This window comes from Pongo pygmaeus, chromosome 1, assembly GCF_028885625.2.
Source record: "Pongo pygmaeus isolate AG05252 chromosome 1, NHGRI_mPonPyg2-v2.0_pri, whole genome shotgun sequence".
NCBI lineage: Eukaryota > Metazoa > Chordata > Mammalia > Primates > Hominidae > Pongo > Pongo pygmaeus.
The window spans coordinates 94,494,958-94,779,363 of NC_072373.2; the positions used below are offsets into that span (position 1 = coordinate 94,494,958).

At 45.2% G+C, this 284,406-nt stretch overlaps 6 protein-coding genes and 3 pseudogenes across 56 annotated transcripts in view; 3 read left to right on the forward strand and 6 right to left on the reverse strand.

Annotated features, from left to right (window-relative positions):
• Nucleotides 1-2,920: 2,920 nt before the first annotated feature.
• Nucleotides 2,921-3,026, reverse strand: LOC129022889 (U4 spliceosomal RNA; annotated as a pseudogene).
• Nucleotides 3,027-12,124: 9,098 nt separating this feature from the next.
• SYT11 (synaptotagmin 11) lies at nt 12,125-36,026 on the reverse strand. 2 transcript variants are annotated; one of them, XM_054458316.2, is made up of 4 exons: nt 35,746-36,026; nt 26,815-27,641; nt 16,680-16,803; nt 12,125-16,106 (listed from the first exon to the last, which is right to left on the reverse strand). In XM_054458316.2, the coding sequence occupies exons 1-4, from the start codon at nt 35,777-35,779 to the stop codon at nt 15,796-15,798; spliced, it is 1,296 nt and encodes a 431-aa protein (XP_054314291.1). In that variant the 5' UTR covers nt 35,780-36,026; the 3' UTR covers nt 12,125-15,795. The 2 variants fall into 2 exon arrangements, with proteins under 2 accessions (XP_054314291.1, XP_054314302.1); XM_054458327.2 differs by having other exon boundaries at nt 16,683-16,803; nt 35,746-36,020.
• Nucleotides 36,027-38,282: 2,256 nt separating this feature from the next.
• GON4L (gon-4 like) lies at nt 38,283-147,144 on the forward strand. 10 transcript variants are annotated; one of them, XM_054458452.2, is made up of 34 exons: nt 42,093-42,224; nt 61,271-61,393; nt 62,717-62,835; nt 67,929-68,031; nt 68,580-68,771; nt 73,257-73,447; nt 74,185-74,259; nt 75,110-75,160; nt 79,510-79,560; nt 79,870-79,965; nt 81,338-81,457; nt 81,982-82,152; nt 90,337-90,529; nt 101,765-101,866; nt 111,397-111,437; nt 112,922-113,025; nt 119,191-119,389; nt 120,533-120,619; nt 121,833-122,004; nt 123,811-123,955; nt 125,804-125,954; nt 129,435-129,551; nt 130,262-131,971; nt 133,359-133,614; nt 134,552-134,736; nt 136,277-136,474; nt 138,853-138,996; nt 139,563-139,706; nt 139,809-139,928; nt 142,376-142,489; nt 143,451-143,661; nt 144,278-144,905; nt 144,996-145,098; nt 146,135-147,144. In XM_054458452.2, exons 5-34 carry the CDS (start codon nt 68,591-68,593, stop codon nt 146,282-146,284), a joined length of 6,210 nt encoding a protein of 2,069 aa, XP_054314427.1. In that variant the 5' UTR covers nt 42,093-42,224; nt 61,271-61,393; nt 62,717-62,835; nt 67,929-68,031; nt 68,580-68,590; the 3' UTR covers nt 146,285-147,144. The 10 variants fall into 10 exon arrangements, with proteins under 10 accessions (XP_054314385.1, XP_054314379.1, XP_063511889.1 ...); XM_063655908.1 differs by lacking the exon at nt 61,271-61,393 and having other exon boundaries at nt 42,092-42,224; XM_054458410.2 differs by lacking the exons at nt 61,271-61,393; nt 62,717-62,835; nt 67,929-68,031 and adding an exon at nt 38,283-38,386 and having other exon boundaries at nt 41,694-42,224.
• LOC129011837 (26S proteasome non-ATPase regulatory subunit 7-like) lies at nt 49,727-50,993 on the reverse strand (annotated as a pseudogene).
• LOC129017880 (protein misato homolog 1-like) lies at nt 146,725-150,861 on the reverse strand. Of its 7 annotated transcripts, none has more exons than XM_063657177.1 (12): nt 150,727-150,861; nt 150,179-150,248; nt 149,996-150,071; nt 149,684-149,738; nt 149,460-149,598; nt 148,971-149,304; nt 148,738-148,890; nt 148,332-148,463; nt 148,074-148,258; nt 147,432-147,539; nt 147,232-147,341; nt 146,725-146,939 (listed from the first exon to the last, which is right to left on the reverse strand). In XM_063657177.1, exons 1-12 carry the CDS (start codon nt 150,737-150,739, stop codon nt 146,725-146,727), a joined length of 1,590 nt encoding a protein of 529 aa, XP_063513247.1. In that variant the 5' UTR covers nt 150,740-150,861. The 7 variants fall into 7 exon arrangements, with proteins under 7 accessions (XP_063513247.1, XP_054314798.1, XP_054314757.1 ...); XM_054458823.2 differs by having other exon boundaries at nt 147,265-147,341; nt 147,432-147,536; nt 149,064-149,304; nt 150,430-150,737; XM_054458782.2 differs by having other exon boundaries at nt 149,064-149,304; nt 150,430-150,737.
• Nucleotides 150,862-158,332: 7,471 nt separating this feature from the next.
• DAP3 (death associated protein 3) lies at nt 158,333-199,639 on the reverse strand. 3 transcript variants are annotated; one of them, XM_054458891.2, is made up of 13 exons: nt 199,220-199,639; nt 186,896-186,947; nt 179,908-180,030; nt 175,451-175,552; nt 171,545-171,653; nt 171,015-171,107; nt 169,306-169,436; nt 167,914-167,994; nt 167,670-167,828; nt 165,442-165,501; nt 164,825-164,914; nt 159,801-159,918; nt 158,333-158,705 (listed from the first exon to the last, which is right to left on the reverse strand). In XM_054458891.2, exons 1-13 carry the CDS (start codon nt 199,273-199,275, stop codon nt 158,620-158,622), a joined length of 1,260 nt encoding a protein of 419 aa, XP_054314866.1. In that variant the 5' UTR covers nt 199,276-199,639; the 3' UTR covers nt 158,333-158,619. The 3 variants fall into 3 exon arrangements, with proteins under 3 accessions (XP_054314866.1, XP_054314892.1, XP_054314855.1); XM_054458917.2 differs by having other exon boundaries at nt 199,467-199,606; XM_054458880.2 differs by lacking the exons at nt 175,451-175,552; nt 199,220-199,639 and adding an exon at nt 188,065-188,182.
• On the forward strand, nt 199,565-226,900 carry YY1AP1 (YY1 associated protein 1). Of its 6 annotated transcripts, none has more exons than XM_054458490.2 (11): nt 199,565-199,780; nt 200,497-200,639; nt 208,226-208,266; nt 209,160-209,257; nt 211,905-212,103; nt 213,554-213,640; nt 215,611-215,782; nt 217,872-218,016; nt 219,553-219,703; nt 224,921-225,037; nt 225,450-226,900. In XM_054458490.2, the coding sequence occupies exons 1-11, from the start codon at nt 199,734-199,736 to the stop codon at nt 226,704-226,706; spliced, it is 2,457 nt and encodes an 818-aa protein (XP_054314465.1). In that variant the 5' UTR covers nt 199,565-199,733; the 3' UTR covers nt 226,707-226,900. The 6 variants fall into 6 exon arrangements, with proteins under 6 accessions (XP_054314465.1, XP_054314472.1, XP_054314537.1 ...); XM_054458497.2 differs by having other exon boundaries at nt 199,627-199,780; nt 219,613-219,703; XM_054458562.2 differs by having other exon boundaries at nt 199,676-199,780; nt 225,430-225,510.
• Nucleotides 226,901-252,326: 25,426 nt separating this feature from the next.
• LOC134739525 (GON-4-like protein) lies at nt 252,327-263,722 on the forward strand (annotated as a pseudogene).
• Nucleotides 263,723-264,263: 541 nt separating this feature from the next.
• The window catches only part of LOC129017807 (protein misato homolog 1), a 54,614-nt gene continuing 34,471 nt past the window's right edge, over nt 264,264-284,406 (reverse strand). For 2 of the 28 annotated variants that reach the window (XM_054458663.2, XM_063656760.1), the window contains exons 3-15: nt 268,676-268,811; nt 268,115-268,184; nt 267,932-268,007; nt 267,620-267,674; nt 267,396-267,534; nt 267,123-267,240; nt 266,907-267,041; nt 266,653-266,805; nt 266,247-266,378; nt 265,989-266,173; nt 265,652-265,756; nt 265,452-265,561; nt 264,264-265,159 (exon numbers count right to left, since the gene is read on the reverse strand). In XM_054458663.2, coding sequence (XP_054314638.1) covers nt 264,945-265,159; nt 265,452-265,561; nt 265,652-265,756; nt 265,989-266,173; nt 266,247-266,378; nt 266,653-266,805; nt 266,907-267,041; nt 267,123-267,240; nt 267,396-267,534; nt 267,620-267,674; nt 267,932-268,007; nt 268,115-268,184; nt 268,676-268,811 — 1,629 coding nt within the window. In that variant the 3' untranslated portion in view covers nt 264,264-264,944. Of the gene's footprint in view, nt 265,185-265,451; nt 265,562-265,651; nt 265,795-265,988; nt 266,174-266,246; nt 266,379-266,652; nt 266,806-266,906; nt 267,241-267,370; nt 267,535-267,619; nt 267,675-267,931; nt 268,008-268,114; nt 268,185-268,675; nt 268,843-268,903; nt 269,123-284,406 lie in introns of those variants that run through there. The other 26 variants (XM_054458603.2, XM_063656445.1, XM_054458680.2 and 23 more) reach the window with 25 other exon arrangements.

Sequence of the window (284,406 nt, forward strand, 5' to 3'; positions counted from 1 at the left end):
CTCTATCACCCAGGCTGGAGTGCAGTGGTGTGATCTGGGCTCACTGCAGCCCCTGCCCCCTGGGTTCAAGTGATTCTCCCATCTCAGCCTCCTGAGTAGCTGGGATTACAGGTGCGCACTACTACGACCAGGTAATTTTTGTATTTTTATTAGAGACGGTTTCGCCATGTTGGCCAGGCTGGTCTCAAACTCCTGACCTCAAGTGATCCACCCACCTCAGCCTCCCAAAGTGCTGGGATTATAGGTGTGAGTCACTGTACCTGGCCTGTCTTTGGTTTAAAAAAGTCTCCCTCTGTCTGCTAGGCTGGAGTACGGTGATGTGATCATGGCTCACTGTAACCTTGAACTCCTGGGTTTAAGGTGATCCTCCTGCCTCAGCCTCTTCAGTAGCTGGGACTATGGGCACCTGCCACCATGCTGTGCCAAATTTTTACATATTTTGTAGAGGCGGGTCTCGAACTCCTGGCCTCAAGCGATCCTCCTGCCTCAGCCTTCCAAAGTGCTGGGATTACAGGCTTGAGCCTGGCCCAGAAGTGGATTTTTATGTCTTCATTATTATTTAAGTTTTTTTTTTTTTTTTGAAACAGAGTCTCACTCTGTCGCCCAGGCTGGAGTGCAGGGACACCATCTCAGCTCAGTGCAGCCTCCGCCTCCTGGGTTCAAGTGATCTTTGTGCCTCAGCCTCCCAAGTAGCTGGGATTACAAGCATGCACTACCACGCCTGGCTAATTTTTTGTATATTTAGTACAGACAGGGTTTCACCATGTTGGCCGAGCTGGTCTCAAACTCCTGGCCTCAAGTGATCCGCCCACCTCGGCCTCCCAAAGTGCTGGGATTGCAGGTGTGAGCACTGCACCCTGCCTGTTTAACATTTTTGAATGGTCAGTAACTGTCAGTGTCCACTAGAAACAGGTACTGGAGGAGTGGCATTCCATTTTTCTTTCCGTCTCTTTTTTTTTTTTTTTCCACTTGATTTAAAAAATCATTCCCCTGGTCGGGCACAGTGGCTCACGCCTGTAATCCCAGCACTTTGAGAGGCCAAGACAGGTGGATCACGAGGTCAGGAGTTCAAGACCAGCCTGGCCAAGATGGTGAAACCGTCGCTCTACTAAAAATACAAAAATTAGCCGGACATGGTGGTGGGCGCCTGTAATCCCAGCTACTCGGGAGGCTGAGGCAGAGAATTGGAATTGCTTGAACCCGGGAGGCAGAGGTTGTGGTGAACCGAGATTGTGCCATTGCACTCCAGCCTGGGCAACAGAGCAAGACTCCATCTCAAAAAAAAAAATTGTTCCCCTCTTTGATTAAATTACTCATACTTAATGGCATTCCATTTTCTAATGTAACCTCTGTTAGAATAAGTAATGGAATTTCAGGTGAAGTATTTATAAGCCTCTTCCATGTATTAAGCACTGTTTTAAAGAGCTGTGAGTGATTCAGAGGAATATAGAATATGGGCTGGCATAGTGGCTCATGCCTGTAATCCTAGCACTTTGGGAGGTGGAGGCGGGCAGTTTGCCTGAGCTTAGGAATTCGAGACCAGGCTGAGAAACATAGTGAGACCCCATCTCTACTGAAATACAAAACAAAAAAAAAATTAGCTGGGCGTGGTGGCCCACACCTGTAATCCCAGCTACTCTGGAGGCTGAGGCACAAGAATCACTTGAACCCAGGAGGCAGAGGTTACAGTGAGCCAGGATCGGGTCACTGCACTCCAGCCTGGGCAACAGTGAGACGATGTATTAAAAAAAAGTGTGTGTATATATATATTTATTTATTTATTTATTTATATATAAATATATAAATTATATATATAAATATATAATATAAATTATATATATAAATATATAATATAAATTATATATAAATATATAATATAAATTATATATAATATATATAATATATAAATATATATATTATATAAAATATAATATATATTATATTTTATATGATATATAATATATAAATATATAAATATATAATATATATATTGATATATAAATATGTATTAATAAATATATTTATTTATATGTATATGTATATTGTATATATATACACACCAAAAAATATATATATATTATCCCTGCTCTGGAGCTTAGATAAAATTTGTATATATAGCCAGGTGCGGTGGCTCACGCCTGTAATCCCGGCACTTTGGGAGGCCGAGGTAGGTGGATCACGAGGTCAGGAGATCGAGACCATCCTGGTTAACACGGTGAAACCCATCTCTATTAAAAATACAAAAAAATTAGCCAGGTGCGGTGGCGGGCGCCTGTAGTCCCAGCTACTCGGGAGCCTGAGGCAGGCCAGTGGCGTGAACCTGGGAGGCAGAGCTTGCTGTGAGCCGAGATCATGCCACTGCACTCCAGCCTGGGCAACAGACTGAGACTCCGTCTCAAAAAAATAAAATAAAATAAAATTTGTATATATAAAACAGCTAGAGGTCAGTCTTAAAGTAATAAGTCATATGCTTCAAACTGGAAATGTTATAGGAATTCAAAAAGGAAGGAATTAGTAAATTTAGTAGACTCCTAATAAGTCATTGGTAGTGTTATGCCTTTTCCAAACTCGTACAGAAATGTGAAATCTTGCCAGGCGAGGTGGCTCACGCCTGTAATCCCATCACTTTGGGAGGCTGAGGCAGATGGATCACTTATGGTCAGGAGTTCAAGACCAGCCTGGCCAACATGGCAAAACCCTGTCTCTACTAAAAATACAAAATTAGCCGGGTGGGGTGGCATGCGCCTGTAATCCCAGTTACTCGGGAGGCTGAGGCAGGAGAATCAGTTGAACCCAGGAGGCAGAGGTTGCAGTGAGCCAAGATCGTGCCACGGCACTCCAGCCTGGGCAACAGCAAGACTCCGTCTCAAAAAAAAAAAAAAAAAAAAATTTTTTCAATCAACTTGTTTTTTAAGTTCAGTCTCCATAGAGATTTTCAAAAATTGCCAATGCCAGGGTATTGGGAAAAGTTTTCAATTAGCAATAATCATGCCTCATTGGCTATAATCCTGTCACTGTACAAAGCTGTCCAATCAACTTTTAAACATATGCTGGGCACAGGGCTCACGCCTGTAATCCCAGCACTTTGGGAGGCCAAGGTGGACAGATCACAAGGTCAGGAATTCAAGACCAGCCTGACCAACATGGTGAAACCCCGTCTCTACTAAAAATACAAAAAAAATTAGCCAGGCATGGTGGTACGCGCCTGTAATCCCAGCTACTCGGGAGGCTGAGGCAGGAGAATCACTTAAACCCAGGAGGTGGAGGTTGCAGTGAGCCAAGATTGCGCCACAGCACTCCAGCTTGTACGACAGAGCGTACAAACAAACAAACAAAAACCATGAGTTGGCCTTGAGACAAAATTACTGAAATGTTTATCTTTATCTAATAATGTTTGCTTAAAAAAAACTCATGATGAGCAGCTTTTGGTTCAGTGCATACATTCCACAGCGCACATGATCATATCATGAAGTCACTCAGTTTTTTGAACATAAGCTGCTGCAGTGGGGACATGTGTCATTTCCTGCCCTTCCTGGAGCTGGTTATTGCCAGAGTTTATTGCAGTTTGCTCTGAGCCAGAAGAAAAACTTTAGCTCCAAAACATCTCCCACAAAATGCTTTCCCTAGTTTACTGGCAGTGGAGTGTGCAGGTGAGGGGGCAGAGGCAGAGAAATGTGTGGCTTTTATGAGGATGGGTCCAAGTGCTCAATACACTGCAATCCAACATAAAATCTCTGCTGCCCAGGAAGGCATGCACATCAATCTAGTCAGCCAGAGAAGTAAATTGTGCATTCCCACCCAAAACATTCTGGACACTCTTACTTTCATGTCCTTAGACTCCTGAAGAGAAATACATGGGTCTAGTTGCAACTAACACACACCTACCACCATCATCAAAAAAGACAAATCCAAAACCGATCATTATACCAAACTTCTTTTGAAACTCCAACTCAGAATAAGTAGGAAGAAGAGACAGCCTTTTCATGTTTGCTTTAAGTCTGCTTCCCAGACAATATTTTGTTCCCTGCCTGCCTGCCTTTCTTGGGTACCCGCTGCACGCCGAGCAATGTGTTGGTATTGGGAATTCAACAGTGAATTTAAAAAAAGCTCACAGTTCTTAGAATCTCAGTTCTTTTCAGTGGGCACCTCTAATTCTAACGTGCAAAATCTGACACAGATTTGGATTGAATGGTGGGAGAATGAGAAGGAGTAAGGGACACCTAGCAATTTCAACTGCTTGGTAAACAATAACTAAATGTTAACTTGGAAAAAAGCGTGAGAAGAAGCTGATTTGATGTGAGTGAATGTAAATCATGAAAATGTCCTGTTTCATCCGGGTGTGGTGGCTCATGCCTGTAAACTCAGCACTTTGGAATGCTGAAGTGGTACAGTCACTTGAAGCCAGAAGTTCAAGACTAGCATGGGCAACATAGCAAGACCCCCATCTCTACAAAAATTTAAAAACTAGCTGGGTGTGCTGGCGTGTGCCTGTAGTCCCAGCTACTTGAGAGGCTGAGGTGGAAGGATTGCTTGAGCCCAGAAGGTGGATGCTGCAATGAGCTATGATTGTGCCGCTGCACACCTGCCTGGGTGACAGTGTGAGACCCTGTCTCAATAGATGATTGATAGATAGATAGATAGATAGATAGATAGATAGATAGACAGACAGACAGATAGCTAGATAGGCTGGGCATGGTGGCTTACGCTTATAATCCCAGCACTTTGGGAGGCCGAGGCAAGAGGATTGCTTGAGCACAGGAGTTCCATCCAGCCTGTCTCCACAGAAAAAATTTTTAAGTTAGCCAGGTGTGGTAGCACGTGTGTCGTGGTGGTGCATGCCTGTGGTGCTAGCTACTCAGCTACTTGGGAGGCTGAGATGTGAGGATTAACCAAGCCCAGGAGGCTAAGGCTGCAGTGAGCCATATCACCGCACTCCGGACTGGGCAACAGAGCAAGACCCTGTCTCAAAATGTAAATAAGAATGAAGAAAATGAGTTTTTCTCCTTATGGCCCTGTCAGAGCCTTTCAATTAGATTGAGATTTAATGTACTGTCTGGGCATGGTGGCTCATGCCTGTAATCCCAACACTTTGGGAGGCTGAGGTGGGCGGATCACCTGAGGTCAGGAGTTCGAGACTAGCCTGGCCAACATGGTGAAACCCCGCCTCTACTAAAAATACAAAAATTAGCTGGGTGTGATGATGCGTGCCTGTAATCCCAGCTACTCAGGAGGCTGAGACAGGAGAATTGCTTGAACCTGGGAGGCGGCGGTTGCAGTGAGCTGAGATCAGGCCATTGCATTCTGGCCTGTGACAGAGCAGGACTCTGTCTCAAAAAAAAAGAAGTAGTATTTGAGGTGAATTACCAGCTCCTCAGGCTTAGACACAAGACTTGCTCATGAATTCCCATACTTTTATTCAAAATTTTGTTAGCGCATCTAATACTGGGCCTGTTGAGCCTTAGGACTTCCTTTAGGACCTTGTTTCCTGAAGGCCAAACAGAGTTTTGAGCATTTCTTAGAAGTGTCCGGAAGGTGGTATTGACCCTAGTATAGACAGTATTAGGCAATTGGGATGTTCACCAGTTTACCATCTCATAAAAGTTATACTAGTTAAGAATCGATATTTTCTCAGCTTTCTGAAAAATGATGCCCTATGTCTAAACTTACATTGCTCTTGAAGTATTCAAAAAAAAGCCCAAGCACTAGGCTGTTTGCCTTTTCAGACCACAAGGGGGATGGATGAGAGCAGTACTGGAGGCCCTTACTAGGTGGGCAACTCTATTTTTTTTTTTTATAAGCGGAGTCTCACTCTGTCACCCAGGCTGGAATGCAATGGTGTGATCTTGGCTCACTGCAACCTCCGCCTCCCGGGTTCAAGCGATTCTCCTGCCTCAGCCTCCTGAGTAGCTGGGATTACAGGGTATTTCACCACGCCCGGCTAATTTTTGTATTTTTAGTAGAGACGGGGTTTCACCATGTTGGTCAGGCTGGTCTCGAACTCCTGACCTCGTGATCCACCTACCTCGGCCTTCCAGAGTGCTGGGATTACAGGCATGAACCACCATGCCCAGCTGATGGTGGGCAACTCTTTTCTGGGAGTTTGTTATAAGGAGATCACATGAAAAAGCACCTTGGAGTGAGAGGTCTATAGAAAACAAGGTACAGTGGCTGGGCGCGGTGGCTCACGCTTGTAATCCCAGCACTTTGGGAGGCCGAGGTGGGTGGATCACGAGGTCAGGAGTTCGAGACCAGCCTGACCCTGGTGAAACCCCTTCTCTACCAAAAATACAAAATTAGCTGGATGTGGTGGTGCATGCCTGTATTCCCAGCTACTTGGGAGGCTGAGGCAGTAGAATTGCTTAAACCTGGGAGTGAGCTAAGATCACGCCATTGCACTCCCGCCTGGGCAGCAAGAGCAAAACTCCATCTCAAAAAAACAAAAAAACAAAAACAAACAAACAAAAATACAAGGTACAGTAGCTCCCGGTTATCCACAAGGGATACGTTCATAGATCCCCAGAGGATGCCTGAAATCATGGATAGTATCGAACCCTACATATGCTTTTTCCTATACACATATATCTATAATAAAGTTAAATTTATAAATTAGATTCAATAAGAGATTATCAACAATCTAATAAAATAGAACAATTATAAAAATACACTGTAATAAAAGTTATATGACTGTGGTCTCTCTCAGAATAGGGTATTTTATTGTGTTGTACTGTGGGTAAGTGAAACTGCAGAAAGCAAAACCCAGGATTAGGGTAGGGTGGACTACTGCAGTGCTCTTGGTTGGCTGCCCGCCCAGCATCTATTCCTCCTTCCAGAAAAACTGACATTTCATTCAAGAATTCACCTTTTTCCCATGCCCAGCTCCAGGACAGTCCTAAGTGATCTAAAGAAAATTCCATCCTCCTTGTCAATGTTTGGTTCAGAAATGACCGTGTTACATTTTGGATCAGGAAAAACAGATGAGAGGATTGCTAGAGGCTTTTCAGAATTTATTCTGGAAATAAGGCTCTCTTATTTTTGTGGGAGAGGTCCTGAGCCATCTCCTCTTTCCACCTGGAGGTGAATGAGGAAGCAAGAAACCTTGGGAATGGTTCATCAGATGAAAGCCACAGGATGAAGCTGACATTGAATGTCAGGGGGGACCCACAGAAAGAATCTGAGTCCTTGACAGTATTAGTGACCTTTTGCAGAAGTCAACTCGGAAGGCTGCCCCACCTTTGGACTTCCAGTTAGGTGAGCTGATGCATTTTCTTAATGTTTAAGCCAACTTGAATTGGGTTTCCTGTTAATTGTAGCCAAAAGTATGCTGAGTGCCAAGATAATCTTATCATCATTGTGATATGATGATGTTGTTATTTTTAAGACAGTCATCTAGCAAAAAGTAATATACAAAATTATATACATACCATGATTGCAATCATAAGATAGTTAAAACAAATTGGAAGATGTGCCAAAATTAGCAATGCTTGCCTCTGAGTGGATTTCCCCCTATTTCTATGACTTGAACTTTATTTTACATATTTTCTACACTGATTCTGAGTGATGTATCAAGAAAAATATGCGCAGGAGATAAGCTCAGAAGACAAAATGGTCCCAGGCGTGGTGGCTCATGCCTGTAATCCCAGTATTTTGGGAGGCTGAGGCAGGAGGATAGCTTGAGGCCAGGAGTTCAAGACCATGGTCAATAGAGCAACACCCTGTCTCTATTTATAAAAATAAGTAAATAAATATAAAATATAAAAAAATAAAGAGACAAAGTAATTAAGATTTTGGAATCTTGACTGTTTTTTTCCTTTTCTCTATTTTCCAATTTTCTTTTTCTTTTTTCTTGAGACAAGGTCTTACTCTGTCACCCAGGCTGGAGTGCAGTGGCACTATGATGGCTTACAGAAGCCTTGAAGTTTTGGGCTCAAGGGATGTCCCACCTCAGCCTCCCAAGTAGCCAGGACTTCAGGTACACGCCGCCATGCCTAGCTAAGTTTTTTACTTTTTGTAGAGACAAGGTCTCCCTGTTGCCCAGGCTGGTCTTGAACTCCTGGGCTCAAGCAATCCTCCTGCCCCAGCCTCCCAAGGTGCTGGGATGACAGGTGTGAGCTACCGCATCTGGTTCCAGTTTTCTTTTTTTTTTTTTTAAAACGGAGTCTCGCTCTGTTGCCCAGGCTGGAGTGCAGTGGCACAATCTCAGCTCGCTGCAACCTCCATCTCCCGGGTTCAAATGATTCTCCTGCCTCAGCCTCCCAAGTAGCTGGAACTACAGGTGCGTGCCACCATGCCTGGCTAATTTTTTTGTATTTTTAGTAGAGACAGTGTTTCACCATGTTAGCCACGATAGTCTCAATTTCCTGACCTTGTGATCCGCCTGCTTCGGCCTCCCGAAGTGCTGGGATTACAGGTGTGAGCCACTGTGCCCTGCTCCAGTTTTCTTATAATGTGCTTATATTAGTTTATAATTTGAAAATATTTTGTAGTTCCTTCACTGAAACTTTTAAAAGAGCAGGAATTGATTCTCCTTCCATTGTCTCTTCCTCTCACAGGGAGGATAAATTACACAGAACAGAAAATATGAAAAGTGAATCACTCCAGACTTTAAGGCATGTAGAGAGATCCACAAAGAGCAGTTGCAAGGGTCATATTACCCCCAGTATATTACCCTAGAGTGTTGCATTTTCCAGTGTTCAGTGTTTCTTTTCTTTCTTTCTTTCTTTCTTTTTTTTTTTTTTTTTGAGACGGAGTTTTGATCTTGTTGCCCAGGCTGGAGTGCAATGGCGCAATCTCAGCTCACCGCAACCTTTGCCTCCCAGGTCCAAGCGATTCTCCTGCCTCAGCCTCCCAAGTAGCTGGGATTACAGGCATGTGCCACCACGCCCGGCTAATTTTGTATTTCTAGTAGAGACGGTTTCTCCATGTTGGTCAGGCTGGTCTCGAACTCCCAACCTCAGGTGATCTGCCCACCTTGGCCTCCCAAAGTCCTGGGATTACAGGAGTGAGCCACCACACCTGGCCTGTGTTTCTTTTCTTTTAGAGCATTTCCTAATTTGTAATCATATATTTATTAGTGTAATTATTTGATTAATATTGTCCTCTGCTACACTCTACAAGAACAGCACTCTTGTTCATCAGTGTATTGTATCTGTAGTGCCTGGCACATAGTAGACACTCAATAAATAAATATTTGTTGACTAATAAATGAATGAGAGGCCATTATCCTAAGCACAGGAACAGAAAACCAAATACTGCATGTTCTTACTAGTAAGAGGGAGCTAAACATTGAGCACTTATGGACACAGAAACGGCAACAATAGAGACGGGACTACCAGAAGGGGGAGGGTTTAAAAACTATCGGCCTACACTTTGGGAGGCCAAGGTGGGTGGATCACCTGAGGTCAGAAGTTCAAGACCAGCCTGGCCAACATGGAGAAACCCCGTCTCTACTAAAAATACAAAAATTAGCCAGGCATGGTGGTGCGGGCCTGTAATCCCAGCTACTCGGGAGGCTGAGGCAGGGAGAATTGCTTGAACCTGGAGGCGGAGGTTGCGGTGAGCTGAGATCATGCCATTGCACTCCAGCCTGGCCAACAAGTGCAAAACTCCAACTCAAAAAAAAAAAAAAAAAAAATTAGCAGGGTGTGGTGATGCATGCCTGCAATCCCAACTACTCAGGAGGCTGAGGCACAAGAATTACTTGAACCCAGGAGGCGGAGGTTGCTGTGAGCCAAGATCATGCCACTGCACTCCAGCCTGGGCAACAGAGCAAAACTCTGTCTCCCGGAAAAAAAAAAAAAAAAGACCAGCCTTCCCAAGATAGTGAGGGCCACATCTCTACAAAATAAAATTTAAAAATTAGCCAGGTGGCCGGGCACAGTGGCTCACGCCTGTAATGCCGGCACTTTGGGAGGCCGAGGCAGGCGTGTCACCTGAGGTCAGGAGTTCAAGACCAGCCTGGCCAACATGGTGAGACCCTCATCTCTACTAAAAATACAAAAATTAGCTGGGCGAGGTGGTGCGTGCATGTAATCCCAGCTACTCAGGAGGTTGAGGCACAAGAATTGCTTGAACCTGGGAGGCAGAGTTTGCAGTGAGCCGAGATCGTGCCACTGCACTCCAGCCTGGGTGACAGAGCGAGACTCTGTCTCAAGAAAAAAAAAAAATTAGCCAGGTATGGTGGCATGCACCATAGTCTCAGTTATGTGGGAGGCTGAGGTAGGAGGATCAATTTAACTCAGGAGGTCGAGACTGTAGTGAGCCATGGTTGCGCCACTCTATTCCAGCCTGGGCAATAGAGTGAGACTGTTTTAAAATGAACAAACGAACAACTGGGTACTATGCTAAGTATCTAGGTGACAGGATCATTCGGATCTCAAATCCCAGCATCACTCAATAAAGCCAGATAACAAAAACCTGTACGTGTCGCCCCGCCGAATCTAAAATGAAAGTTGAAAAAAAAATTATGGCTGGGTGTGGTGGCTCACGCCTATAATCCCAACACTTTGGGAGGCTGAGGTGGGTGGATCACGAAGTCAGGAGTTCCAGACCAGCCTGACCAACATGTTGAAACCCTGTCTCTACTAAAAATACAAAAATTAGCCGGGCATGGTGGCGCCCTCCTGTAGTCCCAGCTACTCAGGAGGCTGAGGCAGGAGAATCGCTTGAACCTGGAAGGTGGAGTTTGTGGTGAGCTGAGATCGCGCCACTGCACTCCAGCCTGGGCAACAGAGCAAGACTCTGTCTCAAAAAAAAAAAAAAAGAAAGAAAGAAAGAAAAAAAATTATTCAAGCCAAACATCAAACATTAACTTTTGCCATTTAATGTTTCACTCAGAAATTAAACTTTCATAACCCAGTACAAGCTGCAAAAAGAAAAAGATAATTTGGCTGGGCGCGGTGGCTCACGCCTATAATCCCAGCACTTTGGGAGGCCGAGGTGGGTGGATCACAGGGTCAGGAAATCAAGACCATCCTGGCTAACACAGTGAAACCCCGTCTCTACTAAAAATACAAAAAATTAGCCGGGCGCGGTGGCGGGAGTCTATAGTCCCAGCTACTCAGGAGGCTGAGGCAGGAGAATGGGGTGAACCCAGGAGGCAGAGCTTGCAGTGAGCCAAGATTGCACCACTGCACTCCAGCCTCGGCGACAAAGCCAGACACTGTCTCAAAAAAAAAAAAAAAAGAAAGAAAAAAAGAAAAAGAAAAAGATAATTTATTAAACCTTGGAACTGAGAAGGCTCAGATCTGTCTGAAGACACAGCTTCATCTGAGGTCAAAGATGTCATGGAGTCTGATTTCTCTCTCCCCCTGTTTTAGCTGTACTTCTGTGCAGGCTCCATTCTCAGGCTCTCTCCTCTCTGGGGCACAGTGACTACAGAAGCCTCAGCCCCACATCCTCCCATGTTCAGGTCTAGGGAGAGCCTTCATGGCTCCTGAAAGGCCTTGAGGCCAGGTGCAGTGGCTCACGCCTGTAATCCCAGCATTTTGGGAGGCGAAGGCAGAAGGATAACTTGAGGCCAGGAGTTTCAGGCCAGCCTGGCCAATATGGTGAGACCCCCATCTCTACCAAAAATACAAAAATTAGCCGAACTTGGTGGCACGCACCTGTAGTCCCAGCTGCTTGAGATTGCCAGAACCCAGGAGGCGGAGGTTGCAGTGAGCTGAGATTGAGCCACTGCACTCCAGCCTGGACAACAGAGCGAGACTGTCTTAAAAAAAAAAAAAAAAAAAAGTAAATGAATGAATGAGGGAACAGAATTGGCCTGTCTCAGGATTGCTTTTTGGGATAAATATTTCCAGTTAAAGGGGCAGATTGATTCTCAGCACTAAGAACCATCATCTCTCCCTCTGGTAGTGATGGTCTCAGAAATTACATTTCAAGAGGAAAACAGAAAGACCAGAACTAGGACTACAGCAAGCAGCAAACCAACTCACTTGTCAAATGAGAGTATCTAGGATGGGAGCCTGGAATCTGCATTTTTAAACAAGTGCCCTCAGATGATTCTGAATCAAGTGGTCTGGGGACCACAGTTTGGAAAACATACCCTAGAACATCCTTTTGGAGTCTGGGTGTTAACCTCACTGAGAGTCCTCCAGCTTTCCAGAGAATCAGGCTGACATCACTATGCCTATTTAATGTGAATCAGTCTTTATTTTGCACTTTTGTGGTGCATTAACAAATTCAACATACAAGATAGCATTACATATTGTAGGTTAGCATTACAGCATTATGCAATTTCACACAATTCATGTTAGCTTTTTCAGTTTTTCTTTTTTTTCAAAATTTGACACATTTATTTTATTTTTGAGTTTCATTTTTACAAGAGAAGACACAAGGTAAAGAAAGACAACCACTTTGGAGAGGGATCATGGTGAGGGCAATGTCACCGTCATGGCCATAGTACAAGCCTTCCAAGAAAAGGGACCTGCGTTATTCCCTCTCCTGAGCAAGCTGCCCCTGTCCCACAAACCAGTTCTATCTGTTTTCACATCTAGAGCACTGTCCATAAACATGTCCATCTTGGCTGTGCTCCAGTGAGATGAACTGAAAGAAGGAATAACTCATAAAGGGACCTTTATTATTAAGAAAAATTCTTGTCTTCCCAAAGGAATCAAGATGTCTTCAGAGAAGGAGCAACTGTTGGAAAATCAGAAGTGACCATTCCCTAACCTATTCCTGACCACAAATGCCTTGTGCAAAAGCTAAGATGTGACTCTCTTGTCTTTCTTTCAACTGACTCTTAGGAGAAGGCATTCCTCCTCCACTCTTATCAGTTAGCTCTGGAAAGAACAAATGTGAAAGCCAAAGTCAGCTAAGAAACTTTGAGACGGCAAAGTCAAGGGCACGATGGATCAGGCCTGAGGTAGGAGGGAGGAGCCCTGTACTGTCCGCCTCTTTGCCTTTTTCTGGCAAAGACACTGAGGCAGTTCCTAGGCTACAGAACAACTGGTTCCTCCCCTGCCACCTCAGCACCCACTGCTCAGTAGACCCAAAGAATGCGAGGAATAAAGCTACAAGGAAATGGGGAAGAGAGAGGAGAGTGGGGTGAGGCTGTTTTCCCAGACGTTTGTCAGGAGGAGCTACAGAGGCACACACAGCAGGGCAAAGACCAGACTATCTCCACCTGTTGTTTTGCATTGTTTCTGGGAAGGAAACAAAAGCGGGTTTGCTCAGCGATTTCTGATCTTTAGACATTAAGGCGATGAAGAGGAACCATTTAAATTTTTTCCTAATGGGGCTTCAGAATGCTCCTGTCAGATTTACATTAAACTATCTCAAAATGCATTTTTAGAAAACAAAAATTATTTTCTTCTACTTATGATACAGTATTTACATTTCTTGGGGTATAGGACAGAGACTAGTGGCATGACCCCAACTGATGGTGAAGTTGTGAGTCAGATTATGGGGGGTGGGGGTTGGCAGGGACAAGAACAGAGAGTAGGCTTTGTGACTGCTCAGAATTGCTCTGCATTGTCAAGAACATGGGCTGAAATCAAACAAAAGGTTTAGGGGGAGCAGAATGGTTTTAAATCCACAAAAGCTGAGGGAACACTGAAAGCAAGATCACCCCGCCGTCCATGGAGACTCAGCTTTCCGACTCCCTTCGCCAAAGCAAGGTTAAAAGTGATGTTCTTGTGTGGAAGTGAACACTTCAGTCTCAACTAACCTTTCACGCCCTGGATCAAGCTGTTAAGCAACAGCTTGACTGAGTTCCTTCTCAGGTGGGCAAAAATATCTACTGCCTATCCAAGTTTACCTAGTTTATTTTAATTAATTAATTAATTTTTGAGACAGGATCTCACTCTGTTACCCAGCTCAGAGTGCAGTGGCATGATCATGGCTCACTGCAGCCTCTATCTCTGGGCTCAAATGATCCTCCCACCTCAGCCTCCTGAATAGCTGGGACCACAGGCATTCAGCACCACACCTAGCTAATTTTTTGTATTTTTGATAGAGATGGGGTTTTGTCATGCAGCCCAGGCTGGTCTTGAACTCCTGGGCTCAAGCGATCCTTCTACCTCGGCCTCCCAAAATACTGGGATTACAGGCGTGAGCCACTGCGCCCGGCCCCAAGTTTACCTATCATCCATGGAGTCTGTGCCATCTGCAAAGTCTCAACATTGGAGACACAGCTGCTGTAGGAGTAAAGAGACTTGAATTCTAATCCCAGAAAGATGCTGAATCTCTCTCAACCTCTATTGCCCAGTGGTAGAAGAAGAATTGCATCCTGTAGTTCCTCCATTCCTCCACCATGTGGTAAGACATAAATTCCAAGAACTATGCAGCTTGTTTTGAGGAAAAGAATGCTCTGAAAGAATCCAACTTATCTTCATTCATTCAGTCACACTGTTATTTTTTTTAAGAGCTAAATTTTTATTGAAAAATTTAAGAACTTCTGAGGGCCCCTTTTTTATGAAGCAAAGCTAACCTCATTACAACATCTAAGTTATTTGAGAAGACTCTAAAGCATCTCCACGGTCGGCATTTCTGGAAAAACAAAGGCCAGTATAATTCTTCAAACCTCTGATGACTTCCAACCCATCAACCAAGAAATGGCTGTCACTAAGGTAGATAGCTGCAAAGGGGAATGGCTATCATCACTTGTCTCCTCTCCTTGTCCTTATACCTGAAAACAGCTTTTGGGATCAGCTGGATGTGTTCATTGGTACTATCCTATAGCTGAATTTGAAGTTTCCAAAGCTCCTTTTAGAGAAGTCATCAAGTTTGATAAAGTCCAGGTTCTGATGTATTGGATGCATAAGTCTGATGTATTCTCTGTGCTTCAGTTAGGTCTGTCAGTTAATTATAGACTGCCCTTTACTACTTCATAGCAGAAGATCTGATAGCAAAAATACCCCATTTCTCAATTCCTCTTTCTCCTGCAAACCTTGCCTCATCCACCCCACCTTTGTTTCTTGGCTTACTGCAGACCTCTAGACCTTGAGGTCAAAGAGCAGAGATATAAGAGGCAGTAAAAAGAAACGATGGGAATGATGAAAACATGAGGTTTTATAAGAGCAAAATTTTCTTCTGCAGAGGTGGGGAGTGGGAGAAATTCTCCAGAGAAGCCCAATAAAAAGAAGCCAATTTCAGGTAATCAGCAAATACAATTCAGCACAAAACACAATTTCCATGGATTAAAATCTGCAACTTGATATTGGCAGTTAGGCTAATTTCTTCAGTTTGTATTAGACATGCAAGTATATGGTTACATTGTTATATATAGATTTGTAGGGGTCTTTCCCTCTCTTTTGTCCCCCATTAAAAAAAAACGGAGGCTGGGCATGGTGGCTCGCACCTGTAATCCCAGCACTTTGGGAGGCTGAGGCAGGTGGATCACCTGAGGTCTGGAACTTGAAACCAGCCTGGCCAACATGGTGAAACCCATCTCTACTGAAAATACAAAAAATTAGCCAGGCATGGTGGTGGGCGCCTGTAATCCCAGCTACTTGGGAGGCTGAGGGAGGAGAATCGCTTGAACCTGGAGGGCAGAAGTTGCGGTGAGTTGAGATCTCACCATTGCACTCCAGCCTGGGCAACAAGAGCGAAACTCCGTCTCAAAAAAAAAAAAAATAAATAAAAGATTCTAGCGCCTTGCAAAGAAGAAAAAAACCATCATTGCTAAGAACTGATCTGCAGCTGTGGTCATATAGGGTGTTCTTTGTGGAGTTTGTTTTGTAAGAAATTTTCTTCTACAACTAAAATGAGGTTTTGAGTCCACTTCTCTGTCATCTCTTTCCCCTCCACATCCCTCCCCAGCTTGGACCCCGGGGATTAGAGGAGAGAAGAACAGGATTAGTACTCGCTCAGACTGTGCCACTTGGCCACAGGCTTGCGGGGGCTCTCGCAGACCTCTCTCCAGTGTTCAGCACCACTGGCTGTGACACTGTGTGCCCCCAGGATCAGCCTCCCCACCACCTCGTTCTTGGTCATGCGATCGAAGTCGATAACGAGGAACTCGATGCTGATATCAGGCAGGAGGTCAGTGGGGATGTCGTAGATGAAAGATTCGTTGAAGATGGGGTTCAAAGTGCACTTCTTCACATGGGTTTTCTTCTTGGCAATGCGCTTTCTGCCGTAGTAGACGTTCACCTTGACATAAGGATCTGGGGCCCCCAAAGAGATAAGAAAAAGGGAGACAGGCCTATGACACAGTCCTCTCCTATGTAATGGTAATTTCATGTTGGGAAAGGCGGGCTCTGTTGTTTGTATCTTTGATGGCCACCCCATGTGTTCTTTAGTGATTGCACAATAAACACACACTGACTATATGTGAGTCTGCCTGCCTGGATGAGGGGCCAAGGAAACCAAGCAGGAATAGAACAGAACAACTTTCTCAAGTTAGGTCTGAAGAAATCCCGTGATACCAAGAAGTATATTAAAGGGCAGAGAGACAAATGCCTGCAGCCTTTTTGAGAAGTCTCTCTTAGCACCTGGCATGCATATTATTTAGGATACCTTGCCAAATGTAAAGACCCCATTTGTTCAACCGAAGAATCTTCCTAGCCAGGGAAATCTATTGGACGTAGATACTCATCGGGAAGAGAATGTCTACAGAAAGAGGAGCAGATTAAAAGTGAAAGAGGCAAGGATCTTGAAGTGTGGAGGTCTATCTGGGCCATTGGCAAGGAGTCGGGGGTGGTTCAGACAGTAAGAAATAGGTTGAAGTAAATAGCTGCTACCTGAGAGACCGGTGATATCCATCTTCGGCAAGTGTCTGGCTTTGAGGACCACCACTGTCATTCTCTGTGCCACAGGCTGATATGACAGAGACACCTGGAGCTCCCCTCTGCTGATGCACTTCTGTGAGGAAAAAATGGCAGGTGAGAATCCTGGCAGAGGGTGCAGGGCAGAGCACAAAAAGTGTGCAGAGCAGTGGGAAGAGTCTGGGGGAGGACAAGTGCAGGGATGATAAGTTTTTTGGAAAGATGCTCATCCCCTGGAAAGGTGTTATGATTTTATTTAACAAGGAGGGAGAAAGGAAACATTATAACCATAATTCTGATATTAAATAATTTGCATGGAGAGCCCGCATAGCCTTGGATTTATGAGCATGACCTCTGGAGCCAGATTAGCCTGGATTCAAATCCTGACTATTCTTCTTTTTTTTGAGACCGGGTCTCACACTGTTGCCCAGATTGGAATTCAGGGACGTGATCTTGGCTCACTGCAGCCTCCATCTCCTGGACTCTAGCAATCCTCCCACCTCAGCCTCCTGAGTAGCTAGGACTACAGGTGTGTGTCACCACACCTGGCTATTTTTTTTTTTTCTATATACAGAGTCTCACTATGTAGCCCAGGCTGGTCTTGAATTCCTGGTCTCAAGTGATCCTCCCGCCTCAGCCTCCCAAAATGCTGGGATTACAGGCATGAGCCACCATGCCCAGTTGCTATTTCTTATTTGTGACCTTGGACAAGTTACTCAACATCTCTGTCCTTCAGTTTCCTCACCTATAAAATGTGGGTGAAAGGTTGTACCTACCACATAGCATTATCAGAAGGATTAAATAAGTTAAAATTTGTAAACTGCAATGGTGCCCAGCACATAGTGTGCACTATAGAAGTGCATCCTCTCATTTGGTTCTTATCCTTTAAAAAGTTCTGAAGACTGTACGGTGGGAGGTAGGAGAACTGGGTTTGAATCTTAACCTTGCCACTTACATGGCCTTGGGCAAGTCCCTGAACCTGTCCCTGCATTTCACAAGGTGAATATCCACACCTGCTCTGCCCACCCCAATGTGCACTCCAGTGTATCTTCTCCAGCCAAGTCAGCTTCCTCCCCAGCACCCTGATCTTTGTTTCTCCATCTTTAAATGTGATGCTAGGCTCCATTTTGAGCTTGAAAAAAACCTCTAGTCCCCCAATAACTTTTTTTTTTTTTTTTGAGACAGAGGCTCGCTCTTGTCTCCCAGGCTGGAGTGCAGTGGCGTGATCTTGGCACACTGCAACCTCTGCCTCCCGGGTTCAAGTGATTCTCCTGTCTCAGCCTCCAGAGTAGCTGGGATTACAGGTGCTCGCCACCATGCCGGGCTAATTTTTGTATTCTTAGTAAAGACAGGATTTCACCATGTTGGCCAGGATGGTCTCGATCTCCTGACCTTGTGATCCACCCACCTCGGCCTCCCAAAGTGCTGGGATTACAGGCGTGAGCCACCGTGCCTGGCGCCTCCAAGAACATTTTAAAGAACATTTGCATAGGCACTGCATGCCAAGTTTTGAGGATCCAGAGCTGATGGGACTCAGTTGTTGCTCCCAAGGAGCTTACCACTCAGTAGAAGAGTCAGAGAAGTAAATAAACCTGTACGGGACTTGTCAGAGAAATGAGAAGCCTGTCTAAGTGCTCTGGGCACCTAGACCTGGGAGATTCAGGGGAGGCTTTTTAAATTAATTAATTTATTTTTTATTTATTTTATTATTTTATTTTATTTTTTGAGACGGAGTCTCGCTCTGTCACCCAGGCTGGAGTGTAGTGGCGAGACCTCATCTCACTGCAGCCTCCGCCTCCAGGTTCACGCCATTCTCCTGCCTCATCCCCCCAAGTAGCTGGGACTACAGGCACCTACCACCACGCCCGGCTAGTTTTTTTTGTATTTTTAGTAGAGAGGGGGTTTCACCATGTTAGCCAGGATGGTCTTGATCTCCTGACCTAGTGATCCGCCCATCTCGGCCTCCCAAAGTGCTGAGATTACAGACGTGAGCCACCGCACCTGGCCATGGAGATTCAGGGAAGGCTTTACCAGCTGATGCCTGGACTGAGTTGATGGGGGTACAAAACCATGAAGCAACGGGCAGAGAGATGATCATGTCAGGCAGATTGACAGGAATGGCTGGTACAAGGGAGTTGGGCCTGAAAAGGTAAGCTGTGTTCAGAGAATGGTTGAGAGGTGAATATGCCTGAAGTGGGGGTGGCTGATAGGAGGGGTAGGTCAGGAACCTGGAAAGGTGGGCAAGGCTAGAGTAAAGGGCTGTTGGGACACTACCAAAGAGCAGAGTCAGCAGCACCCATACAAGAGGAGGTTGGTGAGTATAGGAGTGGCAAAGCTGTCATCATTTTGAGTCGGGGTCTCACTCTGTTGCCCAGGCTGAAGGACAGTGGTGAGATCTCGGCTTTCTGCAACCTCCACTTCCTGGGCTCAGGAGATCCTCCCACCTCAGCATCCCAGGTAGCTGGGACTACAGGTGTGCACCAACATGCCAGGCTACATTTTGTATTTTTTGTAAAGACAGGGTCTCACTATGTTGCCCAAGCTGGTCTCGAATTCCTGAGGTCAAGCAATCCGCCCACCTTGGCCTCCCAAACTGCTGGGATTGCAGGTGTAAGCCACCATGCCTGGCCAGTTGTCATCATTTTATTAAAATGATTATTATTTCAGAGAAAGGTGGAAAATGAACTAAAGTTGAGGAAGACCAACATCAGAAAGCTCAGTTAAGAGGCTGCTATAGCCGGCAGCAGTGGCTCATGCCTGTAATCCCAGCACTTTGGGAGGCCGAGGCGGGCGGATCACGAGGTCAGGAGACAGAGACCATCCTGGCTAACACGGTGAAACCTGGTCTCTACTAAAAAAATACAAAAAAATTAGCCGGGCATGGTGGCTGGCGCCTGTAGTCCCAGCTACTGGGGAGGCTGAGGCAGGAGAATGGCGTGAACCTGGGAGGCGGACCTTGCAGTGAGCCGAGATTGCACCACTGCACTCCGGCCTGGGCGACAGAGCGAGACTCTGTCTCAAAAAAAAAAAAAAAAAAAAAAAATTAGCTGGGCGCAGTGGCGTGTGCCTATAGAGCCAGCTACTTGGGAGGACTGATTGAGCCCAGGAGATCGAAGCTGTAGTGAGCTGTGGTTGAGCCACTGCACTCCAGCCTTGGTGACAGAGTGAGACCCTGTCAAAAAGAGGCTGCTGTGGCTGGGCGCAGTGGCTCACGACTATATTCCCAGCACTTTGGGAGGTCAAGGCAGGTGGATCATCTGAGGTCAGGAGTTCGAGACCAGCCTGGCCAACATGGTGAAACCTCATCTCTACTAGAAATAGAAAAATTAGGCTGGGCGCAGTGGCTCACACCTGAAATCCCAGCACTTTGGGAGGCCGAGATGGGGGATCACGAGGTCAGGAGATTGAGACCATCCTGGCTAACAAGGTGAAACCCCGTCTCTACTAAAAATACAAAAAAATTAGCCAGGCATGGTGGTGGGTGCCTGTAGTCCCAGCTACTTGGGAGGCTGAGGCAGGAGAATGGTGTGAACCCAGGAGGCAGAGCTTGCAGTGAGCCGAGATCGCAGCCACTGCACTCCAGCTTGGGCAACAGAGCAAGACTCTGTCTCAAAAAAAAAAAAAAAAGAAATAGAAAAATTAGCTGGGTGTGGTGGCGGGTGCCTGTAATCCCAGCTACTCAGGAGGCTGAGGCAGGAGAATCGCTTGAACCAAGGAGGTGGAGATTGAAGTGAGCCTTGATCACGCCACTGCACTCCAGCCTGGGCGACAGAGTGAGATTCCACCTCAAAAAAGCAGACTCCGTTGTTCTGTAGCAACGTGCTACAGAAGAAATGATTGGGACTGGAACTAGGGCTATGGCAGAGGAGATGGACATGGAGGTAAAATATGTCTCAGGAAGAATTGTCAGGGGTTTTTAGGCTTGGGCAGTTAATTGGCTGTGAAGCGTAGGGAAGAGGGAGGAAAGGGTGGACTATTTCTTGTGCTTTTAGCTTTAGAAAGTGGGGATGAGGCTGGGATAAAGAAAACAAAAGCAGGTGAGTTTTGGCCGGGCGCGGTGGCTCACGCCTGTAATCACAGCACTTCGGGAGGCCGAGGCGGACGGATCACGAGGTCAGAAGATCGGGACCATCCTGGCTAACACGGTGAAACCCCGTCTCTACTAAAAATACAAAAAAATTAGCTGGGCGTGGTGGCGGGCGCCTGTGGTCCCAGCTACTCGGGTGGCTGAGGCAGGAGAATGGCGTGAACCTGGAAGGCGGAGCTTGCACTGAGCCGAGATCGCGCCACTGCACTCCAGCCTGGGAGATGGAGCGAGCCACCGTGCCCGGCCTTATTTTTATTTTTGAGATAGGGTCTCACTCTCTTGCCCAGGCTGGAGTGCAGTGGTGTGCACTCACTGCAGCCTTGACCTCCAGGGCTCAAGTGATCCTCCCAACTCAGCATCCTGAGTAGCTGGGACTACAGGCATGTGCTACCAGGCTCAGCTAATTTTTGTATTTTTGGTAAAGATGGAGTTTTGCTATGTTGCCTAGGCTGGTCTCAAACTCCTGGGCTCAAGTGATCTGCCCATCTCAGCCTCCCAAAGTGCTGGGAATACAGGTGTGAGCCACCATGCTTGGTCCCTCAGCCAGTGTGTTTTTGTTTGTTTTGTTTGTTTTGTTTGTTTTTCCCCTTGAGACAGGGTCTTGCTCTGTCACCCAGGCTGGAGTGCAGTGGCACGATCTCAGCTCACGGTAACCCCCACCTCCTGGGTTCAAGCGATTCTGGTGTCTCAGCTTCCTGAGTAGCTGGGATTACCGGTGTGAATCACCACGTCTGGGGTTTCCGCCATGTTGGCCAGGCTGGTCTTGACCTCCTGAGTGGAAGCAATCCGCCCACCTCAGCCTCCTTAAGTGCTGGAATTATAGGCGTGAGCCACCATGCCCGGCCCTCAGCCAGTTTTGAATTACAGTCTGGTTGCCCTTGCCAACCAGTATACTTCTGGGCTTTTTCCTTTTGCCAGAAGTCAGAATGTAATCAGTGAATATAAACTCATTTTTACTATTAGCCACATCAAATGAAAAGTAATCCCATATGAGCTATCCGACACAGTAGCCACTAGCTACAGGTGCCTATTTACATTTTAATTTAAATTAAATAAAATTAAAATTATAGTTCCTCAGTTACACTAGCCACATTTCAAGTGCTCAATAGCGACATGTAGCTAGTAGCTACCACACTGCATGGTGTAAATATAGAACATTTCTATCATCATTAGACAGCACTGATCTAGAAAGGACTTTTGCATTGTTTTGGCTACTGCTCCCCTCTGTTTCCATGAATAATAATAAAATGTTAGCTAGGTTTGATATATCCATTTCTGGGGCCATCCTTCAATACTGAGTATCTAAATACTAAATATGCAGTCTTTAAATATGATTCTAACTTTATACACAGAGGAAGGATAGGTGAGGGGAAAAGCAACATTTGATTTTTTTTTTTGAGACAGAGTCTTGCTCTGTCGCCAGGCTGGAGTGCAGTGGTGTGATCTTGGCTCAACCTCTGTCTCCCGGGTTCAAGCAATTTTCCTGCCTCAGCCTCCCGAGTAGCTGGGACTACAGGCACGTGCCACCACACCCAGCTAATTTTTGTATTTTTAGTAGAAACGGGGTTTCACCATGTTGGCCAGGATGGTCTCAATCTTTTGACCTTGTGATCCGCCTGCCTCGGCCTCCCAAAGTGCTGAGATTACAGGCCTGAGACACCACACCTGGCCAACATTTGATTTTAAAAGCACAGTTTTATTTGCAAGAATAACACGAATGACAAGATTATAGCTTAGGTTTCCCGATTACTTATTTAAAATTCTGTATCCTAAATCATCCATTCTAGGAAAATCTTCCTAATCAAAATCCCCATGCCTCTTTCCTAGTTTTTTGGGAAAGTTGACAACTTCTGGTTACCCTTTTCATTTTTTTCTCCCTTAAAATCACTCCTCAGGCAACTGTCCTCCATCAGATCCCTCCTTCACCTTGGGCCATCTCACATGGGCAGCATGCCCATCCCCACTCAGCGCCGCTTTGTGATGCCCAAGTCTGTAGCCACAACACCATCTGAATGCCACTCTATTCTGCATTGAAGGCAGTTTAATGTCATTCCCTCAAGCCCCCTCCCTTTCTCTTTCTACCCAATTCCCATTCCAAGTAGCTATGTCAATGGCTCTTTCAAAAGAAAGAGCCATTGAAGGCTGTGAGCAAGCTCTGTTTCCCAGCCCCTTGGCCTAGTGAGGCAAAGGCCCTGTTGGGGGGCAGGCAAGCAGAAGGACAAGGGGGAGAAAGGATTTTCTCATGCCTGACAGAGCTGCGGGGCTCGGCTCTCCGAGGGCAATCTCCTTGCTCCTTCAGTGGAACAGAGGAACAGGAACAGTGGTCCTAAAGAATACACTCAGAAGAAATAATAGGCAAGGGATAGTCTGTTTTCCTATAATTAGCAGAACCTCTTTCAGAGTGATTTTCTAGCCAAGGAGCCCTTGTATTGGGTGGACCATCATAACCTCAATAAACCCTTCTTGGGGCCAGATGTCCTGAGGGCCACCTCTACCCTAAATCACCACCATGGGAAAACAGAACCTTAACATTCAATCCCATCACCCTTTTCCTCCCTGCAATACACATACATGATCTGTTGCCCAGTCTGGAGTGCGGTTTGTGGTAAGAACTCACTGCAACCTCAAACTCCTGGGCTCAAGCAATCTTCCCGCCTTGGCCTTCCAAAGTGCTAGTATTACAGGGGTGAGCCACTGTGCCTGGCCATATTTTCTTTTCTTTTTTTTTTTATTTAATTTTGAGACAGGGTCTCATTCTGTCATCCAGGCTAGAGTGCAGTAGCTTTTTCCTGGTCTATGTAATCCAGACCAGGAAAAAGCCCTTTAAAGCCAGTGTGGCATGCTCCAGGGCAGCTGTAGCTCACATTCACCAAGGGGAGATCCTACTTTGCTATGGTAGGGAGGATTTGGGATAGACATTTGCAGCCTGCACTTCTAGGGAACCTAGTGGATGAGTGACTAGGGAGATGACAGCCATGGCTCAGATGGAACATAGTCCTGCCTACGGGCGCTGGTTGGGAAAATGGGTTTAGGAAGACTGGGAGGCTGGAGGGCTCTGGGGTGGGGCTGCACAGGCTCTGGGTATCCTATCTCGGGCCTCCTCCAGGGCATGTGTTGCTCAGGATCCTAGCCCTGGCTTATCCCTCCTCAAGGGAGTTAATAAAGTGGAAAGAAATGTGGCTCTCGCCAAGAGCCCCTGGCAGTTTAGCAAGTGCCATTGTCTGTGCTGTGTCCAGTGCCCTTGATTTGAGGCTGTTTTGTTCCCAGCCCAAATCAGTCCCTTTCATTGCCAGTCTCTTCCCAGCTGCAGCTTGGCACAGAGCCATGTTCTACTCCCAGCCTTGGGCTGCAAGTGTATAGCTGTCTGGAGGAGTCCAGCTGGTTGGTGACTTTACCAAGGTTGAAGTCACAGGGAAGGGTGTATTGGAAAGGCTCCTGCTTCAAGGAGAGGTAGACAAGGGAAGGAGTGGAGGATGGGAGCTGCTGTGAAGGGAATACGGAAACAGCAGAATGGGTCGGCAGAGCCCTGAGGAAAAAAGATGGGAGGACAGGGGAGGGGAAAGAAGGGGATGAAACAGGCCACTGCTTCCGTTTCTGTCCACGCCTTCTGATTCCAGCCTCAGAGGATGCAAAAACCCCTTCAGGGCTGGACTCTGGGATGTCTCATTGTATCCTGGCATTGAGAACCACAAGATGCTGTGGCAGTGTCTTGTTTATGCTCTGACGTTCACCAAGTTTTCCTATAATTAGCAGAACCACTTTCAGAGTGATTTTCTAGCCAAGGAGCCCTTGTATTAGGTGGACCAACATAACCTCAATAAACCCTTCTTGGGGCCAGATGTCCTGAGGGCCACCTCTACCCTAAATCACAATCACAAATGTGTCTAATATTCTTCAAGATTCTTGGACTTCCCTGGCCCCTGTGACGTGGATCTGAGTGTGCCAGGTGGCAGTAGCGGTTCCTTCAGGCAATGAAAGGCAGAACCGGGCTGGCTGCAGGGGGACAGGTGCCTACTACAGAGCAGAGAAGGCAAGAATACACACACACAGAGTGTGCTCCCTGCTGTCCCCCACCCAGACTTGGCACAGTACCCTTCTTCAGCAGGCAAACCTTGTTCCTGGGTACTCACTGCACACTCTGCACCTGCTAACTTAGGAGCCTCTTTTATCCAATCCTGAGCCTGCTGTCTCCCCACTGAGTCCAGTGAGGGCTTGCAGGTAAAAAAGGTATCGAGAAAGAAGTATGATCTGCCCACAGGCAGAGCTCTTTCTGGGAGATGTGCAGTTGTTTCTAGTGGCCTCGAAATTCTTTCCTAATCTCCTTCACCGATTCCTCCCTTGTCTTCCTTCACTGTGTCAAAACAAAATATAAATATTTACAAACCACATGCATCACCCAGGTATCAAACTTGACTAATAATAGAAATAACAATAATAGTAACGGTCACAATTTATTGAAGGCTCACTATGTCCTAGTAGCTATATAAAATCATCATCCTACTCTATTCCCATAAGAAACTGAGACTTAGCGAAAGTGAAGCAGCTTGCCCAAGGTCATTTAGCTGGTGGAATTTGGATTTAAACTCAGGTCTGACTTCAAAGTCCTTGCTATTTTAACCACTTATGTTATACCCTGAAAAAGACATGAAACTCTAAGTTTAAAATTTCAACAACTTCTTTCATAGCACCTACCATACTTACTATACAGTAATTGCAAAAAATATTTGTCTTTCTCCTTCAATAAAGTGAAACCTCTTCAAGGGCAATCATATGCCAGGCATATTATCTCATTTGATTCTCTGTAAGGAAGACAATATTATCAGCTCCATTTTACAAATGAGAAAATACAGGCTTAGAGGGGTCGAGTAACTCACCTGTGTCACACGGCTGGCAAGTGGTAAGCTGGAGAGTAAAGTCATGCAGTCCAATTCTGGAGCCCAAGTGTGTAACTGCAGCATTTCACTGCCTCCCCAGTTGTGGAAGAAATAAATGAACTAATGGGGTTGGGTGGGGCTACACTTACTGTGCTTCTGAAATTACAACTCAAGAGCCAATGTCGGTCCAGTGGGAAGCGGGAGAGAGAAGGCAGGATGGAGGGCCCTCGTCCCTCTTCTAATACAAAGAGGGAGGACAGGAGAAATGGAGAGAGGGGAAGTGTCTATGGCAAAGGTTTGGGCCTAGAAGAGTGAAGCAATTCATTGAATTGCATTGTAAAATAGTCATAAGAAGACATGTGCATGACGGCTGTGTGCAGTGGCTCATGCCTGTAATCCCAGTACTTTGGGAGTCCGAGGCAGGTGGATCACCTGAGGATAGAAGTTCAAGACCAGCCAGGCTAACATGGTGAAACCCCGTTTCTACTAAAAATACAAAAAATTAGCCAGGCGTGGTGATGAATGCTTGTAATCCCAGCTACTCGTGAGGCTGAGGCAGGAGAATCGCTTGCACCCGGGTGGTGGGGGTTGCAATGAGCCGAGATTGCGCCATTGCACTCCAGCCTGGGCAACAAGAGTGAAACTCCGTCTCAAAAAAAAAAAAAAAAACAAAAAAACATGTACATGGTATCATTTACACCCCTAGGTTAGGGTTGGGAAAGGGAAGCTGAGGGAAAAATTACTGAATTATTGTCATAGCTTCTCAGCTGTGAAAAATAAATTCACTGGAGGAAGATCACATAATTTTGCAGAGGAAATTAGCCCCTATATCCCTGATATAATGAAGGATCTACAAATGGTAGGCCAGCCTGTTCCAAGTAAGCTGGACAGCATCAGGGTGCCAACCACTAAGTGAAATGGTGAAAGCTATCGGACCTTCTCTCCTCAGGAAGTTGCTTCTTAGAGGAGACCTAATCTGCCAGGCCCTCTGTCTTACTCTGACCACTGCTTATCCTTGACAGCCAAGAGCTTCCTCTCTATAGCCCTTCTTTGCCACCCATCCCACTCCCCTCCCCCTTCCATTTATCCCCTGAGATATTTTCTCCCCCAACCTACCATTGCTCCCCAACACACACTTCCTACTCACCTGGATATTCCTTTTGATGATGTCCCTGGTCAGTTGTACCTTGCCTGTGCTGGGGTCCACCCCTGCCAGTGGCACCATGACCTCGCCAATAACATCATCCCGAGAGAAGCGGTCAAAGCTGAGGACAAGGAAGTGCAGCACCAGGTCCTGCAGCTGGCTGTAGGGGATGCCATAGAAGGTGAAGGTCTCGTCAAACACAGGGTCCAGGGTCTTCCGCAGCACTCTGGTCTTCACCCGATGCCGTTTGTCAGGAAGGATGGTCATTTTGATGTAGGGGTCAGATCCCTGGGTCTGGTCATCCATCACTGGCAGCCCATGGGCCTCCTGGATTGTCACCACCAGGGCTTTTTTCGGGAAGTTATAGTCCACTGAGAAGGTGAGGGATCCTAGCATGACATCCTCCTCTGGAGATGATGGAGAGGTGGTTTTGCTCTCCCCAGGGGTCAGGCTTGTAATAGGGCTCCTTAGTTCTTCCCCGTAGTCCATTTTGATGGGTAATTGGTCTATACAAGATCCAGAGCTAGGCCCCCTGGGATCTTTGTCTCGGCTTAGCAGGCCAGCCTCTGCTGCATCCACCAACAGGTTCCTACGTCCACCTTCCCTCCCAGGACCATCTTTGTCTCTCCGCACTTTGATGATTTTCTTCTTGTTGCTGAGGGTCTCTGGGTATATGCTGATGCCTTTGAGCATGTGAATAAACTTGTATGGTGGGTTCTTGTGCTTCTTCTCTGCCTGCTGATGGCAGCATGACCAGACAAAGACGGTCACCGAGACACACACCACCAGCACAGAGGCCCCGATGAGGCCGGCCACCACCGGTGACACATCTGAAGGCAGAGACCAGAGATGTGTCAGGGCGGGTGGACTTTACCTCCTGTCTAGATCTCCCCTGCTCATTGCCACTGCTGGAGCCAAGCTAATCTGCAGTCTAGCCTCTAGAGCAAAATGTGCTTATCTGGGCTTCAGAGTTTTTCCCTTCTATTAGAGGCACCCTCTCCCAACCTCTCCAACCACTCCACAGCTTTTCCTCCCAGCCTTCTCTAGAAAGCCTTCTCTGAAGCACCCCACTTGACTCTCTGTTCTTTTCTAGACCTTCTCTCAGCACTTATAGACTTGGTTTGCTCATATTGATTTGTGCTTCACATAAAGCTGCTCTGTACGTGTTCTAAGATCACCTTTTTACATGAGCACCTGTTCACTTCAACTGTTACACAAGATGTTTGGTGTCAGGAGGATATTCCATAGCATCCAGAACAGGGCCTGCACTGACTGACTCACTGTCAGGGTAGGGTGGAAGGGTGTGGAGCTGAGTTTAGATGGTCCTGGTAGGGTGTTCAGGGTAGTAAAAATGGATGGGTGCCAAAAGGAAGAATTCTGGGTTTATGTACTGTTAAAATATGTTCCAAAACTTTAGCTCCCAGGTATATAAAATACAAGGCTGGGTTGCAGTGGCTCACACCTGTAATCCCGGCACTTTGGGAGGCTGAGGCGGGTGGATCATTTGAGGTCAGGAGTTCAAGACCAGCCTGACCAACATGGTGAAACCCCGTCTCTACTAAAAATATAAAAAATTAGCTGGGCATGGTGGCATGTGCCTGTAATCCCAGCTACTTGGGAGGCTGATGCAGGAGACTCACTTGAACCTGGGAGGCGGAGGTTGCAGTGAGCTGAGATTGTGCCACTGCATTCCAGCCTGGGTGACGGAGCGAGACTTCTCTCAAAAAAAAAAAAAAGTATTCCTCCAGGAGGAATACATCCATTGTAGGCAAAAAAATAGGTGTATGTATACATATATATATATATATATGTATGTGTGTGTGTGTATATATATGTATTTATGTATACATATATTGTTCTAAATAGGAAGAAATAGGGACTTTCTCTTTCATTATTATTACCTTAATAAATCCTTCGCTGGAAGAAATAGGGGTTTTCTTCCCTGTTAGTGGAAAATGTCAGATCTCTGCTCAAATGTCACCTTCTTAGGCCTTTCCTGACTCCCCTATTTAAAAGTGCAATCTTCTCCATCCTCACCACCCACTCTTCCTAGCCTTGCTTAATTTTTTTCAACATGCCTTGTCATTCTCTCTCTGATACACACACCCCTACACATGTAAGAAAAAAAATATAAAATACATACACAAATATGTAAGAATAAACACCCACATGCACATTATTTTACAATTTATTATTTATCTTCACTAGAATATAAATCTCATGAGGACAAAAATTTATGTCTGTTTTGTTCACTGCTGTACCCTCAGCACTTAAAACACATAGCAGGCACTATGTGTTGGATGAACAAATAACTAAAGAGAAATAGGCCGGGTGTGGCGGCTCACGCTTGTTATCCCAGCACTTTGGGAGGCCGAGGCAGGCAGATTACCTGAGGTCAGGAGTTCAAAACCAGCCTGGCCAACATGGTGAAAACCTGTCTCTGCTAAAAAAAAAATACAAAAATTAGCCAGGTGTGATGACACACACCTGTAATCACAGCTACTCAGGAGGCTGAGGCAGGAGAATCACTTGAAGCCAGGAGGCGGAGGTTGTAGTGAGCAGAGATCGCACCACTGCACTCCAGCCTGGGCAAAAGACCGAGACCCCATCTCAAAAAAAAAAAAAAAAAAGAAAGAGAGAGAGAGATAGATTTTTTTTTGTTTGTTTCCCTTACCCTAGTCTTATCTTTTCCCACAAAAATTGGACCCTCAAGTTTTTCGCTCCCTCAAGTTCACTGAGGCTAAGTTGGGTTTAGGCTTTAAAGGTCCAGATTAGGCCTATAGTTTTCCACTTTTTAGGGGACCACTTGGAAGAGAGGGAGAACTAAGGAAATAAATGTAGCCTGGGCAACATGACAAAACCCCATTTCTACAAAAAAAAATTACAAAAATTAGCAGGGCATGGTGGCACATGCCTGTAGTCCCAGCTATTTGGGAGGCCAAGGTAAGAGGATCACTTGAGCCCAGGAGGTGGAGGTTGCAGTGAGTTAAAATTGCGCCACTGCACTCCAGCCTGGGCAACAGAGCGAGGAAGAAAAAGAAAAGGAAATAGACATAATTCCAGCATTTCCCCGATTCTTTCTGGAACGTTCTTTTTTTTTTTTTTTTTTTTTGAGACGGAGTTTTGCTCTTGTTGCCCAGGCTGAAGTACAATGGCGCAATCACGGCTCACCGCAACCTCCGCCTCCCGTGTTCAAGTGATTCTCCTGCCTCAGCCTCCCGATTAGCTGGGATTACAGGCATGCGCCACCATGTCCAGCTAATTTTTGTATTTTTAGTAGACGCAGGGTTTCTCCATGTTGGTCAGGCTGGTCTCGAATTCCCAACCACAAGTGATCCAATCGCCTCGGCCTCCCAAAGTGCTGGGATTACAGGCGTGAGCCACTGCACCCGGCCTGAAGCATTCTTGTTTCAGGCATCTGTGCAGCTCACTGTTTTAATTATTGTGAGCCTCAAACCTCACTGGATGAGAGAAATATTTCCTGTCTGCCCCAAGTAAGATAATGTCCCCATCACCCTTCCTTATTTTTCTTCATGGAGCTTATTATCCTGACATATATTTATTATCTGTCTTTGATCACTAGACAAGCTTAATAAAACAGCAACTTTGTCTGTTTTGTTCACTGCTATAGTCCCACGTCCCAGAACTATGCGGCACGTAGTAAGCATTCCGTGAACAAAAGAGTCAGTGAATTCAAAACAGCCTCCGCAGATTAGAAAGAGAGGATTGAGGCTGGGTTCGGTGGCTCATGCCTGTAATCCCAGCACTTTGGGAGGCCGAGGTAGGCAGATCACCTGAGGTCAGGAGTTCAAGGCCAGCCTGGCCAACATGGTGAAACCCTGTCTCTACTAAAAATTCAAAAATTATCTTGGCATGGTGGCAGGTGCCTGTAATCCCAGTTACCTGGGAGGCTGAGGCAGGAGAATAGCTTGAACCTCGGAGGCGGAGGCTGCAGTGAGCTGAGATTGTGCTACTGCACTCCATTCTGGGTGACAGAGTGAGACTCCATCTCAAAAAAAAAAAGAAAAAAGGATTGAGTCAAGATGATTACATATATCAGGGATAAATGTAAATTTCTATTTGGACTCAAAAACCTATTTATAGTCAATAACCTCACTTGATGAGTCAAAAATGACTTAGGAATTTAGGCAACCACAATCTTGGACTATAATTAGTATAATGCCTACTGTTTTCCCTTCTATTAGAGGTATCCTCTCCTATCCTCTCCAACCAATCCATGGCTTTTTCTTCCCTCCAAACCTGGATGAAAGGTTTATCTTCTCTAGAAAGCCTATGAGCATCATGAGCACGATACTATGAGCATAATGTCCAGATTACACAAGAGGCAGGTATAATTTCATCTGCACTGGTCGTAATATACATGTAATATTGTGTATAGCAGTGACAATGATAAAATTATTTTTTGTGTAAATTTATATGTCCCTGCCAGGCATTGTGGTAGAGCTTACTTTTTTTATTTCTTTTGAGACAGGGTCTCATTTTATTGCCTAGGCTGGAGTGCAGTGACACAAGTTTGGCCCACTGCAACCTCCACCACCTGGGCTCAAGTGATCCTCCTGCCTCAGCCTCCTGAGTAGCTGGGACTACAGGCACATGCCACCACACCTGACTAATTTTCGTATTTTTTGCAGAGATGGAATTTCACCATGTCACTCAGGCTGGAGTGCAGTGGCATGCATGATCACAGCTTACTGCAGCTTTGACCTCCCCAGTTCAAATGATCTTCTTGCCTCAGCCTCCTGAGTAACTGGGACTACAGGCATGTGCCATCATGCTTGGCTAATTTTTTTTTTTGAGACGGAGTCTTGCTTTGCCCAGACTTGAGTGCAATGGCGCAATCTCGGCTCACTGCACCCTCTGCCTCCCAGGTTCAAGTGATTCTCCTGACTCAGCCTCCTGAGTAGCTGGGATTACCAGCACGTGCCACCATACCTGGCCAGTTTTTGTATTTTTAGTAGAGACGGGGTTTCACCATATTGGCCAGGCTGGTCTCGAACTCCTGACCTCAAGTGATCTGCCAGCCTTGGCCCCCCAAAGTGCTAGGATTACAGGCATGAGCCACCATGCCCAGCTAATTTTTAAATTTTTTTTAGAGATGAGTCTTCACTATATTGCCCAGGTGGTCTTGAACTCCTGGGCTCAAGCAATTCTCCTGCTTTAGTCTCCACCAAATTGCTGAGATTACAGGTATAAGCCACCATGCCTAACCAAGGAAGAGTTACATTTTATTTAAAATATATATTTATTGTTATTATTTTTTTAGAGACATGGTCTCACTCTGTGGCCCAGGCTGGAGTGCAGTGGTGCAATCACAGCTCACTGCAGCCTTGAACTCCTGGGCTCAAGCAATCTTACTACCCTAGACTCCTGAATAGCTGGGACTACAGGACCATGCCACTATGCCTGGCTAATTAAAAAAAATTTTTTTTAGAGACAAGGTGCTATGTTGCCCAGTCTGGTTTTGAATTCCTGGCCTCAAGATCCTCTTGCCTCAGTCTCTTGAGTTGCTGGAATTATAAGCATGACCCACTGTACCCGGGTACATTTTAAAATAATATAGATAAGGAGCAAAACATTATTAACAAAATAAATCAAGGTGACCATGTCTATATCCATACCGAATAATAGTAGTGTTTAGTCTCAAAGTATTAAATGAAATAGCTTTTAGGGAAAGTTTTCACAAAATGGAGACAGCCTTGGTAGTAAGCTACTTGAAGGCAGGTGGGAAAAATAGCCTATGGATCTTTGAATCCCTCAAGAGTCTCTTGCTTCTAATAGGAGTTCAGCAAATATTTGGTTGAACAACTAATTGGATTCAGTTGCCATTAAGAATGGGCACAGCCTAAGGAAGTGGCTCTCCATTCATCAATCAGGTGCTTTCCTGTAAATTGTTTGCTACTCATTAGTGAAACTGAACATTGTCTCTATGAGAAGAGGAACACAGGAAACTACCAAGACAGGCATATTTTTTGGAATGATCTAAAGAGAGATCTGAAGGCTTAGATTAGGAGACACCTGGGCAATTCTTTTGGCTCTATCATAGATTTATTCTCTTCAGCAGTGGGGCTGGGGGGAACCCACTGCTGCTTACATGTTTACAATGCATCAACTTTTATTGTTAGAAAATGGAGATAGGGTAGAAAAGAGAGAAGATGAAGAATTCTCATATTCCAGGAGGACAGAGAAGGAAAAGAAGAGAAACAGATGAATGCATCTTTGAATTATCTAGTTGTTCCCCTGGCTTTGTTTCCTATTTTTGCTATTCTTTCTTCATTTTAGTATTTGTTAACTCTTGCCTCTCTCCCTGAAACCAAGACAATGAGCTAGAAACATCAAAGATATTAAAACCTAGAGCTCTCTGTCTTGCTTTAGTCCAAAGCTTGGTGGGAAATGGAAGTTGAAACTAATGGCTGAAGTGAGTGTTTTAAAGTAGCTATAAATTGCAGTGACCTGTGCTTCTCGCTCCTTTTGTCCTCCATGGTCATGGATAATTGAGTGTTGGCTTGGTGTATCACCCAAGTGCTGTGGCATTTGAAATGAAGTACTCTATGAGATGTGAAAAAGTTGGAAGTGGTAGTTCTCTATGTAGGAGATCCTCTGTAATGGTTTAAAGACCTGCAAGACACATCTGGGCTATTGGCCAGCTCCTTCAGCTTCTGACCAGAACTGCTCTTATTGATTCCCCCTTTCCTAAACATAGCCTTTCGCAGTCAAGTAGACAAATATAATACAATGGAATGAGAATAAATTTTGGCTTCAGCCAGACATTGGTTTAAATCCTAGCATTGGCCAGGTGCAGTGGCTCACACCTGTAATCCCAGCATTTTGGGAGGCCAAGGTGGGCAGATCACCTGAGGTCGGGAGTTCAAGACCAGCCTGACCAACATGGAGAAACCCCATCTCTACCAAAAATACAAAATTAGCCGGGTGTGGTGGCACATGTCTGTAATCCCAGCTACTTGGGAGGCTGAGGCAGGATAATCGCTTGAACCCAGGAGGCAGAGGTTGTGGTGGGCCAAGATCACGCCATTGCACTCCAATCTGGGCAACAAGATTGAAACTCCGTCTCAAAAACAAAAACAAAAACAAACTAGTGCTACCTTTAGTCATTCGTTTGGCTTTAGCCAAGTTATTTTATTTCTGAGCCTTGGTTTCCTTGTCTGGCAAGTATAAATAATAATATATACACTCAAGGGTATTTGTTAGGATTAAATAAAATGTAGTATGTAACAGGCTGATATAATTTATTTTCCCTTTTCCAATAATAGTCCCTCTGAGAGAAATCACTATATTATGTTCCACACCATCTCCTTTTTTCAAGGATTCTGGAACTGCAATTAGAGAAAGAAATCTGTTGGAAGGGAATATGTAGAAAAAGAACAGGAAGAAATCATGGATTGCTCATGTGATCATGAAAGGGACTTTTGTTTTGGAAACTTAGAACTCAAAGAATAAAGATGCGGAAGGTGAAGTGGAAGAAAAAATACAATCAAGATTTAGCCTTGGGGAATAAGTGAGAACAAGTAGTTAATGAGTGTGAAGATCTGTTATCTGAACACATCTGATTTGATTTCTTCTTCCTTATTCTGAGGGGATAGAGCACACTGGATTCTGCTCATTTCACTGTACCTCTTATTCAGGAATGAGAAAAGCCATTTCCTAGCTGGATTGTGTCTCCACCCTAAAAACTGGAGTTCCGATGCTCAAACCTTCTGGATTGTCTGAGGGATAGAATCCCTGAAGGAATAAGAAGGTTCTTTGGCAGCAACTCTCACTGGCTTCCCCCATCTAAACTGAATCAAGGAGAAGCAGGGCAATTATATTTTATTTATTTGATCAAGAAAGCATAACACAGGAAGTTTGCTCCTTTAGCATATTATACTGCAGGAGTCCCCAAAGAGGAAAAAACTTCCTTCTCAAGCTTGTCTTTGCCACCTTCTTCCCTATTTTCCACTCCACTTTCTGCTCCAGGGAGTGTAAAACTAATCTTGGAGCCCACAGGGCTGGGTCGGGGACCAGCCGCTCTGAAATGACGTAATGCTTTCTGCGGTACACAAAGCGGCCTCCCCCGGGCTGGGCCTCTTTCGCCCCTCCCCCTCCGGCCTGGATCGCGCCCCCGCCAGCATCAACGCGGGTCAGTCCCCCTTTTTGAAAAGGCGGCCCAGGGAAACAGGGAACAAAGGCCCCGGAAGGAGAGCCTCGGCGCTGCCAGGAGGCCCAGAAATAGACATCACGTCATCCCCCAGCCCAGCAGCGCCAAGCGCCATTTGGTGGCATCGGATGGACCCCACCATTACGATGCGGAATGGAGCTTGCAGGGCTCACGTTTCCTCCTAGCCCCAGCATCCAGCTGACCGGCTTAAGGAGTGGCTTCCTTTTTGCTCCCCACCCCCGCACCCCTCTTTCCCCAGAGGCCGCCGCCTCCCCTGGCTGCCAGCCACACGGCCCACAATCTCCAAGCTGCCATCTTGATGCCCCATCCCCCTTGTCACTTCCCTCCCCCGCAGCCCTTAGGAATGGGAGGGGGAGGAAGGGGCACCGCCCTGCGTGCCCCAAGGGGGAGGGCTTGGCCTACCCCACCTCTCCTCCCCCAGAAGGAGGGGTTCACATCCTCCGCACGCTTGCTGTTTCTCACCTCCAGCAGTGCTGACAGTGCACCATACAAGGTTTTAGCATCCTGGACTTCCCCACCCCCGGTGTGGCTCGGGCCCTGCCAGTCCCTGCAGCCCATAGCTCAAGTTCATGCACTGTCAACTGCCCACTACCCACTACCCACCACCACAGGCCCGATTTTAGCGGGGCTGGCATTTTGAAGGCTCTGGTCTGGGCTGCATTCTCTGCCCTGCCGCTGGGCCCCCTTGGCCTTGCAATCATTCTGACCACCTCAAGCTTAGTTTTCCTGAGTCTACTTACCAAAGCTAGGTCGGATATTGGTGATCTCAGCCATGTCGTAATCAGAGGCTGTTGCTATAACGTTTTTGCAATGGTGAGACAACTCTGGGAACCCTCGGTCAGTACCGAGGCAGCAGCTGTAGAGCTCTAGGTCAGGGAGGGGGGAAGGTATCCAGCGGACGCCTCCTGCGACGTCCGGCCCCTAGTTGTCAGCTGCGCTCAGCTCTTAAGATGCTCCGGGGATGCTCTGAGCTAAGGATGCAGGTGCAGTCAGACTGGTCCTGATGCGAGGTAGGCTCCGCCTTCTTCCGAATGGTCCTCGGAAGAAGACTCCGCCTCTGTCCGAAAGATTACGGAAGTCAGGCCACGCCCCCTTCAGGAAGCTCTCCCGGAGGGGACTCCTCCCACCGCCGAGTTTTCCCGAGAATGAGGCCCTGCCCACTGACGCGCTGTGGTTCCAAAACTAGAAAGTACTGAAGGGTAAGAAGCGTAGGTAGATTATTATATGAAATCCTCTGATTTCAGTTTTCTGGGCTTTAATACAGCAGCAAAATGTTCTCGGTCCTGAGTTCCAGAATTTTGGGAAAATAAAATTCTGTACTGCCTGGATTTCAGTATCGATTGCTATCATTATACATTTCCGAGACCGCTAAAGGTTTTTACGGAACTTTTTTTTTAGGCTTATATTTCACAGTGGATGGAAACTGTCTTAAACCTCAGAAACTCTGATGAAAGACCAAACCTGGGGATGGTTGCACAACTCTGAACATTTACTAATTTTAAAAAAACAGCTGGGCACGGTGGCTCATGCCTGTAATCCCAAACCTTTGGGAGGCCGAGGCGGGCAGATTACTTGAGGTCAGGAATTCGAGACCAGCCTGGCCAGCATGGTGAAACCCCCGTCTCTACTAAAAATACAAAGATTAGCCAGGCGTGGTGGCACACGCTACTTGGGAGGCTGAGACACGAGGATCGCTTGAGCCCAGGAGGTGGAGGTTGCAGTGAACCGAGATCGCGCCACTGCACTCCAGCTTGGGCAACAGAACAAGACTCCGTCTCAAAAAAAAAAAAAAAAATCATTTAATTGTACACGTAAAACAGATGGATATTGTGGTATGTGAAGCTGATTTAAAAAAAACAAAAACAAAAACAAAAAAACTAATGAAAAGTGCCAAAGTTAATCAGTGTTGAATTTTTTTCATGAACCTCAAGTGCCTAGGGTTTCGTATGAGAGAGAGAGGCCAAACCGAAAGATCTGTGTATTCTGTAGGTCAAAGAACAACACACATGAAACTCCGAGCTTCTGGAGTCTTCCTTGGTATTTGGGAGAGTTGGTGTGATTCAGGTTAGAGTCGGACTGCTGCCATGTTTTCATAAATTTCAACCTTCATTTTGGCTGTGGATAATTTCATCCGTTGGATTCTGTTTACAGATAGGATTAGTTCAAATGTATAAATTTGTGTTGGTGGTTTACCTGTAAAATGAGGGGGTTGAAAGTATTTTTCCACCTTTTGACATTCTGTTTTTATTTTATTATTTGTTTAATCTCCGTGGATTCCAGACATTCTGTTTTTCTAGGAAAGTGGAAATAACATCACTTTAGGAGTCATTCATTCATTCGCTCATTCAAAAAGCATGTATTGAATTATTGAACATCTGTTACACCCCAGGCAGCCTCCTGGGCGCTGGGTCAATGCATTATTAGCTAGAGTTAGGAGACTTAATACCTGATTCTCCTTGATAGCTGTCTGTGTACCGTTGTGAAATCACCTACTCAGCTGAGTCAGAACTTTGTCTGGTGCAAACTGGAATATGATACAATAATCTTACAGTCTATTGTGGAGACCAAGTCACCTAAGAAAATGTGAGAGCATTTTGCAAAATGCAGAATATTGTACATATGTGAATAATTACTATAGCCTGAGTCCAAGACTGCCTTAGTTTTAATCAGGAGCCTGCACTATTTGTAATTTAGAGACTTCTTTTTCTGGCATTTTATGACTTCTTCAGTCCCTTGGTCCTGTTTTCCAGGTGACTTGTAGTGAGAAAAATTAGTTGTTAATCTTTTTTTTTTTTTTTTTTGATACAGAGTTTCACTGTCGCTCAGGTTGGAGTGCAGTGACACGATCCCGGCTCACTGCAACCTCCGTCTCCCGGGTTCAAGCGATTCTCCTGCCTCAGCCTCCGGAGTAGCTGGGATTACAGGCATGAGCCACCACGCCCAGCTAATTTTGTATATTTAGTAGAGACGGGGTTTCACCATGTTAGCCAGGCTGATCTGGAACTCCCGACCTCAGGTAATCCGCCCGCCTCCGTCTCCCAAAGTGCTGTGATTACAGGCGTGAGCCACCGCGCCTGGCCCCCAAATTAGCTGTTAATCTAAACCACTGAATCTTAACCTCAGTTTTGAGTAGGATAACTCCATGGGCAGAGAAAGCCAAGTAGTGCCTTTAAATTTTTTTGCCAATAACTGACGAACTAGCATTGTGGCTTCACTGTGCCCTAAAATGGGATGGCGCATAGTGTTAGGCGCATGCTCCTTGATGCCCTGCGGCGCGGCGCTCCGAGGCTCGGGGACGCGCACGCAATTCGCTGTTGTTGGCTGACTTCCGGTGGTGCCAAAGCCGTTTCCGCGGAATCAGGCCGGCTGGTGAGGGTACAGGTTTGTGTGTGGTGGGGTGGGAAGAGGCAGGTGGGAACTGGGACACCTGGGCGAACGATGTCCAGGATGAGAGGGTCGGGTCTGAGGGTGGGCGCTGGGTGCGTGGCGGAAGTTAAGGGCGTGAAGTCCAGTGTCTAGTTGGGAGTGGGGACTGGAGCCAGCCCTGGGCACCGAGGTGGAAGCGCGGTTAGGACCCCTTTTGAAAATGTTTTCCTAGGACAGGGCCGTGCCGGGGCTGCCTCCACATTGGCGTTCATTCACCCTGCTGGTCCGACTTGGGTTCCCAAAAAAGTGGATTCTGTCGAGCTACTGCTGTGTTTGAGGTGCCTGGAGCTGAAGTAGCTGTCTTTCTTTCCTTCTTTTTCTTTCTTTTTCTTTTTTTCCCCTTTTTTTGATCTCAGTAATTATCTGTGAAATAAAAGAGCTGCCCTGGCTACTCCCATTCTATTTCTTATCAGATCATCACCATCTCTCACAGGAATCAACGAAATCTTAATGTTTTATTGAGCTTTAATTACTGAGTTTTAATTACATCAGTTGATTGAGGGGATGGAGAATCTCCCCTAATGTCTTGGAGAAACAGAAGGGAGGTTTAAAACTAACTGAGGTCGGGCGTGGTGGCTCACGCCTATAATCCTAGCACTTTGGGAGGCTGGGGCAGGAGGATTGCTTGAGGCCAGGAGTTTGAGACCAGCTTGGGTAACAAATCGAGACCCCGTCTTTACAAAAAAAAAAAGAAAAGAAGTCGTTGAGGGTGGTGGCAAGTGCCTGTAGTCCCAGCTACTCGGGAGGCCGAGGCCAGAGGGTCATTGGAGCCCAGGAGTCTGAGGCTGCAGTGAACTAGGATCTTGCCACTGCACTCCGGTCTGGGCAACAGAGCGAGACCTTGTCTCTGGAAAGAAAGAGAGAGAAAGAGAGAGAGAGAAAGAAAGAAAAGAAAGAGAAATCTAACCTTAGACGCTTAGAGTTACAAAGAACTTTTATTTTTCAGTTTTCTAGTTCAAGCTTTCATCTAGTACTCGGATAAATGGACATTCAGGCTTCGCTTGAACATTGCCAGTGATCTAACACAAGGTGGCTTATTCTATTATTGGATCTATTTATGACAGTAAAGTTTTCCTGGGTAATAAGATGCCCTTTTTTTTTTTTTTCGGACAGAGTCTCCCTCTGTTGCCCAGGGTGGAGTGCGGTGGCATGATCTTGGCTCACTGCAACCTCCACCTCCCAGGTTCAAGCGATTCTCCTGCCTCAGCCTCCCAAGAAGCTGGGACTACAGGTGTCCACCACCACGCCCGGCTAATTTTTGTATTTTTTAGTAGAGACAGCGTTTCACCATATTGACCAGGCTGGTCTCGAACTCCTGACCTTGTTATCCACCCGCCTTGGCCTCCCAAAGTGTTGGGATTACAGGCGTGAGCCACTGCACCAAGCCACCATCAGTTTTTATATAATGCTTAACATTTGGCCCAGATGCTGCACAGAATAAGTTGTTTAACCTCTGTTTCATTTATTATTCAGGGAGCATTCATTGAGTATCTACAATATTCAGTGACACATCGAGTATCAATACTCAGCGATACATTGAGTATCTACAATACCCAAATACTGAACTGGTGCAGTGGCTTGGATGGGACCGTAATCCCAATGACTTGGGAGGCTGAGGTGGGAGCATTGCTTGAGCAGGAGGTCGAGGCTGCAGCGAACTATGTTCGTGCCACTGCAGTGCAGCCTGGGTGACAGAGCAAGACCTTGTTTAAAAAAAAAAACCCAGATACTGCTGGATATTAGGGATATGAGTTGAAATAATCCTGTTTCTCAAAAAGCTGATAGTTTTGGAGGAAGGAGATGAGAAAGAGAAAGATGAGAGACCATTACAAAACTGATAAGTACTGTAAAAGAGGTTTGCAAACAGATACTAAAAGAACATAGTGGATACCCTCTGGTTTAGGTCAGTAATGCCCTTAAAATGTGATAACTAGAATTGAAGCAAAAAGCCAAGAAGTAACATAGCACAGAGGATAGTAGGACTCTCATCTTCCTTGTTTCAACACAAAATTTGTTGATACAGCCTAACCTTTTTTTTTTTTTTGAGATGGAGTTTCGCTCTTGTTGCCCAGGCTGGAGTGCAATGGCGAGCGATCTCAGCTCACTGCAACCTCTGCCTCCAGGTTCAAGTGATTGTCCTGCCTCAGCCTCTGGAGTAGCTGAGATCACAGGCGTGTGCCACCACGCCTGGCTAATTTTGTATTTTTAGTAGAGATAGGGTTTCTCCATGTTTATCAGGCTGGTCTCGAACTCCTGACCTCAGGTGATCTGCCCACCTCGGCCTCCCAAAGTGTTGGGATTACAGACGTGAGCCATCGTGCCCAGCCAACATAGCCTAACCTTTTAAACAATCACACTTTGCTTTTGATTTGTTTCTATTAATGGAAATACCTGTTTATGAAAACAGCAATAGCAAACATGTATTCATCATTTGCCATCTAATGAAGTAGATGCTACTATATTCCATTTTATAGCTGAAGAAACAGATTCAGGTTGAGTAACTTCCACAAGGTCATAAAGCTGGAGAGAAGGTGACTTGGGAAACATCCAGAGAGTCTGACTCCACAGTTTACTCTCAGCATCATGCTAGTCTACCACCCTGATGGTAATAATAACAATGTTTGCCGGGGGCGGTGGCTCACGCCTGTAATCCCAGCACTTTGGGAGGCCGAGGCAGGTGGATCTCAAGGTCAGGAGTTCGAGACCATCCTGGCTAACATGGTGAAACCCCATCTCTACTAAAAATACAAACAAAATTAGCCAGGCGTAGGTGGCGCACGCCTGTAGTCCCAGCTATTCAGGAGGCTGAGGCAGGAGAATGGTGTAAAACCCGAGAGGCAGAGGTTGCAGTGAGCGGAGATCGTGCCACTGCACTCCAGCCTGGGAGACAGAGCGAGAATCCGTCTCAAAAAAAAAAACAAAAAACAAAAAAAACTACAATGTTTATTAATCACTTACTCTTTAATTGTAACAATTCTATGAAGTAAGAGCAATTATTTTTTACTGTTGAGGGTACTGAAGACTTGCGAGGTTAAATCACTTGGCCTAGGTAACAGTAGTCCATCAGTAGTGATCAGTAGAGTTGAGATTTGAACTCAGTCACTTAACCACTGTCTCTCAACTTCCACCTAAAGGGAAATTGTGCATTTGGTATGAAGTATTGTGTTCATGATCGAACATGAATAAACGAAAAGATAATTGAGTAAATGTTATTACTTTTAATTAATATGAAGGCAGTAAGAACTTGTTTTTATTCTTTCAGAATGGAACAAAAGTGGGACTTTTAAAATGTTGCCCTGTAAGAAGAGAAGAACGACAGTGACAGAGTCCCTACAGCATAAAGGCAATCAGGAGGAAAACAACGTAGACCTAGAATCAGCTGTTAAACCAGAATCTGACCAGGTTAAGGACTTGAGTTCTGTGTCACTGTCCTGGGATCCAAGTCATGGCAGAGTAGCTGGCTTCGAAGTACAATCTGTGCAGGATGCAGGAAATCAGCTTGGTTTGGAGGATACATCTCTGAGCTCTGGGATGCTCACCCAGAACACAAATGTACCAATTCTAGAAGGTGTTGATGTGGCCATCTCTCAGGGAATCACCCTAACTTCCTTGGAGTCTTTTCACCCCCTTAATATACATATTGGTAAAGGAAAACTCCAGGCTACTGGCTCAAAGAGAGGGAAAAAAATTACACTCAGGCCTGGGCCAGTTACCCAAGAAGACAGACGTGATCATCTTATCCTAAAGGAGCCTTTTTCAGGAGAGCCTAGTGAAGAAGTCAAGGAAGAAGGAGGTAAGGTATAAAAGGTCTCTAGGTTACATTCTTGTCAATACCACTTTGCCATTGCTATTTCTGGGTACCTTTACAGAGTAGTATTTCTGAAAGGGGATATTGATTTGGTATGGAATTGGAACTGCTGTGTTTCTAAGGATCAGCAGTGAACTTTTTTTTTTTCTTGAGACGGAGTCTTGCCGTGTCACCAGGCTAGAGTGCAATGGTGGGATCTCGACTCACTGCAGCCTCCACCTCCTGGGTTCAAGCGATTCTCCTGCCTCAGCCTCCCAAGTATCTAGGATTACAGGCATGCACCACCACGCCTGGCTAATTTTGTATTTTTACCAGAGACGGGGTTTCACCATGTTGGTCAAGCTGGTCTCGAACTCCTGACCTCAGGTGATCTGTTCGCCTTGGCCTCCCAAAGTGCTGGGATTACAGGTGTGAGCCACTGTGCCTGGCCAGCAGTGAACTTTATGAATGGATATAGACTTTCTTTTCCCCTCCCATTCCCTATATCCACTTCTGTATCCCTTTCTTCTTTCTTTTTTGAGACGGAGTCTCGCTCTGTCGCCCAGGCTGGAGTGTAGTGGCGCGGTCTCAGCTCACTGCAAGCTCCGCCTCCCAGGTTCACGCCATTCTCCTGCCTCAGCCTCCCAAGTAGCTGGGACTACAGGCGCCCACCACCATGCCCGGCCAATTTTTTTTGTATTTTTAGTAGAGATGGGGTTTTACCGTGTTAGCCAGGATGGTCTCAATGTCCTGACCTCGTGATCTGCCCGCCTTGGCCTCCTAAAGTGCTGGATTACAGGCGTGAGCCACTATGCCCAGCCACTGTATCCCTTTCATTCCATTCTCTCATCCTTTATTTGGTGTGTCTGGAGATGTGTATGGTCTTTTGTGATTGGGCAGCAGCTTAAAGGGGGAGACTACTGCCTGGGACACTGGGAAAGGCTCTACTGAGATGAATGTCCCTTCCAATTTGAAAGATGAATTACCCTTCCAATTTGAAAGATGAATTGCGGTTTAACAGAAAGTGGTATGGGCACATAGGCAGAGAACAGTGCACAGAGATACACTGGCAGAAAAGGATGGTGACATGGTTGCTTGGAAGAGGGTGGTGGGAGATGACTTCTTTTTTTTTTGAGACAGAGTCTCGCTCTGTTGCCCAGGCTGGAGTGCAGTGGTGTGATCTTGGCTCACTGCAACCTCCGCCTCCCGTGTTCAAGAGATTCCCCTGCTTCAGCCTCGCGAGTAGCTAGGATTACAGGTGCCTGCCACCACGTCCAGCTAATTTTTTTATTTTTATTAGAGACGAGGTTTCCCCATGTTGGCCAGGCTGGTCTCAAACTCCTGACCTCAGGTGATCCACCTACCTTGGCCTCCCAAAGTGCTGGGATTACAGGCGTGAGCCACCACGCCCTGCCAAGATGACTTTAGAGTAGTAGATTGTACTAAGGTTGTGAAGGGTTTTGTTTTTCATACCAAGGCATTTGAGCTTTTCCTGTAGGTAGGTGATAGTCATTTAAACGTCTAAGCAGAACACATTTATGCTTTAGCAAAGATACCAACTTCTCTTATTCATTTTTTTTTTTGATACGGAGTCTCGCTTTGTCACCCAGGCTGGAGTACAGTGGCATGATCTCGGCTCACTGCAACCTCCACCTCCCCTGTTCAAGTGATTCTCCTGCCTCAGCCTCCTGAGTAGCTGGTATTACAGGCGCCCGCCACCACGCTCAGCTAATTTTTGTATTTTTAGTGGAGATGGGGTTTCACCAGGTTAGCCAGCCTGGTCCTGAACTCCTGACCTCAGGTGATCCACCCGCCTCAGCCTCCCAAAGTGCTGGGATTACAGGCGTGAGCCACTCCACCCAGCCTAGATTGTGAAGGTTTTCGTTTTTCATACTAAGGCATTTGAGCTTTTCCTGTAGGTAGGTAATAGTCATTTTATTTTTTGAGACGGAGTCTCACTCTGTCGCCCAGGCTGGAGTGCAGTGGCGCGGTCTTGGCTCACTGCAAGCTCCACCTCCTGGGTTCACGCCATTCTCCTGCCTCAGCCTCCCGAGTAGCTGGGACTACAGGCGCCTGCCACCATGTCCAGCTAATTTTTTGTATTTTTAGTAGAGATGGGGTTTCATTCACCGTGGTAGCCAGGATAGTCTCAATTTCATGACCTCGTGATCCGCCTGCTCGGCCTCCCAAAGTGCTGGGATTACAGGCATGTGCCACCGCACCCGGCCCTTTTTTTTTTTTTTGAGGTGGAGTCTCGCTCTGTTGCCAGGCTGGAGTGCAGTGGCACGATCTCGTCTCACTGCAACCTCCGCCTCCCAGGTTCAAGCAATTCTTCTGCCTCAGCCTCCCAAGTAGCTGGGACTACAGGCGCACGCTGCCATGCTCAGCTAATTTTTTTTTTTTGTAATTTAGTTGAGACAGGGTTTCACCATGCTGGCCACGCTGGTCTCGAACTCCTGACCTCGTGATTCATCGACCTCGGCCTCCCAAAGTGCTAGGATTACAGGTGTGAGCCACCGCACCCGGCCTATTCATTCATTTTGACTGTTAAGATGTTTTCTTTTTTGCCGCATTTTAAGTCCACTTGTTCTTATTTTGTCCTACTGGTACATTCTCAGTGTGTGGTTTTTTATTGTGTCTTGTGTGTGTTTATATTGAAGAATTTCATGTTTCTGACTCTGCTGTGTTTGAAAACTGATGGAGTGCCCAAGATGAGGGAGTTTAGCAATAATCTTGATGTTATACTGTGTTGGTCACGCCCTCTCTGGCATGAGCTGCCTGAAGCACGTTGTCAAAGATGAAAGCTCTTTTGGGAAAAAGTGCTCTCCTGTGGAATCATCCGTTGTCATAGCATGTGGCTATATATTTACAACCTCATTCACAGTAGCTTGCATTGTTGTATTTCTTTTGGGACACCTGTGTTTTATCTGGAAATGTAGACAGGAATAGCAGTTTTTTAATATGTGTATTATATATCGTTTCACTGCTAATCTTCTACACAATTTTTTAGAATAAAAAAGGGTAAATAGCTTGTGCCATTTTGCTAATTACATGGATTTGACTTTTGATCACATAAATAAAAAATAGAACAAGGCAGGACATCGTCCTGCACATAGTTGATGTGGACAAATACTTTTTATTACTTTGAAATTCTTATTTTGATAGTTTTCCACTTAATGAGGCAAGTGCTTAAGCCTCAGTCTTTTTGAGTTCTCATTATTTAGACATAAGGAAAGGAGAAATGAAGGTTTTTCTTTATTCTCCCCGTGCCTTTCCTTTTTTTCTCTTTTATTCTTTTTTTTTAAAGTAAGAGCAAAATATACTAGATCAGGACAAATTAAGGTGATACTGGAATTTAGGTGTTTTTACTGGAAAAAAGGCATTTCCTTTGAGATGGTTTAAAGAAAATAGTAAGGAGATAAGAATCAGTTCAACAACTGATTCAGGAAGCCAGGAGAGATGTACGTACAAAACATAGGACAGAATCAAGTTTTCTTTCTTTTTTTTTTTTTTTTTTGAGACGGAATCTCGTTCTGTTGCCCAGGCTGGAGTGCAGTGGTGCGATCTTGATTCACTGCAACCTCCGCCTCGTGGGTTCAAGCAATTCTCCTGCCTCAGCCTCCCGAGTAGCTGGGATTACAGGCACCCATCACCATACCCGGCTAATTTTTGTATTTTTAGTAGAGACGGGGTTTCACCATGTTGGTCAGGCTGGTTTTGAACTACTTTTTTTTTTTTTTTTTGAGACGGAGTCTTTCTCTGTCACCCAGGCTGGAGTGCAGTGGCGCAATCTCGGCTCATTGCAAGCTTCACCTCCTGGGTTCATGCCATTCTCCTGCCTCAGCCTCCTGAGTAGCTGGGACTACAGGCGCCCGCCACTACGCTTGGCTAATTTTTTGTATTTTTAGTAGAGACGGGGTTTCACCGTGTTAGCCAGGATGATCTCGATCTCCTGACGTCGTGATCCACCTGCCTCAGCCTCCCAAGTGCTGGGATTACAGGTGTGAGCCACCGTGCCCAGCCCTGCTGGTTTCGAATTTCTGACCTTAAATGACCACCCGTCTCGGCCTCCCAAAGTGCTGGGATTACAGGCGTGAGCCACCGCACCCGGCCTCAAAACTTTTCAAGAGCCATGAAGGATCTCCCCAGACCTGAACATGGGAGGATGTGGGGCTGAGGCTTCTATAGTCACTGTGCCTTCCAGTAAGCTGGTGGTAGACTTTTAGTAGGTGCTTAATAAATCCTTTTGAGTGACTGAGACCAACTTTGGGGTGAGGATTTTGTTTTTTTTCTTTTGAGACAGAGTGTTACTCTGTTGCCCAGGCTGGAGGACGGTGGTGTGATCTTGGCTCATTCTAACCTCTGCCTCCCAGGTTCAAGTGATTCTCTTGCTTCAGCCTCCCGAGAGCTAGGATTACAGGTGGCCACCACCACATCCAGCTAATTTTTGTATTTTTAGGAGAGATGGGGTTTTACCGTGTTGGCCAGGCTGGTCTCGAACTCCTGACCTCAGGTGATCTGCCCGCCTCGGCTTCCCAAAGTGCTGGGATTACAGGCATGAGCCACCGCACCCAGCCCAGAAATACTATTAGTAGTAGTATTATACAACTTCCTTGTATGATAAAAGACTCCACAAAAAGTATTCAATGTGAATTATGATAATTCTGTAGTTTTTTTTTTTTTTTTTTTTTTTGAGATGGAGTCTCACTTTGTCGCCCAGGCTGGAGTGCAGTGGCACGATCTCGGCTCACTGCAACCTCTGCCTCCTGGGTTCAAGCGATTCTTCTGTCTCAGCCTCCCAAGTAGCTGGGACTACAGGCAAGCGCCACCACGCCTGGCTAATTTTTGTGTTTTTAGTAGAGATGGGGTTTTACCATATTGGCCAGGCTGGTATCGAACTCCTAACCTCATGATCCGCCCACCTCAGCCTCCCAAAGTGCTGGGATTACAGGCGTGAGCCACAGCACCCAGCTCTTTTTTTTTTTTTTTGAGATGGAGTCTCTGTTGTTCAGGCTGGAAGGCAGTGGCATGATTTTGGCTCACTGCAACCTCTGCTTCCCGGGTTCAAGCGATTCTCCTGCCTCAGCCTCCCGAGTAGCTGGGATTACAGGTGTGCATCACCAGGCCCAGCTAATTTTTTGTATCTTAGTAGAGATGGGATCTCATCAGGTTGGCCAGCCTGGTCTCGAACTCCTGACTTCAGGTGATCCGCCTGCCTCGGCCTCCCAAAGTGCTGGGATTACAGGCGTGAGCCACCGTGCCCAACCTACAATTTCGTAGTTTTAGTAAACCATTGCAGTAACCTACAAAACACATTTTGATGTTTATCTCTCAGATTTTTTTTTTGTCTGAAAATGACAAAGAAATCCTTTGTTCTGAGTTTTGGTTTAAAACATAATCTCTATCTGTGTGACATTTAAAAGAAACAGAAGACATAGTTCTAACCTCAGGAAGTTTAGAATCTTAATTGGGAAGACAAGCATAAACATATACTTTTTGGAATTGGAGCTTGAAGGATTCCCAGGATTTGATAGATTGTGAGGGAAGAAGTGGAAGTAGAATAGCATATTCTGCAAACATGTAGAAATGCTGTGTTTGTGTGGGCAAGTACTAAGGCTTCAGGTAGAAAGAGTAGATCCAGATTATGGAGAGCCTTGAAGCTTTCCCCTTAAGACCTTAAGATTTAGAATAGGATGCTGGCAGTAAGGGTAGAGAAGAATGGGTACACCACAGACACATTACAAAGAAATGATTAACACTGCTCAGAGACTGACATGTGAGATATCTGGGGTAGGGGATGGTGATGCATGCCTTCATGGGGAAGGTATTTGAGAGTTTGAATATGAGTTCACATTTGGGTATGAGTTATGCAGGTGAACCCCAAAATTGGGGCTCAGCCCAGGGGGGGTTCTTGGCTTTGTGCAAAGTTCATTTGCAAGCCAATAGAGAAAAAGGAAAGCAAGTTTATTAGAGCAGCAGAGTACAGGAAATGGCTGCCCCATAGACACAGCAATAGCAGCAGCCCTTGTGAATAGATAGCTATTCCTTGATTATATACTAAATAAGGGCAGGTTATTCATCAATTTTCTAGAAAAGGGGCAGGGAGTTCCCAGAACCAAGAGGTCCTCCCATTTTAAACCATATAAGGTAACTTCTAGGGGTTGCCATGTCATTTGTAAACTGTCATGGCACTGGTGGGATTTTTCTTCTTTGTATGTATGTATGTATATATTTATTTATTGTTTATTTATTTTGAGACAGAGTCTCACTCTGTTGCCCAGGCTGGAGTGTAGTGGCACGATCTTGGCTCACCGCAACCCCCGCCTCCTGGGTTCAAGGGATTCTCCTACCCCAGCCTTTCGACTACCTGGGACTACAGGCATGCACCACCACACCCAGCTAATTTTTTTTGTTTTTTGTTTTTTTTTTTTTGAGACGGAGTCTCGCTCTGTTGCCCAGGCTGGAGTGCAGTGGTGCGATCTCGGTTCACTGCAACCTCCACCTCCTGGGTTCATGCGATTCTCCTGCCTCAACCTCCTGAATAGCTGGGGTTATAGTTACCCGCCACCATGCCCGGCTAATTTTTGTATTTTTAGTAGAGACGAGGTTTCACCATGTTGGTCAGGCTGGTCTCAAACTCCTGACCTCATGATCTGCCCTCCTCAGCTTCTTAAAGTGCTGGGATTACAGGCTTGAGTCACTGCACCTGGATTTTTTTGTATTTTTAATTGAGATGCGTTTTCGCCATGTTGGCCAGGCTGGTCTTGAACTCCTGACCTCAGGTGATCATCTGCTTGCCTCAGCCTCCCAAAGTGCTGGGATTACAGGCATGAGCCACCATGCCCGGCCTGTTTTTATTTTTTAAAACCAATCCATTTAATTGTGTCTTTCAAGGTAAACAATATATGGAGCCTGGATCCCAAGCCTGAGAATGCTGGAGCTATGGGTCCAAAACTTGTGGTATTCTCAGAGTTCAGAAGGGTTCGAACTCACGGTGTTGTGAGTCAGAGAACATACGGAGTTTGTGTATTCCATTTAGCAATTTTGTAAATTACCAGAAACAGACTGAAAGAGTCTTTCAAGATGGGGAAAATTCAACTCCTGTGTTTTGTTTTGTTTTTTTTTTTTTTGCGACGGAGTTTCACTCGTTTCCCAGGCTGTAGTGCAATGGCGCAATCTCATGGCCCCTCCTCGGTTGAAGCAATTCTTCTGCCTCCTGAGTAGGTGGGACTACAGCCATGTGCCACCACGCCCAGCTAATTTTTGTATTTTTAGTAGAGACGTGGTTTTATCATGTTGGCCAGGCTGTCTCCAACCCCTGATCTCAAGTCATCCACCCACCTCGGCCTCCCAAAGTACTGGGATTACAGGCGTGAGCTACCGTGCCTGGCCCAGGACAGCTTTTTAACAAGCAGTTAAAGTGGAAAAGAACCCACTAGTAGCACATTGGTTTAGTTTATAAGATTTTAGTTTACAAATTAAAAAATCTATATATTTTACATTTTCTCCTTTTTCTCTTTATATGACTTTTTTCCTTTATCTTTCTCTTTGTCGTCTTTTCTATCCTTTTTTGCTCTCTTCTTTTTCCTATCTTTTTTTTTTTTTTTTTTTTGGAGACGGAGTCTTGCTCTGTCATCCAGGCTGGAGTGCAGTGGTGCAATCTCGGCTCACTGCAAGCTCCGCCTCCTGGGTTCACGCCATTCTCCTGCCTCAGCCTCCTGAGTAGCTAGGACTACAGGCGCCCACCACCACGCCCGGCTAATTTTTTTGTATTTTTAGTAGAGACAGGGTTTCACTCTGTTAGCCAGGCTGGTCTCGATCTCCCGACCTTGTGATCCTCCTGCCTCGGCCTCCCAAAGTGCTGGGATTACAGGCGTGAGCCACCACACCTGGCTGGCTTCTTTTTCCTGTCTGTCTTCTCTGCATCCCAGTTGGCACTCTTGTTGATGAGGTTGTGTAGGGTGATCACAGAATGGATCGGCGAGGCCAGGTATACTGCTACCATTTGGTTATTGGTCTTCAGGTAAAAGGCCTTGACAAACTCCTATAGGCCGATGACTGGCAGCAGCTTGAAGACCTGCAGCTGATAGATGAATTGGTGGTTGGTGGACAGTTTGCCTGTGGCAGCTTTTTCCAGGTAGCTTCTGGTACCCAGAAGCTTGGAGTTCAGTCCCTTCAAATCCAGGACCTGGTTTGTGATACATTGGGAAAGAGTGCCCACTGTAGTGTCTTTGATGTCATGTAACAAGTGTTTAACTCCAATTTCCTTAGCTTCCTCTGCTCCAGTTTCACTGGTCACATGCTCAAATGTTTTCAAGGCTGAAGTTCCATCATCGTAGACTTCTACTGAAATATATGCTTCTGTAGGCAGCCCTAAAGTCCTTTGGCTTCATGTCACTAGTGACCAATACTGAGTTATGGCAGTATCTTTTCATGATTTCATTGAAGGCAGTGTCATTCTTGTGTAGTTTAGGGCCTATGTGGTACCATTCAACTATTCTTTCCCTGGCATTCACCCTCTTAAACATTCTGTACATGTTTTCCAAATAATCGTGGCCTAAAAAACAATTATCTTTGTCATCTTCATTAAAAGGGACTGTAAAACTGCTGGATACATCAAGTACTTTCATTTGCCATGACCACAAAAGCACATGAAGAATGCATTTCTGGTTTCCAACCTTGCTGATTCTATTGAAATGATCCACCACATGGAGCAGTGCCTGGGGGTGGACCACCACCTTCTGCACCACCAGGTCCAGCCTCATGATACACTCTGGCCACCAGGCCTGGCTCCCCGTGACCCATTGGAGTTTCTTTTAGCATGCAAATGCATTATAATTAGTGTATAGTAAGCAGTGAGAGCAACCGAAGGTCACTTTTGTTGCCATCTTGGTTGTAACTGGTTTGGGCTGCTTTCTTTGCTGCATCCTGTTTTGATCAGGGTTTTGTTCTTGTTTTGTTCAGCAGGGTCTCTGGCCAGTGCTTGGAAAACAAATCCTGCTTCTCTCCTACCTCACTCCCCCCACAGAGATTATATACTCCCCTGCAATCTTACAGGGTTGTAGAAGGGTGGAAGTCCATCTTAAGTGACTGCTTCCTGTTGGTTTTATGGGCATTGGCCCTGCCTAGCACTGGAGGAGTAAAAATCTCTTGATGCCTCATCTAAGGGGTCAGAACAAGGATGTGTTGGAAGCCATGTGCTAGCATTATCTTCACATGGAAATTGTTGCAATCTAGAAGACACAAACTACAAGGAGGCTAAAAGAGGCAGGGCCAAAGATTCATAGTTACAAGATAGCCACTAGAGGTCCTAAAAAGAGTAGAAACCAGGTGAGACTTGGGAGGGTGTTTTTTTGTTGTTATTTTTTGGTTTTTTTGAGACAGGATCTCGCTCTGTCACAGGCTGGAGTGCAGTGGTGTGATCATGGCCCACTGCAGCTTCAACCTCCCAGGCTCAAGTGATCCTCCTGCCTTAGCCTCCTGAGTAGCTGGGACCACATATGTGTGCCAGCAACACCCAGCTGATTTTTAAATTTTTTTATGGAGACACAGTCTCACTATGTTGCCCGGTCTGGTCTTGACTCCTGAGCTCAAGTGATCCTCCCACTTTAGCTTCCCAAAGTACTGGTATTACAGGCGTGAGCCACTGTGCCTGGCCAGGAGGGTGATTTTATGGTCAACCAGATATAGTTGGGGTCAGTTCCCTGGTTGTATATATGTAACCAGGTGGCTTGCTCTTAGAACTTTTGAATGTTAACCTCAACCTGTCCAGAGTTGTTAATATATGTGCAGCCGGTCTTATTGATAACAGTGCAGACTCTACCTTTTTCTGTCAGTAAACAATCCAAGACTAGTCTCTTGTCAGGGCTACAATTGCCAAAGAGTCCGGAGATTCCTGAATTTTTCTTAATGTCTGACTTGTGTTGGTGGCCAGAGATTCTAGGGCCTGAGTTATGTTTCTTAGCATTGACTTGTGGTATGCAAAGCCCCCACCAAGGGGCCACCACCCCTATTGCTGCCCCAATTCCTGTAAAAATTAATCCTGTTGCTCTTTTACTTCTTGTTTTTCTAGGTTTTGTGGGGTTACAAATGGATATCCCCTGAAGGGATAATGGTGGCCAAAATACATTCACTGGTGTTTCAAGTTTTTGATAAGCAAAATAGAAAGCTATTCCTAGAAGAATAAATGGTTCCCTACAGGGTTGGAAGTGGGTATGGGGTAGGATTTCTTCCCCTAAAGGTGAGCCCAGATGGGTCACAAATTGAATCCTTGCAAGTTATGCTGTCCATTTTTTATTGCCAAACTGGGTCTATAGAGATACCTTTTCCAGGTTCCAATGGGGGTGATTGAGTAGCCCTCGTTTTCCACCAGAGGGTGGTACCTCCATCTTCCCAAATTAAGCAGTTGTTTCTCCCTTGCATGTATTGGTCCTGGAGGAGGCACCATGTATAGTCTCCTTGTTTACCAGTGGGATCCCATTTGCCCTCCCATGGCCTTGGGAATTTGGCTACTAGGGTTGGGTCAGAGCATCGTGGGGAATTTCTGTCTCTGTGTCATTGTCACAACAATTTGTGCAAAAGATAGTATCATTAGTACACTGGAGCCGTAGATACCCAACATCCTAGGTCCAGGTAATAGTAGGGGGTAGGAGGGTGGTTGGAGAGGAGTCAGGTGAATCTGTTAAGTATGGGAGAGAGCTATGTTACAAGTAGGGGCCTAGATACCAAAGGAACACTGTGGCCAATTAGGAGGTTTGGGGAGATGGCTGTGAGGTTTGCAGGGTGCACCAGAAGGTGATGCTCTCTATCCTGAGGGTGCTAATGACAGATTCTGCAATCATGCAGGCTATTTCCTGATGCTGTAATTCTAGAAATGTTTACTATGGAGTTTTGTTCCCATTCCACAGCGAGTTAGATTGATTAGGAGCAGGGAGCAAGAAGAACAGGGACAACTGAGTATCACACTGGGCTTTAGGGTCGTCCCTGTACTCAATAAGGACAAGTAAGGTGTTTCTCAGGAGGAGGTGGTTGCTACTTATCTGTCTTGTGAAATAGCAACTTTAAGTCTTCCAGAGGTTTGCAGGTGTAGGTCATGGTGTCCTCCTCTTGTGCCTGTAGGGATTCACAAAAAACAGGTTTGTTTAATCCAGGACAGGTGTACCTAGCTAGTGATTCCCCGAAGTTTAACAGCAGTGGGAGTGTTTAACAATACCTAATGGGGAGTGGGTGCCCTTCCATATTGGTTATATTATAATTGATCTTCAAGGGATCCTTCTTTCCAAGTTTTTTTTTTTTTTTGAGATGGAGTCTTGCTCTGTTGCCTAGGCTGGAGTGCAGTGGTGCTATCTTGGCTCACTGCAACCTCCGCCTCCCGGGTTCAAGTGATTCCCCAGCCTCAGCCTCCCGAGTAGCTGGGACTACAGGCGCGTGCCACTATGTCCGGCTAAATTTTTTGTATTTTACTAGAAATAGGGTTTCACCATGTTGGCCAGGATGGTCTTGATCCCCTGACCTCGTGATCCACCCACCTCAGCCTCCCAAAGTGCTGGGATTACGGGTATGAGCCACTGGCCCGGCCCTTTCCAAGTTTTTAATTTTTTTTTGAAATGGAGTCTCGCTCTGTCGCCCAGGCTGGAGTGCAGTGGCACGATCTCGGCTCACTGCAACCTCTGCCTCCCGAGTTCACACCATTCCCCTGCCTCAGCCTCCTGAGTAGCTGGGACTACAGGCGCCCGCCACCACGCCCGGCTAATTTTTTTATTTTTAGTAGAGACGGGGTTTCACCATGTTAGCCAGTAAGGTCTCCATCTCCTGACCTCGTAACCCACTCGCCTGGGCCTCCCAAAGTGCTGGGATTACAGACGTGAGCCACCGCCCCGGCCCCAAGTTTTTAATAGGACTAAGTCTCCTGGTTAAACAGGGAGCAATCTTTTCTTTTGTGGGAAAGGGCAATACTTTATTTTCATATTCTTAGAGTGCCTTTTGAACCTGGCCTCTTAAGTTCCAAAGGGGAGGGGGGAAGGTATAGTGAGGCTTGTCCAACCCCTTGTTTCTTGTCATGGCCTGAATTAGTTTTTCAAGTTTCTTCTTTTTTTGAGACAGAGTCTTGCTCTGTCACTCAGGCTGTAGTGCAGTGGCACGATCTCAGCTCACTGCAATAGCGCCTCCCAGGTTCAAGTGATTCTCCTGCCTCAGGCTCCCAGGTAGTTGAGATTACAGGTGTTTGCCACCATGCCCAGCTAATTCTTGTATTTTTAGTAGAGATGGGGTTTCACCATGTTGGACAGGTTAGTCTCCAACTCCTGACCTCAGGTGATCTGTCTGCCTTGGCTTCCCAAAGTGCTGGGATTACAGGTGTGAGCCACTGCATCCAGCTGCCAGAGGCAATATTGCTGGCCAAGCTTTTATTTTGTTCCATACCAATGCTGAGGTGGTGTGCTACCTGCCCCAGGTCCATCGTGTCCCTTGGTGGGACCCTGATGGCCAAGGGACTTAGATTCAAATGACTTATAGCCAATTAAACATTGTAGGCCAGATGGAAGTGGAGGTAGGCAGGCACTCATTATTATCTCTTAAAATCCCTTTTAAGCAATATAAGAGCCAAAACCAGAAGCCAAAAAATAAGGTTATAAAACTGACTTATCTATAAATTCTGTGCATTGAGCTATTGTAATCTTGGCTTGCAGCAATTAGGTTTATAAAACACAAACATTTTGTTCAGCTATTTAGGTATGTGTGTGCCTGTCCTTGATTTGGAAGGTCTGAATTAATTATATCCCTGAAAACCCAGCCCCTGTAATCTCTCATGCCCACCTCTTCAGTAGTCCTTGGGCCTGGAGGAATTGAATAGTTTTAAATTCTGTAGATAAAACAACACATAAAGAAGTAGCAATGTTTCAAACAAAAAAGTCATAAGCCCTGCCCTAGTTTTGAGGATGACAGGAAAGGAATCTTACAGGTACCTAAACATTTAAATTATTTAGTATCAAGGCATAGAATAAGTTATATTAATTCATATAGAGGCAAAATTATTAAATGAATACAAGCTTGTCCCTGTGTCTCATTAAAAAAAGTAAAAAAAGTTTACTTTTTTTTTTTTTGAGACTGAGTTTCACTCTCGTTGCCCAGGCCGGAGTGCCATGGCGTGATCTTGGCTCATCGCAACCTCCGCCTCCCGGGTTCAAGCGATTCCCCTGCCTCAGCCTCCCGAGTAGCTGGGATTACAGGCATGTACTACCACGCCCAGCTAATTTTTGTGTATTTTTGATAGGGACGGGGTTTCTCCATGTTGGTCAGGCTGGTCTTGAACTCCCGACCTCAGGTAATCCGCCCACCTCAGCCTCCGAGAGTGCTGGGATTACAGGCGTGATCCACCGCGCCCATCCTAAAGCAGTTTACTTTGCCCCTTTTGCCCAGGTCTAAAGACAAGGCTTTGGTTAACTTGAGTTTGGTGTTAGATACTGGCAAGAGTTGGTGCCTTCTCTAGATGAGCTGTCTGTACCCAGGAGTCAAAGCCCTGTAACTCAAAAGCACATGGATTAGTTAATAGCACTCGATAAGGAACTTTTTAAAGGGCTGTCAGTGGTGATGCTGGAGTCCACAACCTGTCAGGAGGCTATAAAAATATATCACAACCTTGCAGTGATTAGTTTTTATAGCTTTGATAAAGCCCAGCAACAAGCCAGACAATCAAGCTAGGATTCGATTCTGGGGGCATTTGTAAAAGATGTTAAAAAGCCCAAAATATTATATTGACACAGAACCACAGGTTACTGTAAGCAATAGTTACTTATTTACCCAAAGTGGTAATCCCTCTGCAGTGTAATTGTCTCTCCTTATGGGAAGCCCACTTAACTAATCTCGAAGTTAAATTTGAAGAGGAAAATAATACTTGAATTTAATCAGACAAAGTATGTTCAAGGTTTTGAATATAGCAGGTGAACATGAAAAGTTTTCTGGTTACACTGAAAATTTAGATACATCAAGAAAAACCAAGAGTATAGAATCAAGTTATACTGGAGGAAAACATTGCTTTTATAGACCTCTAAGCTAAAATATTTCAGCAACTGACTGTAAAAACAGAACTGGAAGAGAAAAAGTTACAGCAACTGATGAAAAGGTTGAAGGAGAGACTAATGTCTCAGGCTTTCTCAAGGGGAGAAAAAGCTGAAAGCAGTGAGATAGAACAATTGAACTTATGAGATATGAATCTGAGAAATTTTCAAAAGAAACAAGTTATAGAATTGAAAAGCAAATTTTCTTGTAATTTCATTAAGAGCAAATCAATACCTTGAAACCCTTACTTTAACATAGGAGACCATTCTTTAGAAAGATCCCACTTTTAATCATAGCTAATTTAATCACACAAACAATTTTTTTAATAAATTCTCTTTTATAAATCTTATGACCTGCACAGACCATGTATGATATGGTTGAATAAACTTTCTGACTTGTCCAATACTACCTTTTTTTTTTTTTTTTTTGAGACAGAGTCTCATTCTGTTGCCCAGACTGGTGTGCAGTGGTGCAATCTTGGCTCACTGCAACCTCCGCCTCCCGGGTTCAAGGAGTTCTCCTGCCTCAGCCTCAAAAGTAGCTGGAATTACAGTCGTGTGCCACCACACCCAGCTAATTTTTGTATTTTTAGTAGAGACAAGGTTTTACCATCTTGGCCAGGCTGGTCTCGAACTCCTAACCTCAAGTGATCCACCCACCTTGGCCTCCCAAAGTGCTGGGATTACAGGCATAAGCCACTGCGCCTGGCCTATACTACTTTTCCTAAATAATTAGTCATTCTACTATTCTAGAACAATAATTTACCATATAAGATCCTTTTTTTTTTCCCCACTGAGATCTGCAGGATTCTTTCTTATGTAGAATTATTCTCTTTTATTTATAACCTTCCTTACCAAAAATACCTCTGAACATCCATAACTTTCTTTACCTATCTCTCCCCTACTTACTGGTTCCTTTCTCCCTGGTTATGTAAATAACCTTTTCAAGTCCATAATTTGAATCAACCTTTAGATAACTTTTGAATTAGACACAATTATTGTTTTTCTCAATAAAAACACATCTTCTTTGGTAAGTTTTATATAAACCTAGGAAACAAGAAATCCTGAACTATCAGATACTAGCATTTTATAGATGAAAACCATTCCACAGTTTTAAAAATTTTTTATTTTATTGTAAAATGTTTCCCTATATAATATTCCTTTCTTAATTGGAAATGACCCAGGCATCCAATAAGCATCCAAAACGATTTTAAGATTTTAAATTATACAAAAAGTTCACTTACAAGCATTTATCTCATTATATTTTCCTAATTTATTATTATTATTTATAATTTTTTTTTCTTTTTTTTTTTTGAGACAGAGTCTCACTCTGTCACTCAGGTTGGAGTGCAGTGGCATAATCTTAGCTTACTGTAACCTCTGCCTCCCGGATTCAAGAGCTTCTTGGGCCTCAGCCTCCCAAGTAGCTGGGATGCATGCACCACCACGCCGGGCTAATTTTTGTATTTTTAGTAGCCATGGGGTTTTGCCATGTTGGCCAGGCTGGTCTCAAACTCCTGACCTCAAGTGATCCACCTGCCTTGGCCACCCAAAGTGCTGGGATTACAGGTGAGAGCCACTGTGCCTAGTTGGAACTATATTAGACAAAATTGGTCATTATTCAAAGTTATTTCCTGGTTAACCATTTTTAAACTCTGAACATTAGGTGAACCCCTAAGTAAGAATCTGAAACACATGGGCATTTTGCCAGTAACTGAGAAGATTCAGCTATTTTCATTGAGCCAACAATCTTAAATTAGTCTTATTTATACAATTCTGAAGACATTTCTATTTCCACCAATTATTTAATTAATTAATTTTTTGAGACAAGGTTTTTGTTGCCCAGGCTGGAGTGCAGTGGCATGATCACAGCTCACTGCAGCTTCTACCTCTTGGGGTCAAGTGATCTTCCACCTCAGCCTCCTGAGTAGCTGGGACTATAAGTGTGTGCTATCACACCTGGCTAATTTTTTTTTTTTTTTAGAGATGGAGTCTCACTATGTTGCCCAGGCTGGTCCTGAACTCCTGGGCTCGAGCAGTCCTCCCACCTTAGCCTCCCAAAATGTTGGGAGGTGTGAGTGACAGCACCCAGTCTTTATTAATAATTTGAAAACGAGTTTTATTTACCAAAGGATTCATGTGAACTTGAAAAGCCTTTGGACTTTATTAAAGATAGCTGGATTTAAATATTTCTGACAATTTTGAAACCTGTTCACATGGCTAAACTTTGTTTTTTCTAATAGGTAATCCAAGGAAACTGTAGACTAGAATTTGGGTAAGGTAGTTTTCATAACAGTTTTGATTTTAAAACCCTCTTCTATCCTTTTTTTTCCCCCTTCAGCTTCAGAGGAGGAGGAGATTATTTAAAAGGGCAGGAAAGAAAAAGGAAAGGAGGGAGAGTAGGGGGATGAGGGGTACCTTTCCCTTTGTTTCTCTGGTGGGGGAGAGAGAGAGAGAGAGAGAGAGACAGCAAGCCAGAATACTCATTGACGGATGAAGGGGCACCTTACCATGACAATTTCAAGATCAGAGATCTTGGACCCAAGACCTTGGGACTGTCCCAGGGACCCACAATCCTAGAGAGACATGAACCAGTAGAAGTATAATAAAAGAAGACTGAAGAGGCGGAAAGGGAAAGGAAGCTAGGAAAAACGGGCTCCCGTAGCAGCAAATGTGAATTGGGGAAGAGAGGGGTTGTTGTTCAGGGCGTGTCCTTGGAGTCCCTGAGACAGTGGAGAACTCACCCATTAGTGGAGACACCAAAAAAAGTGTTCAGGCGGCTGCTTTTCTGCCATTGCAGGGAGTCATTATTAGGTCAGGGGTTCAGGGCCTCCAGAAAAATGGGCTTGAACAAGGCAGCTCATTTGGGACCCTCATTTTGAGCAGAAAGAAAGACAGGAAGAGACCTGTTGCAGAAAAGAAAATTTATGATTTTAGGAGGGACTAGAAGAAGTTGCTGAAGTGGGTGGAATGACAGAGTAAGGAAAAAAATGAAACGGCACCAAATGCTGAAAAACCTGGAGTATCTAGACATTGTCCAGTGAGGGTCCCCATACCAAATCCTGAAAACCTGGGGGTGGCCAACAGTGAGGCCCAAAGGCATGAGACCTAACACAGTTGGGGCCACAGAACAGTGTGACTCTGACATCCGAGAGTCAGCACAAAGGAATACCTCTCAAAATAACAAAAGCCTGCCTTACATGGAATAGAAACAACTGCCCAAATTGCGAAAACAGAGACTACAAACATGACAACTGGATAAACATAAGTGTGCATTTAGGCACTAAGAGCAGAAAAGTAAAGTGGTCATTAGAAGCTAAAAAGAAAAGGTCTGAGAGAGAAGGTGACAAAATAAATTACAAAGGACATGGATGTCCAGCTGTGCTTCTGTCTGGGGCACCCAGATGATGGGGGACAACGAACTGACTAACATCCCAGAGACACTATTCCCATTTCCTGATTGATTTGAAAAGGTAAAGGGAGACAGGAGAGTGAAAAAGAAAGTAAATCAGTTAAAGAATACCATATCGGCCAGGCGTGGTGGCTCACACCTATAATCCCAGCACTCTGGGAGGCCGAGGCAGGGGGATCACGAGGTCAGGAGTTCAAGACCAACCTGGCCAATGTGAAACCCTGTCTCTACTAAAAATACAAAAATTAGCTGGGCGTGGTGGCAGGCACCTGTCATCCCAGCTACTCGGGAGGCTGAAGCAGGAGAATCGCTTGAACCCGGGAGGCGAGGTTGCAGTGAGCCGAGATCGTGCCACTGCACTCCACCCTGGGTGACAGAGCAAGATGTCGTCTCAAAAAAAAAACAAAAAACACACATTGAGGGGGAACAAAGGGGACACTCATCTTTTCATGGAAGCCAAATGGTGCCAGTCAGTCTTTGGGTTCAAGCAATTCTCATGCCTCAGCCTCCCAAGTACCTAGGACTACAGGCGTGCACCACCATGGCTGGCTAATTTATTTGTATTTTTAGTAGAGCCGGGGGTTTTGCTCTGTTGCCCAGGCTAGTATTGAACTCCTGAGCTCAGGCAATCCACCTGCCTTGGCCTCCCAAAGTTCTAGGATTACAGGCGTGAGCCACGGTGCTCAACCCTATCAGTCTTAATTTAGGGTCTGGCTAAAGGTCTCCGTCAGTTCCTTTTGGCTTATTATTGGTCCCTTCGTGGTCACCAAGGAATGACGCAAGTGAACCCCAAATTGGGGCTCAGCCCAGGAGCGTTCTTGGCTTTGCACTGGAAGGAATCATGAATGAGCCAACAGAGTGAATTGAAAGTAAGTTTATTAGAGCAACAGAGGAAGGGAAATGGCTGCTCTGTAAGAGAAGCAGCAGCAGCAGCAGACCTGCGGATTGCTGGCTAGCTGTACGTATACAAAGACAACACAGAAAAAAAATGAAACGGTGCCAAATGCCAAAATACCCAGAGTATCCGGGCATCAGCCCGTGAGGGTCCCCATACCAAATGACGAAAATCCCAGAGCACCTAGGGGGTGGCCAACAGTGACCCTCAAAAGCTTGAGACCTATATAGCCATATATATATGGCTATACTTTGATTATATGCTAAAATAAGGGGCAGATTTTTAATGGATTTTCTGGAAAAGGGGTGAGGATTTCCCGGAACTGAGAGTCCCTCCCCTTTTAAACCATATAAGGTAACATCTGGGGGTTGCCATGGCATTTGTAAACTGTCATGGTGCTGGTGGGAGGTTCTTTTAGCATGCAGATACAAGGAGGGCAACAGGAGGTGGCTTTCATCACCATCTTGCTTTTAGCTGGTTTTGGCCAGTTTCTTTGATCAGCTCCTGTTTTGTTCAGCGGGGTCTTTTGAACAGTGCTTGGAAAACAAGTCCTGCTGATCTCCTACCTCAAATGGAATGTGAGGTGACAATAGGGCCAGCAAGCAAAAATAGAAATCTGAGATTGAAGTTTAACAAGAGGCGAGGACTAGAAATGTTCAGTGTTAGTCATGGTTCTTCTCCATGGAAACAGACATGGCAGGGGAAGAGCAGTGGATTGAAGACAACCTTGCCTTGAGGAAGAAGATAACAGAGAAGGAACAACTGGAGAAGTAATAGTAAAAGTGAAAAGAGGAAGGAGAGCTTTAAGAACAAGGTACTTTAAAATGTAAATTTAAAATTTAGTAGCAAAGGAGGGATAAGGATAATACCTGAGAAAAAGGTTACATTTGAAGATTGATGATCTTAGAGAGTAGACTCAGGAGTTTGTTGGGGAAAGGACATTATATGAAGCAGTTAAAGAGGAAGGAATGGGGCTGGGAACAGTGGCTCACACCTGTAATCCCAACACTTTGGAAGGCCAAGGTGTGAGGGTCTTGTGGCCAGGAGTTCAAGAACAGCCTGGGCAACATAGCTAGGTTCCATCTCTACAGAAAACTTTTAAAAATTAGCCAAGTGTGGTAGTGCATACCTGTAGTCCTAGCTACTCAGGAGTAGCTAGGAGGATAGCTTGAGCCCAGGAGTTCAAGGTTGCAGTGAGCTCTGATCGTACCACTGCATTGCAGCCTGGGTGACAGAGCAAGACCTTGTCTGTAAAAAAAAGAAAAAGGAGGAGGAATGAAACCCCAGAGATTTCTTTCTTTCTTTCCCCTCTCTCCCCCATCCCCCTCCTCCCCTCCTCCCTTCCTCCCCTCCTCCTCTCCTCCCCTCTACTCCCCACTCTCCTCTTCCCTCTTATCCCCTTCCTTCCCCTCCCCTCCCCTTCCTTCTCTTTTTTTTTTTTTAGACGGAGTCTTGCTTTGTTGGCCAGGCTGGAGTGCAGTGGCGTGATCTCGGCTCACTGCAAGCTCCACCTCCCGGGTTCATGCCATTCTTCTGCCTCAGCCTCCCGAGTAGCTGGGACTACAGGCGCCTGCCACCATGCCCGGCTAATTTTTTGTATTTTTAGTAGAGATGGGGTTTCCCTGTAGCCAGGATGGTCTCGATCTCCTGACCTTGTGATCTGCCCGCCTCGGCCTCCCAAAGTGCTGGGATTATAGGCGTGAGCCACCATGCCCAGCTTTCCTTCCTTTTTTTGCAGTGGGAGAATGGGTGAGAAATAGCTAGAGAAGGCAGCAAGATTATTGCATATTTTTTCAAGATAAGTTGCAGAAGGAACTAGAGGAAATTATAAGATTAAAATGCTAGAGAAGGAATGGATAAATAACTATGGGTTCATAGTCATTCAGTTATTGATAAGTGTAATTAAGAGATTTTAAAAATCAGTTTACAGATATCCGGATTTAAATAAACATTTATTGTTTAGTGTTATTTGTGATATCACTCTCCTTCATTAATCTGGAGAATTGAAAATTGATTATACTACTTTGCACTTTAATTAGTTGTATATACAAGTAATAGCAATGAAAGTACACTATGAGTGTCTCTCCAGAATTTTTCTTCAAGTAACTTTTTTTTTTTTTTTTTTTTTGCCAATCAGATAATGTAACACAAAACAGAGAGGAAGAAAGAAAGGTTGACAATTCACATATATCTACTTTGGAAAATATTGAAAACTTTAAAGGAGAAAATAAAAATCATCCGTAGCCCTGCTATTTAGTACGTGTTTTTGTTGTTTTACTTTAAGTAACATTTTAGTTTTCTGATTATGAAAGCAGCAGCATCATATACACTGTAGAAAAAATGAAAATACTACATAGAAAGATAGTTGGATTATTTTGAAGTATTGACATTTCGTTACAATTGATACCTTTTTGTTGTTGTTATTGTTTGTTTGTTTGTTTTTGAGACAGAGTCTCGCTCTGTCACCCAGGCTGGAGTGCAGTGGCATGATCTCGGCTCACCGCAACCTCCACTTCCTGGGTTCAAGCAATTCTCCTGCCTCAGCCTCCCGAGTAGCTGGGATTACAGGCGCCTGCCACCACGCCTGGCTAATTTTTGTATTTTCAGTAGAGGTGGGGTTTCCCCATGTTGGTCAGGCTGATCTCGAACTCCTGACCTTGTGATCCACCTGCCTCGGCCTCCCAAAGTGCTGGAATTACGGTGTGAGCCACTGCGCCGGGTGCACCTTGCCGGGCAATACATTGTTAAATCATGTTTCTTTTTTCTTTTTTTTTCTTTCTTTCTTTTTCTTTTTTTTTTTTTTTTTTTGAGACGGAGTCTCGCTTTGTTGCCCAGGTTGGAGTGTAGTGGCGTGATCTTAGCTCACTGCAACCTCCACCTCCCGGGCTCAGGTGATTCTCTTGCCTCAGCCTCCCGAGTAGCTGGGATTACAGGCATGTGCCACTGCGCCTGGCTAATTTTTGTATTTTTAGTAGAGATAGGGTTTTGCCATGTTGGCCAGGCTGGTCTTGAACTCCTGATCTCAAGTGATCCACCCACCTCGGCCTTCCATAGTGTTGGGATTACAGGCTGGAGTGCAGTGGTGTGATTTCGGCTCACTGCAAGCTCCGCCTCCTGGGTTTGCATTGCCCAGCCTAAATCATGTTTCTTGACTGCAAGTGTTAGTGTTTAAACCTTTTTTTTTTTTTTTTTTTTTTAAAGAGATGAGGTCTCACTCTGTCATCCAGGCTATAGTCCAGTGGTACGATCATAGCTCACTGCAGCTTCTGACTCCTGGGCTGAACTGATCCTACCAAGTAACTGGGACTATAGGCAGGAGCCACATTATCCAGCTAAAAAAAGCTGGGACTACAGACCTGCACCACCACACCCAGCTTTTTTTTTTTTTTTTTTTTGACTTTTTGCAGACACAAGGTCTCTATAAGTTGCCCAGCATGGAAATGTTTTTTGTTTGTTTGTTTGTTTTTTTATCAGGTGAGGTCTCATAATTCACTGCAACCTATAATTCCTGGCCTTAAATGATCCTGCTGCCTCAGCCTCCTAAAGTGCTGGGCTTACAGGTATGAGCCACTGGGCTCAACTAGAAATAACTTTTTATTTATTTATTTACTTATTTTTAGAGAGACAGAGTCTTACTCTGTAGCCCAGGCTAGAGTGCAGCAGCACAATAATGGCTCACTACAACCTCTAACTCTTGGCTTCAAGTAATCCTTCTGCCTTGGCCTCCCAAAACGCTGGAATTACAGGCATGAAGCCACAAATGACTTTTTTTTTTTTAGACAGGGTCCCACTGTGTTACCTAGGCTGGAATACAGCAGTGCAGTTACAGCTCACTGCTGCCTCGACCTCCTAGGCTTAAGTGATTCTCCCACCTTAGCCTCCCAAGTAGCTGGAACTACAGGTGTGCACCACCATGCCTGGCTAATTTTTGTATTTTTTGTGGAGACAGCGTTTCACCACATTAGCCAGGCTGGTATCAAACTCCTGAGCTCAAGTGACCTGTCCACCTCAGCCTCCCATGGTGCTGGGATTACAGCCATGAGCCACCATGCCCAGCCCACAAATCACTTTTTAAACAAGCATACCAGAACTTTTAAATCTAAGCAAGTATTGCCCTTCAAAACACAGAAGTTCACTTTGGTAGGCAGAGCCTCTTCCACTGACATTTTTACTACTTAAAAAATATTTGGGATCAGACATGGTGGCTCACAGCTATCCCTGTACATTGGGAGGCTGAGGTGGGAGGATTGCTTAAGGCCAGGAGTTCAAGACCAGACTTGGCAACATAGTGAGACCCCATCTCTACAAAAATAAAATAAAATTAGCTGGGCATGGTGGCAGGAACCTGTAGTCTTAGCTACTTGGGATGCTGAGGTGGAAGGATCACTTGAGCCCAGGAGGTTGAGGCCGCAGTGAGCTGAGATCGCACCACTGCACTCCAGCCTAGGGGACAGAGCAAGACCCTGTCTCAGCAACAACAAAAAATTGGAACTACTTGGCCAGGTGCAGTGGCTTGTGCCTGTAATCCCAGCACTTTGGGAGGCGGAGGTGGGCGGGTCACGTGAGGTCAGGAGTTCGAGACCAGCCTGACCAACATGGAGAAACCCCATCTCTACTAAAAATACAAAATTAGCTGGGCGTGGTGGTGCATGCCTATAATCCCAGCCACTCAGGAGGCTAAGCCAGGAGAATTTCTTGAACTCGGGAGGTGGAGGTTGTGGTGAGCTGAGATCGTGCCATTGCACTCCAGCTTAGGCAACAAGAGTGGAACTCCGTCTCAAGAAAAAAAAAAAAAAATGGAACTACTTTTTAAAACTGTCCCTGCAGGGCTGAGTGCGGTGGCTCATGCCTGTAATCCCAGCACTTTGGGAGGCCTAGAGGGACAGATTACCTGAGGTCAGGAGTTCAAGACCAGCCTGGCCAACATGGTAAAACCATCTCTACTAAAAATAAAAAATCAGCTGGGCGTGGTGACACACGCCTGTAATCCCAGCTACTTGGGAGGCTGAGGCAGGAGAATTGCTTGAGCCTGGGAGACGGAGGTTGCAGTGAGCCAAGATCTTGCCACCGTACTCCAGCCTGGCCCACAGAGCGAGACTCTGTCTGGAAAAAAAAACAAAAAAACTGTGCCTGCAAACACATTATCAGCTGCACCACAAAATCATTTTTCATACTCTATCTGGAGGAAATGTTCCTTTTTTTCTCTCTGATTCTACAATGCTTTTCAATTTAATTCCCCTTCCCAGAGCCCTTTAGGACCCCACCTTCCTTTATAGATATGCTGGATGCTAAAAGACCTCAGAAAGAGAAGCTGAGCAGAATAAGAGAAATAGAGAAAGCAAAACCTTATTCAGAGCATATCTGTAAGTTATTTACTGCCAGCCTAAGAACTGTATGTTGATAACATCAAAATTATTATTTTCTAATTTATATTTATTTGTTTATTTTTTGGAGACAGTGCCTCGCTCTGTCGCCCAGGCTGGAATGCAGTGGTGCAACCTTGGCTCACTGCAACCTCTGCCTCACCGGTTCAGGTGATTCTCATGTCTGTTGAATAGCTGGGATTACAGGCACCTGCCACCATGCCTGGCTAATTTTTTGTATTTTAGTAGAGACGAGGTTTTACCATGTTACCCAGCATGGTCTCGAACTCCTGAGCTCAGGCAATCCGCCCACCTTGGCCTCCCAAAGTGCTAGGACTACAGGTGTGAACCACCATGCCTGGCTGATCATAACATCAAAATTAGCTGAGAACAGTACAAATCAACTAATTATAAGCTAAAATCATGCTACTCACTTTTAGGAGGCAAAGAAAGAAGCATAAGTGGAAATTAGGGTATGTAAGTCAAATTCAGAAGAACAAGTAAAATTCTATTAGAATAAACACCATTAAAGCAGAAGATTGAGCTGGATGGTGTGATGGAAGTAAACTATAACAATGCCAGTGCACTCCAGGCTAGGCGACAGAGTGAGACCCAAGTATAAAGACTGGCTATGTGTTTTGAAAGAAAATGTTCAACTAAGTAATAAACTAGGGAAAAAAATTCAGAAATATAAAAAGTACACAGTGAAAATTTAGGCATCCTTTCACTCTGTACTCTTGCTCCCCAAGTCCTCTTCCCAGGTAACTGTTAAACAATTTTTTGTGTATAGTCCAGGGATTTTCTGTATATATGCAAGCTCTTTCCTTGATAGCCTGATTTCTGATGTTTACTTTTTTTTTTGAGACAGAGTCTCTCTCTGTTGCCCAGGCTGGAGTTCAGTGGTGCGATCTCTGCACACTGCAACCTCTGCCTCCTGGGTTCAAGCAATTCTCCTACCTCAGCATCCCAAGTAGCTGAGATTACAGGTGCCCGCCGCCATGCCTGGCTAATTTTTTGTATTTTTAGTAGAGACGGGGTTTTGCCATGTTGGGCAAGCTGGTCTCGAACTCCTGACCTCAAGTGATCCACCCATCTCAGCCTCCCAAAGTGCTGAGATTACAGGAGTGAGCCACTGCGCCCAGCATTCTTTTTTTGTTTGTTTGTTTTGTTTGAGATGGAGTTTCGCTCTGTTGCCCAGGCTGGAGTGGAGTGGCACTACTATCTTGGCTCACTGCAACGTCTGCCTCCCAGGTTCAAGTGATTCTCCTGCCTCAGCCTCCCAAGTAACTGGGATTACAGGTGCCTGCCACCATGCCTGGCTTATTTTTGTATTTTTTTTACAGCCGAGGTTTTATCATGTTGGCCAGGCTGGTCTCCCAACTCCTGACCTTAAGTGATCTGCCTGCCTCAGCCTTCCAAAGTGCTGAGATTACAGATGTGAGCCACTGCGCCCAGCCTACTTTTAATACTACATGAATATTTCTTTGCGTGTGTGTGTGTGTGTGTGTGACAGTGTGTGACAGTGTCTTGCTCTGACACCCAGGCTGGAGTGCAATGGCATGATCACAGCTCACAGCAGCCTTGAACTCCAGGGCCCAAATGATTCTCCCACCACACCCTCCTAAGTAGCTGGGACCACAGGTGTGTATCACCACACCCAGCTAATTTTAGAGCTCTACATTTTTGTAGAGACAAGGTATCTCCAAATGTTGCCCAGGCTGGTCCCGAACTTCTGGATCCTGGCTCAAGCGATCTTCTTGCCCTGGCCTCCCAAAGTAATGGGATTACAAGTGTGAGCCACCTGGCCTAGCCTAATTTTTTATTTTTATTTTTAGTAGAGACAAAGCCTCGATATGTTGCTCAGACTGGTCTCAAACTCCTGGGTTCCAGTGATCCTACTGCCTCAGCCTCCCAAAGTGCTGGGATTATAGTCATGAGCCACCTCATGACTATAAGCACCTGGCTTTTTTTTTTTTTGCGCAACAGGGTCTTGCTGCATTGTCCAGTCTGGAGTGCAGTGGTGCAATCGTATCTCCCTGTAACCTCAAAATCCTGGCCTCAAGCCATCTTCCCAGCTCAGCTCCCCCAGGTAACTAGGACTACAAGCATGCACCATCACCCCTTTTTTCTCTGTCTTTTTAATGCTGTCCTCACCTACTCCCCCGACAAAGGGAGTGTTTATGAAGTGTTAAGGTGAGAAAGTTGCCTAATGAACTGTAGAACCATATATTTATAATTTTATGGTGACAATTACTCTTCTGCTCTGCCAAACTGATTTACAAAGTCAGGGCACTTTTATGATTATAGTTGATGAAATATGGTGTTAATGGTAATCTATATAAAATGTCATCAGGAATTTCCTCTACAATTACGAGTCTGATTTTTCATAGGAAAAAATGCAAAACTGAAAACATATTAGAAATAAAAAGACCTTAGCAATTACCTAGTTTAACTCCCTGAGTTTACAGATGAGTAAATTGGATCTGAGCTTTGATTTAAGAGAGGAAAATTCCTGTATAGTATATGCTTAATTCATGAAGTTGTCTACCTAAAAAGACTATAATAAGATGCTGAATTCTACAACAGAGTATGATTGAGAATGGTCAAAGTGTGGAGCAATATTTGTGATTCTTCCAGGGAAACCTCAAATGAATTCTGAAGGGGAGATACCTTCACTGCCATCAGGCAGCCAATCTGCAAAACCAGTAAGCCAGCCCAGGAAATCAACCCAGCCAGATGTTTGTGCCCCTCCTCAAGAAAAGCCACTCAGGACTCTGTTTCACCAACCTGAGGAAGAGATAGAAGATGGTGGACTCTTCATTCCAATGGGTAGGCTTTCTTTTTCTTTTTAATTAAATGAAACCTCTTTATTGAAGTATAATATGTAGAAAGCTGCACATGTCCTGAGATATCCTGAATTCACTATATTTTCACAAATTTAATACACCGTTGTAAGCAGGACCCAGATCAAGATAGAGAATGTTATCAATACCCAGAAGTCCATCTTGTCTTCCCTTTCAATTACCCTCTACCCATAGGTTAACCACTATCCTGATGTCTAGCATCATATATTGGTTCAGTTGTATTTTTTTTTTTTTTTTTTTTTTTTTTGAGACGGAGTTTTGTTCTTGTCACCCAGGCTGGAGTACAGGGGCGTGATCTCGGCTCATGGCAACTGCTGCCTCCTGGGTTCAAGCGATTCTTCTGCCTCAGCCTCCGGAGTAGCTGGGATTACAGGTGCCCGCCACCACACCTGGCTTAATTTTTGTATGTTTAGTAGAGACAGGGTTTTGCTATGTTGGCCAGGCTGGTCTGGAACTCCTGACTTCAGGTGATCCACCCACCTTGGCTTCACAAAGTGCTGGGATTACGGGTGTGAGCCACTGCTCCTAGCCAGTTGTTTTGTCTTTTTGTCTTTTATTTGAATGGAATCGTGTGTACATTTTATAACTGCCTTTTTTTTTTTGAAGACAGGGTCTCACTCTGTCACTCAGACTGGAGTGTAGTGGTGCCATCACGGCTCACTGTGGCCTTGACCTCCTGGGTTAAAGTGATCTTTTTGTCTCAGCCCTAAGTAGCTGGGAGTATAAGCGCGTGCCGTCACAGCCAGCTAATTTTTTTTTTCTTTTTTTTTGAGACAGAGTCTCGCTTTGTTGCCCAGGCTGCTGGAATGCAATGGCTTGATCTCAGGTCACTGCAACCTCCGCCTCCCAGGTTCAAGCGATTCTCCCGCCTCGGCATCCCTAGTAGCTGGGATTACAGGCACCCATCATCATGCCCAGCTAATTTTTGTATTTTTTGTAGAGACGGGGTTTCACCATGTTGGCCAGGCTGGTCTTGAACTCCTGACCTCAGGTGATCTGCCTGCCTTGGCTTTCCAAAGTGCTGGGATTACAGGTGTGAGCCACCGCACCCGGCCCAGCCAGCTAATTTTTAAAATTTTTTTGTAGAGACGGAGCCCCACTGTATTGCCCAGGCTGGTCTCAAACTGCTGTGCTCAATTGATCCTCTTGCCTCAGTCTCCCAAAGTGTTGGGATGACAGGCGTGAACCACCGTGCCTGGCATTGTGACTGCGTTTATTCTCTCAATTTTTTTTTTTTTTTTTTTTTTGAGACAGAGTCTTGCTCTGTCACCCAGACTGGAGTGCAGTAGCGCTATCTCGGCTCACTGCAGTGTCTGCCTCCCGGGTTCCAGCAATTCTCCTGCCTCAGCCTCCTGGGTAGCTGAGATTACTGGCATGGCCACCATGCAGGGCTAGTTTTTTTATTTTTAGTAGAGACGGGCTTTCATCATGTTGGCCAGGCTGGTCTCTAACTCCTGACCTCAGGTGATCTGCCCGCCTCGGCCTCCCAACGTGCTAGGATTACAGGCATGAGCCACCGTGCCCGGCCTCAACATTGTTTTATGAAATTCATCCATATTCTTGGATGTACTTGTAGATTGTTCATTTTTATTGCTGTATATCATTCTGTTGTTTGAATATTTTATGTATGTTTTCTTTTCTTTAATTTTTTTTTTAGAGATAGGTACTGCTCTGTCACCCAGGCTGGAAGTTCAGTGCCACGGTCATAGCTCACTGCAACTTGAACTCCTAGGTTCAAGTGATCTTCCCACTTCAGCCTCCCCAGCAACTGGGACTCTAGGTGCACGCCACAATGCCTGGCTAATTTTCATTTTTATTTTATTATTATTATTTTTTTAGAGATGGTTTTCACTATGTTGCCCAGGCTGGTTTTGTATTTCTGGGCTCGAGCAGTCCCTCCTTGATCTTTCAAAGTGCTGGGATTACAAGCATGAGCCTCCTCACCTGGTCTGCTTTACGTTTTCTTTATCCATTCAACTCTTTGTTTTGTTTTTTCTTTTTGCTTCCTTCTGCCCATTGTTACCCATTCAATTCTTCTTTTTTTTGTTTGTTTGTTTGTTTGTTTGTTTGAGACAAACCTTTTTTTTTGAGCCAGAGTCTCACTCTGTCGCCCAGGCTGGAGTGCAATGGTGTGATCTCGGCTCACTGCAACCTCCACCTCCTGGGTTCAGGTGATTCTCCTGCCTCAGTCTCCTGAGTAGCTGGGATTACAGGTGTGCTCCACCACTCCCCCGCTAATTTTTGTATTTTTCGTAGAGATGGGGTTTCATCATGTTGGTCTGGCTGATCTCGAAGTCCTGACCTCATGATCCACCTGCCTCAGCCTCCCGAAGTGCTGGGATTACAGGCATGAGCCACCGTGCCTAGCCTTTTTTTTTTTTTTTTTTTGATGTGAAGTTTTGCTCTTGTCGCCCAGGCTGGAGTGCAATGGTGCAATCTCGGCTCACTGCAACCGCTCCCTCCTGGGTTCAAGCGATTCTCCTGCCTCAGCTTCCCAAGTAGCTGGGACTACAGGCTTGTGCCACCACGGCCGGCTAATTTTTTTTTTTTTTTTAGTAGAGACAGCGTTTCACCATGTTGGTCAGGCTGGTCTTAAACTCCTGACCTCAAATGATCTGCCCGCCTTGGCCTCCCAAAGTGCTGGGTCACAGGTGCAAACCACTGCACCTGGCCCCATTCAATTCTTGATGAGCATTTGGATACTTTTCAGTTGTGGGCTACTGTGAGTGGTGCTGCTGTGAACATTCTATAGATTTTTTGCTGAACATGTGTACTTCTTTTTGGTTGGGTGGAAATGCTAGCTTATAAGGTTAGGCATCCTTAAAATTCTTTTGAAATACTGAATTTTTTATTGTGAAACATAACACAGACACATGACTAAAGACTTCTTTATTTGATTTAGCAAATGGTTTTTGTGTGTGTGTGTGAATCTTGCTCCGTCGCCCAGGCTTGAGTGCAGTGGTGTGATCTCGGCTCACTGCACCCTCCGTCTCCTGGGTTCAAGTGATTCTCCTGTCTCAGCCTCCTGAGTAATTGGGATTACAGGGACAAACCACCATGCCCGGCTAATTTTGTATTTTCAGTAGAGACGAGGTTTCACCATGTTGGCCAGGCTGGTCTTGAACTCCTGACCTCAGGTGACCCACCTGCCTTGGGCTCCCAAGGGGCTGGGATTATAGGTGTGAGCCACTGCATCCAGCCTCACTTTGGCAAATGGTTTTAAAATGGACACCTAATTTTTCTTATTGCATATTCTAGAACTTCATTACTATGTAGATTATAAGTAGTAGTGATAGTCGACATCTGTGTCTTATTTCTGAACAAAATAGGAAAATGTTCAGTATTCCTTCATTATATATGAGGATAGTTATAGGCTTTTCATAGAAATATTTTTTAGGTTAAGGAAATAATTTTCCTAAGTTTTCTGAGTTTTTTCATATATTGAATTTCATCAAATGCTTTTTCCTATCTCTATTAAGATCAGGTTTTTTTCTCTTTCATTTTGTTAATGTAGTAAGTTTCATTAGGTTTAATGAGATATAAAATAAAATGTATCTGATGAGTTTTGAAAAATATGTACAGTTGGGCCAGGCATGGTGGCTCACGCCTGTAATCCCAGCGCTTTGGGAGGCTGATGTGAGTGGATCACCTGAGGTCGGGAGTTTGAGACCAGCATGAGCAACATGGAGAAACCCCGTCTCTACTAAAAATACAAAATTAGCCGGGCGTGGTGGCACGTGCCTGTAATCCCAGCACTTTGGGAGGCTGAGGCAGGCGGATCACCTGAGGTCGGGAGTTCAATACCAGCCTAACCAACATGGAGAAACCCTATCTCTACTAAAAATACAAAATTAGCCAGGCGTGGTGGCACATGCCTGTAATCCCAGCTACTCAGGAGGCTGAGGCAGGAGAATCACTTGAACCCAGGAGGCGGAGGTTGCGGTGAGCCGAGATTGCACCATTGCACTCCAGCCTGGGCAACAAAGAGCGAAAACTCTGTCTCAAAAAAACAAAAGAAAGAAAAATATATACAGTTGTGTTAACTGCTACCACAACCAATGTGGAACATTTCTGTCACCCCAAAAGTTGCCTAATTCCCCTTTGCTATCCCCCTTTCTCAAACATTGGCGACCACTGATTTCTATTTCCATAGTTTTGCATCTTCTATGCAAATGTTCTGTACTGGTTGTACCGTCATATAATATGTGTCCTTTTACATCTGGTTTCTTTCACTTGGCATAATGCTTTTGAGATTTATCCACTTTACTGTTGGCTTTCTGGGCTAACAATGTTCTATACTGGGTATACCGTCATATGTGTCCTCTTACATCTGGTTTCTTTCACTTGGCATAATGCTTTTGAGATTTATCCACTTTACTGTTGGCTTTCTGGGCTAAGTTCCTGGAGCAGCTATTTTGGAATTCTGGTGATGCTCTTGGTTTATTTGCAGAAGAACAAGACAATGAAGAAAGTGAGAAAAGGAGAAAAAAGAAAAAGGGTACCAAGAGGAAACGAGATGGAAGGGGTCAAGAAGGGACCTTGACATATGACGTGAAACTGGACGACATGCTTGACCGTACCTTAGAGGATGGTGCCAAGCAGCACAATCTAACAGCGGTCAATGTCCGAAACATCCTTCATGTGAGTAAGACTGGGGCAGCTATGTAAATGGAAGGGAACTTTTTCATGGAAAGCATATAAAAATGTTCAGCAAATTCTTGACTCTTGATATGTGAATTACCAATTTTGTGGGTTACCTGTGACAGAACATTTTATGTTTTTACATGGTTAAGATAGCTTTCTCCATGCACTCAGTACAAGTTTGAAATGTGAACACATGTTAAAGAAGAATTTAATTGGAAAGTTAAACTGTTCCTGTTTCCTTCCACTGATTTTCATATTTACTGTATTGTTTAGCAGATTCAATGTTGATAATGTTCATAGTGGGTTTACTCTTTGTGGGTCGATATGTCTAAAAAGATGCCTGGTTAATAGTTTATTGCACTTTGTACATATGTAAATACTTTTCTTGATATGTAGCAACACAGCTATTTGCAGAGCCTTTGCTCTTTGTTACTTTCTCTTAAGCATATAGTTACTTACCTCACGATCTCCATTTATGTGAGCCATTCCTGTTCCTAGTAGCAGCTAATGAGATTGGTTCATTTGCTGCTACATTGTTTGAAACTGTGTGGTTCTGGCCAAAATTTACTTCTGCCTTCTTTGCTTTCAGTTGCCTTGCTTTACCCCAGTCTGATGCTATTCGAGTATATGGTTCTCATTTGTCCTGTACATAGGTCTAACAGTTACATGGAGAGGTGAGTATTGTCTAGGTGACAAACCCTTGTTGCATAAAGTGAAATTTCATCTTTCTCCAGGAAGTAATCACAAATGAACACGTGGTAGCTATGATGAAAGCAGCCATCAGTGAGACGGAAGATATGCCAATGTTTGTGAGTAGTTGATTATCACTCTTTTAATGTCTTGGAACAGAGTTATCTGTAAACTGGCTAAGGGTAGGAGGTCACTTAGGAGTTTGTAAACAGTTTGGCAGCTGGGGTTAAAGTTAGCATCTCAAAACATAAGAATTACGTGGTAATTTTTACTTATTTTATTTGTTATTTTTTAATTATTATTATTATTTTATTATTTTTTTTTTTTTTGAGACGGAGTCTCACTCTGTCGCCCAGGCTGGAGTGCAGTGGCGTGATCTCGGCTCGCTGCAAGCTCCGCCTCCCGGGTTCAGGCCATTGTCCTGCCTCAGCCTCCTGAGTAGCTGGGACTACAGGCGCCTGCAACCACGCCCGGCTAATTTTTTGTATTTTTAGTAGAGACGGGGTTTCACCACGTTAGCCAGGACAGTCTCGATCTCCTGACCTTGTGATCCGCCCACCTCGGCCTCCCAAAGTGCTGGGATTACAGGCGTGAGCCACCGCGCCCGGCCTCGTTATTTTATTATTATTATTTTTTTAGAGACAGGGTCTTGTTCTGTCACCAAGGCTGGACTCAAACTCCTAAGCTGGGCTCGGCGATCCTCCCAGTTCAGCCTCTTGAGTAGCTGGGACTACAGGAGCATGCGACTATGCCCAGCTAATTTAAAACAATTTTTTTTGTAGGGGGGTGTCTCACTATGTTGCTCAGGCTGGTCTCAAACTCCTGGCCTTAAGCCATCCTCCCACCTTGGCCCTGGCCTTAAGCCATCCTCCCACCTTGGCCCCTAAAATGCTAGGATTATAGGCACGAGCCACCTCACTGAGCTGTGATTTTTATTGAGTATTTCCTTTCTGTTTTTTTTCTCCTTAGGAGCCTAAAATGACACGCTCTAAACTGAAGGAAGTAGTGGAAAAAGGAGTGGTAAGTATTCTGTTTTTTTGTTTGTTGGTTTTTTTTAGCTTGGTAAATAGGATCTAATTCACCCATAGGGAAAAATATAGGAAAGATTGTGGTCTGAATTTGCCTCTTTAAAGAAATGTTTATAAAAGACAGTAGAATTGTTTGTACATGATCATAAGCTATAATGATCATAGTTTATTTTAGTAGATATGAAGCGTTGCTTTTTGGAATTCCTAGATAGATAACCATTTGGAATGGTTGAAATCAATGGGTGAGACCAGTTTTTCTATTTATTTTACAACACATGTTGCAAAGTGTTTGGTATTTTTCATAGTGTGTTCCAGGGGCCAGTTGCATAAAAATCACTTTGGTGTGGGATCCCTCAGGCATGCTTATTAAAAATGCATACTTTTGGCTGGGTGTAGTGGCTCATGCCTGTAATCTCAGCACTTTGGTAGGCTGAGGCAGGTGGATCACTTGAAGTCAGGAGTTCGAGACCAGCCTGGCCAACATAGTGAAACTCTGTCTCTACTAAAAATAGAAAAATTAACTGGGCGTGGTGGTGTGTGCCTATAATCCCAGCTGCTTGGGAGGCTGAGGCACAAGAATCACTTGAACCTGGGAGGCGGAGGTTGCAATGAGTGGAGATTGCACCACTGCACTACAGCCTGGGCAACGGAGTGAGACTGTCTCAAAAAAACAAAAACAAACAAACAAACAAAATCTCCATACTTTTGGGCCCACCCCAGACCTGAGAATCAGGATCCATGTGCAGGGCCTTGGAATATGCATTGGCAAAAACACAACAGTTAATTTTTTTGAATACTAAAGTGTTGAGAACCACTTGAAGACATCTGAAGTATTCTGGTGCAGCAAGCTCTTTGGTGCTTGGAGCTATGCTATATCCTTCTTAATAAGCACTTGACTAGTTTATGCTTACAAGGCAGGTAATAGTCATGAGGGAGTTCATTTTATTTCTGATAGTAAGGAAGATTTGCCTTACAGACCGAAAATATGTATCATAGGTTTTATCTGTCCTGGTTTTATTCCTTGGAGACTGATAGAAGAAACAGGTCTAGGCTGGGCGTGGTGGCTCATGCCTATAATCCCAGCACTTTGGGAGGTGGAGGTAGGAAGATTGCTTGAAGCCAGGAGTTCAAGACCAGCCTGGGCAACATAATGAGACCTTGTCTAGAAAAAAAAGCAAGAAAAGAAATTGGTGTATTCTTCCACATTACTTTTCCTACAGTTGAGGAAAACTAGTATGTCATTTCATAACATTCTTTTCTTGGCTATACATCCCCCAATTTCTCCCCCGCTGTTTTTTTTGAGAGGGAATCTTGCTTCATCGTCCAGGCTGGAGTGCAGTGGCACAATTCTGGCTCACTGCAACCTCTGCCTCCCAAGTTCAAGTGATTCTCCTGCCTCAGCCTCCTGAGTAGCTGGGATTACAGGTGCGTGCCACCATGCCCGGCTAATTTTTTTGTATTTTTTTTAATTTTTATTAGAGATGGGGTTGCACCATGTTTGGCCAGTCAGGAGATAACTCCTGACCTCAAGTTATCTGCCCGCCTTGGCCTCCCAAAGTACTGGGATTATAGGCATGAGCCACTATGCCTGGCCTTTTTGTTTTGAGATGGAGTCTCACTCTGTCACCTAGGCTGGAGTGCAGTGGTGCGATCTCAGCTCACTGCAACCTCTGGCTCCCAGGTTCAAGCGATTCTCATGCCTCAGCCTGCTGAGTAGCTGGGATTATAGGCATGCACCACCACACCCATCTAATTTTTGTAGTTTTAGTAGAGATGGGGTTTCACCATGTTGGCCAGGCTGGTTTCGAATTGACCCATGTGATCACCTGCCTTGGCCTCCCAGTGTGCTAGGATTACAGGTGTGAGCCACTGTGCCCGTCCCATATCCTTTTAAAAGTATGCCAGAAGAAGACTCTATTGAACCAGGTGTGGTTTGACTAGTAGTTAGAATCTCCACAGTGTTCCAGATTACATATTTCTCCTAATGTAGCCTAAGGTCAAATTGACCTTTTTTTTGGGCAGTCACATCACTTTTTTTGGTCTGGTTGACTAACTCTTGTTGCATAAATTGAAATTTCATCTTTCTCTAGGATGTGTTCACAAATGAATAGGTGGTAGCTATGATGAAAGCAGCCATCAGTGAGGAAGTTCTATGAAGTCTACTTGACATATAGAATATAATTAACATGGCTGGGCATGGTGGCTCACGCCTGTAATCCCAGCACTTTGGGAGGCTGAGGCAGCTGGATCACCTGAGGTCAGGAGTTTGAGACCAGCCTGGCCAACATGGCGAAACCCCGTCTCTACTAAAAATACAACAATTAGCCGGGCATGTGGTAGGCTCCTGTAATCCCAGCTACAGAGACGAGAGGATCACTTGAACTCAGGAGGGAGAGGTTGCAGTGAGTGGAGATCATGCCACTGTACTCCAGCCTGGGTGATAGAGCAAGACTCTGTCTTTAAAAAAAAAAAAATATATATATATATATATATATATATAATTAACATTAATTCTTTATTTGATTTGGGGGAAAAAAATCCAAGGAGATCCAAATTAGGCTCTGGATTATGTTTACTGGCCATGAATATAGATGTGGAGAAGTTGGGCCATCCAAGACTGTATAGTTTATGTAGGAGAGCAAGTGTTAAAATGTAGGTCTCTTGCTTCTTAATTCTTTCTTTCTTTTTTTTTTTTTTAGTGACTTGCTCTGTTGCTCAGGCTAGAGTACAGTGGCCTAATCATAGCTCACTGCAGCCTTGAACTCCCGTGCTCAAGGGATCCTCCTGCCTCAGCCTCGCAGACAGCTAGGCCTACAGGCATGTGCCACCATGCCCAGCTAACTGGTTTTTTTGAAACATTCTTTTGTAGAAATAGGGTCTTGCTGTGTTGCCCAGGCTGAACTCAAACTCCTGGGCTCAAGTGATCCTTCTGCCTTGATCTCCCTACATGCGGGGATTACAGGCATGAGCCACTATACTTGGCCTTCTTAATTCTTACTAGTTGACTCCAACACACTTCTGAATGCTGGCTTGCCTTTCTAATAGATTTGGCAGTAGGTAGGAAAGGGAAATGGGCCTGAATCACTCATTCCCTCTACCCTATATTGGTCCCACCTACACAGCACTAGATAAATGGTCAGAACATAGCAGGGCTGATTTGATTTGAGAAGCTAAGACTCCTTTTAGAGACAGAACCTAATGGCCAGTTGGCTTTTGTTCATAAGGTGATTTTGGTTGGGTTACAATTAAATGGTCAAGAAATTATACATCCTCAATGGCATTTTATCAGCAGTATATAAGAACTTTAAAAAAGTTCTTTAGGCTAGATGTGGTGGCTCACACCTATAATCCCTGTGCTTTGAGAGGCTGAGGTGGGAGGATTGTTTGAGCCCAGGATTTTGAGACCAGCCTAGGAAGCCTAATGAGACTCCATCTCTACAAAAAATTTAAAAAATTAGTGAGGCCTGGTGAGAAGGCATGCCTGTAGTCCTAGCTAATCAGTAGGCTGAGGCAGGAGGATCGCTTGAGCTTAGGAATTTGAGGCTGCAGTGAGCTCTGATTGTGCTACTGCTCCAGCCTGGGCAACAGGGCAAGATCCTGTTTCAAAACAAAAACAAAAACGAGAAAAACTTTCCCCCTAGCTCTTATAAAAATTTTCAAACATTCAAAAAGTCGAAAGATTGTTACAATGAATCTAAATTCCAAGAGTAATATTTTGCCATATTTGCTTTATATCTCTCTGTGTTGTTTTTTCCTGTACTATTGGAAAAATAAGTGTGGACAACATGAAACTTTGCCCTAAATCCCCTGGTAAAAGCTTTTTTTTAAAAAATAAAAAAAAAGCCCATAGGCAGAGCAGGGCTACCCCATAGGCAGAATAGTACATAAAAGCTTTTCATGGCTGGCTTTTTGGAGTTGTACTTACGGTGGATTCATGTAACTGATTACAAAAATATATTGCTGTTAAAAGGCTACTGTAACCAAAATATCTTAGGTTTGTGTAGTTTAATAGTTTATAAATAGTTTTCACATCTGTTGTTCCATGTAAACCGCAGCTGTGATATGAACAAGGTAGACATTGTTTTCTTCATTTATAGAAAGAAGTGAGGCTTACCAGGTATAAGGCAGAAATGCTAATGACAGTAATAGATTCTTTCCTGGTTTCCTTCTTTCTAACTCTGACAAATAATTGAGAGTACACCCTCAGGGATAATCAACACCTCTAGATCACTGCAGTTACTTGTTAAGTATATGGCTGATAGTGATGGTACAGAGGAAGTAAACATGAAAAACAATTATTTCAGTTAAGATAACTTAATTATTTATATTCTTTGTTGGTAGGTAATTCCAACATGGAATATTTCACCAATTAAGAAGGCCAATGAAATTAAGGTAAACTTGGAAGAAATAATTGTTATTCTTTTCCAGAAAGACTTCATCGGTTTTGAAACTTAAGTACTTCCTCTTTAACTTTTCTTGATCAATCTTTGTTTTAATTCCAGCTTTGTTTTTTTCCATTCTATTACTCTTAGGTTTGCATCTCATGGAATTCACTTTAACCTCTGCCTCGTGTTATTTGCTTTAGCTGTACATTATGCTCTTAGGATTTTTTTTTTCTGCCCTGCTTCTTCCCCTTATTTTCCAAATACATATGATTTGTGTTTCCCATTACTTCATTTCTTTCTAATTGTACTAATGTAGCCTCCTCAGTTTGTGGATATCCACCTTGAAGAAGATGATTCCTCAGATGAAGAATACCAGCCGGATGATGAAGAAGAAGATGAAACTGCTGAAGAGGTCAGTGAATGTTAGTTGGTAATATTTGTCTTAATAGAGCAGGGTATACTTTGCTTCCTTAGTAATGTCGCTTGTAGAGAGGATTGAGACATGGTTCTTTTTTCAGCTCATTTCTGTGCTTTAAGCTGTTTTTCTGCCCTTTATACTCCCTTAATTTTAAAATTTGTTGTATTATGAAATACAGCATAGAAACGTGCATAGAATAAAAATGTATAGCTTTGGTTATTATAATGCAAATCCTCATGAAACTCATAGCAAAGTCAAGAAATATAACATTACTAGGACACCCCCTGTATACCCTCACCAGTCACAATCACCTCCCTCCCCCTAAAAATAACCACCACCCTGCCTTTTAGTAATTATTTCTTTGCTTTTCTTTATAGTTGTATCACCTCAATATGTATCTCTACACACTGTAGTTCAATTGTTACTGTTTTGAACTTTATATAAATGGACCCATGTTTATATGTTTTGTTCCTAGCTTTTTAAAATTCAACATTATGCTTTTGAGATTCATTTATACTATTGGTTTTAGCTATACTTTGTTTACTTTCATTGCTGTGTTAATATGTTCTTTGACTTGTTTCTTAATGTGTTCTTTGAATTGTTTTGTAAAAGGATTTTAGACCAAGGCCTTACACTATGTAATGCAGATTAGGATAGTGATCTGATCCGTGTCCCCACCTTTAGGATTTTTTTTTTGAGTCTCCTCTGTTGCCCATGGAGTGCAGTGTGTGATGTTGGCTCACTGCCATCTCCACCTCCCAGGTTCAAGCGATTTTCCTGCCTCAGCCTCCTGAGTAGCTGGGATTACAGGCATGCGCTACCATGCCTGGCTAATTTTTGTATTTTTAGTAGAGACAGGGTTTCGCCATGTTGGCCAGGCTGGTCTCGAACTTCTGACCTCAAGTGATCCACCCGCCTCAGCCTTCCAAAGTGCTGGGATTACAGGCATAACACACTGCACCCGGCCTTTAAGTTTCTATTTAAATGTTATTTTCTGTTACTGTAACTAGTTGAGTGATGGATTTTATTTTATTTATTTATTTATTTATTTATTTATTTATTTATTTTTTGAGACAGAGTTTCGCTCTGCCACCCAGGCTGGAGTGCAGTGGCGTGATGTCGGCTCACTGCAACCTCCATCTCCTGGATTCAAGTGATACTCCTGCCTCAGCCTCCCGAGTAGCTGGGATTACAGGTGCACGCCACCACGCCTGGCTTATTTTTGTATTTTTAGTAGAGACAGGTGTTCACCATGTTGGCCAGGCTGAGTGATTGATATTTTATGATACCTTCTCTTGAGATACTTAAGACTTTGTGGAATGAGGTAGGGGCATAAATATTAAGGTGAACTGGATTTATTTTGTAGAGCTTATTGGAAAGTGATGTTGAAAGCACTGCTTCATCTCCACGTGGGGCAAAGAAATCCAGATTGAGGCAGTCTTCTGAGATGACTGAAACAGATGAGGAGAGTGGCATATTATCAGAGGTAAATCGGCATCATACAAAAGAGATGTTAGACATAACTGTCTAAGTAGATTTTTTAACTGTATAAGTAGATTATTTATCCATGGTGATTCTGGGCTGTCACCCTTTTTCAAAGTTTCTTAAGTTAGTAAACAGTTCAGAGAAGGCTAGAACTCAGTGATAGCCAAAAAACTTTTCTGAGTTCTCATTAAGGGGCCAAAAACGTGCAACTAGCAGTTTCTTTTCTCCTACCCTTCTCTTCTTTCACATCTGTGCTTTTTAATATTGTCCTAAAGCCATTGTTATTAATTTCCTACATTTTGGTAAACTAAGTAGCAGTCTGTTAACTTCTCTAGAAATAGGATTTAAACTAATTAGATCAATACACTTGGTGTCTTTGTTTTTATGTACCTCTAACTAGAGAAGAGAAAGGACAATGGTGTATGGAAAGTCTGCCTTTTTTTCCCCTCTCTTTTTTTCCTTTTCTTGCTTTCTCTTTCTTTCTTACCTCCTTCCTTTTTTGATGCAGTCACCTCTTTTAATCAGGCTGAGAAAGTCACCACACCAGCCATCAGGCACATCAGTGCTGAGGTAGTGCCCATGGGGCCCCCGCCCCCTCCAAAGCCAAAACAGACCAGAGATAGTACTTTCATGGAGAAGTTACATGCGGTAGATGAGGAGCTGGCTTCCAGTCCAGTCTGCATGGATTCTTTCCAGGTAAATATTAAAACTGTACTTCACTGAGAAAGTCAAGTGGAGTAATGTAGTTGTTGCTCAGGCTGGGAAGGGAGAGGAAAAGATAACTACAATTTTATATAAGTAAGAGTTAGTCTTTGATACTTTATATTTGGCTAGTGCTATTTTCTGCTCAAAGTGACAATGGCAGTTTGGGTTTTTTTTTTTTGAGACAGGGTGTTACCCTGTCACCCAGGCTTGAGTGCAGTGGTGTGATCTTGGCCCACTGCAACCTCCACCTCCCAGACTCTAGTGATCTTCCCACCTCAGCCTCCTGAGTAGGTGGGACAGGTATATGCCACCACACCCGGCTAATTTTTTAGTTTTTTGTAGAGATGAGGTCTCCCTATATTTTTGCTCAGGCTGGTATCGAACTCCTGGGCTCAAGTGATCCTCCCACCTTAGCCTTTCAAAGTGCTGGGGCTACTGGTGTGAACCACCGTGCCTGACTGAGAATGGCAGTTTCTAAGGAAGAAATGAACTATGTAGCAGAGAGCATTTTAAAATGTAGAACATAGGAAAAAGCTTCACCCAAATTCCCCCAAATTAACCTTTTACCACAATTGCTTGATGGTTCTCTTCCTCTTTCTCTGTGTATACACATATTGTTTTCTGAATCATTTTAGAGTGTGGTGCAGGCATGATGCCATTTTACCTCTACATGCTTTTGTGTATATTTTCTAAAAATGAGTTTATTATCTTGTATTAACACAGTATAATAGTGTGTTAATCAAAATCAGGATACAGGCTGTGCGCAGTGGCTCATGCCTGTAATCCTAGCACTTTGAGAGGCCAAAGTTGGTGGATCACTTGAGGTCAGGAGTTCGAGACCAGCCTGGCCAACATGGTGAAACCCCCATCTCGACTAAAAATACAAAAATTTGCCAGGTGTCGTGGCGCATGCCTGTAATCCCAGCTACTCGGGAATCTGAGGCAGGAGAATCGCTTGAACCCGAGAGGTAGAGGTTGCAGTGAGCTGAGATTGTGCCTCTGCACTCCAGCCTGGGCAATGGAGAGAGACTCTGTCTCAAAAAAAAAAAAATCAGGATACAGTAATATTACATAATATATTAAAGTGCTTATTCTGGTTTTATCTGTTGTCCTAATAATGCCCTTTATGTTGGAGGAAAAAATTTTTTTTTCACTGTTCAGCATTCAATCCTGGATTAAATATCTATTTAATTGTCTTGTTCTTTAGTCTCCTTTAATCTGGAACAGTTTCTCAGTCTTTGTCTTTTATAACCTTGACAGTTTTGAGGAGTATGCACCACTTATTTTGTAGAATGTTCTTCAATTTTTATTTTTCTAATATTTCCTCTTAATTAGATTCAGGTTTTGCACTTTTGTTACAAATACTGGAAGAGTGATGTGTGTTTCTTATTGCATCATATCAGAAGGCACATGATGCCTGTCATGTTAACTTTCATCACTTGGTTAAGGTGGTGTGTGCTTGGTTTTCCCATTGTAAAGTTATTATTTTCCATTTTTAATTAGTATATATCATGTGGGGATATACTTCAAAGCCAAATTCCTTTCTTTCTTTCTTTCTTTTTTTTTTCCTAGATGGAGTCTCACTCTCTTGCCCAGGCTGGAGTGCAGTGGCGCGACCTCAGCTCACTGCACCTCTGCTTCCCGGGTTCAAATGATTCTCCTACGTTAGCATCCTGAGTAGCTGGGATTACAGGTGCCTGCCACCACGCCTGGCTAATTTTTGTATTTTTTAGTAGAAATGAGGTTTCACTGTGTTAGCCAGGATGATCTCGATCTTCTGACCTCGTGATCCACCCGCCTTGGCCTCCCAAAATGCTGAGATTACATGTGTCAGCCACCACGCCTCGCCTTCTTTTTTTTTTTTTGAAACAGAGTCTTGCCTGTCGCCCAGGCTGGAGTGCAGTGGTGCCATCTTGGATCACTGCAACCTCCACTTCCGGGGTTCAAGCGATTCTCCTGCCTCAGCCTCCTGAGTAGCTGGGATTACAGGTGCCTGACACCACACCCAGCTAATTTTTTGTATTTTTAGTAGAGATGGGGTTTCACCACATTGGCCAGGCTGGTCTCAAACTCCTGACCTCAAGTGATCTGCCCACCTTAGCCTCCCAGAGTGCTGGGATTACAGACGTGAGCCAATGCACCCAGCCCAATTAATCAAATTATTTTTCTCACACTAATATTAGCATCCATTGATTATTCTTTCTTTTTTTTTTTTGAGATGGAGTCTTGCTCTGTCCTCCAGGCTGGAGTGCAGTGGTGCGATCTCGGCTCACTGCAAGCTCCGCCTCCCGAGTTCATGTCATTCTACTGCCTCAGCCTCCCGAGTAGCTGGGACTACAGGCGACCACACCATGCCCGGCTAATTTTTTGTATTTTAGTAGAGATGGGGGTTTCACCGTGTTAGCCAGGGTGGTCTCGATCTCCTGACCTCGTGATCCGCCTGCCTTGGCCTCCCAAAGTGCTGGGATTACAAGCATGAGTCACCACGCTTGGCCTGCTTATTCTTTCTTGAAACAGTCATTACTATGGTCATTGTCAAATGATGACTTTGTAATTGTAACATTTAGCGAGTAATTTTTTTTTTTTTTTTTTGGATATGGAGTCACAGTCTGTCACACAGGCTGGAGTTCGGTGGTGTGATCTCAGCTGACCGCAATGTCTGCCTCTCAGGTTCAAGCGATTCTTGTGCCTCAGCCTCCTGAGTAGCTGGGACCAGAGGCACGCACCACTACGCCAGCTAATTTTTTGTATTTTTTAGTAGAGACAGGGTTTTATTGTTGGCCAGGCTGGTTTTGAACTGGCCCTAGGTGATCCACCCTTGTCAACCTCCTAAAGTGCTGGGATTACAGGCATGAGCCACTGCGCCTGGCCTTAGCCAGCAAATTTTTTTTTTTTTTTGAGACAGAGTCTCACTCTGTCGCCCAGGCTGGAGTGTGGTGGCGTGATCTCGGCTCACTGCAACCTCCACCTCCCGGGTTCACGTCATTCTACTGCCTCAGCCTCCCGAGTAGCTGGGACTACAGGCGCCCCCACCATTCCCGGCTAATTTTTTGTATTTTTTAGTAGAGACGGGGTTTCACTGTGTTAGCCAGGATGGTCTCGATCTCCTGACCTCGTGATCCGCCTGCCTCGGCCTCCCAAAGTGCTGGCCTTAGCCAGTAAATTTTAATGTTCCAAGTTTCCCCTATCATTCTTGCAGGTCAATGAAAAATGTCTGTCCTAAAATTTTAAAGTATGATATAATAATTTAAAAAGAAATCCTAAAATTAAAAAATATAATTAAGGCTGGGTGGGGCGGCTCACACCTGTAATCCCAGCACTTTGGGAGGCCCAGGTGGGTGGATCACCCGAGGTCAGGTTTGAGACCAGCCTGGTCAACATGGTGAAACCCCGTCTCCACTAAAAATACAAACATTAGCTGGGCATGGTGGCAAGCGCCTGTAATCCCAGCTACTCGGGAGGCTGAGGCACGAAAATCGCTTTAACCTGGGAAGCGGAGGTTGCAGTGAGCCGAGATGGCACCAATGCACTCCAGCCTGGGTGACAGAGGAAGACTCCATTTCAAATATATATATATATATAATTATAATTATATATAATTTATAATATCTATATAATAATTATAAATAATTTATTATATATAATTATAATTATATATAATTTATATAATTATAAATAATTTATTATATATAATTATAATTATATAATTTATTATATAATTATAATTATATATAATTTATTATATAATTATAATTATATATATAATTAAAAATAGAATATTGAATGGAATAGCTCTGAGTCATTTAATCACCATGCTTTTGAGTATGTAGTAGTAGGAGCAGTAATAGTTTTTTATCTAACTATTTATTTACCAAACATACTGAATGGTTGAAGTTGAGAAACAACAGTGTAGAAGACAGAAAAAATTGTTCTTCATGGAACTTACAGTCTATTGAGGAGAGATAGACTATAAACATATAAACAAGTAAATTCGGTTTTGGTTAAGTGCTATGAACTAAATTAAAATGAGGAAATATGAAACTTCCTGTCAGAGAACTTTAGATAGGCTGATCAAAAAAGACCTCCTTGGCTGTAATTCCATCACTTTGGGAGTCCTAGGCTAGAAGATTGCTTGAGGCTAGGAGTTTGAGACCAGCCTAGGCAATATAGTGAGACTCCGTCTCTCCAAAAACTCAGAAAAATTATATAGGTGTGGTGGCACATGCCTGTATTCTTAGCTGCTTGGTGGCTGAGGCAGGAGGATTGATTAAGCCTGGGAGTTTGAGACTACAGTGAGCCATGACTGCACCCCTATACTCCAGCATGGGCAATAGTATGAGAACTTTTTTTAAAAAATAAAAAAAACAGGGTCCGGTTTGGTGGCTTATGTCCATAATCCCAACACTTTAGGAGGCCAAGAAGAGCGGACCACTTGAGCCCAGGAGGTCAAGACAAGCCTGGGTAACATAGTGAGACCTTGTCCCTACCAAAAAAACACAAAACTTAGCTGGGCATCATGCTGGCCTGCACCTGTAGCCTCAGCTACTTGGGAGGCTGAGCCTAGGAGGTCGAGGCTGCAGTGAGCTGTGATCACGCTACAGCACTCTAGCCTGGGCAACAGAGCAAGACTGTCAAAAAACAAAACAAAAAACAAAAAGAAAAAAGGCCTCTTTGAGGAGATGGCATTTAAACTGAGATCTGAATGAGAGGAAGCCAGGCATGTAAAAGATCTGGGGAGGAAAAAGTGCTCCATATGGAAGAAACAGCACATTCTAAGTTGCTAAGATAGAAACAACCTTGGCATGGTTAAGGAACAGAAACTACATGAAGGGTGTGATCGTGAAAAAGAGAGGTAGAAATGAGGTCAGAGAGCAAGGCAAGAGCTAGATCATGAAGGTCTTAGGAAGCCCTGATAAGCAGTGTAGATTTTATTTTAAACATTAGAACAGATGCCTGGTGTGGTAGCTCATGCCTGTAATCCCAGCACTTTGGGAGGCTGAGGCGGGTGGATCACCTGAGGTCAGGAGTTCTAGATCAGCCTGGCCAACATGGTAAAACACCGTCTCTAACAAAAAATACAAAAAATGTACTGGGTGTGGTGGCGCACACCTGTAATCCCAGTTACTTAGGAGGCTGAGGCAGGAGAATCGCTTGAACCTGGGGAGTGGAGGTTGCAGTGAGCTGAGATCATGCCACTGCACTCCAGCCTAGGAAAGAGTGAGACTCCATCTCAAAAAAATAAATAAATAAATAAAAGATTTTTGTGATATTTTTGGATTAATGTTAAAAATTCCTTGTGGTTAACGTGTGGGAAATGGACTAGAGTAAAGCAAGAGGGTGAACAGAAACCCATTAGGAGATTGATGCAGTGTAGTCTAGGGAGAGCTTCCCAAATTGATCTACAGATTCAATGCAGTCCCTATCCAAATCCCAGCTACCATTTTTGCGGAAATTAACAACCTAATCCTAAAATTCATGTGGAATTGCACAGGCCCAGAATAGCCAAAGCAGTCTTTAAAAAGTACAAAGATGGAGGTCTCACACTTTCTGATTTTCTTTTTTTTTTTTTTTTTTTTTTGAGATGGAGTCTGGCTCTGTCACCCAGACTAGAGTGCAGTGGTGCGATCTTGGCTCACTGCAAGCTCTGCCTCCCGGGTTCACGCCATTCTCCTGCCTCAGCCTCCCGAGTAGCTGGGATTACAGGCACCCGCCACCATGCCCAGCTAATTTTTTGTATTTTTTGTAGAGATGGGGTTTCACTGTTAGCCAGGATGGTCTTGATCTTCTGACCTCGTGATCCGCCCACCTTGTCCTCCCAAAGTGCTGGGATTACAGGTGTGAGCCACTGCGCCCGGCCTCATTTTTTTAAAATAAATATTTTAAATGAGAGTCTTGCTCTGTTGCCCAGTCTGGAGTGCAGTGGTATGATCGCAGCTTACTGCAGCCTCAACCTCTTGTGTTCAAGTGATCCTCCCACGTTGGCCCTTGCATAGCTGGAACTACAGGCATATGCCACCACTCCCAGCTAACTTTTTATTTTTTGTAGAGATGGGGGCCTTGCTGTGTTGCCAGCTAGTCTTGAACTCCTAGACTCAACTGATCTTATCACCACAGCCTGTCAAGGTGCTGGGTTTACAGATGTACAGATGTGAGCCACTGTGCCTGGCCCTGTTTTTTTTTTTTCTTTTTTTGAGATGTCTCTGTTGCTTAGGTTGGAGTACAGTGGTGCAATCATGGCTCACTACAGCCTTGATTTCCTGGTCTCAAGAGAGCCTTCTCTTTCAGCCTCCTAAGTAGCTGGGACTATAATTGGTGCCACCACACCCAACTAATTTGTTTGTTTGTTTGTGGCAGAGATGAGGTCTCACTATGTTACCCAGGCTGGTCTCAAACTCCTAGCTTCAAGCGGTTCTTCCTCGGCCTCCCACAGTGTTGAGATTACAGGTGTGGGCCAGTGCATTCAGCCAGCGGTATTATTCTTAATTGCCCCACAGTGGAAACAACCTGAATTCCATCAGGAGATAATTGGATAAACAAAAGTGGTATATTTATACGATGGGATATTATTGGGTGATAAAAAGGAATTCGGGGCCAGGCATGGTGACTGGAGTGCAGTGGTACATGGCTCACCATCACCTCGAACTCCTAAACCCAAGCAATTCTGACTCAGCCTCTTGAGTAGCTGGTACCACAGGCACATACCACCATGCCTTTAATCCCAACAGTTAGGAAGGCCAAGGCAGGAGGATTACTTGAGCCCAGTCCAGGAGTTCGAAACTTGCCTGGGCAACATAGGGAGTCCCCGCCCATCTCTACAAAAAATGAAAAAAATTAGCTGAGTATGGATCCAGTGGCTCACACCTGTAATCCCAACACTTTGGGAGGCTGAGCAGGTAGATCACCTGAGGTCAGGAATCAAGACAAGCCTGGCCAACATGGTGAAACCCCATTTCTACTAAAAATACAAAAATTTGCCAGGTGTGGTGGCACACGCCTGTAGTCCCAGCTATTTGGGAGGCTGAGGCAGGAGAATCGCCCGAACCCGGGAGACGGAGGTTGCAGTGATCTGAGATCGTTGCAGTGATCCGAGATCGTACCACTGCACTCCAGAATGGGTGACAGAGCAAGACTCCATCTAAAAAAAAAAAAAAAAATTAGCCGAGCATGGTAAAGCGTGCCTATAGTCCCAGCTACTTGGGAGGCTGAGGCAGGAGAATTGCTTGAGCCCAGGAGTTCGAAGCTGCAATCAGCTGTGATTGTGCCAGTGCTGTAGCCTGGGTGACAGATTGAGACTCTTATCTCTTAAAAAAAAAAAAAAAAAAAGAGGCCAGGCATGGTGGTTCACAACTGTAATCCGAACACTTTGGGAGGCTGAGGCGTGCAGATCACTAAAGTCAGGAGTTCGAGACCAGCTTGCCCAACATGGTGAAACTCCGTTTCTAGTAAAAATAAAAATTAGTCGGATGTTGTGGCTGGCGCCTGTAATCCCAGCTCCTTGGGAGGCTGAGGCAGGAGAATCACTTGAACCCAAGAGGCAGAGGTTGCAGTGAGACGAGATGGCACTACTGCATTCCAGCCTGGGCAACAAAGCAAGACTCCGTCTCAAAAAAAAAAAAAAAGTATTGATAGATATTACAACAGGGTGGGATTTGAATGCATTGTGCTAACTGAAAGTGGCCAGAGACAGGCCACACATTTTATGATTCCATCTAAGTGAAATGTCCAGCAGAAACAAATCCATAGAGACAGAAAATAGATTAATGCTTAACAGGGGCTGGGAAGAGGGGGAAAGGGAAGCGACTACTAATTGGGTATGGGATTTCTTTTTGGGGTAATGAAATATTCTGAAATTAGATAATGGTGATGGTTGTATAACTCTGTGAATATATGAAAAGCCTTTCAATTATACACTTTGAAAGAGTAAATTTTATGGGATGTGAATTATATATCAATAAAGCTGTTATAAATTTTCCTAAAATGTTGGTTTCAAACTGATGTCATTTATTTTATTTCTTTTTTATGTTGTGTTTCTTAAAGTTTCTCAAACAATAATAAATCCAAATTGTTTAGAGGAAAGATCCTGTTACTTAAGCTAAGATGAGAAGAAAAGGAGTGATGATGAGGTTTGGAAACATCACTCACTCAGTGACTTGTTTTTCTTTCTCCATTGTCCAGCCCATGGATGACAGTCTCATTGCATTTCGAACGCGTTCTAAGATGCCCCTGAAGGATGTTCCCCTGGGCCAACTAGAGGCAGAGCTCCAAGCTCCAGACATCACTCCAGATATGTATGACCCCAATACAGCAGATGATGAGGACTGGAAGATGTGGCTAGGGGGACTTATGAATGATGATGTGGGGAATGAAGGTAAGTTTTGGTTTGTGATTTATTATGTATACTGTCCATTATCTGCTGTAAAATTTTTAGTATTTGGAAGGGTATAGAATGGAATGGTTTGGGTTAATTGATTTAATTTGTATTTAACTGATAATTTATCTTAAATCAGTAGTTAATTTTTCTTTTCTTTTTTTTTTTCTGAGACAGGGTCTCACTCTGTCACCCAGGCTGAGTGCAGTGTTGCAGTCACGGTTCATTGCAGCCTTGACCTTCTGGGCTCAAGCAATCCCACCCCTTATCCCACTGAGTAGCTGGGACTACAGGCACATGCCACTGTGCCCGACTAATTTTTTATTTTTTGTAGAAACGAGATCTCACTATGTTGCCCAGGCTGTTCCCAAACTCCTGGCCTCAAACAATCCTCCTATCTTGGCCTCCTGAAAGCCAGAATTGTAGGCATAAGCCACCATGCCTGGGCCAATTCTTAACATTTCTTTTTCTGGGTAAGGAATCTTTTGAATCCTAAGATTGTTGAATGCTAAGATTTGAATCCCTTGAAACATGCATGCACACGTAGTTTTGTTGTTGTCTTTTGTTTCTGAGGCACTGTCCCAAAACAGGGTGTTGCCCAGGGTGGATCACAGTGGGGTGATCATAGCTCACTGTAGCCTTAAACTCCTGGGCTCAAGAGATCCTCTTCAGGTCTCAGCCTCCCAAGTAGCTGAGATTACAGGCACGCACCACCTTGCCTGTCTAATTTTTAAAAAATTTCTGTAGAGAAATGTTGTTCAGGCTGGTCTTAAACTCCTGCCTCAGGTGTTCCTCCCACCTCGGCCTCCCAAAGAGCTAGGATTACAGGCATGAGCCACTGTGCCTGGCCCACTCAAAATTTTATATATGATTTCATTAGGGTTCAATGATTTACCAAAAGAACACTGTGTTAGTTAAGGGTCTTCATGATGCAAGTGAAAGAATCCTAACTCTATCTTGCTGGGGTGAAATGAAACCAGACTTTGGGAAGTGTAGTAAATCAGCAGTGGAACTGAGGCACTGTTAGAATCCCCCTTTCCTCTCTATTTTACTTCCTTTTGTCACTCAGCTACATTTTCACATTTATTTTTCTACAAGGTTAGAACTCTGTTCATAAGCACTCCATGATTACTTTTTGCTTTGTCTACACTTCAGGACTCTCTCCTGCAAGCTCCAGTTATAAAATCCAGGGGAATAAGTCAGATCAACTTGGTTTGATCTCATGCCCAATCTCTTGGTACTGCATGGGATTGATAGGGAGACTGTTCAGCATGGAGTCCGGTGATTGATAGCACCTCATAGAACAGTGTGGTTGAAGTATGTGGTGACCCTAAAGAAGTAATGGTATTATCAGAAATGGGGAAGAAATATTGATCAAAGTTTGGATGGAAACAGACTAAGTAGGCTGGGCGTGGTGGCTCACACCTATTATCCCAGCTCTTTGGGAGGCCGAGGCGGGCGGATCACAAGGTCAAGAGATTGAGACCATCCTGGCCAACAGGGTTGTCTCTACTAAAAATACAAAAATTGGCTGGGCGTGGTGGTGCATGCCTGTAGTCCCAGCTACTCAGGAAGCTGAGGCAGGAGAATCACTTGAACCTGGCAGGCGGAGGTTGTAGCGAGCCGAGATCGCACCACCGCGCTCCAGCCTGACAACAGAGCAAGACTCCATCTCAAAAAAAGAAAAGAAATAGACTGAGTAAATGGTTGGGTAGGTAATGCTAGGAGTAAGTCAGGATAAGTGAATGAAAGAAAATAACAGGTCCTTGAAGGTACCTTATGATACTATTAATAGTTATATTGTATATCATTTGGCAAATGTTTGAGTACTTTGTTTATACAAGGCATTGTGCTAGAATCTGTGAGGGATAAAGGAGCATAATCATTTGGTCATGGAATAAAAGCTTTATGAATGACAGGGTGCCTGGCCCATTGTTAGGTTCACAATACATTGTATTTTTTTGTGTGTGTGTGAGACAGGGTCTCACTCTGTCACCCAGGTTGGAGTGCAGTGGTGAGATCTTAGCTCACTGCAGCCTTGACCTCCTTGGTGCAAGCAATTCTCCCACCTCAGCCTCCTGAATAGCTGGGAATACAGGCTTGTGCCATCATGCCTGGCCAATTTTTGTATTTTTTGTAGAGTTGGGGTTTTGCCATGTTGCCTAGGCTGGTCTCGAACTCCTGCGCTCAAGCGATCCTCCTGCCTCTGCTTCCCAAAGTGCTGAGATTACAGGAGTGAGCCATCGCGCTCAGTCAGTATATTGTAAATGAATGAAGTTGTTGAGTAAACTCAGATATGCCATCAAAGTGGCATAAATGCTGTTGTAAGATTTTAGAAGAGGGCAGGGTAACTTTTGTTTAGGATGATCAGAGACAGCTACATGAAAGAGCTGGTAATTGAAATGGACCTTGGAAAGATTTTTGAAAACAGTGACAGGGAGGAGAGGAGGCGTCTGAGTAGAAGTGACATGATATACTCTATATGCTGGGTTCTGTAGGATATATTCTTTCCAGAGTTTTCTCTTTTTTCCCTGTAAAACTGTAAGAGTAATATATGCTTGGTATAAAGAAATCAAATATTACAGAAATAAAACAATTAAAGCCTCCCCCCCCAAGGAAAATGTACATATCTACATACATGAAATTTTTAATATGATTTTTTTGGGGTTTATGTATCTCTTAGAGTTTATTTATTGGCACTTCATTTTCCTACCAGTCATTTCCAAAGCCTTTGACACCAAGGTTCAAGTTTCGTTCCCCAGAGGGACTACTGATAATAGTTTGATATGCATCTGTGAGAGTTTTCAGTGTGTAGTTACTTTTTAGTTTTCCACATGAATGTGGGGATAAGAATAATTAAATTTTAGTCCTAAATTTATTTATTTGTTTATTTTATTTTATTTTTTTTACCCAAATGTGTTTTTAATTATAGCATTAACAAAGATAAAGCAAAATCAGGGAAGTACAAAATAATTACATGCGAGTCTAACAAAATAAACATCATTTGTTCTTAGATTCTATGTACTTCCTCTAAACCTGCTGTTTTTCCAAATATTGGACCTTTTCCTCTTTACTAGTTTTCTTTTTTTTTTTTTTTTAAGTATTTATTGATCATTCTTGGGTGTTTCTAGGAGAGGGGGATATGGCAGGGTCATAGGATAATAGTGGAGAGAAGGTCAGGAGATAAACACATGAACAAAGGTCTCTGGTTTTCCTAGGCAGAGGTCCCTGCGGCCTTCTGCAGTGTTTGTGCCCCTGGGTACTTGAGGTTAGGGAGTGGTGATGACTCTTAAAGAGCATGCTGCCTTCAAGCATCTGTTTAACAAAGCACATCTTGCACCGCCCTTAATCCATTTAACCCTGAGTTGACACAGCACGTTTCAGAGAGCACGGGGCTGGGGGAAAGGCCATAGATCAACAGCATCCCAAGGCAGAAGAATTTCTCCTAGTCAGAACAAACTGGAGTCTCCTATGCCCACCTCTTTCTACACAGACACAGCAACAATCTGATCTCTCCTTTCTTTTTCCCACACATCCCCCCCCCGCTTCTTTTCAACAAAACCGCCATCGTCCTCATGGCCCACTCCCGATGGTCGCTGTCTCTTCGGAGCTGTTGGGTACACCTCCCAGACAGGGCGGCTGGGCAGAGGCGCTCCTCACCTCCCAGACAGGGCGGCCGGGCAGAGGCGCTCCTCACTTCCCAGACGGGGTGGCCGGGCAGAGGCGCTCCTCACATCCCAGACGATGGGCGGCCGGGCAGAGACGCTCCTCACTTCCTATACAGGATGGCGGCTGGGCAGAGGCGCTCCTCACTTCCCAGACAGGGCGGCCCGGCAGAGGGGCTCCTCACATCCCAGACGATGGGCGGCCAGGCAGAGACGCTCGTCACTTCCTAGACGGGGTGGCGGCGGGGCAGAGGCTGTAATCTTAGCACTTTAGGAGGCCAAGGCAGGCGGTTGGGAGGTGGAGGTTGTAGCGAGCCGAGATCACGCCACTGCACTCCAGCCTGAGCAACACTGAGCACTGAGTGAGCGAGACTCCGTCTGCAATCCCAGCACCTCGGGAGGCCGAGGCGGGCAGATCACTCGAAGCCAGGAGCTGGAGACCAGCCCAGTCAACAGGGCGAAACCCCGTCTCCATCAAAAACACAAAAACCAGTCAGGCGTGGCGGCGCGCTTGCCTGCAATTCCAGGCACTCAGCAGGCCGAGGCAGGGAGGTTGCAGCGAGCCAAGATCACCGCAGTACAGTCCACCTTCGGCAACAGAGGGAGACTGAAAAAAGAAGGAGAGGGAGACCGAAGAAGGGAGAGGGAGGGGGAGGGGAGAGAGGAGAGGGGAGAGGGAGTCCTAAATTTAAATTTAAGACTTTTCTCAAACATTTAGAAAAGATAGTCCAGGCGTGGTGGCTCATGCCTGTAATCTCAGTACTATGGGAAACCAAGGCATGAGGATTGCTTGAGGCCAGGAAGTCAAGACCAGCCTGGGAAACACAGTGAGACCTCATTTCTATTTTTTTTTTTTTTTTCTTCAGACAGAGTCTTGCTCAGTCGCCCAGACTGGAGTGCAGTGGTGTGATCTCGGCTCACTGCAACATCTGCCTACTGGGTTCAAGCGATTCTCCTGTCTCAGCCTCCCCAGTAGTTGGGATTACATGCACTTGCCAGCTCGCCTGGCTAATTTTTGTATTTTTAGTAGAGACAGAGTTTCACCATATTGGTCAGACTGGTCTCGAACTCCTGACCTCAGGTGATCCACTCGCCTTGGCCTCCCAAAGTGCTGGGATTACAGGCATGAGCCACCATGCCCGGCATTTCTATTTTTAAAATAAAATAAAATTTTAAAAAAGAGAGAGAAAATAACAAGAAGCAAATTGTTTTAAATCTTAGCATATTTCTTTTTTTTACCTACCCTCTGAGTAGAGGGGCTAACAAGCCACAAAATGAAAAAAATTGTGTAAGGAGAAAAAGATGGAGTTTGAAGCTGAGTCATTAACATGCAAAGTATAGAATCAGTTCCTTAATAATTAGCAACTGATATATTATCCTGTTAGTCATTCTGATAGGAGTCTAAGCTTCTGAGTTTTCCATTACTCACCCATTTGACAATCTGATGAAAACTATGCAGCCTTCCCCCAGAAAAAAATGTACATATCCAAATACATGAAATTTTTATATGATTTTTGGGAGATAATATCTTTTAAAGTTTATTGACACTTCCTGTTTCTACCAGGTTCAGAAATCTCCACAAAAAGGAATGGACAGGACAGATAGTTCTTTTTTTTTTTTTTTTAAGCAGCAAGATTTATTGTGTAGAATCCGCAGCGTGGAAGGGGACCCGAGTGGGTTGCCCAAGGACAGATAGTTCTAACCACTTTGTAGACAGTGAAATCTCAGAGAAATTCATTGTCTTGCTCAAAGTTACAGAATCAATTTGTTATACTCCTAGGAGTAGAACCCAGTTTAATATTCTAGGAACATGTCTCAATCAGAGAGGTTTCATGGTAAGTTAAACTTTTTTTTTTTTTTTTTTTGAGACAGAGTCTGGCTCTGTTGCCCAAGCGGGAGTGCAGTGGCACAATCCCTGCTCACTGCAACCTCCGCCTGGGTTCAAGCAACTCTTCTGCCTCAGCCTCAAGAGTAGCTGGGACTACAGGTACGCGCTACCATGCCCGGCTAATTTTTGTGTTTTTAGTAGAGATGGGGTTTCACCATATTGGCCAGGCTTGTCTCGAACTCCTGACCTTGTGTTCCACTCGCCTCAGCCTCCCAAAGTGCTGGGATTACAGGCTTGAGCCACCACACCCGGCCTAAACCATTTTTTTTTTTTCTGAGACAGAGTTTCACTCTTGTCCGCCAGGCTGGAGTGCAATGGCGCGATCTCGGCTCACCACAACCTCCGCCTCTCAGGTTCAAGCTATTCTCTTGTCTCAGCCTCCCAAGTAGCTGGGATTACAGGCATGTGCCACCATGCCTGGCTAATTTTGTATTTTTAGTAGAGTCAGGGTTTCACCATGTTGGTCAGGCTGGTCTCGAGCTCCCGATCTCAAGTGCTCCACCCACCTTGGCCTCCCAAAGTGCTGGGATTACAGGTGTGAGCCACCACGCCCGGCCTAAACCATTTTTTAAAAGGATATGACTTTTCATAATGAGCTGTGTTTTTTGTTTTGTTTTGTTTTGTTTGAGACGGAGTTTTGCTCTTGTTGCCCAGGCTGGAGTGCAATGGTGCGATCTCAGCTCACTGCAACCTCTGCCTCCCGGGTTCGAGCAATTTTCCTGCCTCAGTCTCCCAAGTAGCTGGATTACAGGCATGTGCCACCACGCCTGGCTAATTTTGTATTTTTAGTAGAGATGGGGGTTTCAGGTTTCTCCATGTTGGTCAGGCTGGTCTCGAACTCCCGACCTCAGGTGATCCACCCGCCTTGGCCTCCCAAAGTTCTGGGACTACAGGCATGAGCCACTGCTCCTGGCCTTCATAATAAGCTGTGCTTTTTATCTTTGGCCCAGGCTAAACAAAATAATTACAGTAAGAAAGTCAGGTTCTCCTAGCTTTATCGGTAGCAGCAGCTTTGGTGCTTATTTTCATCACTTTGGTTCAGAGGCCTGAGATGGTAGCTATTGGGAAGGAAAGGCCAGGCAGAACTGACTTTCAGGATTTTGTTTCTCATAATTTGGTTCTGAGAACTTGAATCAGAATTGAGGAGTGTATGGATATGTAGGGTGATGTTTATTAAAGATACAGATTTCAGGGCTTCACCCCTTACCTACTGAATCAGAATCTAATGAGTACGGTCTAGGGATCTAATTCTGATATATCTAAAGGATTGGAAACTACTGGTCTGGGAAAGGTAAGAGTGCATGATAAAGGTTGATTGGGGAATTAGACTAATGGTTAGGGGGAGGGTGAAAATCCTCTTTTCTTAAAATAAAACTTCAGTTTTTTTTGTTTTGTTTTGTTTTTTTTTTTGAGTCAGAGTCTCACTCTTGTCACCCAGGCTGGAGTATAATGGTGCAATCTTGGCTCACTGCCACCTCCACCTCTCAGGTTCAAGCAATTCTCCTGCCTCCACCTCCTTAGTAGCTGGGATTACAGGCACATGCCACCATACCCGGCTAATTTTGTATTTTTAGTAGAGATGGGGTTTCACCATATTGGTCAGGCTGGTCTTGAACTCCTAACCTCAGGTGATCTGCTGCCTTGGCCTCCTAAAGTGCTGGGATTACAGGCGTGAGCCACCACACCCAGCAACTTCAGTATTTTTGTATGTGCCTATTCGGACAGATTTTTAAAAGAGCACACAAAGCCAATGGTTAGGATGGGTGTGGCCTCCAGATCTACCAGTTGAGTTAAAAGACAATACTGGAGGGGTATATCAGCTGGGTAAATACTGACATTGTTAATAAGTCAAAAAAGTCATTAAGCTCAGAGGACATATTCCACAATCAGGGTACTAAAAGCTAAGCAGAACTCAGAAGAATCCCCCCTAAACGATTTTTCAGCATCTTTGTTAAATGAGTGCTCTGAGAATAATATTGGCTGACCCATTTGTGTGGTGTGGGCAGAAGCTATCTATTGCAGTTTTTGCATCCAAACAGATGGAGTCCAAACCTGTGCACACTACTCATTATTATGGGCTCTTCCAGAACTTTCATTATTCGGCAATGTTTGTTAAGAACTTGCTGGCCAGGCGCAGTGTCTCACACCTGTAATCCCAGCGCTTTGGGAGGCTGAGGCAGGCAGATCATGAGGTCAGGAGATCGAGACCATCCTGGCTAACACAGTGAAACCCCATCTTTACCAAAAATACAAAAAAAAAAAAAATTAGCCCAGCGTGGTGGTGGGTGCCTGTAGTCCCAGCTACTTGGGAGGCTGAGGCAGGAGAATGGCATGAACTCGGGAGGTGGAGCTTGCAGCGAGCCGAGATCGCCCCTCTACTCCAGCCTGGGTGACAGAGTGAGACTCCGTCTCAAAAAAAAAAAAAAAAAAAAAAACTTGCTGTGAAGAGACTTATATAGAAAGTACTGTAGAGATTATGAATTATGAAGACAGTATTCTGTTCCTAAAGAAATAAAGAATTTGTATTGATAAGTTAAACCCACAAATAGATGAAAAAGATTTGATAATAAATAGTTATGTATAAAGAATGCAAATTAATATATTATAAGCTGAATATAAATGTTGAGTAAAGAATTATCAAGTTAGATTAGGGTTTAATCAGCACAGATTTTTCAGTGATTGTGAATTTTAAATGTGTGTCTGTATAAGTATATATATATTTATATTTATATAAAAATATATATATTTGTTTTTGAGACAGGGTTTCACTCTGTCACCCTCACTGGAGTGCAGTGGCATGATCATGGCTCACTGCAGCCTCAAACTCCTGGGCTCAAGCAGTCCTTCCAGCTCAGCCTTCTCAGTAGCTGGGACTATAGGCACACACCACGACACTTGGCTAATTTTAAAAAAGTCATTTGTAGAGATTGGTTCCCACTGTGTTGCCCAGGACATATATATATATATATGTGTGTGTGTGTTTTTTTTCTTGTTAGACGGAGTCTCACTCTTGCCCAGGCTGGAGTGCAGTGGCACAATCCCAGCTCACTGCAACCTCTGTCTCCCAGGTTGAAGCAATTCTCCTGCCTCAGCCTCCCAAGTAGCTGGAATTACAGGCACGCACCACTACTCTTGGCTAATTTTTGTATTTTTGGTAGAGACGGCGGGGGGGTCTCACCATGTTGACCAGGCTGGTCTCGAACCCCTGAGCTCGAGTGATCTTCCCGCCTCGGCCTCCCAAAGTTCTGGGATTACAGACGTGAGCCACCGTGCTTGGCCCCAAGCTATGTATGTCTGTTTATAACAAAAGATGCTCATTTATGGCCAGGCGCGGTAACCAGTCTGGGCAACAAGAGCGAAACTCCCTCTCGAAAAAAAAAAAAGATGCTCATTTATTATGAAAAGTTAAAACATTATGGAAGGGGGGCCAGGCTCTGTGGCTCACGCCTGTAATCCCAGCACTTTTTGGGGGCCAAGGCAGGTGGATCACCTGAGGTCAGGAGTTTGAGACCAGCCTGACCAACGTGGTGAAACTCCGTCTCTATTAAAAATATAAAAATTAGCTGGGCATGGTGACGCACATCTGTAGTCCCTGCTACTCGGGATGCTGAGGCAGGAGAATCACTTGAACCCAGCAGGTGGAGGTTGCAGAGAGCCGAGATTGAGCCACTGCACTCCAGCCTGGGCGACAGAGCGAGACTCCATCTTAAAAAAAGAAAAAAAAAACCATTGTGGGAGGGTACACAGAGAAATCTTTGTTAATAGTTTTATGTGTTTCTTTCTAGATACTTTGTGGTATTCAGTCAAGCATGTATTTATCTCAAACAAGAATTTTTTTCCACAAAAAGAATCATACTATACATATTGGTCTGCATCTGCAACTTGCTTCTTTCACTTAGCAGTATAACTTATATATTTTTCCATTATAATACATAGAGATCACCTCTTCTATTTAATGGATACATGATAGTAAGAAATTTAGGTATTCTCTTTTTGGTCTTTTTCTTTTTAAATCAGTTCCTCAGTCACACTAGCTGCATTTCTCAAGTCACATGTGGCTAATGGCTACTGTATGATACAATACATTTATAGATCATTTCCATCATCGCAGAAAGTTCTGTTAGACAACACTGATCTAAAATTATCTGGGGAAAAATATTACTTTAATATATAATAATTCCATAATTTAATGACTCCTTCATAATTTTTACTTGGTAATTGAAAAGACAGTTTAGCATTAACATTAAAGAAAATTAGGCTGGGGCCTGTGGTTCACGCCTGTAATCCTAGCACTTTCGGAGGCCAATGCAGGCGGATCACCTGAGGTCGGGAGTTCGAGAGCAACCTGGCCAACATGGTGAAACCTTGTTTCTATCAAAAATAGAAAAATTAGCCGGGCATGGTGGTGGGCATCTGTAATCCCAGTTACTTGGTAGGCTGAGGCAGGAGAATTGCTTGAACCTGGGAGGCAAAGTTTGCAGCGAGCCAAGATCATGCCACTGCACTCCAACCTGAATGACAGAGCGAGACTCCATGTCAAAAAAAAAAAAGAAAAAAGAAAATTAAAAGGGAGAAAAACATCCCTATTTCTATTATTCTAACCTAACAAATGTTTATTATTTTTGTATATTTTTAGTTATTTATGATTCTTATTGTAAGGATATAATTTTTCATGCTTATGATTATTATGTATGTATTGTACTTTTGTCATACATGTATTGAACATTTATAGAATGGTTACATATTCACATTTTATATGTGTACATGTTGAGTATCCCCTTCATCCAAAATGCTCAGGACCAGAAGTATTTTGGATTTCAGATTTTTTCAGATATTAGAATATATGTGTTATTATACTTAACAGGTAAGCATACCAAATTTGAAAATTTGAAATCTGGGCAGGGTGCAATGGCTCACACTGTAATCTCAGCACTTTGGGAGGCCGAGGCATTCAGATCGCTTGAACCCAGGAGTTCAAGACCAGTCTGGGCGACATACCAAAACCCTGTCTCTACTAAAAATACAAAAATTAGTTGGGCATGGTGGCATGTGCCTAATCCCAGCTACTTGGGAGGCTGAGGTGTGACAGTCGCCTGATCCTGGGCAGTCAAGGCTGCAGTGAGCCATGATCATGCCACTGCACTCCGGCCTGGGTGACAGAGTGAGACCCTGTCTCAAAAAAAAGGAAAAAAGAAAATTTGAAATCTGAAGTGCTCCAATGGCTATTTCCCTTGAGAGTCATGTTTGCACTCAAAAAGTTTCAGATTTTGGAGTTTTGAATTTGGAATGCTCAACCTGTTCTATTTTATACTAAGAAATTATAATTATATAGTCATTCCCTAATTGTTGGAAATTTGGGCCATTCCTTTTTTCACTGTCAGCTTCATTGTACAAGTAGCTTTTACAGAAAGTATTATTTTCATGGAATATACTACACAAAATTAGCTGGGCGTGGTGGCGTATGCCTGTGGTCCCAGCTACTCAGGAGGCTGAGGTGGGAGGATCACTTGAGCCCGGGAGGCGGAGGTTGCAGTGAGCTGAGGTTGTACCACTGCACTCCAGCCTGGGCGACAGAATGAGACCCTGTCTCAAAAAAATAAAGAATAAATGTGCTTTATTGGAACAGATTCTTAGAAGTTTGAGAACAGAGTTAATGAGTATCTGAAACACTTTTTTCCTTAGATGAAGCAGACGATGATGATGATCCAGAATATAATTTCCTGGAAGACCTTGATGAACCAGACACAGAGGATTTCCGGACTGACCGGGCAGTGAGAATCACCAGTGAGTCTGTGTTTATTCTAAGTCCTGCTCTTGACTGCTTTGCAGCTGTCTTTGTTTACTTTGTAGATTTTTAGGGGTGAAGTTTGCAGCTCATCCATGTTAAGACATTTAGGTTTCCTTTACCCATTTATTGACCTGATTCTTTAAATTTAGGTATATATTCAGAAAGCCCATCAGTTATTCATTTGTATATCCCACAGTCATGTATTCGGTCCTTACTGTTTGGCAGGGATTGTGCAAGATGAATAAGACATGGCATCTGTGCTGTAGGAGTTCAGCCTAGGAGGGTGATAGAAACAGAAAAAGTTACAATACAAAGTGATAAATGCTGTAACAGGTTTTACATAAGGTATAATAATGACCTAAAAGAGAGTGTCATCTCCTAGTATATGATATGGACTAGGATAGGAGAACTTAGGAAAGAATTTGCAGAATGAAATGGCTTTTTATCTTAGTTTTGAAGGAGGAATAAGAAATTAGGTGAATAGGGACAGAGAGGAATATTGCAAATAGAAGAGCATCTGCAAACCACAGAATTGTAAAACATCAAAAAAGTATGTTTGGAAAATAGTAAGTACTTTGGTGGTGGTGTATGCATGAAAAGATAGAGAAGTGGTAGATAAGATTAGGTAGTGTTTACATCATGGAGGATCTTTAAGCTCTCAAAATGAGGTTTAAGGGCAGGCATGGTGGCTCACGCCTGTAATCCCAGCACTTTGGGAGGTAGAGGCGGGCAGATCACCTGAGGTCAGGAGTTCAAGACCAGCCTGGCCAACATGGCGAAACCCTGTCTCTACTAAAAATACAAAAATTAGCCAGGTGTGGTAGTAGGCACCTGTAATCCCAGCTACTCCGGAGGCTGAGGCAGAAAAATTGCTTGAACTCAGGCGGGAGAGGTTGCAGTGAGCCGAGATCACGCCAGTGCACTCCAGCCTGGGCGACAGAGCAAGACTCCGCCTGAAAAAAAAAAAACGAAAACGAGGTTTAAGCAGTAAATCAGTAGGAACTGATTTGGATTTTAGAAAGATCACTTTGATTTAATACCAATTTAATGTATTAATTTGTTAGGTAAAGTGAACAAGACTGGAGGTATGGAAAACAATTATGATAACTTGGCTTGAGTTATTTCTATAAAAAATTATATCATTGAGCTAGGAGTGGTGGCTTACACCTGTAATCCCAGCACTTTGGGAGGCTGGGGCAGGAAGATTGCTTGAGCTCAGGAGTTCAAGACCGGCATAGGCAACACAGAGAAACTTTGTACTAAAAATTTAAGAAATTAGCCAAATATGTTGGCATGTACCTGTAGTCCTAGCTACTGAGGAGGCTGAGGCAGGAGGATTGCTTCAGCCCAGGAGGTCAAGGATTCAGCAAACTATGATAGTGCCACTGCACTCCAGCCTTGGTGGCAGAGGGAGACCCTGACTCAAAAAAAAATTATGTCATTGGCTAGTGTGTCAAGCATAGAAAACATACATTTCATCCTGAAGAAATTCTACCTATGGGGAGAAAGAAAAATAAAAAATATATTTCATAAGCCATTGATTTTTATTGCATGTATGCATGACCCTGTACTGGAATAATATACACGACATGGAGAAGGTAAGATGCTGGCTCTTGACCAGGTTATGCAGAGAGCTTTATAAACCTCCAAGATATACCTAATTAATGCAGTTCTTTGTGTAAAGAGAATTATGTAAATACAATCCTTTAGAACTTACATTTTATTTTATTGCTTTATTGTGCCTTTCACCTTGCTTTTAAGATTAGAATACCATTTCCTTTGTGAAGATCTTTCATTTATTTTGATATATTATGACAGGGATAGTGGAAGCATTGAAAGGAAAGCACCAAGAATTAGAGAAAATGTAGAATGAAAAGATTTGAGGATTTAGGCTTTGAGAAAACTGAAAGGAGAATCTAGAAAAGTTCAAGAAAAAACTAGAAAATCTAGTGTCGTAGAAACCAAAGGAAGAGTCTTTTGGCTGGGGCACAGTGGCTCATGGCTATAATCCCAGCACTTGGGAGGCTGAGACGGAAGGATTGCATGAGCCCAGGAATTCAAGACCAGCCTGGGCAAGATAGTGAGACATTGTCTCTACAAAAACATTTAAAAAATAAAATAAAAATTAGTCAGTCGTCGTGGTGCATGCCCATAGTCCCAGCTACTTGGGAAGCTGAGGTGGGAGGATCACTTGAGCCCAGGAGGTGGAGGCTGTAGCGAGCAGAGATCACGACACTGTACTCCAGCCTGGGTCAGAACAAGACCCTGTTTCAAAAAAAAGAGTCTTTCAAGAAGGACAGAATGGTCAACAGTGTTATATGCAAGTAAAGAAACATCTGCTTAAAGCACAAAAGCAGATCTTAAGTTCAGCTATCATCCTGGAATATATTTGCCTTCCCTTTTTGATTGTTACTTTTCAGTTTACATATAATTTCTCAAGGAGATTCTCTTTCATTAGGATTGATCTTCTTGCTTTGCATTCCCGTACCACTCTTTTTGTCCTTTTATATACTGATCACCTCATAATTGCTTATTTAATATCTGTCTTCTCCCCTAGACTGTGAGCTTCCCAAGAGCTTTGTGTTGTTTATTGCTGTAAAGCTGGTGGCAATATTTGCCAATCAAATAGAGATGGGTAAATGAAGGGCAGTCTTTCTAGTCATACAGTTCTGTGATGATCGTGAAAGCTGGAGTAGAATTTTTAATTTTTTTTTCTGCCTCTTGTCCTCTTGTGTCTCATTGTCATATTTGATTATAATCTCTTTAAAAGGACTTATCCTTATATGGATAACTAAAATAAAAAAATTAAAAAGCATAGAATCACAGAGTTTGAAAAGCTCCATGTGGTCACATGTTTTCCGCCCACTTGAGAATTTGTTTACACCTCCTCTGAGGTGGCCTTTTTAGTCTCTGTTTGTATACCTTCAGTGACAGGGAGCTCAACAATTCTGCAGATAGTATATTGTAAACTTGAACACCTCCTCAATTAATACTTTCCTTATTAAACCCAAATTTGAATGCAAAGCAAGAAGATCAATCCTTTTATATTCCTATTTGTCTTTATTTTATTTTATTTATTTTATTTTATTTTATTTTTTGAGATGGAGTTTCGCTGTTGTCGCCCAGGCTGGAGTGCAATGGTGTGATCTCAGCTCACTGCAGACTCCGCCTCCTGGGTTCAAGCCATTCTCCTGCCTCAGCCTCCAGAATAGCTGGGATTACAGGCGCCCGCCACCACGCCCAGCTAATTTTTGCATTTTTAGTAGAGACGGGGTTTCACCAGGTTGGCCAGGCTGGTCTTGAACTCCTGACCTCAGGTGATCCACCCGCCTCGGCTTCCCAAAGTGCTGGGGTTACAGTCATGAGCCGCACTGCGCCTGGCCTCCTATTTGTCTTTTGCTGTTAAAAAAAAAAGCAGTTTATCCCCAAGTGTACATATTAAAAGATGTTTCTGTTTTTTTTTTTTTCCTATGCAAAACATAGGAAAGTTTCAAGTTTCTTCTGCCAGGTTTCTTCTTCTCCAAAGCCTTGGTGTCCAGACCTCTCACCATGCACATTACTCTTCTCTGGATTCTAGCATTTATTTTCTTTAAACTTTTCCCCTGTTACATCTTATTATGAAATTTAAAAATATATATAGAAAAGTTGAAAAATTATACAGCTAACATTCATATACTCACCACCTACTTTTTTTTGAGATGAAGTCTCACTCTTGTTCCCCAGGCTAGAGTGCAATGGTGTGATCTTGGCCCACTGCAGCCTCCGCCTCCTGGGTTCAAGCGGTTCTCCTGCCTCAGCCTCCTGAGTAGCAGGGATTACAGGCGCCTGCCACCATGTCTGGGTACTTTTTGTATTTTTAGTAGAGAAGGGGTTTCACCATGTTGGCCAGGCTCGTCTCGAACTCCTGACCTCAGGTGATCTGCCCGCCTCAGCCTCCCAAAGTGCTGGGATTACAAGCGTGAGCCACTGCGCCCAGCCTCACCACCTACTTTTAGTTTTTTGGTTTTTTTTTTTGAGATGGAGTCGCGCTCTGTCTCCAGGCTGGGGTGCCATGGCGCCATCTCGGCTCACTGCAACCTCCGACTCCCTGGTTCAAGCAAATCTCCTGCCTCAGCCTCCCGAGTAGCTGGGATTATAGTCACGCGCCACCATGCCCAGCTAATTTTTGTATTTTTAGTAGATACAGGGTTTCACCATGTTGGCCAGGATGGTCTCGATCTCCTGACCTTGTGATCCGCCCACCTCGGCCTCCCAAAGTGCTGGAATTACAGGCGTGAGCCACCGTGCCCGGCCAAACTTTCAATAGGTTTAATATAAACTGTGGGCCTTTCATATGTGCAGGTTTCACAGCTACAGATTCAACCAACCTCGAAAATATTCTGGAAAAAAAAAAATACAGCAAAAAATAATACTAGCTGGGCGTAGTGGCTAACATCTGTAATCCCAGCACTTTGGGAGGCTGAAGCAGGAGGATCGCTTGAGCACAGGAGTTTGAGATCAGCTGGGCAACATACTGAGACCCCATCTCTACAAAAAACTTAAAAATTATCTGGGTGCAGCCGGGCGCGGTGGCTCACGCCTGTAATCCCAGCACTTTGGGAGGCCAAGGTGGGCAGATCATGAGGTCAGGAGTTCGAGACCAGCCTGGCCAATATGGTGAAACCCCATCTCTACTATAAATACAAAAATTAGCCGGGTGTGGTGGCTCACGCCTGTAGTCCCAGCTACTAAGGAGGCTGAGGCAGGAGAATCGCTTGAACCCGGGAGGCGGAGGTTGCAGTGAGCCAAGATCGCACCACTGCACTCTAGCCAGGGCAACAGAGTGAGACGCTGTCTCAAAAAAAAAATTTATCTGGGTGCAGTGGTGTGTGCTTGTAGTCCCAGCTACTCTGGAGACAGAGTCAGAAGGATCCCTTGAGCCCAGAAGTTCAAGGTTGCAGTGAGCTGTGATCATACCACTGCCACTGTACTCCAGCCTGGGTGACAGAGTGAGAGCTTGTCTCAAATAAATAAATAAAAAATAATAAGGTATAACAAGCATTTATAAGATATAATAAGCATTTAAGGTGATAAGTAATCTAGAGATAAGGTATACAGGAGGATGTGTGTAGATTATATGCAAATATGACATCATTTCTGTATAAGGGACTTGAGCATCCTCAGATCTTGGTATCCATGGGCTCCTGGAACCAATCTCCACAGATACTGAGGGATGACTTTATTTGCCTTATCATGCAGCTGTCCATCTCCCTGTCTGTCTGTGGATGCATCTTAGTTTTCAAATGCATTTCAGAGTAAATTATACTTCACTTTTTTTTTTTTTTTTTTTTAATTCAGACAAGGTCTATGTTGCATGGGTTGGTCTTCAACTCTTGCGGTCAAGCGATCTTCCCACCTCAGCCTCCTGACCAGCTGAGATTACAAGCGTGCGCAATGGCACCTGGCTATACGTCACTTTTTTTTTTGTATTTTTAGTAGAGACGGGGTTTCACCATCTTGGCCAGGCTGGTCTCGAATTCCTGACCTCGTGATCCTCCCACCTCTGCCTCCCAAAGTGGTGGGTTTACAGGCATGAGCCTATACTTCACTTTTAACCACTTCAGCACACATATAATGAACTAGAATTCAATATTTGTTTATGATTTCTTTTTATAGGTAATTTTACACACAGTATATCACACACATCTCAAGTGTACCATTTAATGAATTTTGACATGTGTGTACCTGTGTGACCCAAATCCCTATCAGGATATAGAATCCTCACCCCAGAAAGTTTCCTCATGCCCCTTCCAAGTCAATCCCCACACCATCCCCTCAGAGGCAACCAGTGTTCTGATTTTTTTTTTTTTCCAAGACGGAGTCTTGCTCTGTCACCCAGGCTGGAGTGCAGTGGCAGGGCTCACTGCAAGCTCCGCCTACCGGGTTCACGCCATTCTCCTGCCTCAGCCTCCCGAGTAGCTGGGACTACAGGCACCTGCCACCACACCCGGCTAATTTTTTGTATTTTTAGTAGAGACGGGGTTTCACTGTGTTAGCCAGGGTGATCTCGATCTCCTGACCTTGTGATCCACCTGTCTTGGCCTCCCAAAGTGCTGGGATTACAGGCGTGAGCCACTGCGCCCAGCTTTTTTTTCTTAATCACAGGTTAAGTTTGCCAGTTTTAGAACCTCACATAAATGGAATCATAAAGGATGTGCTTTGTGTGTAAGGCTTCTTTCACTCAGCATAATATTTTTGAGATTCATTTATGTTGCATGTGTCATTAGTTTGTTCCCTTTTATTGTTGAGTATAATTTCATTGTGTATATGTACTACAGATTATCTATTTTTGTATTGATCACCTGGGCTATTTTTAATTTTGGGTAACGAATAAAGCTGCTCTGAACTTTTTTGTGCAAGTCTTTGTGGAAATGCTTCATTTCTCTCTCTCTTTCATTTGTCCCCACCTATGAGTTAGAAAAGCCATATTTCATTTATCTTGGGTCAGCTATATAGGAGACAAATCACTGGGTCACAGGGTATGTTTAGTTTTATAAGAAATTGCCAGACCATTTTCCACAGTGGCTTTCCATTTTACATTCTCATCAGAGTTCTGGTTGCTCTACATTCTCAGCAACATTTGGATTTTAATTTTTTTTGTTGGCTGGGCATGGTGGCGCACACCTGTAATCCCAGCACTTTGGGATACTGAGGCAGGCAGATCACTTGAGGTCAGGAGTTCAAGACCAGCCTGGGCAACATGGTGAAACACTGTCGCTACTAAAACTACAAAAAATTAGCCAGGCGTGGTGGCGCATGCCTGTAATCCCAGCTACTTATGAGGCTGAGGCATGAGAATTGCTTGAAGCCGGAAGGTGGAGGTTGCAGTGAGCTGAGATCGCGCCACCGCACTCCAGCCTAGGCAACAGAGGGAGACTCAGTCTCAAAAAAATAAAATAAAAAATAATTAAATTACTTAATTGATTTTGTTTTTGTTTTTGTTTTGTGTTTGAGACAGTCTCACTCTGTCTCCCAGGCTGGAGTGCAGTGGTACTATCTCCGGTCAGCATAGCCTCCGCCTCCTGGGTTTAAGAGATTCTTGTGCCTCAGCCTCCCAAGTAGCTGGGATTACAGGCATGTGCTACCATGCCCGGCTAATTTATTTATTTATTTTTGAGATGGAGTCTCACCCTGTTGCCCAGGCTGGAGTGCATTGGTGCTATATTGGCTCAGTGGGACCTCCACCTCCTGGGTTCAAGTGATTCTCCTGCTTCAGCCTCCTGAGTAGCTGGGATTCCAGGTGTGTGCCACCATGCCTGGCTAATTTTTGTATTTTTAGTAAAGACAGAGTTTCACCATGTTGGTCAGACTGGTCTCGAACTCCTGACCTCAGGTGATCTGCCCGCCTTGGCCTCCTAAAGTGCTGGAATTACAGGCGTAAGCCACTGCCCCTGGCCTGGATCTTAATTTTTTTAATGTCTTCCTAAGAAGGGGCTTTATAGAATTGTTCACAGTCCTCCAGACATAGTGTTAGACTCTGCTCTAGTTCAGTGATATGTTTGCCTTGTTGGTTATGAGCCCCATTTTGGAGCAACTGTGTCTTATTGAACTTGATATCAACCAAAACTTTTTTTTTTCCTCAGATTCTTGTAACATCCAAAACTTTCAGGTCTTTTTCACATTATTTTTAAGCCACGTCACCTTTTCATGCAGTTAATAAACTGATCTTTAAAACTCTTGCTGGGCGCGGTGGCTCACGCCTGTAATCCCAGCACTTTGGGAGGCTGAGGCGGGCGGATCACGAGGTCAGGAGATCGAGACCATGGTGAAACCCCGTCTCTACTAAAAAATACAAAAAATTAGCCGGGCACGGTGGCAGGTGCCTGTAGTCCCAGCTATTCAGGAGGCTGAGGCAGGAGAATGGCGTGAACCTGGGAGGTGGAGCTTGCAGTGAGCTGAGATTGCGCCACTGCACTCCAGCCTGGGTGACAGAGCGAGACTCCATCTCAAAAAAAAAAACAGAAAAACTCTTAACTGTAGGACTGGGCACCGTGGCTCACACCTGTAATCCCAACACTTAGAGAGGCCAAGGTGGGAGGATCGCTGGAGCCCAGGAGTTTGAGACCAGCCTGGGCAACATAGCAACATGCTGTCTCTATTTAAAAAAAAAAATTCTTAAACATAGAACTTTAAATTTATCCGTATATGTTGCATCCAGTTGATTTGAGAAAATATAATTTTGAATTTTCCATCTGTTGGATTGGCAGTCCCTTTCAGCTTTACATCATCTACAGATTTGTTAAGTATGTTCTCTGGGTCTTGTAAGTCACTGATGGAGTTCTTGAATAGTTCAGATCCAAAGACAGCGTCCTATAAAACCCTGTTGGAAACTTGTCTTTCTCTCTCTCTTTTTTTTAGACAGTATCTTGCTCTGTCGCCCAGGCTGGAATGCAGTGGCATGGTCTCGGCACACTGCAGCCTCTGCCTCCTGGACTCAAGAGATTTCTCTCACCTCAGCCTCTTGAGTAGCTAGCTGGGACTGCAGGTGTGCGTCACCAAGCCCAGCTAAATTTTTTTGTAGAGATATGGTTTCAACATTTTGCCCAGGCTAGGAGACTCATGTCTTGATTTCATTCAGTACTGTGTGGATTTGGATAGGTCATCTAATTGTAAAATCATCCAGCTCACATTTTCTCCTGTCTTCTTCCTTTTAGAATTTAAGCTTCATGAGAATAGAACTCTCTCTCTCTCTCTCATTCTCTCATATAGCCCAAGCATCTAAAACATGGATTGAAGTATATTGTGGTTTTTTTTTTTTTTTTTTTGAGAGGGAGTCTCACTCTGTTGCCCAGGCTGGAGTGCAGTGGCGCAGTCTAGGCTCACTGCAAGCTCCGCCTCCTGGGTTCATGCCATTCTCCTGCCTCAGCCTCCTGAGTAGCTGGGACTACAGGCGCCCACCAACACGGCTGGCTAATTTTTTGTATTTTTAGTAGAGACGGGGTTTCACCGTGTTAGCCAGGATGGTCTCAATCTCCTGACTTCGTGATCCATCTGCCTCGGCTTCCCAAAGTGCTGAGATTACAGGCATGAGCGACCGCGCCCGACCTCAATAAATGTTTTTGAATAAATGAATGAAGGATAGCCAGTCATAGTGGCTCACACCTGTAATCCCACCATTTTGGGAGGCCGAGTTAGGCTGATTGCTTGAGCTCAGGAGTTGGAGACCAGCCTGGTGAAACCTCATCTCTACAAAATATACAAAAATTAGCCGGGCGTGGTGGCATGCGTCTGTGGTCCCAGCTACTTGGGGAGCTGAGGTGGGAGGATCAATTGGACCAGGGAGGGGATGTGGAGGTTGCAGTGAGCCGAGATCGCGCCACTGCGCTCCAGCCTGAGTGACATAGCGAGACCCATCTCAAAAAAAAGAAGGATAGATATGAAGAATTTGTCATGCCTTGTTGAAAACATTATACATTGTCTTCATGGAATTCCTCGTTATTGTAAAATCTAATTTATACCAACAACATACTCTCTGGCTTTCTTGCAGAAAAGGAAGTAAATGAGCTGATGGAAGAGCTGTTTGAAACTGTGAGTAATGATCCTCAAGTGAGAACATGGGATTGTAAGTCGGTTCTCCAGCAAGATGTGTCATTTTGTCTCTGTGATGCTCCCTCTAGGAGAGGGGGTCTGACTGAACCAATTCTCCTTTTAGTCCACCTGGGAAAGAATATAATGACAAGGGAATTTTGCTACCTACTAGACTCTTGATTATACACATGTATGTTGTTCTTATTAACATTTTCCTTGAAACTTCTTTTTTTTTGACAGGGGTCTTGCTCCGTCACCCAAGCTAGAGTGCAGTGGTGAAATTACAGCTCACAGCAGCTTTGACCTTCTAGGCTCAAGCAGTCCTCCGTCTAAGCCTCCTGAGTAGCTGGGACACACCAACACACCCAGCTAATTATTTTATTTGTAGAGACAGGGTCTTACAACATTGCCCAGGTTGTTCTGGAACTTCTGGGCTCAAGCAATTTTCCTGCCTTGGGCCTCCCAGTGCTGGAATTATAGGTGTGAGCCAGCATGCCTGGCCCCTGGAAAACTTTTGATGACTTCCCCTACTGTCATTTGGTGTGTCCTTAAAGATTGTCAACTAGTTTTAAACTACTTTGTGCACAAATAATTAGCTTTTTCATAAATTTGTTTCAAAAGATTTTTCGTTTTAAAAGATTGATCATTTTGAAGCTGAGTGCGGTGGCTCACGCTTGTAATCCCAGCACTTTGGGAGGCCACAGCAGGTGGATCATCTGAGGTCAGGAGTTTGAGACCAGCCTGGCCAACATGATGAAACCCTGTCTCTATTAAAAATACAAAAATTAGGCATGGTGGCGGGCACCTGTAGTCACGGTTACTGCAGAGGCTGAGGCAGGAAAATCGCTTGAACCTGGGAGGCGGAGGTTGCCATAAATTTGTTTCAAAAGATTTTTCGTTTTAGAAGATTGATCATTTTGAAGCTGAGTGCGGTGGCTCACACTTGTAATCCCAGCACTTTGGGAGGCCACGGCAGGTGGATCATCTGAGGTCAGGAGTTTTGAGACCAGCCTGGCCAACATGATGAAACCCTGTCTCTATTAAAAATACAAAAATTAGGCATGGTGGCGGGCACCTGTAGTCACGGTTACTGCAGAGGCTGAGGCAGGAAAATCGCTTGAACCTGGGAGGCGGAGGCTGCAGTAAGCCCAGATCGGGCCACTGCACTCCAGCCTGGACAATAGAGCAAGACTGCAAGACTCTGTCTCAAAAAAAAAAAAGAGAGATTGATAATTTTGAGTTATCCACGCTCTGTCCTTACTGTTACAAGTTGACTGGTTAAACGACTTCTTTCTTGGCATAATAGCCATCCCAAGTTTGGGTTTGTGGGAGTCCTGAAGTGAGAAAGTTCTGACATTGGCTCTTTCTGGGTGCCAGCATTATTAAAGTCTTGTAATCTATAGTTTTCACTCTTCCTTCCCAATACTGGAGCAACATTCAGAGGCCCATTCCCCAGGAAAACCCTCCCTTTCCTTTGCCCACAGTTCCAAGATGAGATGGGATTCTCCAACATGGAAGATGATGGCCCAGAAGAGGAGGAGCGTGTGGCTGAGCCTCGTCCTAACTTTAACACCCCTCAAGCTCTACGGTAGGCTAGTTGAAGACCTTGAGATTTGGAATAGAGGAAAAGTTTATTTTTGAAAAGTTTTCAGAAGTTGCAATTAATAATTTTTCATCCCAAACCAGCTTCTGTTACTGATGTAAGGATGCAGAGCCCTGTCATGAGTTAGGTGTCAAGTGAAGTCTTCTTGTTATGGGGCAGTGCAGCTGTAGGCCAAGCTGTATCTGTTTGGGAAGGGAGAAAAAACAGTAGCTGGCATCCATATCCACTTCTCCAGGTGAGTGGTGCTGGAGAGGTATTTAGGACTCAATGTGGCCAGCCACACAAACTACCCCATATTGTAATATCCAGTCTGTCCCTTTTGTTCTTTTTATGTGCCATTAATATCTGCTAAATGTGACTGAAAATTTGTTAGTCACCTAGGCATTAGTGGAGCAAACCCTGAAGCACCTGCAGTAAGGAGTCTGAAACATATGTGCTGACCTTTTTGCCTGAAGTTGGCACTTGTGTTACAGCATCCAGAAAGTAGAGGCTTTAATTTTTTACTCATTTTGTGGTGGATTTGCATCTGCACTTTATTCTATTGTTATCCATTGCGAGTAGCAGCATATAGTCATTAGATGGATGGCTAGATGTCAGGATGCAGTTTGTGCCATAAGTGGAACAAAGCAAAGAGAATAGACCCTGTAATTAGTCCTGGGTTTGAACCTAACAGCATTACTAAGCAGAGAGCTTGGGTTCCATCTGAAAGCTAGACCTTTAGGGATTTTCCAATTTAGTGAAAAAAGATAAGATATGCCAACCAATGTCTAAAAACTAGAAATACCAGTAATTCTCCATTATAACAAATATCACAATACAACTACATCAAAAACCTCAAGATTGCTAAGTCAGTATTTGACCCATTATTTTAAGTTACAGCTCATAGAACAAAATTCTGTTATAGCAGAATGGAACCATTCATCCTGGGAACATATAATGGGATTTGATCTATAAACGTGTTTTGGTTCTGCTGATCGACTCTTTGTAACTTCTTAAAATTTGGGAAGTATAGGCTGGGCGCGGTGGCTCATGCCTGTAATCCCTGCACTTTGGGAGGCTGAGGCAGGGGGATCACCTCAGGTCAGGAGTCGAGACCAGCCTGGCCAACATGGTGAAACCCCATCTCTACTAAAAATATAAAAATTAGACAGGCATGGTGGCGGGTGTCTGTAATCCCAGCTACTCAGGAGGCTGAGGCAGGATAATCACTTGAACCCGGAAAGCGGAGGTTGCAGTGAGCTGACATGACAGCCTGCTTGACAGAGAGAGACTCTGTCTCAAAAAAATAAAATAAAATAAAATTTGTAAAGTATAGAAATAATTTAAAACTCTTGTTAGAATTCAGTTACCTTCTGGTATTCAGTAGAATACAGTCATATGTCATCTCATGGTGATACATTCTGTGATATGTTGTCATCAAACAATTTCATCATTGTGTAATCCTAGAAAGCACTTGGATAAACCTAGATGGTTTAGCCTACTGCATACCTAGGCTGTAAGGTATAACATATTGCTCCCAGGCCACAAACCTGTATAGCATGTTATTCTGCTGAATACTGTAGGCAGTTGTAACACAACGGTAAGTACATATGTATGTAAACATAGAAAAGGTACAGTAATCTTATGGAGCCACCTCTGAATATGTGGTTCATTACTGAGTGAAACATTATGTGGCACATAACTGTACTTGGGCAGCTGCTGCTTCTCTTTCAGTTGCAAATGCAAACCTGTTATAATCTTTGACTAAATAAAGCATCCTGGATTCTGTAAGTCCATAGATAGTAAAAACATCTTAAAACACAATAAAGCAGAGAGAGAGAAAAAAAGAACAAAACAAAAACCCTGGGAAAGTGAGTTATCCGTGCTTCCCTTGTCAGTTATCCAAGTAATACTTATTAAAACTAGGTGCAAGGCCGCGTGTGGTGACTCACACCTGTAATCCCAGCACTTTAGGAGGCCAAGGCGGGCAGATCACCTTAGGTCAGGAGTTCCAGAGCAGCCTGGCCAACGTGGTGAAACCCCATCTCTACTAAAAATACAAAAATTAGCTGGGTGTGGTGGCACGTGCCTGTAATCCCAGCTACTTGGGAGGCTGAGGCAGGAGAAACGCTTGAACTCGGGAGGCGGAGGTTGCACTGAGCTGAGATTGTGCCACTGTACTCCAGCCTGGGCGACAGAGTGAAACTGTCTCTCAAAAAATAATAATAGGCTGGGTGCAGTGGCTCACGCCAGTAATCCCAGCATTTTGGGAGGCCAAGGCAGGTGGATCACAAGGTCAGGAGTTTGAGACCAGCCTGACCAACACGGTGAAACCCCGTCTCTACTAAAAATAAAAAAATTAGCCAGGCATGGTAGCACTCGCCTGTAATCCCAGCTACTCAGGAGGCTGAGGCAGGAGAATCGTTTGAACCCAGGAGGCAGAAGTTGCAATGAGCCAAGATCATGCCACTGCACTCCGTCCTGGGAGAGAGAAAGAGACTCCATCTCAAAAAAAAAAAAAAAAATAATAATAATAATAATAATAATAGTAATTATAGGTCAGGCACGGTGGCTGGTGCGTGTAATCCCAGCACTTTGGGATGCCGAAGCGGGCATATCACCTGAGGTCAGGAGTTCGAGACCAGCTTGGCCAACATGGTGAAACCTTGTCTCTACTAAAAATGCAAAAAAAATTAGTTGGACGTGTTGGCAGGTGCCTGTAATCCCCGCTACTTGGGAGGCTGAGGCAGGAGAATCGCTTGAACCTGGGAGGCAGAGGTTGCAGTGAGCCGAGACCACTCCATTGCACTCCAGCCTGGGCAAAAGGAAGGAAACTCCATCTCAAAAAAATAATAATAATAAAAAATACAACTACGTGCAGGCTATGTTTCCATTACCTACTTTTTTATGCTTCTGGTCTTCTGTTCCTTCAGTGGTAGTAGTGCAGGTGATCAGGTTTTCAGTTCTCAGAAGATTGTATAAGACAGCCCCACGGGCTTTAGGTTTTTACCCTGTGCTGCCCAAACCCACAGTAAATACTATAAAAGAAAGAATGATTTTTATCCCCAATAGATAAATGATAACTTTTTAAAATTAACTATTGAAAACACTTATTTATCTATTGCTGTAATATTGGAGATTACTTGAAATATGATAACCTGCTTGTTGTAGCTACATCAGCAGGTCTTATCCTGATTGCATAGGGTATCAGCACGTGCTTAATCACTTAAGTATCTTTTTCTCCTTTTACTTCAGAACTGTCATGCTGGGTTTTTCAGTTTTTGCTTCAGCCCGGGAAACAGTCTCTCAGGAGGGTAGGGGTGGGAAGTTAGGATTAGGAACCTTAGAAGAGGAATTTATTTTATTTATTTATTTATTATTATTATTTTTTTTGAAATGGAGTCTTGCTCTGTCACCCAGGCTGGAGTGCAGTGGCGTGATCTCGGCTCACTGCAACCTCTGCTTCCCAGGTTCAAGTGATTCTCCTGCCTCAGCCTCCCAAGTAGCTGGGATTATAGGCAAGCATCACCACGGCCAGCTAATTTTTGTATTTTTTCGTAGAGACAGGGTTTCGCCGTGTTAGCCATGCTAGTCTCGAGCCACTGACCTCAAGTGATCCACCTGCCTTGGCCTCCCAAATTGCTGGGATTACTGGCGTGAGCCACCACGCTCGACTGTTTCTTGACCTTTTAATAATTGTCATTCTGACTGGCAAGGCTTGCTTTCTTAACAAGTCAAAAATCTTCTAGCATGAAGCAGGAAAAGGATATACTAAAATAACTAAAGTAATGGTAGTTCACGTGAACAGAACTGAGTGGTTGGTTCAAATATTACCCTACTGCTCTCCATGAAGGTATTTTCTTTTAGCCCTTTAAATTCCTCTTCCTGGCTGGGTGCAGTGGCTCACGCCTGTAATCCCAGCAATTTGGGAGGCCAAGGCAGGTGGATTACTTTAGGTCAGTGGTTCGAGACTAGCCTGGCTAACATGGTGAAACCCTATCTCTGCAAAAAAATACAAAAATTAGCTGGCCATGGTGATGTGTGCCTGCAATCCCAGCTACTCTGGAGGCTGAGGCAGGAGAATCACTTGAACCCAGGAGACAGAGGTTGCAGTGAGCCGAGATCATGCCACTGCAGTCCAGCCTGGGCAATAGAGCAAGACTCCGTTTCAGTCAATCAATCAATCAATCAATCAATCAATCAATTCCTCTTCTAAGGTTCCCAACCCTAACTTCCCACCCCTACCCTCCCTGAGAGACTTTTTCCAGGGCTGAAGCAAAAATTCAAAAACCTAGCATGTCAGTTCTGAAGTAAAAGGAAAGATAGCTAAGTGATTAAGCACGTGCTGATACCCTATACAGTCAGGGTAAGATCTGTTGGCCAGGCACGGTGGCTCACGCCTGTAATCCCAGCACTTTGGGAGGCCAAGGCAGGTGGATCATGAGATCAAGAGATCGAGACCATCCTGGCCAACATGGTGAAACCCCGTCTCTACTAAAAATACAAAAATTAGCTGGGTGTGATGGCACATGTCTGTAGTCCCAGCTACTCAGGAGGATGAGGCAGGAGAATCACTTGAACCTGGGAGGCGGAGGTTGCAGTGAGCCGAGATCATGCCACTGCATTCCAGCTTGGCATCAGAGCGAGACTCCGTCTCAAAAGAAAAAGAAAATCTGTTTATGTAGCTACAACAAGCAGGTTATCTTTCTTTCTTTCTTTTTTTTTTTTTTTTTTTTTTTGAGACGGAGTCTCGCTCTGTCACCCAGGCTGGAGTGCAGTGGCAGGATCTCGGCTCACTGCAAGCTCTGCCTTCCAGGTTCACGCCATTCTCCTGCCTCAGCCTCCCAAGTAGCTGGGACTACAGGCGCCCGCCACTGCGCCCAGCTAACTTTTTGTATTTTTAGTAGAGATGGGGTTTCACTGTGGTCTTGATCTCCTGACCTCGTGTTCCACCCACCTCTGCCTCCCAAAGCGCTGGGATTACAGGCATGAGCCACCGCATCCGGCCAACAAGCAAGTTATCATATTTCAAGGAATCCCCAATATTACAGCAATAGATAAATAAAAAAATGTAGTATTCCACCATGGAATACTATACAGCCATAAAAAGGTATGATATCATGTCCCTTTCAGGGACACGGATGGAGGTGAAGCCATCAGCAAACTAACATAAGAACAGGAAAACAACACCACATGTTCTCACTTATAAGTAGGAGGTGAACAATGAGAACACATGGGCACAGGGTAGGGAACAACACACACTGGGGCCTGTTGGGGGAGCGGGAGAAGGGAGAGGATCAGGATAAACTGCTAATGCAGCTGGACTTAATACCAAGGTGATGGGTTGATAGGTGCAGGAAACCACCAAGGTACACGTTTACCTGTGTAACAAACCTCCACATCCTGCACATGTATTCCGAAACTTAAAATTAAAATTTTGAGGGCCAGGCGTGGTGGCTTACGCCTGTAATCCCAGCACTTTGGGAAGCCTAGATGGGTGGATCATGAGGTCAGGAGATGGAGACCGTCCTGGCTAACACAGTGAAATCCCATTTCTACTAAAATACAAAAAATTAGCTGGGTGTGGTGGCACGTGCCTATAGTCCTAGCTACTTGGGAGGGTGAAGCAGGAGAATCGCTGAACCCGGGAGGCGGAGGTTGCAGTGAGCTAAGATTGTGCCACTGCACTCCAGCCTAGGCGACAGAGCGAGACTGTGTCTCAAAAAAAATTTAAATTTTGTAAAAAAAAGTGCAAGGCAGTGCAGCCTGAGTGGATAGGGAAATGGGACAAGCTGAACCTGGGATGGGAGTAACAAGTAAATGAGAGAAGAAATGAGAATGATGAGTTCCCACCAGCTCCTTGGCTGCTTTCTTATCCAGATATTTCTCTGTTCCTAGCATTTTGATTTTTTCTTTATTTGTATATTATTTAGAAGAGGAATTGTAGAGGAATGGGATGGAATGTAATATAGAATCATCATATTTGATGCATGCTAACTACTTTGGGAAAAGATTTGTAAAAGGCTGAGAGTTTGACTATTGGCTAAAGTGAGATGGGGGATTAGTAGGGAATGAAAATTGTTCAGGCTCTTTGCTCATCATTGGAACGAATTGGATGTGTTGTGGACCTATGGAAACACTCAAATTCAGTCATCTCCCTGTTGGGAATAGGTTTGAGGAACCACTGGCCAACCTGTTAAATGAACAACATCGGACAGTGAAGGAGCTATTTGAACAGCTGAAGATGAAGAAATCTTCAGCCAAACAGCTGCAGGAAGTAGAGAAGGTTAAACCCCAGAGTGAGAAAGTTCATCAGACTCTGATTCTGGACCCAGCACAGAGGAAGAGACTCCAGCAGCAGATGCAGCAGGTAAGACTTTTCTTGGTCATGTTAATATTGGATTTTTTTTTTTTTTTTTGAGACAGTCTGGCTCTGTCTCCCAGCCTGGAGTGCAGTGGCCCGATCTCGGCTCACTTCAGCCTGCACCTCCTGGGTTCAAGCGATTCTCCTGCCTCAGCCTCCCAAGTAGCTGGGACTACAGGCGTCCGCCACCACGCCCAGCTAATTTTTGTATTTTTAGTAGAGACGGGGTTTCACCATATTGGCCAGGCTGGTCTCGAACTCCTGACCTTGTGATCCGCCCGCCTTGGCCTCCCAAAGTGCTGGGATTACAGGCGTGAGCCACTGTGCCTGGCCGTTAATACTGGATTATACCAAGGCCTAACTTTGAGGCCAGAAATTAACAGCTTTGTAAAAGTCAGAGAGAGTTACCTTACCACCTCCTAAAACCATAGTATCTTCACATCATTAGGAGCTCGAGAAGTCATCATGTTCATGCCTTATGGCTAAAGGAAGAGAGCACACAAGGACACTAATGGTATTCAGAAATATAGATTTCAAAGAGTCCTTAGTAATCTATTCTGAAATTTAACAACCTTCACTGTGAGAAGTAGGTTTGTTTTTCCTTTTTCTAACCTCAGTCCCTCTGGATTGAGGTTAAGCTTCTTCTGGTTCTGTCATTTTGTTCAAGGGAACATGTCTGAGAGATTTATGCCAAGATCCTATGTTGTTTTCATACTCCTTTCAGAAAGCAAAATATATGTGATAAAGTTGCAAACATCTTGGTTATTGTCTCTCTGGGGGCTGGGTGCAGTGGCTCACACCTGTAATCCCAGCACTTTGGGAGGCTGAGGTGGGAGGATTGCTTGAGCCAGGGAGTTCGAGAGCAACCTGAGCAACATAGTGAGACCCTGTCTCTACAAAAAATAAAAATAAATTAGCCAGGCATGGTGCCATGCACCTGTGGTCCCAGCTACTCAGGATGCTGAGGTGGGAGGATTGCTTGAGCACAGGAAGTTCAGAGGGCGTGGAGCCATGATTGCATCACTGCACATCAGCCTGAGTGACAGAAAGAGATCCTGTCTCCAAGAAGAAAAAAAAAAAAGATCTCTCTGGATTCCTGAAATGACAGTGTGGTAACATGTCACTTCATTATTTTCTTTCCATCCCCAGCACGTTCAGCTCTTGACCCAAGTCCACCTTCTTGCCACCTGCAACCCCAATCTCAATCCGGAGGCCAGTACCACCAGGATATTTCTTGTAAGTTTCCAAATATCCATAACTCTAAAGACTAGAGTATGAAATTAGCTTGGCAGATTATTTCTCACAGTTATTCACTGATCATAATCTATATTTATTCTTCTCTCGGGTATTTTTTATTGCTTTGCCTGCTTTCTGTTAAGGCTTCCTGTGTTTGCTGAGAGAACATAAGCCACTGATTGCTATGAAAGGACAAGGAGTGTATTCAATTTTCTTAATACTGTCCTGATATTTTTATTGAATCCTCCTCATCTTTAGATCCAACCTAACTTGTTTGGTTTTTGGTACTACTGTTCGTTTTATAGATGTTGAGACTGGGCACGGTGGCTATACCTGTAATCCCAGCACTTTGAGAGGCCAAAGCAGGCAGATTACGTGACCTTGGTAGTTCGAGACCAGCTGGGGCAACATGCCGAAAGCCCATATCTACAAAATACAAAAATTAACCAGATGTGGTGGTGCGTACCTGTAGTCTCAGCTACTTGGGAGGCAGAGGTGGAAGGATAGCTTGAGCCTGGGAGGTGAGGGTTACAGTGAGCTGAGATCGCGCCACTGCATTCAAGCCTGGGCGGCAGAGTGAGACCCGGTCTCAAAATAAATAAATAAAATAAAAGTAATAGTCCTAATTCTTGGCTGGGTGCAGTGACTTGTGCCTGTAATCTCAGCACTTTGGTAGGCTGAGGTGGCTGGATCACTTGAGGTCAGGAGTTCGAGAACAGCTTGACCAACATGGTGAAATCCGGTCTCTACTTAAAATACAAAAAATAGCCGGGCGTGGTAGCGGGCGCCTGTAATTAATCCCAGCTGCTCGGGAGGTGGATGGAGAAGAATCGCTTGAGCCCGGGAAGTGGAGACTTCAGTGAGTCAAGATCGCACCACTACACTCCAGCCTGGGCGACAGAGCGAAACTCCGTCTCAAAAAAAAAAAAAAAATGAGTCCTCATTCTTCAAAATCTTACTTCTAGTTCGGGAGCTAGACCATATATTCCTTAGCGTTTCTCACTAAGTCTAAAAGTAAAACAAGAATATAATCCCTGAATATCTGGGAACTCAGGCGTAATCTTAACAGTAGTTTATTGTGAAAGACTTGATGATGATTTTTACCTGTTTTTATCCTGTAGTAGGAAGGTCAGCTTCTCATTTAGATTCTGAAGGCTACTGGTATTAATTGTCTGGAATTGTCTTAGATCTTCCTTGTGTCCTGTTTTCCCAGAAAGAGCTGGGAACCTTTGCTCAAAGCTCCATCGCCCTTCACCATCAGTACAACCCCAAGTTTCAGACCCTGTTCCAACCCTGTAACTTGATGGGAGCTATGCAGCTTGTTGAAGACTTCAGCACACATGTCAGCATTGACTGCAGCCCTCATAAAACTGTCAAGAAGACTGGTAGGAGACAGATGTGTCAGCTTTAAGTTTTTACTTGTGGTGAGAGGTGCTGGGAATCTTATCCCATAGATAACTTCCTAGGATACTTGCCTAGGAACGGAGGACACAGGACATTTGTAATTTCTTTCTTCTCTCTTTTATCCTCCCTTTGTACTCATTATCCAAGTTCTAGAATTACATGATAATCTCTGGGCCTGGGTAAGGCGTGGAGGCAGTGGACAGTATAGGAATATGGGAGGTAGAGATCTGAGGCTCAGTTCTAAGAACTGGACTACAGCAATATGAGGGGTAAGTATTAGGAGTCAGATCAAGATAAACTGGGGCCTGGTAAAGATGAAAGTCAGGTGGTAAAATTTGGTCATGTTTAGCTTTTTACTGTCTTCATTAAGATCAACTAAGGCCAGGCGCGGTGGCTCACGCCTGTAATCCCAGCACTTTGGGAGGCCGAGGCAGGGGGAACACAGTGTCAGGAGATGGAGACCATCCTGGCAAACACAGTGAAACCCTGTCTCTACTAAAAATACAGAAATTAGCCAGGCATGGGGGCATGCGCCTGTAGTCCCAGCTACTCGGGAGGCTGAGGCAGGAGAATCGCTTGAACCCAGGAGGCAGAGTTTGCAGTGAGCCAAGATCGCATCATTGCACTCCAGCCTGGGCGACAGAGTGAGACTCAGTCTCAAAAAAAAAAAAAAAAAAAAAAAACAAAATCCACTAACTTTATTTACCGAGTGACTGCAGCGTAGGTGATATCTCCATTCTGAATGAAATGTTGACTTGCAAGTTAGGCGTAAGTTAGAGATTGTACATTTGCCATGTTCAGTATTTTAAAGAAATTTGCCGGTTTAGATTCTACCTTGCATTGGTTTAGTATTTTTTGAGAAAATATTTGCTATTTACTTAAGCCAAATATTTGCTTCTGGTTTGTTTGCTGATTTAGCAAATTAGTTGTGGTTTGTTCTGGATTTGGGTTTGTCTTTGGATTCTATTTTAAATCCCTGAGTCTTATCATTAAGTTGAAAATAGTTGTATTTAAGTGTATTATATCGTAGACATGGATCCCAAACTACTTTAATAGCTATATTAAATGATATGAAATGGTAATGAAAACTTAACACCAAATTATGATAATATCTTACACATCTATTGACCTGTTGCTTTCTTCTGGGGATATAAAAATAACACTTATGGAAGGAGAAATATAGATATAGTAGTTTTGTCTCTAGAAATGCAGAGGTGCCTGAAAGTGAGAGGCTGAGAGAGGGAGAGAGAAATGAATGAGACTGAATTGTCTCATTCCTTTTATGGTTCTTTTGTTCCAGCCTCAGGAGGAATCTGGGAGAACTTAATGAAAGTTAAGTAAGAATCAAATGAAAGTAAAATTTGGAATACCAGATTTGTGAGGGAGATTAAAGAAGTTGGAATCTTATTCTGGAAGAAAGAAAGCATTGTTGAAGGTCTCTTATCCTTCAAGTATTTAAGGGGGGAAGGAGGTAAAACATTTTTGAGCATACACTATTGCCAGCACCTTATTTTACTAGGTGCTTTTTAAGTGTTTATTTTACTTAGTGAATAAAGTGTTCCACGTAAGAAAGAATAAGAGTCAACTTTTATTGCCATTGAATGGGACTCCCTTTAGATATAATGTTAGCTTAAGAAAGACTGTGGAAACTTTTGGGGGGATGGTGGGCAGATGGGAGGGAATCAAGTTAGATAAGGATAGCTCCTACCTAAATGCAAATTCACAGGCTTTTATGAAGCCCTCTTTTGTCCTAGAAGTTGATTTATCTGAGATTTATTTTCTTATAGCCAATGAATTTCCCTGTTTGCCAAAGCAAGTGGCTTGGATCCTGGCCACAAGCAAGGTTTTCATGTATCCAGAGTTACTTCCAGTGTGTTCCCTGAAGGCAAAGAATCCCCAGGATAAGATCGTCTTCACCAAGGCTGAGGACAAGTAAGTGTTTACTCTGGGGGATCAAAACAGCACAATATCCCAAGGAGAAGATGTAGTTCCTTTGAGGAGTTTAGGGGAAGTAAGACTTGTATAATAAGACACGGACACAAAAGACAAAAGGAAAAGCAGTATAGATGAGCAGAGTCCTCTAGGACGTGCTTGTTCTAGCAGTGCCAAATACTGCTTTTTGGGAGATGTCACACACATTTTTAAAGCATTTTAGACCGGACATGGTGGCTCACACCTGTAATCCCAGCACTTTGAAAGGCCAAGGCAGGAGGTTCGCTTTTATTTTATGTTATGTTATTTATTTATTTATTTATTTAGAGGCAGAATCTTACTCTGTCACCCAGGCAGTCACAGCTCACTGCAGCCTTGAACTCCTGAAATCAAGCAATCCTTGCACCTCAGCCTCCATGGAGCAGCTGAGACCACAGGCGTGTGCCACCATACATGGCTAAATTTTTTTTTTTTTTTTTTGTACAGATGAGGGTCTCTCTGTGTTATCCAGGCATCTCTCAAACTCCTGGACTCAAGGCATCCTCCCACCTTGGCCTCCCAAAGTGCTGGGATTACAGGCATGAGCCACCACACCCACCAGATTATGAACATTTTTATGGCCCTTTGTGTGTATTGCCACACTGTTATCAGCACATATGTATATATGTAACCATGATTATATATGTTGTTAGAGGGTAGTATTGGTGCCAGTTTAAGTTGTCTGACAGGGTACCTATTCATTTTGTATTAGTTTTATTAGAATTATTCTCTTTCCTTTGTATTCTCTTTGAACTTCCTTTGTATTGTTAGTATACAGCTCATCATGATCTCACGTTTATTAATGATTTGTGCCTAGTTTCTTATGTTCCCATGTAATTGTGAAGTATTTGATTTTTTTTTTTTTAAATGGAGTTTCACTCTTGTCACCCAGGCTGGAGTGCAATGGTGCGATCTCGGCTCACTGCAACCTTCGCCCCCCAGGTTCAAGTGATTCTCCTGACCAAGTAGCTGGGATTACAGGCGCCTACCACTACACCTGGCTGTTTTTTGTATTTTTAGTAGAGACAAGGTTTCACCATGTTGGCCAGGCTGGTCTCGAACTCCTGACTCAAGTGATCTGCCTGCCTCGGCATCCCAAAATGCTGGGATTACAGGCGTGAGCCATTGTGCCTGGCCTTATTCATAATACTTAATCAGTACTCACTAAGTATCTGAAATTTTCTATTGAGTAGTCACCAACTTGTACAAGAATTAGATTTAGAAAAAGTAGATTGACCAGGCATGGTGGGCTTACAACTGTAATACCAGCACTTTGAGAGGCTGAGGCAGGAGGATCGCTTGAGGCCAGGAGTTTAAGATCAGTCCAGGCAACATAGTGAGAACTGGTCTCTACATATAATGAATGGAAGAAAAAAATTAGCCCGGCATGGTGGTGAACGTCTGTGGTCACAGATACTTGGGAGGCTGAAGTGCGGGAATTGTTTGAGCCCAGGCATTCAAGGCTGCAGTGCGCTGTAATCATGCCACCTGCTCTCCAGCCCGGGCAACAGAGCAAGACCCTGTCTGAAAAAAATGAAAAGGTAGATTGGGCCACACACCACGGCTCATGCCTGTAATCCCAGCACTTTGGGAGGCTGAGACTGGAGAATTGCTTCAGCCTAGGAAGTAGAGGCTGCAGTGAGCTGCGATGGTACCACTGCACTCCAGCCTGGGTGACAGCGTGAGATCTTGTCTCAAGAAAAAAATAAAATAAAAAAGAAAGAGTAGATTGTAAAATGTGTTAGTCTGGGGAGGCCCCTTAGAAGGAAGGACTGTGAAGTGAGATTTAGTGTCATTCTCCTTTCTCAGTTTGTTAGCTTTAGGACTGAAGCATTTTGAAGGAACTGAGTTTCCTAATCCTCTAATCAGCAAGTACCTTCTAACCTGCAAAACTGCCCACCAACTGACAGTGAGAATCAAGAACCTCAACATGAACAGAGCTCCTGACAACATCATTAAAGTGAGTGTTTCCTGCATGCGCCATCCGGGCACCTCACCAATATGTACCCATTCTTTTCTCTTATTCTCAAAGAAAAGAGGAACCTTCTTTTATCTAAAGCTGATTTCTCCCACTTATACACTAGATTAATTCCCCTATTGCCTTTTGGGCAATATTCCGCTGGCAGTATTCCACTTATTTGCTTTTTTTTGTTGTTGTTGTTAGACTCTTGCTCTGTCACTCAGTGACAGTGGTGCAATCTTGGCTCACTGCAGTCTTTACCTCCCAGGTTCAAGTGATTCTCCTGCCTCGGTGTCTCCTGCCTCAGCGTCCCAAGTAGCTTGGATTACAGGCGTGCACCACCACACCTGGCTAATTTTTGTATTTTCAGTAGAGACGAGGTTTCACCATGTTGGCCAGGCTGGTCTTGAACCTCTGACCTCAAGTGATCCACCTGCCTTGGCCTCCCAAAGTGCTGGGATTACAGGCGGGAGCCACCACACCCGGTTTCTTCTTTTTTATTTAGATATTTATGTTGTGTTTTTAGAGACGGGTTCTTGCTCTATCATCCTGTCTGGAGTGCATTGGCACAGTCATAGGTCACTGTAGCCTCAAACTCCTGAGTTCAAGTGATCCTTCCACTTCAGCCTTCCAAGTATCCTGGACTACAGGTGTGTTCCACCAAGCCTAGGTCATTATTTTATTTTGTGTGGAGATGCTGTGTCACTTTGTTGCCCAGACTGGTCTTGAAGTTTTGACATCTGTGAGTCTGCCTGCCTCAGCTTGGCCTCCCAAAGTGTTGAGTTTACGAGCATGAGCCACTATGCCCAGCCTTTTGTTTTGTTTTGTTTTTGTTTTTTTCTTGAGAAAGGGTCTTACTCTGCTACCCAGGCTGGCGTACAGTGGTACAGTCATAGCTCACTGTAACCTCGAACTCCTGGGCTCAAGCATTCCTCCCACCTCAGCCTCCCAAGGAGCTGGGATTATATGCATGAGCCACCATGCTTGCCTATTAATTTTTTTTTTTTTAAGAAATGGAGTGTCCCTATATTGCCCAGGCTGGTCTTGAATTTTTGGCCTTAGACATTCTCCTGTCTCAGCCTCTAATTGGTACTTCCTGGTATATTGGATTTAGGCCTTATTTATTAACCATTAACCATAAGCCAGGGAAGCTGAAGATTTACCTGTCTCCTCACTCCCTTCCTCCCACCACAAACATGCACATTTTCTGCTCTCTAATCTCCTCGCTAGTCATTATGTCACAATTTTGGTTAGGTTGTATTCAGGGTTTACACTGTAAGATTTTAAGGACTGTATAAATGCTCTTCACAGCTATGTTATTGTGATACCTTGCCTTTCCTGCTGAACATTTTGTTTATCTTGGAGTAAATAATCGCATTTTTAGGGGGGTGGGGCTGGACTTGATTTTATTATGTAATTATTCCCAGGTCAACAGTAAAGGTTACTTAAATTTTCTTAATCTCCTTTCAGTGTGTCTGGCCTTCTAGACATTCCGTCACTTTCATCTTGAAGGAATTGCTCCCTGAGCCCTCTGACACTATTCCACTCTAAGTGTGTTGCTCTCTGGGCTTGCTGCACTGATGTCTTGGGCTTTTTCTTCCCCGTCATCCTGGGGATTCTTTTTGCCTCTTACTGTGTTGGAGCTTATTATTTCCTGAATTCTACATCTGTGTTTTTGTTTTACTTCCTTCTTTTAGTGAAACACATCCTAGTAGCATTTTTTTTTAAATTTTTTTCTAAATTTTAAAAAATTGAGGCTGTACACGGTGGCTCAGTCCTGTAATCCCAGGGCTTTGGGAGGCTGAGGCAGGCAGATGACTTGAGGCCAGGAGTTCAAGACCAGGCAACATGGTGAAACCCCGTCTCTACTAAAAATACAAAAATTGACTGGGTATGGTGCCACTCACCTGTAATCCCAGCCACTCGGGAGGCTGAGGCACAAAACTCACTTGAACTAGGGAGACAGAGGTTCAGTGATCCATGGATCAGTGATCCATGGATCACTCCCCTGCACTCCAGCCTGGGCGACAGAGGAGTCTCTGTCTCAAAGACCAAGAAGCAGAGAAACAAACAAAAAGTACAAAGATGTGTGCAGAAAATGACACACAACTCAAACGTAAAGGAAAAAGATTTTTCTGCAGCAGAATACAGTTTATCAAGTGCCTTAGCACCATGGATGAAACTAGACAAATTCTAAGCCATATTATCATGAATTTTCAAAACATTGGAGGCAAAGGAAAAATCTTACATGCTATCAGAGGTTGGGAGAAACAGGTGTTACATGAATATTCAAGAGTTAAATGGGGCCGTGGCTCACGCCTATAATCCCAGCACTTTGGGAGGCCAAGGTGGGAGAATTACTTGAGCCCAGGAGTTCAAGACCAGCCTGGGCAAAAAAGTGAGACCTGTCTCAATTTTTTGTTTGTTTGTTTGAGATGGAGTCTTGCTGTGTTATCCAGGCTGGAGTGCAGTGGCGTGATCTCGGCTCACTGCAAGCTCCGCCTCCTGGGTTCATGCCATTCTCCTGCCTCAGCCTCCTGAGTAGCTGGGACTACAGGCACCAGCCACCACGCCTGGCTAATTTTTTGTATTTTTTAGTAGAGACAGGGTTTCACCGTGTTAGCCAGGATGGTCTCAATCTCCTGACCTCGTGATCTGCCCGCCTCAACCTCCCAAAGTGCTGGGATTACAGGCGTGAGCCAGCACGCCTGGCCTATTTTTTTTTTTTTTTTGAGACGGAGTCTCACTCTGTCACCCAGGCTGGAGTGCAGTGGCACGATCTCTGATCTCAGCTCACCACAACCTCCACCTCCCAGGTTCAAGCAATTCTCCTGCCTCAGCCCCCTGAGTAGCTGGGATTACAGGTGCGTGCCACCATGCCTGGCTAATTTTTGTATTTTTGTAGGGATAGGGGTTTTGCCATGTTGACCAGTCTGGTCTTGAACTCCTGACATTAGGTAATCTGCCCACCTTCGAAAGTGCTGGGATTACAGGCGTGAACCACCGCGCCCAGCCTTCATTTACTCTTAAAATTGAACTTTCTCAGGCTCTTTTTTTTTCCCCTTCTCTTCTAATGCCCTTCACACTGTCATTTGCTTAAAAGGAAGCTTTCATGTGTCCAAGGTATAGATTACGATGTTGTCTTTGCAGCTGTTGATCAAGAACAAATCTTACTAAGATTGCTCTGAGCATCTGCTTCCTTTTCTCTCTGTGACCTAAACTCTCCCCTTCCTGGCAACCAGAATGGAGATCATCAGTTAGAAAATATTGAATAATTGTAAAATCTTTAAATAGAGATTAGTTTAATTTGAAATGTACAAGTATTCAGCATATGCTATTTATATATGTGTGTTCATGGATGTTTGTGTATGTGGTCTTGTGTGTGTTTCTCTTGATCCACCACCCACCCCATTCACCAGCCTGACAGAGGACAGTGTTTCCAGAAGGAATGTAATTCATGCGCATTTTTTTCATGTTAAGTTTTATAAGAAGACCAAACAACTGCCAGTCCTAGTAAAATGCTGTGAAGAGATCCAGCCACATCAGTGGAAGCCACCTATAGAGAGAGAAGAACACCGGCTCCCATTCTGGTTAAAGGTACAGCCCTCTTCCTCGAAGTCTGTAGGAGGCAGAAGGTCACTGAAAGTTCTGAGAGAATATCAAGGGCTTCCTTAATCGTCTAATGCTTTAGTTGTAGAACTAGGACTTCAGAAATCTTCCTCATTCACCTTTCTTCCCTTACTTTTCTGCCCTTCTCTGGGTAATTCTACAGCATTTTCAAAATAATAGGTAAAATAATAATTTGCTAAAGGAAATTCACAGAAGTTTCTAAAGTGTATAAATAGAATGTGGTCTTTGTAGATTTGATATGCAGAGAGACCCTTCTTGGAAAGATGCCTTGAGACTGTCTAAGGTCTCTAAAACCTAGAAAGCCCTATTGTTTTTCCCAAATTCTTTTTTTGTTGTTGTTTTGTTTTTGAGACAGAGTCTTGCTCTGTCCACCCAGGCTAAGGTGCGATCTTGGCTCCTCGCAACCTCTGCCTCCCAGGTTCAAGTGATTCTCCTGCCTCCGCCTCCTGAGTAGCTGGGATTACAGGCACATGCCACCACACCCAGCTAATTTTTGTATTTTTAGTGGAGACTGGGTTTCACCATGTTGGTCAGGCTTATCCTGAACTCCTGACCTCAAGTGATCTGCCCACTTCAGCCTCCCAAAGTGCTGGGTTTACAGGCGTGAGCCACTGTGCCAAGCTTCTTTTTCCCAAATTCTGACATATGCTGGATCAGAGTGTTCTTGTTTCCAATAGGCCAGTCTGCCATCCATCCAGGAAGAACTGCGGCGCATGGCTGATGGTGCTAGAGAGGTAGGAAATGTGACTGGAACCACTGAGATCAACTCAGATCAAGGCCTAGAAAAAGACAATTTGGAGTTGGAGAGTGAAACTCGGTACCCACTGCTATTGCCTAAGGGTATAGTCCTAAAACTGAAGCCAGTTGCCACCCGTTTCCCCAGGAAGGCTTGGAGACAGAAGCGTTCATCAGTCCTGAAACCCCTCCTTATCCAACCCAGCCCCTCTCTCCAGCCCAGCTTCAACCCTGGGAAAACACCAGCCCGATCAACTCATTCAGAAGCCCCTCCGAGCAAAATGGTGCTCCAGATTCCTCACCCGATACAGCCAGCCACTGTTTTACAGACAGTTCCAGGTGTCCCTCCACTGGGGGTCAGTGGAGGTGAGAGTTTTGAGTCTCCTGCAGCACTGCCTGCTATGCCTCCTGAGGCCAGGACAAGCTTCCCTCTGTCTGAGTCCCAGACTTTGCTCTCTTCTGCCCCTGTGCCCAAGGTAATGCTGCCCTCCCTTGCCCCTTCTAAGTTTCGAAAGCCATATGTGAGACGCAGACCCTCAAAGAGAAGGGGAGTCAAGGCCTCTCCCTGTATGAAACCTGCCCCTGTTATCCACCACCCTGCATCTGTTATCTTCACTGTTCCTGCTACCACTGTGAAGATTGTGAGCCTTGGCGGTGGCTGTAACATGATCCAGCCTGTCAATGCGGCTGTGGCCCAGAGTCCCCAGACTATTCCCATCACCACCCTCTTGGTTAACCCTACTTCCTTCCCCTGTCCATTGAACCAGCCCCTTGTGGCCTCCTCTGTCTCGCCCTTAATTGTTTCTGGCAATTCTGTGAATCTTCCTGTACCATCCACCCCTGAAGATAAGGCCCACGTGAATGTGGACATTGCTTGTGCTGTGGCTAATGGGGAAAATGCCTTTCAGGGCCTAGAACCCAAATTAGAGCCCCAGGAACTATCTCCTCTGTGTGCTACTGTTTTCCCAAAAGTGGAACATAGCCCAGGGCCTCCACTAGCAGATGCAGAGTGCCAAGAAGGATTGTCAGAGAACAGTGCCTGTCGCTGGACTGTTGTGAAAACAGAGGAGGGAAGGCAAGCTCTGGAGCCGCTCCCTCAGGGCATCCAGGAATCTCTAAACAACCCTACCCCTGGCGATTTAGAGGAAATTGTCAAGATGGAACCTGAAGATGCTAGAGAGGAAATCAGTGGATCCCCTGAGTGTGATATTTGTGATGACATCAAAGTGGAACATGCTGTGGAATTGGACACTGGCACCCCAAGCGAGGAGTTGAGCAGTGCTAGAGAGGTAACGAAACAGACAGTCTTACAGAAGGAAGAGGAGAGGAGTCAGCCAACTAAAACCCCTTCATCTTCTCAAGAGCCCCCTGATGAAGGAACCTCAGGGACAGATGTGAACAAAGGATCATCAAAGAATGCTTTGTCCTCAATGGATCCTGAAGTGAGGCTTAGTAGCCCCCCAGGGAAGCCAGAAGATTCATCCAGTGTTGATGGTCAGTCAGTGGGGACTCCAGTTGGGCCAGAAACTGGAGGAGAGAAGAATGGGCCAGAAGAAGAGGAAGAAGAGGACTTTGATGACCTCACCCAAGATGAGGAAGATGAAATGTCATCAGCTTCTGAGGAATCGGTGCTTTCTGTCCCAGAACTCCAGGTGAGAGCTAGAGAATACTCTCAAGTATTTTGTGGACTCAGTAATATGTTTAACTTATTGATATGCCACCTGCTTGCTTGCTGCACTGTGGACAGTCCTAAAATCATTTTTATTTGATTTGTGAAGGCATTATGGGACATGATTGTGGAGTTGAGGTGAAATGAGACGGAAAGGATGAAGTTTTACTTATTATATTAAACTCGTTTACACATTAAATTGAATCACCTGACCATACTTTAAATGCCTTAAAAAATAGTAATAGGCTGGGCTTGGTGGCTCACTCCTGTAGTCCCAGCACTTTGGGAGGCTGAGGTGGGTGGATCAAGAGGCCAGGAGTTTCAGACTGGCCTGGCCAACGTGGTGAAACCCCATCTATACTAAAAATAACAAAAATTAGCCGAGTGTGGTGGTGGACACCTGTAATCCCTGCTGCTTGGGAGGCAGAGGCAGGAGAATCGCTTGAGCCCGAGTGACAGAGGTTGCAGTGAGCCGAGATCACGTCATTGCTCTCCAGCAAGGCTCCGTCTCAAAAAAAAAAAAAAAAAATTAGTAAATAGCCGGGTGCAGTGGCTCACGCCTATAAATCCCAGCACTTTGGGAGGCCAAGGCGGGCAGATCACCTGAGGTCGGGAGTTCAAAACCAGCATGACCAACATGGAGAAACTCCATCCCTACTAAAAATACAAAATTAGCTGGGCGTAGTGGCACATGCCTGTAATCCCAGCTACTCAGGAAGTTGAGGCAGGAGAATCGCTTGAACCGGGGAGGCAGAGGTTGCGGTGAGCCAAGATTGCACCATTGCACTCCAGCCTGAAAACTATCTTCAGGTTACAGAAGTTTGTAAAAGGGAACTTCTTCCCCTTTCCTGCTGTCAGGCCGAATGTCAGCTATCACTGGGATTTCTTTTTTTTGTCTTGTTTTGTGTTTTTGTGTTTTTTTTTTTTTTTTTTGAGATGGATTCTCACTCTATCTCCCAGACTGGAGTGCAGTGGCATAATTTCAGCTCACTGCAACCTCCGCCTCCCAGGTTCAAGCAATTCTCATGCCTCAGCCTCCCAAGTAGCTAGGATTACAGGCATGTGCCACCATGCCTGACTAATTTCTATATTTTTAGTAGAGACGTGGTTTCATCATGTTGGCGAGGCTGGTCCTGAACTCCTGGCCTCAAGTGATCCGCCCACCTTGGCCTCCCAAAGTGTCAGGATTACAGGCGTGAGCCACTGTATCTGGCCCATTGCTGGGATTTCATAACTCAGGGAATTCCCCTCAGACAGCTGTAGTGGGCTCCCCATTGTTTAACTTCAGATTATCCTGATACAGCTTTGTGTTGTTTGCAATTCATGAGCCACTAAGAGCCATTATAAGTACTCTTTGGAGGGTTTTACAGGAAACAATGGAGAAACTGACTTGGCTGGCATCTGAAAGGCGCATGAGTCAGGAGGGTGAGTCTGAAGAAGAGAATTCTCAGGAGGAGAACTCTGAGCCGGAAGAAGAGGAGGAAGAAGAAGCAGAAGGAATGGAAAGCCTGCAGAAAGAGGATGAAATGACGGATGAAGCAGTTGGAGACTCTGCTGAGAAGCCTCCTTCTACTTTTGCCTTACCTGAGACTACTCCAGAAGTGGAGACCAGCAGAACTCCACCAGGTGAGCTAGGCAAACCTATACTGAAGGACCATTCTCACTTAACCTCATTGTCTAGAGGACAGTGTGCAGAGTGGGTAGCTTATAAACCAGGTGGAGGATTTCTAGAGGAAACCGTCCGGATCTCTTCTGCAGCACCCCTCCCCCAAAACATGTTTAATGTGGTATCTTTGTGGAGAACAGATACTCAGAAATTTTTAATTTGATTCTCATCTGTTGCTAGATTTATATGAGCTTCGTTCACTTTCTTTCTTTTTTTTTTATTTTTTTAATTTTTTTGAGACGGAGTCTTGCTCTGTCGCCCAGGCTGGAGTGCAGTGGTGCGATCTCAGCTCACTGCAACCTCTGTCTCCCAGGTTCAAGCGATTCTCCTGCCTCACCCTCCTGAGTAGCTGGGATTACAGGCATCTGCCCCCACACCCAGCTAATTTTTGCATTTTTAGTAGAGACGGGGTTTTACCATGTTGGTCAGGCTGGTCTCGAGCTCCTAACCTTATGATCTGCCCGCCTTGGCCTCCCAGAGTGCTGGGATTACAGGCGTGAGCCACTGTGCCTGGCGGTTCACTTCGTTAAACTGATTGTTACCTTATCTGTCATATGTGGGGCTAAGACCTATGTTTATTTCAGAAAACACTGCTTGTTCCTCATCAAGACATAGTCTCTCAAAAGCGCTACAGAAGCCACCCTTGCTCTTTAGACTTCCTTTCTCAGTATGAAGTAGCTGATTATCTTATTGTCATCCCAATTAAGGCAGTTACACTGCAGACTCTGCGTAGAGCTGACTTGACGGATTTACTTCTCATACCATTTTCCCAACAACCTTTTCCTTGAATTGCTCCATAATATTGAATAGGATTTGGCTGGGGTGGTGCATGTGGTGGAATGGGAAGAGCAGGGGTTGCAGGGACAGGGAAACAATCTTTTTCATGTGTGCTACAAGGAGAGAGCATCAAAGCTGCTGGAAAAGGCCGGAACAATCATCGAGCTCGCAACAAGCGGGGAAGTCGGGCTCGGGCCAGCAAGGACACCTCCAAGCTGCTGTTGCTGTACGATGAGGACATTCTCGAGCGAGATCCACTCAGGGAGCAGAAGGACTTGGCCTTTGCCCAAGCTTATCTGACCAGGGTAGGCAAATGCTGCTTCCTGTTATTGCCAGTCTCTATCAATGTGGCTGCTTCTTCAAGGGAGATGTTTTAAAAAATAAAGTCTGTTTTTCAGCCTATGCAACAGGCTTCATATTCCTCTATCTTGGCTTTTCTGGCAAAAGATCTCTGTGACGGAACCACAAGGAGACATAGAATTCAATCATAAGTATGTTTATTGTTAGTACCCTGCCATCATCCTTCTGTTGACCAGAGATTGGCAGAAAGATGATACCACCATCATCAGTGGGAGGTTGTGACTTTACTGGGTGCGCTGATAAGGACTTTTATAGAACCTTTGGCTTGAGAAGAAAGATAGTGGGTACACTGGCCAGCAAGTGGATTTCAGGGAAATACATTGCTCTTAAGACATGAACCAGCTGGGTGTGGTGGCTCACACCTATAATCCCAGCACTTTGGGAGGCCGAGGCAGGTGGATCACCTGAGAGGTCAGGAGTTAGAGACCAGCCTGACCAACATGGTGAAACCCTGTGTCTACTAAAATACAAAAATTAGCCAGGTGTGGTGGTGGGCGCCTGTAATCCTAGCTACAGGGGAGGCTGAGGCACAAGAATTACTTGAACCTGGGAGACAGAGGTTGCAGTGAGCCGAGATCGCACCACTGCACTCCAGCCTTGGCAACAGGGCAAGACTCTGTCTCAAAAAAAAAAAAAAAAAAAAAAAGACATGAACCAGGCTGGGTGTTGTGGCCCTTGCATATAATGCCAGCACTTTGGGAGGCTGGGGTAGGAGGATCCCTTGAGTCCAGGAGTTCAAGACAAGACAAGCCTGGGCAACATAGGAGACCTCCATCTCTACAAAAATAAAAAAAATGAGCTAAGCATGGTGGTACATGCCTGTGGTCCTAGGTACTTTGGGAGGCTGAGGTGGGAGGATCACTTGGGCCCAGGTGGTTGAGGCTGCAGTGAGCCATGATTGCATCAGTGCACTCCAGCGTGGGCAACAGAATGAGACCCTGTCTCAAAAAAAAACACATAAGCCAACCTCTTCTTGGTAGTGTCATGGAGAACTATGTCCTTCTGTTGGTAACCACCTGGTTCCTTTATCCCCCTGGAAAGCAGAATACTGGCAATGATAGTCATAGCTTTTTCTTACCTCTTAATATTTTACTGACATTCCTAACTTACGTATTATTTATTCTCCAATTACGCCCATGCTGAAATACATGTACAAACACATGTTACCTATTTCATTATGGGGCTGTAATCAGTAAGGAAAGGTTAGGGCTGTGACCTAGAGAAAAGCATTGCTTGGTTTTGTGGGTAGAGCTGTGGAACTTGGAAAATGGTTTTTCACTTGCTCACTCCCAGAAAAAGATCTTTACCTTGCCTGTTGCTCTGTGTCTTCCATTAACAGTCAGATGTTAAGATCTGTTGGAGGCACAGCCTCTGATGGATAATTCTTGGAGCTCTCTAACCATAACCCTGCCTTCTCCCTTGTACCCTTATTGCTTGTTGTGGCGCAAAGAAAGGGTGTTGATGATTGAAAGTCTTCCCGTGTAGGTGCGAGAAGCCCTACAACATATCCCTGGCAAGTATGAAGACTTCCTTCAAGTCATCTATGAATTTGAGTCAAGTACCCAGAGACAGACGGCTGTAGATCTCTACAAAAGCCTGCAAATTCTGCTCCAAGACTGGCCTCAGCTGTTGAAAGACTTTGCTGCTTTCCTGTTACCTGAGCAAGCTCTGGCCTGTGGATTAGTAAGTGAATGGGGAAAAGTACACTAGGACTTCTGGGTCAGAGTGAGACTGGGATTGAATGGGGTTGAATAAGACTGTTTCAGTCTCCCAACTCCTTCCAGACACACAGCCGTCCCCTAGCCCAGAGTGATAAGAGCCTCTGTCTTTTCAGGGGATTATCTTTCCAATCCCATTCTCCCATTTTCTTTACATGATAAATGAGAGGGTTTTACCTGTAGTTGCCAAAGGAGACCTTAGGTGAGTCATATGCTCTCTGCTTCTCACGGGTATCAAGCCAGACATTCATTTAACAAATATTTGTTAAGTGCCTCCTAACTGTCAGGAATTCCTAGCAATTCCTGACCTCAATTGCTAGGAATATAGCAATTACAAAAGACTAAAATCCCTGCCCTCATGGAGCTTACGTTATCATGAGGAAGTTCAGATAATACTCCAGAAAACATATATATATATAGCATATATAAAATATAAATTATAAAAATAAATATAAACAGTAAAATGTATAGTATACAATGTTTTATAGTCATCATGTTTTACAGAAAAATAAAGCAGGAAAGGAAACTAGAGGGGTGGTTTTATACACAGTGGTCTGGGAAGGCCACTGTGGTATGGTAACATGTGAAATGTTGCAGAATAGGAGGCTAAACATGAGGGATATCCCAGTAGTCCTGGACTTCTTGTCATAAAAATAGGAACAAAGGGAGGAACGGGATTATTCTAAGAGTTTTATTGGGGTTAAATGACAGTGGGGTAGTTCTGCATATAATGTGTGATGCCCATTTTCTCTTCTGGTATTATTATGAGGATCCAATCAGTGTATATGTGAACAAAAAAAAAAAATTTTTTTTTTTTTTGAGATGGAGTTTCACTCTTGTTGCCCAGACTGGAGTGCAGTGGCGTGATCTTGGCTCACCACAACCTCCGCCTCCTGGGTTCAAGCGATTCTCCTGCCTCAGCCTCCCGAGTAGCTGGGATTACAGGCATGCACCACCACGCCTGGCTAATTTTGTATTTTTAGTAAAGACGGGGTTTCTCCATGTTGGTCAGGCTGGTCTTGAACTCCAGACCTCAGGTGATCTGCCCACCTTGACCTCCCAAATTGCTGGGATTACAGTTGTGAGCCACCACGCTTGGCCAAAAAAATTTTTTAAAGAGATAATGTCAGCCAGGTATGGTGGCTCACACCTGTTATCCCAGCACTTTGGGAGGCAGCCTGGACAACATAGCAAGACCCCATCTTTACATAAAATAAAAAAATTAACTAACTGGGTGTGGTGGTGCACACCTTTGGTCCCAGCTATTTGGGTGGCTGAGGTGGGAGGACCACTTGAGCCTGAGAGGTTGAGGCTTCACTGAGCCATGATTGCTCCACTACACTCCAGTTTGGGTGACAAGAACAAGACCTTGTCTCAAAAAAACAAAAGAGAGACAATGGCCAGGCACAGTGGCTGGCACCTGTAATCCCAGCACTTTGGGAGGCTAAGGTGGGAGGATCCCTTGTAGCCAGGAGTTTTGTTGTTGTTGTTTTATTGTTGTTGTTTTTTGAGGCAAAGTCTCTGTCACCCAGGCTGGAGTGCAGTGGTGCTGCTATCTCTGCTCACTGCAACCTCTGCCTCCCAGGTTCAAGTGATTCTCCTGCCTCAGCCTTCCGTGTAGCAGGGATTACAGGCATGCACGACCGCACCTATCTAATTTTTATATTTTTAGTAGAGGTTTCACCATGTTGGTCAGGCTGGTCTCGAACTCTTGACCTCACGTGATTTGCCTACCTCGGCCTCCCGAAGTGCTGGGATTACAGGCGTCAGCCACTGTAGCTGGCCTGTAGACAGGAGTTTGAGATGAGCCTGGACAACACAGGTCCCTGGGATCCTCCTGCCTCAGCCTCCCAAGTAGCTTGAGCTACAGGTGTACACCACGACCCCTGCCTAATTTTTAAATTTTTTTATAGAGACATAGTCTCACTATGTTGCTGGTCGAACTCCTGGCCTTAAGTGATCCTCCTGCCTTGGCCTCCCAACATGGGATTACAGCTGTGAGCCACCTTGTGCAGCCTGAAAATTCTTTGTAATATAAACTCTAGAGTATCATATGAATTTTGGTGTCTGATTTCACATCCATAAAACAGCAAACAACTTGAAATATGTACATCTCTTCAAGCTGTTGCTTGCATCTTAATTGCTTTGGGTGGCTACCCACCAGTGGTCCAAGGTAGATGGAGGTTAGGGTTTTTAATTAGATCTCATAGTTGTAAACTAGAATTTTAAACCAGGATTCTGTCATCTCTTGTGTCCTAGTCCACTAGTTCTTATCCTAAGAACCCTCAAGTCCTGCTCTAGCTGTATCATGACTCCTCTTTTGCCCACTTTCCACTCTGGTAGTTTGAGGAGCAGCAGGCTTTTGAGAAGAGCCGCAAGTTCCTTCGGCAGCTGGAGATTTGCTTTGCAGAGAACCCCTCACACCACCAGAAGATTATCAAGGTCCTCCAAGGCTGTGCAGACTGCCTTCCCCAGGAGATCACCGAGGTATTCTTTCCTGTCCTGCTTTCTTACTGTTGTCTTCCAGGCCTTAGGCCTTTCCCTTGTCTCTTTCCCCAACCTACTCCATACCTTTTTGCCTCTGGAGTCTCATGGGCTTCCTGGAGGAGATGAAAAAGGCAAGGACTTTTTAGGCTCACCCGAAGCATAAAGCACTGGGATAGGGAGGGATTGCTACCTGAAACCGGAGCCTGTCTGATCTTCACAGGCTCAGGAATGCCATGGATGTGCTGGAAGGGATGTTCAGCGAAGGAGGTTCTGGGACCTGGGAGGGGCCTTGCCTCCTTGCTCTGCTTGGAATAGTGCCCTAGCTGGAGATCAGTAGGGTGGAGTGGAGAGTGGAATCATTAGGAATCAAATCTAGTATTAGTACCCTTCCGCTGTAGGCAGCTAAGGAGGAAGAGAAAGTTTTAGTATTCTTTGTTACCAGGCAGAATCTCTGTGTGTTTCCCAGTTGACTGGGAAAGCAGAACATGGAAGTATGGGGATTGATTGGGAAGGGCAGCCTAGAGAGGCTCTGGAGACTTCCTCTTTCCCTCTGTGACTCTCCTTAGCTCAAGACACAGATGTGGCAGCTCCTCAAGGGCCACGACCACCTGCAGGATGAGTTTTCTATCTTCTTTGACCACTTGCGCCCAGCAGCTAGCCGGATGGGTGACTTTGAAGAGATCAATTGGACTGAGGAAAAGGAGTATGAGGTATAGGACCTGAGGCTGCTGTAGCTTTATGAAGGGGGAAGGCCACACGTGGGAGGGATATTGGCCTGGTGTCTGTGCTTAGCAGCACCAACTCCTTCTCAGTTTGATGGCTTCGAAGAAGTGGCCCTGCCTGATGTGGAAGAAGAGGAGGAGCCTCCCAAGATACCCACAGCCTCAAAGAACAAGAGGAAAAAAGAGATTGGGGTCCAAAATCATGATAAGGTATTTTCTTTGTTTATTTGTTTGTTTTTGAGACAGAATCTCGCTCTGTCACCCAAACTAGAGTGCAGTGGCGTAATCTTGGCTCACTGCAACCTCCACCTCCCAGATTTAAGCGATTCTCCCACCTCAGCCTCTCAAGTAGCTGGAATTACAGACGGGCGCCAGCCGCCACACCCAGCAAATTTTTGTATTTTTAGTAGAGATGGGTTTTCACCATGTTGTCCAGGCTGGTCTCGAACTCCTTACCTCAAGTGATCCACCCGCCTCGGCCTCCCAAAGTGCTGGGATTACAAGGGTGAGCCACTACTCCTGGCCTAAAATCATGATAAGGTATGCCAAGTTATTGAAAAGTATCTATGTTTCATGAATCAAGCCTTGCATTTTCTCACTAAACATTTTTCTGGCTTACTATGGCCCAAGGTTTCTAGTTCAAAGGCTTTAGGATCTGAGACAATCACAGAGAACAAACCAAAGGTCAAGCTGATACAGACATGCAGAGCCTTTGGGAAAACTTCAGTTGTTGCAGGGGCCCCAGGATTCCCTAGTTAGAAGGATTTGTTTCTTCCCTTTTTCTGTCTAGCTCAGAGTTATTACCCTTAATTCAACTTTTTTCATTTTTGCTCATGTGAGAAATAGAGCCAATTGAGGATGAGCTTGTTGTTAAAAGAAGAAAGTAGAACCAAGATTCCCCATATTAATAATATTGTTAGCAGCTAATACTTAGTTGTATTACAAAGTGTCAGGCATTCTGGGAAGTATTTTAATGGATTATTGACACATTTAATTCTCACAGTAATCTTATGGAGAGATTGCTCTTGTTTGCATTTTACAGAAGACATAACTGAAGTGCAGAGAGGCTGTTTTCAGGGTCTCATATTTAGTAAGTGGCAGTGCTAGGATATGAACTCCTCAGGTAAGCCAGCTGCGGAGTCTACTGGTTGTCACTGCTCTTCAAGCAGTATTTTTTTTTTTTTTTTAATTCATGTTTCCTGACCAAGTGTTTTTTCTCTTTTCTGGGGAGAAACTGCTGCTTAGTAGCTGTACAACCTTGGGAAACGTATTTAACCTCTGTTTCAGTTTCTTCATCATAAATTGGGATGATAATGGTACTTACGTCTTGGGTTTATTAAACAGTGTCATTGAGTGGGCTTTCCATGGGTACAAATTTCTCTCTGAAGGGGATTGGAAGAGATGGGAGAGCTGAAGGCACAGAGAAACAGAAACAAAGACATTATATCTCATGATGGAGCTCTCCAGTGATTTTGCCTCAGATGTCTGACTTAAATATTTCTTGAAACATCTGGGGCAATTGGGATATGTCAGTCTTTAGGTCATTTAGGGATTGTTTCAAGGATTCATAATAGGCCTTAATCTAGTTTGGACTATTGATTTCCCTGGGCAATGTGAGGAGTTGATACATAAAAGAGGAAGGGGTCCGGGCGTGGTGGCTCACGCCTGTAATCCCAACATTTTGGGAGGTCGAGGTGGGTGGATCACTTGAGGACAGGAGTTCAAGACCAGCCAGAGTAACATCGCGAATTCCTATCTCTACTAAAAATACAAAAATTAGCCATAGGCTAGGTGCTGTGGCTTACACCTCTAATGCCAGCACTTTGCAAGGCCAAGGCAGGCGGATTACTTGAGGTCAGGAGTTCGAAACCAGCCTGGTCAACCTGGCGAAATCCCATCTCATTGAAAATACAAAAAAAATTAGACGGGCTTGGTGGCATGCACCTGTAATCCCAGCTACTTGGGAGGCTGAGACATGGGAATCGCTTGATCCTGGGGAGTGGAGGTTGTGCTAAGCTGAGATCACGCCACTGCACTCCAGCCTGGGAGAGAGAGCGAGACTCCATCTCAAAAAAAAAAAAAAAAAAAAAATTAGCTAGGCGTGGTGGTGCACAGTCCCAGCTACTTGGGAGGCTGAGGTGGGAAAATCACTTGAGCCCAGGAGGCAGAGGTTGCAGTGAGCCATGAATGTGACACTGCACTCCAGCCTGGGTGACAGAGCCAGACCCTATCTCCAAAAAAAAAAAAAAGCGTGGGGAGAGGGTGGGCTGTGTTGTGTTCATATGGCTCACAACTTTAGCTTCCTCTCTTGGTACCAAAAATACGGCCAGGCGCAGTGGCTCATGCCTGTAATCCTAGCACTTCGGGATGCTGAGGGAGGGCAGATCAAGAGGTCAGGAGTTTGAGACCAGCCTGACCAACATGGTGAAACCCTGTCTCTACTAAAAATACAAAAATTAGCCGGGCGTGCTGGCGCATACCTGTAATCCCAGTTACTCAGGAGGCTGAGGCAGGAGAATCCCTTGAAGCCGGGAGGCAGAGGTTGCGGTGAGCTGACATTGCGCCACTGCAACCCAGCCTGGGCCACAGAGCAAGACTCTGTCTCAAAAAAAAAAAAACAACAACTTGGCAGCTAATCAAGTCCAAGTATCTCCTAGGAGACTGAGTGGCCAGATGGGGCCAAGGACTGTGCCTGCTCTTGCCATGAAGGAGGTCCAGATTCCAAGCTGAAGAAGAGCAAAAGGCGGAGCTGTAGCCGCTGTAGCAGCAAGGTGAGGAAAGTTTCAAGGGCACTGGTCCCGAGGGTGTCAGAGCTGCTGGGGGATTGTTTGCTACCAAGAATTGTACCTTATTGAATTCCTAAAAAGGCACATATATAAATAACATTCAGTACACACATATGTGTACATATGCAAAATAAATGGAATCTGCTAGAAATATGTGATTTTGTTTTTTAAAGAGAATTCTGTGAGTAAAGCTTTTGGAATTGGAAAAACAAAATACCAGTTAAAATATTTCCCTCAGATATTAGAAAATGAAATAAACCTCTGTCATGAAAATAGTCTCTACAAGTAATCCTGGTTCTCTAGAATGGAGTTGGTTGGCAGGAAAAACACAGTTCTTGGTGAGAGAAGGAGTTGTGGAATCCAATACTCTATTTGGGGCCATTCAAAATCCTTGGAGCAGGAAGGCAGAGGTGGCAGCGAGCCATGATGATACCATTGAGCTCCAGCCTGGGTGACAGAGTGAGACCGTGTTTAAAAAAAAAAAAAAAATCAAATCCTTGGAGGAGTAGCTGGGCAACAGGGCACTCAAGAGGCTCAGGTGGGAGGATCACTGGAGCCCAGGAGTCTGAGGCTATAGTGTAACCACCATGGTCATGCCTGTGTAAACAGCCACTGCACTCCAGCCTGGGCAAGATAATCTGTGTTATCTGAGACCCTGTCTCTATCTTTTCTTTTTGTTTGTCATTTGAGATGGAGTCTCACTATGTTGCCCAGGCTGATCTTGAACCCTTGGGCTCAAGTGATCCTCACACCTTAGCCTCCCAAGTAACTAGGTTTATAGGCATGTACCACTGCACGCAGTTGAAACTCTGTCAACAAAATTGTTGGAGCAGACATGCATGTGGGTTGACTTGGTGAGCATCAGGCAGGGCTTCTTCCTTTGGTGGGCCCCAACCAAAGACATAGGCAGTCAGAACACCTTTGACCCGGAAGACCATCCCTGCAGGTCTGTGACAGCAAATCCTACAAGAGCAAGGAGCCGCATGAGTTGGTGGGCAGCAGCCCCCACCGAGAGGCTAGTCCTATGCCTGGTGCTAAGGAAGCTGGGCAGGGCAAGGATGTGATGGAAGAGGAAGTCCCAGAGGAGCGGGAGAGCACTGAGGCCACCCAAAGCAGGACTGTCAGGACCACCAGAAAGGGAGAGATACCTGTTTCAGGTGAGTGATCTGCCAACCCAGCCCTTCTGTTCCTCAGTCTCGTTATCCTATACTCCAGACAGGAACCTCCATGAGCCTGGATAAATAGCCTTTTCAGGGATGGATATACCACCTCTTTCACTGATGGACCCATAGGAAGCCCTTCTGCTGTTCAGGCTTTTTCTATCATATGGCCTCACTCCTCTTGCAGAATTAAGAATGCCACAAATTTCACGCAATTCAACATTGTCTTGTGTTTTATTCGGAAAACCCTTCCCCCTATTTCCAAATCTACTGTTATCTACATCCTAAAGACTGGGCCATTCTCAGCTTTGGCAGTAGGACTTTATATCTTTGTATAAGTGACATTATGCCCCCCACCTCCACACAACTCTTTTATTATTTATATTTTCTTGTAGAGATGGGGTCTCACCATATTGCCCAAGCTAGTCTCAAACTCCCAGCAGTCCCACCACTTTGGCTTCCCAAAGTGCGGATATTATAGGTGTGAGCCACCATGCCTACCCCTCTATTTTATTAGAATTTTTGCACAGTACCTGGCCACAGGTAATTTCTCGTGCTTAGGTGCATCTTGATCCTGACAGTACCCTGAGATCCTTATTTTCCTCCTAAGCAGGATCGGCAGTGGGGGGCACTTTGCCATCCCCTCGAGAAGTGACTCTTACAGAACGGCTCCTCCTGGATGGCCCACCACCTCATTCACCAGAGACTCCTCAATTTCCCCCCAAAACTGGAGCTGTACTGTACACTGTTAAGAGAAACCAGGTTGGGCCTGAGGTTCTCTCCTGCCCCAAGGCATCCCTCAGACTTCAGAAAGAGAGGGAGGGCCAAAAGGCAGTGAGTGAGTCAGAGGCTTTGATGCTGGTCTGGGATGCATCAGAAACTGAGAAATTGACTGGTACCGTGGAACCCCCTGCTTCCTTCCTGAGTCCTGTTTCCTCAAAGACCAGAGATGCAGGGAGAAGACATGTGTCTGGGAAACCAGACACTCAAGACAGATGGCTGCCCTCAAGCAGAGCTAGGGTGAAGACAAGAGACAGGACGTGCCCTGTCCGTGAATCTCCATCAGGAATTGACACCTCAGAGACCTCTCCCAAAGCCCCTAGAGGGGGTTTGGCTAAAGACAGTGGAACAGAGGGCAAGGGTCCAGAGGGGGAGCAGCAGCCAAAGGCCACAGAAGCTACAGTGTGTGCCAACAACAGCAAGGTCAGCTCCACTGGGGAAAAGGTTGTCCTGTGGACAAGGTAGGTAAGGGTGGATGACGTGTGTTTGGAAAGGAGCACAGACCACGTCCATGTGGCTCCCTAGGATTAATCATGATACCTGGGTTACAGGGAAGCTGACCGTGTGATCCTCACCATGTGCCAGGAGCAAGGGGCACAGCCACAGACCTTCAGCAGCATCTCCCAGCAGCTGGGAAATAAGACCCCTGCTGAGGTAGGTGCGGGTTGGGGTGAAGACCCAGCAAAAAGAGGTCAAGGTGGCCAACTAAGAGACAGAAAGGCCAAAGAAGGAGTTTTCACATCCAAGATAATAAGTGGTTATTGTAAAGGTCTGATCTAAGGAAGGGCTTGACTCATCAGGGTAGTAGTGGTTCTAGAAGAGAAAGGACACTCGATTTTGAGGATTTTTTAATTTTTATTTATTTATTTATTTTAGACGCAGTTTCACTCTTGTCGCCTAGGCTGGAGTGTAGTGGCACAATCTCAGCTCGCTACAACCTCCACCTCCCAGGTTCAAGTGATTCTCCTGCTTCAGCCTCTCCCAAAGTAGCTGGGATTACAGGCACCCACCGCCATGCCAGGCTAATTTATTTATTTTTAGTAGACGCGGGGTTTCACCATGTTGGCAAGGCTAGTCTTGAACTCCTGACTGCAGGTTATCCACCTGCCTCAGCCTCCCAAAGTGCTGGGAATAGGTGAGATACTGCGCCCGGCCAGGATTTTAAAGTGGAAGCTCCAGTTTCCATTCCAGTTTTGTTTTTAGGAGGCATATGACTTTGGGCAAAACATTTAGCCTCTTGAGTTTCCTTATCTATAATGACGTAGCTCTCCCAACCTTGCTGTGCGGAATAAACAAAAGATTTTTCAAATCAGTATATAGTGCATCATAAATGTTAACATTGTTACAAAGCATCAGTGAGGCTGAGCGCGGTGGTTCACTCCTGTAATCCCCAACACTTTGGGAGGCTGAGGTGGATGGATCACCTGAGGTCAGGAGTTTGAGACCAGCCTAGCCAACATGGTGAAACCCCATCTCTACTAAAAATATAAAAACTAGCCAGGCGTGGTGGTGGGCGCCTGTAATCCCAGCTACTCTGAAGGCTGAGGCAGGAGAATTGCTTGAACCCAGGAGACGGAGGTTGCAGGAAGCCGACACAGTGCCACAGCACTACAGCCTTGGCGACAGAGAGAGACTCCGTCTCAAAAACAACAAAAAAAGATCAGTGAATACAGCCCTCCTCCTTTCTCAGGTTTCCCACCGTTTTCGAGAACTCATGCAGCTCTTCCACACTGCCTGTGAAGCCAGCTCTGAGGATGAGGATGATGCAACCAGTACCAGCAATGCAGACCAGCTGTCTGACCATGGGGACCTTCTGTCTGAAGAGGAGCTGGATGAATGAGACTCTGGGAATCATCTACACAGGACCAAACCCAACAGGCGCCCTGGCACTGGGGAGGCGGGTAGTTGTACTCTGCTTGTACAGTCCTTGCGCCCAGTTTACAGACCTGGAGAGCAGGAGGCCAGGACGAGGACAAAGGCTGGAGGATGGAGTAGGACCCAGGGGCTCTGCCATCCTAGGCATCCTTCAAGGTCTTTTATGAAGACTTTACAGATCTCTGTAAATAGCATCGAGAGTGGAGTTCAGCTCCTTTCTCTACTTTTTTTTGGTCTGATGGCATATATTTATTGTTCTGTGGTCTAATCGCAGTGTTTCTAAATGTAAAAAGTACATATGTTGGTGTAGCTAGTCCCGTGACATTGGGACTGCACGAAGACACTGGGCTCCTGCATCCAGCTGTTTTTATGGCAAACTAGCTCCTTTCTCCCACACTGGGAACTTTAGTCCACGAGGCTGTCACCATCCTGGTAGCACTGGGCCAGGCTTTGTAGCTCCTGCAGCAGCTCTGCTATGTCATCGTGCTCCACTCCAGCATCCATGAAGCTGGCCCAGCGCCGCAAGTCGAGTTTGGTGAGGTCTCTGGCCAAGGCTTCCAGGGTCTGGTGCAGGGACGAAGAGGAACACAGTGCCCCAAACACTGGGATGCTCTCCACTGCTGTGGAGGGAGAGGAAACAGAGACCTGTAGATGGATGATTATTCTGCCCCGGGACTCTGCCAAACTGATAAGGAAGTCCAACCTTAGTAGACTTGATTGTAAACTCAACAAATTTGGTGTATTGTCCCCTTAGTACACCAGTACTCCAGAGAAGGAATGCTTTTCTTGGGAGCCATAGGGTGAATAAAGGAATGTTTAACTGTGGACTTTTTCAGCACTTTTAATCCAGGAATGGAGATAGTAAAAACTCTCCCATACTTGAAATCTCAGTTTTCTTCACCTCCTACATACCTGCTCCCTTGGGGGAACCATCCAGAACCATACCCGGTGGACCGCAGCTTGAGAAGAGGTGGGGGTAAGGAGGAGCCACCCTGCAGGGAGTCAGCAGCAGACGGGAAGAACTGTGGGGGCAGAGAACAGTCATTAAGTGCGTAAGAAGTCAAGGGAGGGTTGCGGTTGGCAAGAAGGGCAGGAGCAACCGTTACACTGACCTCATCACTCCAGGCTGCTGCTGTTGTAAATACTGAGCCAAGACTTCTTCCCCAGTGGTACATGCATGAAGGGCGGAGGGTGGAGGTGTCCCTGGGGTGAGCTGGCTTCTAGAACAAAGCCAAAACCACCATTAGTCTGTGGCAGCATGAATAAGAAACTAAGAATTCTTTTTCTTTTTGAGACAGAGTTTCGCTCATGTTGCCCAGACTGGAGTGCAATGGTGTGATCTTGGCTCACTGCAACCTCCACCTCCCAGGTTCAAACAATTCTCCTGCCTCATCCTCCCAAGTAGCTGGGATTACAGGCATGTGCCACCATGCCTGGCTAATTTTATGTTTTTAGTAGAGATGGGGTTCACCATGTTGGCCAGGCTGGTCTCGAATTCCTGGCCTCAGGTGATCTGCCCACCTCAGCCTCCCAAAGTGCTGGGATTACAGGTGTCAGCCACCATGCCTAGCCCAAGAAACTTAAGAATTTTTATGTTATCAGGCCATCAGCTGGATCGAGATATTCAGAGCCCTTTTTTTTATCCTTTTTAAGGGGTGGGGGGGAACAACATCATTAGAATGCCTGAGAAATTAGGGGGAAAAGGACATGAAACAAAAATCTGACAAGGACTCCTAAGGACCAACAGCTCTCACCTTGTGTGGCATGCTCTGTCTATACCCCTCAGCACCACTGACTGGGCAAAGCAACGTGTTCCAGAAGGCTCCCCACATGCAGACAGTGGGGTCCATGGGGTGGCTCCTCCAAACTGCATCAGGGAATCAGGAAGGGACTGGCCTGGAGCCAAGGGGAAAGGGATGATTGCTCCTGCTGTCACCACCTAAAGAGAAGGAAGAGAACATGTTATAGGACATTTTCTCAGCACTGACCCAACCCCTCACAAAGCTTCATACCTTTTTCCCACAGAAGCTCAGCATGTCAGCCAGATGAACCATGGAAACTGGAGAAGAACACAGGCGATAAGGAACAGTGACTGTGTCCAGGGCTGTAGCCAGGATGGCACTGCAGTGGAAGGGCAAAGTGGCCTGTAAGAAGACACCAAGAGGGGCACTTGGCGTCAGGCCTGGAAAAGAATGTGTGGAGGCAGAATATTAACACTAGAAGGATCCAGGGAACGAAGCAGGGGTATGTTTGACCCCGGGCTGGACAAGCATAGGACAGTGTGATCTGAGAGGCCACATCACAGCTGAGTTCAAGCTCGGGCCTCAGGAACAGAGCCAGTAACAAGACAGCGGCTGACTGAGAGTATGAGGAGGCCCTATAGCCTGCTGCAGTCAGAACAAGAGCACCGAGACTTACATCATAATGCAGGTAAGGGAAGTTGACAGGTGGCTCAGGTTGCAGGCCCAGGCTCCCACCCAGGGACAAGAGGCAGACGAGAGAGCTGTGAGCAGTCAGGTGCACGAGACCAAAAGCTGTGTTTAATAGACGATAGATGTTTCTCTGGGCCTCCTGGTGAAGAAAAAGAGCAGTTTGCATTAAGCAGCTCTCCCACTGGGATTCGACTCTTTACTCCTCCAAGTTCCACTCACTCCACGATAGTAGGGACCAGGTAGCAGGCCCCACGTTATTATTCCCCGCCCTGAATATTCATCTTGTAGCAGCTCTGCCGCCTTTGCGCCTACCCCAGAGAAGCCATCGTGCAGGTCACACAGGATCTGGAAGCCCTGGGCAGAGGTGAGTGATGAAAGATAGTTAGCAGGATGAGAAGAGCTTCCACCCTGGAGTGCACATTGCCACGCCGCTACCTGCAAGTAGTCACATTCCTCCACGTAGAAGTGCAGCCTGTCCTCCAGCTCTTCCTGGTACTTGGGTTCCTTTAGGACACTTTCCCCTTGGCCAAAAGCCTCCAGCCGACCTGCTTCCCTGCCACAAGTAAACACGATCCAAGACTTACATCTCTTCCCTCAACTCCTCAGCCTCTTGTCCTGGGGAAGGGCAGGGAAGATGGCCTCAAGAGCCTCATCCTGCATTGGTGGGGACCCACGTTTCTTGCCTCAAAGCCTCTGGGGTCCCCATACCCATCGTGGTTGTACTTCTGAATCATACAGATGCTCTGGGGATGGAGATGGACTCTGAGGAAGTCTGACCAGACCCTGATGCTGGCCTCTGTAGGGATAAGTGGTTTTGGAGTTGTAGCAGTGGTGAGTGGTGGGGAACCTGAAGACAAGCAGAAGAAATGTACCTTTCTCCACGTTTCTGCTCTACCCAAACCCCCATCCATCAGTATCTGGAGAAGTCTCACCTTTGCCATTGGGAATGGATTTGACCCTCCAAACACCATCACTACTCAGCACTCCCTGGGAAGGGTGAGAAAAATCTACATTTAGTTCCAGGCAGTTTAGAGGCAAAGGTTGCTTCATCCTCCTTGAGTTGGCTGGCCACACCGCATAGCCTCCTTTCTGTTCACCGAGTCGCAGTCCTTAGGAAAAAGAGTGCTTTTTCCCAAAATATCATTCTAAAACATTTAAAATGATTAAAATCCCCTTTTACCTGCCCCTATGGAGACCCTTGGGTTGTAGCACTGGGTTAAAAAGTTCAGGACAGAGGCCCTCACCTCTGCACTCAGAAAGTCCTGGAGATAAGGGTTCTTGGGATAGAGTTCCTCTTTGTGTGTGGTGAGCTTCCCCTGCCTGAAAGAGATTGGAGATTGATCAAAGAAACTGCACTCTGATCAGAGTTATCCAGCATTCTGCGTACATACACGATCCCCACCCTTATCCATACATCAATTACACACCATGCTATTGCAGCATCCAACTGTTTGTCCCTATAGAGTCCACCTTCCTCTTTTAGGGAGCTCAAACTATCTGTACAGAAATAACAGAGACAATGTTAGGTCAAAGCCTGGGCACCCTCCCCCTCTAGCTAACCTTCCTCTGATCACTTGACAACCAGCTGTCACCAGCTTTCCAGCACTTGGCTCTTCTAAGCTTTCTGGCATATACACTAGTTGGGGGGAAAACCCTGGCTTAGGAGAATCTAGATTACATCTTTCCGTTTCCAGCTTAGTCATTAGCTGTGGGACCGGGGGGGAAAACCACATCCAGGGGTCCGACAGGAGTGCTGTAGTTCAAGTCCTCACTCTCCAGGGCCTAGCAGCCTATTCCCGAGATGGCTCTTGAGCAACTGTCGTGGGCCCCTCGAGTGTTGGCATGTTGTGCTCAGCTCCTCATTTCCGATCCTGGAGCTCGGTAAGGTGGGAGGGTCTTGAAGATAACGGCAGCGCAAGGACTAGGCACGCGGAAGGGAAACACGGGGCATCGGCTGACTCTGCCACCATCTCACCCTTCAGATCCATGAGGATGAGTCGCGGCGTGTAGGTCTCCTGGCTGCGCAGCGTTCGGCCCGTACGATACAGGACGTCGGGGCACAGCTCTCCCGGGGGCTCCTTGGCATCGGTCGCTCAGCCCAGCGCAGCATCCTGGGGAAGCAGAGAGGACCAGGCGGGCCGGCTGAACGTCGGGAGTGTAGATCCCGAAGGGCTCCTCGGGGGCAGTTGCCCGCCGACCTCACCTGCTGGTTCCAGCAGTGCGCGCCCACGAAACCGGCAAAATGTCCCAACTGCAGTGTGAGCACCTCCCGGCCCCGCCCGCCATACTGCGCGGCTCCAGGGGGCCGCAGCGCCCCAGCCCCGCCGCTCGCTGCTCCTAGCCGATTGGCTTGTCAGGCGCGTGGGCGGGTGTCATTCTCGACCACCTATTGGGCCGAAACACATCCTTTCCCATTGGAGAAACGATGCGCCGATCCTTTCCTGCCTTTTCCTAGACGTGGCCCATTCCGGCTTCTCTGTGGTTGCCTGCGAGGGGCGGGGCTCCACGGGCCACGCCATTGCTCCTGCTCCACGTTGGAGCCGGACGGGCGCTGTCTCCGCAGCTGACTTGGGGCTGTCAGGGCGCGGGCCGCGGAAGGCTCTGCCTCGTACTTCCCTTGAGGTCTTATCTCTTCTTACATATCTCTCCGCTGGCTGATAGCTCCCCGGGCAAAAATAAAACCTTGCCAGAAAAGCGGAAGCTCTCCTAAAGCCTCCCATGCCCCTTCATCTCTTCAGAAGTCCCACGGATCACGACTCTTCAGAAGTCCACAGATCCCTGTGGACTGACCTAGCTATCATATCTCGATCATTTACATGTATTAATCTATCTCTGTGTATCTAACACCTTATGTAAATAGAGTATTGGCGTCTGTCTTTTGCTCAATATGGTTTATGCAATTTATATTTTTGCATATATATTTTTCATAGCTGTGGAATAGTCCATTGTATGAATACACCACCACTGATCTATTCTAAAGAATGAATATATTCTGCTGATAATAGCTTTTGGGATTGTTTCCATTGTTTCCAATTTTGGGCTATTAGGTGCTATGATTAACATCCTTGTGTATATTTAGAAAGATAAAGCAAATATTGGCCGGGCGCTAAGCCTCATGCCTGCATTCCCAGGTTTTGGGAGGCTGAGGCAGGAGGATAGCTTGAGTCCAGAAATTCCAGACTGGGCAACGTAGTGAGACACCCGCCCCCAACTCCCTATAAAATAATTTTTCAAAAAGTTAGCCAGGCGACTCACATCTGTAGTCCCAACTGGAGGCTGAGGTGGGAGGATTGCCTGGGCCCAAGAATTCGAGGCTACAGTGACCTATGATCGCACCACTGCACTCCTGTCTGGGCGACAGAGCAAGACCCTGTCTCAAAAAAATAAAAATAAAAAATAAAAAATAAAAGTGACCAGGCGCGGTGGCTCAAGCCTGTAATCCCAGCAGTCTGGGAGACTGAGGTCGGCCACCTGAGGTCAAGAGTTGTAGACCAACTTGGCCAACATAGTGAAATCCGTCTCTACTAAAAATACAAAAATTAGCTGGGCATGGTGTTGGGCGCCTGTAATCCCAGCTACTCCGGAGGCTGAGGTAGGAGAATCGCTTGAACCCTGGAGGTGGAGATTGCAGTGAGCTGAGATAGCACCACTGAACTCCAAACTGGGCGGCAGATCAAGACTCCGTCTGAAAATAAAAAATAAAATCTTAGACTCTCTTGTCTATTCTGAGCTCTTTGTAATTCCATATTTATTTAGTCTTATTTATTTATTTTGAGACAGGGTCTCACTCTCTTGCCCAGGCTGGTGTGCAGTGGTGCAATCTCGGCTGACCGCAGCCTCAACCTCTTGGGCTGAAGCGATCCTCCCACCTCAGCCTCCTGCATAGCTGCAATTACAGGCATGGACCACCACCACCCGGCTAATTTTTGTGTTTTTTGTACAAATGGGGTTTCACCGTCTTGCCCAGGCTGGTCTCAAACTCCTGAGCTCCTGAGCTCAAGCGATCTGCCCACCTCGGCCTCCGAAAGTGTTGGGATTACAGGTGTGAGGCACTGTATGCAGCTACCATTTCACTTCTAAGTATGATGTGGGCTGAAAAGTTTCTGTAGGTACTCTGACAGCTTAAGGAAGTTCTGTATTCCTGTTTTGCTAAGAATTTTGGTAATGAATAGATTTGAATGTTTTTTACAGCTTTCTCCGCACTAAGATAATTACATTATCATTCCTTTGTTGCACTAATGAATACGTTACATCTTCTGATTTTCATGTAATACTATCTTGCATTCCTAAAATTATCCCAAACTCATTTATGTTGATTATCCTTTTAAAATATTGGATCTGGGTTTGGCGTAGTGGCTCATGCCTGTAATCCCAGCACTTTGGGATGCTGACGCGGGTGGATCACCTGAGGTCAGGAGTTCGAGACCGGCCTGGCCAACATGACAAAACCCCCTCTCTACTAAGAATACAAAAATTAGCCGGAGTCTCGTCCTGTCGCCCAGGCTGGAGTGCAATGGCACGATCTCAGCTCACTGCAACCTCCACTTCCCGGGTTCAAGCGATTCTCCTGCCTCAGACTCCTGAGTAGCTGGAATTACAGGCATGCGCCACCACACCTGGCTAATTTTTGTATTCTTAGTAGAGACAGGGTTTCACTATGTTGGCCAGGCTGGTCTCAAATTCGTGACCTCATGATCTGCCAGCCTCAGCCTCCCCAAAGTGCTGGGATTACAGGCGTGAGCCACCACACCTGGCCAATTTTAATATTTTAAAATATTTAATTTTTAATTTAATTTTTTATATTTTTTTTGAGATAGGATCTCACTTTATTACTCAAGCTGGAGTGCAGTGGTACAAACAGCTCACTGCAACTTCAACTTCTTGGGCTCAAGCCATCCTCCCACCTCAGCTCCCACAAGTAGCTGGGACTACAGGCATGCGCCATCACGAATCCAGCTAGTTTTGTTTTTTTTTTGAGACTGAGTCTCACTCTGTCACCCAGGCTGGAGTGCAGTGGCGTGATCTCAGCTCACTGCAACCTCTGCCTCCTGGGTTCAAGCAATTTCCCTGCCTCAGCCTCCTGAGTAGCTGGGATTACAGGCGCCTGCCACCACGCCCAACTAATTTTTGTATTTTTTAGCAGAGACAGGATTTTGCCATGTTGGTCAGGCTGGACTTGAACTCCTGACCTCAGGTGATCTGCCCGCTTTGGCCTCCCAAAGTGCTAGGATTACAGACGTGAGCCACTGTGCCCGGTCAATTTTTGCATTTTTGGTAGAGATGAGGTTTCACCATGGTGCCCAGGCTGATCTTGAAGTCCTGGGCTCAAGCAATCCTCCTGCCTCAGCCTCCCAAAGTGCTGAGATTACAGGCCTGAGTCACCGTGCCTGCCAGCCAGTATTTTCAACATACAAAATTTTTAAGTTTTGTGTTTAGTAATTTCACAATCATTTAATTTGAATTACTTTCTCATTTCCATTCTGATTTTTTTTCCTGACCAATGGGCACATCAGAAAAGTATGTTTTAATTTCCAGACACGTGAGGAGTTTCTACTTCTCTTTTTGTTACTGGTTTCTAGTTTAAACTGCATTAGAATCAGAGTACATGGCTGTATGATTTAAATTCTTTGAAATATATTGAGCTGGTTTGTCCATTGTCAGTCAATTTTGAACAGGTTCTTCATGTGCTTCAAAAGAAAGTACATTCAGAAGTTTTGGGATTTGATAGGTGGAAGGTGAGGCCAGAAAGGCAGGTCCACTCCGTATAACTTCTATTGAAAAAGATCTGTGAGGCCGGGCTCGATGGCTCACACCTGTAATCCCAGCACTTTGGAAGGCCGAAGTGAGCGGATCACCTGAGGTCAGGAGTTTGAGAACAGCCTGGCCAGTATGGTGACACCCCGTCTCTGCTATAAATACAAAAATTAGCCGGGCGTGGTGGTGTGCACCTGTAAGCCCAGCTACTAGGGAGGCTGAGTCAGGAGGATAGCTTGAACCCAGGTTGCAGAGGTTACAGTGAGCCGAGATCATGCCACTGCACTCCCGCCTGGGCAACAGAGCAAGACCCTTTAAAAAAAATACATGTGAATAAGTGGACCCATGCAGTCCAAAAACGTTATTGTTTAAGGGTCAACAATAATGACCTGATGTATTTTCTACTTTGTAGAACAACAGATGCTTATTAAATTAATAATGTTTATTAAAGCATTATTTCATAATCTTCTGCCTTTCTAGAGGCTTGGTGATGTCCAAGTTCAGCTTTAGGCAACTTAAGTTGCTCTCTTTTCTCTCTGTCTTCCTGGGTTAAAGAAAAGGATAACTGTAGTTAGGCTATTAAAAATAAAGTATATTATGTGAATGTAAAAGAGCTTCTACCAAAAAAAGTTATTTGAGGATTCGATTTTTAAAAATACTTCCATTAGGACAAGTGTTAATCATGCTACTCAATCTTTTATATCCTTACTTTTTTTTTTTGAGACAGAGTCTCACACTGTCACCGGGCTGGAGTGCAGTGGCGCGATCTCGGCTCACTGCAGCTTCCGCCTCCCAGGTTCAAGCAATTCTCCTGCCTCAGCCTCCCAAGTAGCTGGGATTACAGGTGCCCGCCACTATGCCCGCCTGATGTTTTTGTATTTGGTAGAGATGGGGTTTCACTATATTACTCAGGCTGGTCTCAAACTCCTGACCTCAGGTGATCCACCCGCCTCGGCCTCCCAAAGTGCTGGGATTACAGGCCTGCACCACCACACCCGGCCCTCTTTTGAATTTTTACTTGCAATTTTAGATTTATCTCTTGAAGGGTAGCATTGTGTTTGGGTGCATTAGGTCTTCCCAGAAACAGACGATGGGGTTATAGCCTGGCCAAAGTCATTCACGCCTATACGCCCAGCAATTTGGGAGACTGAGACAGGTGGATCACTTGAGTCCAGAAGTTTGAGACCAGCCTGGGCAACATAGTGAGATCCCATCTTTATTAAAAAAAAAAAGAAAATCAAAATTAGCCACGTGTGATGGTGTGTGCCTGTAGTCCTAACCACTCGTGGAGCTGAGGTGGGAGGATTGAATCCAGAAGGTCGAGGCTGTAGTGTGGCCTTACACTCCAGCCTGGGTAACAGAGAGTGAGACCCTGTCTCAAAATAATATTAATAAAAACATAAACTTTAGGTCAGTTTTCCTTTTTTATTTCCTTTTTGTTTTTTGAGACAGGGTCTTACTCTGCAGCTGAGGATGAGCAGTGGCATGATCACGGCTCACTGAAACCTCAACCTCTGGGGTTCAAGTGATCCTCCTGCCTCAGCCTCCCAAGTAGCTGGAACTACAGGCACACACCACCATACCTGGCTAATTTTTGTATTTGTTGTAGAGCCTAGGCTTCTCCATGTTGCCCAGGCTGGTCTCAAACTCCTAGGCTCAAGTGATCTGGCCAACTCAGCCTCCCAGGGTGCTGAGATTACAGGCATGGACCACCGTGCTTGGTCAGTTTTCCAGTTTTGCAAAAAACCTGCTGGAATTTTGATAATGACTGATTGCATTGAATCTATAGGTCAATATGGGAATAACTGCCATCTTATTATTGAGTATTCCAATCAATGAACATGGAGAATCTTTCCATTTAGTAAGATCTTTTAAATTATCATCAGGAATATGGTTTCTAGGCTGGGCGCGGTGGCTCACGCCTGTAATCCCAGCACTTTGGGAGGCCGAGGCAGGTGGATCACAAGGTCAGGAGATCGAGACCATCCTGGCTAACACGGTGAAACCCCGTCTCTACTAAAAATTCAAAAAAGTAGCCGGGCGTGGTGGCAGGTGCCTGTAGTCCCAACTACTCGGGAGGCTGCGGCAGGAGAATGGTGTGAACCCAGGAGGCGGAGCTTGCAGTGAGTCGAGATCGCGCCACTGCACGCCAGCCTGGGTGACAGACCGAGACTCCGTCTCAAAAAAAAAAAAAAAAGGAATATGGTTTCTAGTGTACATTTAGCAGTTATTTTGTTCAAGTTATTTATTTACTAGCGATTGGGTCTCACTCTGAGGTTTTGCCATATTGCCTAGCCTGGGAAACCAAGCTACATTCTGTCTCTACCGAACACTAAAAAATTAGCCAGGTGTGGCAGCACACACCTGTGGTCCCAAGTTACTTGGGAGGCTCAGGCAAAAGGACTGATTGAGCCCAGGAGTTGGGGCTACAGTGAGCTGTGATCATGCCACTGCACTCCAGCCTGGGAGACAGGGCAAGACTGTCTCTTAAAAATATATAAATATAAATTAAAAATATATTTTATATATATAACATATATATAAAATATATACAACATATATAATACATATACATAATATATAGGACCCAATATTATGAGTAATATACTATATATTGTCATATATAATATACACCCTATTAGTAATACAGTAATATTAGTAACATATTACTATCAAAGTAAACATTTTTAATATATATCAAAGTAACAACATATTAATAGTAATACTAATATAAACATAATATATAACAGACATAATATACATATTATATACATATGTATATATGTGTGTGTGTGTGTGTATATATATATACACATATATATATATATACACACACACACACACATATATATATATTTTTTTTTTTGAGACAGAGTCTCTATCACCCAGGCTGGAGTGCAATGGCATTATCTCGGCTCACTGCAACCTCTACCTCCTGGGTTCAAGCGATTCTCCTGCCTCAGCCTTCCGAGTAGATGGGATTAGAGGCATGCGCCACCACCCCCGGCTACTTTTTGTATTTTTAGTAGAGATGGGGTTTCACCATGTTGGCCAGGCTGGTCTTAAACTCCTGACCTCAAGTGATCTGCCCGCCTCGGCCTCCCAAAGTGTTGGGATTACATGCATGAGCCACCACGCCCGGCCATATATATATTTGTGTAGAATTGTATCTCTAGGATTTGGTAACTGAAATTCCTTTTAGAAAAGCACTGGAAGAAAGGGAAGATACCTGATTTTCCATTATTGTTATTCCTCATACCTATGTGGGATTCATTCCAGGACCCCACTTCCCCCAGGTAGCAACATCCTTAGATGCTGAAGTCTGTCATGTAAAACAGTACAGTATACTTTTATTTATTTATTTATTTATTTTTTTTTTTATCTTGAGACAGAGTCTTGCTCTGTTGCCCAGGCTGGAGTGCAGTGGTGCAATTTCGGCTCACTGCAACATCCACCTCCCAAGTTGAAGCAATTCTCCTGCCTCAGCCTCCTGAGTAGCTTGGATTACAGGCGCATGCCACCGTGCCCAGCTAATTTTTGTATTTTTAGTAGAGACAGGTTTTCAGCATGTTGCCCAGGCTGGTTGCAAACTCCTGAACTCAAGCAGTCTGCCCGCCTTGGGCTTCCAAAGTGCTGGGATTATAGGCATGAGCCACTGTGCCCAGCCAGCAGTGAATTTTGACATGCTAAATTCCATAAAGCCTCAACAGAACCACGGGAAATTTCTGTAGAATTGATCTCTTCTGACCTGCAACAAGAGGAATATCAGAGAAATACAATTTGGCCAATCTAAAGACTCCTTCCATATTATTAATCTAACACAACACTTTAGAAAGATATTTTATTTTTTAGGAAAAGAGCCATAATTATCTTAAATGTGAAAAACCACATCCAATAAACTGATATAAAGTTTTAGGAACAAGGGAGTATCTTATTGTCACGCATTCACAGTGAAACCCATTTTAATGCAGGTCCAGAGCCAACTGCAGTCCTGTCCAATCCCATAGGTACAAGGGCCTGGCTCCTCTTCCTGTGTACTGCCCGACTTCCTCATCTTACTGGGTCCAGCCTAAAGCAGATGTCCACTGTCTTCCTCACATGCTGTGATCTTGGCTTAGAGGTAGGCACAGTGCCGCTCCAGCAGCGAGGGGTTCGCGTTACTTAGGAACAGCAGCTCTTTTTTCCCTTCTTCTGTAGGAGCTAAAATGGAGACAAACACAGGTAAGTGGCAGTTTCCTCCTGCTACACTGTGTTCCCCAGAAAATCATGTAGTCAGAGGCTACCATATCCAAATTATGTTCTGAGGTAATTATCATCTCCCAAGAGATCTTACTTCTAGACCCTCACCCCAACAAGCTACTCTTCTTTTGTATGCATTATTTCCTTTTCTGTGTCTACTCCTCCAATCCAGCATGGAGCTCTCCCTCCACTCCAAGAGTGCCTTCTGGACTTCAGGATTTTGTGACATCTCCCAACTCTTAGAAATCTGTCTATTGTGCGTCCCAACTTAACATGCTACAGTTAGTCTTACACTCTTCACTGTACTCCTTTAATAAGCTACTCCAAATAGTTTTTTTTTTTTTTTTTTGCTTTTTTCAATAGAGATGGGGTCTCACTATATTGCCCAGCCTGGTCTCAAACTCCCGACATCAAGTGATCTTCCCACCTTGGTCTCCCAAAGTGCAGATTACAGGCGTGAGCCACTGCACCAGGCCTCCAGTTACTATTAACTCTATTACCTAGTGATAGAGCAGCCTTAGCTTTTCTTCTATATCTCCTCTCATACTCAAAGGTGAGGTCAAGGGCAAATAAATGAACAGTTGGAATGCTTTCAGTCAGAGTAGATGAAATATAGTGCTGAAAGTTAATTTCTGTACATATACTAGGACAGGTGTGGCAAAGATTTACTTAGGTGCTGGAGTAGCCCTCGCACAGTATGAATTATTCTGTGGGTGTCCCAGCATGAGTCTCTCCAGTGAAGTCTGTTGAATGAATAAATTCAATAAGCAGAATGTGGCAGGAACCCAATTACCTGGAAACTCTGCTCAGTGGATGGAGTTGGCTTTGTTCCCTTCTTTATCATGGAAAATTTAGGGACAAAATCTCTTTTGTAAATTAAACCTTAACCACCTCCCACCCACCTTTCTGTACCATTTATCAGCCAGAAAGAAGTCAAGATAAAGGATAAAGTACAGATTAGAGGCTGTTGTTAAGGGAAGAAGAGATCAAGGCTCTGACTGAGTGGGGTTCTACTGTGATCACAAAGCCCTGATAGGAAAAAACTAAATGATGTACCTTTCTCATGTTGAAGCCAATTGTTTTCCAAATAATACTGAATACAACTTTCAAATTCCTTTGGGTTATAGTTGGAAACCAGGATGGGAATAAAGGGATCCAGGGCATCAAATCCTTCCTGGGGAAGAAAAAGGATCAGGAAACATATTAGTTAAGGGACAAAGCACCAGACAGACAAACTCTACTTAAGCACTTTGAAGGCAAGGTCTTTGTTTTTCTTCTATGTAACTCTACTTCTCATTCTCTGGCAACATTGCCTGATACAGGACTCCACATATGGTGGTTGGCTACTCGTGCTCTACGTGGCCACAAATACTATATATTAAAAAGAGGTGTCTGGGCACAGTGACTCACGCCTGTAATCCCAGCACCTTGGGAGGCTGAGATGGGCATATTGCTTGAGCCCAGGAGTTCCAGACGAGCCTGGGCCATGTGGTAAAACCCAGTATCGACAGAAAATACAAAAATTAGCCAGAAGTGGTGCTGCATGCCTCTAGCCCCAGGTACTCAGGAGGCTGAGGATTGCTTGAGACCAGGAGGTTGAGATTGCAGTGAGCTGCGATTGCTCCACTACACATACTGTCACAGTATGGGTGACAGAGTAAGACCATGTCTACACACACACACAAAAAGGCAATGCTTGAGGAGGCGGATGCTACTTGTGTGAATACACACACATATACGCACACACACACACACATTGTGTGTACGTAGTTTGGACAGTTATGGCTTTTGAAACAAAGTTAATGTTTCATATTTTCAAAGGAATATGGTGGCTCATGCTGGTAATCCCAGCACTTTGGGTGGCCAAGGAGGGCAGATCGCCTGAGGTCAGGAGTTTGAGACCAGCCTGGCCAACATGGTGAAAATACTAAAAATACAAAATTACTGTCTCTACTAAAAATACAAAAATTAGCCGAGCGCGGTGGCTCATGCCTGTAATCCCAGCACTTTGGGAGGCTGAGGTAGGCAGATCACAAGGTCAGGAGTTCAAGACCTGCCTGGCCAATATGGTGAAACCCCATCTCTATTAAATTACAAAAATTAGCCGGGCGTGGTGGCATGCACCTGTCGTCCCAGCTACTCGGGAGGCTGAGGCAGAAGAATTGCTTAAACTCGGGAGGTGGATGTTGCAGTGAGCCGAGATTAAGCCACTGCACTCCAGCCTGGTGACAAAGCAAGACTCCATCTCAAAAAAAAAAAAAAAAAAAAAAAAAATTAGCCAGGCGTGGTGATGTGTGCCTGTAATCCCAGCTACTTGGGAGGCTGAGGCAGGAGAATCACTTGAACCTGGGAGGTGGAGGTTGCAGTGAGCCGAGATTGCACCACTGCACTCCAGCCTGGGTGACAGAGCAAGACTTCATCTCAAATAAAATAAAATAAAAAATAAAAATAACGGGAAAAAATACTCTAGATGGAAAACAAACGGAAACAAATGAAGCAATCAAACTGTATTTCCTTTTTTTTTTAATTTCTTGAGACTGAGTTTTGCTCCTGTTGCCCAGGCAATGGTGCAATCTCGGCTCACTGCAACCTCCGCCTCCTGGGTTCAAGCGATTCTCCCGTCTCAGCCTCACGAGTAGCTGGCATTACATGCCTGCACCACCATGCCCAGCTAATTTTTTGTATTTTTAGTAGAGACAGGATTTCATCATGTTGGCCAGGCTGGTCTTGAGCTCCTGACCTCAGGTGATCCACCTGCCCTGGCCTCCCAAAGTGCAGGGATTATAGGCGTGAGCCACTGTGCCTGGCCCAAGGAACTTATTTTTTTCTTTCTTTTTCACTGTCTCCCAGGCTGGAGTGCGCACATCTCAGCTCACTGCAACCTCTGCCTCCCAGGGTCAAGTGATTCTCCCACCTCAGCCTCCGGAATAGCTGTGACTATAGGTGCCCCACCACGCCCAGTGAATTTTTTTTTTTTTTTTTTTTTTTTCATTTTTTGGTAGAGACGGGGTTTCACCATGTTGGCCAGGCCGGTCTAGATCTCCTGACCTCATGATCTGCCTGCCTCGGCCTCCCAAAGTGCTGGGATTATAAGTGTGAGCCACCACGCCCAGCCTGAGAGCTATCAAATCTGAAACTACTTTTCATATATTCTAGTATTGAGCTAATAAGTAAATATACTATGGCTACTGGCAGCAGATGTCTCATTATTTTAGATTAGAGTTACAGATATGGAAAGGGTATAATGACTGCTGTGATGCTAGCATGGAATTGGCTACTAGTAGGAACTCATAGTTTTTTAATATGATTAGAGAAACAAACGCAGATGTGTGTGGATGTGTATAAACATGTATATGCATATGGTTCACACATATACATACATACATGTATGTACATACATCTATTTACGAACTTTGCTGTGAGGGCCTAGGAGAAAGGACACCTCAGTAGCATTGAGTATACCTAGGACTCAGGCCTTGGTTGCTAAATACCAGTCTCCTCTAAGATAAGCCAACGCTCTTTGGAGAAATGGAGATTCCAGGGCTGGGCATGGGATGTATAAGAGGGGTCTGGAACATATTCTCATGACAGAAAATAAAGAAGTGGTCAAAGAATGATAGGAGCTGGAGATGGTGGCTCACGCCAGTAATCCCAGCACTTTAGGAGGCCGAGGTGGGAGGACTGCTTGAGGCTAGCAGTTCAAGACCACCCTAGGCAACAACATAGTTAAGATCATGCCTCTAAAAAAAAAAGGAAAGAAAAGAAAAAGACAACATTCAGTGTTCGGTGTGGTGGAATGTGCTCAAGGCTACAGTGAGCTATGATGGTGCTACTGCACTACAACCTGGGTGACAGAGTGAGATCCTATCTCCAAAAAAATAATGATGGGGACATGTTAAAAGGATATAGAAATTAGCTTGAAGGAGCTTTTTTTCCTGTTGAGATAGGGCCGCACTCTACTGCCCAGGCTGGAGTACACTGGCAAAATCGGGGCCCACTACAGCCTTGACCTCCCAGGCTCAAGAGATCCTACCACCTCAGTCTCCAGAGTAGCTGTGACTACAGGTGAATGCCACCATGCCCAGCTAGTTTTAAAATTTTTTTTGTAGAGATGGGGTCTCACTTTGTTGCCCAGGCTGGTCTCAAACTCCTGAGCTCAAGGGATCCTTCTGCCTTGGCTTCCCAAAGTGCTGTGATTACAACTGTGAGCTACCACTCCTGGCCATGAAGGAATTGTTTTTTTTGTTTTTTGTTTTTCTTGAGACGGAGTCTTGCTTTGTGGCTCAGGCTGGAGTGTAATGGCGCAATCTTGGTTCACTGCAACCTCCGCCTCCTGGGTTCAACCGATTCTTCTGCCTCAGCCTCCAGAGTAACTGGAACTACAGGCACGCACCACCACACCCGGCTAATTTTTATATTTTTAGTAGAGACAGGATTTCACCATATTGGCCAGGCTGGTCTTGAACTCCTGACCTCGTGATCCACCCGCCTCGGCCTCCCAAAGTGCTGGGATTACAGGCGTGAGCCACCACACCCGGCCAATGAAGGAATTTTTAATGGCCAAATCTAAGATGATTTGAACACCAAAATAAAAAGTGATAGTAATGATTTAGATTCTATTAAATAAAAATCCACAAGTCCATACCAGGTGCGGAGGCTCCATGCCAGCTATAACTAAAGTAATGGATACTAAAACCAGTAGGTGGAAGTTTGAGAAGTAACAGGATCTTTACCTAGTCTCAAAGTATATCTCTACAACATACATATTAATTCCAAAGCAAAATAACTTTACTGAAGAGAAACCAGGTGGACAACACCTCAGCTAACAGTTCCAAAATCATTACCAGTAATGGGAGAAAGAGATTTCATGTGCCTCCTGATAGGATGCACTCACTCAGACATGTCATCACTTCTAACATCACTTCTATTCAGGAGGAAACCTCAGACAACCCCAAAAAGTGACCTACAAAATAGCTGGCATGCATATGCCAGAAACATAAAGATTAAGATTTCAAATGACAAAGACTGACGGACTGTCACAGATTAAAGGAGACCAAAGAGACATGACAACTTTTTCTTTTTTTTGAGACGGAGTCTCGCTCTGTCACCCACGCTGTAGGGCAGTGGCGCAATCTCGGCTCACTGCAACCTCCACCTCCCGGGTTCAAGCGATTCTCCTACCTCGGCCTCCTGAGTAGCTGGGGTTACAGGCACGCACCACCACGCCCGGCTAATTTTTTGTATTTTTAGTAGAGATGGGGTTTCACTATGTTAGCCAGGATGGTCTCGATCTCCTCACCTCATGATCCGCCTGCCTCGGCCTCCCAAAGTGCTGGGATTACAGGCATGAGCCACAGCACCCGGCCAGAGACATGACAACTTAATGTAACACATTATCTGGGATTTATTTTTCTATAAAAGATACTGGGATAACTGGCTACATCAGAATAAATTCCACCAATTAGGTAAAAGTATGATATCAATGTCAATTTTCTGACTTTGACAATTATGCTCAGGGTATATTAGAGTATCTTTGTTTTTAGGAATGAGACATTATTTGGAGACAAAGAAGCATCAAGGCCGGGCGCCTGGCTCACGCCTATAATCCTAGCACTTTGGGAGGCTGAGGTAGGTGGATCACTTGAGGTCAGGAGCTTGAAACCAGCCTGGCCAACATGGTGAAACCTTGTTTCTACTAAAAATACAAAAAATTAGCTGGGCATGGTGGTGGACGCCTGTAATCCCAGCTACTTAGGAGGCCTAGACAGGAGAATCACTTGAACCCGGGAGGCGGAGATTGTAGTGAGCCGAGATCGCGCCATTGCACTCCAGCCTAGGGGTGACAGAGCAAGACTCCGTCTCAAAAACAAAAAAACAAAAAAACAAAAAAAAAAACTCTGGAGAAAGACGGATAAAGCAATGACGATCAAATTAATATTTTAGGAATCCAAGGGAAGGGCATACAAGAGTATGATTTTTCTCTAAGTCTGAAATTATGTCAAAATAAATAGATTAATAAAAATATTTTTCTTTAGACAGGATAACAATCTAAGTAGAAACAAATTTTCCTTTGACTTGACCTTTCCCAGCAACTCCTGGGGCAGATAGGCTTTCCGGGGCTTAAAGAGAGACCCAGTCTGGCTCAAAGCCGACACAATGGCGCCTCCATGCTGAAAGAAAAGAGAAAAGGCTGAACTGGAAAAAGTTAAAAAGGATGGAAAACTGCATTAATCATCTGTAGATGTTTTTTTTCTTTCTTGGGCATACAGTGTTACAAAAGTGTGGTCTAGCACAGTTAAATGCCAGCTAAATTGGTATTCCAGATTTGGCTCTGATAATAAACTGCTACCTGATTTTAAATTTACCATGACATATTTGTGGGTCTCAAACTCTTTTCCAAAGACGGTAAGGAGATACAAAAACACTTTAGATGTCTGCAAGCAAAATAAAATTAGGCCAATATTTAAATAAAATGGTTTTGAATAAACTTAATTTGGAAACATTATAAACCATATATATATAGATTTTAATTCAGACTTTATTTCTAACTTGGTACAGATACAGGAATTAAATAAGACATAATAACTTACTGTCCATAAAATTAGAGACTATAAAGTATTAGCAATGAAATAGTAGAACATGTTTAAAATGATAATGCATTTCTTTCTGAAATGTGTGAGGTATCATATGCACTTACCCAATCATTTTTCATCATTTTCCTCAAGTTGTGAACAAGTGCTAATTCTTCTGGGGCAATCTGCATATTGGACAGAAAGAGAGAAGAGATCATCACGTGCCTTTCCTAGATATTCTCCTGAAACAATTGACAACATTTTTTTTTTTTTTTTTGACAGAGTCTTGCTCTGTTGCCCAGGCTGGAGTGCAGCGGCGCGATTTGGGCTCACTGCAACCTCCACCTCCTGGGTTCAAGCAATTCTCCTGCCTCAGCCTCCTGAGTAGCTGGGACTACTCAGCTACTCAGCTACTTAGGTGCCACCAGCACCTAATTTTTTGTATTTTTAGTAGAGACAGGGTTTCCCCGTGTTAGCCAGGACGGTCTCAAACTCCTAACCTTGTGATCCGCCCGCCTTGGCCTCCCAAAGTGCTGGGATTACAAGCATGAGCCACTGCGCCTGGCGACAACATTTTTTTTAAAACCCTCAACTAAGACATAATTGTATACCTGAAGGTACTCCCTCTAGGATAAGCCACATAGCCTCTGGCCCTAGAACTGCCATGCTTCTGGAGATTAATAGTCACTGAGAAAAACATCCACCTCCCCAAACCAGCCCCATTTTGATGCTTCTGATCTCCTCTGCTTAGACCATAGAGCCTCATTTTGAAAAAAGAATCAAAAGACAGAAAAAAATTAAGAAAGAAAGAAAACATAGCTTCTGCTGTCATTCTCTTTCCACAACATATTCCCTTAGTTTTCAATGAATAGTGGAACTCTTGGCATTACCTCCTCCTCTGATTCCATTTTACTGTTTATCTTTTCTTTTTTTTTTTGAGACAGAGTCTCATTCTGTTGCCCAGCCTGGAATGCAGTGGCACGATCTCCACTCATTGCAGCCTCTGCCTCTTGGGCTCAAGCCATCCTCCCATCTCAGCCTTCCAAGTAGCTGGAGTTACATACAGGTGCAAACCACCACGCCCAGCTAGTTTTTTATATTTTTTGTAGAGACAGGGTTTCACTGTGCTGCCCAGGCTGATCTCAAACTCCAAACTCCTGGACTCAAGCAAACCACCCATCTTGGCCTCCTAAAAGTGCTGGGATTACAGGCATCAGCCAACACACCAGGCCTTGCTGTTTATCTTCACATATATATATATGAATATATATATATGTGTGCATATACATATATGAATATGTATACATACATGTATATATGAATATGTATATATACATATATTAACATATATGTATATTCATATATATTATGAATACATATATGTATTCATATATATTATGAATACATATATGTATTCATATATATTATGAATACATATATGCATTCATTATACACATATATGAATATATGCATTCATTATACACATATATGAATATATGCATTCATTATACACATATATGAATATATGCATTCATTATACACATATATGAATATATGTATATATACATATATATGAATATATGCATTCATTATACACATATATGAATATATGTATATATACATATATATGAATATATGTGTGTATATACACATATATACATATATATGAATATATATATTTGGCAACCTCGGCTCACTGCAACCTTCGCCTCCCAGGTTCAAGCGATTCTCCTCCCTCAGCCTCCCGAGTAGCTGGGATTACAGGCATGCGCCATCACACCCGGCTAATTTTGTATTTTTACTAGAGATGGGGTTTCTCCATGTTGGTCAGGCTGGTCTCGAACTCCAAGCTCAGGTGATCCACCCGCCTCAGCCTCCCCAAGTGCTGGGATTACAGGCATGAGCCACTGCGCCCAGCCATATATATATTTTTTAAGAGACAGGATTTCACTCTGTCACCCAGGTTGGTGTGCAGTGTTGCAATCATGCCACACTACAACCTTGAACTCCAGGGCTGAAGTGATCCTCTGGCCTCAGCCTTCCAGTAGCGGTGACTACAGGTGTGTGCCACCATGCCAGCTACCGGCTAATTTCCTATTTTTTTAGAGGCAGGGGCCTTGCTATACTGCCCATCCTAGTCTTGAACTCCTGGCCTCAAGCGATCCTCCCACCTCAGCCTCCTGAGCAACCGGGATTACAGGCGTGAGCCACTGCACCCAGCTCTTTACTGTTTATCTTCAAATATTCCTAGAGCAAGAAAACATATTGCATGGTCTACAAGACTAAGACCCAGCCTCCATACTGATGGAATCAGAAATCAGAGAAACAAGATAGAGACACTCAGTTTTCCTACCGGGCTTTTATCTTCTCTTTTCAGAGTGGTTCTTCCCCAAAGAGCATTGATTCCATCCACGGCCACTAGGAGGTGAAAAATACCCAAAGAACTTTGCCTCTTTAGCTCTTTCAGCACAATTCCAACTGCATCTGTGGCGTTCCTCACCCGTGTTATGCCCTATTGGGAGAGACAGTGGATTGTAGTGCTACCAGAGGCCTTCTCTTGTTTTTGCATGTTACACATTCAGTGTTTTTTCTTATACCTGTTCAACCACTTCTCCCAGAGGACTCCCTTTCTCAGTGCTTTCTCTCTTATTCCAGACATACTTCTCTTGAACTTTTATCTAAAAGCAAGCAAAGAAAATAAAAACCAAAAAAAAGGATACTTGGCCTAAGGGTGAAACCATCCCTTGAAAAGGTTGGAGGCTAAGGTTAACAGGAGTTCATTTTAATCTATTGTTCAGGTTCTATACGAGACCTCAATGTAGAAGTGAATGCTTTCATTTCTTTTCTTTTTTTTTTTTTTGAGACAGCATCTCACTCTGTAACCCAGGCTGAAGTGCAGTGGCACGATCTCAGCTCACTGCAACATCCACCTCCCAGGTTCAAGTGATTCTCTTGCCTCAGCCTCCCAAGTAGCTGGGATTTCAGGCGTGTGCCACCACGCCTGGCTAATTTTTGCATTTTTAGTAGAGATGGGGTTTCGCCATGGTGGCCAGGCTGGTCTAGAATTCCTGACCTCAGGTGATCTGCCCACCTCGGCCTCCCAAAATGCTGGGATTACATGTCTGAGCCACCACGCCTGACCTCTTTTTTATTTTTTTTGAGACCATCTCCCGCTCTGTTACCCAGGCTGGAGTACAATGGCGCTATCCCGGCTCACTGCAACCTCTGATTCCCAGGTTCAAGAGATTCCCCCTGCCTCAGCCTCCTGAATAGATGGGCCTACAGGCGTGCACCATCATGCCCGGCTAATTTTTGTATTTTTAGTAGAGATGGGGTTTCACCATGTTGGCCAGGCTCATCTCGAACTCCTGACCTCAGGTGATCTGCCTGCCTTGGCCTCCCAAAGTGCTGACATTACAGATGTTAGCCCCTGTGCCTGACCAAAGTGAATGTTTTCTAATCCATTTCTGCTTGGAGCCTTGAAGAAACATACATAAGGGATTCTGATGAAAATGTCCAGAATGAGACTCTGGCATCTGCATTTTTAACAAGCTCTTAGGTGACTCTGCTTTATATCCAGAGTTGAAGGCCCCTGGTCTAGACAGGGTATCCAAGAATCACCAGGGTAAAGAAGAATTTTTCCAATACATTTCTGGTTCCCTAAAAAGATCTTGTCTGGAGAAAACCATGTAGTTGGAAATGTGCTTGCGAGGGATTGGAGGCTGTACCTTGAAAAGTCAATGAATCAACTGGATTTCACTTTGCTACCCACAAAATGGGAACAACTTACTGTTGCCTATTTATTTCACATGGATAAATGAGTTTCAAGTTATGAGTCCACTGTGAGCAAAACGTATGAAAGAAATTAAAAATGATACAGTTATTCCAACTCCAGTATCAGTTATCCACAGTCTATTGGTACTCAGGGCACAAAGAATCCATATAAGGACTACCTAGACCTAGCACTCAACTTCTGGGAGTCTAGTCACCTGGTTCAGGAAGCGCTCATTCGTAGTTTTGAAATTCTTCAGCCAGGTTGAAGCCTCTAAAGGTTGATCAAAGCGCTGTTTGTTGTAGCTGGACTGCAGAAGATCCCGACAATTTTTCACCCAAAGATGAGCTTTAAAAAAAAGAGGCAGAAGAAAACAAGCCAGGCAGAAAAACTGTATTCAACTCAAAATATTCTATGCCTCTTTTAAGTTATGGGAAATGACTTTAGTTTCTCATATATATTTCTTTTCTTTTCTTTTTTTTTTGAGACACGGTCTTGCTCTGTCACCCAGGCTAGAAGGCAGGATGTGATCACAGTTCACTGTAACCTTGAACTCCTAGGCTCAGGCAATCATCCTGCCTCAGCCTCTCAAAGTGCTGTTGAACCACTGTGCCTGGCCTTGTCAGGTCCATCTTGGACTAAACATTATCATTAGGATCAATATATAAAACATACCAAGTGTATTAAATATCACTTCTGCTTACTGGCAGGTTTGAAAGGTAAGTCAGAAAATGTGGATGTTACATAAGCAGGATTGTTTAAAAAAGAAAGAAAATGTGGATGCACACAACACTGAACAAAAAAGAGACAAATGCAAGTTTTGACAATCCATACTGATGACTCTAGAATGCTGATAAATAGTAAAAGGCTCTATGGGTACTCAGGACTGTTAACGGATGGCAAAAACAAAACAAAACAAAACAAAACTCCATGGCGACCTCTAAGGCAGAAGTTTATGCTCATGGGTATTAAATATCAAAAGAAGGACTGCTTAGCATCAAAAGGCTTCAGGAAGCTTTTAGCCGAATTTCCTTTTGTCACATTGACTTCACCTTGTAATCTGCTTGGCAGTAATATCATGAAGAAATCATGATGGATGAGCTCAGACTGCTCTACATCTGGAGCAAAGGCTTTTCTTCTTCTTCTTCTTTTTTTTTTTTGAGACAGGGTCTTGCTTTGTTGCCCACGCTAGAGTGTAGTGGTGTGATCACAGCTCACTGCAGCCTCCTCCTGGGCTCTAAGCAATATTCCAGCCTCAGCCTCCCAAAGTGCTGGGATTATAGGTTTGAGCCATCATGACTGGCAAAGGCTTTTCCTTTAGCTATCAGATCCCTGTTAGGAAATTAAAGCTGAGGCCGGGTGCAGTGGCTCACGCCTGTAATCCCAGCACTTTGGGAGGCCAAGGCAGGTGGATCACCTGAAGTCAGGAGTTCGAGACCAGCCTGGCCAACATGGTGAAACCCTGTCTCTACTAAAAATACAAAAAAAATTAGCCGGGCGTGGTGGCGGGCGCCTGTAGTCCCAGCTACTCGGGAAGCTGAGGCAGAAGAATGGTGTGAACCTGGGAGGCGGAGCTTGCAGTGAGCTGAGAGCGTGCCACTGCACTCCAGCCTGGGCGACAGAGCAAGACTCCGTCTCAAAAAAAAAAAAAAAAAAAAAAAAATTAGCTGGGCGTGGTGGTGTGGTGGGCGCTTGTAATCCCAGCTACTTGGGAGGCTGAGGCAGGAGAATCTCTTGAGCCTGGAAGGCGGAGGTTGCAGTGACCTGAGATTGCGCCTCTGTACTCCAGACTGGCTGACAAGAACAAAACTCCATCTCAAAAAAAAAAAAAAAAAAAAAAAAGAACAGAAAATTAAAGCTGCAAGGCTACCACGGTAACAGGATAACTAAACCTAACAGACAGAAGAAACAACAGGAAGTTCTTACCATCTGGAATATGTAGTATCAGCCAGTCCTGTTTTGCACAGAAATGAGTAACATGGCAAAGACTGAGGGTTTTTCCTGTTCCCTTCTCTCCATCTAAAGTATATGTTGTTAAAGAAAACATGACTAGAAGGATCACTTGTACTGTGAACAGTAGTTATGCTTTGTTTTGCTTTTTTGAGACGGGGTTGGAGTGCAGTGGCTTGATATCAGCTCACAGCAACCTCCGCTTCCCGGGTTCAAGCGATTCTCCTGCCTCAGCTTCCCAAGTAGCTGGGATTACAGATGCACGCTACCACACCCGGCTAATTTTTTGCATTTTTAGTAAATGCGGGGTTTTGCCATGTTGGCCAGGCAGGTCTTGAACTCCTGACTTCAGGTGATACGCCTGCCTCAGCTTCCCAAACTCCTGGGATTATAGGTGTGAGCTGCTGTGCCTGGCCTCAACAGTACTTTTTTTCATTTCTTCTTTTGCCTTATTTGAGGGGAGAAAGCATTGGTTCGTGAGGGTACAAGCAGGCAGGAAAGGATACACAGAAGATATCGTACAGCCGGGTAAGCAAAATTGGTGTTTTTCAGGTAATGCAGAAGTTCTAGGGCTGGTTTCCTTACCATCAGGCAAGCTTCACTGAATGTCTTCACCTGATAAAATAGGAAAGAAGGAAAGAGTGGGTGGCGTGTGGAAGGAGTGGGTGGGGTGTGGTATACATACTCCGCCTAAAGTGGCAACCAAGACCATCAGATTGCATGCCTCTAATTTATTCAGTTAGGAGAAGCTAGGTTGGTACTGAGTTTGAAAATCTATCCATATAACTTAGCTAAAAACTGAAATACATTATTCCGCACTAAGTAACATGATAGTCAGCTTTTGTTTATTCCTGTTACTGAATCATACATTCTGTCTCAGCTGAAATCTATAAATGATTGATATATCTTCATAACAAAATTATGTATACTACTTAGGGCCACTGTAAATATGGAAAGCATATAGAAAAATGCTTAAAATTTCTGACACAAGTTAATAATTCAATAAACATTAACTCTTTAAATTTTTTTTCTTTTTTTTTTTTTTGAGACGGAGTTTCACTCTTGTTGCCCAGGCTGGAGTGCAATGGCATGATCTCAGCTCACCACAACCTCTGCCTCCCAGTTCAAGTGATTCTCCCGCCTCAGCCTCCCGAGTAGCTGGGATTACAGGCACCCACCACCATGCCTGGCTATTTTGTATTTTTAGTACAGAAGGAGTTTCTCCATGTTGGTCAGGCTGGTCTCAAACTCCCGACCTCAGGTGATACCCCCGCCTCGGCCTCCCAAAGTGCAGTGATTACAGGCGTGAGCCACTGCGCCTGGCCTAAAATTTATTTTTAGTTAATTTTTGTTGTTGTTGTTTTTGAGATGGAGTCTCACTCTGTCACCCAGGCTGGAGTGCAGTGGCGCGATCTCAGCTCACTGCAACCTCCGCCTCCGGGGTTCAAGCAATTCTCCTGCCTCAGCCTCCTCAGTAGCTGGGATTACAGATGCCACCACCATGCCAGGCTGATTTTTGTAATTTTAGTAGAGACAGGCTTTCACCATGTTGGTCAAGCTGGTCTCGAACTCCTGACCTCATGATCCACCTGCCTCAGCCTCCCAAGGTGCTGGGATTATAGGCGTGAGCCACCGCACCTGGCCTAAAATTTATTTTTATTACTTTAACCATTTAGACTTTTTTCTCTAGAACTAAATACATGGCGGCTCAGGAGCAGGTGTGACCAGCTGCCTCACAACTCTAAGGCCATCCATACCTCATACCTCCAGCATACTAACCTTTCAGAGTTTGTGTGTTCATTCCCCTTTTGCTAACAGAATACTTTGGTGGGAAATTTGGGAAGCACTAATGTGTGTGAAACTGATTTGCAAAGAAAATATTAAAATATGTCTACTAATAAGAATATCTAACAAATACTGTTTGTAAGTATAACTACAATAGTGTTAATTTTTTATTTTTTTTGAGACAGAGTCTCGCTCTGTCGCACAGGCTGGAGTGCAGTGACACGATCTCAGCTCACTGCAACCTCCGCCTCCCGGGTTCAAGCGATTCTCCTGCTTCAGCCTCACAAGTAGCAGTGACTACAGGTGTGTGCCACCACGCCCAGCTAATTTTTGTATTTTTAGTAGAGATGGAGTTTCACCATGTTGGCCAGGCTCATCTTGAACTCCTGGCCTTAAGTAATCTGCCCATCTCGGCTTCCCAAAGTGCTGGAATTACAGGCGTGAGCCATTGTACCCAGCCAGTGTTGATATTTTTAAAAGAAATCCTAACAAAACAATTGAATTGGTGTAGGATCTGACAGGCAATTCCAAACTTAATGGAAGGTTCAATGTTTAAAAAAACATGATAAAGGTATTAAAACAAATGTTGGCTGGGCGTGGTGGCTCATGCCTGTAATCCCAGCACTTTGGGAGGCCAAGGCAGGTGGATCACCTGAGGTTAGGAGTTGGAGACCAGCCTGGCCAATATGGCAAATCCCCACATCTACTAAAAATATAAAAATTAGCCAGGCATGGTGGCAAGCACCTGTAATCCCAGCTCCTAGGGAGGCTGAGGCAGGAGAATCACTTGAACTCAGGAGGCGGAGGTTGCAGTGAGCTGAGATCGCATCACTGCATTCCAGCCTGGGCGACAAAAGTGAAACTCCGTTTCAAAAAAAAAAAAGTCACATCAGGGCTGGAAGCTGTGGCTCACACCTGTAATCCCAGCACTTTGAGATGCCAATACAGGAGGATCGCTTGAGCCCAGGAGGTCAGAGATGTAGAGTGTGCTGTGGTCACACCACTGTACTCCAGCCTGGTTGTCAGAGTGAGACCCTGTCTCTATAATTAAAATAATAATAATAAAATAGTCAGCTACCCTGGGCACACTGTCCGTGAGTTAGGTCTGCTCCAAAAGGAGCAGTATTTAAAAAAAAAAAAAAGTCATATTAGGCAGTATGACAATGCTAATATCCACAAACAATGGTGAGGAAGTAGGCCTTCATGTAAATGAAAATTATGAAAAGAATGTGTAAGTTCTTCCAGAGCATTGTTGGTTAAGCTAGTCTGAAAACAACTTCAAATAGTTAATTAAAGATAGAACCTCACAACCCTGAAGCTAAATAAACATTGTACTGTGAATGTCTTGGAACAGCTTAAAGTGCCACTGCGGATGATTTCTTCTGGTTGTGTCTCATTTCCAATCTTAACAACAACAACAAAATTTTTTTTAATTAAAATTGTTTTTTGGAGACAGGGTCTCACTCTGTTGTCGGAGTTGGAGTGCCGTGGCACTATCGTAGCTCACTGCAGCCTGAACTCCTGGGCTCAAGTCATCCTCCTGCCTCAGCCTCCTAAGTAGCTACCACACAGGACTAAATGTTTTTCTTTTTTTTTGAGTGAGCAGCGCAAGATTTATTGCGAAGAGCAAAAGAACAAAGCTTCCACAGTGTGGAAGGGCGCCCGAGCGGGTTGCCCGTGTTTTTCTTTTCTAACTAAAGATACAGTCTCATTATATTGCCCAGCTGGTCTTGAACTCCTGCACTCAAACAATCCTCCCACCTTCACCTCCCAAAGTGCTGAGACTACAGGCATAAACTACCTTGCCTGGCCTGTTATACCTTATTTTATTTTATGCTTGAGATAAGGTCTTGCTCTGTTGCCCAGGCTGGGGTACAGTGGTGCAATCATGGCTCACTGAAGCCCTCACCTCCTGAGCTCAAGCGATCCTCCAACCTCAGCCACCTGAGGAGCTGTGACTACAGGTGTGCATCATGCCCAGCTAATTTTTTATTTTTAATTTTTGTAGAGACAGGTCTCCCTATGTTGCCTAGACTGGTCTCGAACTCCTGGGCCCAAGTGATCCTTCCACCTTGGCCTCCCAAAGTGCAGCTGGGATTACAGGCATGAGCCATAGCGCCCAGCCTGTTATGCCCTTATTATTCATCTAATTTCCCGAAATAAACCACACTAAAGAAATGACATCCTCTGGCTCGCATGCTAAAACTCACCTGCACAGGCAAGTTTGATAACATTTTCACGAAATCCACAAGAGAATAAAAACCAATGCATCTAATCAAAATATCGCTTCTATTTAGCTCAGGAGTATATTATGATTTTGCTTTTGTGCAGCATATTAACTATTTTCATGATATTTTGCCAAGGCAAATTTTAAGTTCATTTAAAACAATTATTTGATGCTGAAATTACTGGAATCTTCTTGGGCTATACAAGGAGGAAAACATCAATATTGTTTAAACATAAGCTTAAAGTAATTGTACTAGTCACAAAAGGTAATCAACAGATGAATTTCTGTTTTTCAGATTAAATTTCATCTTTTTAAATTTTCTTCTCATTTAGCCCCACCCCTTTGCTAGCAGCAGCTTGTATTCTGGGCTCCCTCCAATTTCATTCCCTGTCTTGAGCACCTGCATCACAAAGCGAGGAGGAAGGCCATGGGGAAATACAGTCTTCAAATCCTGGGGGGAGATGTTGTAGTGCTGACCCTCGTGCTGATCCCCATGCTTGGCCTAGGAAATAAGAGTGCAAACAGGTATAATGGTGACAAAGTGACCAAGACTTTCTTTTTTGTCTTATCTATGTGTGTGTATATATGTATGTCTATGTGTATATATATATATATATATATATATATATATATTATTTTTAAGATGGAGTTTTACTTTTGTCACCCAGGCAGGAGTGCAATGGCGCGATCTTAGCTCACTGCAACCTCCGCCTCCCGGGTACAAGCAATTCTCCTGCCTCAGCCTCCCAGTAGCTGGCATTACAATGTGCCACCGCACCCGGCTAATTTTTCTATTTTTAGTAGAGACGGGGTTTCACCATGTTGGCCAGGCTGGTCTTAAACTCCTGACCTCAGGTGATCTGCCTGCCTCAGCCTCCCAAAATGCTGCGATTACAGGGTGAGCCATCTTGCCTAGCCTTGTCTTCTTTTTTTTTGAGATGGAGTCTCGCTCTGTCACCCAGGCTGGAGTGCAATGGTGTAATCTCGGCTCACTGCAACCCCCACCTCCCGGGTTCAGGCAATTCTCCTGCCTCAGCCTCCCGAGCATCTGAGACTACAGGCACACGCCACCACGCCCAGCTAATTTTTGTATTTTTAGTAGAGATGGGATTTCACCATGTTGACCAGGATAGTCTTGACCTCTTGACCTCGTGATCCGCTCACCTCGACCTCCCAAAGTGCTGGGATTACAGGCCTGAGCCACAGCGCCTAGCCCAGCCTTGTCTTCTTATCTGTGACCAAGACTTTGAAAATTGGATAAGGCCTGCTATTCACTCATGTCTTTAGGTGTTTTTTTTGAGATGGAGTTTCACTCTTGTTGCCCAGGCTGAAGTGCAACGGCGCGATCTTGGCTGACCACAACCTCCACCTCCCGGGTTCAACCAATTCTCCTACCTCAGCCTCCCAAGTAGCTAGGATCACAGGCATGTGCCACCACGCCTGCCTAATTTTGTATTTTTAGTAGAGACAGGGTTTCTCCATGTTTAGTAGAGACAGGCTGGTCTTGAACTCCCGACCTCAAGTGATCCGCCTGCCTCAGCTTCCCAAAGTGCTGGGATTACAGGCGTGAGCCACCGCACCCGGCCTTTATGTCTTTTTTTTTTTTTTTTTTTTTGAGACAAGGTCTTGCTCCGTTTACCAGGCTGGAATGCAGTGGTGCAATCACGGCTCACTGAGGCCTCCAATTCCCAGGCTCAAGAGATCCTCCCGCCTCAGCCTCACGAGTAGCTGGGACCACAGGTGTGCACCACTACACCTGGCTAATTTTTTTACTTTTTTGGTAGAGATGCGGTCTTGCTATGTTGCCCAGGTTGGTCTTGAACTCCTGAGCTCAAGTGATCCTCCCACTTTGGCCTCTCAGTGTTGGGATTACAGGCGTGAGCCACTGCGCCTGGACCACTCATCTCTTAAAGCTGGAAAAGATATCTCCCATTGTTTTGAGAAAGCCTGTTGCCCAGATGGGTGTGCAGTGGCCTGATCTCAGCTGACTATAGCCTTGACCTCCTGGGTTCAAGTGATCCTTGTACCTAAACCTCTCGAGTAGCTGGGACTACAGGCGCATGCCACTATGCACTGCTAATTGAAAAACTTTTGGCCAAGTGCAGTGGCTCATGCCTGTCATCCTAGCACTATGGGAGGCCAAGGTGGGTAGATTATGAGGTCAGGAGTTCAAGACCAGCCTGGCCAAGAGGGTGAAAGCCCGTCTCTACAAAAAATAAAAAAAATTAGCCAGGCACGGTGGCAGGCGCCTGTAATCCCAGCTATTCGGAAGGCTGAGGCAGAGAACTGCTTGAACCCGGGAGGCGGAGGATGCAGTGAGCCAAGATCACGCCACTGCACTCCAGCCTGGGTGACAGAACAAGGCTCCATCTAAAAAAAAGAAAAAGAAAAAGAAAAAGAAAAAGAAAATTTTTTTGGCTTGGCGCAGTGGTTCATGCCTGTAATCCCAGCACTTTAGGAGGCCAAGGTGAGCGGATTACCTGAGGTCAGGAATTCAAGATCAGCCTGGCCAACATGTTAAAACCCCACCTGTACTAAAAATACAAAACTTAGCCAGGCATGGTGGCGGATGCCTGTAATCACAGCTACTTGGGAGGCTGAGATAGGAAAATCACTTAAACCCAGGAGGTGGAGGTTGCAGTGAGACGAGACCGTGCCATTGCACTCCAGCCTGGGCAAGAAGAGTGAAACTCTGTCTCAAAAAAAAAAAAAAAAAAAAAAAATTGTTTTAGAGTCAGTGTCTTGCTATGTTGCCTAGGCTAGTCTAGAACTCTTAAGCTCAAGTGATCCTCCCGCCTAGGCCTCCCAAAGTGCTGGGATTACAGGCATAAGCTACTGTGCCCAGCCTCATTTATCTTAGCCAAGAATGCTTGTTGCTGTCCCCAAACCCAGTATGTATATAAAAGTGGTGGCCCAAATAATGAAGCCAATTGCTCATCAAAGTAAACTGTAGATGTAGGGGTAGCAAAGACAATTCTTGCCATCTGGATTTTTCTGTGCTGTGTATAGAGATGCTCCAGTCATGTGACAAGACCATCTGCATGCTGCTGTTTCCCATAGAAACCCCAGAGGAATTGGCAGATAAAAGGACTGCAATTACACAGAAAGCTGAAAGACACTTCAGTGGTTTGATTCATTTATTCTATTTCATTTTGTGTTTGTGAAAATAGGTGAATGGTATATATATATATATATCTGTATCTATATCTCTATCTATCTATCTATCTATCTATCTTTTTTTTTTTGAGATCTATCTACCTATCTATCTATCTCTATATATATATATATATTTTTTTTGAGACGGAGTCTTGTACCATCGCCCAGGCTGGAGTGCAGTGGCACGATCTCAGCTCACTGCAAGCTCCACTTCCCAGGTTCATACCATTCTCCTGCCTCAGCCTCCCGAGTAGCTAGGACTACAGGCGACCGCCACCATGCTCAACTAATTTTTTTTTTTGTATTTTTAGTAGAGATGGGGTTTCACTGTGTTAGCCAGGATGGTCTCAGTCTCCTGACCTCGTGATCCGCCTGCCTTGGCCTCCCAAAATGCTGGGATTACAGGTGTGAGCCACCTCGCCCAGCCATATATATATACTTTTTAAGGCAGAGTCTTGCTCTCTTGCCCAGGCTGGAGTGCAGTGGCGCGATCTTGGCTCATTGCAACTTCTGCCTCCTGGGTTCAAGCAATTCTCCTGCCTCAGCCTCCTGAGTAGCTGGGATTACAGGTGCTCGCCACCACATCCAGCTAATTTTAGTATTTTTAGTAGAGACAGGCTTTCGCCATATTGGCTAGGCTGGTCTAGAACTCCTGACCTCAAGTGATCCTCCTGCCTCGGCCTCCCAAAGTGCTAGGATGACAGTCGTGAGCCACCCTGCATGGCCAAAGGCTAGAGATATATTTAAAACACACCCTGCTGAGATCATGTTTTGGGTAATGGGTGATTACTTTTTCTTTCCACACAGACTATAGTAAGATGGGAAGACTCAGAGGGTAGGGGCAGGGAAAGAAAGGTATTGGTTCCTCACATTACAGCACAGACCACAAATTAATTTCATTTATGAGAGGCAGCAACAAAAAGAAATCAATATCCAGTCTAATGGGGAACTGGACTAGAAAATGCAACACTAGATACTGCTGGAATCCTGGCTTCTGCAGACAAAATTCACTTTAAATGCTGCTCTTCTCATAACAAATCAAGTTAGTTCCCTCTCCAGACCCTAGGAAATCCACTTACAAAACTGCAAAATAGCACCAGATTGGTTATTAGAAAAATTGGGTTCTGAACCTGCCCTGGTAGAAAATTGTGGGCAAGTAGTTTAATTTCTTTAGTACTCTCCATACCAGAGGTTGTTAAGTTATGGCTGGGCACCTGTTTTGTAAATAGAGTTTTACTGGAACATGTTCACACCCATTTGTTTATGGCAGAGTTGAGTACTTGTGACAGATCATCCCAGTCCATCGGCCTGAAATATTCACTACATGGTCCTTTAAGAAAAAGTCTGTCACCCAACACATAATATAAGCAATAATAATTGGTAAACTTACCCTGTAAGAAATTAAACTTAGTAAGTATTGAGTATTTGACAACTCTATGCTCAGCAAAATCCGTGGAACTAGGTGAATTCACTAGTAGAGATTACATGGGAACTGATATAGACCGAGCTGGCCAGTGTATGTTACCATAGTATCAGACAGGGACAGGGATAATCTGGGTTGCAGAGTGCTATCTCAGGTGCACTATCTGAGTAAATGCAAATCTACTAAGCTTCTTTCAGTTTCAGTTTTCCTATGCAAAATGAGGATAGGAATACAAATCATAAGCCCTGAGAAACCCCATATACACATTAGTAACTCACCGGGTCATTCTCATTGGTGCGGGAAATAGCTCTCAGACTCTCAACTGGAACCTGGTTATCTAGGTGAGCAGCAATGCTTTGGCGAGCCTGGGTCCCCATGTGTAAAAAACGCCCAGGGTCCAACTATAAGAGAAACCATTTCAGTGTTACGGGGTTATCAAACTTTTTTTTTTTTTTTGAGACGGAGTTTCGCTCTTGTTGCCCAAGCTGGAGTGCAATGGCGCCATCTCGGCTCACTACAACCTCCACCTCCCAGGTTCAAGTGATTCTCCTGCCTCAGCCTCCTGAGTAACTGGGATTACAGGCGTGCGCCACCACACCTGGCTAATTTTTTTATATTTTTAGTAGAAACGAGATTTCACCATATTGGCCAGGCTGGTCTCGAACTCCTGAACTCAGGTGAGCCGCCCGCCTCTGCCTCCCAAAATGCTGGGATTACAGGCTTGAGCCACCACACCTGGCCAATCAAACTTTTTATGCTTGCCAAAACACTGAGAAGGTGAGCCATGTCTGCAACAGGGATGTCACTAACATACATTTTTCTTCTATGTAAAGAGGATCCCTGTTATTATTTAAAATTCACTAAGTCCAATGACATTATTCATATTCTATATCTGTTCCAGTCTGTGTATTGCCTTATCAGGGGTCTGTCCTATATGGAAACAAACAATTCTGTCAGAGATTATTCAGGAGCATACATAGAGTAGCCATTAGCAAACTTGAAGCAGGAAAGCTCTTTTAATGCGCTTGCACAGCAATGAATGGTTGTCAAAACTGTGTAATTCTCATTCTCTGTCAGTCACCTCAGTTATCAGGGGATCAGTGCAATGCTCCTCTCTATGTGACAGCTATAATTACATGCCCTGTAACAATTTTCCTGCTAATTGTGCCCTGGAATAAAGGATCTTTCATTAGAGACATGTAATAAGGGAGTATGTCAAATACACAACTAAGTGAAAGCAAACTGCTCTATAGATAACTCACTGAACTGTACACTGAAACCTCTGAACCAACAGGGAGGGGAAGGGGGGGGATTTCAGTAGACAAATCTAACAAAATGGTAAGTGAAAAACCCCAAAACTGAGCTTAAGGATAACAAACCTTATGTAGAAAGTTAAAGGATGTGTTATGAGGAAAAGATTAGGGAATGCAGCCAGGAGAAGCGAGAGAATAGAAATATAATGGATAGTGTAATAAGGGAGTTGCTTAATAAATAGGTTATCATATGAAAGCTACTAGTATTTTATAGTCTCACCAAGCAGCTTCTCACTCTCTCTTTTTTTTAAGACAGGGTCTTGCTCTGTCACCCAGGCTGGAGTGCAGTGGCACGATTATGGCACACTGTAGTCTCAAATCCAGGCCCAAGCCATGCTCCCATCTCAGGTTCCCAAGTAGCTGGGACTACAGGTGCATGCCACTACGCCCAGCTAATTTTTTTAATTTTTTGTAGACAGGGTCTTGCTATGTTGCCCAGGTTGCTCTCCAACTCCTGCACTCAAGTGATCCTCCTGCCTGGGCCTCCCAAAGTGCTGGGATGATAGGTGTGAGCCACTGCACCTAGCTCACCAAGCAGCTTTTTGTGAGGTTTTTTTTTTTTTTTTTTTTGAGATGGAGTCTTGCTCTGTTGCCCAGGCTGGGGTGCAGTGGCACAATCTTGGCTCTCTGCAACCTCCACCTCCTGGGTTCAAGTGATTCTCCTGCCACAGCCTCCTGAGCAGCTGGGATTATAGGAGTGTGCCACCACGCCCAGCTAATTTTTCTATTTTTAGTAGAGACAGGATTTTGCCATGTTGGCCAGGCTGGTCTCAAACTCCTGACCTCAGGTGGTCCTCCCACCACAGGCTCTCAAAGTGCTGGGATTACAGGCGTGAACCACCATGCCCAGCCTACCAAGCAGCTTTTTGAGTGCAGAAAATATATGTTATCTCTGTACCATCCCTCCTCACACTTACACCCATTTTATGACATGATCCTAAACTCCATATATAAATTATGTGTCTAACATTCCCACTACACAGGTTGAGAGAGAGTATTGTGCCCATCACTTTTGTTTGTTTTTTTTTTGGGACGGAATCTCACTCTTGTCGCCCAGGCTGGGGTGCAATGGCATGATCTCAGCTCACTACAACCTCTGCCCCCAGGTTCAAGTGGTTCTCCTGTCTCAGTAGCTGGGATTACAGGCGCCTGCCACCACACCTGACTAATTTTTGTATCTTTAGTGGAGACTGGGTTTCACCATGTTGGTCACGCTGGTCTGGAACTCCTGACCTCAGGTGATCTGCCCGCCTTAGTCTCCCAAAGTGCTGGGATTATGGGCGTGAGCCACCATGCCCAGCCAACACATAACATTTTAACTTGTATCTTTATCTCTAAATCTTTTATTTTTTCATCTTTCATAGTCCTTAACCTTCCCGAAAATAGGTTTAACCTTCGACTAATCTAAAAGCTTGGATGGAGCCAGGGGGTGGTGGTCCACTCCTGTAGTCCCAGCTACTTGGGAGCTAAAGTGGAAGGACTGCTTGAGGGCAGGAGTTCCACATCAGCCAGGGAAGCACAGTGAGACCCCGACAATAAAAAAATTTTAAAAAGCTTAGAAGGTTCCAGAACGATGTCAAAATTAATCTCAAATTCCTTAGCATAACAATCTAGACCACTGTGATGACTTCAGCCTACCTTTGTAATTTCATTTATAACCATATGACCATGCTAAAACATGTCATTTTTATGCCTCTATACTTCTGCTCATTCTACTTCAACTTCCCTCTCTCCCCATTTAAATCTTTCCCATTCATCAAGCCTCAACTCGAATGTCACATCCTCAGTGAAAATTTGCCAGACACCTCCAGTCAAAAGTAATTCTCTTTCCTTTCTGCTAACAGCACTCTGTGTATTGCACAGCAATTTTATTACACTGCCTTGAGTTGTACTCATGCCTACTGTTAACTGAGTATCTATTAGATGTAAGGCAATACAGCATTGTACATGTACTAGTTTTAAACCTAGAAATCCTAGAAGATAGGCAGAATATTATCAACCCTGTGTTATGATGGGGAAGACAAGGTTCAGGGAAGCTGAGTAATTTTGATTAAGGTCACAGAGTTTTAGGTGGTGAACTAGAATAGACATCCAAGTTTGTCTCTATTTTAAAAAACTGTATCATGTTATCTTATACATGCTTGTCTCCTAGGCTACACGCTTGGAAGAAAAGGGGTCAGATTTTATTCATTTTTGTATCTCCCTCTCTGAGTACTTAACACACTACAAGTACTTAGTTTGCCCTGGAATAAAGAATCTGAAAATGAAAACATGCAATGAGAGAGTACGTAAAGCATCCACGAAGGAAAGTAAATGCTCTATAGGAAACTTAGTGAAGTATACACAGAAACTTCTGAACCATTACTTGTAGATTTTAATATAAAGTAACTGTCAAGTACTAGAGTTGCTCCAGCTTAGTCTGAGAATGTATGACTATAAATTACAGCAGAAGCAGCAATGCTTAGGAAATATCCAAATATCCAAATCATTCTCTACACTTCTCAGCCTCCCTTGCAGAAACGGGAGGGGTCATGTGATTCCTTTGGCTAAAGACCTATGAATGGAAATAATTTGTGTCATTGTGTCCTTTCTAGTCAGAGCCAATTAAGTGTGAGGTATAAATATCTCTCCCTCCCCACCTTAAAAGCTACATGTTGTGATGTATCCCAAGAAGGTAAACTTTTGTCCCTCCATCCAGACTTCAATCTTGCTTGCAAAGCCTTTTTGAAAGACAGGAACAGCAAAAACAAAGCAAAACACATGCACACAACACAAACAATATCCTTTGTGTTAGGCCACTGAGAATACAAGGCTTGTTACTTCAGCATAGCAATCTGAATAATACACCCTCGTACTACTTAAACGCTACTCAATTCTATCTACCGGAGAGAAAGCACCATGCCTCTTTACAAAGCAGAGTGGAAAACAAACTATTCAAGGGCCACAAGGTGGTGCTATTTCTACAGTAATGTGATGACATTTTTGTTATACTTTTTTTTTTTTTGACATAGGGTGGGGTCTTGCTATATTGCCCCGGACAGTCTCAAATTCCTGGGCCCACATGATCCTCCTGCCTCAGCCTCCCGAGTAGCTGAAACTACAGGTACTTTTTGAAGCAAATTAAAAGCTAGCAAAATTGAATCTTTTTTTTTTTTTTTTTTTTTTTTGAGACGGAGTTTTGCTCTTGTTGCCCAGGCTGGAGTGCAATGGTGTGATCTTGGCTCACTGCAACCTCTGCCTCCCGGGTTCAAGTGATTCTCCTGCCTCAGCCTCCCTAGTAGCTGGGATTACAGGCATGCGCCACCGCGCCTGGCTAATTTTGTATTTTTAGTAGTGACGGGGTTTCTCCATGTTGGTCAGGCTGGTCTCGAACTCCCGACATCAGGCGATCTGCCTGCCTTGGCCTCCCAAAGTGCTGGGATTACAGGTGTGATCCACCGCGCCTGGCCTACAGCAAAATGGAATCTTTAATTCTTAAAGTTTTACGTATGATATCACTCAAGTAGACTGTTGTTTCCAGAGAAAACAACCATCTGTACAATTGCCTCTGTACAGTTCCAGAATGAACATCCTGCAGTTTCTGAAAAAGCATTTGTGGGCCAATCTAGAAGATCACCGTGATGGTTAATATTAAGCGTCAACTTGATTGGATTAAAGGCTGTAAAGTATTGTTCCTGGGTGTGTCTGTGAGGGTGTTGCCAAAGGAGATTAACATTTGAGTCAGTGGACTGGGAGAGGCAGACCCACCCTCAGTGTGGGTGGACACCATCTAATCACCTGCCAGGGCAGCTAGAATAAAGCAGGCAGAAGAAGGTGGGATGAGCCGACTTGCTGAGTCTTCCAGCCTTCATCTTTCTCCTGAGCTAGATGCTTCCCGCCCTGGAACACTGGACCCCAAGTTCTTCAGTTTTTGGACTCTTGGACTTACAACAGTGATTTGCCAGGGGCTCTCAGGCCTTTAGCCACAGACTGAAGGCTGCACTGTCAGCTTCCCTACTTTTGAAGTTTTGGGACTTGGACTGGCTTACTTGCACCTCAGCTTGCTCACAGCCTACTGTGGGACTTTGCCAGATGGTGTGACTCAATACTCCTTAACAAACTCTCCTTCATATATACTTCTATCCTATTAGTGCTGTCCCTGTAGAGAACTCTGACTAATACAGTCACCCTGAACCAAACTAATAAAAAAAAAAAACACCAAAACTTTCTCTCACTAACAGCGCTCTACAGTCTAGCCTCAGGTCTTTCTCGTCTGTTATTAAGAAAGAGGAAATTTTTTTTTTCTTTTGAGATGTAGTCTTACTCTGTTGCCCAGGGTAGAGTGCAGTGGCGTGATCTCGGCTCACTGCAACCTCCACCTCTTGGTTCAAGCGATTCTCTTACCTCAGCCTCCCAAGTAGCTGGGATTACAGGCGTGTGCCACCACACGCAGCTAATTTTTGTATTTTTAGTAGAGACGGGGTTTCACTATGTTGGCCAGGCTGGTCTCAAACTCCCGACCTCAGGTGATCTGCCCGCCTCAGCCTCCCAAAGTGCTGGGATTACAGGCATGAGCCACCGCGCCCGGCCGAGAGAGGAAATTTATTTTAGCCTTGTAATATGATCAGTTGAGTCCAGAATCCATCCCTCTGCTGATCCTTGCTTTCGTTTCATTTTATAATAATGGGTTATTTTATGTATTAATATATAGGCCTGAGGGAAGGGGGCACATGCAGGGAGAGCCATACAGGAGGAAGGGCTCCTTTTCTAGGAAATCTAATCTGTAATTAAATAATCAGCTGAAAATAACCAAGTCTTTCTGGCTCAGTTCTGAGCCTTTCAGGATCTCCTACTGACTCGACTAATCCAGCTCAGGTGCTCCTCTTTGGTGCTGTAAGAGCACCATACTGAAATAGTCATTTTTTCATGATTCTACTGGACTGTAAGCTTCTGGAGAACATGGACCATAAAATGCAATAGAGCACAGTGGTTAGGCCACAGGCTTTGAAGTCAGACAGACCTGGCATCTTGTGTGGGCTTTGCAACCTCACAGGCTATTTCCTCAGGTAAGTCACCTAGCCAATCTCATCTTTAGTTTCTCCATCTGTAAAACAAGGATATTATCTCGTTCATGGGTTGATCATGAGGATTAAAAAAATAAAACACTTAGTGTAGTACCTGGCACATAATAATACCCAACAAATAATAACTATTATTAGTGAAACGAGGCATCTTAGAATTCTGAGTACCTGCCATATAGAAGGTACCGAAGGCCGGGCACAGTGGCGCACGCCTGTAATCCCAGCACTTTGGGAGGTCTAGGTGGGCAGATCACGAAGTCAGGAGTTCAAGACCAGCCTAGCTAATATGATGAAACACCGTTTCTACTAAAAATACAAAAATTAGCCGGGCATGGTGGCAAGCGCCTGTAGTCCCAGCTACTCGGGAGGCTGAGGCAGAAGAATAGCTTGAACTCGGGAGGTGGAGGTTGCAGTGAGCCGAGATTGCGCCACTGCACACTCCAGCCTGGGCAACAGAGTGAGACTCTGTCTCAAAAAAAAGAAAAAAAGTACTGAAAAACTATTTGGTAAATAAGTGAAAAAATGAAGTAAACCAGCAGAATGGTCTTTTTCATGTACAATTTTATTTTTTATTCTATTTTAGATGCTAAAGCTGTAAATTGGCAACTTGTTTTTCTTTTAAATACTTCATTAAGGGATGATAACCATTCTCTAGTTGGCTAGAGAAATAAAGTTAATAAAGATAATTACAGTCAAACTTACTTATGTTTTCTGGAAAAATATTAATTCTCCTATCCCATGGTAAATTCTCAAGCACAATTATTCTACTGAAACCTGTTACATATGAAGTTTTCCAGAGCATTTCACTCTAGATACAATGAATCCATCTAAAAACAAGAATCCGGGAACCTAAAGGCAGTATGCACAGAGTGTTCAGGTCAGTCAGGACTCACCTTATGGATCCTAGAGATAAGCCTTGTTATTCCTTTCAGCATCATCCTTGCACTGTTAAAAAAAAAAAAAAAAGTGAAAAGGTAAACCACAAATGGGAAAAGATATTTGCAACATGGAAAACTGAGAATAGATTAATAGGGATTAATATTCTATATTAATATCTAGAATATATAAAGAATGCCTACAGCTTCATAAAGAAAAATGAGCAAAAGGCATGAACAGGCATTTCACAGAAAACAAAACACAAAAGGCTAGTGAACCCATGAAAAGATTTTTGAACCTCATTACAAATCAGGGAAATGCTAATTAAAATGATGAAAACCAGATACCATTCACAATCATCATACTGGGAAAATAAAAAAGTCAGGCGGGACACAGTGGCTCACACGTACAATCCCAACACTTTGGGAGGAACACTTTTCGGGGCTGAGGTGGGTGGATTGCTTGAGCCCAGGAGTTCAAGACTGGCCTCAGCAACAAAGTGAGACCCTGTCTTTACAAAAAATATAAAAATTAGTAGGGCATGGTAGTGCATGCCTGTAGTCCCAGCTCCTCAGGAGGCTGAGGCAGGAGGATCACTTGAGCTTGGGAGGAGGTGGAGGTCACAGTGAGCTGAGATGCACTACATTCCAGCATGGATGACAGAGTGAGACCACCTCAAAAAAAAAAAAAAAAAGAAAGAAAAAAAAAAAGAAAATAGGCCAGGTGTAATGGCTCATACCTGTAATCCCAGCACTTTGGGAGGTCAAGGTGGGCAGATCACTTGAGGTCAGGAGTTCGAGACCAGCCTGGCCAACATGGTAAAACTTTGTCTCTACCAAAAAATATTTTAAAAAATTAGTCGGAGGCCACGCGCAGTGGCTCACGCCTGTAATCCCAGCACTTTGGGAGGCCGAGGCGGGCAGATCACGAGGTCAGGAGATCTAGACAGTCCTGGCTGACACAGTGAAACCCCGTCTCTACTAAAAATGCAAAAAATTAGCCGGGCGTGGTGGTGGGCACCTGTAGTCCCAGCTACTTGGGAGGCTGAGGCAGGAGAATGGCATGAAACTGGGAGGCAGAGCTTGCAGTGAGCTGAGATCATGCCACTGCACTCCAGCCTGGGTGACAGAGCGAGACTCTGTCTCAAAAAAAAAAAAAAAAAAAAATTAGGAGTGGTGATACGCACCTGTAGTCCCAGCTACTCTGGAGGCTAAGGCAGGAGGATTGCTTGCATCCAGGAGGCAGAGGTTGCAGTGAGCTGATATCACACCACTGTACTCTAGCCCAGGTGACAGAGTGAGACTCTGTCTCAAAAAAAAAAAAAAAAAAAAAAGAAAAAGACAATTAAAAAGTCAGACAATAGCAAATGTTAAACAGGCTGTGAAACATTACATTGTATTTAACTTTCATACATGTCAATGAAAGCATAAATACACTATCTTTGCAAAGTTGAAAATGCACAAAACAAAGTTGAAAATACACTATCTTTGCAAAGTTGAAAATGCACTAACAAAAAGTTGAAAGTGCGGTGGCTCGAGCCTGTAATCCCAGTAATTTGGGAGGCCAAGCCAGGTGGATCACCTGAGGTCAGGAGTTCAAGACTAGCCTGGCCAACATGGTAAAACCCAATCTCTACTAAAAATACAAAAAATTAGCTGGGCGTGGTGGTGTACACCCGTAATCCCAGCTACTCGGGAGGCAGAGGCAGGAGGATTCCTTGAACCTGGGAGGCAGAGGGTTGCAGTGAGCCGAGATCGCGCCATTGCATTCCAGACTGGGCAACAAGAGTGAAACTCTGTCTCAAAACAAAAACAAAAACCAAAAACACTTCTACGTGTACACTGGGAAATATATATAAGGAGGTTCATACTAGCAGAGTATGAATTATAAAAAAACTGTAGAAAAAACAAATGTCCCTTAGTAGAACAGTAGATAGAGACAGTCATAAAATGGAATATTAGAAAGCAATTAAATGAAAAAATTACCATTGCATTCATCAACATGGATCTCAAAAATGAATACTGAGTGAACACTATTACATCTGGCATGATATAACATATAAAATTCAAAACCAAAAAGCTTCCTTAATTATTTGGGGGATATAAATAGGAAAACTGAAACAAAAAGGCAAGATAATGATAAAAACAACATTTAGAATAATGGTTACTTCTGGGGAGAAGAAAAGGGAAGAAGATTGGGGCAGGGCACACAAGGAAACTGATAATGAACTATTACTAACACTGGATAATGGATACATGAGAATTTATTATTTTCATATCATACGTATTATATTCATTTTTTTGTATACAGGAAATATTTAATTTAAAAGCCCGAATCTTTTGGAGCTAAGAGGTTTAAAATACTTAAATGTAACTCTCAATATCCAGTAGTTATAGAATAACTGAATTAAATGTCTATGTAATTAATTAGTTCATTTTGGCTATAAATTTTTTTTTTTTTGAGACAGAGTCTCACTCTGTCGCCCAGGCTGGAGTGCAGTGGAGCGATCTCGACTCACTGCAAGCCCACCTCCCGGGTTCATGCCATTCTCCTGCCTCAGCCTCCCGAGTAGCTGGGACTACAGGCGCCCGCCACCACGCCTGGCTAATTTTTTGTATTTTTAGTAGAGACGGGGTTTCACCATGTTAGCCAGGGTGTTCTCGATCTCCTGACCTTGTGATCCTCCCGCCTTGCCCTCCCAAAGTGTTGGGATTACAGGCGTGAGCCACCGCACCCAGCCTATTATACATTTTTGTTTGTTTTGTTTTGGTTTTTTTGAGATGGAGTTTCGCTCTTGTTGCCCAGGCTGGAGTGCAATGGCATGATCCTGGCTCACTGCAACCTCCACCTCCCGGGTTAAAGCGATTCTCCTGTCTCAGCCTCCTGAGTAACTGAAGTTAGAGATGCCAGCTACCATGCCCAGCTAATTTTTGTATTTTTAGTAGAGACAGGGTTTCACCATGTTGGCCAGGCTGGTCTCGAACTCCTGACCTCAGGTGATCTACCTGCCTCGGCCTCTCAAAGTGCTGGGATTACAGGCGTGAGTTACCACACCCGTTCCCCTTGGCTATCATTTTCACCTTTCTTTATTTTATTTATTTATTTATTTATTTTGAGACAAAGTCTTGCTCTGTCGCCCAAGCTGGAGTTCACTGGAACCTTGCCTCCCGGGTTCAAGCGATTCTCCTGCCTCAGCCTCCTAAATAGCTGGGACTACAGGCACACACCACCATGTCCAGCTAATTTTTGTACTTTTAGTAGAGACAGGGTTTCACCATGTTGGCCAGGCTGGTCTCGAACTCCTGACCTCAGGTGATCCTCCCACCTCAGCCTCCCAAAGGGATTACAGGCGTGAGCCACTGCACCCAGAAACACCTTTCACAACCCAAATCTTTAAAGCAACAATAACAACAACCATAGAGTTGCAACCAATTAACCCAACAGTTACTGAGCACCTACTGTGTGTCAGGCTCTGTGAATGGAATGGTGAACAAACTATTATAGTCCCTGATCTTATATCTAAGGAATTTATAGTACAGTCAAGAGAATCACATAGGCTGGGCATGGTGACTCATGCCTGTAATATCAGCCCTTTGGGAGGCTGGGATGAGAAGACTGCTTGAGCCCAGGAGTTTGAGACCAGCTTGGGTACATAGGAAGACTGCCAATTCCACAAACAAAAGAAAAAAATTAATCAGTTGGCCATGGTGGTGCAGGACTGTAGTCGTAGCTACTTAGGAGGCTGAGGCAAAAGGATCACTTGAGGCCAGGTGTTAAAGAGCTATGATCATGCCCTGTACTCCAGCCTGCATGATACACTCAGATTTGGTCTAAATAAATAGATAAATAAATGAAAAGAGGCCAGGTGCAGTGTTTCATACCTGTGATCCTAGTACTTTGAGAGGCCGAGATGGATGGACTGCCTGAGCTCAGGAGTTCGAGACCAGCCTGGACAATATGGTGAAACCCCATCTCTACTAAAATATAAAAAATTAGCCTGGCATGGTGGTGCATGCCTGTTGTCCCAGCTACTCAGGAGGCTGAGGCGGGAGAATCACTTGAACCCAGGAGGCAGAGGTTGCAGTGAGTGGAGATTGCGCCATTGCACTCCAGCCTGGGTGACAGAGCAAGACTCCGTCTCAAAAAACCAAATAAATAAATGACATTTAAAAATAAATAAAAAGAGAGAGAGAGAATAACATAAATTCCTTTAATTTTATTTCCTTTCCGTTATTTTTTTTCTTTTTTCTTTTTTTTTTTTTTTTTGAGACAGGGTCTCGCTCCATCACCCAGGATGGAGTGCAATGGCAAGATCACAGCACACGGTAGCTCAAACTCTTGGGTTCAAGTGATCCGCCTGCTTCAGCCTTTCAAGTAGCTGGGAATATAGGTGCCGTTGCCTGGCATATTTAAAAAAAAAAATTTTTTTTTTTTTTGGGTAGACATAACCCTTGCTATGGTGCCCAGGATGGTCTTGAACTCCTGGGCTCAAGTGATCCTCCTGCCTCAGCCTCTCAAAGTGCTGGGATTACAGGTGTGAGCCACCATGCTCTGCTTCAACTTTATCACATTTGTTATTTTTCTTGAGACAGGGTCTTGCTCTGTCATCCAGGCTGGAGTACAGTGGCACAATCACAGCTCACTGCAGCCTTGAACTCCCCTGCTTAAGCGATCTTCCAACCTCAGCCTCCCAAGTAGCTGGGATTACAGGCAGGTGCCACTGTGCCTGGCTTTTTTATTTTGTAGAGACAGGGTCTCACTATGTTGCCAGGGATGGTCTTGAACTCCTGGACTCAAGTGATCCTCCCTCCTCAGCCTCTCGAAGTGCTGGCATTACAGGTATGAGCCATCGCACTTGGCCTTTTAAATATACTGGATTCGTTTGTTTATTTCTGAGATGGAATATTGCTCTGTCACCCAGGCTGGAGCGCAGTGGCATGATCTCGGCTCACTGCAATATCCACTTCCCGAGTTCAAGCAATTCTCCTGCCTCAGCCTCCCAAGTACCTGGGACTATAGGCGCCCGCCACCACGCCAGCTAATTTTTGTATTTTTAGTAGATACAGGGTTTCGCCATGTTGGCTAGGCTGTTCTCGAAATCTTGACCTTAAGTGATCCTCCCGCCTCAGCCTCCCAAAGTATTGGGATTACAAGCGTGAGCCACCTGCCCAGCCATACTATTTAATGAAGACGCCAAAGCACTCCTAAACTCAGTCATTCAAGAAGCATATGACATGCTTCCACACGCCCACACTACACAGAGTCTATAGTGGTGAATAAGACTGGGATGGTCTCTACTGGCCTGCCTGCCTTTTTACTTGTGGGATTTCAGGGCTCCTTTTCTAGAGTGCAATGTCACTCCAATACTATTTGACCTGCCCCACTGTGCTCCCCAGATCTTCTCAATGCTCCCCGGCACAACCACTACTGGAAGAGCTGTGGACTAGGAAGCAGGCTGGGTACTGGAGAGGAAGGAGTGTGTGACATGGTCCAGATGCACTTCTTTCCATAGGTGTGCCTGTGGACACTGGAGCTATTATTTTGCCTACGTTATAGACACTATGAGAAATGACGGTCAGAACGTATAATCAGCTTCCATTCTAGGACACTATCATCTTGAACCCAAATTAAAATAAATGATCTACCAGCATCTAGACTTAAACATTTTCTCCACTGAAGCCTTGCTTAAAATTCTTCAGTATTTCCTCACTACTTTTTTATTTTGTGAGATCGGGTCTCAGTCTGTTGCCCAGGCTGGAGTTCAGTGGCGCAACCTAGGCTCACTGCAGCCCCTAACTCCTAGGCTCAAGTAATCCTCCTTCCTCAGCCTCCTAAGTAACTGGGACTACAGGCACATGCAACCACCTGGTGGCTAATTTTTTATTTTTATAGAGATGGGGTCTGGCTATGTTGCCTGGGCTGGTCTCTTAACTCCTGGCCTCAAGTGATCTTCCTGCCCTGGCCTCGCAAAGTGCTGGGATTGGAGGCGCGAGCCACTATGCCTGGCCCTCACTAGTTTTCAAGTTAAAGAAGTCTAGGTCGGGCGCAGTGGCTCACGCCTGTAATCCCAGCACTCTGGGATGCCAAGGTGGGCGGATCACGAGGTCAGAAGATCAAGACCATCCTGGCTAACATGGTGAAATCCCATCTCTACTAAAAATACAAAAAATTAGCTGGGTGTGGTGGCGGGCACCTGTAGTCCCAGATACTCAGGAGGCTGAGGCAGGAGAATTGCTTGAACCGGGGAGGCAGAGGTTGCTGTGAGCCAAGATCATGCCACTGCACTCCAGTCTGGGCAACAGAGCAAGACCCTGTCTTAAGAAAAAACTTGTCAAGCTGATTTGGTTTGGCTGTGTCCTCACCCAAATCTCATCTTGAATTGTAGCTCCCATAATTCCCATGTGTTGTAGGAGGGACCCCATGGTAGATAATTGAATCATGGGGGTGGTTTCCCCATACTGTTCATGTGATAGTGAATACATCTCACAAGATCTAATGATTTAATAAGGTGTTCCCCCTTTCGCTTGGCTCTCATGCTCTCTTGCCTGCCACCATGTAAGATGTGACTTGCTCCTTGTTGCCTTCTGCCATGATTGTAAGACCTCCCCAGCCACGTGGAATTGTGAGTCCATTAAACCTCTTTTTCTTAATAAATTACGCAGTCTTGGGTATGTCTTTATCAGCAGCGTGAAAACAGACTAATATACAGGCTAATCTCAAAATTCATATGGAAATGCAATAGACCTAGAATAGCCCAAGTATTCTTGAAAAAGAACAAATTTGGAGGCCTCATACATCCTGATTCCAACACTTACTACAAAGCTACAGTAATCAAGATAGCGTGGTATTGGCATACATTTACATCATGGTCAGCTGATTTTTCTTTTTCTTTTTTTTTTTTTTTTTTTTCTGAAACGGAGTCTCGCTCTGTCACCCAGGCTGGAAAGCAGTGGCACCATCTCAGCTCACTGCAACCTCTGCCTCCCAGGTTCAAGCAATTCTCTGCCTCAGCCTCCTGAGTAGCTGGGATTACAGTTGCCCACCACCACACCTGGCTAATTTTTTGTATTTTTAGTAAAGACAGAGTTTCACCATCTTGGCCAGGCTGGTCTTCAACTCCTGACCTCGTGATCCACCAGCCTCAGCCTCCCAAAATGTTGGGATTACAGGCATGAGCCATTGCGCCCGGCCTGGTCAACTGATTTTCAACATGGATGCCAAGAAAATTCAATGAGGAAAGAATAGTGTCTTCAACAAATGCTGTTGGGACAACCTGAAATTCACCCACAAAAGAATGAAAATGGACCCCTACCTCACATTATACACAAAAATGAACTCAAAATAGATCACAGACCTACTCATAAGAGCTCCAAGGATAAAACTTGCAGGGGCAAGTTTTCTAATTTCCTTTTTTTTTTTTTTTTTGAGCCAGAGTCTTGCTCTGTCCCCCAAGCTGCAGTGCAGTGGTGTGATCTCGGCTCATTGGCTCACAGCAACCTCTGCCTCCCGGGTTCACGCCACTCTCCTGCCTCAGCCTCCCGAGTAGCTGGGACTACAGGCACCTGCCACCATGCCCAGCTAATTTTTTGTATTTTTTTTTAGTAGAGATGGAGTTTCCCTGTGTTAGCCAGGATGGTCTTGATCTCCTGACCTCATGATCCACCTGCCTCGGCCTCCCAAAGTGCTGGGATTACAAGCGTGAGCCACGGGGCCCGGACCAAGTTTTCTAATTTTCTACAGAAGAAAGTAAATCTTTATTATCATGTGTTATGCAATGGTTTCTTAACTATAACATCAAAAGCACAAGCAAAAAAACTAAAAATGGAGAATTGAATTTTATCCAAATCAGACACTTGTACTTCAAAGGATACCATCAAGTAAGTGAAAGACAGCCTACAGAATGGGAGAAAATATTTGCAAATCACATAGAACTTAACTCATATCCATAATATATAAAGAACTCTTACAACTTAACAATAAAAAGTCAACTCAAGGCCGGGGACAGTGGCTCATGCCTGTAATCCCAGCACTTTGGGAGGCCAAGGCAGGCAGATCATGAGGTCAAGAGATTGAGACCATCCTGGCCAACATGGTGAAACCCTGTCTCTACCAAAAATACCAAAATTAACTGGACATGGTGGTGCGCGCCTACAGTCCCAGCTAGAGGGGAGGCTGAGGCAGGAGAATCACTTGAACCCAGGAGGTGGAGGCTGCAGTGAGCCAAGATCATGCCACTGCACTCCAGCCTGGCGACAGAGCGAGACTCCATCTCAAAAAAAAAAAAGGCAACTCAATTTAAAAATAGGCAAAAGGGTCAGGTGCAGTGGCTCACGCCTGTAATTCTCATATTTTGGGAGGCTGAGACGGGAGGACTGCTTAAGTCCAGGAGTTTGAGACCAGCCTGGGCAACATAATGAGACCTTGTCCTCTACCAAAAATTTAAAAAATTAGCCAGGTGTGGTGGTGTGAGCCTGTGGTCCTAGCTACTTGGGAGGCTAAGATGGGAGGATCACCTGGGCCTGGGAGCTTGAGGCTGCAGTGAGCTATGATCGCACCACTGCATTCCAGCCCAGGTAACAGAGTAAGACCCTGCCTCGAATTAAAAAAATGAAAAGGAAAAATATTTGAGTAGGCATTTCTCCAGAGTAGTTATAGAAATGGCCCATAAGAACCTGAAAAGATGTTTAACATTACTAGTCATTAAGTGTTGGGAAAAAGGCTCATGGGGTGCCTGCATAAACTGGCCATAAAAATATGGGACAATAAGTTGTGGAAAGCCACAAGAGGCCTCTGAGGAGGAAAGTCTTCTGATCACCATTATGTTCCCATGCTCTGAGCACAACCTGCTCTCTTATCTATAAACACTGTGCTCAAGAAGAAAGACGCTCCTCTGAAGCATTGGAATGTGGCTAGATATGCAGGCTCCTAGTTAAGCCTGCTCCCACCAGCTAACTAAAGATATGCTGTTTCAGCACAAAGGAGATTCACTTAAACCGCCACTGCTACAGGTTATGTGTATGATGTACTGCTTCCCTTTGACTGTTTCGCCCTGAACATCTGCTTCTTAGATCTAAGTGACTGTACTCAATAAATAGTGTGGAGACCAGAACTCTGGGCCTTTTGCAGCCTCCATTTTGCAGCTGGCCCCCTGGCTCCCACCTTTATGAACACTTAACCTGTCTCTTCTCATTCCTTTGTTGCCACCGGACTTCGGATACTCTACGGGTGGTGTTGAGGCTGGTCCCCCAAAATTAAGAAAATGCAAATAAAAACCACAATGAGATAACACTTCACACCCACTAGAATGATGAAATTCAAAAGAACTGATAATAACATGTGTTGGACAGAATCTGGAAAAACTAGGATTCTTATATGTTGGTGTTGGGATTTTTTAAGAGGTGAGGCCACTTTGGAAAAGTTTGGCAGTTCCTCAAAAGGTAAAACATGGAGTTACCATATGAACCTGCAATTCCACTCTCAGGTATAAAAGAGAAATAAAAACAAGTGTATACAAAACTTGTACACAAATGTTCATAGCAGTATTATGCATAAGAGCCAAAAAGTGGAAAATACCTCACATGTCCATCAATTGATGAATAAACATAACGTGGTATAGCCATATAATGGAATATTATTTGGTAATACAAAACAAAGTTCTGATGCATGACACAACTGGATGGACCTTGAAAACAAAGTAAAAGAAGACAGTTGCAAAAGACCACATATAGTATGATTTCAATTGCATGAAATGTCCATAATTTGCTTATTAATTACATAAGTGATTTAGTGGTTGTGAGAGGCAATGGGAGGGAGAAATGGAAAGCAACTTACTGATAAGATTCTTTTGGGGGTGATAAAAAATGATCTAAAGTTCGATAGCGGAGGCTGGGCATGGTGGCTCAGGCCTGTCATCGCAGAACTTTGGGAAACCAGGAGTTCAAGACCAGCTTGGGTAACATAGGAAGATCTCATCTCTACTAATAATCAAAAAAATTGGCCAGGCATGGTGGCTCACGCCTGTAATCCCAACACTTTGGGGGGCTGAGGCAAGCGGATCACTTGAGGTCAGGAGTTCAAGATCAGCCTGGCCAACATGGTGAAACCTCATCTTTACTAAAAATACAAAAATTAGCCAGGCATGGTGGTGGGCACCTGTGATCCCAACTACTCGGAAGGCAGAGGCACGAGAATCGCTGGAACCCAGGAGACAGAGGTTGCAGTGAGCTGAGACTGTGCCACTGCACTCCAGCCTGGATGACAAAGCAAGACTCAAGTCTAAAAACAAAACAAAACAAAACAAAAAAAGGCGGGCGCGGTGGCTCACGCCTGTAATCCCAGCACTTTGGGAGGCCGAGGCAGTCAGATCACAAGGTCAAGAGATCGAGACTATCCTGGCTAATACAGTGAAACCCCGTCTCTACTAAAAAAACAAAAAATTAGCCAGGCGTGGAGGCAGGCACCTGCAGTCCCAGCTACTCGGGAAGCTGAGGCAGGAGAATGGCGTGAACCCGATAGGCAGAGCTCGCAGTGAGCAGAGATCGTACCACTGCACTCCAGCCTAGGCAACAGAGCAAGACTCTGTCTCAAAAAAAAAAAAAAAAAAAAAAAAAAGGCTGGGTATGGTGGCTCACGCCTGTAATCCCAGCACTTTGGGAGGCCAAGGCAGGAGGATCACGAGGTCAGGAGATCGAGACCAGCCTGGCTAACACAGTGAAACCCCGTCTCTTCTAAAAATACAAAAAATTAGCCGGACGTGGTGGTGGGTGCCTGTAGTCCCAGCTACTCAGGAGGCTGAGGTAGGAGAATGGCGTGAACCCGGGAGGCAGAGCTTGCAGTGACCCGAGATCGTGCCACTGCACTCCAGCCTGGGTGACAGAACGAGACTCCGTCTCAAAAAAAATAATAAAAAAAAATTAGCTGGATGTGGTGGCATGTGCCTGTAGTCCTAGTTGCTCAGATGGCTGAGGTGGGAGGATCCCTTGAGCCAAGGAGCTTGAGGTTGCAGTGCGCCAGGACTGCACTACTGCCTTCCAGCTTTGGCGACATAGTGAGATCCTATCTCAAAGCAAGCAAAAAAACAAAAAAAAGTGTAAATTTACAGAAGAGTTGCAAAGGTAGTACAAAGTGCTTTCTTACAATTTTCATTAGACTTTCCTTAATGTTATATACATATGACCATAGTACAATTTTCAAAATTAAGAAATTAAAGCTGGTACAATACTATTTACTAAATTGCAGACTTTATTTGGATTTCCTCAGCTTTTCTGCTAAAGTCTTCTTTCTTTTTTTGAGACAGGGTCTCGCTCTGTCACCTAGGCTGCAGTGTGATGGCATGATCTTGGCTCACTTTGCAACCTCTTCCTCGATCCTCCTGCTTCAGCCTCCCAAGTAGCTCAGACTACAAGCGTGTGCCACCACACCTGTCTAATTTTTGTGTCTTTTTGTAGAGATGGGGTTTCACCATGTTGCCCAGGCTGGTCTCGAACTTCTGGGCTCAAGCAATGCGCCCTCCTCCGCCTCCCAAAGTGCTGAGATTACAGGTGTGAGCCACTGCGCCCAGCCTAATGTCTTCTTTCTGTTACAGGATCCAGTAGAAGATTCCACATCTGGAGATCTTTTCCTTTCTTTATATCTATCACTGACATTACCTATTCTTTAAAAATTTTGTAAAAGGCATAAATTTGAAAAATACATCCTCATTAATCTAATTCAAGTCATTGATACAACTATTTAACAGGACGCCCGGCCTGCTTTGTTTTATTAACGACTTGGAGGGACAGAACACTACCAATTACACCCACAAAGGTTATCGACATCAACAGAACTGTAAATGACAACACGGCAACACTCTGCACCTTCCCTATGCCTAGGAGCTAATTCCACTTTACATATATTATTATTTCGTGTGTGTGTGTGTGTGTGTGTGACGGAGTGTCGCTTTGTCGCCAGGCTGGAGTGCAGTGGCACGATCTCGGCTCACTGCAACTTCCGCCGCCCAGGTTCAAGCAATTCTCCTGCCTCAGCCTCCCGAGTAGCTGGGGCTACAGGCTCCCGCCACCACGGCCGACTAATATTTGTATTTTTAGTAGAGACTGGGTTTCACCATGTTGGCCAGGATTGTCTCGATCTCTTCACCTTGTGATCCACCCACCTCGGCCTCCCAAAGTGCTGGGATTACAGGCGTGAGCCACCGCGCCCAGCCCTATCTTATTATTTCACACACCAACCCTGGAGGCATGTTTTGAGTTGCTTAATTTTTATGTACACTTTTTGATAAGGAACTACGAAAAATAACTTGCTTAAGACAAGGGAAACTAAGTCCAGAACTGAATGAGACGCACATGGTTTCTTCATCCTCCATCACCAGGCTGTCTAACGAGGCTGAAGTACCATCCATGAGTAGTGCGTCAAGGGCAAACAAACGTCATCGCATATGGACAGTGGTGTGAAATTCGAGAAATCCGAGGAGGGTTAACAACAACAAAAAGCACACCACCACGCCGATCTTCCTCGGGTCCCAGGTTGGCAACTCAACGCCCGGGAGGAATCTCCCCGGAGACGCGCCGGTCTACCGGCCTCACTCCCTACCTCCTGGAGGTCCGGAGTCCCGCTCCTTTCCCTCAGCGATACAACCCCCGTGCCGGTCCATTCCCTCACCGTGAGTCGAGGAGTAGTTCTCCAGACGAGGCGACCGACACACACTACCTGGGACCGGCTCCAAAGCGCCCGTCCTGCGACTGCGAGAAAGGGTCGGGTCATACGGCAGGAAACGACTCAACGCGCAGCCGCCGCGGCCTCCAACCACCGGCCGGCAGAGGGGCGCTAGGCCGCCCTCGATCCGCTCGCCGCGGTCCCATGGAGGAGGAGGCGAGCCGCAGCGCCGCGGCGACGAACCCAGGGAGGTAGGTTATCGTGGGACTCGGCCCGCCACCCTGGCAATTCCAGTCAAACGGCAAGCCAGACTCGCTTTGCCAGTCCCTTCCTCTCCTGCCCCTGCAGCCGCCAGGAATGGAATAGTCCCGCAGTGGGGACTGTCGGAGGCGCACGCGCGAGGGGTGGAGGGTTGGGGGCTGGCGGCGGCTGCTTTGGCGGCGGTTGGTGGCAGTGAGGGCGGGGAAGGAGGGGGAGGAGAGAAGAGGAGGTGAAAAAGGCTTGGGCTCGCGCCGCTGAAGGTACGCGTGAGGGCCGGAGCCGGCTTGACAGGGCCTGAGGGGGAGTGGGGGACTGGGCGAGGGGGTTCCCGTGGGTGAGCGCGTACGGGCTGGCTGGCGCGCGGGGCGGCCGAAGGTGGTGGTTGGTGGGAGCAGCCAGCAACGAGCCCGCAGACACTCGTACGCTTGCGGGCTGACGTGCGCGCTACATGGCCGGAGTCGGGCGGAGAGGGGGACCGTGGGGAAGAACGCGAGGAGGGAGGAGTGGGAGGTTGTGGGGGGTCGCTAGGCGCCCTTCGCTCCCTCCCTCTGGAGGAGCTGCCGCCGCCGCCGCCGCTCCCGCCGCCATTTTGGGTTCGCTTTGAGGAGGGGAGGCGATCCCAGTCTCGGTTGCGGGATCCGCCTCCCCTCAGTTTGCCCCCTTTAGCCCTCCACCTTTCCCTTCTCCTCTCTCGCATTGCCGCCAGTCAGCTTACCCGCTGGCCGCCTCCTGACAAGCGGGAGGGATCCGCCGTGGACCCAGGGAAGCGGAGGAGCCTGGCGGCCACCCCCTCTTCCCCACTTCCCTGCACTCTCATCGCTCTCGGCCTCGGCCTCGGCCTCCGACACGGTGAGTAGAACGATTTGGGCTGGCATTCGGGCCTAAGCACTCTCTCAGTGATTGAATCCTGGGCTTTCTGGGAGCCACTGTCATCTCCCGGACCTGGACCTCCGGGAGAGCAGTGGTGAAGATGGGGGAGGGGAGAGCAGGGAGGGGGATCCTGAGCCTACCGGGAAGTCCCTCCAGGCGGGGTGAAGGGGTGTCCCTGACAGGCGGACTCCCGGAGGGGGCTGGAAAGTAAGCGAGTGGAGGCGGAGTCGGCTGTGCCCCTGACAGGTTAGTCTGTGTTTGTAGGCATGATCGGAGCCTCCCCCATAGTCCAGTTTGTGTGTGTTTAATTAAGGGATTAGAGTGGTCGAGGACACGATCTTGAGAGGGGAGTTTCCCTGTGTGACAAGGTCTGTGGTGTCCCTGCCGCGTTGAACGGTATGTGGGAACGACAGGATGATCTCAGTGTTGTAAGTTTAATAAATGTCACTGGTTAGTTTGTACATGGAAGGAGATGTTTTTGGTCTAGAAGACAGATGGTCTGTTGGTGTGTAGCGGCTGTGTTGGTGTGTGTATGCGAGGATGGCAAGTGTTTCCGGAAGAGTTTGCCTTTATTTGTGTAAGTGTAATGGAGTTCCCCTTATATGTTAGCTTATTTTTTGAATAAATGTTGGGAGGTTCCTCGCAGGTTGATATGTGTGTGTATTTTAGGGATTGGGAGCCCCTAGTTACTTGTTGGGAAAGAGCGGCAAATGGTAGTGTTCTATACAGCATGTGTCTGTGAGGTCAGGGAGGGGAGAAACTTGGCATAGCCAGTTGTGGTCTTAAGAATAGTTTGTGCCTTTGATTAGAGTGAGTTGTGTAAATGTGAAGGGCCAAAATATGTTTTAACAGAATCATTGCTACAAAGCTGTAAAGAATGGGTGGCCTTATTTGTTGTCGCGGGTTTATAGTAATAATTTACAATACAATAAAGCTCTTTCAGTTTCTTTGTGATACTAAATCTCTGTGAAAATGATAGGATGCTTTCTTCCATTTTACAAAATAGGAAATTTAGGCATAAGGAGAGAACTTCTCCAAGGCCACATGTTAAATCGGTGACAAAGTTGGGACTGTAACTCCCATGTTTTCACTACTACTGCAGCAGTATATTCAGCATACCATGGTGCCTCAGGAAGTCTTTGTCGGCAAATCTGAGTATGCTGGAAAGATAGGAGCACATAAGACTGGTTGGATTGTATTTGGAGGAGACCGATTGTGTCAGATATGTATGTGGAACGTAGCTGTCCTTGCCGAGTCTGACCTGTATGAAATGCATATCCATGACTATATTATTTTGGATTTATGGAGGAAGCAGAGCATTTCTGACACTTGAGGTTGTATGTATGAGGGAGAAGGCTTTCACAGCTTAACTTGTACCAGAGCAGCTGCATGGGTGCTGACAGCTTAACTTGAAATCTGTGGGAGGAAGGATCCTTTTTCACTCAAACAAATACTACCATTCAATGAATGGTCCATGCCTTGGGGTGAGGATAATCAAGGTGTCTCTGTAAATAGCCTGGATGCAATATGAGGGGAGTTGTTTTGACAGTGGTAGGTATAAATTGAGGGAGGCAGTGTAGAATTAAAACCAGAGAACTGTTTTTGGGTTCTGGTAATTGTTAATATATGTGCCTGTGGATGTTGGAACTTCTTGGCTGGGCTGAAGGAATCCTTTGAAAGACTGATTTCGGCAGGTCGCGGTGGCTCACGCCTGTAATCCCAGCACTTTGGGAGGCCGAGGTGGGCGGATCACGAGGTCAGGAGATCGAGACCATCCTGGCTAACATGGTGAAACTCCGTCTCTACTAAAAATACAAAAAATTAGCCGGGCGTGGTGGCGGGCGCCAGTAGTCCCAGCTACTCTGGGAGGCTGAGGCAGGAGAATGGCGTGAACCCGGGAGGCAGAGCTTGCAGTGAGCCGAGATTGTGCCACTGCACTCCAGCCTGGGCGACAGAGGGAGACTCCATCTTCAAAAAAAAAAAAGACTGATTTCGTGTAGTAAGGATCCCCTCTATGAACTCTCTGTGAATATGAGGTAAGAATGCACGAACTAAGCCAAGTTAGCTGTATTCTTCTGGAAAATGGGATGTTTCTTGATAGGCTAAATTGGTGGTTCTTAAAAGTTTTTTGGGGTCGCTTATCCTTCTGAGAATCTGATGAAAGACACTGGGCCCTCAAGTTAGAAGATGAGCGTAAGCACAATCACATGATTTATATATATGATTTTAGGAACTTAAACTGTAATGAAATAGAGCCAATTTATATTTAGGTCTCATTTGAAAACCTTTCATTTTCATTGTTCGGGTGTGTGGATGTTAGTATGAGTTTAAGGTGAAGGAGTCACCTTATCATAAAAATATGATAGTATTTGAACATGTTGACAGGATCCATGTTTTTTATTTGTTCTTTTTATCATCTGCAAACTTATTTTTGCAGTGTTAGTAAATGACTCTGTATTTGGTAAAAAGGGAAGCTAATGTCGCACAAGTATCTATGGCTTTGTTCTTTATCAGTATCTTTTTGTTCTCAAACTCTGAGAAGCGTCTTTTTTTCAGTTTTGGATTGGGCCTGAGGTGATTTGAAGCTCCTATCTTGGAGTTTAACTTAGTTATAACAAACACTGAGTTAATCCTATGCAGGAGACACCAAGATAAATAATATATGGTCTCTGTGCTTGAGGAGACGCTAATTTTCTGTGGTTGAAGAGATGCTGTGAATTGTATGATGGTGGCAGCTCTCAAAAGGACAAGGAAGAGGGAAGCATGTTCCTAGAAGTTGAAATTTTATTACCCAATTGCAAAGACTTTTTGTCACTACTTATTCTTAGGAATAACCATAAAGTGTTTATTTTATTTTGTATGGAACTTTGTACTTTAAAAAAATATGTTTTGTATCATTTGGTGTTTTTGTATAAAGGAACTGTTGGTTTGAAAAGAAGGTAAACATCATTTATATTCCTCACCTTGTTTTGGGATATATTTCTACAGTGAGTTTATGTAAAAAGGTCTTAATGTCATTTTTGGGTATACATACATGTAGAAAGGCCTCCTGATATAAAATCCAGTAGCTATCTGACAGACTACCCATTAATTTAGTACTAGAACTTAAAAATAATTACTGTACTTTTAAAAGAACAAGAAATTGGTCAGGTGGGGTGACTCACACCTGTAATCCTAGCACTTTGGGAGGACGAGGTGGACGGATTGTCAGAATGTCAGAGCTCAGAAGTTCGAGACCAGCCTGGGCAACACGGTGAAACTCCGTCTCTACTAAAATACAAAAAATTAGCCGCATGTGTTGGAGTGCACCTGTAGTCCCAGCTACTCGGGAAGCTGAGGCACGAGAATTGCTTGGACTGGGAGGGGGAAGTTGCAGTGAGCTGAGATAACGCCACTGCACTCCAGCCTGGGCATCAGAGCAACACTCTGTCTCACAAAAAAAAAAAAAAAAGAGCAAGAAATTTTAAAAGGTGTTTTAATAGGACAGATTATAGGATTTAGTGAGATAATGGAGAAGTTTTAGGAAAAATGGTCTGATAGTCCTTTCTCTCTATTGACATGGCCCCTGTATAAGAATGCTATGTAAATTTGTGAAAAGTTTAATGTTTTCTCTAATTTTTAATGGGTAATAGGTTCATGGTGTTATTTTTCTCAAAACGTACATGTGATATGTGTGTAGTGTGCATATATGTGTATACAATTTCTTTATTTTTTTAATTGAGATTAGGTCTCGCTATGGTTTTTTGTTTTTGTTTTTGTTTTTGTTCTTGAGAGAGAGTTTAACTGTTGTCGCCCAGGCTGGAGTACAATGGCACAATCTTGCCTCACTGCAACCTCTGCCTCCCAGGTTCAAGTGATTCTCCTTCCTCAGCTTCCCAAATAGCTGGGATTACAGGCGCGTGCCAACACGCCCTGCTGATTTTTGTATTTTTAGTTGAGACAGGGTTTCCCCACGTTGGCCAGGCTGGTCACGAACTCCTAACCTCAAGTTCTCCACCCGTCTCAGCCTTCCAAAGTGCTGGGATTACAGGAGTGAGGCACTGCACCTGGCCCAGGTCTTGCTATGTAGATCAATCTGGTCTCAAACTCCTGGCCTCAAGCCATCCTCCTGTCTTGGCCTCCCAATTTGCTGGGATTACAGATGTGAGCCAGCATGCCCAGCCCTTTTTACCTGCTTACCAAATCCAAGACTTTCTCCAAAATGAACTGGAATAGCCCTCTTACTGTGTTAATTTTGCCTTGGTGGGGAAGCCTAAGTCTTGGAACTACATTGGGGTGGTTATGACAGTTCTCTTTTTAAAGCTGATCAGTATTTCAGTATTTCACTTGGTTTTTTGTTTTGTTTTGTTTTGTTTTGAGACGGAGTCTTGCTCTGTAGCCTGGTTTGGAATGCAGTGGCAGGATTTCGACTCACTGTAGCCTCTGCCATCCGGATTCAAGTGATTCTCCTGCCTCAGTCTCCTGAGCAGCTGGGTTTACAGGCACGCACCACTACACCTGGCTAATTTTTGTATTGTTAGCAGAGACAGGGTTTCACCATGTTAGCCAGTAGCCAGGCTGTTCTCGTACTCCTGACCTCAAGTGATCCACCTGCCTCGGCCTCCCAAAGTGCTGGGATTACAGGTGTGAGCCACCGCGCCTGGCCAAACCTATCTCTTTCATTAAACCACCTCATTTTGGTTCAGAAACAAGACTGCCATGTATGTATTTAATGCTTATTATGTGCCAAGCACTATTCCAGGTACTAAGATACAGTGATGGACAAAACAAGTCCCTTCTCCTCTATCTCAGGACTTAATAATTTGGGCATTTTCATTTTCCAATATAGGATCTTTCAGTACTGGTATAGGATTCCTGAAGGAATTCCTGAAATATAATTATTTTTCTGCTAGAGCAAATCAATTTTGTTTTTGTTTTTGTTTTGAAATGGAGTTTCGCTCTTGTCGCCCAGGCTGGAGTGCAATGGCTCAATCTCGGCTCACTGCAACCTCCGACTCCCAGGTTCAAGCGATTCTCCTGCCTCAGCCTCCCAAGTAGCTGGGATTACAGGCATTAGCCACCACGCTAGGCTAATTTTTGTATTTTTAGTAGAGACGGGGTTTCACCAGGTTGGCCAGGCTGGTCTTGAGCTCCTGAACTCAGGTGATCCGCCAGGCTTGGCCTCCCAAAGTGCTAGGATTACAGGCAGGAGCCACCAAGCCCAGAAGAGCAAAATTCTTCTGTTGACAAAAATTTCTTTCCTCTGAGGAAGAGACACTGTGTGCCTGTGTTTTATCCACGAATTCCATTGGATAGTTTGTCTTTTGGGATATCAGTGGATTAAATCCTCCATTAAGAATCAAAGTACGTGGCTGGGCACGGTGGCTCATGCCTGTAATCCCTGCACTTTGGGAGGCCGAAGCGGGTGGATCACCTGAGGTCAGGAGTTGGAGACCAACCTGGCCAACATGATGAAACCCCATCTCTACTAAAAATACAAAAAATTATCCAGGTGTTGTGGCGGGTGCCTGTAATCCCAGCTACTCTCGAAAAAACAGAAACAAAAACTCTAACATGTAGAGTATGTAGATGTAGAGACAAAAGTAAAATGATTGTTGAAAAAATGTCTATTTTTTATCTTCTACATAGCTTTGTGTGTCAGAGATCAGAACACTCATTTTACATGATATCAAGAACCAGAATGCTAGATAGCTAGAATGGTCGTTAACTTCCTAGATATCCATTGTAGAGGAACACATAAGGTAAAACAAATGAATAAAAGTTAAAAAAAAATGAGATATCCAAAGATTTGAAGCTCTTTACCCGTTAACATGATTATCATTTTGACTTTGAAAATTTGTAGAGCAAGAGTCAGAACTCAGAACAAAGATCTCTGAGGAAATAAAAGATCAAGCTGCCTCCTAATTTCTCATTTAGTCTGTCATTGGGCATTGTCAAACTGTCAAACTATATTTAGAGATTCTGGTTTTCATCTGGAGACTTAATGAGTTGTGTAATATCTTGAATACACATATAAGATCTTGCCAGGTGGGGTGGCTCACGTCTGTAATCCCAGCACTTTGGGAAGATGAGGTGGGAGGATCGCTGGAGCCCAGGAATTCGAGACCAGCCTGGGCAACATATCACATAGCAAGTCCCTGGCTCTATTAAAAAAAAAAAAAAAAAAATCCTCAATGTAGAACTTTAAATTTATCCTTACGTGTTACATCCAGTTGATTTGAGAAAATATGATTTTGAATTTTCCATCAATTGGATTAGCAGTCCCTTTCAGCTTTACAGCTTTACGTCATCTACAGATTTGTTAAGTATGTTCTCTTGGTCTTCTGATTCACTGATGGAGTTTTTGAATAGGTCGGGTCCAAAGATAGGGTCCTATGAAACACTGTTGGAAACTTGTCTCTGTCTTTCTGTCTCTTTTTTTTTTTTTTTTTTTTTTGGAGACAGTGTCTTGCTCTGTCGCCCAGGCTGGAATGCAGTGGTACAATCTCAGCTCACTACAACCTCTGCTTCTTGGACTCAAGAGATTCTCTCACCTCAGCCTCTCAAGTAACTGGGACTATAGGCATGCGCGACCAAGCCCAGATAAATTTTTTTTTTAGAGATATGTTGACATTTTGCCCAGGCTGGGAGACTTGTCTCTTGATTCCATTCAGTATTGTGTGGGTTCGGATAGGCCATCTAATTGTAAAATCAATGGGCCGGGCGTGGTGGCTCATGCCTGTAATCCCAGCACTTTGGGAGGTCGAGGTGGGCCGATCACCTGAGGTCAGGAGTTTGAGACCAGCCTGACCAATATGGAGAAACCCCATCTCTACTAAAAACACAAAATTAGCTGGGCGTGGTGGTGCATGCCTGTAATCCCAGCTACTTGGGAGGCTGAGGCAGGAGAATGGCTTGAACCTGGGAGGCGGAGGTTGCAGTGAGCTGAAATCGTGCCATTGCACTCCAGCCTGGGCAACAAGAGCGAAACTCCGTCTCAAAAAAAAAATCATCTAACTCACATTTTCTCTTTGTCATCTTCCTGTTGGAATTTAAGCTTCATGAGATTACAACTCTCTCTCTCATTCTCTCATATATCCCAAGCATCTAAAACAGGGATTGAAACATAGTAAGTACTCAATAAATGTTTTTGAATAAATGAATGAAGGATAGCTGGGCGTGGTGGCTCATGCCTGTAACCCCAGCACTTTGGGAAGCCAAGGTGGGTGGATCACTGGAGCTCAGGAGTTCAAGACCAGCTTGGGCAACATGGGGAAAACCCATCTCTACAAAATATGGAAGAATTAGCCGGGCATGACAGCACACTCCTGTTGCCCCAGCTACTTGGACGGCTGAAGTGGGAGGATCACTTGAGCCTGGGAAGCAGAGATTGCAGTGAGCCGAGATCAAGCCACTGCCCTCCAGCCCGGGTGACAGAGTGAGACCCTGTCTCAAGAATAAGAATAGATATGAAGAATTCGTCAGATGCCTTGTTGAAAACATCATACATTGTCTACATGGAATTCCTCCTTATTGTAAAATGAATCTAATTTATACCAACAACATAATGTTTGGCTTTTTTGCAGAAAAGGAACCAAATGAGCTGATGGAAGATCTGTTTGAAACTGTGAGTAATGATCCTCAAGTGAGAACATGGGATTGTAAGTTGGTTCTCCAACAAAATGTGTCCTTTGGTCTCTGTGATGCTCCCTCTGGAAGAGGGACTGAACCAATTCTCCTTTTAGTCTACCTGGGAAGGAATATAATGACAAGGGAAATTTGCTGACTGCTAGACTCTTGATTATCCACATGTAGGTTATTCTTACTAAAATTTTCCTTGAAGCTTTTTTTTTTTTTGAGGCGAAGTCTTGCTGTGTCACCCAGGCTCTGGAGAATACAGTGGTGAAATCTCAGCTCACAGCAGCCTCGACCTCCTGGGCTCAAACAATTCTCTCATCTAAGCCTCCTGAGTAGCTGGGACTACAGGCACACACCTACAGGCCTGGCTAATTATTTTATTTTTTTGTAGAGACAAGGTCTTGCCATGGACTCATAGGCTCAAGTAATCTTCCTGCCTCAGCCTCCCAAAGTGCTGGAATTGTAGGTGTGAGCCAGCACATCTTGCCCCTTGAAAACTTTTGGTGGCTTCCCCTACTGTCATTTGGTGTGTCCTTAAAGATTGCCAACTAGTTTTAAAGTATTTTGCACACAAATAATTAACCTTTTCCATAAATTTGTCTGAAAAGATATTTCTGTTTAAGAAATTGATCATTTTGAGTTACCCTAGCTCTGTGCTTACTGATACAAGTTGACTGGTTGAGTGACTTCTTTCCTGGCATAATAGTCATTCCAAATGTGGGTTTGTGGGAGTCCTGAAGTGAGAAAGGTTCTGATGTAGGCTCTTTCTGGGTGCCAGCATTATTAAAGTCTTGTTTATAGTTTTCACTTTTCCTTCCCAACACTGGAGCAACATTCAAAAGCCCATTCCCCAGGAAAACCCTCCCTTTCCTTTGCCCGCAGTTCCAAGATGAGATGGGATTCTCCAACATGGAAGATGATGGCCCAGAAGAGGAGGAGCGTGTGGCTGAGCCTCAACCTAACACCCCTCAAGCTCTACGGTAGGCTAGTTGAAGACCTTGAGATTTGGAATAGAGGAAAAGTTTATTTCTGAAAAGGTTTTCAGAAGTTGCAGTTAACAATTTTTCATCCCCAGCCAGCTTCTGTTACTGATGTAAGGATGCAGAACCCTGTCAGGAGTTAGGTGTCAAGTGAAGTCTCCTTGTTATGGGGCAGTGCAGCTGTAAGCCAAGCTGTATCTGTTTGGGAAGGGAGAAAAAACAGTAGCTGGCATCCATATCCACTTCTCCAGGTGAGTGGTGCTGGAGAGGTATGTAGGACTCTATGTGGCCAGCCACACAAACTACCCCATATTGTAATATCCAGTCTGTCCCTTTTGTTCTTTTTATGTGCCATTAATATCTGCTAAATGTGACTGAAAATTTGTTAGTCACCTAGGCATTAGTGGAGCAAACCCTGAAGCACCTGCAGTAAGGAGTCTGAAACATATGTGCTGACCTTTTTGCCTGAAGTTGGCACTTGTGTTACATCATCCAGAAAGTAGAGGCTTTAACTTTTTCCTCATTTTGTGGTGGATTTGCGTCTGCACTTTATTCTGTTGTAGCAGCATATAATCATTAGTTGGATGGCGAGAGGTCAGGATGCATTTTGTGCCATAAGTGGAACAAAGCAAAGAGAATAGACCCTGTAATTAGTCCTGGGTTTGAACTTAACAGCATTACTAAGCAGAGAGCTTGGGTTCCATCTGAAAGCTGGACCTTTAAGGATTTTCCAGTTTAGTGAAAAAAAGATAAGATATGCCAACCAGCGTCTTAAAAACTAGAGCTACTAGTCATTCTCCAACAAATATCACAATACAACTACATCAAAAATCTCAAGATCGCTAAGTCAGTATTTGACCCATTATTTTAATTTATAGTTCATAGAACAAAATTCTGGTATAGCAGAATGGAACCATTCATCCTGGGAACGTATAATGGGATTTGATTAATAAACATTTTGGTTTTGCTGATCAACTCTTTATAACTTCTTAAAATTTGGAAAATATAGAACTAATTTAAAATTCCTGTTAGAATCCAGTTACCTTCTGGTATTCAATGGAATATAGTCATATATCATCTCATGGTCATACCCTCTGTGAAATCTATCATTAAACGATTCATCATTGTGTAAACATTGTAAAATGTACTTACATAAACCTAAATGGTTTAGCCTGCTGCATACCTATTGCTCCCAGGCTACAAACCTGTACAGTGTGTTACTGTACTGTACTGAATACTGTAGGCAGTTGTAACACAATGGTAAGTACATATGTATGTAAACATAGAAAAGGTACAGTAATCTTATGGAGCCACCTCTGAATATGTGGTTCATTATTGACTGAAACATTATGTGGCACATGACTGTACTTGGGCAGCTGCTGCTTCTCTTTCGATTGCAAATACAAACCTGTTTTAATCTTTGACTAAATAAAAATCCCTCTGTAAGTCCATAGAGAGTAAAAACATCTTAAAACACAATAAGGAAGAGAGAGGAGAAAAAGCCAAAACAAAAACTCTGGGGCTTCCCTTATCAGTTATCTAAATAATACTTGTTAAAACTAAGTTCAGGCTATGTTTCCATTTTCTCCTTTTTTATGCTTCTTCTCTTCTGTTCCTTCAGTGGTGGTAGAGTGGATGTTAAAATTTTCAGTTCTCAGTAAAGATCGTATAGACAGTCCCACAGTCTTCAGGTTTTTACTCTGTGCTACCCAAACCCACAGTAAATACTATAAAAGAAAACTTATTCAAACATAATCTTTATCTGCAAAAACTATTGAAAAATGTTACCATTTAACTATTGCTGTAATATAGGGGGTTCCTTGAAATATGATAACCTGCTTGGTATAGCTACTTCAGCAGATCTTATCCTGTTGCGTAGGGTATCAACATAAGCTTAATCACTTAGGTATATTATTCTCCCTTTATTTCTTTCTATGTAAACGTAGAAAAAGTATAGTAATCATACAAAGAACTGACATGCTAGGTATTGGAATTTTTGCCTCAGCCCTGCAAACAATCTTTCAGGAGGGTATGGGTGGGAAGTTAGGGTTAGGAACCTTGGAAGAGGAATTTAAAGGGCTAAAAGAAGATAGCCTTCATGGATAATATTTGAACTAACTTCTCAGTTCTGTCATTTGAACTACCGTGTGCTTCAGTTATTTTGGTATATCCTTTTCCTGCTTCATGCTAGAAAGTCTTTGACTTGTTAAGAAAGCAAGGCAGTGCAGCCTGAGTAGATAGGATAATGGGACAAGCTGGACCTGGGATGGGAGTAACATCCCAGGGAGTAACAAGTAATGAGAGAAGAAATGAGAATGATGAGTTCCCACCAGCTCCTTGGCTGCTTTCTTACCCATATATTTCTCTGTCCCTAGATTTTTGTTTAATTTTTTCTTCATTTGTATATTATTTGGAAGAGGAATTGTAGAGGAATGGGATGGGGTGTAATACAGAATCATATTTGATGCATGCTAACTACTTTGGGAAGAGATTTGTGTAAGGCTGGGAGTTTGAATGTTGGCTAAAGTGAAAAGGGATTAGTAGGGAATGAAAATTGTTCAGGCTCTTTGCTCATCATTGGAAAGAATTGGATGTGTTGTGGACCTAGGAAAACACTCAAATTCAGTCATCCCCCTGTTTGGGATAGGTTTGAGGAACTACTGGCCAACCTACTAAATGAACAACATCAGATAGCGAAGGAACTATTTGAACAGCTGAAGATGAAGAAATCTTCAGCCAAACAGCAGAAGGAGGTAGAGAAGGTTAAACCCCAGTGTAAGGAAGTTCATCAGACCCTGATTCTGGACCCAGCACAGAGGAAGAGACTCCAGCAGCAGATGCAGCAGGTAACACTTTCCTTGGTCATATTAATATTGAATTATACCAAGGCCTAACTCTGAGGCTTTGGTATAATCTAAAATTAACAGTTTTGTAAATGTCAGAGATAGTTACCTTACTATGTATTAAAACCGTAGTATCTTCACATCAGTTAGGAGCTTGAGAAGTCATCATGTTCGTGTCCTGTGGCTCAGGGAAGAGAGCACATAAGGACCCTAATAGTATTTGGAATTACAGATTTCAAAGGGTCCTCAGTAATCTATTCTGAAATTTAACCTTCACTGTGACAAGTAGTTTTTTTTCCCTTTTCCCTTTTCTTTTTTCTTTTTTTTTTTTTTTGAGACGGAGTCTTGCTCTGTCACCCAGACTGGAGTACAGTGGCTCAATCTCAGCTCACTGCAAGCTCTGCCTCCTGGGTTCACGCCATTTTCGTGCCTCAGCCTCCTGAGCAGCTGTGACTACAGGGACCCGCCACCACACCCAGCTAATTTTTTGTATTTTTAGTAAAGACAGGGTTTCACTGTGTTAGCCAGGATGGTCTCGATCTCCTGACCTCGTGATCCACCCACCTCGGCCTCCCAGAGTGCTGGGATTACACGCGTGAGTCACTGCGCCCTGCCTTTTCCTTTTCTAATCTCAGTTCCTCCTCTGTTTTGAGGTTAAACTTCCTCTGGTTCTGTCATTTTGTTCAAGGGAACATGTCTGAGAAATTTATGCCAGGATCCCATGTTGTTCTCATACTCTTTCCAGAAAGCAAAATTTGTGTGATAAAGTTGCAAACATCTTAGTTAATGTCTCTCTGGGGGCTGGGTGCAGTGGCTCACACCTGTAATCCCAGCACTTTGGGAGGCTGAGGTGGGAGGATTGCTTGAGCCGGGGAGTTCAAAAGCAGCCTGGACAACATAGTGAGACTCTGTCTCTACAAAAAATAAAAATAAGGCCGGGCACAGTGGCTCACACCTGTAATCCCGGCACTTTGGGAGGCCGAGGCAGGTGAATCATGAGGTCAGGAGTTCAAGGCAAGCCTGGCCAACATGGTGAAACCCCGTCTCTACTAAGACAAAAAATTAGATGGGTGTGGCGGCGGGCGCCTGTAATTCCAGCTACTCGGGAGGCTGAGGCAAGAGAATCACTTGAACCTGGGAGGCAGAGGTTACAGTGAACCGAGATCACGCCGTTGCAATCCAGCCCAAAGGTCAGTGCGAGACTCTGTCTAAAAATAATAATAATAATAAAAAATTAGCCAGGCATTGTGGTCACAGCTACTTGGGAGGCTGAGGTGGGAAGATTGCTTGAGCACAGGAGGTTGAGAGGGCATTGAGTCATGGTTGCACCACTGCGCTCCAAGCTGTGTGACAGAGCAAGACCCTGTCTCCAGGGGAAAAAAAAAAATATCTCTGGGCTCCTGAAATGGCAGTGTCATAACATATCACTGCATTATTTTCTTTCTCTCCCCAGCATGTTCAGCTCTTGACGCAAATCCACCTTCTTGCCACCTGCAACCCCAATCTCAATCCGGAGGCCAGTAGCACCAGGATATGTCTTGTAAGTTTCCAAATTGCCGTAATTCTATAGACTAGAATATAAAATTAGCTTGGCAGGTTATTTCTCACAGTTATTCTCTCGGGTATTTTTGATTGCTGTGGCTTCCTATGTTTGCTGAGTGAACATAAGCCACTGATTCACATGAAAGGACAAAGAGTGTATTCAATTTTTTTCTTTTCTTTTTTGAGACAGGGTCTTGCTCTTTCACCCAGGATGGAGTGCGGTGGCACAGTTTCAGTTCACTGCAACCCCTGCCTCCTGGGTTCAAGTGATTCTCCTGCCTCAGCCTTCCAAGTAGCTGGGACTACAGGCAGGCACCACCACGGGTAATTTTTTTTGTATTTTTAGTAGAGACAGGGTTTTGCCATGTTGGCCAGGCTGGTCTCGAACTCCTGACTTCAAGTGATCTGCCCACCTCTGCCTCCCAAAGTACTGGGATTACAGCCATGAGCCACTGCACCTGGCCTGTCCTTCTGATATTTTTATTGGGTCCTCCTCCTCATCTTTAGATTCACCTGACTTCTTAGGTTTTTGGTACGGCTATTCATTTCATAGATGTTGAGGCTGGGCGTAGTGGCTCACACCTGTAATTCCAGCACTTTGGGAGGCTGAGGTGATAGGATCACTTGAGCCCAGTGGTTCAAGAACAGCCTGGGCAATATAGTAAGACCCGGTCTGTGGGTTTTTTTTTTGTTTTTTGTTTTTTGTTTTTTAATTTAAATAATAAAGTAAATATACATATAGATGTTGAATTCATTATCCATTCATGAAGCTCAATATTAGTGTTTTATGTGTAGAGCTAGTTTTGCTCATGATGTTTTGAGGTATTTTGAGCTTTTAAATTTGAAATTTGGCCAGGTATGGTGGCTCATGCCTGTAGTCCCAGCACTTTGGTAGGTCAAGGTTGGAGGATTGCTTGAGCCCAGGAGTTTGAGACCAGCCTGGGCAACATAGTAAGACCCCATCCCTACCAAAAAATAAAAAATAAAAAAATTAGCTGGGGATGGTGCCGAGTGCCTGTAGTCCCAGCAACTTGGGAGACTGAGGTAGGAGGATCACTTGAGCCTGGGATGTTGAGACTGTAGGGAGCTATGCTTATATATCACTCCAGCCTGGGTGACAGAGTGAGAACCTGTCTCACAAAAACAAAACCAAATTTTACCTCATAAAAATTGCCTCAAACTTTTGGACAGGTAATGATAATACTCTCAGCTTCTTCCGTAAGTCTTCTTTGGAGTTTGAAGAGTACATTTGCTAGTATTCTAAAACTTGCTTGGTAATCAACAGGATGTCTTCATCTCTTACTGTATTCAGAGGAGGATGAGGAGTACTTGGTTGTAGGCATTATTCTGAGACCAAAAGATAAAACAATTTTAAAAGTAATGGTCCTGGCCGGGTGAGGTGGCTCATCCCTGTAATCCCAGCACTGTGAGAGGCTGAGGCAGGCGGATTGCGAGCCCAGGAATTCGAGATCAGCCTGGCCAAGATGGCAAAACCCTGCCTCTACAAAAAATACAAAAATTAGCTAGGTTTGGAGGTGTATGCCTATAGTCCCAGCTTCTCAGGAGGCAGCAGTGGGAAGATGGCTTGAGCCTGGGAGGAGGAGTTTGCAGTGAGCTGAGATCATGCCACTGCACTCCAGCTTGAGCGGCAGAGTGAGACCATGTCTCAAAATAAATAAATTAATTAAAGTAATAGTCCCCATTCTTGAGACTCTTAATTCCAGCTTGGGAGCTAGACCATGTATTCCTTAGTGAGAAACAGTTTAAAAATAAAACAAGAATATAATCCCTGAATATCTGGGAACTCAGGCGTAATCTTAACAGTAGTTTATTGTGAAAGACTTGATGATGATTTTTACCTGTTTTTATCCTGTAGTAGGAAGGTCAGCTTCTCATTTAGATTCTGAAGGCTACTGGTATTAATTGTCTGGAATTGTCTTAGATCTTCCTTGTGTCCTGTTTTCCCAGAAAGAGCTGGGAACCTTTGCACAAAGCTCCATCGCCCTTCACCATCAGTACAACCCCAAGTTTCAGACCCTGTTCCAACCCTGTAACTTGATGGGAGCTATGCAGCTTATTGAAGACTTCAGCACACATGTCAGCATTGACTGCAGCCCTCATAAAACTGTCAAGAAGACTGGTAGGAGACAGATGTGTCAGCTTTAAGTTTTTACTTGTGGTGAGAGGTGCTGGGAATCTTATCCCATAGATAACTTCCTAGGATACTTGCCTAGGAACGGAGGACACAGGACATTTGTAATTTCTTTCTTCTCTCTTTTATCCTCCCTTTGTACTCATTATCCAAGTTCTAGAATTACATGATAATCTCTGGGCCTGGGTAAGGCGTGGAGGCAGTGGACAGTATAGGAATATGGGAGGTAGAGATCTGAGGCTCAGTGCTAAGAACTGGACTACAGCAATATGAGGGGTAAGTATTAGGAGTCAGATCAAGATAAACTGGGGCCTGGTAAAGATGAAAGTCAGGTGGTAAAGTTTGGTCATGTTTAGCTTTTTACTGTCTTCATTAAGGTCAACTAACTTTATTTACCGAGTGACTGCAGCGTAGGTGATATCTCCATTCTGAATGAAATGTTGACTTGCAAGTTAGGCGTAAGTTAGAGATTGTACATTTGCCATGTTCAGTATTTTAAAGAAATTTGCCGGTTTAGATTCTACCTTGCATTGGTTTAGTATTTTTTGAGAAAATATTTGCTATTTACTTAAGCCAGATATTTGCTTCTGATTTGTTTGCTGATTTAGCAAATTAGTTGTGGTTTGTTCTGGATTTGGGTTTGTCTTTGGATTCTATTTTAAATCCCTGAGTCTTATCATTAAATTGAATATAGTTGAATTTAAGTGTACTATATCATAGACACAGATCCCAAACTACTTTAATAGATACATTAAATGATATGAAATGGTAATGAAAACATGATTTAATACCAAATTATAGTATTATCTTACACATCTAGTGTCCTGTGTTTTTCTTCTGGGGATATAAAAATGACACTTACGGAAGGAGAAATATGGATATAGTAGTTTTGTCTTTAGAAATGCAGAGGTGCCTAAAATTGAGAGGCTGAGAGAGGGAGACAGAAATGAATGAGACTGAATTGTCTCATTCCTTTTATGGTTCTTTTGTTCCCAACCTCAGGAGGAATCTGGGAGAACTTAATGAAATTTAAGAAAGAATCAAATAAAAGTAAAATTTGGAATACCAGATTTGTGAGGGAGATTAAAGAAGTTGGAATCTTTTTTCTTTTTTTTTTTTAAGATGGAGTCTCGCTCTGTCACCCAGGCCGGAGTGCAGTGGGATGATCTCGGCTCACTGCAACCTCCGCCTCCCAGGTTCAAACAATTCTCCTGACTCAGCCTCCCAAGTAGCTGGAATTACAGGTGCGTGCCACCATGCCTGGCTAATTTTTGCATTTTTAGTAGAGACGGGGTTTCACTATGTTGGCCAGGCTGGTCTTGAACTCCTGACCTCAGGTGATCCACCTGCCTCGGCCTCCCAAAGTGCTGGGATTACAGGTGTGAGCCAGCACGCCTGGCCTGGAATCTTATCCTGGAAGAAAAAAGCATTGTTGAAGGTCTATTATCTTTCAAAGATTTAAAGGGGAAAGGAGGTAAAACATTTTTGAGCGTACACTATGTGACAGGTATTACTAGGTACTTTTTAAATGGTTGTTTTACTTAGTGAATAAAGTGTTACACGTAAGAAAGAGTAAGAGAGGCCGGGCGCCGTGGCTTGCGCCTATAATCCAGCACTTTAGGAGGCCGAGGCTGTCGTATCACAAGGTCAGATCAAGACCATCCTATCTACAGTGAAACCCCGTCTTTACTAAAAATACAAAAAATCAGCTGGGCATGGTGACAGGCGCCTGTAGTCCCAGCTACTTGGGAGGCTGAGGCAGGAGAATGGCCTGAACCCGGGAGGCGGAGCTTGCAATGAGCCAAGATTGGGCCACGCACTCCAGTCTGGGCAACAGAGCCAGACTCCGTCTAAAAAAAAAAAAAAGTCAACTTTCATTGCCAGTGAATGGGACTTCCTTTAGATGTAATGTTAGTTGAGGAAAGACTGTGGGAACTCTTTGGGGAATGGTAGGCAGATGGGAGGGAATCAAGTTAGATAAGGACAGCTCTACCTAAATGCAAAAATGCCTTCACAGGCTTTTTGAAGCCCTCTTTTTTCCTAGAAGTTGATTTATCAGAGATTTATTTTCTTATAGCCAATGAATTTCCCTGTTTGCCAAAGCAAGTGGCTTGGATCCTGGCCACAAGCAAGGTTTTCATGTATCCAGAGTTACTTCCAGTGTGTTCCCTGAAGGCAAAGAATCCCCAGGATAAGATCCTCTTCACCAAGGCTGAGGACAAGTAAGTGTTTACTCTGGGGGATCAAATATCCCAAGGAGAAGACGTAGTGCCTTTGAGGAGTTTAGGGGAAGTAAGACTTGTATAATAAGACATGGACACAAAAGGAAAAGCAGTATAGATGAGCAGAGTCCTCTAGAACGTGCTTGTTTTGGCAGTGCCAAATACTGCTTTTTGGGGGATGTCACACACATTTTTAAAATGTTTTAGACTGGACATGGCAGCTCCTACCTGTAATCCCAGCATTTTGAAAGGCCAAGGCAGGAGGTTCGCTTTTATAATGTTATTATTTGTTTAGAGACAGGATTTTACTCTGTTACCCAGGCTGGAGTGCAGTGTTGCAATCACAGCTCACTGCAGCCTCGAACTCCTGGGATCAAGCGATCCTCCTGCCTCAGCCTCCGTGGAGTAGCTGGGACCACAGGCATGTGCCACCATACATGGCTAATTTTTTTTGTACAGGTGAGGGTCTCTCTATGTTACCCAGGCTGCTCTCGGACTCCTGACCTCAAATGATCCTCCCACTCCTGGCCTCCCAAAGTGCTGGGATTACAGGCATGAGCCACCATGCCCAGCTAGATTGTGAACATTTTTATGGCCCTTTGTGTGTATTGCCACACGGTTATCAGCAAATATGTATATATGTAACCATGATTATATATATTATGTTAGAGGATAGTATTGGTGCCAGTTTAATTTGTCTGACAAGGTACCTATTATTCATTTTATATTTGTTTCATTAGAATCATTCTCCTTCCCATGTATTCTCTTTGAACTTCCTTTGTGTTGTTAATATACAGCTTATCATGATCTGACATTTATTAATGATTTATGACTAGTTTCTCTTGCTCCTACTTAATTGTGAAATGAACTATTTGATTCTTATTCATAGTACTTAATCACTACTCACTAAATACCTGAAATTTTCTACTGAGTAGTCACCAACTTGTACAAGAATTAGTTGTAGAAAAAGTAGATTGGCCAGCAATGGTGGCTCACACCAGTAATGACGGCACTTTGGGAGGCCGAGGCAGGAGGATCACTTGAGGCCAGAAGTTCAAGATCAGCCTAGGCAACAAAGTGAGAACTGGTCTCTACAAATAATGAAATAAAACATTAGCTAGGCATGGTAGCAAACGTTTATGGCCACAGATACTCGGGAGGCTGAAGTGCGGGAATCGATTGAACCCAGGCATTCAAGGCTGCAGCGCACTGTAATCATGCCACTGCTCTCCAGCCTGGACAACAGAGCAAGACCCTGTCTGAAAAAAATGAAAAAGTAGATTGGGCCACACGCCATGGGCTCATGCCTGTAATCTCAGCACTTTGGGAGGCTGAGACTGGAGAATCGCTTCAGCTTAGGAAGTAGTGGCTGCAGTGGGCTGCGATCGTGCCACTGCACTCCAGCCCAGGTGACAGAGTGAGACCTTGTCTTAAGAACAAATAAGAAAAAGTAGATTGTAAAATGTGTTAGTCTGGGGAGGCCCTTTAGAAGGAAGGACTGTGAAGTGAGATTTAGTGTTATTGCTCCTTTCTCAGTTTGTTAGCTTTAGGACTGAAGCATTTTGAAGGGACTGAGTTTCTTAACCCTCTAATCAGCAAGTACCTTCTAACCTGCAAGACTGCCCGCCAACTGACAGTGAGAATCAAGAACCTCAACATGAACAGAGCTCCTGACAACATCATTAAAGTGAGTGTTTCCTGCATCTATCCAGGCACCTCACCAATACGTATCTGTTCTTTTCTCTTGTTATTCTCAAAGAAAAGAAGAACCTTTTTTTATCTAAAGCTAATTTTTCCTACTTATACACTAGATTAATTCCCCCGTTGCCTATTCAGGGACAGTTGATTCATTCATTACGTTCCTCTGGAGTATCTTCATCCTCTTGAAAGATTCCACAAATCCATGTTTCCCTGTAATAATTCTCTTTCTTGAACATTTCTAGAAATGGTATGCAGTATTCCACTTACATGCTTTGGGTTTTTGTTTTGTTTTGTTTTTTTGGTCAGACATAATCTTGCACTGTCACCCAGGCTGGAGTGCAGGAGTATAGTGGCATAGTCTTGGCTCACTGCAGCTTCCGCCTTCCAGGTTCAAGTGATTCTCCTGCTTCAGCCTCCCAAGTAGCTGAGATTACAGGCGTGCCCACCACGCTCAGCTAACTTTTTGTATTTTTAGTAGATACGAGTTTCACCATGTTGGCCAGGCTGGTCTTGAACTTCTGACCTCAAGTGATCCACCAGTCTTGGCTTCCCAGAGGCTAGGATTACAGGCATAAGCCACCGTGCCCAGCCTATATACTTTTTCTCAATTTTGTGTTTGTTTGTTTGTATGTATGCATGTATGTGTGTGTGTGTGTATGTATGTATGTATGTATGTATGTATGTATTTATTTATTTATTTATTGAGACAGAGTTTTGCTCTTGTCGCCCAGGCCTGGTCTGTATACTTTTTCTCAACTCTTTTTACTTATTGATGGAGTTTCGCTCTTGACCCCCAGGCTGGAGTGCAATGGCGCGATCTCGGCTGACTGCAACCTCTGCCTCCTGGGTTCAAGCGATTCTCCTGCTTCAGCCTCCCTTGTAGCTGGGATTACAGGCCCCCACCACCATGCCCAGCTGATTTTTGTATTTAGTAGAGTTGGGGTTTCATCATGTTGGCCAGGCTGGTCTTGAACTCCTGACCTCAGGTGATCCATCTGCCTCGGCCTCCCTAAGTGCTGGGATTACAGATGTGAGCCATTGCCCCCAGCCTTCTTTTTTATTTAGATATTTATTTATGGTTTTTTTTTTTTTTTTTTTTTTTGAGACAGGTTCTCACTCTGTCATCCTGGCTGGAGTGCATGGGTACAATCATAGGTCACTGCAACCTCAAATTCCTGGGTGATCCTTCCACTTCAGCCTTCCAAGTAGCTTGGACTACAGGTGCATGCCGCCACGGCTAGCTAATTATTTTATTTTGTGTGAAGACAGGGTGTCATTTTGTTGCCCAGGCTGGTCTTGAAGTCCTGACCTCAAGCAGTCCTCTTGCCTCAGCTCGGCCTCCCAGAGTGTTGGGATTACAGGCGTGAGCCGTAATGCCCAGTCTTTGGTTTCATTTTGTTTTTGTATTTTTCTTGACCCCAGCTCTACTAAAAATACAAAAAATTGGCTGGGCATGGTGGTGGGCGCCTGTAGTCCCAGCTACTAGGGAGGCTGAGGCAGGAGAATGGCGTGAACCCGGGAGGCGGAGCTTGCAGTGAGCCGAGATCGTGCCACTGCACTCCAGCCTGGGCAGCAGAGCCAGACTGCGTCTCAAAAAAAAAAAAGATTTTAAGGACTGTATAAATGCTCTTCACAGCTCAGCTATGTTACTGTGTTACCTTGCCTTTCCTGCTGAACATTTTGTTTCCCAGATCATCTTCTTTCAGTGTGTTCAGGCATTCTAGATATTCTGTCACTTTCATCTTGAAGAAATTGCTCCCTGAGCCCTCTGACACTATTCCAGTCTAAGCGTGTTGCTCTCCATGTTGCTGCACTGATGTCTTCTTGGGCTTTTTCTTCACCATCATCCCGGGAATTCCTTTTGCCTCATACTGTGTTAGATCCTCTTATTTCCTGAATTCCACATCTTTGCTTTTGCATTACTTCTTTTTTTTTTTTTTTTTTTTTTTTTTAATTTGAGACACTGAGTCTTACTCTGTCCCCCAGGCTGGAGTGCAGTGGCATGATCTCAGCTCACTGCAACCTTGGTCTTGGTCTTGAACTCCTGACCTCAGGGGATCCACCCGCCTCAGCCTCCCAAAGTGCGGGGATTACAGGCGTGAGACACCACGCCTGGCCTTGTTTTTTGTTTTGTTTTGAGACCGAGTCTCGCTTTGTTGCCCAGGCTGGAGTGCAAAGGCGCCATGATCTTGGCTCACTGCAACCTCTGCCTCCCGGGTTCAAGCAATTCTCCTGCCTCAGCCTCCCGAGTAGCTGGGATTACAGGCACATGCCACCACGCCTGGCTAATTTTTTGTATTTTTAGTAGAGACGGGGTTTCACCATGTTAGCCAGGTTGGTCTCGATCTCCTGACCTCTTGATCCACCCGTTTCGGTCTCCCAAAGTGCTGGGATTACAGGTGTGAGTATTACTTCTTTACTTTAGTGGAACACATTCTAGCAGCATTTTTAAAAAAAGTTTTTTTCTGAATTTTAAAAAATTGAGGTGGGGGGTGTCAGTTTTTTGCCCAGGCTGGTCTCAGACTCCTGGGTTCAAGTGATCCTCCTGCTTCAGCATCCCAAAGTGCTGGGATTATAGGCATGAGCCACCCTGCATGGCCCCATTCCAGTAGCATCCTGAGGGAGAGTGCTTGGGAAGGGAATTTTCACATTTAAACCATCTCCTGGGCCGGGTACGTTGGCTCACGCCTGTAATCCCAGCATTTTGGGAGGCCAAGGTGGGCGGATCACGATGTTGGTAGATCGAGACCATCCTGGTAACATGGTGAAACCCCGTCTCTACTAAAAGTACAAAAAAATTAGCCGGGCGCGGTGGCGGGCATCTGTAGTCGCAGCTACTCTGGAGGCTGAGGCAGGAGAATGGCGTGAACCTGGGAGGCGGAGCTTGCAGTGGGCCGAGATCTCGCCACTACACTCCAGCCTGGGCAACAGAGCGAAACTCTGTATAAAAAAAAAAAAAAAACTCCATTCATGGTCTTTTGATTGTATCAATGTCAGTTTCCTTGTTTGTTGTTGTTGTTGTTTGTTTTTTTTTCTTTTTTTGAGACAGAGTCTCACTCTGTTGCTCACTGCAGCCTCTGCCTCCTGGGTTCAAGCGATTCTCCTGCCTCAGCCTCCTGAGTAGCTGGGATTAGCCACCACACCCAGCTAATTTTTGTATTTTTAGTAGAGATGGGGTTTTGCCATGTTGGCCAGGTGATCTCAAACCCCTGACCTCAAGTGATCTGCCCGCCTCGGCCTCCCAAAGTGCTGGGATTACAGGTGTGGGCCACCATGCCCGGCCTGTCCATGGTTCTAAGGCACACGTGATAAACCTTATTCTTCTGCAGAAATAATTTTTTTTTTTTTTTTTTTTTTTTTTTGAGATGGAGTCTCACTGTCGCCAGGCTGGAGTGCAGTGGCGTGATGTCGGCCCACTGCAATTTCCGCCTCCTGGGTTCAAGTGATTCTCGTGCCTCAGCCTCCCGAGTAGCTGAGATTACAGGCACGCGCCACCACACTTAGCTAATTTTTGTATTTTTAGTAGAGATGGGGTTTCACCATGTTGGCCAGGATGGTCTTGATCTCCTGACCTTGTGATCTGCCTGCCTCAGCCTCCCATAGTGCTGGGATTACAGGCATAAGCCACCACACCTGGCCAGAAGTAATTTGTGTTTAAGTTTTAGTTTTGTGTCATTTTTCGTGCACATCTTTGTACTTTTGTTGGGGAACGGGCCGGGGTGTCAGGGTTGGAGTCTTGCTCTGTTGCCCAGGCTGGAGTACAGTGGTGCAGTCTCGGCTCACTGCAACCTCTAATTCCTCGGTTCAAGCGATTCTCCTGCCTCAGCCTGCCAGGTAGCTGGGATCACAGGCGTGCACCACCACACCCGGCTAATTTTTTTTTGTACTTTTATTAGAGACAGGGTTTCGCCATGTTGGCCAGGCTGGTCATGAACTCCTGACCTGCAGTTATCCACCCTCCTCGTTCTCCCAAAGTGCTGGCATTACAGGCATGAGCCTCCATGCCCAGCCCTTTGTACGTTTTTTAATGTTATTTGTCCACTTGACTGTCTCCCACTAGTCTGTAAGCTCCATGAGAGCAGGAATTCCTTCCCTTATGTGTGTGCTTAGCTTTTAGCACAGTGCCTAGGATATAAACAACATCCTATATATATGTTGGATGAACAGATGCTTATTGTCAGTGGTTTAAGTTCAGTTCTTTTTTTTTTTTTTTTTTTTTTTGAGATGGAGTCTCACCCTGTTACCAAGGCTGGAGTGCAGTGGCATGATCTTGGCTCACTGCAATCTCCACCCTACCACCCCCACTGCCGGGTTCAAGCAATTCTTTTGCCCCAGCCTCCCAAGTAACTGGGATTACAGGCACCCACCACCACACCCAGCTAATTTTTGTATTTTTAGTAGAGATGGAGTTTCACCATGTTGGCCGGGCTGGTCTCAAACTCTCAATCTCAAGTGATGTGCTCACCTCAGCCTCACAAAGTGCTGGGTTTACAGATGTGAGCCACCATGGCCAGCCTATTTACTCTTAAAACTGAACTGCCTCAGTCTTTTTTTTTCCTTCCCTTCTGATGCCCTTCACACCATCATTTGCTTAAAGTCTTTGATGTGTCCATTTTATAGATTACGATGCTGTCTGCAGCTGTTGAGCAGGAACAAATCTTACATAAGATTGCTCTTAGTATCTGCTTCCTTTTCTCTCTGTGACCTAAACTCTCCCCTTCCTGGCAACCAGAATGGAGATCATCAGTTAGAAAATATTGAATAGGGCCGGGCGCGGCGGCTCACGCCTGTAATCCTAGCACTTTGAGAAGCCGAGGCGGGCGGATCACGAGGTCAGGAGATCGAGACCATCCTGGCTAACATTCCAGAGGCTGAGGCAGGAGAATGGCGTGAACCTGGGAAGTGGAGCTTGCAGTGAGCGGAGATGGCGCCACTGCACTCCAGCCTGGGTGACAGAGCAAAACTCCATCTCAAAAAAAAAAAGAAAATATTGAATAATTATAAAATCTTTAAATAGAGATTAGTTTAATTTGAAATGTACAAGTATTCAGCATATGCTATTTATATATGTGTGTTCATGGATGTTTGTGTATGTGGTCTTGTGTGTGTTTCTCTTGATCCACCACCCACCCCATTCACCAGCCTGACAGAGGACAGTGTTTCCAGAAGGAATGTAATTCATGCGCATTTTTTTCATGTTAAGTTTTATAAGAAGACCAAACAACTGCCAGTCCTAGTAAAATGCTGTGAAGAGATCCAGCCACATCAGTGGAAGCCACCTATAGAGAGAGAAGAACACCGGCTCCCATTCTGGTTAAAGGTACAGCCCTCTTCCTCGAAGTCTGTAGGAGGCAGAAGGTCACTGAAAGTTCTGAGAGAATATCAAGGGCTTCCTTAATCGTCTAATGCTTTAGTTGTAGAACTAGGACTTCAGAAATCTTCCTCATTCACCTTTCTTCCCTTACTTTTCTGCCCTTCTCCGGGTGATTCTACAACAATCACCTTCTCTGGGTGATTCAAAATAATGGGTAAAATGGTAATTTGCTAAAAGAAATTCAGAGAAGAGTTTCTAAAGTATATAATTGGACTGTGGTCTTTGTAGAAATTTGATATGCAGAGTCCCTTCTTGGAAAGATGCCTTGAGCTTGTCTCAGGTCCCTAAACCTAGAAAGTACTATTCTTTTTCCCAAATTCTGACATGTGCTGGATCAGAGTGTTCTCGTTTCCAATAGGCCAGTCTGCCATCCATCCAGGAAGAACTGCGGCGCATGGCTGATGGTGCTAGAGAGGTAGGAAATGTGACTGGAACCACTGAGATCAACTCAGATCAAGGCCTAGAAAAAGACAACTCAGAGTTGGGGAGTGAAACTCGGTACCCACTGCTATTGCCTAAGGGTGTAGTCCTGAAACTGAAGCCAGTTGCCAACCGTTTCCCCAAGAAGGCTTGGAGACAGAAGCGTTCATCAGTCCTGAAACCCCTCCTTATCCAACCCAGCCCCTCTCTCCAGCCCAGCTTCAACCCTGGGAAAACACCACCCCAATCAACTCATTCAGAAGCCCCTCCGAGCAAAATGGTGCTCCGGATTCCTCACCCGATACAGCCAGCCACTGTTTTACAGACAGTTCCAGGTGTCCCTCCACTGGGGGTCAGTGGAGGTGAGAGTTTTGAGTCTCCTGCAGCACTGCCTGCTATGCCCCCTGAGGCCAGGACGAGCTTCCCTCTGTCTGAGTCCCAGACTTTGCTCTCTTCTGCCCCTGTGCCCAAGGTAATGCTGCCCTCCCCTGCCCCTTCCATGTTTCGAAAGCCATATGTTAGACGGAGACCCTCAAAAAGAAGGGGAGCCAGGGCCTTTCGCTGTATCAAACCTGCCCCTGTTATCCACCCTGCATCTGTTATCTTCACTGTTCCTGCTACCACTGTGAAGATTGTGAGCCTTGGCGGTGGCTGTAACATGATCCAGCCTGTCAATGCGGCTGTGGCCCAGAGTCCCCAGACTATTCCCATTGCCACCCTCTTGGTTAACCCTACTTCCTTCCCCTGTCCATTGAACCAGCCCCTTGTGGCCTCCTCTGTCTCACCCTTAATTGTTTCTGGCAATTCTGTGAATCTTCCTATGCCATCCACCCCTGAAGATAAGGCCCACGTGAATGTGGACATTGCTTGTGCTGTGGCTGATGGGGAAAATGCCTTTCAGGGCCTAGAACCCAAATTAGAGCCCCAGGAACTATCTCCTCTCTCTGCTGCGGTTTTCCCCAAAGTGGAACATAGCCCAGGGCCTCCGCCAGTCGATAAACAGTGCCAAGAAGGATTGTCAGAGAACAGTGCCTATCGCTGGACCGTTGTGAAAACAGAGGAGGGAAGGCAAGCTCTGGAGCCGCTCCCTCAGGGCATCCAGGAGTCTCTAAACAACTCTTCCCCTGGGGATTTAGAGGAAGTTGTCAAGATGGAACCTGAAGATGCTACAGAGGAAATCAGTGGATTTCCTTGAGGCAGGAGAATAGAGTCTGGAGACTGGGAGCCTTCACTTCAGCCTCCGATTGGTGGTGCATAGGGTGTAACCAATAGGAAACCCCTAAAGGGTACTTAAACCCCAGATTTTGCAACTGGGGCTCTTGAGCAGCTTGCTTTAGCCTGCTCCCACTCTGTGGAATATACTTCTGCTTCAATAAATCTGTGCTTTTATTGCTTCGTTGTTTCATTGATTTGTGCAGTTTGTTCAGTTCTTCATTCAGCATTCCAAGAACCTGGACAAATTGTAGTCAAGACCCTCCAACAGTAACATATTTTGGCAAGCCAGCCTGGAGGTAAGTCCAAATTGCGGTGCGGTCGATGGGGGGTTATTTTTCTTTTCTTCTTTCCTTTTTCTTTCCGTCTCTATCAAGCCTTCATTTTTGGGCATGGGCTGGAGCTATATCTCTGTGCAGGGCTCCCTCCACACCATACAGGGGAACCTTTTCCTCTCTCTCTTTCCCTTTTCCGACTCGAGACTCAGCAGATAGCATCTGAACATGGAGGCAACTGCAGGTTTCTGGCCAGGGCCACTCCAGTGAGACTGAAGGATATCCATGTGGAAGCACCTGATCACCATCGCCCAGTTTGCGTGAGGGACCTGAGTTCTCTTTTTTTGAGTCAGTCAGCTGCTGTTTTCTAGCAGCTCTTTGGTAATTGAGGGCAACTGGACAGGGCCACTCTCCAGTGTTACCTGAAGGCCAAGGAGTGAATGGGGATAGCTTCCCTGCCCGGAAGGGAGAAAGACTTTTTTATCTTTTCTGGTAATAGTCTCTGATTTCTACATGTGACACCATTGGCAGTGGTAGCTCATTCAGGGCGAATTCACACTCAGGCCTCTTAAACTCTCCTTTCTTATACCAAATTCTCTTATAGAGTTAGCCAGTGAGGGGAAAAGATAGTATCTCCTAGATATTTTGACCCTTCTACTCGATCCATTTGGCTGGCTGATGACCTTTGGGACCCACAAGCTTTAGAATACATTCTACATCTTGGACCTCCACTGAGGGGACCTTGTTTCCTTTGTCTTCATCATATTATTTCAATAGAATGGCCTGCCCTTACACAGGATCCATTGCCATGGTGGTGGATTTTTAAACATTCCCTCCCTTTTCCAGGTACAGAATGGAATAGCCAGCACTATCTTATCTTGCATGCCTAAAATCAACCTTTTCCCCTGAAATTCACATGACAAAAGAAACCTACCAGCCTCCTGTTCCTCTCATTAGGGTTCACAGCTATCACTCTAGTGGAACAGGAAGTATGGGAAACCATGGCCTTACCAAATTATAAGGATGCTGGAGGCCAGGTGCTGTGGCTCACACCTGTAATCCCAGCACTTTGGGAGGCTGAGGCAGATGGATCACCTGAGGTCAGGAGTTCGAGACCTGCCTGGCCAACATGGTGAAACCCCGTCTCTACTAAAAATACAAAATTAGCCTGGCATGGTGATGCACGCCTGCAACCCCAGCTGCTTGGGAGGCTGAAACAGGAGAATTACTTGAACCCAGGAGGTGGAGGTTTCAGTGAGCCAGGATCGTGCTCATTGCACTCCAGCCTGGGCAACAAGAGTGAAACTCCGTCTCCAAAAAAAAAAAAAAAAGATGCTAGAAGTCAAGGCCTTCATCTAGGGATAAAAGGAGTTAGTTAATAGTGGGTCACCAGTGGTGGAGAGAACCTTGCCAAAGTATGCCGGCACCCATCAAAGGTCACAGATGTCAGACTAAGATGGGACCCTAAAGGGGGACACCCTTAGGGACCCCAGTCAAGCAGCCAGGAACAATGGGCAGTCAATGGAATTCTTAATTATTACACCATCTGCAATTAGACCTGTTTTGCAAAATGCAGGGTAAATGGCCGGAAATCCCTTATGTGCAGGTCTTCATGGGTGTATATCAAAACCCAACCATGTGCAAAACTCCAGAACCTGTCCCATAATCAAAGGTCCTATGGCAGAACCAGATATTGTAGATGATTCTCTTTTTACAAGGGCAACCTCCCCCATGTAGCCTGTGGCCAAGTGCTCCTGAGGCTCAAACCCAAGAGCAAAAACCAGGAACCCTGCCAAGTTCCCCTCACAGTGGAACACCTTATTCAACTCCCTTTCAGCCCTACCACTCCTTAGGGAAGTAGCAGGAGCCTAGGGGCCAGCTGGGGTGCAGGCCTGCTTCTCCATAACACGATGTAAAGAAAAGCTAGGAAGCTATTCTGAGAACCCCAGGAAATTTGCAGATGGGTTCCAAACTTTGACTTTAGCCTTTGATCTCTCATGGAGGGATGTTCAATTAATTCTAGCAACCTGTTGTACCCCCTTGGAAAAGGAACGAATCTTTGAGGCCGCCTGCCAGGAAACCCATGATTTATTTGCCTGAAGTCCTTAGGGCAATCACCAGGGCCCAGCCCCAGCCCCTACTACTGATCCTAATTGACACCCCTGCGGAAATGAACAACTAGGCCAAATTTCTTGAGGCTCTCCTTGGAGGAATGAAAAAGAATATCTAAGGTAGCAAATTATGATAAGGGAGGTTATACAAGGCAAGGAGGAAAATCCAGCCATGTTTTATGGTAGGCTGGGGAAAGGAAATATACCAATCTGGACCTTTCCTCTCCAGAAGGCAAAATATTAATGGCACAGCATTTCATTAGCCAATCTGCTCCAGCCATTAGGCTCCAAAGCTATAGATGATGCCACAAACTAATCAAAATCAACTTCTTGATACTGCCTTATATGGCGTATAACAATCATGACCTGGAGGAAGGAAAAGGAATAAAGCAAGCCAAAATTATGATAGCCATCATTGGAGATGCCCTGAATGCCCAAAGAGTGCCCAAGGGAATCCCAATGGGCCATAAGGATAATGCCAGCAAAGGCTTTTGCTTCAAATGCAAGAAAAATGGGAATTGGGCAAAGGACTGTAGTAAGCCCCCACTGGGACCCCGTTGTCAGTACAAAGGCACCAGTCACAACCCCTGGTGCTGGAGAATTAACTGCCCCCTCTTGCACAGAGGAGGTCAGTCAAAACTCTATAACAGTGCAAAAGGAGAAATTGATGAAGACTGTTGGGGCCCAGGGCTTTTCCTCACCACCCCTGTCCAGGAACATCATTCATTACTATTGAGGAGCCCTGGGTAACTCGATGTGTTGGGCACCCAAATTTGGTTTCTTTTTGATACAGGGACAAATTACTCTGCCCTTACTACTTATGTAGGCAAAGTTTCCTCCCCATCCACAAGCGTTATGGGAATGGAAGGAAAGCCACAAAAAAGACTCTTTATTCCTCTTTTGACTTGTCAATTTGAGAAACAAATCTTCCAGCAAGAATTTCTAGTAGTACTAAGCTGCCCAGTCCCCTTGTTGGGAGGGGATATTATAGTTAAAATAGGGGCACTGCTACGATTTAGGCACCACCCAGCAAAACTGCTAATAGTAATGCAGACAATGTCCCAGACCACATTAATAAATAGGTCAACACACTAGCATGGTATACTCGGAAACTGAGTAGGGCTAAAACGGCAATACACTTGGAGAGTGCCCCTCCCTCAGGGCTTTCAGGATAACCATGTTTGTTTGTTTGTTTGTTTTTTGCACAAGCCTTGGGGATCTAAGGGATCTAAAATTGGAAAATGGAGTGTACTCCAGTATGTACATGACCTTCTTGTGTGTAGCCCAACCCAGGGGGCATATGACTAAAATACTATAAGAACCTTAAATTTCTTTGCAGATGGGATATAAAGTGTCCAAAAGGAAGGCTCAGATTGCCCACCAACGGGTTCAATATTTAAGGTGTATCTTAACACCCAGAGCCCAGCAAATATCCCCAGAATGACTGCAAGCCATATGTGGTTTGGAGCTCCTCCCACACCAAGCAACAGCTTCGTCGTTTTCTGGGGATGGCTGGGTTTTGCAGAAGATGGGTACCAAATTTTGGGCTCATAGCAAAACCCCTTTATGAAAGCAACATGGGGGCCAGAAAATGAGCCAATTGAATGGACTTCAGAAATGAGAGAAGGCTTTGTCAAGTTAAAACAGGCTCTCAGTCAGCCTCCCACTCTTGGCATCCTAGACCTCACTAAGCCCTTGTATGTAGCAGAAAGGAAAGGCATAGCCATGGGAGTGCCAACCGCCTACTTCTCAAAGAAATTGGACAGGGTGGCCAAGCTGCTTGCAGTCGATGGCAGACACTGCTATTTTAGTGGAAGAAGCCACTAAAATCACCCTGGGTCAGCCACTGGAAGTATTAACCCCACATCAAGTCAATCCTAGAAATAAAAGGACACATCTGTATGATGGGGGAAAGGTTAACCAAATACCAAGCTATGCTCCTGGACAATCTAGATGTGACCCTCAAAACCTGTAACACTGTGAATCCAGCTTGATTGCTGCCCACAAGCCCAATAATTAAGCATTCCTGTGAGCAAGTTATTGCACATACATATGTTAGCCAGCCTGATTTAAAAGGTTGACCTCTCCCAGATTCAGAGGATGACTGGTTCACAGACCTCAGCAGCTTTGTATCAAACGGGAACACTGGGCCAGATATACAATAGTAAATTACAATACAATTATTGAGGTCCAACCCCTGCCCCCAGGTATGTCAGCACAAAAAGCTGAGATCATTGCTCTTACTCGAGTTCTGACATTAGGAAAAGGGAAAAAGCTTAACATCTATACAGATTCCAAACATGCATTTCTCATGTTTCATGCTCATGCTGCAATTTGAAAAGAAAGAGAAAGAGGACTACTAACTAGTAAATATTCCACCATAAAGCATGGGTCTGAAATTCTTCAACTGTTGGAAGCAATACACTTGCCAAAAGCATAGCCATAATTCATTGTAGGGGGCATCAAAAGAACCTAACCCCTATAATACAAGGGCACAGAAAGGCTGATAAGCCAAAGCCACACTGCTCAGGGTGTAATCCCAACAAATTCTAGCACTTCTTCCTTTCTATGATTCCCCAATAGAACCTGAATATACATCACAGGGAGAACAGTTAATAAAGGAGGAAGATGGACAAAAACAAGGATCCTGGTGGTATGTGGTATCAAAAGTGTATCTCCCTCAAACAACCCAATGGAGAATTATAAAAATCCTGTATGACTCTTTCAATATATGAGGAGATGCCACTCTTGCCATGATAAACAGGCTCTTCATTGGGCCTGACTTAACTTCCGTGGTTAAGCAGGTCTGTCAAACCTGTTCACTGTGAGCATTCAACAACCCCAGGAACAAAATGCCTCCTCTAATAGAACCAGCCTGGAGAAGGGGCACTTCCCCAGGGGAAGACTGGCCATTGGATTTTACCCATATGCCAGCTTGTAGAGGATACAAGTTTTTGCTAGTACTAATACACACCTTTACTGGCTTACCCTAGCAGAACAAAGAAGGCTAATGAAGTTATAAAGATTCTCCTAAGACAAATAATCCCCAGTTTGGGTTACCCCAAAGCCCCCAAGGTGAGAACAGTACATCTTTCATCTCCCAAATAACTAAAGGGGTTGCTAAGGCTCTCGGAATCTAATACTATTTACATTCAGCATGGAGACCTCAATCCTCCGGGAAAGTAGAAAGGGTTAATCAGTCTCTAAAATGGGCGTTAGCTAAGCTATGTCAGGAAACATCAGAAACTTGGGTCAGCTTGCTGCCCATAGTCCTTTTAAGGATCCATAATTCCCCTAGAGCAAAAATTAATATGAGACCATTTAAAATGTTATACAGAAGTCTTTTTTTTTTTTTTTTTTTGAGACAGAGTCTTACTCTGTTGTCCAGACTGGAGTGCAGTGGCACAGTCTTGGCTCACTGCAACCTCCACCTCCCAGGTTCAAGTAATTCTCCTGCCTTAGCCTCCCAAGTAGCTGGGATTACAGGTGTGAGCCACCACACATGGCTAATTTTTGTATTTTTAGTAGAGATGGGGTTTCACTATGTTGGCCAGGCTGGTCTTGAACTCCTGACCTCAAGTGATCCACCCACCTTGGCCTCCCAAAGTGCTGGGATTATAAGAATGAGCCACTGCACCTGGCTGGGAAGGCCATTTTTAATGGATGATCTAATTACTGATCCAGAAATAGCCAGTTTAGTAAAATACGTAATTAACCAGAGACAATTTCAGCAGGTATTTCAAAAGTTTGGAACTCAAAGGTTCCCTGCATTGGGAACTAACCAGCAACCCAAGATCAGGCCAGGAGATAAAAGTATTTGTTAAAACACGGAAAGAGGGGTCACCTGCTCAACAACTCCAACCCAAATGGAAGGGACTTTTTCAGTGGTGTTGGCCACGCCTTCTGTAGTCAAAGTACTAGGATTAGAAGTTGGATACATCTTTCTAGGGTCAAGCCTGCAATACCTGAAGCCCCAGACCTGTAACTTGAAGCTTCCATCAGCCACTATGCCTGTGAACCTGTGGAAGACCTGAAGTACCTGTTTTAAAGACAGTCAAAAGATAAGTGAATGCCTACCAACTCTCCTTGGTGTCTATGCTGCATAGTTACTGTAGGTTTGATAATAGTAGTAGTTTTTATGTTTTTACAATTTATTGCCTTCTTCCAAATGGATGCGATCATTTCCTTTGTAATAATTAAGCAAAGTGTTTTAATTCATTTTTGTAACATTATTCCTGAGAGGATAGGTATACACCCCCTGAGGTTCCTATTCAAAAGAACAAAATAACAGATAAGTGTTTTTCATCCCATAATGGTTAGCCCTGGCCTGTGTATACTGGGACCAGGCATACTGGGAATCAGCTTAATTTTACAGCAGGGCTTTATTTTACTTCTCTGGCAATTAATGGATTCTGGGTATTTATTAAGACTTTAAAATTTAACCCAAAGACTGTTAAATACCACCAGTCCTGTTCTGGCAAAGGACTGTTGGCTTTGTTTATCTCCAACATCACCAAAATACAGTGCCATCACAATCCCAGGCTTATCTTGGGCCCTTGAAAAAATGTCCTACCACCTCAACTACAAGGGAGGGACTCCCTTCAAATTAATGGACCTGCATGACTTCTATGACTTCAAAATTACATAAACGACAAAAGTTACAATGTCAGGATGAGCAGTAAACCTTCTCCAGTCCTACCAAAGTACCCTTTCTGGCATCTCCTCAAAAACCTATTTGGGGCCCAATAACGCACAAAGAACTAAAATCCCAGGTGCCACTTTGTATTTAAAAAAAAAAATTCTAGTCAGACCCTGGGAACCTTGAGTCATCAGAGTAACTACACCCTAGGGATTAACCTCTCACATGACATGTAAGCTATGCAGTTACCTAGGCTGCATCATTTAGAAAACCTGTATGGTTTTCATGAAACTATTCCTAATTAAGGGCACTTTAAAGGACACACAGTGTAAGCACTGTCAAGGCAGGACCACTAGCTGTGTTCACATTTTCACTTGGGAAGACTGTAGTAATCCTAAGACAGCTAGTTGCCTTTTGGTTCTCCAGTATGAAAATACCTCTGGGTGGTTGCTGGTGGACACTAAGCATAACTACCTTCACCAGGAAAACTTAACTGCTGGGACAACTCAGGATACTTCCCAAGGTCCTTTCCACCCTTTAACTGGAGTCACCTTAGCAGGGACCTTAACCACTGAGGAAAGAAAAACAAAAAGCTAACCCATATGTTCACCATAGAGAATGATTTTTGTCTTGAAAAACACGGAGTCTTTTTCCTGTGTGGAACTAGTTCCTAGTTATGTTTACCAATCAAATGGACTGAAACCTCTACACTTCTTTATTTAGCCCCTGAAATCTATATAGCTGTCAACAACCGATCTCTCATACCTTTAACTGCACCCGCCAGGCACCAATGACCCATCAAACTCGTACTCCTTTTGGTAGGACTAGAATAACCGCAGAAGTAGGAACAGGAGTTAGCAGGCTTGCAACATCCCTATCCTGTTACCAACGTTTGTCCAAGGATCTTTCAGAGAGCTTGGAAGACATTGCCCAAAGTACTGTCACCTTACAAAATCAGATAGACTCCTTGGCAATGGTCGTTTTACAAAATAATAGGAGACTGGATTTCCTAGCTGCTGAAAAAGGTGGCATATGTCTTTTCCTAAAAGAAGAATGCTGGGTTTTTTGTTGTTGTTGTTGTTGTTTTGTTTTGTTTTGAGACGGAGTCTCACTCTGTCATCCAGGCTGGAGTGCAGAGGCACGATCTCAGCTCACTGCAAGTTCTGCCTCCTGGATTTATGCCATTCTCCCACCTCAGCCTCCCAAGTAGCTGGGACTACAGATGCCTGCCACCACACCCGGCTAAGTTTGTTTTGTTTTGTTTTTCAGTAGAGACGGGGTTTCACCGTGTTAGCCAGGATGATCTCGATCTCCTGACCTCCTGATCCGCCCACCTCAGCCTCCCAAAGTGCTGGGATTACAGGCGTGAGCCACTGCGCCCCGCCGAAGAATGCTGTTTTTATGTCAACCAATCAGGATTAGCAAGAGATGCCACCTGAAAATTAGCTGATGGGGCCTCTAAAATATAACAACAGCTGTCCGAGTCATGGGGCTTCTGGTCAAGGGCACTAAGTTGGGCTTCATGTCTATTTCCCTTAGCTGGCACATTATTAATAATTATACTCGCATTAACCATGTTGGACCATGTTTGTTAAATCTTTTAACCAAATGTATTTTTTCTCACCTAGAAGCCATTAAGCTTCAAATGATCATGCAGCAGGGCTTCTATCCAGGGAATGATGCCAGCCCCAGCCATCAAGAAGTCATCCTGCCTCCACTAGACAGAGCAGGGTGAGAGTTCCATGGTCCCCAGTAGATAGGGATGGTGCCCCAAACAGCATGAAGCAGTTACAGAAGAAAGACTTTCAGTCCCTCTGCCTCCTGTAAATATTTGATATTAAGTCTCTCAAGGGGGAATGAGGCAAGAGAATAGGATCTGGAGATAGGGAGCCTTCACTTTAGCCTCTGATTGGTCACAGGCCAAATCTTCATTTGCATAGGGTGTAATTTCACTTCAGCCTCCAATCGGTCATGGGCCACATCTTCATTTACAAAGGGTGTAACCAATAGGAAACCTCTAAAGAGTACTTAAACCCCAGAAGATTTTGCAACTGGGGTGCTCGAGCCACTTGCCCAAGTCTGCTTCTGCTCAGTGGAATGTACTTTCACTTCAATAAATCTGTGCTTTCGTTGCTTCATTCATTTGTTGCTTTGCTTGTGCATTTTGTTCAATTCTCTGTTCAATACGCCAAGAACCTGGACAACTTGTAGTCAAGACCCTGCACTGGTAACACCCTGAGCATGGTATTTGTGATGACATCAAGGAAGAACACACTGTGGAATTAGACCCTGGCTCCCCAAGTGAGGAGTTGAGCAGTGCTAGAGAGGTAAAGAAACAGACAATCTTACAGAAGGAAGAAGAGAGAAGTCAGCCAACTAAAACCCCTTCATCTTCTCAAGAACCCCCAATGAAGGAAACGTGGGGGGAGATGAGAGCAAAGGATCACCAAATAATGCTTCATCCTCCATGAATCCTGAAGTGAGGCTTAGTAGCCCCCCAGGGAAGCCCAAAGACTCATCCAGTGTTGATGGTCAGTCAGTGGGGACCACAGTTGGGCCAGAAACTGGAGGAGAGAAAGGCCAGAAGAAGAGGAAGAAGAGGACTTTGATGACCTCACCCAAGATGAGGAAGATGAAATGTCATCAGCTTCTGAGGAATCTGTGCTTTCTGTCCCAGAATTCCAGGTGAGAGCTAGAGAATACTCTCAAGTATTTTGTGGACTCAGTAATATGTTTAACTTATTGATATGCCACCTGCTTGCTTGCTGCACAATGGATAGTCCTAAAACCATTTGTATTTGATTTGTGAATGCATTATGGGACATGATTATGGGGTTGAGGTGAAATGAGATGGAAAGGATGAAATTTTACTTATTATATTAAACTTGTTTACACATTAAATTGAGTCACCTGACCATACTTTAAATGCCTTAAAAAATAGTAAATAGGGCCAGGTGCGGTGGCTCATGCCTGTAATCCCAGGCATGGGAGGCCGAGGCAGGCGGATCACCTGAGGTTGGGCGTTCGAGACCAGCCTGACCAACATGGAGAACTCCTGTCTCTACCAAAAATACAAAATTAGCCGAGCATGGTGGTGCACGCCTGTAATCCCAGCTACTTGGGAGGCTGAGGCAGGAGAATCGCTTGAACCTGGGAGGTGGAGGTTGCAGTGAGCCAAGATCACGCCATTGTACTCCAGCCTGGGCAACAAGAGCGAAACTCCATCTCAAAAAAAAAAAAAAAAAAAAAAAATAGTAAATAGTCCAGGCTTGGTCACTCACACCTGTAGTTCCAGCACTTTAGGAGGCCGAGGTGGGCGGATCACGACACAAGGTCAGGAGTTTGAGACCAGCCTGGCCAACATGGTGAAACCCTGACTCTACTAAAAATACAAAAATTAGCCGGGCATGGTAGCATGCTCCTATAATTTCAGCCATTCAGGGGGCTGAGGCATGAAAATCCCTTGAACCCAGGAGGTGGAGTTTGCAGTGAGCCAAGATGGAGCCACTGCACTCCAGCTTGGGTGATGGAGTGAGACTCTGTTGCAAGAAAAAAAAAAAAAAGAAAGAGGCACATAAATATGGGCTAAGGCAAAGGAAAACTATTTTCAGGGTAGAGAAGAAGTTTTCAGAAGGCATCTTTTCCACTTTCCTTCTGTCAGGCCCAATGTCAGCTATCACTGGGATTTCATAACTCAGGGAATTCCGCTCTGACAGCTGTAGTGGGCTCCCCATTGTTTAACTTCAGATTATCCTGATACAGCTTTGTGCTGTTCTGCAATTCATGAGCCACTAGGAGCCGTTAAGTACTCTTTGGAGGGTTTTACAGGAAACAATGGAGAAACTGACTTGGCTGGCATCTGAAAGGTGCATGAGTCAGGAGGGTGAGTCTAAAGAAGAGTTCTCAGGAGGAGAACTCTGAGCTGGAAGAAGAGGGGGAAGAAGAAGCAGAAGGAATGGAAAGCCTGCAGAAAGAGGATGAAATGACGGATGAAGCAGTTGGAGACTCTGCTGAGAAGCCTCCTTCTACTTTTGCCTCACCTGAGACTACTCCAGAAGTGGAGACCAGCAGAACTCCACCAGGTGAGCTAGGCAAACCTATACTGAAGGACCATTCTCACTTAACCTCATTGTCTAGAGGACAGTGTGCGGAGTGGGTGGCTTATAAACCAGGTAGAGGATTTCCAGAAGAAACCCTCTGGATCTCTTCTGCAACCCCCCTCCCCCAAAACACATTTAATGTGATATCTTTGTGGAGAACAGATACTCAGATATTTTGAAATGGAGTTTTTGCTCTTGTTGCCCAGGCTAGCGTGCAGTGTCATTGCAATCTCACCTCAATGCAACCTCCACCTCCAGGGTTCAAGCAGTTCTCCTGCCTCAGCCTCCTGAGTAGCTGGGATTACAGGCACATGCCACCACACCCAGCTAAATTTTTTTTTTTGTATTTTTAGTAGAGACGAGATTTCATCATGTTGGCTAGGCTGGTCTCGAACTCCTGACGTCAGGTGATCCAACCATCTTGGCCTCCCAAAGTGCTGGGATTACAGGCGTGAACCACAGCTCCTGGCCTACTCAAAAAATTTTTAAATTGATTCTCATCCATTGCTAGATTTGTATTAGCTTCGTTCACTTTATTTATTTATTTATTTTATTATTATTATTTTTTTTGAGACGGAGTCTTGCTCTGTCGCCCAGGCTGGAGTGCAATGGCACGATCTCGGCTCACTGCAACCTCCATCTCCCGGACTCAAGCAATTCTGCTGCCTCAGCCTCCCGAGTAGCTGGGATTACAGGAGCCCGCCACCACGCTCGGTTAATTTATGTTTTGTTTTGTTTTGTTTTGAGATGGAGTTTCACTCTCGTTGCCCAGGCTGGAGTACAGTGGCGCAATCTTGGCTCTCTGCAACCTCCACCTCCCAGCTTCAATAGATTCTCCTGCCTCAGCCTCTTGAGTAGCTGGGATTACAGGTGAGAGCCACCACACCTGGCTGATTTTTGTATTTCTTTAGTAAAGACGGGGTTTCACCATGTTGGCCAGGCTGGTCTCAAACTACTGACCTCAGACAATCTGTCCCCCTCAGCCTCCCAAAGTGCTGGGGTTGCAGGTGTGAGCCACCGCACCCGGCCTCATTCACTTTCTCGTACTGGTTCTTAGCTCATCTGTCATGTGTGGGGCTAAGACCTATGTTTATTTCAGAAAACACTGCTTGTTCCGCATCAAGACATAGTCTCTCAAAAGCGCTACAGAAGCCACACTTGCTCTTTAGACTTCATTTCTCAATATGAAGTAGCTGTTGTCATCCCAATTAAGGCAGTTACACTGCAGACTCTGCGTAGAGCTGACTTGACGGACTTAGTTCTCATACCGTTTTCCCAACAACTTTTTCCTTGAATTGCTCCATAATATTGAATAGGATTTGGCTGGGGTGGTGCATGTGGTGGAATGGGAAGAGCAGGGGTTGCAGGGACAGGGAAACAACAATCCTTTTCACGTGTGCTACAAGGAGAGAGCATCAAAGCTGCTGGAAAAGGCCAAAACAATCATAGAGCTTGCAACAAGTGGGGAAGTTGGGGTCGGGCCAGCAAGGACACCTCCAAGCTGCTGTTGCTGTATGATGAGGACATTCTTGAGCAAGATCCACTCAGAGAGCAGAAGGACTTGGCTTTTGCCCAAGTTTATCTGACCAGGGTAGGCAAATGTTGCTTCCTGTTATTGCCAGTTTCTATGAGTGTGGCTGCTTCTCCTTCAAGGGAGATGTTTTAAAAAATAAAGTCTGTTTTTCAGGCTACACAAACAGCCTTTGTACACTCTGCTTTAGTTTTTCTGGCAAAAGATCTCTGTGAGAGAACCACAGGAGAATTAGAGTTCAATCATAAGTATGTTTATTGTTAGTACCCACCACTGAGAGGAGTTGGCTAGCTTGCCTTAGGTAGACAGCAAGGGAAGGGTCCCCTGAGAGCCTCCAACCCATGGGTTAAGTGCCTTATCTTCACATAACATAAAAAGCAGTCTGAGAAAAAAAAATCAAACTGCAGGCACCAATAAAGGAACTAGCACAGGGGGTTGTATCTGGAGACATGCCCGCAACTGCACAGATAGGAGAACCTCCAGCCCACCTACAAAAACTTGCGCAAACCTCTCACTCACTCAGATAAGTGAACAAGGCCAGACATAGAAATGACTTTTTCCTTTGTATAATCAGTGGGCTCCCAGGAAAATGTTTCTCCTCTTGTGGGCACGAACACAGTGGGCTCTGATGGGTTCTGATGGGCACTTTCCTTTCAATTTTGGACTGTGAGCCTGACCTCTATGAATCATCTCTTCAGGTCCTGATTGGTCCCAGGCCAAGGTCCCGGGCCAAGCTTTCACTTCAGCTCCTGAAAGGTCCTGGGCCAAGCTGAGTAGCTCCTATAAATCTTCCCTTCAGCTCCTGACTGGTCCTGGGCTAAGCTAAATCATGCTTTTTCTAAGACAGCCAACAGACTAAGCACATTATTTCCCCTTCCTAGTCCATAAAAACCCCAGACACTAACCTCATAGTGGGCAACACATTCGAGCCCCTCTCTCCACCGCAGAGAGCTTTCTTTTTCATCTTATTAAACTTTTGCTCCAACCTTACCCTTGTTACCATGCTCCTTTATGTTCTTGAACGTGAGATGAATAACTCCAAGTATTGTCTCAGACAACGAGAGACTGCTACATCTCAGTGCATTGGCGAGACTACAACATATTCTGGTGCATTGGCTGGGAAGATAGGGATTAATCAGAAGGGTGAATAGGAGCGGACCTTTAACTCTTTACTTTCCAAGGCTTCTTGTCCTCAGTTTTATCTCCCAAAAGCAAACAAAACACTGGCTTCCTGTCAGCCATTTTAAAACAGTTAGCATGGCTGCCAGCCTTAAGATTTAGCAGACAGGCTTGCTGGAGAGGACTTTGGCAATCCCCATTTGCCCTTGGATGTTGGGAATTTTGGCTGTGTTCCAATTCAGTTTCCTTTCACAGAGGGCCTAGCCATCATGTGGGATTGGAAGGAGGTCCTAGGGCAACTAAAGGTTCCTGGCTGAGGCTACACCTTGGTCTACCTGAAGGCCCTTGACCTAACTCTGGTCCCTGACAGCCTGTCAGGGCATCAGCACAAGGTCTTCCAGTCTTTTTCTATTGCATTATTTTCCTCCTTTCTTTTCATGGCTATCATGTCTCCTATCTCTTCTTTGTTTTTGTTTTTGTTTTGAGACAGAGTTTCACTCTTTCACCCAGGCTGGAATGAAGTGGCACAATCTCGGCTCACTGCACCCTCCACCCACTGGGTTCAAGCAATTCTCCTGCCTCAGCCTCCTGAGTAGCTGGGATTACAGGTATGTGCTACCATGCCTGGTTAATTTTTTTTTTTTTTTTTTGACACAGAGTTTTGCTCTTGTTGCCCAGGCTGGAGTGCAATGGCGTAATCTTGGCTCACCACAACCTCCACCTCCTAGGTTCAAGTGATTCTTCTGCCTCAGCCTCCAGGGTAGCTGGGATTTCAGGCATGTGCCACCATGCCTGGCTAATTTTGTATTTTTAGTAGAGACGGGGTTTCTCCAAGTTGGTCAGGCTGGTCTCGAACTCCCAACCTCAGGTGATCAGCCCACCTCGGCCCCCCAAAGTGCTGGGATTATAGGCATGAGCCACCATGCCCAGTCAATTTTTGTATTTTGAGTAGAGACAGGGTTTCACCACGTTGGCCAGGCTGGTCTAGAACTCCTGACCTCAGGTGATCCACCCACCTCAGCCTCCCAAAGTGCTAGGATTACAGATGTGAGCCACCGTGCCCAGCCATCCTATCCCTTCTTTGTATGCAATGTTGCGGGTGTTTTCACAGCCTAGGAATATAATCTTGCTGGATAGAGTCAGTCAGGGCCTTAGTAATTAGGACTGTAATTCAATGAATTGTCTCTGTGGTTTCCTTGAAATAGGGGTATTCCAAGACCTGGATCTGAACACCTATTTATCTCCCAATGATAGCACTCAGTGGGATTGGACTTGGGTTATTTCTCCCCAAGAAACTATCCCCCACTTCATTAGGTTGTTTCTTCGCCCATGTGAGAAGCCAGCACTGTCCAGGAGAACTAGACTGCCTTTCTATAAGACAAGTTAATTCTCTTCTGCTGGGAGGCATACTGTGGGGACAGCCTGTCAAACCCCAAACCTCTCTTTCTAACTGTTGTCTGAAAGAATTTGGAGTCAGTTTTTACCTAGCATTTCTAATCCTACAGTGCCACATAGTGGAATGGGATTTTTCTTTGTGGGGAGCCTTGTTAACTCTTTGTCCAAAACTTACAGTTCCTCAATTATTTTCCCGCTTATGTCCCATTATCAGTGATCAGGCCCCATGCCCTATTTGTAGACAAGAAAACTACACTTCCAGCATCCAGGAGGAAGCCATCCTGGCAAGACAGAATTAGCCTCAATATTGTCCCCCCAAAGGAAGGACAGTCATTCAATCCTTACATTATTTTGAGGCACCTGTTCTGCATCCAACAACTCTGGGATGGGATTTAAACAAAAAGGGATTTTATGTTTGGAAGTCAACCTGTCCCATTCTCTGGGATGGTAATGTTTCTCTGGGGCCATAGCAAGGGAAGCCAGAGGCAGTATTGGGACACATTCTCCATTACAGAGACTCTGGGGTACCTTGGGAGCCTTTTGGGCTGAGTTGGTCTAGGAAACCAACAGGGTGGAAAGCTAGGGCCTTCTGCAGGTGAGCATGAATAGTTATGCTGACTAGCTCCTCTGGGTGCATGGGTGAAGGTCACGCTTGCATTCATGGGTAGCATCTATGACGATAGCTGAGACCCAGAGGATGCGGAGGAAGGAGGAGAAGGAGGACCCCATGCCTCTCTTTCCCTCCACCCTTGGTCACACCAAAAGCAGGAAAGGGAGTGAGGGATGCCTTATATCCCTTCTCTTTCTAGATGGGTAACAAACTGTTGCAGGAAGTCAGGAACCCCAACAGAGGGACTGGCTGGAGCGGTGGCAGAGGAACATAAATTGTGAAGATTTCATGGGCATTTATCACTTCCCTAATAAAACTTTCATAATTTCTTACGCCTGTCTTTATTTTAATCTCTTAATCCTGTTATCTTCGTAAACTGAGGATGTACGTCACCTCAGGACCACTGTGATGATTGCGTTAACTGTATAAATTGATTTTAAAACGTGTATTTGAACAATATGAATTCGGTGCACCTTGAAAAAGAACAGAATAACAACGATTTTAGGGAACAAGGGAAGACAACCATAAGGTCTGACTGCCTGCGGGGTCGGGCAGAATAGAGCCATATTTTTCTTCTTGCAGAGAGCCTATAAATGGACATGCAAGTAGGGAAGATATCGCTAAATTCTTTTCCCAGCAAGGAATGTTAATAATTAATACCCTGGGGAAGGAATGCATTCCTGGGGAGAGGTCTATAAATGGCTGCTTTGGGAGTGTCTGTCTTATGCGGTTGAGATAAGGACTGAAATACACCCTGGTCTCCTGCAGTACCTTCAGGCTTATTAGGATGGGGAAAAAACTGCTCCCTGGTAAATTTGAGGTTAGACTGGTCCTCTGCTCTCAAACCCTTTTTTCTGTTGTTAAAGATGTTTATCAAGGCAATACATGCACAGCTGAACATAGACCCTTATCAGGAGTTTTTGATTTTGCCCTTTGCCTTGTGATCTTTGCTTTGCCCTTTGCCTTGTGATCTTTATGGGTCTCAGAAGCATGTGATCTTTGTTCTCCTTTTTCCTTTTTGCCCTTTGAAGCATGTGATCTTTGTGACTTACTCCCTGTTTGTACACTCCCTCCCCTTTTGAAGTCCTTAATAAAAACCTGCTGGTTTTTGCGCTCCGGTGGACATCACGGTCCTACAGAAATGTGATGTCACCCCCAGAGGCCCAGCTGTAAAATTCCTCTCTTTGTACTCTTTCTCTTTATTTCTCAGCTGGCTGACACTTATGGAAAATAGAAAGAATCTACATTGAAATACTGGGGGTGGGTTCCCCCAATAACAAACCATCTGAAGTCTGCACTCTCCTCAAGTGCATTCTGAAACACTGGAACTCCTTTGATTGTGAGACTCTGAAAAAAAAACAGCTTATATTCTATTGCACAAGGCCATGGCCATCTTACAGACAGGTGGTCTAGCTGCCTCAGGGAATCATTAATTTCAATACTATCCAACAACTAGATCTTATTTTGCCCTGCGAGACAACCCCCATCTTTGTAAGTGTTGTAAAATTAACCCTTCCCTCTTGGAAGTCATAGCAGGCAAGTCTACAGAATATAATTCCCCAAAGTCAGAGAGGCAAACCCTTGAGGAACCCTCTAATGCAACTTCTCAGTGCCCTAACTGCCTCCTGTATCCAGGGCCCCCGATAGCCATATCATCAGCCCCTCCAGCTATGCTACCCAAAAAGCTGCCAACTTCGCTGTTGCCTTTGCAGGAAATGCTGAATGGACATGGTGCTACTAGGTTTCAAGTTCCCTTCTCATTGCAGGACCTTAGACAAAGGGATAGCTAGGCAAGTTATCTGATGACCTTCATAGATATATAGAGGCTTTCTAAAATCTAACCCAAGTGTTTGATCTTACATGGAGAGATGCTATGCTACTTTTATGCCAAACCCTAACTGTTGCAGAGAAACAGGAAGCCCTACAGGCAGCAGGGATATTCAGAGATTAACAGCATGTCTCCTATAACCAGTCAAAAGGGGAAACATGATAAAAAAGAGACAGAATCCCCTTTCCCAATAGGAAGAGAAACTATGCCCCTTAAAAAACCCTAATTGGGGCTGGGCATGGTGGCTCATACCTGTAATTTCAGCACTTTGGGAGGCCGAGGTGGGTGGATCACCTGAAGTTGAGAGTTTGAGACCAGCCTGACCAACATGGAGAGACCCCATCTCTACTAAAAATACAAAATTAGCTGGGCGTGGTGGTGCATGCATGTAATCCCAGCTACTCGGGGGGCTGAGGCAGGAGAATCGCTTGAACCTGGAAGGCGGAGGTTGCAGTGAGCCGAGATCGGGCCATTGCACTCCAGCCTGGGTAACGAGCAAAACTCCGAAAAAAAAAAAAAACCTCTGTTTGGAGTCCTGGTGATCCCACAGATGAGTGGAAAAGAAAACACTTTCTGATGTGCATATTAAAAGGCTTGCAAAGAATCAGAACCAAAACTCTTAATTATTCTAAACTGTCCTCGTTGAATCAGAAACCAAATGAAAATCTCTCAGCCTTTTTGGAAAGGCTGAAAAAAGCTTTAGTGAAACACACCTCCCTGTCTCTCAATTCAATAAAGAACAGGTTCATTACTCAGGCAGCCCCTGATAGCAGACACAAGTTGCTGAAACAGGCCCTGTCCAAAGATCATTCTAGTTTTTGTCACCCTCAAGTTGAAACTTTGTAGTATGTAAAGACACTCTCCTCTGTGCCCCAACCAAGGAGGTCTCAGGAAGGTACTAAGGCTCTCCTCAGTTTCATAGCTGAAAGGGAATATAGGGTCTCAAAATCTAAAGCTCAGCTTTGTCAAACTTCAGTAAAGTACCTGGGTCTGGTCTTATCAGAAGGGAACAGAGCACCAGGTAAGGAAAGGATTAAGCCCATTTCCTTTAACAGTTAAGGGTATTCTTAAGCATTACTGGATTTTGCAGACTGTGGGTACTTGGGTATGGTGAAATAGCTTGCCCTTTATACCACCTCACAAAAGAAACTCAAGCAGCTAAAACTCACTCCCTAACTTGGGAACCTAAAACTCAAAAGCCTTTAACTGGTTAAAGCAAGCTTTATTAAACACACCATCCAACCCTCAGTCTTCCCATAGGGAGGGCATTTAGTTTCTATGTATCACAAAGGAAGGGAATGGCCCTGGGAGGTTTTTTTTTTTTTTTTTTGGTTTTTGTTTTTGTTTTTGTTTTTTGAGACATAGTCTCGCTCTGTCGCCCAGGCTGGAGTGCAGTGGCACGATCTCGGCTCAGTGCAAGCTCTGCCTCCCAGGTTCACGCCATTCTCCTGCCTCAGCCTCCCAAGTAGCCAGGACAACAGGCACTCGCCACCATGCGCAGCTAATTTTTTGTATTTTTAGTAGAGACGGGGTTTCACTGTGTTAGCCAGGATGGTCTTGATCTCCTGATCTCGTGATCCACTCCCCTTGGCCTTCCAAAGTGCTGGGATTACAGGAGTGAGCCACTGCACCTGGCTGGCCCTGGGAGTTTTAACTAAGGCTCAAGGTCCAACTCAACAGCCAGTGGGTTACCTAAGCAAGGAACTTAGCTAAAGGATGGTGGCTAAAGGATGGCCAGCCTGCCTCCAAGCAGTTGCAGCAGTGGCTTTGCTGGTGGCAGAAACCACTGGGTTAAACATAGGGAATAACTTAACTGTTTGCACCCCACACAGTATAGCAGGACTGCTGTCCTCTAAGGGAAGTCTCTGGCTAACAGAAAAATCGCCTCATCAAAAATCAAGCTTTGCTGCTAGAGGAATCTGCAGTCCAGTTGAGAACCTGCCCTTGCCTAAACCCAGCCACTTTCTCCCAGAGGAAATTGGAGAACCTGAACATGATTGTGAACAGGTAGTGGTACAAACCAGTAAAAGAAATGACAAGGATCACTGTTTATATTCTCTGTAAAGTTTTGATTAATGAAAAATGATTTTCATGAAGAGCGTTCGGCTTAATTGAAACTGAGTATCCAACCTATAGGTATATTCAAAAGGCCTTTATGTTTTTCCCTCCATAAATCTTGTTTTTCTGGAAAAGGCTTTTTTTCTCTGTCAACTGAATTACTTTTTCCCACTCTGTCTTGCCATTCTTGGTGCATGGATGAAAGGCCCTAGGATGACTTCTGGTGGCCTGGGACTCCTTGGGAAAACAGACAAGATGCCAGAAATCCCATTTTGGAAAAAAAAAATCTGTTTTCCACATGGAATCCCTGGAATCCCTTTTAAAATCTGTTTTTGTCTTCCAACTGTGCATGTTTATTAGGCTCCAAAAACTACATGCTTTTCTGGCCCTATTCCTAAATAGCTCCATCTTGAGCTGCTGGCTCTTCTTCTGTCTATATAGTCCTATATGGGTTATGTGTGTGATGTCTATTAAAAAAGACCTCTAATTAATTGACTTGAAGGGTACGTGCTTGGATTAAATATTTTTTAAAGGGATAATGAAGATTGTGGTACCTTTCAGTTCATGTGACTTTAATTTTTGAAAAATAAAAACAGCCTTAAAAATTATTGGTAAAGTGTAGATGTCTTCAAGATGTAAATATGTGGTCTAAATTATGCACGTCAGATACTAGGTTTGCTGAATGTTTTAAGGTTGTAAACTGCTTCTTTGGCCTTTAAACTTGCCTGCTTCACAATTGGTAAGACCTGGGGACATATGGAAGTAACCATTCTGCTAACTATGCTGGAAGGAGTCAGACTTTATCTGCACCTAGTACATAATTAAAACAACTTTACCAGTTTTTACATTGAAGTTGAAAATTGCTAAGAGTTACTGTTATAACATGTAATTTAGACTACTGAAAATATATTTACATGCAAGGTGTGCAAGAACAGTAAAATATCTTTTTAGTCAAAGATTATAAGAAGGCATGGAAATGCACATTTTGCCTAGGGATACAGGATTGTCTTAAATTAGATAAAATAAAGCAAAAAGTTTAAGCAAATGTGGAAAGACTGTAAAAATTAATCTTCCAAAAAGAAACTGTATGAACATATTGACTAATTTCAAAAGTGTTTTTCTGAAAATGGAGCATTGAAATAAAAGCACATGGCCAGGCATGGTGGCTCACGCTTATAATCCCAGCACTTTGGGAGGCCAAGGAGGGTGGATCACCTGAGGTTGGGAGTTCAAGAGCAGCCTGACCGACATGGAGAAACCCCGTCTCTACTAAAAATACAAAAAATTAGCTGGGCGTGGTTGCACATGCCTGTAATCCCAGCTACTCGGGAGGCTGAGGCAGGAGAATTGCTTTAACCCTGGAGGCGGAGGTTGTGGTGAGCCTAGATCACGCCATTGCACTCCAGCCTGGGCAACAAGAGTGAAACTCTGTCTCAAAAAAAAAAAAAAAAAGCACAACAAGGTTTTCTTAAGATGCTACTCTGCTCTTTAGCAAGATTTGTAAATGGTTATGAAAGGTTCATGAAAATCTCACCTCATGGTCAAACTGATTAAGATTGAATAGAATTGGGCATCCCTTGGCCGGGCACAGTGGCTCATGCCTGTAATCCCAGCACTTTGGAAGGCCAAGGCGGGTGGATCACGAGGTCAGGAGATTGAGACAATCCTGGTTAACATGGTGAAACCCATCTCTACTAAAAATACAAAAAATTAGCCAGGCGTGGTGGCTGGCACCTGTAATCCCAGCTACTCAAGAGGCTGAGGCCGGAGAATGGCGTGAACCCAGGAGGTGCAGCTTGCAGTGAGCCGAGATTGCGTCACTGCACTCCAGCCTGGGTGACAGAGCGAGACTCCGTCTCAAAAAAAAAAGAATTGGGCAACCCTTCTGGGTCCCCTTCCACCATGTGGAAGCTTTACTTTCACTTTCACTTTACTTTCACTTTCACTTTAAGAAATCTTGCCATCGCACACTCTTTGGGTCCGCATGTTTCTCTAATGGAGCTGTAACACTCGCTGCTGAGGTCCATGCCTTCTTTCCTTGAAGCCTGTGAAACCAGGAACCCTTCAATCAAGAAAAGACCTTTGATCAGGAGAATACTTCTCATCTCATTTCCGGGGACACATCCAGGATTTCTCCAAAGCAGTGAGTAACATTGGACCCCTTTTGCTTGCTATTCTGTTCTATCTTCTCATTAGAAATTGGAGGAAAACACCAGGCACCTGTTAGCCATTTAAATGTGACAAGCGGCCAGGCGCGGTGGCTCACACCTGTAATTGCAGCACTTTGGGAGGCCAAGGCGGGTGGATCACGAGGTCAGGAGATTGAGACCATCCTGGCTAACACAGTGAAACCTCATCTCTACTAAAAATACAAAAAATAAAATATTAGCCAGGCGTGGTGGTGGGCACCTGTAGTCCCAGGTACTCGGGAGGCTGAGGCAGGAGATTGGCAGGAACCCAGGAGGCAGAGCTTGCAGTGAGCAGAGATTGCACCACTGCACTCCAGCCTGGGCAACAGAGCAAGACTCCGTCTCAAAAAAAAAAAAAGTGACAAGCACAGCCACCAGACTTAAGACACAGGTGTGAGGCTCTCTGGGAAAGGGCTCTGGAACAACTCCCGGCCCTCTGGGCTGGGAGTGTTGGTTTGCCTGGAACCAGGTCCACCTTTCTCTACCTTTCCTGGGAAAAGCCAAGGGCTGGCTAGAGGTGGAAAACCATCATCCCGAACTCCTGGCACTGACCCAGTTGAGATCATGGCACAGTGAGAAGCCTCTACACTGCAGCTGCCCATGCGTGCATTCCCTGCCTTTTCTGACCCATGCCTCCTGGGTCCTAACGTCCTCAGAGAAGACTTTCTTGAGGTCCTATCCTCTAAGATCTTTTCTACCTTGAGTCTAAGAATCTTTTGGCTAGGAGCCTAAGTCGAGTGGGGAGGTAATCCAAAGACCTTTGCCCATGATGTCCCCAGGCTTATTCTTATGCAAATGCATATCAATATACTTATACAGCTCCCTCTCCCTCTCCCTTTCTCCCTTTCTCCCTTTCTCCCTTTCTCCCTTTCTCCCTTTCTCCCTCTCCCTTTCTCCCTTTCTTCAGTCTCCCTCTCCTTTTTTCGGTCTCCCTCTGTTGCCGAAGCTGGACTGTACTGCCGTGATCTTGGCTCGCTGCAACCTCCCTGCCTCAGGCTCCTGTGATTCTCCTGCCTCGGCCTGCCGAGTGCCTGGGATTGCAGGCGCGCGCCGCCACGCCTGAATGGTTTTTGTATTTTTGGTGGAGACGGGGTTTCGCTGTGTTAACCGCGCTGGTCTCCAGCTCCTGGCCTCGAGTGATCTGCCCGCCTCGGCCTCCCAAGGTGCTGGGATTGCAGACGGAGTCTCGCTCACTCAGTGCTCAATGTTGCTCAGGCTGGAGTGCAGTGACGTGATCTCGGCTCGCTACAACCTCCACCTCCCAGCCGCCTGCCTTGGCCTCCTAAAGTGCTAAGATTACAGCCTCTGCCCCGCTGCCACCCCGTCTAGGAAGTGAGGAGTGTCTCTGCCTGGCTGCCCATCGTCTGGGAAGTGAGGAGCGCCTCTGCCTGGCTGCCATCCCGTATGGGAAGTGAGGAGCGTCTCTGCCCGGCCGCCCATTGTCTGGGATGTGAGGAGCGCCTCTGCCCGGCCGCCCCGTCTGGGAAGTGAGGAGCGCCTCTGCCCGGTCGCCCCGTCTGGGAGGTGAGGAGCACCTCTGCCCGGCCACCCCGTCTGGGAGGTGAGGAGCGCCTCTGCCCGGCTGCCACCCCATCTGGGAGGAAGTGAGGAGCGCCTCTGCCCGGCCGCCCCGTCTGGGAAGTGAAGAGCGCCTCTGCCCGGCCGCCCCATCTGGGAGATGAGGAGCACCTCTGCCGGGTTGCCCAACGTCTGGGAGGTGAGGAGCACCTCTGCCGGGTCGCCCAACGTCTGGGAGGTGAGGAGCGCCTCTGCCTGGCCGCCCTGTCTGGGAGGTGAGGAGTGCCTCTGCCCAGCCGCCACCCCATCTGGGAGGAAGTGAGGAGCGCCTCTGCCTGGCCATCCCGTCTGGGAGATGAGGAGCACCTCTGCCCGGCCGCCCCGTCTGGGAGGTGAGGAGGCCTCTGCCTGGCCTCCACCCCGTCTGGGAGGAAGTGAGGAGCGCCTCTGCCCGGCCGCCCCGTCTGGGAAGTGAGGAGCGCCTCTACCCGGCCACCCCGTCTGGGAAGTGAGGAGCACCTCTGCCCGGTCGCCCCCTCTGGGAAGTGAGGAGCGCCTCTGCCCAGCCACCCCATCAGGGAAGTGACGAGCGCCTCTGCCCGGCCGCCCCCTCTGGGAAGTGAGGAGCGCCTCTGCCCGGCCACCCCGTCTGGGAAGTGAGGAGCGCCTCTGCCTGGCTGCCCATCGTCTGGGAGGTGAGGAGCGCCTCTGCCCGGCCACCCCGTCTGGGAGGTGAGGAGCACCTCTGCCTGGCTGCCACCCCGTCTGGGAGGAAGTGAGGAGCGCCTCTGCCCGGCCGCCCCGTCTGGGAAGTGAGGAGCGCCTCTGCCCGGCCGCCCCCTCTGGGAAGTGAGGAGCGCCTCTGCCCGGCCACCGCGTCTGGGAAGTGAGGAGCGCCTCTGCCTGGCCGCCCATCGTCTGGGAGGTGAGGAGCACCTCTGCCCGGCCACCCCGTCTGGGAGGTGAGGAGCGCCTCTGCCTGGCTGCCACCCCGTCTGGGAGGAAGTGAGGAGCGCCTCTGCCCGGCCGCCCTGTCTGGGAAGTGAGGAGCGCCTCTGCCCGGCCACCCCGTCTGGGAGGTGAGGAGCACCTCTACCCAGCCACCCATCGTCTGGGATGTGAGGAGCGCCTCTGCCAGGCCGCCCCGTCTAGGAAGTGAGGAGCGCCTCTGCCCGGCCGCCCCATCTGGAAAGTGAGGAGTGCCTCTGCCAGGCCGCCCTGTCTGGGAGGAGAAATTCTTCTGCCTTGGGATGCTGTTGATCTATGGCCTTTCCCCCAGCCCCATGCTCTCTGAAACGTGCTGTGTCAACTCAGGGTTAAATGGATTAAGGGCGGTGCAAGATGTGCTTTGTTAAACAGATGCTTGAAGGCAGCATGCTCTTTAAGAGTCATCACCACTCCCTAACCTCAAGTACCCAGGGGCACAAACACTGCAGAAGGCCGCAGGGACCTCTGCCTAGGAAAACCAGAGACCTTTGTTCATGTGTTTATCTCCTGACCTTCTCTCCACTATTATCCTATAACCCTGCCACATCCCCCTCTCCTAGAAACACCCAAGAATGATCAATAAATACTTAATAAAAAAAAAAAAACCACAAAACAGCTTACTGCTTACACTGCTGGGCAGAGTTCTCTGAACCTCTCTTCTGGTTCTCAGTGCTGTCCCATTCATGAATTGTTCTTGCCTCAAATAAACTCTGTTAAATTAAAAAAAAAAAAAAATGTACTTATACAGGACCTGTCCCTCATAACCTTACCCTAGGTACTATCTGGAACATCAAAAGGCATGTCAGTGGCTGATAGAAGGCCTAGGACATTTTTCCTTTTGTTGCCCTAAACTTACTCCAGATTGTAGAGACTCCTTTAATTACCACCTTTCCTGTCTGGAATCAGCGATTAGAACTGTAGAACTTCTCCACTTGAAGCAGTCATAATTATGGGCCAAAAACAATATAATAGACAATAGGTCCCCTGATTCAAGTCCAAAGGTCAATGAATATTCTTAGGAGGGCAAATAGGGGACAGAAGATTCAGGTATGAAAAGCACTGTTCCAACTTTGGTCCTCCAATTTGCTGCTGTCTTCCCTAAAACTGTTGTGCTTTAGTGCCATTTTCAAGGAATTTATCTTGCTGGGACAGCTCCAAGCCCAGAAATATGCTAACTGGTGCCTGGTCTCTAAATACACCCCGAACCTAAGACCCACTTGCAGATGCAAAGGCAATTGTGGGCATGCTGTTAAGGAGCCACAAAATCCGGCAGCCCAGGACCCCTTTCTTTGTGGCTAAAAAAGGACAGGAAACAAGTGCAGGCAAAACTGCTGTGTCGGTAAGCACAATTAAATTCATTAAGCAGGGTTCCATGGGTGATTGAGCACCCTGGAAAGAAAAGGACACTAGAACCATAGGGGACGCCCTAGGGCTAGTGCTCACTAGGGGATGACTAGAGGTGTGGGCACTCCTATGTTCTCCTTTCAGATGGGAGACGTTCCTTCAAAAGCGAAGCCACTCCTGAGGTGTATTCTGGATAACTGGGACCAATTTGACCCTCAAACGCTGAAGAAGAAGTGACTTATATTTTTATGCAGCACCACCTGGCCACAGTGTCCTCTTTCTGGAGGAGAGACATGGCCACCCGAGGGAAGTGTAAACTATAATACCATCCTACAGCTAGATCTCTTTTGTAAACAAGAGGGCAAATGGAGTGAAGTGCCATATCTACAGGTTTTTTTCTCACTAAGGGATAACCCACAATTATGTAAAAACTGTAATTTACATCCTACTGGGGGTCCTCAAATCCTATCCCCATACCCAGGTCTCCCCATGGCTCCCCATCCCACTAGTAAGGATTCTCCTTTGGCCCTATCAGCCCAAAAGGAACCAGACAAAAAGATAGTCAAGGAACTGAAAGGCACCAATGGACCTCGATTGTGCCCCCTCCAAGCCGTGGGAGGAGGAGGAGACTTTGTCTTAGCACGAGTACATGTCCCCTTTTCCCTCTCAGGCTTAAAACAGATCAAACTGGACCTAGGAAAATTCTCAGATAATCCTGATGGATACATAGACGTCTTACAGGGATTAGGACAATCTTTTGATTTAGCATGGAGAGATATTCTGTTGTTTTTAGGTCAAACATTAACTCCTAACAAAAAAGAGGCCACCTTAGCTGCGGCCCAGGAGTTTGGGGATCTCTGGTACCTAAGCCAGGTAAATGATAAAACAACATCAGAAGAAAGGGAACAATTCACCACAGGCCAACAGGAGGTTCCCAGTGTGGATCCCCAGTGTGGATCCCCATTGGGACCTCGATTCGGAGCATGGAGACTGGAGTCGCAGGCATTTACTGACTTGTATACTAGAGGGATTAAGAAAGACCAGAAAAAAGCCAATGAATTACTCAATGATGTCCACCGTAACGCAGGGAAAGGAAGAAAACCCTACGGCATTTTTAGAGAGGCTAAGGGAGGCATTAAGAGAAAGCATACCTCTTTGTCACCTGACTCTATTGAAGCCCAGCTAATTTTAAAGGATAAGTTTATCACTCAGTCAGCTGCAGACATTAGAAAAAAACTTCAAAAGTCTGCCCTGGGCCCCGAGCAAAATTTGGAAACTCTATTGAATTTGGCAACTTCATTGTTTTATCATAGGGATCAGGAGTAGCAGGCTGAACGAGATAGACGAGACGAAAAAGGCCACCACCTTAGTCATGGCTCTCAGGCAGACGAGCTTCAGTGGCTCTGAAAAAAAGAAAGGTTGGGCAGGCAACCCGCCTAACAGGGCTTGTTATCAGTGTGGCTTACAAGGTCACTTCAAAAAGGACTGCCCAAACAACAATAAGCCGCCCCCTTGTCCATGTCCCTTGTGCCAGGGAGATCCCTGGAAGGCACACTGCCCCTGACAGTGAAGGTCCTCTGGGCCAGAGGCCACTAACTAGATGGTCCAACAACAAGACTGAGGGTGCCCAAGGCAGGCACCAGCCCATGCCATCACCATCACAGAGCCCCAGGTAAGCTTAACCAGTGAGGACCAGGAAACTAACTTCCTCCTGGACACTGGCGTGGCCTTGTCAGTTTTACTCTTCTGTCCCGGACAACTATCCTCCAGGTCGTTCACCATCAAAGGCGTCTTAGGACACTCAGTCACTAGGTATTTCTCCCACCCCCTAAGTTGTGACTGGGGAACCTTATTATTCTCACATGCCTTTCTTGTTATGCCTGAGAGCCCTACTCCTTTACTAGGGAGAAACATATTAGCTAAAGCAGGGGCCATTATATAATTGAATATAAGAAAAGGAATACCTGTTTGCTGCCCTACTCAAGGAGGGAGTTAATCCTGAAGTCTGGGCAGAGGAAGAGCAAGAGCAATATGGACAAGCAAAAAATGCTTGTCCAGTTCAAGTTAAATTAAAGGATCTTACTTCCTTTCCTTATCAAAGCAGTACCCCCTCTGACCAGAAGCCCAACAAGGATTACAAAAGATTGTCAAAGACCTAAAAGCACAGAGATTAGTAAAGCCATGCAACAGCCCAGGCAACAGTCCTATTCTAGGCATACAAAAACCCAACAGACAGTGGAGGTTAGTGAAAGACCTCTGAATTATCATTGAGGCAGTTGTTCCCCTGTATCCAGTGCCAGGACCAACTCGGTCAGGGAGACCCTAACCCAGTGGCACTAGAGGAATTAAAGACACACCCACAGAAATATAGAGGTGTGAAGTGGGAAATCAGGGGTCTCACAGCCTTCAGAGCTGAGAGCCCTGAACAGAGATTTACCCACGTATTTATTAACAACAAGCCAGTCATTAGCATTGTTTCTATAGATATTAAATTAACTAAAAGTATCCCTTATGGGAAATGAAGCCATGGGCCGAATTAAAGGAATAGGTTGGGCTAGTTAACTGCAGCAGGAGCATGTCCTTAAGGCACAGATCGCTCATGCTATTGTTTGTGGCTTAAGAATGCCTTTAAGTGGTTTTCCGCCCTGGGCGGGCCAGGTATTCCTTGCCCTCATTCCAGTAAACCCATAACCTTCCAGTGTGGGCTTTATTGCCATCATGAACATGTCACAGTGCTGCAGATATTTTGTTTATGGCCAGTTTTGGGGCCAGTTTATGGCCAGATTTGGAGGGGCTTGTTCCCAATAATCCAGTTGTACCTAATCCTTATACTCTACTCTCCCAGATACCAGAGGAAGCAGAATGGTTTACAGTCCTAGATCTTACGGACACTTTCTTCTGCATCCCTCTGCATCCTGACTCGCAATTTTTATTTGCCTTTAAAGATCTGTCAAACCCAGTGTCTCAGCATACCTCGACTGTCCTGCCATTCATTTTTGGGGCTGGGATACTAGGAGGACTAGGAACTGGCATTGGAGGCATTACCACCTTCACCCAATTCTATTACTGTTGGGGAAAAGCTGAATGTTGGGAAAAAAGCTGAGGCAGGGCTTGCATGTCTGACATAGTGTAAAAGAGTCTTGGAACATGTCCAGGGTCCAGGGTCTAAAACCCTTTGTGGCCTTTGGAACACCAAGCTCTGTGCCAAAGGGTGGAAGGCTGCCCTGCTGCACCACACTCTAAGCCGAGGGCATAAAACCCCTCGTGGCTTGAATGGAATCCAGGGCTCAGGGCATAAAACCCCTTGTGGCCTCTGGAATGTGTCTAGACTTGCTGGCTCCTTGCTTCTGGCCCTCCCAGGCTCATAGATCGATTGTACCTTAAATTAGAAGAACATGTTCCCCATTATCTCAAGTAGCAGAGCATGTTCCATATGCTTCAAAGAAAATGCTAAACTGTCACAGCTGTAGACCACGCGCTTGATACACTGCTTTCTTTCAACCCCCACATCCTCACCACCTGCTTCTTTGTTTGATCACCAATAAACAGTGCGGGCTTCAAGAGCTCAGGGCCTTCATAGCCTCCATACTAGCGTTGGCCCCCTGGTCCCACTTTTTGCTCTCTTAACTTGTCTCGTCTCATTCCTTTGACTCTGCCGGACTTCGTAGCCCCCACAGCCTGGTGCTGGGTCTGATCACTCCAACGTATTACAAATTATCACAAGAGTTAAATGATGACATGGAACGAGTTGCAGATTCACTGGTCACCTTACAAAGCTAGCTTAACTCTTTAGCAGGAGTAGCCCTCCAGAATTGGAAAGCATTAAATTTATTAAAGCTGAAAGAGATGGAAACTGTCTTTTTCTAGAAGAGTGTTACTATTTTGTTAATCAATACAGAATTGTCACCAAAAAGGTTAAGGAGCTTCGAGACCAGATACAGTGCCAGGCACAAGAGCTCCAAGACACAGGACTTTGGAGTATTGTCAACCAATGGATGCCCTGGCTTCTCCCCTTCTTGGGACCCTTGGTGGCTATTGTGATGTTGCTTATCTTTGGACCCTGCATTTTTAACTTCCTTGTAAAATTTGTCTCTTCCAGAATAGAATCCATGAAACTGCAAATGATTCTACAAATGGAGCCCCAAATGACCACCACTAGCCCCTGCCATCGAGGACCCCTAGACCGACCCACCAACCTGTTCTTGCACCATGACACTGAAGACTCCCCTCCTGAGGAAGCCTCAACTGCAGAGCCCCTTCTACGCCCCAGTTAAGCAGGAAGTAGCTAGAATGATTGTCGCCCAACTTCCCAACAGCACTTGGGCTTTCCTTTTGAGAGGAGGGACTGAGGGACTAAGTGGCTAAGTTGGCTGGACTTCCTGGGTCAATAGGGACTTCCCTAAGGGAACTTTCCCCTAAGCCAAAATGAGTCATAGCTGCAAACTAAGGGATTGAACCTTCAACCAATCATATAGGGAGTTTAAGCTCTAGCCACAGCCTGATGTTTTTAACCAATCACGCCCACCTACCCACAAGCGGATAGAAAATAAGCTAATTCTATAGGACAGAAAAAGAAAAAGGGGAAGGATCATAAGGGGATATAAGCATAAGACACCCAAGCCAAAAATGGCAACCCTTTCAGGTCCCCTTCCACCATGTGGAAACTTTACTTTCACTTTAATAAATCTTGCCACTGCAAAAAAAAAAAAAAAAAAAAAAAAAAAAAAAAAAAAGATTAAATAGAATTGTCTATAGGATTTCATTAAAATTGGGGTTAACATTAATAGCAGACTTATGCAAGGGTAAAATTTGGCTTTCTCTCTTGAACAGGATTTTTATGTAATAGTAAAGGCTAATCAAAGCGTTTTGCTTTTTCAAATTTTTGAGTCATCCTTTTGGCAAAACGAATGACTTATGGTAATCTGAAATTCTATTTCATAATATCAAGAGTTTTAAACCTGTAAGGGCCAGTCATGGTGGCTCACACCTATAATCCCAGCACTTTGGGAGGCTGAGGCAGGTGGATCACCTGAGGTCGCGAGTTTGAGACCAGCCTGACCAACATGGGGAAACCCCGTCTCTACTAAAAATACAAAATTAGCTGGGCATGGTGGCACATGCCTGTAATCCCAGCTACTCAAGAGGCTGAGGCAGGAGAATAGATTGAGCCTGGGAGGCGGAGGGTGCAGTGAGCTGAGATTGTGCCACAGCACTTCAGCCTGGGCAACAAGAGCAAAACTCCGTCTCAAAAAAACAAAAAAACCTGTAACATATTCAACAGGCTTCCCAAAATCAAATTTCAGTTGCAAGATTCTCTTTCCTGACCCCTGGCTTTTGAATGCTCCAGCTACAGAGGGCCCCTAGAGCATCCAAAGAGAGGTGAACAGGATTAAAAAAAGAGAGAGAGAGATAATTAAGGCTGGGTGTGGTGGCTCACGTCTGTAATCCCAGGACTTTGGGAGGCTGAGGCAGGTGGATCACTTGAGGTCAGGAGTTCAAGACCAGTTTGGCCAACATGGTGAAACCCCATCTCTACTAAAAATACAAAATTAGCTGAGTGTGTTGGCGCATGCCTGTAATCCCATTTACTCAGGAGGCTGAGGCAGAAGAATCACTTGAACCCAGTGGAGGTTGCAGTGAGCCAAGATTGTGCCACTGCACTCCAGGCTGGGCAAGAGAGCGAGACTCTGTCTCAGAAAAAAAAAAAAAGAGATAATTAATTAGCTCAGCATGGTGGTGGGTGCCTGTAATCCCAGCTACTTGGGAGGCTGAGGCAGAATTGAATTCCTGAACCCAGGAGGCAGAGGTTGCAGTGAGCCGAGATCAGCTCCATCCCACAATAAAAAATAAAAAAAATAGGCCAGGTGCAGTGGCTCATGCCTGTAATCCCAGCATTTTGGAAGGCCAAGGCGGGTGGATAACATGAGGTCAGAAGTTTGAGACCAGCCTGGCCAGCATGGCGGAACCCTATCTCTACTATAAAAATTCAAAAATTAGCCAGGTATGGTGGCATGTGCCTGTAATCCCAGCTACTAGCAGGGCTGAGGCAGGAGGATCACTTGAACCAAGGAGGCGGAGGTTGCAGTGAGCTGAGATAGGCTCCATCTCAAAATAAAAAATAAAAAAATAGGCCGGGCATGGTGACTCATGCCTGTAATCCCAGCATTTTGGGAGGCCGAGGTGGGTGGATTACCTGAGGTCAGGAGTTTGAGATCAGCTTGGCCAACATGGTGAAACCCTGTCTCTACTAAAAATACAAAAGTTAGCCGGGCATGGTAGCATGTGCCTGTAATCCCAGCTATTAGGGCGGCTGAGGCAGGAGAATCGCTTGAACCCTAGAGGCAAAGGTTGCAGTGAGCCAACATCGTGCCACTGCACCCCAGCCTGGGCGACAGAGTGAGATTCCACTTCAAAAAAAATAAATAAAATAAAAAATAACAAAATAAAAATAAAGAGGTAATGTCAGCCGGGTATTTTGGCTCACACCTGAAATCTCAGCATTTTGGGAGGCCAAGGCCAATGGATGGCTTGAGCTCAGGGTTTCGAGGCCAGCCTGGACAACATAGCAAAACCCCGCCTCTACAAAAAATAAAAAGATTAGCCGAGTGTGGTGGTGCACACCTGTGGTCCCAGCTACTTGGGAAGCTGAGGTGGGAAGACTGCTTGAGCCTGGGAGATTGAGGCTTCACTGAGCCATGATTCCTCCACTAACACTCCAGCCTGGGTGACAAGGGCAAGACCTTGTCCCCCCCACACCCCCCCCCCAAAAAAAAAAGAGACAGTGTCTTGGCCATGCACAGTGGCTCACACCTGTAATCCCAGCACTCCAGGAGGCTGAGGTGGGAGAATCCCTTGTAGCCAGGAGTTTGAGACCAGCCTGGGCAACACAGGCCCCAGGGATCCTCCTGACTCAGCCTCCCAAATAGCTGGGGCTACAGGTGCACACCACAACATCTGCCAAATTTTTAAGTTTTTTTGTAGAGATGGAGTCTTGCTATGTTGCCCAGGCTGGTCTTGAACTCCTGGCTTTTTTTTTTTTTTTTTTTTTTTTTTTTTTGAGATGGAGTCTTGCTCTGTCACCCAGGCTAGAGTGCAGTGGTGCGATCTCAGCTCACTGCAACCTCCACCTCCCGGGTTCAAGTGATTCTCCTGCCCCAGCCTTCTGAGTAGCTGCGATTACAGGCGACTGCCACCGCGCCCAGCTAATTTTTTTTGTATTTTTTAGTAGAGACGGGGTTTCACCATCTTGGCCAGGCTGGTCTTGAACTGCTGACCTCATGATCCACTCACCTTGGCCTCTCAAAGTGCTGGGATTACAGGCATGAGCCACTGCACCCGGCCAAACTCCTGGCCTTAAACGATCCTCCTGCCTTGGCCTCCCAAATGGTGGGATTACAGGCATGAGCCACCTTGCAAGGCCTGAAAATTCTTCATAATGGAAGCTCTAAAGTATTACATGAGTTTGAGTGTCTCATTTCACATCCATAATACAGCAACCAACATGAAATATATACATCTCTTGAAGCTGTTGCTCACATCTTAATTGCTTTGGGTTGCTACCCACCAGTGGCCCAAGGGAGATGGAGGTTAGGGTTTTAAATTAGATCTCAATAGTTGTAAACTAGAATTTTAAACCAGGGTTTTGTCATCTCTTGTGTCCTAGTCCACTAGTTCTTATCCTTAGAACCCTCAAGTCCTGCTCTAGCTGTATCATGACTCCTCTTTTGCCCACTTTCCACTCTGGTAGTTTGAGGAGCAGCAGGCTTTTGAGAAGAGCCACAAGTTCCTTCGGCAGCTGGAGATTTGCTTTGCAGAGAACCCCTCACACCACCAGAAGATTATCAAGGTCCTCCAAGGCTGTGCAGACTGCCTTCCCCAGGAGATCACCAAGGTATTCTTTCCTGTCCTGCTTTCTTCCTCTTGTCTTCCAGGCCTTAGGCCTTTCCCTTGTCTCTTTCCCCAACCTACTCCATACCTTTTTGCCTCTGGAGTCTCATGGGCTTCCTGGAGGAGATGAAAAAAAGCATAGACTTTTTAGGCTCACCCAAAGCATAAAGCACTGGGATAGGGAGGGATTGCTACCTGAAACCGGAGCCTGTCTGATCTTCACAGGCTCAGGAATGCCATGGATGTCCTGGAAGGGATGTTCAGCGAAGGAGGTTCTGGGACCTGGGAGGGGCCTTACCTCCTTGCTCTGCTTGGAATAGTGCCCTAGCTGGAGATCAGTAGGGTGGAGTGGAGAGTGGAATCATTAGGAATCAAATCCAGTATTAATACCCTTCCCCTGGCCGGACGTGGTGGCTCACACCTGTAATCTGAACAATTTGGGAGCCGAGACAGGCAGATCACCTGAGGTTGGGAGTTGGAGACCAGCCTGAACAACATGGAGAAACCCTGTCTCTACTAAAAATACAAAATTAGACGGGCGTGGTGGTGCATGCCTGTAATCCCAGCTACTCAGGAGGCTGAGGCAGGAGAACCGCTTGAACCTGGAAGGCAGAGGTTTCGGTGAGTGGAGATCGCACCGTTGCACTCCAGCCTGGGCAACATGAGCGAAACTCCAGCTCAAAAAATAAATATATAAATAAATACATAAATAAATAAAACAAAATAAAATCTTTGGAGCAGTAGCTGGGCAAAGGGGCACTCAGGAGGCTCACACCAGAAGATCACTACTTGAGCCCAGGAGTCTGAGGCTATAGGATACCACTATGGTCATGCCTGTGTAAACAGGCACTGCAGTCCAACCTGGGCAAGGTAATTTGTGTTTTCTGTGAGACCTTGTCTCTCTCTTTTTTTTTTGAGATGGAGTCTCACTTTCATCCAGTCTGGAGGGTAGTGGCACAATCTCAGCTCACTGTAACCTCTGCCTCCTGGGTTCAAGCAATTCTCGTGCCTCAGCTTCCCAAGTAGCTGAGACTACAGGCCCCCACCACAACATTCCGCTAATTTTTGTATTTTTAGTAGAGATGGGGTTTCACCATGTTCACTAGGCTAATCTGGAACTCCTGACCTGAAGTGATCCCTGCCCTCAGCCTCCAAAGTACTGGGATTACAGGTGTGAGCCACCACACCTGGCCTCTTTTTTTTTTTGTTCGTTTGTTTTTGAGACAGGGTCTCACTAAGTTGCCCAGGCTGATCTTGAACCCTTGGGCTCAAGTGATCCTCACACCTCAGCCTCCCAAGTACCTGGGTTTACAGGCATGTACCACTGCACCCAATTGAAACCCTTTCTCTTAAAAAAACAAAATTGTTGGAGCAGATATGCATGTGGGTTGACTTGGTGAGCATGAGGCAGGGCTTCTTCCTTTGGTGGGCCCCAAAGGCATAGGTGGTCAAGACACCTTTGACCCAGAAGACCATCCCTGCAGGTCTGTGACAGCAAATCCTACAAGAGCAAGGAGCCCCATGAGGGCACCCAGAACAGGACTGTCAGGATCACCAGAAAGAGAGAGATGCTTATTTCAGGTGAGTGATCTGCCAACCTAGCCCTTCTGTTTTTCAGTCTCGTTCTCCTATACTCCAGACAGGAACCTCCATGAGCCTGGATACATAACAGCCTTTTCAGGGATGGATATACCACCTCTTTCACTGATGGACCCATAAGAAGCCCTTCTCCTGTTCAGGCTTTTTCTATGCCATGGCCTCACTCCTCTTGCAGAATTGAGTGCGTGGCTGGGCACGGTGGCTCACGCCTGTAATCCCAACCCTTTGGGAGGCCAAGGCAGGTGGATCACCTGAGGTCAGGAGTTCAAGACCAGCCTGGCCAACATGGTTAAACCCCGTCTCTATTACAAATACAAAAAAAAATTAGCTGGGCCTGGTGGTGAGCACCTATAATCCCACCTACTTGGGAGGCTGAGGTAGGAGAATCCCTTGAACCCCGGAGGCAGAGGTTGCCATGACCTGAGATCATGCCACTGTATTCCAGCCTGGGCAACAAGACCAAAAATATGTCTCAAAAAAAAAAAAAAAAATGCTACAAATTTCACACGATTCAACATTGTCTTGTGTTTCTATTCCTAAAACTCTTCTCCCTATCTCTAAATCTACTGTCATCTACATCCTAAAGACTGGGCCATTCTCAGCTTTGGCAGTAGGACTTTATATCTTTGTATAAATGACATTATGCCCCCCACCTCCACACAACTTTTTTATTATTTATATTTTCTTGTAGAGATGGAGTCTCACCATATTGCCCAGGCTAGTCTCAAACTCCCAGCAGTTCCACCACTTTGGCTTCCCAAAGTGTGGACATTGTAGGTGTGAACCACCATGCCCACCCCTCTTTTTTATTAGAATTTTTGCACAGTACCTGGCCACAGGTAATTTCTCGTGCTTAGGTGCATCTTGATCCTGACAGTACCCTGAGATCCTTATTTTCCTCCTAAGCAGGATGGGCAGTGGGGGGCACTTTGCCATCCCCTCGAGAAGTGACTCTTACAGAACGGCTCCTCCTGGATGGCCCACCACCTCATTCACCAGAGACTCCTCAATTTCCCCCCAAAACTGGAGCTGTACTGTACACTGTTAAGAGAAACCAGGTTGGGCCTGAAGTTCTCTCCTGCCCCAAGGCATCCCTCAGACTTCAGAAAGAGAGTGAGGGCCAAAAGGCAGTGAGTGAGTCAGAGGCGTTGATGCTGGTCTGGGATGCATCAGAAACTGAGAAATTGACTGGTACCGTGGAACCCCCTGCTTCCTTCCTGAGTCCTGTTTCCTCAAAGACCAGAGATGCAGGGAAAAGACACGTGTCCGAGAAACCAGACACTCAAGACAGATGACTGCCCTCAAGCAGAGCTAGGGTGAAGACAAGAGACAGGACGTGCCCTGTCCGTGAATCTCCATCAGGAATTGACACCTCAGAGACCTCTCCCAAAGCCCCTAGAGGGGGTTTGGCTAAAGACAGTGGAACACAGGGCAAGGGTCCAGAGGGGGAGCAGCAGCCAAAGGCCACAGAAGCTACAGTGTGTGCCAACAACAGCAAGGTCAGCTCCACTGGGGAAAAGGTTGTCCTGTGGACAAGGTAGGTAAGGGTGGATGACGTGTGTTTGGAAAGGAGCACAGACCACATCCATGTGGCTCCCTAGGATTAATCATGATACCTGGGTTACAGGGAAGCTGACCGTGTGATCCTCACCATGTGCCAGGAGCAAGGGGCACAGCCACAGACCTTCGGCATCATCTCCCAACAGCTGGGAAATAAGACCCCTGCTGACGTGGGAGTGGGGGTGGAGAAGACCCAGCAAAAAGAGGACGATGTGGCCAACTAAGAGACAGAAAGGCCAAAGAAGGAGTTTTCACATCCAAGATAATAAGTGGTTTTTGTAAAGGTTTGATCCAAGGAAAGGCTTGACTCATCAGGGTGGTAGTGGTTCTAGAAGAGAAAGGACACTGCATTTTTAGGTGGAATCCCCAGTTTCCATTCTAACTTTTTTTTTTTTTTGAGCCAGAGTCTTGCTCTGTCGCCCAGGCTGGAGTGCAGTGGCATGATCTTGGCTCACTGCAACCTCCGCCTCTCGGGTTCAAGCAATTCTCCTGCCTCAGCCTCTCAAGTGGCTGGGATTACAGGCGCCCACCACCCGGCCAATTTTTGTATTTTTAGTAGAGACAGGGCTTCACCGTGTTGGCCAGGCTGGTCTCGACCTCCTGACCTCAAGTGATCTGCCTGCCTCAGCCTCCCAAAGTGCTGGGATTACAGGTGTGAGCCACCGGGCCCGGCCATTCTAGTTTTGTTTTTAGGAGGCGTGTGACTTTGGACAAAACATTTAGCCTCTTGAGTTTCCTTATCTATAACGACATAGCTCTCCCAACCTTGCTGTGTGGAATAAATAAAAGATTTTGCAAATCAACATATAATGCTTCATAAATGTTAACATGTTACTAAGGATCAGTGAATACAGCCCTCCTCCTTTCTTAGGTTTCCCACTGTTTTTGAGAACTCATGCAGCTCTTCCACACTGCCTGTGAAGCCAGCTCTGAGGATGAGGATGATGCAACCAGTACCAGCAATGCAGACCAGCTGTCTGACCATGGGGACCTTCTGTCTGAAGAGGAGCTGGGTGAATGAGACTCTGGGAATCATCTACATAGGACCAAACCCAACAGGCGCCCTGGCACTGGGGAGGCGGGTAGTTGTACTCTGCTTGTACAGTCCTTGCGCCCAGTTTACAGACTTGGAGAGCAGGAGCCGAGGAAAAGGACAAAGGCTGGAGGATGGAGTAGGACCCAGGGGCTCTGCCATCCTAGGCATCATTCAAGGTCTTTTATGAAGACTTTACAGATCTCCTCTGTAAATAGCATCAAGAGTGGAGTTCAGCTCCTTTCTCTACTTTTTTCTTTTGGTCTGATGGCACATATTTATTGTTCTGTGGTCTAATCGCAGTGTTTCTAAATGTACAAAGTGCATATGTTGGTGTAGCTAGTCCCGCGACATTGAGCTCCTCTGCACGAAGACACTGGGCTCCTGCATCCAGCTGTTTTTATGGCAAACTAGCTCCTTTCTCCCACACTGGGAACTTTAGTCCACGAGGCTGTCACCATCCTGGTAGCACTGGGCCAGGCTTTGTAGCTCCTGCAGCAGCTCTGCTATGTCATCGTGCTCCACTCCAGCATCCATGAAGCTGGCCCAGCGCCGCAAGTCGAGTTTGGTGAGGTCTCTGGCCAAGGCTTCCAGGGTCTGGTGCAGGGACGAAGAGGAACACAGTGCCCCAAACACTGGGATGCTCTCCACTGCTGTGGAGGGAGAGGAAACAGAGACCTGTAGATGGATGATTATTCTGCCCCGGGACTCTGCCAAACTGATAAGGAAGTCCAACCTTAGTAGACTTGATTGTAAACTCAACAAATTTGGTGTATTGTCCCCTTAGTACACCAGTACTCCAGAGAAGGAATGCTTTTCTTGGGAGCCATAGGGTGAATAAAGGAATGTTTAACTGTGGACTTTTTCAGCACTTTTAATCCAGGAATGGAGATAGTAAAAACTCTCCCATACTTGAAATCTCAGTTTTCTTCACCTCCTACATACCTGCTCCCTTGGGGGAACCATCCAGAACCATACCCGGTGGACCGCAGCTTGAGAAGAGGTGGGGGTAAGGAGGAGCCACCCTGCAGGGAGTCAGCAGCAGACGGGAAGAACTGTGGGGGCAGAGAACAGTCATTAAGTGCGTAAGAAGTCAAGGGAGGGTTGCGGTTGGCAAGAAGGGCAGGAGCAACCGTTACACTGACCTCATCACTCCAGGCTGCTGCTGTTGTAAATACTGAGCCAAGACTTCTTCCCCAGTGGTACATGCATGAAGGGCGGAGGGTGGAGGTGTCCCTGGGGTGAGCTGGCTGCCAGAACAAAGCCAAAACCACCATTAGTCTGTGGCAGCATGAATAAGAAACTAAGAATTCTTATGTTCTCAGGCCATCAGCTGGATCAAGATATTCAGAGCCCTTTTTTTGTTTTCTTTCTTAAGGGGTGGGGAGGGAAAAATATCATTAGAATGCCCCAGAGAAATTAGGGGGAAAAGGATATGAAACAAAAATCTGACAAGGACTCCTAAGGACCAACAGCTCTCACCTTGTGTGGCATGCTCTGTCTATACCCCTCAGCACCACTGACTGGGCAAAGCAACGTGTTCCAGAAGGCTCCCCACATGCAGACAGTGGGGTCCATGGGGTGGCTCCTCCAAACTGCATCAGGGAATCAGGAAGGGACTGGCCTGGAGCCAAGGGGAAAGGGATGATTGCTCCTGCTGTCACCACCTAAAGAGAAGGAAGAGAACACGTTATAGGACATTTTCTCAGCACTGACCCAACCCCTCACAAAGCTTCATACCTTTTTCCCACAGAAGCTCAGCATGTCAGCCAGATGAACCATGGAAACTGGAGAAGAACACAGGCGATAAGGAACAGTGACTGTGTCCAGGGCTGTAGCCAGGATGGCACTGCAGTGGAAGGGCAGAGTGGCCTGTAAGAAGACACCAAGAGGGGCACTTGGCCTTGGGCCTGGAGAATAATGTGTGGAGGCAGAATATTAACACCAGAGAGACCCAGGGGATGAAGCAGGGGTATGTTTGACCCCGGGCTGGACAAGCATAGGACAGTGTGATCTGAGAGGCCACATCACAGCTGAGTTCAAGCTCGGGCCTCAGGAACAGAGCCAGTAACAAGACAGCGGCTGACTGGGAGTATGAGGAGGCCCTATAGCCTGCTGCAGTCAGAACAAGAGCACCGAGACTTACATCATAATGCAGGTAAGGGAAGTTGACAGGTTGCTCAGGTCGTAGGCCCAGGCTCCCACCCAGGGACAAGGGGCAGACGAGAGAGCTGTGAGCAGTCAGGTGCACGAGACCAAAAGCTGTGTTTAATAGACGATAGATGTTTCTCTGGGCCTCCTGGTGAAGAAAGAGTAGTTTGCATTAAGCAACTCTCCCACTGGGATTCTCATTTGTCCCTCCCCACCATGTGACTGTTTACTTCTCTAAGTTCCACTCACCCCACGATGGTAGGGACCAGGTAGCAGGCCCCACGTTATTATTCCCCGCCCTGAATATTCATCTTGTAGCAGCTCTGCCGCCTTTGCGCCTACCCCAGAGAAGCCATCGTGCAGGTCACACAGGATCTGGAAGCCCTGGGCAGAGGTGAGTGATGAAAGATAGTTAGCAGGATGAGAAGAGCTTCCACCCTGGAGTGCACATTGCCACGCCGCTACCTGCAAGTAGTCACATTCCTCCACGTAGAAGTGCAGCCTGTCCTCCAGCTCTTCCTGGTACTTGGGTTCCTTTAGGACACTTTCCCCTTGGCCAAAAGCCTCCAGCCGACCTGCTTCCCTGCCACAAGTAAACACGATCCAAGACTTACATCTCTTCCCTCAACTCCTCAGCCTCTTGTCCTGGGGAAGGGCAGGGAAGATGGCCTCAAGAGCCTCATCCTGCATTGGTGGGGACCCACGTTTCTTGCCTCAAAGCCTCTGGGGTCCCCATACCCATCGTGGTTGTACTTCTGAATCATACAGATGCTCCGGGGATGGAGATGGACTCTGAGGAAGTCTGACCAGACCCTGATGCTGGCCTCTGTAGGGATAAGTGGTTTTGGAGTTGTAGCAGTGGTGAGTGGTGGGGAACCTGAAGACAAGCAGAAGAAATGTACCTTTCTCCACGTTTCTGCTCTACCCAAACCCCCATCCATCAGTATCTGGAGAAGTCTCACCTTTGCCATTGGGAATGGATTTGACCCTCCAAACACCATCACTACTCAGCACTCCCTGGGAGGGGTGAGAAAAATCTACATTTAGTTCCAGGCAGTTTAGAGGCAAAGGTTGTTTCATCCTCCTTGAGTTGGCTGGCCACACCGCATAGCCTCCTTTCTGTTCACCGAGTCGCAGTCCTTAGGAAAAGGAGTGCTTTTTCCCAAAATATCATTCTAAGACATTTAAAATGATTAAAATCCCCTTTTACCTGCCCCTATGGAGACCCTCGGGTTGTAGCACTGGGTTAAAAAGTTCAGGACAGAGGCCCTCACCTCTGCACTCAGAAAGTCCTGGAGATAAGGGTTCTTGGGATAGAGTTCCTCTTTGTGTGTGGTGAGCTTCCCCTGCCTGAAAGAGATTGGAGATTGATCAAAGAAACTGCACTCTGATCAGAGTTATCCAGCGTTCTGCGTACACACACGATCCCCACCCTTATCCATACATCAATTACACACCATGCTATTGCAGCATCCAACTGTTTGTCCCTGTAGAGTCCACCTTCCTCTTTTAGGGAGCTCAAACTACCTGTACAGAAATAACAGAGACAATGTTAGGTCAAAGCCTGGGCACCCTCCCCCTCTAGCTAACCTTCCTCTGATCACCTGACAACCTGCTGTCACCAGCTCTCCAGCACTTGGATCTTCCAAGCTTTCTGGGATATACACTAGTTGGGGGGGAAAACCCTGGCCTAGGAGAATCTAGATTACATCTTTCCGTTTCCAGCTTAGTCATTAGCTGTGGGACGGGGGGGAGGGGGGGGCGGGGAAACCACATCCAGGGGTCCGACAGGAGTGCTGTAGTTCAAGTCCTCACTCTCCAGGGCCTAGCAGCCTATTCCCGAGATGGCTCTTGAGCAACTGTCGTGGGCCCCTCGAGTGTTGGCATGTTGTGCTCAGCTCCTCATTTCCGATCCTGGAGCTCGGTAAGGTGGGAGGGTCTTGAAGATAACGGCAGTGCAAGGACTAGGCACGCGGAAGGGAAACACGGGGCATCGGCTGACTCTGCCACCACCTCACCCTTCAGATCCATGAGGATGAGTCGCGGCGTGTAGGTCTCCTGGCCGTGCAGCGTTCGGCCCGTACGATACAGGACGTCGGGGCACAGCTCTCCCAGGGGCTCCTTGGAATCGGTCGCTTGGCCCAGCGCAGCATCCTGGGGAAGCAGAGAGGACCAGGCGGGCCGGCTGAACGTCGGGAGTGTAGATCCCGAAGGGCTTCTCGGGGGCAGCTGCCGGCTGACCTCACCTGCTGGTTCCACCAGTGCGCGCCCACGAAACCGGCAAAATGTCCCAACTGCAGTGTGAGCACCTCCCGGGCCCCGCCCGCCATACTGCGAGGCTCCACGGGGCCGCAGCGCCCCAGCCCCGCCGCTCGCTGCTCCTAGCCGATTGGCTTGGCAGGCGCGTGGGCGGGTGTTATTCTCGGCGACCTATTGGTCCGCAAACACATCCTTTCCCATTGGAGAAACGATGCGCCGATCCTTTCCTGCCTCTTCCTAGACGTGGCCCAGTTCGGCTTCTCTGTGGTTGCCTGCGAGGGGCGGGGCTCCACGGGCCACGCCATTGCTCCTGCTCCACGTTGGAGCGGGTTGGGCGCCGTCTCCAGCGCTGACTTGGGGGCGTCAGGGCGCGGGCCGCGGAAGGCTCTGCCTCGTACTTTGCCTAAGGTCTTATCTCTTCTCACAGATCTCTCCGCTGGCTGATAGCTCCCCGGGCAAAAATAAAACCTTGCCAGAAAAGCGGAAGCTCCCCTAAAGCCTCCCATGCCCCTTCATCTCTTCAGAAGTCACGCGGACCACGACTAATACCCTGTGGACTGGCCTAGCTATCGTATCTCTATCATTTACGTGAATTTATCTATCTCTGTGTATCTAACACCTTATGTAAATAGAGTATGTATCTGTTGGCGTCTTTTGCTCAGTATGGTTTATGTAATTCATATTTTTGCATATATCTATAATTCATTTTCATCGCTGCGGAATAGTCCATTGTATGAATACACCACCACTGATCTATTTTAAAGAAAGAATAGGCTGGGCGCGATGGCTGACGCCTGTAGTCCCAGCACTTTGGGAGGCTGAGGCGGGCAGATCACGAGGTCAGGAGATCGAGACCATCCTGGCTAACACGGTGAGACCCCGCCTCTACTAAAAATACAAAAAAAAATTAGCTGGGCGTGGTGGCGGGCGCCTGTAGTCCCAGCTACTCGGGAGGCTGAGGCAGGCGAATGGCGTGAACCCCGGAGGCGGAGCTTGCAGTGAGCCGAGATCACGCCACTGCACTCCAGCCTAGGCGACAGCGAGACTCTGTCTCAACAACAAAAAAAGAATATATTCTGCTGATAATAGCTTTTGGGATTGTTTCCAATTTTTGGGCTATTAGGTTCTATGATTAACATTCTTGTGTGTATTTAGAAAGAAGGCAAGGGCCAGGTGCGGTGGCTTACGCCTGTAATCCCAGCACTTTGGGAGGCCAAGGCAGGAGGATCAACTGAGGCCAGGAGGTTGAGACCAGCCTGGCCAACATGATGAAACCCCGGTCTCTACTAAAAATACAAAACATGTAGCTGGGCGTGGTGGCGGGCGCTTGTACTCCCAGCTACTCAAGAAGCTGAGTCAGGGAATGGTTTGAACCTGGGAGTTGGAAGTTGCAGTGAGCCGAGATCGCGCCACTGCACTCCAGCCTGGGCAACAAGAGCAAACCTCTCAAAAAAAAAAGCCGGGCGCGGTGGTTCATGCCTGTAATCCCAGCACTTTGGGAGGCCGAGGCGGGCGGATCACGAGGTCAGGAGATCGAGACCATCCTGGCTAACACGGTGAAACCCCATCTCTACTAAAAATACAAACGATTAGCCGGGCATGGTGACGGGTGACGGGGCATGGTGATGGGTCCTGTAGTCCCAGCTACTTGGGAGGCTGAGGCAGGAGAATGGCGTGAACCCGGGAGGTGGAGCTTGCAGTGAGCCGAGATCGCACCACTGCACTCCAGCCTAGGGAGAGCCAGACTCCATCTCAAAAAAAAAAAAAAAGATAAGGCAAATATTGGTTGGGCGCAGAGGCTCACGCCTGTATTCCCACGTTTTGGTGAGGCTGAGGCAGGAGGATCGCTTGAGTCCAGAAATTCGAGAATTTGAGGCTAGACTGGACAATGTAGTGAGACTCCCCCTCCCCCCACCCTCTCTATAAAAGAATTTTTCAAAAAATTAGCTAGGCAGCCCACATCTGTAGTCCTAACCAGAGGCTAGGGTGGGAGGATCGCTTCAGCCCAGGAATTGGACCACTGCACTCCAGCCAGAGACAGAGGGAGACCCTGTCTCAAAATTTTAAAAAGTGACAAAATGTTAATTGAATCTAGGTGAAGATTATAGGTGTTCTTTTGCAGTACTCTCTCAGCATTCTTGTAGGTTTGAAATTTTTTCAAAAAAAAAGGTTAGATGCTCTTATCTCTTCTGAGCTCTTTGTATTTTCACATGTATTATATTTAGTTTTATTTATTTATTTTGAGACTGTCTCGCTCTCTTTGCCCTGGCTGGAGTGCAGTGGTGCAATCTCCCGGCTCACTGCAGCTTCAACCTCTTGGGCTGAAACGATCCTCCCACCTCAGCCTCCCAAGTAGCTGCAATTACAGGCATAGGCCACCGCACCCGGCTAATTTTTGTATTTTTTGTACAGAAGGGGTTTCACCATCTTTCCCAGGCTGGTCTCCTGAGCTCAAGCGATCTGCCCACCTCAGCCTCCCAAAATATTGGGATTACAGGCGTGAGCCAGTGTGCCCGGCTACTATTTCACTTCTCTAAGTATGATGTGGGCTGAAAAGTTTCAATAGATACTCTGACAGTTTAAGGAAGTTCTCTGTCCTGATTTGCTAAGAGTTTTGATCATGAATAGATTTGAATGTTTTTTACAGCTTTCTCCAAACCAAGATAATTACATTATTTTATCCTTCCTTTGTTGTGCTAATGAATAAATTACATCGTTAGATTTTCATGTAATACTATCTTGCATTCCTAAAATAAACCTAAACTCGGCCGGGCGCGGTGGCTCACACCTGTAATACTAGCACTTTGGGAGGCCGTGGCAGGCGGATCACAAGGTCAGGAGTTCGAGACCATCCTGGCCAACGTGGTGAAAACCCTGTCTCTACTAAAAATACAAAAATTATCTGGGCGTGGTGGCACATGCCTGTAATCCCAGCTATTTGAGAGGCTGAGGCAGGAGAATCCCTTGAACCAGGGAGTCGGAGGTTGCAGTGAGCCAAGATCGCGCCACAGCACTCCAGCCTGGTGACAGAGCAAGATTTCATCTCAAACAAACAAACAAAAAACCTAAATTCATTTATGTTGATTATCTTTTTAAAATATTGGATCTGGGGGTGTGGTGGCTCACACCTGTAATCCCAGCACTTTGGGAGGCCAAGGCGGGCGGATCTCGAGGTCAGAAGTTCGAGACCAGCCTGGCAAACATGGTGAAACCCCATCTCTACTAAAAACACAAAATTAGCAGGACGAGGTGGCGCGTGCCTGTAATCCCAACTACTCAGGAGTCTGAGGCAGGATAATTGCTTGAACCCGACAGGCAAAGGTTGCAGTGAGCCAAGATAGAGCCACTGCACTCCAGCCTGTGCAACAGATGGAGACTCTGTCTCAAAAAATAAATAAATATAAAATATTGGATCGGGGCCGGCTGCAGTGGCTCATGCCTGTAATCCCAGCACTTTGGAAGGCTGAGTCAGGTGGATCACTTGAGCCCAGAAGGTCAAAACAAGCCTGAGTAACATAGTGAGATCTTGTTGCTACAAAAAAAAAAAAAAAAAAAAAATGCCGGGTGCGATGGCTCATGCCTGTAATCCCAGCACTTTGGGAGGCTGAGGCAGGTGGATCACCTGAGGTCAGGAATTTGAGAACAACCTGGCCAACATGGTGAAACCCCGCCTCTACTAAAAATACAAAAGTTAGCTGGCAGTGGTGGCACGCGCCTGTGGTCCCAGCTCCTCGGGAGGCTGGGGCAGAAGAATCTCTTGAACCTGGGAGGCGGAGGTTGCAGTGAGCCGAGATCACGTCATTGCACTCCAGCCTGGGAGACAGAGTGAGACTCCATCTAAAAAGAAAAAAAAAGAAGAAGAAGAAAAAATAGAAAAAAAAAAGTTGTATCTTGGCCAGGCACAGTGGTTCACACCTGTAATCCCCAGTATTTTGGGAGGCTGAGGCAGGTGGATCACTTAAGTCCAGGAGTTCGAGACCAGCCTGGCCAACATGGCGAGACCCCATCTTTACTAAAAATACAGAAAAAAAAAAAAAAAAAAAAAAAAAAGGCTGGGCATGGTGGCCAGTGCCTGTAGTCCCAGCTACACGGGAGGCTGAGGCAGGAGAATTGCTTAAACCCAGGAGGCGGAGGTTGCACTGAACTGAGATTATGCTACTGCAGTGCAGCCTGGGTGATAGAGCAACGCTCTGTCAAAAAAAAGAAAAAAAAAGTTGGATCTATTTACTGATATTTTGTTTTGCATCCATATGTATGAATGGGATTGGTTAATTTTCCTTTTCTTTAATGTTCTTGTCAGCATTTGATATTAGAGTAACAGTGGCCTCAAAAACAAGTTGGGAAGTATTTTCCCTTTTCTATTTTCCACAAGAATTTATATGAGATTGGCATCATTTCTTTAAATGTTTGCTAGAGTTTACAGGCCAAGTTATATAGACCTAGAGTGGGTTATTTCTTTGTTTTTGTTTTTAAGACATTATCTCATTGTCAGCCAGGCTGGAGGGAGTGCAATGGCTGGATCAGAGCTCACTGCAGCTTGAACCCCTGAACTCAAGCGATTCTCACACTTCAGCCTCCGGAGTAGCTGTGACTACATGATTTTAAACCTTTTTTGTAGAGAGGAGGTCTCTCTATGTTGTTCAGGCTGGTCACGAACTCCAGGAATCAAGCCATCCTCCCACATCGGCCTCTGAAAGTGCTGGGATGACAGGAGTGAACCGTGCCCTGCCTGCAGTGTTTGCAGAAAAGTTTTCACCTATGAATTATTCAAGTTGTGTATTAGTATAGGAGTATTTAAAGTTTATATTTTTTGTGTCAATATTGGTAAGCCATATTTTTTTTGGAAATTTGTCCATTTCATCTACAAATTCAGAGCTATTACTACCAAGTTGTTTATTGTGAACTCATTTAACCTGTTTCACGTCTGCAGGATCTGTGGTGATGTGCTTTTTTACTTCAATATTGCTTTTGTTTTGTTTTGCTTTGTTTTGAGATGGAGTCTTGCTCTATTGCCCAGGCTGGAGTGCAGTGGCACAATCTCAGCTCACTGCAACCTCCACATCCCAGGTTCAAGTGACTCTCCTGCCTCAGCCTCCGGAGTAGCTGGGATTACAGGTGCCCACCACCATGCCTGGCTAATTTTTGTATATTTAGTAGAAATGGGGTTTCGCCATGTTAGCCCTGCTGGTTTTGAACTCCTGACCTCAGGTGATCTGCCCGCCTCAGTCTCCCAAAGTGCTGGGATTACAGGCATGAGCCACTGCACCCAGCCCAATATTGTCTGTTTTAAAGGCAAAAAATTATCTGTTTTGTGTCAATAGTAAATCAGTTTTTATCAATTTTAATATTTTTAAATATTTAATTTTATCATTTTTTGAGACAGGATCTCGCTTTGTCACTCAAGCCGGAGTGCAGTGGCACAAACATGGCTCGCTGCAACTTCGACCTCTTGGGCTCAAGCCATCCTCCCACCTAAGCCCCCCAAGTAGCTGGGACTACAGGCATGCACTATCACACCCAGCTAATTTTGCATTTTTTGTAGAGATGCGGTTTCACCATGTTGCCCAGGCTGGCTTTGAAGTCCTGGGCTCAAGCAATCCTCCTGCCTCGGCCTCCCAAAGTGCTGAGATTACAGGCCTGAGCCACTGTGCCCTGCCAGCCAGTATTTTCAACGTACAAAATTTTTGTTTTAAGTTTTGTGTTTAGTAATTTCACAATCATTTAATTTGAATTACTTTCTCATTTCCATTCTGATCTTTTTTCCTGACCAATGGGCACATCAGAAAAGTGTGTTTTAATTTCCAGACACGTGAGGAGTTTCTACTTCTCTTTTTGTTACTGGTTTCTAGTTTAAATTGCATTAGAATCAGAGTACATGGCTGTATGATTTAAATTCTTTGAAATATATTGAGTTGGTTTATGGTCCATTGTCAGTCAGTTTTGAACAGGTTCTTTATGTGCTTCAAAAGAAAGTACATTCAGAAGTTTTGGGATTTGATAGGTGGAAGGTGAGGCCAGAAAGGCAGGCCCACTCCGTATAACTTCTATTAAAAAAGATCTGTGAATAAGTGGACCCATGCAGTCCAAAAACGTTGTTGCTCAGGGGTCAAATATAATGACCTGATGTATTTTCTACTTTGTAGAACAACAAGTGCTTATTAAATTAATAATATGTTTATTGAAGCATTATTTCATAGTCTTCCATCTTTCTAGAGGCTTGGCGATGTCCAAGTTCAGCTTTAGGCAACTAAAGTTGTTCTCTTTTCTCTCTGTCTTCCTGGGTTAAAAAGGATGACTGTATTTAGACTGTCAAAAATAAAATATGTGAATGTAAAAGAACTTCTACCAAAAAAAAAGTTGTTTTGAGATTTAATTTTTTTTTTCTTTTGGAGACAGAGTCTCGCTCTGTCACCCAGGCTGGAGTACAGTGGCGTGATCTCAGCTCACTGCAACCTCTGCCTCCCAGGTTCAAGCGATTCTCCTGCCTCAGCCTCCCAAGTAGCTGGGATTACAGGTACCTGCCACCATGCCCAGCTAGTTTTTGTATTTTTAGTAGAGACGTGGTTTCACCATGTTGTCCAGGCTGGTCTCGAACTCCTGACCTCCGGTGATCCACCTGCCTTGGCCTCCCAAAGTGCTGGGATTACAGACGTGAGCCACTGTGCCCGGTCTGGGATTTCATCTTTAAAAATAATTCCATTAGGAGAAGTGTGTTAATCGTGCTATTCAATCTTTATGTTCTTACCAATTCTTTTGTCTCTTTTACCAATTACTGAAGTATATTAATTCTGTAACCATGATATTCTATTTATTTTTGTAATTTTTGTTTTCTTTTATTTTCTTTTGTTTTTTGAGACAGAGTCTCATTGATGCCTAGGATGGAGTGAAGTGGTGTGATCTCAGCTCACTGCAACCTCCGCCTCTCGGGTTCAAGTGATTCTCCTGCCTCAGCCTCCTGAGTAGCTGGGATTACATGCATGGGGCCACTCGAGTAGCTGGGATTACAGGTGCACGCCACCACGCCCAGCTAATTTTTGTATTTTTAGTAGAGATGGGGTTTCACCATGTTGGCCAGGCTGGTCTCAAAGTCCTGACCTCAAGTGATCTGCACAACTCAGCCTCCCAAAGTGCTGACATTACAGATGTTAGCCCCTGTGCCTGACCAAAGTGAATGCTTTCTAATCCATTTCTGCTTGGAGCCTTGAAGAAACATACATAAGGGATTCTGATGAAAATGTCCAGAATGAGACTCTGGCATCTGCATTTTTAACAAGCTGTTAGGTGACTCTGCTTTATATCCAGAGTTGAAGGCCCCTGGTCTAGACAGGGTATCCAAGAATCACCAGGGTAAAGAAGAATTTTTCCAATACATTTCTGGTTCCCTAAAAAGATCTTGTCTGGAGAAAACCATGTAGTTGGAAATGTGCTTGCGAGGGATTGGAGGCTGTACCTTGAAAAGTCAATGAATCAACTAGATTTCACTTTGCTACCCACAAAATGGGAACAACTTACTGTTGCCTATTTATTTCACATGGATAAATGAGTTTCAAGTTATGAGTCCACTGTGAGCAAAACGTATGAAAGAAATTAAAAATGATACAGTTATTCCAACTCCAGTATCAGTTCTCCATGGTCTGTTGGTACCCAGGGCACAAGGAGGACAGAATCCATATAAAGACTACCTAGTACTCAAATTCTGGGAGTCTTGTCACCTGGCTCAGGAAGCACTCATTTGTTGTTTTTAGTTGTTGTTGTTTTGAGATGGAGTTTTGCTCTTGTTGCCCAGGCTAGAGTGCAATGGCAAGATCTCCACTCACTGCAACCTCTTCCTCCTGGGTTCACGCGATTCTCCTGCCTCAGCCTCCCAAGTAGCTGGGATTACAGGCATGTGCCACCACACTTGGCTAATTTTGTATTTTTAGTAGAGACGGCGTTTCTCCATGTTGGTCAGGCTGGTTTCGAACTTCCGACCTCAAGTGATTCACCCACCTCGGTCTCCCAAAGTGCTGTGATTACAGGCGTGAGCCACCGAGCCCGGCCAGGAAGTGCTCATTTGTAGTTTTGAAATTCTTCAGCTAGGTTGAAGTCTCTAAAGGTTGATCAAAGCGCTGTTTGTTGTAGTTGGACTGCAGAAGATCCCGGCAATTTTTCACCCAAAGATGAGCTTAAAAAAAGGCAGAAGAGGCTGGGCGCGGTGGCTCATACCTGTAATCCCAGCACTTTGGGAGGCTGAGGTGGGTGAATCACGAGGTCAGGAGATCGAGACCATCCTGGCTAACACGGTGAGACTCCGTCTCTACTAAATATAAAAAAAATTAGCCGGGCATAGTGGCAGGCGCCTGTAGTCCCAGCTACTTGGGAGGCTGAGGCTGGAGAATGGCATGAACCCGGGAGGGTGAACCGAGATTGTGCCACTGCACTCCAGCCTGGGCGACAGAGTGAGACGCCATCTCAAAAAATAATAATAATAAAATAAATAAATAGAAGGCAGAAGAAAACAAACCAGGCAGAAACTGCATTGAACTGGAAATATTCCAGCCTCTTTAAGTTATGGGAAATGACTTTAGTTTCCAATATATATTTCTTTTCTTTTTTTTATTTTTTGAGACAGTGTCTTGCTCTGTTGCCCAGGCTAGAAGGCAGTGGTGAGATCACAGCTAACTGTAACCTTGAACTCCTAGGCTCAGGCGATCCTCCTGCCTCAGCCTCTCAAAGTGATGGTGAACCGCTGTGCCTGGCCTTGTCAGGTCCATCTTAGACTAAACATTATCATTAGAATCAATATATAAATCAGGCCAGGTACAGTGGCTTACACCTGTAATCCTAGCACTTTGGGAGCTCAAGTTGGGCGGATCACTTGAGGTCAGGAGTTCAAAATCAGCCTGGCCAACATGGTGAAATCCCGTCTCTACTAAAAATACAAAAAAAAATTAGCCAGGCATGGTGGCAGGTGCCTGTAATCCCAGCTACTCAGGAGGCTAAGGCAGGAGAATCACTTGAACCTGGGAGGCGGAGGTTGCAATGAGCCGAGATTGCACCACTGCACTGCAGCCCGGGCAACAGAGTGAGACTCCATTTCAAAAGGAAAAAGAAAAGGAATAAATATACAAGCAAGGCTGGGTGTGGTGGCTCAAGCCTATAATCCCAGCACTTTGGGAGGCTAAGGTGGGTGATCACCTGAGGTCAGGAATTTGAGACCAGCCAGACCAACATGGTGAAACTCCATCTCTATTAAAAAAAAAAAAAAGGCCCAGCGCAGTGGCTCATGCCTGTAATCCCGGCACTTTGGGAGGCCAAGGGGTCGGATCACGAGGTCAGGAGATCGAGACCATACTGGCTAACACAGTGAAACCCCGTATCTACTAAAAATACAAAAAAATTATCCGGGTGTGGTGGCGGGCGCCTTTAGTCCCAGCTACTTGGGAGGCTGAGGCAGGAGAATGGCGTGAACCCGGGAGGTGGAGCTTGCAGTGAGCCGAGATCGTGCCATGGTACTCTAGCCTGGGTGACAGAGCGAGACTCTGTCTCAAAAAAAAAAAAAAAGAGAAAAGAATCAATATATAAAGCATACCAAGTGGATTAAAAATCACTTCTGCGTACTAGCGGGTTTGAAAGGTAAGTCAGAAAATGTGGATGTTATGTGAGTAGCCTTGTTTAAAAAAAGAAAATGTAGGCCAGGCGCCGTGGCTCATGCCTGTAATCCCAGCACTTTGGGAGTCCAAGGCAGGTGGATCACCTGAGGTCAGGAGTTCGAGACCAGCCTGGCCAACATGGCAAAACCCTGTCTATACTAAAAATACAGAAATTAGCCAGATGTGGTGGCGCATGCCTGTAATCCCAGCTACTGGGGAGGCTAAGGCAGGAGAATCTCTTGAACCTGGGGGATGCAGGTTGCAGTAAGCCGAGATCGTGCCACTGCACTCCAGTCTGGGCGACAGAGCGAGACTCTATCTCAAAAAAAAAAAAAGAAAGAAAGAAAATGTGGATGCACACAATATTTAACAAAAAAAGGGATATATGCAAAGTGTAATATCCCTTAAGTTTTGACAACCTATACTGACAACTCTAGAATGCTGATAAATAGTAAAAGGCTCTGTGGGTACTCAGAATTGTTAACCGATGGCAAAAAAATAAAAAACAAAAAAAACCCCGTGGTGACCTCTAAGGCAAGAGTTTATGCTCATGGGTATTAAATATCAAAAGAAGGACTGCTTAGCATCAAAAGGCTTCAGGAAGCTTTTAGCCCAATTTCCTTTTGTCACATTGACTTCACCTTGTAACCTGCTTGGCAGTGATATCATGAAGAAATTATGATGGATGAGCTCAGACTGCTGTACATCTGGAGCAAAGGCTTTTCTTTTTTTTTTTTCTTTTCTGAGACAGCGTCTTGTTTTGTCGCCCAGGCTAGAGTGCAGTGGTGCGATCACGGCTCACTGCAGCCTCCTCCTGGGCTTAAGCTCAGGCAATCCGTCTGCCTCGGCTTCCCAAAGTGCTGGGATTACAGGCATGAGCCATCGTGACTGGCAAAGGCTTTTCCTTTAGCTATCAGATCTCTGTTAGAAAATTAAAGCTACAAGGCTACCACGGTAACAAGATAATTGAACCTAACAGAGAAGACAAGACAGGAAGCTCTTACCATCTGGAATACGTAGTATCAGCCAGTCCTGTTTTGTACAGACATGAGTAACATGGCAAAGACTGAGTGTTTTTCCGGTTCCCTTCTCTCCATCTAAAGTACATGTTGTTAAAGAAAACATGACTACAAGGTGACTAGAAAGGTCACTTGTACTGTCAACAGTACTTATGTTTTTTTTGTTGTTATTGTTGTTTGAGACGGAGTCTCGCTGTGCTCTCCAGGCTGGAAAGCAGTGACGTGATCTTGGCTCACTGCAACCTCTGCCTTCTGGGTTCAAGGGATGCTCCTGCCTCAGCCTCCCAAGTAGCTGTGATTACAGGTGTAATCACATGGTATACCACCACGCCTGGCTAATTTTTGTATTTTTAGTAGAGACAGAGTTTCACTATGTTGACCAGGCTCATCCTGAACTCTTGGCCAAAAGTGGTTTGCCTGCCTTGGCCTCCCAAAGTGCTGGGATTACAAGTGTGAGCTACCGCACCTGGCCAGTGTTGATGTTTTTTAAAGAAATCCTGGCTGGGTGCGGTGGCTCACACCTGTAATCCTAGCACTTTGTGAGGCCGAGGCAGGTGGATCACCTGAAGTCAGAAGTTCAAGAACAGCCTGACCAACATGGAGAAACCCTGTCTGTACTAAAAATACAAATTAGCTGGCCGTGGTGGCAAATGCCTGTAATCCCAGCTACTTTGGAGGCTGAGGCGGGAGAATTGCTTGAACCAGGGAGGCAGAGGTTGTGGTGAGCTGAGATGCGTCATTGCACTCCAGCCTGTGCAACAAGAGTGAAATTCCATCTAAAAAAAAAAAGGAAATTCTGGCTGGGCGTGGTGGCACATGCCTGTAATCCCAGTGCTTTGGGAGGCTGAGATGGGCAGATCATCTGAGATCAGGAGTTTGAGACCAGCCTGGGCAACATGGTGAAACCCTGTTTCTACTAAAAATACAAAAAATTAGCTGGGCGTGGTTGCGCGTGCCTGTAATCCCAGATACTGGGGAGGCTGAGGCAGGAGAATCGCTCGAACCCAGGAGGCGGAGTCTGCAGTGAGCCGAGATCGTGCCACTGCACTCCAGCCTGGGCAACAGACTGAAACTCCGTCTCAAAAAAAAAAAAAAAAAAAAGTAGTGGCTGGGTGCTGTGGCTCACGCCTGTAATCCCAGCACTTTGGGAGACCAAGGCGGGTGGATCACCTGGGGTCAGGAGTTCGAGACCAGCCTGACCAACATGGTGAAACCCCCCTCCCTACTAAAAATACAAAAATTAGCCAGGTGTGGTGGCACATGCCTGTAATCCCAGCTACTCGGGAGGCTGAGGCAGGAGAATCGCTTGAACCTGGGAGGCGGGGGTTGCCGTGAGGCAAAATCACGCCACTGCACTCCAGCCTGGGCAACAGAGCGAGACTTCTTCTAAAAAAAAAAAAAAGTTTGGAATTACCTGTCAAATCCTACATCAATCCAATTGTTTTGTGAGGATTTAGTTTCCAGCTTGTTGCCCAGGCTGGAGTGCAATGGCGCGATCTCAGCTCACTGCAACTCTGCCTCCCAGGTTCAAGTGATTCTCCTGCCTCAGCCTCCCAAGTAGCTGGGACTACAGGCACCCGCCACTATGCCCTGCTAATTTTTTGTGTTTTTAATAGAGACGGGGTTTTACCATGTTGACCAGGCTGATCTCCAACTCCTGACCTCAGGTGATCCGCCTGCGTTGGCCTCCCAAAATGCTGCAATTATAGGCGTCGGCCACCACGCCCAGCCTTATCTTCTCATCTGTGACCAAGACTTTGAAAAGTGGATAAGGTCTGGTATTCACTCATGTCTTTGTCTTTTGTATTTTTGAGGCAGGGTTTTGCTCAGTTGCCCAGGCTGGACTGTGGTAGTGCAATCACCGCTCACTGAGGCCTCGGCTTCCCAGGCTCATAAGATCCTCCCGCCTCAGCCTCACAAGTAGCTGGGACCACAGGTGTGCACCACCACACCTGGCTAATTTTTTGACTTTTTTTGATAGAGATGAGGTTTTGCTATGTTGCCCAGGTTGGTCTTGAACTCCTGAGCTCAAGGGATCCTCCCACTTTGGCCTCTCAAAGTGTTGGGATTACAGGTGTGAGCCACCATGCCTCGACCATTCATCTCTTAAAGCTGGAAAAGACATCTCCCATTGTTTTGAGACAGTCTGCTGCCCAGGCTGGAGTGCAGTGGCTCAATCTCAGCTGACTGTAGCCTTGACCTCCTGGGCTCAAGTGATCCTTACAGCTAAACCTCTTGAGTAGCTTGGACTACAGGCACATACCACTGTGCACTGCTAATTAAAATTTTTTGTGTGTGGAGTTGGGGACTCTCTATGTTGCCCAGGCTAGTCTTCAGCTCTTGGGCTCAAGTGATCCTCCCACCTCGGCATCCCAAAGTGCTGGGATTACAGGCATAAGCTACTGTGCCCAGACTCATTTTTTATCTTAGCCAAGAATGCTGGTTGCTGTCCCCAAACCCAGTATGTATATAAAGGTGGCCTAAATGATGATGCCAATTGCTCGTCAAAGTAAACCGTAGATGTAGGGGTAGCAGAGACAATTCTTGCCATCTGGATTCTTCTGTGCTGTGTATAGAGATGCTCCAGTCATGTGACAAGATCATCTGCATGCTGCTGTTTCCATAGAAACCCCCAGAGGAATTGGCAGATAAAAGGACTGCAATTACAGAGAAAGCTGAAAGACACTTCAGTGGCTTGATTCGTTTATTCTATTTCATTTTGTGTTTGTGAAAATAGGTGAAAGCTACAGATATATTTAAAACACACCCTGCTGAGATCATGTTTTGGGTAATGGGTGATTACTTTTTCTTTCCACACAGACTATATTAAGATGGGAAGACTCAGAAGGTAGGGGAAGGGAAAGAAAGCTATTGGTTCCTCACATTACAGCACAGACCACAAATTAATTTCATTTATGAGAGGCAGTAACAAAAAGAAATCAATATCCAGTCTAATGGGGAACTGGACCAGAAAATGCAACACTAGATACTGCTGGAATCCTGGCTTCTGCAGACAAAATTCACTTTAAATGCTGCTCTTCTCATAACAAATCAAGTTAGTTCCCTCTCCAGACCCTAGGAAATCCACTTACAAAACTGCAAAATAGCACCAGATTGGGTATTAGAAAAATTGGGTTCTGGGCCAGGTGTGGTGGCTCATGCCTGTAATCCCAGCACTTTGGGAGGCCGAGATCAGGAGATTGAGACCATCCTGGCCAACATGGTGAAACTGTGTCTGTATTAAAAATATAAAATATAAAAATTAGCTGGGTGTGGTGCTGTGTGCCTGTAATCCCAGCTACTTGGGAGGCTGAAGCACAAGAATTGCTTGAACCCAGGAGGTGGAGGTTGCAGTGAGCCGAGATCACAGCACTGCACTCCAGCCTAACAACAGAGGGAGACTCCATCTCAAAAAAAAAAAAAAAAAAAAAGAAAAAGAAAAAGAAATTTAACTTAATAAGTATTGAGTATTCGACAACTCTATGCTCAGCAAAATCCATGGCACTAGGTGAATTCACTAGTCAGGATTACATGAGAGCAGGTATGGACAGAGCTGGCCAGCATATGTTACCACAGTATCAGACAGGGACAGGGAGAATCTGGGTTCCAGAGTGCTATCTCAGGTGCACTATCTGAGTAAATGCAAATCTACTGAGGTTCAGTTTCAGTTTTCCTACGCAAAACAAGGACAAGAACACAAGTTATAATCCCCGAGAAACCCCATATATATATTAGTAACTCACCAGTTTATTATCATTGGTGTGGGAAATAGCTCTGGGACTCTAAACTGGAAACTGGTTATCTAGGTGAGCAGAAATGCTTTGGCGAGCCTGGGTCCCCATGTGTAAAAAACATTCAGGGTCCAACTATAAGAGAAACCATTTCAATGTTTTGGGGTTATCAATTTTTTTTTTTTTTTTTTTGAGACCAAGTCTCTCGCTCTGTAGCCCAGGCTGGAGTGTAGTGGCATGATCTTGGCTCACCGCAACCTCTGCCTCCCAGGTTCAAGCTATTCTCCTGCCTCAGTCTCCAGAGTAGCTGGGATTACAGCACGCGCCACTGCACCCAGCTAATTTTTTGTATTTTTGGCAGAGACAGGGTTTCACCATGTTGGCCAGGCTGGTCTTGAACTCCCGACCTCAGGTGACCCGCCCACCTCTGCCTCCCAAAGTGCTAGGATTACAGGCGTGAGCCACCGCACCCGGCCGGCGTTATCAAACTTTTTATGCTTGCTATAACACTGAGAAGGTGAGCCATGTCTGCAACAGGGATGTCACTAACATACATTTTCCTTCTATGTATAAAGGATCCTTCTTATTATTTATAATTCACTAAGTCCAATGACATTATTCATATTCTGTATCTGTTCCAGTCTGTGTATTGTCTTATTAGGGATCTGTCCCATATGGAAACAAACAATTCTGTCAGGGATTGTTCAGGAGCATACATAACATAGCCATTAAAAAACCTGAAGCAGAGGCCGGGCGTGGTGGCTCATGCCTGTAATCCCAGCACTTTGGGAGGCCGAGGCAGGCAGATCACGAGGTCAGGAGATCGAGACAATCCTGGCTAGTGCAGTGAAACTCTGTCTCTACTAAAAATACAAAAAAATTAGCCAGGCGTGGTGGTGGGCGCCTGTAGTCCCAGCTGCTCGGGAGGCTGAGGTGAGAAAATGGCGTGAACCCGGGAGGCAGAGCTTGCAGTGAGCCGAGATTGCGCCACTGCACTCCAGCCTGGGCAACAGAGCAAGACTCCATCTCAAAAAAAAAAAAAAAAAAAAAATGAAAAGAAAACAACAATAAACCTGAAGCAGGAAAGCGTTTTTGTTTTTGTTTTTAT

What these genes read in the sequence shown, in the direction of transcription:
- YY1AP1 (XM_054458490.2), top strand. Translation starts at nt 199,734, where the DNA reads ATGGAGGAGGAGGCGAGCCGCAGCGCCGCGGCGACGAACCCAGGGAG. An exon ending in CGGCCTCGGCCTCCGACACG is followed by an intron (nt 200,640 to 208,225) that starts GTGAGTAGAACG and finishes GCTTTTTTGCAG; the next exon opens with AAAAGGAACCAAATGAGCTG. An exon ending in AACACCCCTCAAGCTCTACG is followed by an intron (nt 209,258 to 211,904) that starts GTAGGCTAGTTG and finishes TGTTTGGGATAG; the next exon opens with GTTTGAGGAACTACTGGCCA.
- DAP3 (XM_054458891.2), bottom strand. Translation starts at nt 199,275, where the DNA reads ATGGATGGTACTTCAGCCTCGTTAGACAGCCTGGTGATGGAGGATGAA. An exon ending in ATGAGCGCTTCCTGAACCAG is followed by an intron (nt 167,995 to 169,305) that starts GTGACTAGACTC and finishes GCTTGCTTTTAG; the next exon opens with ATAAAAGTTCAAGAGAAGTA. An exon ending in TTGGCTTCAACATGAGAAAG is followed by an intron (nt 158,706 to 159,800) that starts GTACATCATTTA and finishes TCTCCATTTTAG; the next exon opens with CTCCTACAGAAGAAGGGAAA.
- GON4L (XM_054458410.2), top strand. Translation starts at nt 41,720, where the DNA reads ATGTTGCCCTGTAAGAAGAGAAGAACGACAGTGACAGAGTCCCTACAG. An exon ending in AAGTAGTGGAAAAAGGAGTG is followed by an intron (nt 75,161 to 79,509) that starts GTAAGTATTCTG and finishes CTTTGTTGGTAG; the next exon opens with GTAATTCCAACATGGAATAT. An exon ending in TGGAAGAGCTGTTTGAAACT is followed by an intron (nt 111,438 to 112,921) that starts GTGAGTAATGAT and finishes CTTTGCCCACAG; the next exon opens with TTCCAAGATGAGATGGGATT.
- LOC129017880 (XM_063657147.1), bottom strand. Translation starts at nt 150,484, where the DNA reads ATGTGGTTTTCCCCCCCGGTCCCACAGCTAATGACTAAGCTGGAAACG. An exon ending in TGAGCTTCTGTGGGAAAAAG is followed by an intron (nt 148,259 to 148,331) that starts GTATGAAGCTTT and finishes CCTTCTCTTTAG; the next exon opens with GTGGTGACAGCAGGAGCAAT. An exon ending in GACAGAGCATGCCACACAAG is followed by an intron (nt 147,540 to 148,073) that starts GTGAGAGCTGTT and finishes GCTTTGTTCTAG; the next exon opens with AAGCCAGCTCACCCCAGGGA.
- SYT11 (XM_054458316.2), bottom strand. Translation starts at nt 35,779, where the DNA reads ATGGCTGAGATCACCAATATCCGACCTAGCTTTG. An exon ending in CAATATCCGACCTAGCTTTG is followed by an intron (nt 27,642 to 35,745) that starts GTAAGTAGACTC and finishes CTCTGCCTTCAG; the next exon opens with ATGTGTCACCGGTGGTGGCC. An exon ending in TATCACCGGTCTCTCAGGTA is followed by an intron (nt 16,107 to 16,679) that starts GCAGCTATTTAC and finishes TGGGGGCCCCAG; the next exon opens with ATCCTTATGTCAAGGTGAAC.